This window comes from Myotis yumanensis, unplaced genomic scaffold (assembly GCF_028538775.1).
Source record: "Myotis yumanensis isolate MYYU_CA2020_CCGP unplaced genomic scaffold, mMyoYum1.0.hap1 SCAF_3, whole genome shotgun sequence".
In the NCBI taxonomy this organism is placed as follows: Eukaryota; Metazoa; Chordata; class Mammalia; order Chiroptera; family Vespertilionidae; genus Myotis; species Myotis yumanensis.
The window spans coordinates 75,292,522-75,580,879 of NW_027223754.1; the positions used below are offsets into that span (position 1 = coordinate 75,292,522).

General features: G+C 37.1%; 2 pseudogenes; both read left to right on the forward strand.

Annotated features, from left to right (window-relative positions):
- Positions 1 to 12,264: 12,264 nt before the first annotated feature.
- LOC139006201 (ATP-dependent RNA helicase DDX54 pseudogene) lies at positions 12,265 to 174,944 on the forward strand (annotated as a pseudogene).
- Positions 174,945 to 219,370: 44,426 nt separating this feature from the next.
- On the forward strand, positions 219,371 to 220,423 carry LOC139006202 (prothrombin pseudogene; annotated as a pseudogene).
- Positions 220,424 to 288,358: the final 67,935 nt, after the last annotated feature.

The window sequence follows — 288,358 nt, forward strand, 5'->3', positions numbered from 1 at the left end:
TCTTTGGAGAAGTATCAATTCAGGTCCTTTGTCTATTTGTTTTTAAATTACATATGGCCAATAGACAAATGAAAAGATGTTCAGCATAACTAATCCTTAGAGAAATACAAATTAAAACTGCAATGATATATCACCTCACACCTATCATAATGGCTATCATCAATATATAAAAAAAACAACAAGTGCTGGCAAGGATGTGGAGAAGAGTGAACCCTCCTGCACTGTTTATGGGAATAAAGATTGGTGCAGCCACTGTGGAAAACAGTATGGAGTTTCCTCAAAAAATTAAATATGAAACTGCTTTATGACCGAGCAATTTTGCTTCTGGTAATATAGCTAAAGAAACCAGAAACACCAATTCAAAAGACTATATGAACCCCTGTGGTCATTGCAGTGCTATTTACAATAATCAAGATTTAGAAGCAGCTCAAGTATCCATCAGTAGATGAGTGGATAAAAAAGCTGTGGTACAGTTACACAATTTAATCCTACTCGGCCATGAAAAGGAAGACAATTTTACCCTTTGCAGCAGCATGGATGGACCTGGAGATTATTCTGCTAAGTAAAATAAGCCAGTCAGAGAAAGACAAGTGCCATATGGTTTCCTCATCTGTGGAATCTAATAAAGAAAATGAACGGACAAAACAAAATAGAAACAGACTCATAGATAGAGAGCAGGCTGACAGCCTTGAGGTGGGGGGGGTGTGAGGTGGAAGGGGGCATTGAGGGATTTAGCAAAAAAGAGAGAAAGAACTCATTGACACAAGCATAGTATGGTAATTGGCAGGGGGAGTTGGGCTGTGGGGAGGTGGAAGAGGCTAGAGGAGGGATAAGTGATGATGGACAGAGACTTAACTTGGGGTGGTGAGCATACACCACAGTATCCAGATGATGTATTATAGAATTGTGCACCTTTAGCCTATATAATTTTGTTAACCTGTGTCACCCCAATAAATTTAATAAAAAGAACAAAGAGAACTATATTCTTAACAAAGGACACCTAAAACATCAACAGTCACACACACACATAAATCTAAACCTTTTATTGGTCTATTTTCAGAGATAAATCATAATATTTCCACTTACAGAGCCTCAGAGAATATAACAACTACCCAGCTAGGTATAAAAAATAAGGAAATAAAAGAATGAAAGGCTGAGCTCCAGCCCTTATACAATGGAAAGAGATGTAATTAAAATATAGCTCTTCTTCTGGAACAAGAAAACAGGAGAAAACATAAATGGTTACATTTTCAAGTATTAAAAAAAAAAGCCTGTGTCTCATGAGAAATAAAGGAACATGAGGTGAACCATATAATCATTGTGTGTGTATATTTGGAGGTGGGTAGGTTGTTGTTGTTAACCTGAAAGCATTTACTACATCTTCATCACAGAAAACATGAACCCAATCAGAGCCTTGAAAACTTGGTAAGCTGAAGAGACAGAAAAAGTTTAGAAGAGTGAGCTAGCTGGGATTTGAGGTGCAGTATAATTAAATCTGCATGGAATAACCTTCATTCCCAATTTCAATTCTAAGTAACACATACATAAAATGATGCCCGATTAGGTCAAGCAAAGAATAACTACCAAGAGAAGATTAACTACCAAAGTATGTAACCTGAAGAATTCTAAGATCTCATAAAATTGAGAGAATTCATGATATAAACAACCAGTGGGTAGAGACCTTGCTGAATATATGTGGCATTCAATAGATATTTCAGAAAGGTCATAAATTATGGGTAGGGCTAAAGCCAGTTCTAGAACAAAGGACACTTGTGCATACAAACCTGGAAAATAAGCCTCAAAAGGATAAATATAATCAAATATGTTAAGTGCTTGCCAAAACAAAACTCAACACCTTTTTTTATAAATAATCCACATATACAACAATATTCATAATGTCCAGTATAAATAAAGTATCTATTTCTAGAGAAGTAAACAGGCAGAGATTTCTATCCCATAAGCAGAAAAAATAGTTTAACAGAATCAAAACATATAAATAACAGCTATTATGAATAAGAAAACACTAGCTTTAAAATCTTTAAGATATATTATTAGAAGCCCGTTGCAGGAAGATTCCTGCAAGAATAGGGCTTTGCTCCCGTCTCTGCCACTGCTACCCCGCCCGTCTCTGCTACCTCGGCTCCATTACTTGGCTTCCTTCTACAGTGTCTTCAGTCTTCACTCCCAGCCAGTATATGCAAATTAGCCACCATCTTTGTTGGTGGTTAATTTGCATACCATGCTGATTAGCCAATGGGAGGTGTAGCGAAGGTACAGTCAATTACCATGTTTGTCTATTATTAGATAGGATATATTTAGTTAAATATAAAATTAGTTCATTTATATTATTTATATGTATGGGTCATCTTTGATTCACATACATAAGTCAAATCATCATAGGTGATTTATATTACAAATGAATTACTAGTATATATATGGACATGGAGGAAAAATAAACATAATGAAGACTATAAGAAAAAGCCAAATGGAAATTCTACAAAATACTAAATAAAATGATGCCCTAAATAAAATACTATACTCTGTGGTAAATAACAGATTAGAGACTTCAGAAAAAAAAGGTCAAACCAGTGAATGTGAATAAAAAGCAAGAGAAACTATCTAAATTAAAATATATGTAGTAAAAAGTGCTAAAAAAATGAAACAAACAAAAATCTAAGCAGTTTGTGGGAAAATATCAAATAATCCACCATTGATTTAGTGAGAATCCCAGAAAGAAAGGATGTCAAGTAAAGAGCAGAAAAAGTATTTGAAGTAATAATGGAAAAAACAATTCCCTAATTCAATGGAAATCATATATATATATATATATATATATATATATATATTCAATAAAATTAAAAAACACAAATAATAAAATATCAAGATGGATTTAAATAAAGTTTTTGAAAAATAATGATAAAGAGAAACACTATGAAAGATCAGATGACAGAGACTTAAAAAGCAATACAAAAGATCAATGAAACCAATAACTGGTTCTTTGAAAAGATGAATAAGTCATTAAAGAGATACAAATTAAAACAACAATGAGGTATCACCTCACACCTACCAGAATGGCTATCATCAATATATCAACAAATGATAAGTGCTGGCAATAATGTGGAGAAAGAAAACCCTAGTACACTGCTAGTGGGAATGCAGATTGGTGCAGCCATTATGGAAAACCATATGTGGTTTCCTAAAATAAATTAAATATGGAGCTGCCATTTACCCAGCTATCCCACTTCTAGGAATATATCTTAAGAAACCTAAAACACCAATTAGAAAAAAATATATATATGCACCCCTATGTTCATAGCAGTGTAATTTACATTAGCTAAGATCTGGAAACAGCCCAAGTGCCCATCAGTAGATGAGTGGATTAAAAAGCTGTGATACATTTACATCATGGAATACTATGCAGCAATAATAAAGAAGGATCTCTTATCCTTTGAGACAGCATTGAGGAACCTAAAGAATATTATGCTAATGAAATAAACCAGTCAGAAAAAAAGTATCATGTGATCTCACTCATATGTGGAATCTAATGAAAAAAAATAATCTGATAAACAAAATAGATCCAAAGACACAGAAGCATAGAACAGACTGTGGAATCTCGGAGGGGAAGCAGGGGTAGGGAAAGGGGACATATGTAATACTTTCAACAATAAAGAGTTAAAAAAAAGAAAAAGATAAACACTATGAAAAACAACCAAAAGGGGGAAAAGGGGATAAAATTCACATATTACATAAAAAGACTAACTATAAGAATGACATGTACTATTTATTCAAAATAATGCAAAGTATGAAAATTGAATATCATATTTAAGTGTTAAAAATCTATTAAACTAGGATTCTATACTTATTAATTACTAGAGGCCCGGTGCACAAAAATTTGTGCACTCAGGGGGGGTGGGGGAGTCCCTCAGCCCGGCCTGTGTCCTCTCGCAGTCTGGGACCCCTCAGGAGATAATGACCTGCTGGCTTAGGCCTGCTCCCAGGTGGCAGAGGGCAAGCCCAATCCCTAGGTGCAGCCCCTGGTCGGGCTCAGAGCAGGGCTGATTGGGGAGTTGGGGCACCGCCCCCTGTCATGCACAGAGCAGGGTGGATTGGGAGATTGCCATGCCACCCTCAGTCACACTCAGGGTGGGGCCGATTGGGGGGTTGGGGCACCGCCCCCTGTCACACTCAAGGCAGGGTTGATGGGGAGGTTGCGGCACCACCCCCTGTCACGCACAGAGCAGGGCCGATCAGGGGGTTGGGGCACCGCACCCTGTCACACACAGAGCCGTAGGGCGATCAGGGGGTTGGGGAGCTCCCCCCTATCAGGCACAGAGCAGGGCTGATCAGGGGGTTGGGGCGCCTTCCCCTGTCATGAACAGAGCAGAGCGGATAGGGAGGTTGTGGCCCTGCCCCCTGTCACACACAGAGCCACAGGGCGATCAGGGGGTTTGGGCCCTGCCCTCTGTCACGCTGATCTGGTGCCAGGAGGCCTCGCGGCTCCCCTGATCCCGGTGCTGGGAGGCATATTACCCTTTTACTATATAGGATAGAGGCCTGGTGCATGGGTAGAGGCTGGCTGGTTTGCCCTGAAGGGTGTACTGGATCAGGGTGGGGGTCTCCACTGGGGTGCCTGGCCAGCCTGGGCGAGGGGATGATGGCTGTTTGCAGCTGGTCACACACCCTTCAGGGTGGGGGTCCCCACTGGGGTGCCTGGCCAGTCTGGGTGAGGGGCTGATGGCTGCTTTCAGGCTGGCGGTTGTTGACTGAAGCTCCCAACCGCTCCTCTTTTTCTTTTTTTATTCTGGGCCAGTTTTTGCTCTGGCTCTAGCTCTGAGGCTTCTGCTGCTATAATCGAAACAATGTATAACTCCTTTCTGGGATTTTGTTTAGCTTCTATATTTGTTAGAATGTTTCAAACTGCCAGCTCAGAGGCCTGCAAGTCTGGCCAGGAACGTTGGAGTCTGCAGTCACTGAAGCAAGCAAGCCACATGTTCCCTTCCAGCTGCCTGGCTGCCTGCCGCCATCTTGGCTGACAGTTAATTTGCATAAGGATATGCTGATTAGCCAATGGGAAGGGTAGCGGTCGTACGCTAATTACCATGTTTCTCTTTTATTAGTGTAGATACTTCAAAAATGAAGAAAATAATCAACATTTTTCTATGTAATTTCTTTTTCTTTCGACTTTAAATATTATTTTTTTATTATTAAATTAGTTTACATATAGTATTATATTAGTTTCACGTCTCCAACTCAGAGATTAGATATTCTATAACTTAATAAGTCATCACCCTGATAAATCTAGTATCCAACACCTACATATTTATTACAATATTACTGACTATAATCCCCATGCTGTACTTTCCATCTCAAGGACTATTCTGTCACTTCCAATTTGTACTTCTAAATCCCATCTTTTTTACCCAGCCCCCCAACCCACCCCCCCATCTGGCAAACATCAGTCTGTTATCTGTATCAATGCGTCTAATTCTCTTCAGTTTGATCATTTATTTCGTTAGATTCCAAATATAGGTGAAATCATCTGCCATATGTCTTTTTCTGTGTTACTTATTTCACTCAGTACAAGACCCTATAGGTATATTCATGATGTTGCAGATGGCAAGATTTAATTCATTTTAAAGGCTGAGTCATATTCCATTGTATATATACATCTCTTCTTTATCCATTTACCTATTAATGGGCACTTAGGTTGTTTCTATACCTTATCTATTGAAAATAATGTTGCAATGAACATATAAATGCATATGGCTTTTTGATTTAGTATTTTGGGTTTCTTCCGTTAATACTCAGAAGTTGAATTTCTGTGTCCTTGTTATATAGCCTTTGTTTTAAAGTCTATTTTGTCTAGTGTAAGTATTGCTACACCAGCCCTGGTTGGGTAGCTCAGTTGATTAGAGCATCAACCAAATCAACTGATCAAGGTTGCTGGTTTGATCTCTAGTCAGGGCACATATAAGAAAAAAACCAATGAATGCATAAATAAGTGGAACAACAGCCCGGCCAGCATGGCTCAGTGATTGAGAATTAACCTATGAATCAGAAGGTCATGGTTCAATTCCTAGTCAGGGTACATGCCCTGGTTGAAGCTTGATCTCTGTGTGGGGCTTGTGGGAGGCAGCCAATCAATGATTCTCTCTCATCATTGATATTTCTATTACTCTCTCCCTCTCCCTTCTTCTCTGAAATCAATAAAAAACATATTTAAAAAAATAAGTTGAAAAACAAATCCATGTTTGTCCCTCTCTCTCTCTCTTTTTCCCCCCACCCTCTAAAATCAACACATAAAAATTTTTAAAACACACAAAAAATTGATTAAGAAAAATCTAGCTGCCCCAGGTTTTTTCTGTTAGTTTGTTTCCATTTTCATGAACTATATTTTCCCATCCCTTTACTTTTAGTCTATGTGTGCCTTTCTATCTGAAGTGAGTTGCTTATAGGCAATATATGTCAGTCTTATTTTGTTATCCATGCAGCCTCTATATGTCCTTTGATTCATTTGAATTTAATCCATTTAATCTATTTCCATTTAATCGTTAATAGGTATGTATTTATTGCCATTTTTTTAGTATTTATAATTTTGACCTTCCTGTCTTCATAAATAAGACCCTTTAACATTTCTTTAAATACTGGTTTAAGGGTTTTGAATTCCTTTCATTTTTTTCTTGTCTGGGCATCTCTTTATGTGTCCTTCCATTCAAATAGTTTTGCTGGTTAGAGTAATCTTGGTTTTAAGTTCTTGCTTTTCATCACTTTGAATATTTCTTGTTGATCACTTTTGGCCTGCAAAGTTTTTGCTGAAAAGTCAGCTGACAGTCTTATGGGAGCTCCCCTCATTCACTGCTAGTGGGTATGCAGACTGGAACAACCACAATGGAAAAATAGTCTGGCCAATCCTCAAAAAATTAAGAATAGAACTACCATACTACCTAGCAATCTCTCTCCTGGGTATATACCTGAAAAACTAGAAAACGTGTATTTGCAAAGATATATGCACCCCTATGTTCATTGCATCATCATTCATGGTGGCCAAGACGTGGAAATAACTAAAGTGTCCAATGATAGAGGACTGGATAGAGAGGATGTGGTACATATACACAATGGAATACTACTCAGTTGTAAGAAAGGATGAAATACAACTATTTGCAACACCATGGATGGACCTTGAGAATATTATGCTAAGTAAAATAAGTCAGTCAGAAAAGCTAAGAACCATATGATTTCACTAATATGTGGGATATAAAACTGAAACTTGTGAACACAATCAGCAGTGTGGTGGTTGCCAGAGGGAAGGGGTGGGAAGAGAAGGGTGTCCTAATACATGGTGATAGGAGATTTAACTTGGGGTGTTGGGCTCACAGTACAGATGTTGTAACATAGAAACCCTCACCTGAAATCTATATGATCATATTAACCAAGGTCATCCCAATAAATTTAATAAAAAGCCGTCTGCTAAAATAAACAATGAAAAAAGAAGGCATTGAATAAATTACTATGCAACATTGGAAAATTATATTCATGATATGTGATAAAAACAAAACTGGTGCTCCTTGAAATTTCCTTTGGATTGAATTTTTGATAAAAACCAAAAGGGAAGACAAAAAGTTTGACACTAGGGAGAAGAAACCTTTACAATGTGATGTTGAATTTTATGTTGGCTCCAGGTCACGTTCTTGATGTTCATTGAAAAGGAAACATGTTTTTATTCAGTGATTGTTCATTCATAATGAACTGCTAATATTTGTTAATTTTATACTTTACTCATTACATTTGTAACTCTGCAGAAGGTGTGACTTTTCCCAAGGAGCATTTTCTCCAGAATATGAATGTTTAAACACAGTTCCTTAATTTGGGGGATCACTTAGCCTTCAGAAAATGGATTTCTCTGTGCAATAAAAAAATCCAAAGTAAACCCTTATAAAACTTACTATTACTTAGATAAACTATGGTGGCAACTCATATGAGGGATGTTGTCTAATAACTTTAGAAATATCCATCTTATCCTCAGTAGAGTGGGTAAAGGAACTAAGAGGATTATCATAAAAGTGGATTTGACTATGACTAATTTTCTTGCTGTTCAGCAGGATAGAACTTTTGATAGTTATGACATGTAATTCATGGGGGTCATTTCTGGTTCTACCCCTAGCTATGAAAAATGGCTTTAGAAAAATTCTACAAATTGTTATAGAATGGGTTATGAAAGGTACTTTATTGGTTAAAGTGTAAAGTTACTTAGCAAAAGGCAGCAAGGAAAGAGAAAATATGGTCTACTCGAATGCCCCCTTATTTCATGAGAAGTGTCAGCACGGGCCTCTGTTGGAAACTTAATATAGGTCTGTGTTCCAATAAGGAAAATTTCCTTGTGGATCTCACTTTTTATAAGGAATCTGTGGGAAAGTGGCCTTCTTAACAGGGAATGAACAGGCTGCTGTGTACCTATTCCACATTGGAAATGTACAGGTTACTCTGAAAAGGAATTTTGGACAAGCCCCTCTTTGAAGGAGTGTGGAACCAGCCATCTCCAAGTGAAACCTGCTTTGGTCAGTCATGTCTAATTATCTTTCCCCGTTTTCTACTTATTTTATAACAAAAGTCACTTTTTAAAAAAAATATATTTTATTGATTTTTTACAGAGAGAGGAAGGGAGAACGATAGAGAGTTAGAAACATCTATGAGAGAGAAACATCGATCAGCTGTCTCCTGCACACCTCCTACCGGGTATGTGCCCGCAACCAAGGTACATGCCCTTGACCGGAATCGAACTTGGGACCCTTTACTCCGCAGACCGACGCTCTATCCACTGAGCCAAACCGGTTAGGGCAAAAGTCACTTCTTATAACATGTAATTATGCACACTCTTTTTGCATTAAAAATGATCTGAAATGAAACTTCTTGCCTGCCCTCCTAAGTGCCTTGAAGGTGTGGAGCTTTGCCCTGACTTGGTTAGGTGTAAGCCTTCCTGCTGGGGAAAGTGAGATTCTCCAGTCCCAGCTTCCTCTACTCAACAGTAAGTGATCTCCAGATATCAATTTTCTAGAATTCTCCTCATTTTCTAATCTTAGTTTAGGTATGTAATAAAAGACTAATTCATCTTGGACTTACCTAACTGCAACCATTATGAAAAAAGTGGGGATTCTCAAAATGAGCTATCCGAGGACACGAATAAACTGTCCTATGGCCCTGGCTGGTGTGGCTCAGTTGGTTGGTGTCCTCCTGTGCACTGAAAGGTTGCCAGTTTGGATCCTGGTCAGGCAAATGCCCAAGTTTTGGGGGGGCACGGAGTGGGGGTAGAGACTGCAGGAGGCAGCTGATCCATGTGTTCTCACATTGATGTTTCTCTCCCTCTCTCTCTAAAAATCAAACTATTCTTTAAAAAAATTTAACTGTTCTATGAATTAATAAAGAGAGCCATTGATGAAATAGAATACATCTTTAAAATTACATTAACATAATAAAAAACAAAAAAATCCTTCAGACATTTGCAGTATTATTCAATCAAATTAACATAACATGTTGCACAAATTATGGCTTGAATGTGAAGCCATGAGATAATTGTTCAGCCATCTAAAATATGCCTCAAGTGGAGAAATAAGACACACTATGTAAACACTAATGATTAGTAATATTTTTCTAGTAAAGGTCTGGATACTAAAATGTATTTTAGAGTTAATTTTAATCAATATCATTTTACTGAAAACAATGTTTTATTTTCTTAAGCTTTTCTGCCTTATACCACACTAGCAACAAAAACAACTCTCATTTCTCATTCTCTTTAATGAGTTCATATTATCCAGGTAAAGATTAGTGATTTTAGGTCTCTAGGCAAAGTCCACATAACCCAGTATCTTCAGTAGAAAAGTTTTTTTTTTTTTTTTTTTGTAATTTCAAATGCCTCCAAGTATGCAAAATAGTGAGAAATAAGCATGTCTTATGTTCTCCATGGCATCTGTTGTCCAGATGGTGACATAATCTTTCAAAGTTAAAACTCTTATTATTATCAACACCTTCTTAAGCTACAAAATATTTCTTTGGCAATAGACAATATGTCACTTAATAACCTTGAAAATTTAGTTTTTTATCTTGATCACAAAAAATAAATTACATGAATAATTTGAGCATGTTTGACTCAGTAGTTATTTGTATTTTATGAAGCTTGATGACAATATGATTTTACTTAGAACATTCTCAAGAATTTTAAATGTCAAGCTTGAAATATTTTTCTTTACTTGTCTAGCAAATTTAAAATATTACAATTGTCAGTACACTCTGATGCTAACATACGGTTTAGGTTTAAAAGAGCAAATAAAGTGCCTCACTTGAAATTGATGTCATTAACCCTGATTATCACTGGTTAAATCAAAAGAGTCATACTAATTGTCTGCACTGACTTGTGTAGCTTTTCACTGACACAGGCAGGCTGAAATCATTTGCTTGATTCTTGGTGAGTGAACACGACTTCATTCAAGTAGATCACAGACATTATAAGTGCATAGACATATGTGACCTCTTGTACCTATGGTAACAAGATGCCAACATTCTCCATTCAGCAAAGAAGTGACCTGATTCAACTATGCTAGCTAGGCAAAATGCCATGGCAACAACTGGCTTTTCATTCTAACAATGATTTTACAATCCTGCTAGAAGGCCATCAGCTATAGGCTTTTCCTCTTTCTTTGTTCAAGTTCTTTTCTGTCACTGCAGGTGCATGTTAGATGTTCTTCAGAATGTGATAAGGAGCGAGAAGACAGCATATAAACCCAAGTAGTATTATTCTCCCATCAGCAGTGGAGATAGAGAGGAAAAGGGAATGGCAGAATCAATGTGGAGCAAATCATAAAATGATTCTGATGAAAAGGATAAATATAAAGGGGCTCTGGCTGTATTAAGTGAAAAATAGTTTTATAAGAGGTGAAAATTAAATTTAACAAACACAGTAGCACTGAAAAAAATGGTGTCTGGAAAATCAGAAACTAAAGCAGATAATGATTGGAAGGGAGAATAAGTGGAAAAAATCAGAAGGAAAGAGAGACACAAAAATCCCCTATTCAATTCTCTTTTAGTAAGCTATTAAAAACTAAATTAAAGCAACCTTTAAAACCCAATATGTTTAACTCATATGTGGAATATAAAACTGAAACTTATGTACACAAACAGCAGTGTGGTGGTTGCCAGAGGGAGGAGAGCTGGGGAAGAAAGGGATCCTAATATGAGGTGATAGGAGATTTGACTTTGTGTGGTGGGCACATTATCCCATATACAGATTTTGTAAATTAGTAATCCACACATGTAACCTATATGTTCATGTAGACAAATGTCACCCCAATAAAATAAAAAACAATATAACTCAAAAAGAACATTTACAAAAACATTCATTTGGAAGATAGCTAGAAAATCATAAATTGTTTTAAACATAAAGTAGCAGAATGATCTACTAATCTTTTGTTATACCTGAGATCATAGAGTATACAGTAATTAAAATACATGCCTCATTCACACAAAAGATAAATCAATGATACAGTTTATTGTTCTAATCTAAACTGTATACATTAGCATTAATATGTGATTTGTTACAGTACCTATAAAAACATCTCAAAAGCTTTTAAATCTATTGTGCGAATGACCCATTTTTCAAAATTATGAGATCATTTGCCAATTTTATTCAAAATTTCATTATCAAATGGCTGATAAAGTATGAAAATATAGCATGCTTAGACTTTCAAAGTTTACTTAATATTAACTCTAGTATTTAGGGTTCTAGAGTCTTTTTAATCTTGCCCTTCCAATTAAAGATGAGTAGACAAAGATTCTCACTATGACAACTATACTATTATTGTTATTATTATTAGTGTGGGTGTATTTTCACCAACATTATTAGTGTGTATGTATGTGTGTGTGTGTGTGTGTGTGTGTGTGTGTGTTTATGCCAACATTATGAATCTATCATCCATGGTTTTCATCTCTTGAGCCTAGTAAATGATGAATAAATGCAGCTGAATTGCTGAAAATTAGGGCGAATTTATCTATAATGACAAAATTTTACTAGGGATATATTAATTATTTAGACCAATAACTTATGCTGTTTCACATATTCATATCAATATTGCTGATATAAGACTACAAACAATATTGTTTGCACTACTGATTTGAAAACTCAAAATTTTCTCTGAATCATGTCTTCAAAATCAAAAGACTTATTGCTAATGTTTCCATCACAGGTTTGTTTACTCCTGAAGGGTAAATTACACATTAATGGACATCTTGGGGAAACTTGTGGTCCAGTTTGTCTCCTATGACTTTGGCAGTGACATCAGTTCCTCAGCCTTGAATCAAGGAGCTTATATCTTTCCTACAATGGTAAGTGGTGCCACAAGAGCTAAGTTATGATCCACTGTGTTTCATGTGGCCTCTGCCTGGGAGACAGAGGTCCGTGTTCTCTACTCCAGTTATGGGAGGACTCGTGGTACCATGTAATGATCTATGTCTGATTTTGTCACTACTTACTGAAAATGTGATATCGCTTATATCAGACAACTATATTAAAATCAACACCACCACTGTGTAACAAAGGAAAAAAAGAGTAAACGTATGAAGAGAACAGGAAAAAAAAAGTGTGCATGGAAAATGAGCTAAAACAGAAAGGAAAAGAAGATCCACATTGCTATTCTTTTCATAAGTTGAAAGTCCTTTTATTTCGACATTATTTTTCAGGGAATATAGATCAGAAATTACTTTTAAAATATACTCCTTAAAGTTTGGCTAATCTGTATTTTATTGCCCAACCAAATTCAGACAGTTTTGTTGGGTCTTTTTCAGTAACCAATGGCACTGCATTTTCCTGTTTATTACCCTATAAGTATCTGATCGTTTGGAAAAGTCCCTACCTATTTCTTTCTCCATTGTTTTCTTGAGTCTGTGAAAAATGATGTACAGCTTCTTATCTTTCTAAATTTTTCATCCACTATTCCACAGCACCTTTTAAACAAAATTTCAATATATTTGCCAAGGCAGGATTCTAAGTCTTTTCTGGGCAATCTTACTAATCCCTGCTTAAGTAAACCTGCTAGATTCTTAATAAGCTCTTTAGACTAAAGTAGTCATTGCAAAATAAAAGACACCAAAACTGTTGCTTTAATGTTTGTTTATAGCATTCACTATGTGTATGTGTATGTTTGTGTTGTGTATGTGTATGTGTGTGTATTCCACAATGGCTAGCATGAGCTGGATAAAAATAATATGCAATATATGTATTATATATAATATACATACTTATATACATATACATTTTTACAAGAATCATACAATAGTGAAATCTGTACCAATAAAGCAGGCTTATACAGTTCTTTCACCAGCAACACTTAGTTTCTCCTCATTCTTAGTGCTTCAATTAATAAAATTGGCTCTTTTATCTATCATTCTTTGAAATCCATGATATTTTAAAATTAACATATTCAAATTTGATCCTAGAATACATACCAAAGTGAATAGTAAATAAGTATTTAGATACAGTAACACCTATTTGCAATCTATGTTTTGCCACATAAAATCAGTCTGGTTAATTAGCTGCTATTAAATACATTATTTTTCATTCCCTCATTCAACAATGTTCTTGAGCACTTTGTACATGAAAACACTTTTTTGATTTATTGTTTGAGAAGGTACTGTTAAGACTTCCACAATAAATGACATTTGTTATTATAGTCCTATGTTGGTTTATATATTGTTCTTTGCTTCTCTGCCTCCTATATTTAATGCTGTCTATATTTAGATCTGATTGAAAAGCTGTGATGGTCACTACACAATACAAGTTTAGTATATGTGATTCTTTGGCATCCAAAAATGTTCACAGACACAAAATATAGTGAGAATAAAAATTGTGATATGACAAAAACAGAAAAAAAAAACCTATTGACAAAAGTTCATCGGTTATATTTATGAAAATCAATATGCCAGCTTTATTCATAGTCAATCAGGAAAGAATGACAATATGTTTTAAACATAGATGAAATTGGAGATAATTATTGCTATCTTAATTTATGGGGTAGAAAATAAAAAATCATAAACTTAAAAAATTATTTTAGGTGATGCCCAAGTGACTTAGAACCCTATAATCTTCATTCATCATAAACATGACATAGCTTCCTGCCTAGCGTTTCCGACATTTTTCCCTAGATTCCTCCAGTCTTGTTATTAAAGTCTTATAGAATGAATAAATATTTTAATTTAGTGCACAGTAATATTACTTAAAGAGACAAAAATAGTGTTTCTGCTGGTTCTTATTTATTGGATTAAATGAAATGTAGTTTAAAACAAGCTTCTCTCTATTTCTGACTAATTTGCTGTTAAAATTAGCTTTGGGAGTACTATACTTATTTATTACTATTAATTTAAAAGGAATCAAAGAGCCTATCAATGGTCTCATTTGGGTACATATATTAAAATTGGATCCATGTTTACACAGGTATAAATGTTTGATTGGCTAACCAGAACGATGTTAGCATGCACCAAGTTAGTGCAAAGAAGACTGTGATCCCTGCCTCAAAAAACAAATATGTGAGGCAAGTAGAAAAATCCTGATGCAACAATATGAAGGACTGAATTTTGCAAGTGGTGGTTGGGAAAACAATAAGAGAATACTGTTTATGTCCAGCTGACAAGCATTTGCAATTTATGCCAATTAATAGAAGGTCCGGGCTAATCAATACACAGATCAACCAAGCTTAGAATATGCATAATTTAGAAAATGAATGATTTGTCTTAGTATGCTTCTCAAAATGGAAAAAAACAACAACAATATACAAAAAGCAAGGCTGTAATTTCTTTCCTTTCTCCATCCTGTGGTTAATCTGCTATTTGTTAACCTTTTTTCTTTTATCAGACTGAATTATGTTTGGATTATTGCCCATTTTGTGAGGTAATTTCTCAGTGAATATTCTTAGGTCTCCTTGATTTATTGTTTGAGAGTAATTTTATTACATAGTGTTGCTATCTGTGCTACTTAAATAGAAACATTATGTTTTTGTTATCCATTTGACATATCAACAATACATTGTAAATCTCCCCTTTCCTCCCTTCCTTCCTTCCTTCCTTCCTTCCTTCCTTCCTTCCTTCCTTCCTTCTTTCTTCCTTCTCACTCTCTCTTTCCCTCTCTCTTTGTTTCTCCTTTCTTTTGGATGCAGAGTTATTGATATACATTATTATTCTAGTGCTACTACTTTGATATAATCGTTCCAGGTATTAACATTATCCCAATAAGTACAGAACTTTTGAGTGAACATTATTTTCTTGGTGACAATTAGCACAATCAGAAACTTCTGTGCCCTGGTCTTTATAAAACACAAACTTTATAAACTATTCTTACTTTATTCACAGCATAGAATAGGCCCATTTTATTATCACAGTCATAGGTACCCATATATTATTAGCTATAAGAATTATTAAATAACATACATAATGAAGAAACTTAATAATGTACGTAATCTATAATAATAAAAGTATAATATGCTAATTAGACTGGACAGCCAATGACCTTCCAGACATCCTTCCAGACAACCTTCCAGACAAACCCAGGTCTGCAAGAGCCGAGCCTGTTGCACTAATTTTGTGCATCAGGCCTCTAGTATTTAATAATACATATAATAAAAAAATTTCAAAGATCAGATGATATGTTTTAATTTCATAAGTAAAAATCTGAGACTTAGAGATTGCAAAATTGCACAATTGGAGAGTTTGCAGATCACAAAGAGAACCCAGGTCATTATTCTTTTAATTTTGTGCTCTGTCACTACAAATAAATGTACTGATATATTTATATATATATTTTTAAATATATTTTATTGATTTTTTTACAGAGAGGAAGGGAGAGAGATAGAGAGTTAGAAACATCGATGAGAGAGAAACATCGATCAGCTGCCTCCTGCACATCTCCTACCGGGGATGTGCCCGCAACCCAGGTACATGCCCTTGACCGGAATCAAACCTGGGACCTTTCAGTCCACAGGCCGACGCTCTATCCACTGAGCCAAACCGGTTTCGGCGATATATTTATATTTTTGTTTGGCATACTTTATTCGCAGTAAAAGTCACCAATATTTAATTGCAAAGTGCCAGAGTCATCAATTAATTTATTTTGAATAAATTAATAAAAATATTTACATATATCATATGATATTATTGTTACATAATATTGTGGTACAGGTATTATTAATTGAATTTGATGTATTGGGGAACTAAGGCTTAGTTTGTCAACAAATTACCAAAGATTACTCAACTGCCAAATGAGGAATTCTGACTCTGAATATTTCTGATGCTCTGGTATTATGACATACATACATTGCACATTTGATAAAAATTTGATAACATCTTATTTGTGTTTTCATAATGTGAAATAACATGACATTCATGTGAAACTCCCCAAATGGGTTTCTTTCTTTAAACTTAAAATTTCACAGAAGCTTGTTCAATATGTGGAAGCTAATCTGAGATGAGATTATGTATAATTTCATACCAAGTAATTTATTATATGCTATTCTTCAGAATTAGATTTAGTCTTTTTCATTGTTCTTAGCATTATCATTGCAGAAAGGCATAAAAGTAGTTACTAAGACACCATCCAGAAAAAAACATAATTAAAATGAAGAAGGCGATGATATATATTATGATTTATCTATTGAAGTCACATTTTGTCAGGGAAGAGTAATTTTAAATAAAGATATAATCAATTGGAACTGAGTTTTAGACATCAGTGTTCATTACAAATATGAGAAATAACATATTAATCAACTACACATTTATTGCTCAGCCCCATATTAAGTAATTTATGGCATAGGTTAAAAGGGAGAAAGAACTCAAATCTGCAATTGTCATCTACAATAAACATATGAACATTGAACACTTTTATTTATAATAAAAACACATTGTCTTTTTCATCCTTTCTTAGTAAGCTGTACTCACTGAAGTAACAACTTTTAGTGGTAATTATGTTTTATGTATTATCCAAATATTTTTAAAATTTTCTTTGTGACAATTAGTATTTTACCTAAACACACACAGAGCCGATTAAATAAATGATGTTACATTATAAATTGAAAATTTGTTTTCATTAAAAAGAATGAGTACTGGCATTGCTGAGTCAAAAGGCACTTCCATTTTTAATTTTGTTGAGGAAACTCCATACCGTTTTCAATAGAGGTTGCATCAGTCTGCACTCCCACCAGCAGTGTTCTAGGGTCCCCTTTTCTCCACATTCTTTTTTTAAAATATATTTTATTGATTTTTTGCAGAGTAGAAGGGAAAGAGAGTTAGAAACATCGATGAGAGAGAAACATCGATCAGCTGCCTCCTGCACACTCCCTACTGGGTATGTGCTGGCAACCAAGGTACATGCCCTTGACTGGAATCGAACCTGGGACCCTTCAGTCTGCAGGCCGATGCTCTATACAGTGAGCCAAATCAGTCAGGGCCTTTTCTCCACATTCTTGCCAGCACTTGATTTATTGATAATTGCCATTCTGACTGGTGTGAAATAATATATCTCATTGGAGTTTTTATTTGCATCTCTCTAATGATAAGTGACCGTAAGCATTTTTTCATATGTGTTTGGCCATATGTATCCTCTTTGGAGAAGTATCCTTTTTTTTATAGGAATGTTTGTCTTTATGGTGTTGAGTTATATAAATTCTTTCTATATATTGGAGATTAACCTCTTATTGATGAATCATTGGCAAACATGTTCTCCATATGGTGGGCTCCCTTTTCATTTTGTTGATGGTTTCTTTTGCTGTGCAGAAGCTTTTTAGTCTGATGTAGTCCCATTTGTTTATTGTTTCCTTTTCCCTCAGAGACATTGCTCTGAGAGATGTCTGAGATTTTATTGCCTATGTTTTCTTATAGGGTTTTCATGATTTTGTGACAACACCAATCTGAAAAAATATATGCACCCCTATGTTTATAGCAGGAATACTTACAATTGCCAAGATCTAGAAACAGACCAAATGCCCATGAGCCAGTGAATAGATAGAAAAGCCATGGTACATTTACTGAGTGCAATACTATGTGGCTGCAAAAAGAAAGGATCTCTTACCCTTTGAGACAGCATGGTGGACCTGGAGATTATTATGCTAAGCAAAACAAGCCAGTCAAAGAAAGACAAATATCACATGATCTCACTTATATGTGGAATCAAAGGAACAAAATAAGCTGACGAACAAAATAAAGCCTAGAGGCATGGATACATGGAACAGACTGACAGATCTCAAATGGAAAGAGGGAGGGGAGGATGGGAAGAGATCAACCAATGAATATATGTATGCATAGCCCATGATCTCAGACAACAATGTTGTGAAGACCTAGGGTGGAGGGAGGCAAAGGGGAAGAAAATGAGGGCAGCTGTAATAGAGTCAACAATCCTATATAATAAAAGGCTAATATGCAAATTGACTGAAAAACAGAATGACTGGTCACTATGACGCACACTGACCACCAGGGGGCTCACGGCTGGCGAGTGCAGCGGTGGTGGCGGGAGCCTCTCCCGCCTCTGTGGCAGCACTAAGGACCCCTTGGGGGCCTAAATAGGCAGTCAGACATCCCTTGAGGGGTCCCAGACTGCCAGAGGGTGCAGGCTGGGCTGAGGGACCCCCAGCTCCAGTCCATAAATGCTGTGCACCGGGCCTCAAGTAAAAAAAAAAATTAAAAACGAGAGAATAAGCAAACAGATAAAATGGATAATAGAATGACTTGCAAAGCATATTACTGAAAACAACAAACAAGATAAATGTGAGAGTGTACCATGGGTGTTAAAATGGAAGGGTAGAGGATATGCTTATATTCTGTATATAAGCAGTGAATGTCTCTATAATGATAATTGTGAGACTGATTGTGGTTTCTGCCTTTTTGGGAGGAGGGTAGGGCAAAGATGTCAAGAAGAAGATAGATTTTTCTTTATATAACCTTTGTACTGTTTCAATTTTTTAACCATGCACATAAATTATATTTAAAATATGCAGATTGTCAGTGCTTGTGATTCTTATAAAAGTTCCTCTTGTAGGAGCTCTGTCTTTGTTCTGTGCACTTTCAGTGTTTGTCAACATTTCCAAGTGTTTCTGATATTATAAATCAATTGAAAATGCTATGCTAAGTGAAATAAGCCTGTCAGAGAAAGATAAGTACCATATGATTTTACTCATGTGGAATTTAATGAACAAACTGAAATACCAAGCAAAATAGAGACAGACTCATAGATAGAGAACAGACAGAGAGTTCTGTGGGTAAGGAAAAGTGTTGGTGGGGGGAGTGGAGGAGGAAGGGATTGAGCAAAAAAAGAAAAAAGAGAGAGAAAAACTCATGGACATGGACAACCATGTGATGATTGGGAAATGGAGGTTGACAAGAGAATAGAGGGAGTAACTGGTGTTGGAAAAAATAAAATAAAATAAATGCTAGGAGAGCAAATCATAATAATTTTTTTTCAAAAATCCTATAATCTTAATATTTTTATTCAAACAAGCCTTGTAACTGGATGGCTTCCCAGTTATCCTATATAATAGAAGCCTAATATGCTAAGTGTCCAGTCGGCTGGTTGGCCGTTCAACCAATCAAAGCATAATATGCTAATGATATGCTAAGGCTGCTCGACCACTTGCTATGACATGCACTGGCCACTAGGTAGCGGACAGTAGACCGGTTGACCAGTCACTATGATGTGCATTGACCACCAAGGGGGCAGATGCTATGACTGGTAAGTTAGCTTGCTGCTGGGGTCTGGCTGATCAGGACTGAGTGAGATGGGCCGGACATGCCCTGGAGCCCTCCCACGGTCTCTCCTCAGCTGGCCAACCTTCCGAGTCTCTCCCCAGCCCTGATTTTGCACTGGTGGGTCCCTCGGCCTGGCCTGCACCCTATCACAATCTGAGACCCCTCAGGGGATGTTGGAGAGCTGGTTTTGGCCCAATCCCACAGGGGGAGCTCCACTCAGCCAGAGGCTGGGCTCACTGCTGGTGAGCAGAGTGGCAGTGGCGGAAGCCTCTCCCACTTCCACGGCAGTGCTAAGAATGTCTGACTGATGGCTTAGGCCCACTCCCCATGGGAAGTGGGCCTAAACCATCAGTCGGACATCCCACATGGGTTCCTGGACTGCGAGAGGGCGCAGGCAGGGCTGAGGGCCACCCCCCTCCCCCCGAGTGCACAAATTCGTGCACCAGGCCTCTAGTATTACTATGACAATATTGTATGTGAAAATACATACAATATTGTCATAGTACTATAAATATAATTTTAAAAATATAGCCTGTAAGAAACTTTTAATTTTCCAAAATTCCTTTCAGTGCTTGATTTTTTTTTTTTTTCATTCAATTTCAGATCAGGTTTCTCTTAGGATTCAATATGGCAATTTGGATGCCAGTCTTATTTTGAACTTCAATCAGAAGGAAGTGGACTTATGAAAGAAGAAAATGTAACAAAGAATTTGAAAACTTAATTTGATTTTATTTATTAGTATTTTTATAGTCTATTTATTACAATTTTATTTTGTTTTTATAATGTTTTAATTATCCTAATTATTTATTACTACTTGATTCTTAAGGATATGTTCTTAGAGGTAAATAAAACATATTTTTCAATCATTTGTTTATTGAAGACAAAGCCAATTAATCCCTGTGTAACCTGATACAAGTACCTTCTCGTATGCTGTTTTTAAGGGAAGGAATTCCTGAGCACTGATATAACACTACTGAATTTGAGATTACTCCTGAGAGAAAGTGCTAATCTCAGTGACGGTGTCATGTTTGCTCTCATTAGCCCTGTTGAGGTAGCTGTATTGGTTTCCTAGCATGTTGTATTAAATTACAACAAACTTAGTGACTACACAAATTTATTTTCTTATAGTTCTGGAGGTCAGAAGTCTAAAATCAGCCTCCCTGTGCTAAAGCCAGGGTATCAACAGGACTGGTTTCTTTTGAAGGCTCTGGAGGGAGAATCACTTTTCTTGCCTTTTTTTTTTCCCTTCTAAAATCACCTGGATTCTTTAGCCTCTTTCTCACATCACTTCAACATCTTGCCCCTGTGCTCACAGCTACTCTTTCTATGACTCCTCTTGAACTCCTCTTATAAGAAATCTTGTGATTACATTGGGCTCACCAGAATAATCCAGAATAATCTCATCTCAAAATCATTAACTTAGTCACATCTGCAAAGACCTTTTTGCCATATAAGGTAATACTCACAGGTTGCAGGGGTTAGAAAGTGGGCATCTTGGGAGTGCTGTTGGTTCAGCTACCACAGTAGCGTAAGTACAAGGGTCTTGGAAAATGTTTCCACATTGGCCGGTACCTAATATTCTTCTTCTTGGGTAGGAGACATGAGTTAATACAGCCCCCAAATTATTTTGCAAATGTAAGTTAATTCTGCTATTACTAGTAGCTCATTATGCAGTTCTGGCCTCCATCTCATCATCTTATAGAATTTTCTCTTGAACAGTCATAACGGGTAATAAACTGCTTTATTACCTTCTTAAGTCACAACCAGCGTTTTTATGGTAATTTAAAATCGCATAATCTTTTCCTCTATAAATTACATTGAGTTTTTAACAAGGCCCAAGTTTAATGTTTCTTTTAGCCACCTATTATACTAAATAAAGGACCTTGAAACAATACAGGCATGTGGTTTTCTCAGACCATGATATGTCCTAGTGACTTCCCATCATGAGCAAGAACTAATCATCACCCATTCTACATCATCAGAAAGTTCAGAATTAAAAGGAAAAGTTCAGATTATTTATTATTTTCTAAACATAAAAATAAATATTTCTGTAGCATGGGTTCATATCTCTCTAGATGTCATAATATATTAAAAAGCAGTAAACATCTCCCAACTTGCAATAAAACTTATAGATTAAAGAGCTTTCATTTTAAGAACATAGTTGTAAGATAAAGGAGACTTCTTTAAATGTATTTCTTATAGATTGGTGTTTTGATATTGATTTGGAACTAATTTTAAAGTGTCTTTTAATGAATTAATTTTTTCAAGTGTATGCTTACTATTGAAACATATGTGTAAATGTGTCATCATTTCTTATAAATTCTAATTTAAAAATTAATTGATATTTACTGTGTTATCTATATTTTGTATAATATCTGTCCTATTTATTATTTTTCTTTGTCTTATCTTGTTTTGAATTGGATTGCTATCGTTTTTCTACTCCATAGTAATATATGTATGCATGATATATAGTTTATATATGGTTTATTATTTTTTCTATTAGTCTTACAAGCAATGTAACATGTTAAAACATATGCTTAAGACTAATTTTCTCCAACTTTAATGACAACTTTTAACATATCTACATATATAGGCAGACACAAATATACTTGTATATATACATGCATATTTATTAAATTAAATTATTGCTGCAACTAAAGGACATAAGTTTTAAAAATTTGAAAAACTATTAAATAAATTTCACACAGAAATTTTGTTGTATGTAAAGCATTGGTAACTCAACCTTTTTTCAAGATTTACTATTCAGATTTTTCTTTATCTTATGTTTTATTAAAAGAAAAATTTTCACAAAGAATATAATACTAATTTAGCTTTTCTAATTCTAAAAGATGAAACAGAACAGAGAAATTCCACCAGTGAAAACTGTTCTTCTATCATATTGGTTGACAACATTTGTTCTAATTGTATTTTTATCTGAGTTTGTTTAGCAACCCTCTTTCCATCCTATATGCTGGTTGTGGTGAGTTGTCTATTATTATAGTTTTAGAAAGATACTCTTCCAAGGGTATTGAAGTCCTTTTCCAGTTTCCTTGTACACAAACACAATGTTGGCGGAAAAGGCGGTGTTCCATTCCCTGTGCCATCCCTTTCCTTTGCTGTCTCTGAGTTGGTTCAGTGACCAGGGTCATGCTTCCCAAGCGTCCCACTCCTTCAGGGCCATCGGGACAGCAAAGGCCTGGTCCAGGGGCCGGAAGGTCTGGCCCCACACTTCTCTGCTGTGAGCCCTCAGCTCTGCGGGGAAGCCACTTTATATATATATAATAAAAAGACAAGGACAAAGGTTAACAGGTATTTACATAACTGTTGCCATAAAATGAAAGTTAAGTCTAACTTGCTCTATATTTTATCTTTGATACAAAAAAATTTTTCTCTAATATTGAAAGTTCAGTTTTAATATGTCGAAGGACTATTGGTTTGTAATCTTTGGAACATTTTGTAAGAAGGAACTACATATTAAAATGTTTGTGGAATAAATCTTTCTTTATTTAAATGTGTAAACTATTGCCCTAGCTAGTTTGGCTCAGTGGATAGAGCATTGGCCTGCGGAGTGGGGGGTCCTGGGTTTGATTCCAGTCAAGGTCACATGCTTGGGTTGCGGGCTTGATCCCCAGTAAGGGGCGTGCAGGAGGCAGCCAATCAATGATTCTCTCTCTATCTCTATCTCCCTCTCCCTTCCTTACTGAAATCAATACAAATGTATTTAAAAAAAAGGTAAGTGTGTAAACTATTTTTGGCATTAACTTGCTGACTGTAGACACACTGGTTTAGTTCTGAAAATAGTACAAACAACTGTAAAAAGAATATATCTGAATCATTACTCTTTGCAAAATCTATTTGGCATTTAAGTAAACTTTATAACATGATGCAAAAATATAAGGCTCCCACACTACTGCAATTCTGCAATGACAATGAAGGAATTCTCATGGGATTTTTTTGTTCAAACTCCATTCCCCAGGTCCTATTTCTCATTCCCTTCATCCACCTCTCAGTTTATGTAAATGTGATTTCAAGTATTAGTTTTCTGTTGTTGCCATAACAAATTACCACATGCTTGGTAAGCCATAAACTTGGTTTCTTAAAGCAACATGAATTTATTACCTAGCATTTTGATAGGCTAGAAATCAAACATGGGTTTCCCTAGAATAAAAACAAGTTGTCAGGGATGTATTTCCTTCTGGAGCCTAAAGAGCTTCAACCATGTAGGTTAGATCAATAGTCACTGCTTTAGAAAATATAACTGAGAAATGCTTCAATGTTTATTTTTCTTGAGATATAATTAACATACTATAAAATTTACCCTTCTCAGTTATACAGTTCACTGGTGTTAATATAGTCTGGAGGTTCTATAACAGTGAACACTATCTAACTCCAGAACATTTTCATCACTCCAGAAAAAAGCCATGAACCCATTAGCAGTCACTCACCATTACTTCTCCCGCCAGTCACTAGAAGCCACTGGTCTTTCTGTGTCTACAGATTTTAATATACTGGATATTTCACATAAATGGAATCATACTAAATGTTAATTTTTAAACTCATTTAAAAATTAGAACAAAACCCTATGGTATAATAGCTATAAGTTTTAAAAAATTATAATTTTCACTTGATCAAATTATGTTATTGAAACAAAAGATGTCTGTTAAAATGACAAACTCACATCATTTATTTTTTAGGAAATGTTTGCCAACATCCTAAGTACAAGTAACCATATAGTTTGTCAGTTGTTGTCTTAAATTGGTGTTTTATTGAAAAAAAAATCCTATATAATAAAAGGTTAATATGCAAATTGACCCTAACAGCAGAAAAACTGGGAATGACTGGTCACTATGACACACACTGACCACCAGGGGGCAGATGCTCAATGCAGGAGCTGCCCCCTGGTGGTCAGTGCACTCCCACAGGGGTAGCTCTGCTCAGCCACAAGCCAGGCTGATGGCTGCCAGCACAGTGGTGGTGGCGGAAGCCTCTCCTGCTTCCTCAGCAGCACTAAGGATGTCCGACTGCAGCTTAGGCCTGCTCCCCGCTGGCAAGTGGACATCCCAGGCTGCCAGAGGGATGTCTGACTCCCGGCTTAGGCCCAATGCCCCAGGGAGTAGGCCTAAGCCAGCAGGTGGCCATCCCCTGAGGAGTCCCAGACTGGGAGAGGGCACAGGCCGGGCTGAGGGACCCCCCTGAGTGCACAAATTTTTGTGCACAGGGCCTCTAGTATATAAATAATCTCCTAAGTGCTTTTTCCTTTAGACAACCATAGACCCTGCATAGTACAGCCATATGCAGCAAGAATACTTTGAGATATGCCTCATTTTATCAGTGAGATATTAAAGAATTATACATTTTATTCAGGATTCAATAACATTAATAACTTCTATTGCTTTATTAATTTTTCTGTGAGTGAAGGACGCTATGAGTACCAACTAGTACAGTTTGGTGTCACTGTTTTAATTGGTGCTAAACTACCAGCACTTTTATCCATCATTGGTTTTATACCATCTGTGCAAATGCCTACATGGTGAAAACAACAAATGTGTTGGTGTTATCGTGAAAATAATTTTAACACATGCCAATCCCCTCCCACCCCCAAAAGGGTCTTGAAGCTTCCCAGAAGACTATGGACTACATTTAGAGAGGACACTGCTTTTAAATTAAAGAGTATATGGTCCAAGCAAGAGAAATAACCCAAGTAATATATTACTTAAATGATACTTCTCCAGCCAAAATGTCTGTCCACAACTGCCTCTGCAAAATGTCTTAGTTCAGCTCTTAGACGGCCTTGCTCTGTAATTTGTAGTCTGTAATTTTTACTTTTTCATAAGTAGAGTGAACTCTAGGGGTTTAAATTTTGCATATGGAAATAAAACATAAAATTGTTTTAAACAAATGATTAGGCAGTGTTTTCCAAACTCAGAGCACAAGAAAACTCAGCTGCAGCTCTTTTGGTATCTGCCATTACCAAAGAAATATCACCATTACAACCTGTTTAGCATGCTTACAAGTATGTTGTGAGGCTGTTGTGACAGACAGCACTTCAAAGATTCAGAAGCTATATGATGTTTTCTCCTCTGAGCCTGCATTAAATTACCCTAGTCTACTATTTTAAATAAGAAAGTTTCATATCACTGCATGCTTTGTCAAGGGTGCCATTGGATGGTGAGGCTTAAACATCCATTTTAGCTGAAGAATTACACAGCAGCATAATCTTTTAGAATGAAAGATCCATGTACTAGTATATACCGAGAATATATTTTCTCTTGTATAGTGCTCAAATATCCAGTCCTTCAGAAAATATTTCAAAAAGACTTTATTGTACTGTGAGGGATAAAAACTAATGCTAATGCATCATCTCCAGCCTATATTATTTGTTTTTTCTTTTATAAGTTTCTTCACAAATTTCTGATATGGTTAATATAGATAACTATTAATGTTTTAGTTTCAATGTAAAATATAAGAAGAGTCAACTTTTTAAAATTAATTGGACAGACTGGTTAATAAAATTAAACACGTTTCAGGTGCACAATTCTACAACACATCCTCTGTACACTATATTGTGCGTTCACCACCCCAAGTCAAGTCTCCTCCCATCACTATTTATCCTGTCTATACCCTCAGCCTCCTACCACTACCACCTCTCCCCCCAGCAATCAATTCCCTAACTCTTCATTTCTCATAGTCCATTGTCAAGAGAGTTGATTCTATAATTGAAATGGATGTTTTACACTATGTCACATAAAACTAAAAATTACAACATCTGAAAAAAATTTTAATTCTGTGATTTAAAGTTATATGTTATATTTAACATTATAAAATATGCTCTTATTAATAGAATTCCTGATGCCTTCTTAGGAAAAATATAATTTAGAAAAAAATATGGCTTTTATTTATAAAAGTTTGAATGGAAAGAGAAAATGTAACCTCTCTTGGCAATTCAAGTGTATACCTCTATATGCTACAGGAATAGTGTATTTTTTAAAATTTATTTATTGATTAAGTTATTACATATGTGTCCTTATTCCCACATCACCCCCATCCCCCCCACTCATGCCCTCACCCCCCTGTTGTCTGTGTCCATTGGTTAGGCTTATATGTATGCATACAAGTCCCCCTTACCCCCTCACTTCCCTACCTTCCCTCTGAGGTTGGACAGTCTGATCGATGCTTCTCTCTCTCTGGATCTGTTATTATTCATCAGTTTATGTTGTTCATTATGTTCCATAAATGAGTGAGATCATGTGATATTTATCTTCCTCTAATTGGCTTATTTCGCTTAGCATAATGCTCTCCAATTCCATCCAAGCTGTTGCAAATGGTAAGAACTCCTTTTTTACCGCGGCATAATATTCCATTGTGTAGATGCACCACAGTTTTTTAATCCACTAATCTACTGCTGGGCACTTAGGCTGTTTCCAAATATTAGCTATGGTGAATTGTGCTGCTATGATGTGGAATGGTGTATTTTTTAAGGAATACATTTAGAATTAACTTACAAGCTTCGGATATTCAAAGTTTCTACACCCTAAATTGTGCTTGCTTTGGTAGAACTTATTAAATCTATTAACTTCAAATTTCTTTGCTTTCCTATAGACTGTCAGGCTACTCAATGTTTGTTCACAAATATGTGTTGAACACATATCAGATTTAACACTCTGTGCTAAGTAATGTCAGGTTGCAAATCTATGTGAAAGCTGGAGTCTCACCCTTGCAATAAGTAAAGAAAATAGTATTATATATTACAGCATAGACTACACTCTCATGCATTGTGCAAAGATTACAAGGTTTTAACTTGTTATGGTATCCATGGGTGAACCTGATTTGTCTAGGAGTCAGAATAAATTTAACTGTCTTGCCACAATAATTGATTCAAGGAACCTAGACCCAAGTCAATCAGTAAATGGCAAATAATCAGTAAATCAGTAAATGATGCCCAAGGCCCTCAGGGTGGTTTAACACAGGTGTAACTCAGGATACAATTTGGTGGTGAGGGGAGAGGGAATGTCCTCCTCCCTGGATATGACTGATGAAGTATATACTTGTGGTTGATGGATTTCTGTGGCTATTTGTGAAGCCAGTGTAGCACTGATGCTGACACACCTGGAAGGCAGAGCCTCCAAAAACTTAAAGAACTAGAGACAAAGGATAAAAAAAAAATGCACGAGCCTACCTCACTATTGAATTTTCAGAAACAAATCAATAAATTCTTATATTTGTTTGTTAGTTTTTTTCAAGTTGCACTAAAACATCAAAAGCCAAAGATATTTGAGAGAATGAATTCAGGCAGAAGAAATGTAGTGGAACAAGAGATCAAATGAGAGTTCTTATTTGCTAAGTCAGGGTTGCAAATTCAAATGCTTCAGGGCCAACTCAGGAAATTAATGAAGCAAATCAAGCATAAGCTGAAGCATTGTAGACAGTGATAATTTTTATTTTATTTCTACTTTTTATGTATTACTGATGTGTTAATTTAAGTCCAGTGCTATTAGATATTTTTATTTTCAACATTTTAGAAGTTTAAATAAGGTATTGTTTCTATGATGCTTGTCACAGTGTCTTACAGACACAAAATAAATAAATAAGTGCTAACTTACTATTTTTGGGAATGATAGCAAAATGTGTGGCATTCAACAAATTTTAGCTTGCCTCTTTTTTTCTCAGTTTGACAGGGGATATATGACTAGAGGACAGTTGGATATAGGACTTAGAAAACAGGTGAGCTACAGATGAGCTCTAGTTAACTAAAGGTGACCTTAGAAGACTGAAAGACAGTTGAGGGGTCAGAGTGATACACATATTTTAGGAAAAATATAGAACATTGTTTATTGGCCAAATAAAGTAGTAATTAAAAGGAATGTATTTGAATGTAGACAATTTAAATCCAACCTCTACCATGTCATACCTCTGCAACCTTAGCCAAGTTAATTAACCTGCGCATCAAATATTTTCATCTGCAACATGAAAACACTAATCTCAACCCTTTCGTAGGGTTGGTATGAGGTTAAAGAAAGTGCATATAAAACATAAAGTTCAGTCTCTAGCATAAAGTAGGTGCTTAATAAATATTACTACGTTTATTAATTGAGTGGAGAATAAAATAGAAGAACTAGTGAAAAAGAATGAGGAAAAAACAAAATCAAGAAAACAACATTGCAAAAGGAAAGAAGGTATGAATTTTTCAGAGTAAGAGAAAATTGATGGTTTCAGAAAATGGCATGGATAAGGAATGTAGAGAACAAATAATTGTGCTTAATAAGCCATCAGCAAGTTACAAACATCTTCACTGAAGGTGCAGTTTTCAGTTTGGAGGTTGAGGAAGAAGTACATAGTAAGAGACTAAGAAATGTAGTGGTAGTACATTTACTTCTATAGAATGTAAATGATTACTTGAACTAAATAGAAAAAGCAAGGGGAAAATATATTAGGCAATTCTGATAAGAAAGGTTTTTGGGTTTTTTTTGTTTTGTTTTTTTAATATGAGGGATATATGAACATATTCAAATGTAGATAGGAGAAGTCTCAGTAGGGTTTCTGGAAAGAGAAAAGGAATAATGATGTAAGTCCCAGAATGTGCAATAGTAGAAAATGAAATAGATATTAGCCTTCATTAGGAATGAAAAAACACCTCTTCCTCTAAAATAGAAATAATAGGAGAGGGGAAATGTTTAGAGAGATAAGAGGATATGGTGACAGTTATAAACTGAGACTAGAGCTCATATTTCTTACTAGTCTTCTCAGTAAATTAGAACATTTGGCCTAATTTTTAGCATAATGTATATAAAAGAACTGGAAGAAATGCTTTGGGAATAAACAATGGTGTTATCAAAAAAGATGAATAAAAGGATACAGCACTGAGAGCTAAACTGGAGTATTATAAATGGCATTTGATCTATTTAGTCTTGTTTAAGATTTTGTTGTAGAAACTCTTTGTTTCTTAATTGGGTAAAGGAGAAAAAATGTTGGACGTTGCCCAGTATTAACATTGATATGGAGAGAATTGTGGAGTTACAAACAAGATGATTAGTTTTCTTGAGGCATTATAGTTGGCCGTGCTGAAATGATTGAATGTAGGATTCAGACAAGCTAGAGCAGCACATGAATGCTACGTGCTAAAAATTTAGAGAAGGGAAGTGCAAAAAAATTGGAGAACTGAAAAAGACCAAATTAGCGTTTTAATGGTTGTGAGAAATACATGGAAATAACAAATGAAAATATTAGTATTTGTGGTAGAATGTTTTCAAAATGGCCCAGGTCCTCCACTATTCCCTGCATCCATGTCCATCACAATGCGATTTTATTGTAACTGCCATCAAGAACTTGAGCCACTTGCTGTACTCTCTCTGTATTTGAGCTAGCCTAGGAATTCTCTTTAGCCAATAGAATGTAGCAAAATGAAACTGTGCCAGTTCTAAGCTTACACCTTAAGTAATCTTACATGCTTTCCTTGTGTCTCTTGTTCCTGTGCTTTCAGCATGATAACATGCCTGGCCTGGCCTTTCTAAAGATTAGATACATGGACCAGGATAGTCAGCCCAGTTAACCTCACTGAGGTGCAAGATATAGGAAGAACACCAGTCAAAATGAGCAGTGCCGCCTTTTCAATCCACAGCTGAACCCAGACACATGAGAAGACTTAATCAAGACCAGTTCAGAACAGCAGAACCATCCAACGCACCCGTAGATTCAGGACCAAATTAATTCTCATTGCAGTATATCAATAGGTGTTATGGATGCTAATTATGCAATATAATATTATAATAAACTAGAGGCCTGGTGCACAAAAATTTGTGCACTCGGGGGGGGGAAGGGGGTTCCTCAGCCCATCCTGTGCCCTCTCCCAGTCTGGGACCCCTCGGGAGATAATGACCTGCTGGCTTAGGCCTGCTCCCGGTGGCAGAGGGCAGACCCAATCCCTGGATGCAGCCCCTGGTCTGGCTCAGAGCAGGGCCAATTGGGGAGTTGGGGCGCCGCCCCCTGATACACACAGAGCAGGGCCGATCAGGGGGGTTGGGGCTCCATACCCTGTCACACACAGGGCAGGGCCCAACAGGGGGTTGAGGAGCTCCCCCCTCTCATTCACAGAGTAGGACCAATAGGGGAGTTGGGGCACCACCATCTGTCACACACAGAGCAGGGCAGATCACAGGGTTGGGGCGCTGCCCCCTGTCATGCACAGAGCAGGGCCCATCAGGTGGGTTGGGGCTCCGTACCCTATCACCCACAGAGCAGGGACCATCAGGGGGTTGGGGAGCTCCCCCCTGTCACACACAGAGCAGGGACCATCAGGGGGTTGAGAAGCTCCCCTCTGTCACTCACAGAGTAGGGCCGATAGGGGAGTTGGGGCACTGCCCCCTGTCACACACAGAGCAGGGCGGATCAGGGGGTTGGGACGCCGCCCTCTATCACCCACAGAGCAGGGCCGATCAGGGGGTTGGGGTGCCGCCACTGTCACACTCAGGGCAGGGCTGATGGGGAGGTTATGGTTCTACCCTGTCACACACAGAGCAGGGCTCGTGGGGCGGGGGGGGGGGGGAGGTGGGAGTTGGGGCGCCGCACCCTGTCACACACAGAGCAGGGCTGATCAGGGGGTAGGGGCACAGCCACTGTCACACTCAGGGCAGGGCCGATGGGGAGGTTATGGCTCTACCCTGTCACACACAGAGCAGGGCCTGTGGGGGGGGGGGGGTTGTGGCACCGCCCCCTGTCACACACAGAGCCACTGGGTGATCAGGGGGTTTGGGCGCTGCCCCCTGTCACACTGATCCGGTGCCAGGAGGCCTCGAGGCTCTGCTGATCCCGGTGCTGGGAGGCATATTACCCTTTTACTATATAGGCTAGAGGCCTGGAGGCCAGCTGGTTTGCCCTGAAGGGTGTCCTGGATCAGGGTGGGGGTCCCCACGGGGGTGCCTGGCCAGCCTGGATGAGAGGATGATGGCTGTTTGCAGCTGGTCACACACCCTTCAGGGTGGGGGTCCCCACTGGGGTGCCTGGCCAGCCTGGATGAGAGGATGATGGCTGTTTGCAGCTGGTCACACACCCTTCAGGGTGGGGGTCCCCACTGGGGTGCCTGGCCAATCTGGGTGAGGGGCTGAGGGCTTCTTTCAGGCTGGCGGTTGTTGATTGAAGCTCCCAAGGCTCCTTTTTTAAATTTTATTCTGGGCCAGCTTTAGCTCTGGCTCTAGCTCTGAGAGCAGGTATCTGGTTTGTTTCGGTTCTATAATCGAAACAATGTATAACTTCAGCTCTGAGATCCTGGCCTATATTTGTTAGAATGTTTCAAACTGCCAGCTCAGAGGCCGGCAAGTCAGGCGGGGAACGTTGGAGTCTGCAGTCACTGGAGCAAGCAAGCCTCATGTTCGCTTCCAGCTGCCTGGCTGCCGGACGCCATCTTGGCTGACAGTTAATTTGCATAAGGATATGCTGATTAGCCAATGGGAAGGGTAGCGGTCTTACGCCAATTACCATGTTTCTCTTTTATTAGTGTAGATGATGCAGCATTTTTCTTTGATAAGTAAATATAGACTATTTTTTTGCAGTGTATGTCATATGAAATACTTGCTTACCATTTCCTCTACACACTCGGTGTGTCATATTTGTTCTTAAAGTATGTCTCTCAGAATGTATATAAGATGTGGTACCACCAGTTCGGGGTATCTTTCTATGGGTTTAGTAATTTTGATGCATTCAGAGTTTGATTAGCCATTTGGCAACAACTTCCTGTTATTGGGATTCCCATAGATAAAAGGAAAAGCTGATAAGCTCTAAGGTGTGAGCTGTTGTTTTCTAGCTCCTGCTTTAACTAAAGAAACACATAACTTAAACATTATGCTGAAAGTCTTCCCATGAGCTTTTTAAATAGATACTATATTTGGAGTGAGGAAGACCTAGGCAAAATTTCAGTTTTATCACATATTTTTATATAACCTAAGTAAAATAAGTTTATTTTTGACCATCAGTTTCTCAACTACAAATGATTGAGGTCTGACTAGCTCAATTTCAGCCACAAAGTAAGCACTCAATATATGCTAAGTAAAGGGTGTACCAAAATTCACACAAGAAGTAATTTTGATAGAAAACACAAGTTTATAAATAAAAATTTTAAATTTTTATTGATTCATAAAGTATATAGTATAGGGCTATGTATAGAATAGCATATCGGGTAAATGGCCTCCAAAGGCTTTGCTGGCACATACGCACTCTTTTGTTGAAATTTTTCATGACCGTTTTTGCATAAATGTGGCTGAATTTCGATGAGGCTCATTTTCATCTTGATGGCTTGGTTAATCGACAAAATTGTCACACTTGGGGTTCAGAAAATCCACGAGTGATTGTTGAGAAACAAATGCATCCACAACGTGTCACTGTTTGGTGCAGATTTGGGGCTGGAGGCATCATCGGACCATTCTTCTTCGAAAATGCGGCTGCTCAGGCAATAACAAAAGAGTGCGTATGTGCCAGCAAAGCTGTGGAGGCCATGTACACAATTTGCCATTCCATACATAACCCTATACTGTATACTTTATGAATCAATAAAAAATTTACAATTTTTAATTATAAACCTGTGTTTTCTATCAAAATTGCTTCTTGCGTGAATTTTGGGACACCCTTTATAATTTTGTTAATGATACATCTCATAACCTTCAGTGATTTTTGGTATTATATCCTCAATTTAATTTTTATTTTTATAATACATTTTTATTGATTTCAGGAGGAAGGGAGAGGGAGAGAGAGATAGAAACATCAATGATGAGAGAGAATCATTAATTGGCTGCCTCCTGCACCCCCACTTGCTCACTGGGAATGTGTTCTGACTGGGAATCGAACCATGACCTCTTGGTTCAGAAGTCGACTTTCAACCACTGAGCCATGCTGGCGGGGCCTCAATTTAATTTTTTATTAAAATATACTATTATACCTTCCAAAACACACACACACACACACACACACACACACAATCTCTAATCAGCATTTACTATATAAGTATTTTGTAAGTTCAGTTTTCCAAGGATTTTGTTAAAATTTAGAATATAACTATATTTGTTGTTAAAACTATTTATATTGTGTTATTTAATTATGTCCTTTATTATTCTAGAGAACACTAAGAAGGTTCATAAAATAGCAAAACTCCAGTAAAATAAAGTAGAAACATGATGCAAAAATTTCACCAACACAGAAGTACCAATAAATCTAGAAATGAGGCTAAAACACAAAATGTTTTGTCTCTAACACAAAACATTTTGTCTCTAACTTCAATAGCAGACAATTAGAAGAGAAAATAGGTTAAGTGCATGATTTATTATGCCTGTAAGATAAAAACAAATTAATTTTTCCCAAGTTCTTCTCAGAGAGGACACTGTAACCTAATAAAAATAATTCTCAGCCACATCTTCTTGGTTAACACAGCTTTGAATTGCATAGGCTTATTTGGTATAAAGTCATTCAATATAAACTAATGGAATTATACCAAATCACAATTTAATAATGGTATAGTTCTACAGGGCATTTATACAATAGACTTCAGGTGTACCACTACCTGATGGGCTGAATAAACACATAGGTGACATGATATGTAGAGAAATAGACTTTTTATATTGGGCAGTAGTGAGTTTAATATTATATACCATGACAAATATCTAGAGTACAGGTCATCTGTGTTGGTTGCTAAATATCATATGTTGAACTTATTATTGAGCTAAAATTGATATGGTGTTACTGAAAATGAAGAAGCCATCAAAGACATCTTCTAATACACAGAGCCACCCCAATACTCTCAGGGTCAAATGGAAGGAGAACCGGCTGGCAGTTCCCTTTCATTATTAATTTTAGATCCACACAGTTCTTAGGAAGATGAAAAACATTTTTTAACACATAGTCATTCCCTATGTCATTTGTTTGTATAAATTAAGAATATTTCAGGATCATTTGAATATTTACTCATAATTAAGAAAAAATAGTATATTTCTTGTTCCTTTGATCCTACTAATGTGATAATTTTTTCTTTCCCCTTTTTCTTATGTAGTCTTCTTTTTTAAAAAATATATTTTATTGATTTTATAGAGAGGAAGGGAGAGAGAGAGAGAGTTAGAAACATCGATGAGAGAGAAACATTGATCAGCTGCCTCTTGCACACTCCCTATTGGGGATGTGCCCGCAACCAAGGTACCTGCCCTTGACCGAAATCGAACCTGGGACCTCTGAGTCCGCAGGCCGACGCTCTATCCACTGAGCCAAACTGTTTACTGCATGTAGTCTTCTTTATCCCCATTATTATCCATTTCTTTTCTTCTGATCAAAGGAATTATTAAATGTCCATGTCTATGTGGCTTCCTGCCAAGCTCTATAGAGACAATCCTTGCCTTTTAGAGCTTGTGTTGTGAGACAGACAATGACAATGTCAATAGACACATCTAAGGCAGATGTTAAACACCACTATGCTCTCAAATACAGGTGAGCAGTCCTTTCTTTAGAAATGTTCTCTCTGAAGTCCACTTTTCTTCCTTTTATATTTCTGATGTTTTCCATTTCCAGTCAATATTGCTGAATCCCTCCATAAAATGTGCTTTGCATGAGAAGTCCTCTAGATTTTTAAATCAGTTCAATCAATGCATCTTATAAATTGAATCATCTTTACAGAATATTTATACATTTATAATCCATGGCATAAGCAAAGGTTGCCACTGCTCCTCTAGGCATAGCCCCAATAATCTGAACCAGATGGTTTATCCTACTTATGTCAAGGTAGGAAAATCTTATTTAATAGTCCTTGGGGGTCTGAGAAATGAAGGCAAGTTAGTGGCAGAAATTCTGGTTGTGCTGTAGTTCAGGCTGTAAAATAGATTCCTGTGTACAATCTACATGAACTGCAGCTGCTCCGCTGCTTTTTGCAAGCACACTGATCCATCTGCAATTTTATAGTGTCTGTTCATTTGGAAAAATGTGACTACAAAATCCTCAACTATTTACCAGGATGGCAGTTGTGGATGTAGGGGAAGTTCATGTACAATGTCTCTGAATTGTAAAATTAAAAACAAATCAACAAATAAATAGCAGCTTATTTTTCCATATTCGCAGCCTCATGCCCATGATTTATAAGGAAATATTGAATTGGTCATAACTGTTCTTTAGGTGTCTGGATGTCAATGTTTAGAAATATATTATAACAATACCATTCTTCCTATTTATTCAATGAGGAAACTAATGTATATGAGGACAAAATGCAAATAAGGCATGCTAAGTTTTATTTGAGTTAAAGTATCATAAATGTAAATTAAAATAAAGTTTATTATTTTTTACATTGTCATTCTGCTCTTCTCCCAAAGCAGTCACTTTACGTTAAAATAAGGTCTATGTGGTAAAATATTTATTATTCCATAACATATGGACATCTTATTATTAAAATTTTAACAGTTGCAAGTGAATAAAATCTACTGCAAAATGGCTTAAGAAAATCTATCTATCTATCTATCTATCTATCTATCTATCATCTATCTATCTATCATCTATTTATCTCATGTTTTATGTGAAAAACAAAACAAAACAAAACAAAACAAAACTGGACAATATACCTTCTGGGGCCTTATCTTTGTCCCAAATCAATTTATTGAAGATGAAATCAGAGCTGTTGGCAGAAGAATAGGGATATAGATGCTGAGAATATAAGCGAGTATCCACTGTACTGATGAAATTTGAAAAAGTGTATAAAGAATTCCCACTGGAATATTCTAGGCAGCAGCATAGAATAAAGCATAATGTGACAGCAAATAGCTCCTAGGAGCACAGATTTGTGTTCAAGGGTTAACATATACTTATTCTTATTGTCTCTAATCCCAGAAGGAATTACATTCTAGAAGGATCCTCAAGTATGTAGAGAATTGCTGTATCTGACTCTAATTAAAATTTAACCTTTTATATAAGTTTTATTAAAATATAAATTTATTCTATAATCTCTAGAGATGCAGAATATGCATTATACTACTGAGTCAAATAAATTTATGAAAAATGTCTGAATAATCAACCAAGAATTCTATGTAAAGGTATGCAAATTTTCCAAACTTTGATGTAAAACCTGAGAAGTATACTTAGAAAATTTTCCTATTATTTTCATGGTCAATATCAATTGAAATATAACATGTACAGAGATTTGTGGACAAGGGCAAAATACATAACACAAGCCATATAGATTTGGATTTAATATGTAGAAGCTGGGAAAAATTTGGCTACATTGAGTCTTTTTTATAGGAGGAGCTTATCAAGAAACATTATAAACTCTAAACTGACTTCTCAAAGATTTTAGGCTGTGGGTTTAATTAGGGTGACCCTATACCAGCTTGCCTAAAATGGACTCAGCCTATATCCGTTGTCCTGGTACCACACCCTGTCTGTTTTAAACTTATCCAGAGTTGCTGTTGTTGGTGGTTTTATTTGTTTGTTTGTTTTGGTAATGAAATTCTAATAATAGTTGCATTAAACTAAGCATAATATTGGTTTATTTGACCCCCAATTTTTACTTATTGTTTCTGCCATCTACTCTACTAATAATATGGGAGATGCTTGTGCAATTAACAGCATTCTCTAACATAAAATCTGAAACACAATCAGTGATAATTGTTATTTCCTTTTCTAACCCTTTTCAGATAAAACATGGTTAACACCTTTCAATCATAAAAAGTGTGCAATGTGCTCTCTATTAAAAGAGAGTGTCCCTTCCCAGTCTTCCACTTTGTGCCCCAGGTAGTCTGTTGTGCCTTGACCCATGTGGTGGCCTGCTGAGTGCACGAAGCCTTCAGGTTCCCATTTAACAGGATAGACATTAAGCCTTAGAAATATGTGGAATATATACATGGAAAATAGAGGCTGAGTAATCTTGCTATAGAGAATATAAAGAGAAATATGAATGTTCTTACTAAAATGAATTTTAAAATGAATAGCATGCATCTAAACACCTACTTATTTATTGTTATTATTTTTAAATTTTGAAATCTTTTTGGAAAAAAAATGGGCTTGCAGAAACCAAGTATATACTTAATTTAAAAAAATAATCCTTAACCTACTGTCTATCTCATTCTCAAAACAAAGTTGAATACAAATTTACAGCTTGCATAGCATATTTGTCAGCAGTTGCTATCCACCTTAGAGCTCCTGACTACAGGAAAACCAGGAAACACAAACCTTCTACAGCAGGGTCAATATCTACTTCAAAAATTTGTAATTATTTTAAAAAGACTGTGACCATTGATGATGTGTAATACATAAAGCTGTAAAATGTTTATTGGCATATTCTGAAGGATGACTTTTGATTTCAATCCAATGACTATTCTTTTAAATTAATTTTACTAATTTTTATATTAGAGCATTGTTTACATAAAATTAAATTCACCGGAAGCTGAACTTTTAAATTCACTCATTTTTTATCCCAACTTTTCTTAAGAACATAGAAAAAAATAAAGTGATAACATAGCCAACTCTTAATGTGTTGGCTATGTTAGTACATGAACAGTTACATGATGTTCAGTTTTAAGTGGCCATCAGAAACTTTAAAGAACAGAATAAATTAATTCTGTTAAAGGTTAATTATTTCTCCCCTTCCAATTGTTCAAATCAATGTAAAACCTTTGTTTGTTCCTTTTGTTTATGGTGAAACATCTGACATTACTATATGAGTTGATCACTAAAAATAAATGTGTGTTTACATGAGGAAAATACAAATAGCAAGTTTGGTAGAATATAGCCTAGAGATATAAAATTGTCTTACTAAATCAAGAAACCCACGAAACATAAATGTTCTTGGAATTGCCTTTAGTGCAAGCACCCAAAAAAAAAAATCTGTGATATTTCAACAATCAAATAAAAGCTGTTGTTTCCAAAATTTACAATATTTTACATTTTAATTGTATTTTTGTTTAAGATATAATTTATTTAAAATGTTTAACAAATGAAGCACACAATTCTTCAGTTTAGAAATTTTAGTGGATTGCAGTTATGAAAAAGTATTGCAAACTGGAAGACCCTAGAATTTATTCCTATAACAGCAAAAGAGGAAAACAATACATTAAGTTATGCTAGTGCAAATGGCTTGAAAACTTAGTTTTTAAGTTTATATTATTATTTGCAATATCTTAACTTGTAGAAGAAATCTTTTGATGTAACATATTTTTAATTGGATATATTTATACTTTTTGGTAAAGTGAAACAATATTGATGAAGTCTATAATTTACATTACTTAAATGTAGAAAACATAAACCTGTCTTAAGTAGACACAACTTGCTTTATGTGCATTTTCTTATGGAAAGGACTTATAAAAGATAAATATTTTGAATGGAGGCAGTCAATCTTTTGAAAAGTGTTTGGACTGAAATATTTATACATTTTAATATGAAAAATATATAAAAAATTGAGAATATCCTTTTTTGCAGAATTTTATTTGATCTTAGTAGGCACCTCGGCATTCATAGAGAAAATATTTTCTTCATTAAAATATTTTACAATATTATGATCTAGAGAGAAAAACCATTTGGAGATGGAGTTAATTTTAAATTTGTTGACATGAAATGAAGCTTTGAAGATAACTTATGAAAACAGTTTTAACAATTGTATTAAAAAATTCTTTTTTAATATATTTCATTGATTTTTTTTACTGAGAGGAAGGGAGAGGGATAGAGAGCTAGAAACATCAATGAGAGAGAAACATCAATCAGCTGCCTCCTGCACACACCCCACTGGGGATGTGCCCACAACCAAGGTACATGCCCTTGACTGGAATCGAACCTGGGACCCTTCAGTCCGCAGGCTGACGCTCTATCCACTGAGCCAAACCAGTCAGGGCTAAAAAAAAATCCTAACAAAAGGTGTTTAACATTGTAAGAGAGACATATAAGCCACTATAACCTAAACTTGTATAAAACCTAAAATATAAAAAAAAAAATCATTCCACTAATATATTTTTAAAATTTCAGAAAATCAATCCACAGATTAATTTTTACTTAAAATCATTGATATATTTCTTTAGAAATAATTTTTGCTTTGAAAATATAATAAAGCTATTTTACAGATCCACCAATATTCTTAAAAATGTGTAAAAGACTATTTTAAATATTCTGGCTTTGTCTAGGATTAGATTTCAGAATAACTAGACAAATATCCATTAGACAGTTATCCAAACAAGCTTTTACTCTTTCTCTCTTTTTCTCTTTCTCTTTCTCTCTCTCTCTCTCTCTCTCTCTCTCTCTCTCTCTCTCTCTCTCCCTATCTATCATCTATCTATCTATCATCTACCTACCTACCTATCTATCATACTCACTGGCAAATGTCTAGAACAAACTAAAAGCGGGAGTAGTTGATTTAGGGAGAAATGAACATATTTTTATATAATATATTTTTATTGATTTCAGAGAAGAAGGAAGAGGGAGAGAGAGATAGAAACATCAATTATGAGAGAGAATCATAGATTGGTTGCCTCCTGCACGCCCCCAACCTGGGTCAAGCTCCCAACCCAGGCATTTGCCCTTGACCAGAATCGAACCTGGGATCCTTCAGTCCACAAGCTGACACTTTATCTACTGAGCCAAACCAGCTAGGGTGAGAAGTGAATATCTTGAGAGAATTGGTAAGGAAAATAGGGATAGATTTCTAAAGAGAATATTCCACACTATTAGAGGGAGAACACATATGTGGAATCTTTTCTATTTTCTAATTATAAAGGTGGGTATGAACATACTTGAAGTATTAGGATCAGAGAATAAAAAACCCCTGAGTTTAACTTGAGCAAATCTCTCTCTTTGCATTGCACCTAGTTTATTAGAAATGGTCTTCCAACTGATTTATTGACCCATAGCTACATGTGAAAATGTGGAAATCGCCCAGCCTAATTTTTAAAGCTAGGAAGCAACTCGAGCACTCGTTTTGAAAATGTCATGCTTGAGCCAGATTATCCCCTGAGTTTCAGTTGAATTTCTTCTTGTGTATATTTCCCCTTCAGGTGTCAGAACTTTATAGGCATGAGAGAGATGTTTAAGGAGGAAAGTGCTGTGGTGATACCTGATCATTAATACCAGTGTCCATGTATATTACAATCTATTTCTGATTGTGAAAGTAGTCAAACAATTTTAAAGAAAATTATTTTCATACATATCCTGAAAGTGTGCATACATTCAATAAATATTTACTGATTTTTATGTTAAAACGTGTTTATATGTCTGTAGTATGAAAAGACCATGAGATAGCTACAGCTATCTGTACTCTTCTGTTCAGAATAATTATAAAATGAATCTCACTGAGGTGACAGCTACACTATTTAGGTTTAAGTTACTTATGTAGCATTAATATTTTGCAAAATTTCTTTAGGAGATTCTGGCAAAGTGATTGGTGTTCCCAAGATACAGTTTGTGAGCAGAACTGGCCTATTGAGTAGAAGGTGGACCAAAGATGAAGTTATTTGAGCATTGCAATAATTCCATCATTAGAAACTCCTGCCTTTAGATTCTAAAAACATGTCAGCATTGATGATATTCTTTTTATGATGCCACCATATTTGTAAAAGGACTTCAGATGGTAAAAATCCAGGAGCTATAAGTGAGATGGTGTTTTACACTTTTGATCGCTTTGTCTGCTTATCAATGAAGGCTTGATGGGAGAGACTTTTTCAAAGTAATTCTGGACCTGAAAATTGTTCTCTTCCTGTTGAAGTCATTGTGTATATATAATTGCTCGTCCTGGGACTATGAATGGCATAAAGAGAATCCATTTCCTGATATTTCTTAGGTGTAATGAAAATTTGAAGTGTACACATGAGCAGAGAAAACCATTTGTTGTGCATTTATGCACAAAGAGGAAAATAATGAATACCTTATGCTTTTAGAAACAATGTTGACTAAAACTCAAAATCTTTAATGTAAGCAATTATGAACAAAGACTTTTCAGATGCCAGATAATGAGGATTATGGAAAAACCAGTAAATGACCAGGAAATGAAAAGATTAACAAGAGTTAGCATTAAATTGATCAAAACCAGGATAAAGATATTTCTGTATAGTGACACTTCCTTTAATCTCATTAAGCGTATTAAAGGGGTGATACTAGATTCATATTTTATTTGATCTGTATCCAGGTATGTATATATGTATGTGTGTCTATTTATCACCTACCTGTACATCTATCTATCCATCTATCATGAATTTGAGGTATAATTTTTGTTCTCACTTAAAATGTACAATTTAAAGAGTTTTGACTAATGTATATCCTTGTGACATCATCACTTCAATGAAACTGCAAAACATAGTCATCACCCTTAAGATATCCTCTATGTGACCAGGAAAATGATGATTTCTATTTTGTCACTTGATTAATTTTCATTTTCTGGGATCTATCTATTATCTACCTATCTATCTATCTATCTATCTATCTATCTATCTATCTATCTATCTATCATCATCATCTATCTGTCATCTATCATCATCTATCTATATATCTCTCTATAATAAATTTATCTATATAGTAGATGGAATCATATAAGCTGTTCTCTTTGGGCATGGCTTCTTTTACTCTGCACAATTTGAGATTCACTTATTTCACTGCATGTACCAGTAATTTCTGGTTATTGTCTAGTAATCATTGCATGAACATATCTTATATATTATGTATCCACTCACCTATTGTTGAACATTTGGGTTGTTAACCAGTTTGGATATTGCAAATAAAACAGCTATGAACATTCATGCACAAGTCTTTATGTGGACAAATGACAAACAACCTAATAACAATGATCTAAAGGTTTGAGCAGATACTTCATAGAAGAATATATATCAATAGCAACAAAACAAGATACTCAAAGTAATTGCAAAGTAGAAGAATGCAATTAAAAGATTTAGTTGGGTACCACTATATACAAATTACAGTGGCCAAAATTTTAAATGACTGAATATATTCTGGCAAAAGGTAGTGGTGCTGGAGCATTCATAAGCTGCTGGTGAGAATGTAAAATTGTTTAATATCTTGGAAAATTGTATGAAAGTTTGTAAAATAATTGAAAATACATCTATTATATAACTCAGTTGAATCTCACCTAGGTATATATGCAAGAGAAATAGAATCTTATTTTAAAAGCAAAAGCAGAAATCTGAGCTTTGTTATTCTGACTATGTGACTTTGGGCAGGTTGGTTAAACATCCTGAGATTTTAATTTTCTCACTGTTAAAAAATTGGAAATAAATAAGATATTTCTAAAGAGTTTTACATAGCACCTAGAATATGCCAATACTCAAAAATGCTAGTGTGTATAAAGAGAATCCTCCATATGTCAATTGTTTATTTAGCTCTAAAACATTCAACCTGCAGTGTGCATTCATTCTCTCTAAATCACTTTATCCACTTGTCTGAAGTTTAAATCTCTAAAAGAATTACTGAGCAGGAAAATCTGAGCCTGGTGAATCTAACCATGGGAAATGGTAAAGATTTTATAGGATCAGGTAAGTTGTTTATTGTGTAGAATGTTGCCCAGCTACTGTCTTACAAAAACAAGACACAGAGTAGGAGAGCACTTGAGATTTTGCTCCCTGGCATAAGTCATCAGCTTGGCTCAAATAAGCTCTTACAGCAGGGAGACGGCAAGGCCACCAGCAAGCATGTGCAGAGGCACCTGCCTCATAATTCTTCCTGATGGACTCTCTGGTGACCTCTGTTAAGGACAAATTTAAAGACAATGAGAATTCATTCTCTACTTACACTATCCATATTTCAAAATTCACACAACTATTCAGATTAGCTAAATATATCACTAATTATTTAACCACTGAACATTTATTGAGTAACAAGGAAGTACTTGTAAGACCAAGCAGTAGGAGCAGATGTTAGCTGCAGGACTTCACTGCAACCTCAAGGAAATGAGTCAGGGGTATGGAAAACATTATTAACTCTTAGAAGAGTGTTATAGAAGTTGGGAGTTCAAAGTGATTCTCATTGGGGAAGATATCAATGATTAGGAGTGTACAAATACACAGCTAGGCATCTCAGATGTGTTTGATAGTAGTTTTATGAGCAAGAATAGGAGGTTGTAATGCTTTAAGTCAAACCAAAACAGAGCAGTCTGGCTGAAGTGGAAACTTTACATAATTGGGGAGGTTTCAAGAAGTGTAACGAGATAAGCAGTGGCCAGAGTGTTAAGGGGATAGAATTTATACTTCAGTTATAAGGAGCTGTTGAACATTTTACTTGTGGCTTCAGTACAATAAAAAATATGTTTAAGAAAGAATAACTCTATAGGCAGGTTAAGATAGTTTGAGCATCTGCGCATCTGCAGGTAGTACAGACACCAGGAGAATACTGAGACGGATTTGTGATAATCTAGGATCAATACTAATCTTTTAACTCAATACTCTTCACTCTATTCCTCTTCTGTGGCCTTTCGTAGTCCTAGCTTTGGAATAATCCTTACTCCCTTGACTCTGCAATGCACTTGGCTTATTGGTGCAAAAGCTGAATTATCAGGAATGTGAGTTAAGACTTGTTCACCTTAGAAAAACAAAATTAAGGACATGTAGTACTTTTTACAAGTGACAAACTGCATGAAGATAGAGAATTACCAAAAGCTGTCATTTTAGAAGGAAGATGTTTCTCTTTGTTCTGTGTCCCCTGAGGAGAAGTTGAAGGTCATGTTATTAAAAGTGCTGATAAAATATGCCCTGGCTGGTGTGGCTCAGTTGGTTGAGCCACATGCATCAAAACGTTGCTGATTCAATTCCCTGTCAGGACACATGCCCAGGTTGCATTGATGTCTCTCTCTCTCTCTTTTCCTCTCTCCTTCTCTCCCTCTCCCTCCCTCCTTTCCTCACTCTTAAAAATCAATAAAAATATCTAAAAAGTGCTGATATAATATTTGTGTTAACTAATTAAATCTGTCATATCAAGCATCGTCTATTTTGCCTGACACTTTATTTCCTCTGTTTCAGCTGAGTAAAATATAGCAAATAAATAAATAAATAAATAAATAAACCCTTAATTGTCAAGACTAAATTTGCCTACATGCTGCCATATAACCCTTTGTGTGTTTTACTGCATGTGTTCATTTAATGTGAAGCATTTATGGAACTATCTAATATTTGCAGTTATTTTATATTTATTAATAAGCCAAGAAGGAGAATGGTTAAAAGATAATGTCTTCGTTCTGGGTTTGTTTTACCAACTGGATTATTCCTGACAACCATCTGGTTTATCAAGTACCCTATACACTTGTAAACATAAAAGAAAACAGTGATGAAGAGGAAATTTTCTTTTAAATACTGTTACAGAGATGAAACTGGTCCAAATTTAAGGTTTTGTTCTCATAACTTACTTGTGAGCAATTTATAATTTCCAAACAATTACCTCAGAATAAACGCTTGGAAATACTGGCCTGAGGGGGTAATACATAACAACCATATAAATGATAGTCACATTCTGATATTTCTACAACATATTTACAGATTCTTCTTCAGCTCTATATTGGTGTTAACCCTCTGCTTTACCAAGTTGTCTCAAAGAAAGTTTACAATCACCACTATCAAAACAGTTTCCTAGAAATTAAACTCATAAACTATGTGACCCCACCCCTTTGAGATCCCTAAACTTTTACCAATAAATGTGTGGTGGTCTTCTCCAAGGGAACGGCTTTCCCACATAATGTTTGCTAGCTTTCTTCTTTTTCAAGGAATTCAACTGCAAATAAAATAAACTGAAACTGAAAACAGATCTCTCATACAGGATGAAAACATAGGCAATGTCTCTATTAGCATGAGCTCTTAATTTTCATTCCTCCTTTCTTTCCACTGGGAGGATTCAGCAGCACACTGAAGACAGCCATGTGCAGGACAAGAAAGGGCTTTCTTTCACCTGGGCTACTATTGACATAATCCTTCTTGTGTTTGATGACTGTTATCATATTAACTTTTTCCAAGAGTAGCTGTTGTCATTTAGCAAACAAATAAAGCCGGAATTTTTTTTTTTTTTTTTTTTTTTTTTATATATTTTATTGACTTTTTACAGAGAGGAAGGGAGAGGGATAGAGAGTTAGAAACATCGATGAGAGAGAAACATCGACCAGCTGCCTCCTGCACACCCCCTACTGGGGATGTGCCCGCAACCAAGGTACATGCCCTTGACCGGAATCGAACCTGGGACCTTTCAGTCCGCAGGCCGACGCTCTATCCACTGAGCCAAACCGGTTTCGGCAATAAAGCCGGAATTTAAGCAAGAGTTTAAAGAACTCCGGATATAAAATATAGATTCCTGGCTCCACACTTCCCCATCTCTAGTAACCCTAACACTGAGCTATAGGCACACAATTTTCTTGAGGTGGACAAGACCATACTTGAATCAACATATTGATAAATTATTTTTTTTCATTAGCATGTATTTTCTCATCTAAACCCACCTCTCATGCCCACGCTAATCACATTGCCTCCCACTTAAACTAGTGGAATTAGCTGATAAGTTTGGTTTCTAGGCAGTATGAACCAGATCTAAAATTGTATGTGCTTTTGTCCCCCAATTTAATGTAACTTTACAGCACTTAAGGGAAAGGGAAAAGTACATTGCCTCTAACAGGTCTCATGCATTACACGTGACTGAAAACATTAATGATGTTTATGTTGCAAGCATCTTAATTTACCATCCTAATGTGTAGTCTAAAATGCCAGAAGATGAAATATAAGCTAGTTAATGACAAATCAGTTACTTAAAATATAAGACTTAATTCACAATTATCTTTATTATGGGGAATTATTACACAATTCTTTATAACTTAGGAAACCATACTTTTAAAATCAGTTTTTAAATTAGATCAAACCTAACATATGAGTTTCAAATCATGAGGTTTCCTCTGTTAGATTATATCTCCAAAGTTCTTTTATGGTCTTTGTTTCAATTCATGCTTTTAATTTTATCAGTTGCAATTCCAATTGCCCATTAGAAAGAGGATAAAAGCTTTACAATAGAACTCACATAGTTCTTAAATGGGGTGTTTCAAAAATCCTATCTAATAAAGAGGGAATACATTAATTGACTGTAATGCCCTCAAAGATGGCAGTGTCCACAGCCAATAAGGAGGGAATATACTAATTGAATGCCCTGCCCTTAAAGATGGCCGCACCCACAGCCACAAGATGATGGCGCCCAGTCCCCTCAGCCCTGCCAGGGTGGTAGGCCCACAGCAAGGCCAGACTGCCCCCAGGCAGTGCAGTCGCTTCACATGCCTGCCTCCGGAGTCCCCCATCCCCTCAGCCCTCAAACTGCGGGCCGGCCGAGGCTCAGGTAACCAGGACTGGCCGAGGCTTGTGCTGCCGGCAGTGGCAGCAGCAGAGGTGTGATGGGCGTCGCCTTCCCCTGATCCTGGGTCACCTCCCACCCCTGAGGCTCCCGGACTGTGAGAGAGGGCAGGCCTGGCTGAGGGACCCCTCCTCCAGTGCATGAATTTTTATGCACCGGGCCTCTAGTATTTTAATAAAATGAGAAAATCTCCATGCTTCACAAGTAGAGAACTACATAAACAGCATAATCATGTGCACATGTTAAATATATCTATATACAATTATACATCAAAATGTTAAAAATGATTATATCTGAGCTTGGAGAAAATATTGATTACTTTTGTTTTTTATTTTGTAAATATTTTCATCCCCAAATTTTTACAATGAGCAATTACTAATATAGTATAAAGAAAATAATATCATAATTTTAGAAGAAACCATTAATGTGACATACATTTCACACAATCTCACACATAGTAGGTATTCAAAGAAACATTAAATCCCTTCTGTACTCAGAGAGTATCAAAGAAATGGGTAAAGATATATTTTGTTATCAATCAAAATATATTTAAATTGCCTAGAAAGCAATTGTACTTGAACATCTTACAGCCGTGGCTGAGAAGAACAGCATAAAACTTAGAGACAGGGGTTAGCCCTGGGCATGAGGAGCCTTCAAGGAGAAAGTTAAAATGACTCATCGATGCACTGGAGTCTAATTAAGCAAGTGAAACATGAGGGTGATATCATCAAAAATTGTTCTAACGGTAGGGAAGCGATTATGGAAACTATTGCAATGGTCAAGTTCACTCATAATGAACACATGAATAAGAAACTGTGCGTTAGCCACTGAAAGCAAAGTTTATATCTGAACCATATTTTTTTCAACGATAACAAGCAAAGTTAATGCTTACTCCAATTTGCTTTGTGGAGAAAAATTGAAAGGTTAAGGTCTTACATGACCATAAAACATAAAAAAAAAAAAATCTGTCAGGCAAATACTGTGGTCAAGGCCATATAAACAAATTGAAAGCAAAATTTTTACTTAGGTAACAATTTTGGCTTCACCTAGAACATATAGATAAACATAATTCAATTCAAGCAAAAGAATAATTGCATATTTATCTTTAACTCTCACACACTTCTTTTCACACATTTGACCTTCGGGGCTTTCCTATTTTATCATGGCCCATCTCACTAATAAATTAATGGAATGCAATAATCAGAGGTAATTTCTGTAGCAGAATATCACTCCATTTATTTATGAGTTCGTTATTCATTTATTTATTATATATTCATGGCATTTTTTTTCCAAAAAATGTTGGAGTGCCTACTAAATGCTAGGTAGTATTCTAATTGATGGAGATATAATAGAAACAAAGCTAGAAAAGTTTCCACACTCCTAAAACTCATATTCTAGCAGAGGTAGATAGACAATAAATAACACCATTGGGCTGGGGTGTGCTGGTGCACATTGAACTCACACTGTTAGAAAGATGTGTAAGGAAAACACGGTGCAGCCCCTATGGAGCCACTGCTAAGCTTTCCTCCTGACTCAGTGCTGCTGCTGAATGTTAGATTTGTTCCTGGGCTTTAGGAATGGCTTCCAGGTAATAACGTCATTTTCTCTCAGCTGCCTACTTTAGTCTCCCCTGAGTCCTCATTGACTGTGGACATCAAGCCTCCTTCTCTCTTCTCTGTTCCACTAGGGCATCTGGAGGGTTTACCACAGCCTCTGTATGGACCAATCACATTTTTCCATTAGAGCCCCTAACAGACACAGTCTCATCTAAGTGATTTTTTCAAACAGGTGCTGAGAGTAACACAATCAGGCTAACCCTAAGGGCCTCCCCTAATCAGGCTAAAACGTCAAGATTATTTCCCTATGTCTTAGGTTGGATGTAGATATTGAGAGAGACAACATCAAGAGACCTTAGCTATCCCATTGCTATTTGAAAGCCAGGAGGCTCAACATAATGAAGCTGAAAAATTTCCTAACATAATCAATAACTTTAAAGGGATCTCAAATAAAAATAAGAGATTTTCTATTTGCAATATCTGAGTGTAAAGTTCATATGGAGAAATAAGCAAGCAAGGGTATTCATAAAGTTTCTGAAAATGAATCATGCTGAAAGGTTAGCTCTACAATATTACAGCATATATTATGCAATTATAATGCTTTTTAAAATCTTGTAATGTCAATGCATAAATTAAGATTTTTTTGTAGAAATAAAATCTATAAATATATCTAAATACATTTAGAAATTTAATAAAAGTTAAACTTGGAGTTTCATTTTTGTAATGAATGCTATTTCAACAATTCTGTAGACCCATGGAAAACAAATACATGAATTTCACTTTTTCTCCAGAGAGGACTCCATATAGATCAAATCCATAAATATAAAGATAAAAATTACAGAAATCCTGAAATAAACTATGAAATAATATATTTTTAAAATGTCTCAAAATAGAGAAGTGATTTTCTCCACATGGCACAACCTTGGAATCCATAAAAGAAAAAAATTAAAACAAAGATTGTTTTTAATTTTCACAGCAAAATCAATATAATCAAAAGATAAATATTAATTTAAAAGACATTTGCAACTCATATCATATAGAACTAATATCCTAACACATGAACAGCTTCTCTAACAAATAAAGAATAAATACTTGGCAAATTAATAGCATATAATGAACAGATATCTTCACAGAAAGTTAATTGCAAGTGTTTAATCCTATAAAAGGTGTGCAAAATAAATTTTTAAAAAGCTGCCCTAGCTGATTTGGCTCAGTGGATGGAGCACCACCCTGCAGACTGAAGGGTCCCAGGTTAGATTCCAGTCAAGGGCATGTACCTAGGTTGCAGGCTCATCCCTGGCCCTGCTCAGGGCGCGTTCAGGAAGCAACCAATCAATGTGTCTTTTGCACATAGAAGTTTCTCTCTCTATCTCTTCATCTATCTGTCTCTCTCCCTCACACTCTCTTTAAAAATCAATGGAAAAATATCCTCAGGTGAGGATTAACAAAAAATAAAATAAAATAAAAAGCCATGTACATTGCAACTACTATTATATTTCACCTGTTTTATTGGTAAAATAAAATACTGATCAGGATATGGAGATTTAAAAACTATTGTATATTGCACAAAAATTAGCCTAGATACCTAAATTCTCCAGAATATTTCTGCTTAGTCCTGGCACACTAAAAAGACCATGCTAGTTTTCTTACCTATTTGAGTCTTCTCTTATCTTTCCTGACCACTCTCCTTCAAATCCAGTCTCTCCTTCCTTTAAACTATATGAAACTTGCATACCATAGTCTATTCTCAATTATACATTTTATCAAATTATACTGTAAGCATTATTGAACCACATCTTATTTTTTTAGTAAACCCAGTGCCTGAACTTTCTGTTTATAATAACAGAATATGTAATGGTATTTGATATGACATTTTCACATATTTAAAATGATTTATCATTTGGTGCCTTAATAACTTCCAGGTCTGCGTATCACTATTTACTTCATTCTACAGATAAATAATTGAACCAGGCAGAGCCCACAGCATAGGCCTTTTGTGCTGGAGAGTGAGAAGGATGGATAGATACCAATTCTGCCTCTTCTATGAGTGGTCATGTGAGATTTAGTAATCTAGTTAATATGTTTAAACTGGCTTTCTTATCTATGGAAATGACAATAATATTTACCTCAGCACCTTTAGAAATAATAAACAAACAGATAAAAACAAACCATTTGGTGCATGACCAGTCACATAAAAAGTGCTCAGGTACTATGACAATTATAATTTTTTAATGACAGGGCTTTTGTTAACCGTAGATTTATTTCTCCATACAATGTGTCATTCTGATTCAGCCCCCTTGTAGGTAACTCAAAATGCTGGTGGTGGACCATTTTTGATGATAGATTGATGGTGAATTCAATAATAAAAATATATTTAGTACTTTACCAATGCACTATTCTCATAGGTAATCCAATCAAAGAACCAATAACAATCAGGTAAAATGAGAGTTGGCATTGAATAACTTTATTATCCAGTATTACTCTAACATGAGCTATTCACATCTGTTCTTTGTTGCATTGTATGCAGTGCATGAGTGACACTTTGTTTGATTAGTGTCTATTCATTTTTTTTCTAAGGCTTCATCAAAACATTTGTCCCAAATCAATATGGCTTTCTTTCTCTTTTTGTTTTTGTATAAAATTTATTCTTGCTCATTCACACAGTTTAATTTTCTGAATTACCAGATCTTCCTGTCAAAGGTCTTAAACCCAGTGAAATAATAGATCATCAATTCCTATTGTGAAGAGACTGGATTATGAAGTCACTTTAATTTAGATTTCCGTTGGTGTGAAAGAGAAAGTTTCTTTATCATTTTTAGCTACAGAGTTATGGTTGGTATATACACAAATTTTGGCAAAAAATATTAAATATAACAATTTGGAGGCAAGGAATCTTTTTATTTCACTAATATTTTCCCTTAAAATTATGAATAATGAAAACTAGAATTATACTATAAACACAATAGTTTTAGCAATAATTTAGGTATGATTTACTATATAATCATAGTAAATATCCTTTCTAGGTTCAGAATAATTTTTTTTTAAATTTGTAATTGAAAAGTAATGATTTCAAGTTTACAATAGCTTATAAATTAGATAGTTATGAACTTGCATAAAAAAGTTAAAGCATAAAAGTTAAAGAATAACATTGATACTTTACTAAGAGATAAGTTTTGTATTTTTCTTCCATTATAGATGAATAATTAAAATTCAGTAAGACCAGAAGAAAGTAAAAATCTCTAATGAAGGCATGTAAATTAAAATATATCTTCATAGAAACAACTTTTCTAGGCCCAAAGGTGAAGTTCTGAAAATCAGAGGCATGATGACAGAATCTGGTTCTAAGTTGTCACAAGGTAGTGAGTTGTGTGCTTAAATTAAATTATCTCACTACATTTATCTTTCAAAAACTGTGTTTTGGATATTTACTCTGCTCTAGAGCACCGCCCTCACAGTAAAGAACATTTTGGTAAAGTGAGATCTAGTTTGGTTAAAAACATCTGTTTAGGAAAAAATAATCAACATACTTCATTTATACTTTATAGTTATATCTTCTTAGTTATGCTAGATAAACTGTATTAAGTGCTTGATATAATTCAAGCACTGAATTAAGAACATCATTTATATGAGAATTTGCAACCCTTAAGTGGGCAGGATTGCCTTACTGATTTAAATAAGAAAAGTGAAGTTTAGAAAGATTAGATAATATGGTCTATTTTACCCAATTAATAAGAGAAAAAACTTGCAATTTGAATCCCAAGTTATTTCCATATGAAATGATATAAATGCTTCTATTTGCAATTATTAGTGTATTAGTGTCCCAGTGCATGGATTTGTGCACATTGAAAGGAAATTAATTAGAAGAAATATTTTAATATCGTTATTCACCCTTTCTCTATAATGGAAGTGTCAACCAAATTCATGATGGACAATTACAGATCGAAACACACACATGCTATTGGCACCAGTGAGAGCTTTATGTGTATCACACATGCGCGAGTAAACTTAGCCTTTATATATATAGAATAAACTTGCTTAATTAGACCTGCTTTCTGATTTAGCTAATCTTTTTCCATACCAATGAAGCACCCCAACTTCTCTTTCAAGTAATTGTCAGCAACACAGCAGTAAAATGTCAACACAAAGCAGATTATTATTATAGAACATGCAGAGAGAACAAAGGGTGAAATATTTAACTGCAGCAGTATTTGACTACATTCTGCACAGTGAGAAAACCTGAAGTCATTTTCAAGTTCCACCATTTCTTATTTCTTTTCAGTTGGGTCAAGTTTCTAAACTTTCTAAATCTCTGTTTTCCAGCTAATGAAAAAAAAAAAAAGATTCCACCAACTCTCCTATCTACCTACTCCAGGACTTCTGTAAGGATCAAATGAGATGAGGCATGGGAAAATGCTTCACAGACATTTGGTGAAAGTGTAAAATGTTTGCACCTGGCTATAAAGTAAGTTGTGTTCCTAGGCTGAAGAAACTCCAAGGAGGCTACTCACTAGGGAGAGAAAGCTTGGCGTTGCTATGTGACATCATTATTCAGCGCCCACAGCAACCATTTCTAGGCTGGGCTGGGCTGTGGGCCACATTTTGTGCCATGGGGTCTTGGCAGCGTTGGCTGCGATTTGGTGGGGTGTTGCTCTGGGGTGGTGGCGGGGCCTGTGTTCCACTTGGGGGAAGCAGAGTGTTGGTTTCTCGGTGCCAGGTCCCTGGTGCAGTTTATTTTTAAACTAGTGGCCCGATGCATGAAATTCATGCACGGGGGAGAGGGTGTTCCTCAGCCTGGCCTGCACCCTCTCCAATCTGGGAACCCTAAAAGGATGTCCTACTGCCGGTTTACAGGAATCAGGCCTAAACCGGCAGTTGGACATCCCTCTCGCAATCCAGGACTGCTGGCTCCTAACCACTCACCTGTCTGCCTGCCTGCCTGATTCCCCCTAACCACTCTGCCTGCTGGCCTGCTCACCGCCAAATGCCCCTCCCCCCCCCGCCAGCCTGATCACCCCCAACTGCCTCCCCTGCTGACCTGATTGCCACCACTTTCCCTCCCCACTGGCTTACTCACCCCCAACTGCCCCCTGCTGGCCTGCTCACTCCAAACTGCTTCCCCTCCCCCGTTGTCCTGATCACCTCCAACTGACCCCCACTGATGGCCTGCTTGCTCCCAACTGGCCCCCCTGCTGGTCTGCTTACCCGCAATGGCCCAGCCCCCCACTAACCTGATCACTCACAACTTCCCTCCCCTCTTGGCCTCTAACCACTTCTACCTTAGCCCCGCCACCATGGCTTTGTCCAGAAGAACGTCCAGAAGGTCTCCTGGAAGGTCTCCCAGTCTAATTAGCATATTACCCTTTTATTAGTATAGATAGAGGCCTGGTGCATGGGTGGGGGCCGACTGGTTTGCCCTGAAGGGTGTCCCAGATCAGGGTTGGGGTCTCGCTGGGGTGTCTGGCCAGACTGGGTGAGGGGCTGAGGGCCATTTTCAGGCTGGCCACACCCCCATCAGGGTGGGGGGTCCTGCTGGGGTTCCTGGTCAGTCTGGGCGAGGGGCTGATGGCTGTTTTCAGACTGGCCACAACCCCCAGCTACCCAAGCTCCCAGTGGAGGCTGGCTGGAAGCAGGTATCTGGGATTTATTTATCTTCTATAATTGAAACTTTGTTGCCTTGAGCAGAGGCCACAGCCGGCCAGGGCAGGTGGGAAGCTTGGCTTCCTCCATCCCAGGGGCAACCAAGCCTTCTGCTTGCTCCAGCTCCGTGGCTGCCGGCTGCCATCTTGGTTGGGTTAATTTGCATATAGTCGCTCTGATTGGCTGGTGGGCATGGCTTGGGGGCATAGCAGAGGTGCAGTCAATTTGCATGTTTCTATTTTATTAGATTAGATGGCCAGTGGGCATCATGGCAGCTCTTGTGTTCAGTGTCGGCCCCCTGGTGGTCAGTTCGCATCATAGGTACTGGTAGGACAGATGGAATGACACTTATGCTTTTATATATATAGATTAATAAAGGGAATTGTTATTTGTTGTTGTTTTCTAGTAAGATGTGAACAGGTTAGCAGGGTCAATGCTTGAATATTTTAAACTTCTATAAAGAACTGAGTCTCCCCAAAAAGGAGGTAGCCAATTCTAACCCCTATAGTTCTCTTTCTACCCTTACAGTACCTCTCTTTTTTTTCAAGTAACTCTAGCTGTACTCATCCTACCATCTTCTCCCAAGAACATGCCCTGAAATATGTCATTTCCATCTTTTAAAGATTGCTAGGCAAATTGTAGAACCTGTTTTCAGGCTACTTCCTTCTCTAACTTGTGAATTAGGGCATGGCAGTTAAATTTGTATTTGAGATAAATAAGGAATACATTTTTAACATAAGTAGATGAAAATTTTGTATATGAAATTTAAATTTCAATGGGCATACTGTATTTTATCTGAGAATCCTAGTTCTGTATAATGTAAATACGGAAGTGGACAAGCCCATTGGTTAGGTTGTCAGATGCAGGTCAGTTTGTAGGAGGTTTCTGCTTACTGTCAAATCCTTACTGAAGTTGTAGCCAATGCCCCTTCTGATGACCCCTGGAGAATATCCTGTAGTTGTTCTGTGTGACTCCATACAGAATACCCCTTATTAAACGAAATGTCTTAGATAAATTAATTCTAAGCATGTGCGAAACTTTTACTAACAACAGAACCAGCAAGAAGATTAAATTGTGAGACAATTTAACAAAAGTCTGTGGAGAAAGAATGTAAGAACCCTTGAAGTAAATTGCTTGCACAAGATTACAAGGACAGGTCCGTGCTGCTGGTTTACATTGCAGGACAGAGAAATATCCTACTGTATTGGTATATGGGTTAACCTAGGTCGGGGCAACTTGCAGCCTTAGCCTGAGGATGCCAGGTGTGGATAATTAATCAGAAATAATAAGCAATGGACCTGTGGCTGTTGATCAGACATACTGAGCAAGAAAATTTCATTTCTAACAGTGTCAGGTAGAGGCTAATTAGTAGGGATGCCAGTTAAAAGTATTTTTTTCTCCCTGCCCCACAAGCAACTATCAAGAAATTCTCAAACATCATAAAAATTATCAGTTCACATACTCTTGCTTATTTCTCAGGTTTGGAAAAATAGTTTTAATTTTCACTAGTTAACAGAAATACAAGTTGAAATATTTATTTCTGTAGGTATCCTGGAATTTACCAAAGTTGTATGATACTGGGCAAAGATCAGTAGACAAATTAGACCCTGTTCTGCCTTGTTTGAATGTATCTCTAAAGAGACAAAGGACTTAGATCTTCAGGATAAAACCCACATGCACACTTCCTCACTTTTTATTTATCCTTATTCCTTCTCTAAAAACATTCCCTTCCCTCCAAGGACCTGCCTATTTAGAGTTCTTGCTGACAGTTCCAACCATCCTTCCTCTAGAGTTTCAACACCTTGGTCTATTCTTTTGGCTAGAAAAAAAACTTTTTAAATATATTTTATTGATTTTTTAAAGAGAGGAAGGGAGAGGGATAGAGAGTTAGAAACATCCATGAGAGAGAAACATCGATCAGCTGCCTCCCGCACACCCCCCACTGGGGATGTGCCCACAACCAAGGTACATGCCCCCGACCGGAATTGAACCCGGGACTCCTCAGTCTACAGGCTGATGCTCTAGCCACTGAGCCAAACTGGTCAGGGCTGGCTAGAAAATGTGATACACTATTTCTCACCTACATAGTTTTTATAGCTCAGTTATGATGTGGAAAGATGAGCGCCATTACGGAGGATAGTATCAGAGAGAAATGCTGGGGAGAAAAGTATCAATAATATCTCTAATAACATCAGCAAACATTTAATTCACCTCTTTTCCTTGAACATGAATTGCTTTTCATACTCTAGTTTTATCTCCAAATAATATAAGTTCCTGTCAACCAAATACACCATTTAATAATCAGATTCATATGAAACAGACATTCTGAGAGGTGCAAATCATGTTGATTTTGTCCTAAGCAAGCTGGTTGCTAGCAGAGAAGGAAAACAAAAGTTGGTTAATTTCCTTCAAGGTGCCCCCTCTTTATATTACTGAGAGCCAGGGGAAATAGAAACACATTTTAGCCCTAATCATTTCACTTTGTTGTAATTGAAAAATGTTTTATTCTTTTTCATAAGGCAAGTGTATAATAAATTATTAATTCAAATTATGTATTAACATGGGCAGGACACTCTGGGGTTGGAATAGAAATAGAGGTAAATTTGAATAATTTCTTGAATAGGGGCAAAAGCCTAAGGAGATTGAAAATAAAAATCCAAGCTTTATAATTTTCAGATTTTACTCACAAGAAATAGTGTTGTTACAATGTGACAAAATACTGTCTTATTTCATAATAGAGTTACTGATATACTGTTAATACTATACATTTAAATTATAGTTCATATTAATTATAGAACTAGTTTTGCATTAATAAATTCATGCTGAATGTTTACTATGTGAAATGCAAGTGGGTGTTTTGACCATGTGTTCAGAAAAAATAGGAATATCGGGTTTATTATAAATTTTTAAATGTCTCTCTTAACTCATCACAGACTTCATATTCATGGATGGCAGCTGCCTTTCACACTCACATTTACTAAAGGAAGAATATGTTCAATAAGGCTCTGCAAGCAGCCTAGCGATAGAAATGTACATGCTGGTGTTAGATGAGGGTTGAAATCCCTGCTTTGTCATCATCTAGCTGTGTAATCTTCCATTGGATATTAACTGTTCTAAGCCTTTGTTTCTGCATTTATAAAATGGAAATAATGGTAATGTTGCACATTGAATTAATACTATATCAAAGGATTGCAAATGAGGATTAAATAAAACAATATACTAAATGCTTCTATAATAGCCCAAATGTCATAAACACCAACTGAATATTAAATAATTTTGCTATTTATTACAGGTCTAAATTTACCTGTTGCTATTGCATATATGAAAATGCTTTTTATTTTTATCTTAACCTTGTTCTAAGTAGTTTTAGGGTGCATTTAAAAAACAAAATATATAAAAGTGTGCATTTTAAAGATTTTCTTTTCAAACATCATGTGAGACCTTTATTTAGGGGATTCCTTAATTTAAACAAATCCAAATTTTTCAATCAGTTTTGAAAGCCCATCAACCTGTTCAATTAAATAATTTCTGTATTCAAATTAGTTTCCTTTCCATCACAACCCTTCATTGCTTCCCATGTTTTTATTACTTCTACCAAACCAGCGAATCCAGTAGAACTCCTGTGATGATGGAATGTTGCTAGATCTCTAGTGTCCAATATATTAGCCACTAACCCCATGTGGCTATTCAAATTTAAGTTAATTAAAGTCAATAAAACAAAATAATCTGATCCTCATGTATGCTAGCCATATTCACACAGTCAATAGTTACATGCAATTATTGTCTACTACTTTGAATGGCACAGTGACAACTGATCCCGCTGTCTCTGATTTCTCTACAATCAAATCCATTCCACAACCTGGCCAGTGTGTCTCAGTTGGTTGAGCTTTGTCCCATGCACCAAAAGGTTGCCAGTTTGATTCCCAGTCAGAACACATACCCAGGTTTCAGGTTTAATCCCAGTCCAGGTGTGCAGGTGTGTGCTGGAGGCAACCTATCAGTGTTTCTCTCTCACATCGATGTTTCTCTCTCTCTCTCTCTCTCTCTCTCTCTCTCTCTCTCTCTCCTTCTCTCTCTAAAATTAATAATAATTAAGAAAACATATTAACAAAATGGGGATGTGCCCGCAACCAAGGTACATGCCCCCGACCGGAATCGAACCCAGGACTCCTCAGTCCACAGGCTGTAGTAATTAAACCAGAATAATTCTTGTTTAATATTAATAATGAATAATTTTGATCACATTATTCTCACCCTCAAATTCTCTTGGGTTGAGAGCATTCAATTAAAATTATATCATTACATGACTGGAAATCGAACCCTCAACCTTTTGGTGTAGGGGACCACACTCCATCCAAGTGAGCCATCCAGCTGCGGTCCTTCTTAGAGATTTTATTCTAGTTGAGATAATAGATTTTGTTTTAGTTTAATCCAGGGTGAGTTGGGCTTTCAATTACACATAACTGAAAATTTCCTAGTGGATTCTGATCCTTACAATTTGAAGTTACAGTTACCTAAAATGACTATGATTTTATTTTTGTATGGCTGTTGTTAAATCATATTTCTGCATCACTGCTGGTGACATAAATTATTTGAATATAACCACATAAATACAAAATTTAAAACAAGTTTCAGTTAAATCACAAGAGAAATATAGTTCTAGGTAATGGTAGGAGCACATATTTTGTAGTAAGAAGACCGTGTCCCAAACCTGGTTTTACTACTTTCATGGATGAGTGGTGTTAGTCAAGATTTCTAACTTGTGGGAATTTGGAACTCTTTATCCACAAATGGATGCACAAAAATAATAACTAATTTAGAAGTCCATTAAAAAGGTGAAAAGATAATTTATACTTTAACAAATTGTGTGGCATGAAGTTTTGCAACAACTATATTTTAGATCTCTTATCTTCTTTTGTTGGTTTGAGCCTAGTATGCTGAAATATTTTTTTGAATTTGGGCTCTTCTATTTAATCACTTTAATCGAGGTTTTTTTTTACTTTAAAATTTGTTAGTTTGCTTATATAATTTTAAACACTGATAAAATTTGAATAGAATCAGGTGGGAGGTTCTGGGTAAAAAAACAAACAAACAAACAAAAAACCCTTTGAAGACCTTTCATTGTTATGTATCTATCAACTGGCATTCCAATAATTTATCTCCAACTAATATTACCCTGTATTCTTTTAAAGATGTCAATGAAAGAACATTACTAAAGATAAATATAGCTTTGCTGAAATCAACAAAGTTCGGCTATAAAATTCATCTAATTTGCCAGTCTAGCAACTCTATAAAAAAAAAGAGTTATTTTTTTGTGAGCCCATGCTGGCTCCTAATGATCATTGCTTTTTCTCCCAAATGCTCTTAAAACATCTGTTTAATAACTTCAAGAATTTCACTAAGTCCTTTCATGTCATGCCAAGGGGTTTGGATTTTATCCTATGTATAAGGGGAGAGTGTCTGTATTTTTACTTTTCTGTATGTCTAATGCTCTCATTAAAATAAGTTTCTTGAACTTAGGGATTATGCTTATTTATGTGGCAATCTAAGTAGAAATGCATAAATCACAGTACCCAATACCTATTAAAAGAATTAAAAACTAATGAAAGTAATTGAAATATTTTGAGTAGATGAGATAAATAATTAAGCATTTATTTTCAAAAATATTATTTTAAATACATGGGAGATGCAAAATAAAAAGGGATGAGGCTATAGTAGGAGAGACCTGTTGAGTCCATTAAAAACATTTAGGAAAGGAAATGGATCCCTGGCCAGTGTTGCTCAGTTGGTTGGAGTGTCATCTTGTCCACTCATACACCAAAAGGTGGCTGGTTTGATCCCCAATCAGGGGTGTATGTAAGAGGCAACCGATCAATGTTTCTCTCTCTCTCTCTCCTCTCTCTCTCTCTCTCTCTCTCTCTCTCTCCTCTCTCTCTTTCTCTCACTCTCCCCAATCATTAATTTCTTTAAATAGAGACAAAGTAAATGATGATGAGGATCTAAAGAGAAAATAGGATGGATAAATAGAGAGACAGATGTGTTATGCACACGGACATGTGCACCTACATCTATATCACTAATTAGATCAGAGAGATGCAGAGGTCCATAATGACTTCCAAGTTTGGGCTTAGCTATCTCTATTTTTTAGGGTAATAAGATTTATAGAGTCCTTTAAATGACTAAAGGTATAAGTAAATAGAAGGTTATTCTTTTCTCATAAAATGGAATTATGTGCAGCAGCTCTCTTTCAAAATAGTCATTCAGGTCCCTAAACTGATAGATATTTTCCAAATTTTTAATTTATAGCAATCAAGTTTGTCTCAAGGTTTATTCCAGCAGAAAGAAAGAATTGGATGAAGGAGCATAGATGGGAGGTGAATTGAGCCATTTGTATAAATAGAAAATATTATTTCCTCTCCTAGTCCTTCTGTTGGAACTCAGCCCTATGACCACACCTAAGAGCAAGGGAGGCTGAAACATATATTTTTAATATGTTCTAATAATGAGGAGAGAGTATGAACTTAAGTGAGTACCTGTCATTAACATGACCATAAGAATGGAAGGAGGATTTACCCAAGAAGGTGCTATAGGGCTATGAGTGCATTTTTAAGCAAAAGTTTAGATACTAAATATTCTATAAAGAGATATCCATTAGGGGGACAGAAATGTAATGCTTGAAATAAAGTTAGAGGTTTGCTTGGAGTTGCAGATTTAGAAATCCCTGGTTTATCAGTAATTGAACTTTTGAATGACAGAAGCTCTCCTAATAAAAGTGCAAACTGAAATTAGACTGGATGAAAAGAGCAAAACAAAGAAAAGAGGGACAAGCCAATGATTAAAACTTAGAGTAAAAAAAAAAAATCATGTAAAATACCCAGTGAAAACCAGAAAAGGCAGAAAAATCAGTGGAAGACAAAATATGGAATAAAGAACAAGAGCAATAATCAGAAACAGTGATACATATGATAGATATTAATATAACTACTTTTATAATCACTTTGAATATCAATGGTAAACAAACAAACAAACAAAAACTAAACCTGTCTAAGTCAGAAAATAACTACAGAAAGGAAAGGAAAATCCAGCAATATGATGTGGCAGCTAGAAAACACAGATGATAGATAGTAGTGTGAAAAATGAGTGAGCTTCAAACTAATAGAAAGATTAGGTAAGAGTGGGATCAAAATGTATTTCTTGTCTTAGCAATTATGAGATATTCATGCACTGCAACAAATCAGGTCCAATGGTGTTATTAAGGAAAAGTCAGATTAAAAGCTTAATTAGAAAAAGGAGTTAGATTGCAGCCAGAAGGATGAGAAAAAGGGAAGCACTTTGGTTTTGATGTTGTAGTTAAAATTGAAGCATGTTGAGCAATTTTACATGCTGAAAAAAGAAATGAATTATTAGGAATGAAAATAATTTAGACACAGGGTATAGAATTTCAAGGATAACTTAGAAAAAATTTATACAGGAAAGTAGGTCTCTCTTTCTTTAAATAGTAGGGAATATTTGTACTCTGAGATGTAAATAGTTGGGTTTTTGTTTAACTTGGGTTGATTTAAATAGCTTGAACTATATTTTAAAATTAGAATTATATTTTACTGTCATACCAATTTTCTATTTCATCCATTCTTTTTGTCAACAACCTCAGTCAATAGTAATGCATTAAATGCTTCAATGTTAACAATGACCTAAGATTTTTGTAAAAACTACAGAAAATATTTCAATTACTATTATATATACAGTTATGAGATATACATATTAAGTAGTAATATAAAGATTAAGTATGGGCATATTTATATTAATGTGCATTTGATTATTATATTTCCTTCATATTTTTAGTGTTAACAAAGTATATATTTACAATGCCTACATTGGATTCATGTTATTGAATTTTTCAGCCACCTCTTATGGTCTGCTTTTATATTTATTCAGTTCAGTCAAATCCAATTATACTCACAGTAGTAAAGAGAAAATTAGCTAATTGTTGGGTGTGAAACCTAGAAATCCCCACTTTTTATAGTTACCTGGGATAAACAACATAATGAGCTTGATTCTCTCCACCCCAGGGTGCATGGACTTAAATCTGGGGAGAAAAAAAGAATTTTTAGAATCATAGTAAGTTAGATATCTTTATAATCATATTGTTTAGCCATATTTCAAAAAAAAGTTTGGCATTACTGAAAAAGTTTAAGGAGAAAAAAAAGAGCAGCTTCAGTCTGTTTCTTGACTTGATATCAAGAAACAGAGGCAGGACGGCTTTCTGGGCACAGAAGGACTTTGGAAATGGTTCTGGTTCTTTCTCTCTGCCCCCTTTAGATGGAATCTAACAGAGAAGAGACTTGTACTTTCTCAAAAACTGCTTTTTGAAACTAAAACAACGGTAAACTGGCATGAGACACATGACAAGGATCATCATTAAATTGTAGATTTCTGCTTCTAGCTTTCTATATTTTTCTCCCCCACATTTGCTGACCTTCACTTTCTCTTCACATATATCAAAGAGCATCTATAATACTTCTACAAAGAATGTCCATTCAGACTGAACAACAGCCAATCAAGTTTCTTCATTTACTTGCATACTCTCAAAATATTGTGGCAAAGGAACTTATACTGGTAGCTAAGAAATAGCTCAAAGACAAGAAAGATGATTTGACTTTCCAAAAAATGTTTTTAAGACAAACAAAAATGGAACACACATTCCTACGGACCAAATTTCCACCTGAGAGTCATGATTGCCAAAGCAGCTTAAAGTCCTAGTCTTTCAGTAAATTTACTGTCCAAGTAAATTTTGATTTCAGGATTGGTAGATGTCTAATATCTCTATCAATGAAATGATCTAAAACTGCAGTTTTAATTTTACCAAATCAGGCAATACTTTGGTTTGTAGCTGTCAACTAGAATTTAATGATGGCTAAGTCGATGCAAGAACAACAAAGTTCTTCCCTGTGGCAGAAACCAATGCTTCTTTAATTATGCTTAAGTGATTCTAAACCTCTAGCCAAACATTTGGATTATCCAATTTTAAGAATTCACGAAATATTAATTTCTGATTTTACTAAGAAAAATTTTGTAACCAAAATGTGGTTAAATTTTAGACAATATCAATATTAGAATGACTATTAAATATTAAACTTTCTTTTTAAAAAATAAAATAACCCATGAACGAACTGCAAAATCTTTCATTTTACATGTATTCATTAGTTATGACTGATAAAAGATAAGAAGAAAATCTAAAATATACAAGCAAAACTATGCATATGATATCATCATATGCTTAGATATTTTATTTATAATCTATTGATTTGTATTCATAGATATAATATAATACATAAAATATTTACTTATTTAGTTATATATTTATGGGATGAAATGAAAATAGGTTTCTAGTGTCTACCAAAATATCTTCTCTAATAATTTTAGAACACATTACAATGGAAAATCTAATGCAAAACTTATAACATGAAAGATAAAACTTTTTACCCCCATATTTACTTCCATAAAAAGGTAGCACTTTAATAGTAATAGGAAAGCAATAGAAATATTATTTTACTTATTGACAATTCATATTTCAAGGAAATAACACTTTCTTTGTTTAAAAATAAATGTGAAAACTTGGAACAATTTGAAAGGGGAGATAATTTTTCTTCTTGGTTAATAAAGAACAATATATCAAGATATTCACTAAATAGATTATATATATCTGTTTAGTTTTGGCCCAGTCCCCATAGGCCAGGCCAAGGGATGCCACTGGTGCATGAATCCATGCACCGGGCCTCTAGTATGCATATACGATCTTTGGTTACTCTCTTCCCTCCCTCTCCCCTCCCGGCTTCCCTCTGAGATTCATCAGTCTGTTCCATATTTCCATGCCTGTGCATTGAATATCTGCCCCCTGGTGGTCAGTGTGCATCATAGCTACTGGTCGAATGGTCAAATGGTCTAATGGTTGCTTAGGCTTCTGGGTTTTGCAAGATATATTGTTCTAAATCTACCTATGCAGATATATCTATAAAATGTTTTATTTATCTATTTATATACATTTATAATTAAAATATATAAATATATGTTTACCTATTCTACAGATACACATAAACACGCACACATATATGCCTCATAACCTGTTTTATAATTTCCATGATATATTTTTTTCTTCTACCAGACTCATTCAACAGCTATATTACTTGAAGCTTCTGTTCCATTTCCCTGTAACCCTCATTCTCTCCTCTACTTCTTGAAGTGTGCCCCTTGCCCCCACACTTCCTACTAAAAACTGAGTCTTAAAGGGTTGTGCTCCTCTGGGTTATCTTACAGAATCAGACAGCTCTCCCCAAATATAAGTCCTCATTCATAATTTAGCTTAAAATTATGACATTTTTTATGCTTGTGGAAATCAAATACTAGAAGATACAATTTAAACATTATCAAATGATAAAAAAGACTCTGTAAGGACGTTGTGAAGAAGAGCATATGGGCAACAACGAATATGAGACATGGCCAGAATGGAGAACATGTACTATGATGGTGAAGCTTCAAGGCTGTTGAGTTTTGCAAGGCACTCTGAGAGAAAACATAATAAATGTAAGGGGCTTTTAAATTGTATCAAAAAAGAGAAAGAAGGAATAGATACGCTTCTTGGAGCTAATGATTGAATGTTGATAAATGACAAAGAGAAGGCAAAAACACTCAACTCTGTTTTACTTGTCTTCTCTGCCATTGTGAGTGCTCCAGTAACTAAAAGGATAGGTTGGATGTTATTGAGAGGGATTGAAGTTCAAAGTGGGTGAAAGATTCTAGTTGTCTCTCTGAATAAGTTCAGCTCTTCTGTCTCAGATAAAATATATTCCAAAACAATGAAGGAGTTTGCCCGTGAGACTTTCAGACCACTATAACTGGTATTTGAAATGTTAAGTAGCCAGAAAAGAGCTGAAACATTAGTGAATATTTCCCCGACTCATAATAAACAATTTATAACATAACGAGGAGGAGGGCAAAAGAAAAGGACTGCTTTATAATCAGTATGCTTAATGTTGATCTGACCAAGTCCAGAATCAATTTTTAAAGAATGGATAATGGCAAGTAACGACTATGCAAAACCATCATAGAGTCACCGAGAATAAAATATTGCAAAATGACTTTTGTGATCTCCTTTCAGGGAAATGAAAGAATCTTGATTGGGTGTTCCTGGCAAAAATAAGGTGTTTTTCTTCTTTAATTTTTCCCTTTGGCAATCTTGCAAAGCTAAAAATCAGGACAAATTTATGAATATAGTATACCTAAATTTCAGATAAGTTTTTGTTGTTGGTTTTTTCATAAATGTTCATGATGTCCAGGAATAAAGAATGAAACATAAAGTGTGGTGTGAAGTGGGAAGTGAATCAATCTAGTTAGCATATAATAAAAAAAGGATTCAGACAGTTTACATCTAACCAAGTCAGATTATGGTTAGTTTTTAGCCATTCTTAATAGATAAAGCTGGGAGGAAGACAAGTCCCAACCATGAATGAAAAGTAGCAGCACCCATCTTGGTGGTCATAAAAGGAGGAAAAGTAATAATGAAGCTGGCTTCATGGTGCTTATAGCCTGTGGGCTAGTTTCAAAAAAGGTAAAAAAATATTTAGCAGAACCAAGTCTAGAGAAGCAGAGACCAAGGTACCAATAGCACAGCCAATGTTGCCATTGCACAGTGAGGACTTAGACACAGAGCTGGTGGAGAGAGGATAAGCTTAGCAAAGGGAGAGAATAAGGTCAGTCTAAGGCTTATCTTGAAAACTCCAGATCTCAGATCGCCTATATTTTTGTTTTTAGCTGCATTCTCATATGTTATTGATGAGATAGAGAAGTGTCTTAAAGGTCTAGGTTTCTAACGACCCATGACTTCAAAATTCAGGTAGTCAGGCAATATGTCATGATGCCTAGAGACTGGGGTAACCTGTCATAATATAAAAAAACTGTCAATTCTCTCCATCAATGGGGTGTCTAGAACCAGTATTGGGAATTACAAATAATGATAGACTTGGGGAATTCAGGTAGTAGCAAATTATATTTAATTTGCATAGGAATATAGTGCTTTGGTTGGAAATATGGGTATGTATTATGGAAATGGATAATGGCAAGAACCAATAGGACTTCACTATTATTAAATGTATAGAAGTAATAGAAAAAGTGGGAGTAGAAGTAGTTGTGGCATCAGGCTAATAGTATCACTACTAACAGGAACCTGGGATTCTAGTCAGGACTTTGTACTCAGAGAAGAATATTGAGTATACTAACCAAGTAACTACAGAGATGATTCAGGCCAGAAACCTAGTCATTTGAACTGGTCCAACATGAAGAAAGAGTGCCATAGGATTTATTAGTTCATCATGTTGGGGTCATCCAAGAATACCGCTCTTATACATATGTGCTAGCTCTACAGCCGGGAATGAGACGTATGGAAATTGGATTATGGACCAAACACTAAGAATTGGGTTGTGCTCTCTCAGCTTGTAGGTTCACTTAATTTTACACTCAGTTAAATGAGAAGGAACTGGAATGAGAGCATAATTATGTATACTGTTTTTATTCTTTTGTTTCAAATACTGGGGAAGACCTAAAACCAAGGTGAAGAGCATCAGTACTTCTAATTGCAATGAAACCTAAGAGGCTCAGGCAGGTGTAGAAAGAATAGATTCCACCTCTACCACTTATTAAACTGTGTGACTTTAAGCAAGTTGCAACTATTTTCAGTTGCACGTCCTTATATGCAAAAAAAGAGAATAATTATCCTTATTTTACTTTAATGGTAAAATAAGGTCATATGTGTTAAAGCACTACACAAAGCACAAAGAACACATTTTTTAGTGTTGCTCAGAGTCTAGCATATGATATAAAGCAATAGAAATATTTGTTAAATTAAGGAGCTCCCTTCTTTTCAGAATTGCTAAAGTGATATTAATATGAAATTAGAGACTGCATGTTTAAATGTGCAGATAAAACATACATCTTTTAAATATGTTTTTAATTGTTTTTACAGAGGGAAAGGGACAGGGTTAAAGAGTTAGAAACATCGATGAGAGAGAAACATTGATCGGCTGCCTCCTGCACCCCCCCTACTGGGGATGTGCCCGCAACCAAGGTACATGCCCTTGACCGGAATCGAACCTGGGACGCTTCAGTCCGCAGGCCAGTGCTCTATCCACTGAGCCAAACCGCTTAGGGCTGATAAAACATATTTAACCAACACACTAAGGCTTTGGAAAGGCAGCTTGGCATGCAGGAATCATATGGTCTTTGAAGTATAAGCAACAAACAGAAAACTAGGTGCTACTCTGGCTCCATCCTGAACTGGCCCTCTTACCTTGAGCAGTTTGCTAAAATATTTGGAGCTAGCTTCAAGGTTTTACTGTTTCGGTAGTGAATTTTTCAGTGGATAGGTGATTTAATTATGTGTTTTTTAAGAGTTGTTTTCAAACCTGAGATTGTATGTATTTTTTCCTGGTTTTGACAAAAATGAGAAACATTAATGATTTTAATGAATTGCAATAATTCTAAAAAGAAGGGAGTTTTCTTCTTGGTTATAGGGCATGCCTCATAGGTATATGAAGCTAGATACATGTTTATGCATATTTATCAGGCAAGTGTTGAAAATTTTGCCTGGGAGATATAACCTTACTACATTCCGTGATACTGTTTTCTTTACATGTACAAGTATGCATAAACCTTATATCACCTTTTGTATTTGTTAAAATAACTGAGACTTTGAGAGAAAAAAATACAGAATGAACTTTCTTATAAAAATAAACTGAAAATATGATGCTAATTAATAGGAGTCATGAGAAATTAAACCCTTCTATATCCTACTTTCTTTAAACCTGTTTAGTCATTTTGAGGTTTTTATCTATAGAGTGTCATCACAACTCAATATCTTACCTCGAAGAATGATGTCAGTTCCTCCATTGATTTGCAACAAGTCTTCAATTATATCTGGCAAAAGAAGAGTCTATGTTTATATGAAATTAAATGTTATTACATCAAAATCATTGAAAACACTGAGAAAATTCTTACATTGAGAAGCACACTTTTTCCTTAATCAGGTAAATCTAAAATATTGCTTGGAAAATGCTTCACTTGCAAGTAGGTTTTGATAATTATGTATATTGACTATATCTTATATAATAAAAGCCTAGGTGGCATTGCATGACGTTGTCACAAGATGACCACCCCCACATCGCCACAAGATGGCTGCCCCACATTGTCACAAGATGGCCTCCCCCACGTCATCACAACATTACCACCACAAGATGGCCAGCAGGGGAGGGCAGTTGGGGGCACCAATGCCTGCAGGGTAGGGCAGTTAGGGGTGATTGGGCCAGCAGGGGAGGGCAGTTGGGGGCAATCAGGCTGGCAGGGGAGCAATTAGGCATCAATCAGGCCCACAGGGAGAGGTTAGGGGTGATCCAGAAGGCAGGCAGGCAGGCGAGCGGTTAGGAGCCAGCAGTTCCGGATTGTGAGAAGGATGTCCAACTGCCGGCAGTCGGACATCCCCCAAGGGGTCCCAGATTGGAGAGGGTGCAGGCCAGGCTGAGGGACACTCTCCTCTGTGCACGAATTTCATGCACCAGGTCTCTAGTCTACACTAATAAAAGAAAAACATGCAAATTGGTGTCACTCTGCTACACCCACCAGCCAATCAGAGAGACTATGTAAATTAACCCAACAAAGAGGGCAGTTAATTTGCATACACAGGTGCAGAGGGAAGACTGAAGACTGAAGAGGCTTGGCTTCTCCACTGCGGCCGGCCAAAGGCCTGGGTCCTGGGTGCCAGAGGAAAACCGGTGCCAGCACCCAGGGGAAGGAAGGCCTATTGCACAAATCTTTGTGCAATGGGCTTCTAATTAAATAATAAAAAACCCAGAAACATTAAAACTACATTAACAACATGGCTTGGACTGACAAAGCTGCATCATTTTAAGCTGACATAGAATCAATTATTTATAGCAGTTCCTAACCACGAAGAACTAACTCCCTTTGAAATCATGGTGACATTTTCTGCTGTAAGCACTGTAGAATCAAAACATTCAACAAGTCCATGCAGTGCATGGAATCTAAAAGAGGACAGGTGTTTTTTGTGCGTGGTTAACAGTGGGCTAATTGAAAGATGATGATGCTATGAATTCAGAATTCCTCAAGCACTTGGACTTTTACAGGGCGTTGTTGGTATTTGTAAGAGCAAGAAATTCACATTTAAAAGTGAAGTCCTTTACAAACTGCTTGCCTTCTATCTTTGTCTTCCAGTCTGCCCCAAATGCCACTGTGAGCATATCACTTCCCTGCCTGAGCCACTTTAAGGATCCTAATACAGAGACAAGGTTGCAGTTATTTTTTTAATTGTCTTAATCAATTATGAATATTTAATCACAAAAATAAAAACAGTGTGAATAATTACTCTTGAAAAATAAATGTATCCCTTAATAATTATTAATTTTGAAGACACAGTTATTATAAATATTAATAAATAACATATTGAGAGATTACTTTGCACAAAGCATATTGTTGAGTGGTTTACAATCTTTTACTAATTACATGAGGGATCCTATGTCAAATTTATACCATTATAACTCACCTAGAACTTTCTTTAGCTGCATACTAAATTAATATACCTTTTAAAAAAACATGCTTGGCTAATTAATCATGTTATACATCAGGTGCCTCTTATAGTTTAAAATATTGACTATATCTAATATAAACGAGTTTGTTAATTGGTATGAAAAGACAAGCTAATGAAATAATTTTAAAAATAGTACCCAAGTTAAAATGTAGTTGATTATGTTTCTGTATTAAATAGAAAAACATAGTGGTTATTTTAATATCTAAGAACTTAGAAACATAAACCTGAGATGCCAGTGCTTGGCTGACAATATGCAGTGCTATCCATTTATGCTGTATCATGCCTGCAGCAAGCAGTTTGGGTGGGAGAATTTTGATGTGTCTCTATTGCCTTTGAAAACCTGGGTTAAAAATAAAACACACACAAACAAAAACACCTGGAATTCTTAGAAACACTTATAGAGTTATCATATCTTCAGCTCATCATTTTATTCATATTCAAGAATACCAAATTTTCAACACTGTGGTATATGGTAATAAAGCAGTGGTCTCCTGGCTGGAGATAGTTGTAATTCATGAAGACTAGGGAAACAGATCCATTGTCCAACTTGCGAATGTAATCAAACTTATTTAAATCGACATATATGTGGGAAGAAGAAGCATATTCGATGCTCTCCTAATATGTCACACATGCAAATATACATAGTTATTTAATTGCACACATAAAGACAAATATTGAAGGAGTAATCAGTAATTCTAAGGAGTAAGTAAAAGATAAGAGAGCCGGGCCAATGTGGTTCAGTGATTGAGCATCAACCCATGAACCAGGAGGTCACAGTTCAATTCCCAGTCAGAGCACATGCCCAGCTTTCCTACTTAACACCCAGTAGGGGGAATGCAGGTGACAGCTGATCAATGATTCTTTCATCATTGACGTTTCTATACTTCTCTTCCTCTTCCTCTCTCTCTGAAATCAATTTAAAATAAATTAAAAAGATGAGAAGTTTAAATTATATTTTGACTTAACATACCTATATAGCATTCTGAAGTCCATATACCATATTAAGTGAGCCTGAGATTTTAACACAGTATGCTTTCATAGACATTAGCAAGACTTGGCAGAGAAGAGCAATGTGAAAAGGCAATGGACATTTTTATGGACCAAATGTTTATGTTCTCCTAAAATTCATATGTTGAAGCCCTAATTCCCATTGGCCTTTGGAGAAAATTTGTTTAGATTATGTTGTGAGGGTGAGGGTCTAAAAATGGAGTTAGTTCCCTTGTAAGAAGAGCCACCAGAGAGCTTGCTTTCTCTCCATCATGTGAGGACACAATGAGAAGGTGTTTTCTGCCAGTCAGGAAGGAAGCTCTCACCAGAACCTGCTCATTCTGGCACCCTGATCTCATATTTTCAGCCTCCAGAACTACAAAAAAAGGTATTTCTGCTGTTCAGGCCAACAGTCAATGTTATTTTCTTGCGGCAGCTGCAGATAACTACTATCTTTTTCTTTCTTCCTTTCTTCCTTTCTTCCTTTCTTCCTTTCTTCCTTTCTTCCTTTCTTCCTTTCTTCCTTTCTTCCTTTCTCTCTTTCTCTCTTTCTCTCTTTCTCTCTTTCTCTCTCTTTCTCTCTCTCTCTCTCTCTCTCTCTCTCTCTCTCTCTCTCTCTCTCTCTTTCTTTCTTTCTTTCTTTCTTTCTTTCTTTCTTTCTTTCTTTCTTTCTTTCTTTCTTTCTTTCTTTCTTTCTTTCTTTCTTTCTTTCTTTCCTGGAAGGAAGGAGGGAGGGAAGGACCTAAACTAAACATGTTTAACTATGATGAAGCTTTGTGGTAGATTCCAGGGTTTTAAATTGCTCTATATATTTTTTCTTCCTTTTATTTTTTGTTAATCCTTACCCGAGGATATTTTTTCCATTGATTTTTATAGAGAGTGGCAGGGAGTGAGGGAGGGAGGGAAGAGAGAGAGAGAGAGAGAGAGAGAGAGAGAGAGAAGAGAGACACATTGATTGGTTGCCTCCCATACCCTGACCAGGGCTAGGGATCTAACCTGCAACCCAGGTATGTGCCCTTGACAGGGAATTGAACCTAAGATCCTCCCGTGCATGGGCCTATGCTCTAACCACTGAGGAACACCAGCCAGGGCAACTATTATCTTATTCAAAAGAAATAAATAACAGAAAATGAACATATAAGAAAATTTGTAATTTCATGCTTTGTTTCTATAAACACTGTGGATTAAAAAAAAGGGGTTCTATGAAACGTGTCCTCACATAAATTCCTAATGGGGCAGGACATGGTGCATAACTTTTTAGTAAAAGGATTTATCTTTTCAAGCCAGCCCTGTCCATTGTTCTGGTGCATCTAAATTAACACACCTTTGAAATACCAGAAGTAATACACCTCAAAGAGGGTATTAATTTCCAAAAGAGAAAATGAGCTTGTTAACTATCCTATAATCCAATCCCCACCTTGTTTTCTCCCACTTCCATGTAATCTTCCTTACATTCCTCCTTAATTTCAAAAGCATAAAGTAACTGCAAAATTATTATTCTCCAGAGCATTTGAAATCTTACTCCCTGGCATATGTTTAGCTCAAATAAACTCATAAAAATTCTCTACATGTTTGGACATTTCTTATGTCAACAACATGCTCTATGAAACAGTAGAAAATCTATGAGTAAAGGTAAAAATAAGGAAACAAACAGTATTAATATAATTGTGGGTTAATATTCTGCCAGAATCTGGCCTCTAGGAAGTACAACATAAATACAAAATAAATATGTTTTGAAAGAATGATTCTGATATATATGCAAATGGAATGAAGATTATGGATAAAAATTCATGAGAGATTTCCAAATTAACACAAAACCATCTGTATGAAAATAATAGAGGACTTAAACTCTATGAACATCTGTTAGAAATCTAATTCTGCTAAAAGGATGGCATCTAATAAATTTGTTATTTACCTTGTTGACAATTTCATCTTACATGAGAAAGCAAATGGGCAATTGCTGGATTTCATTTAAATGGTGGAAGAAAACTGGCTGGGGAATGAGAGTGCAATAGAAACCTTTCAATTAAAGTGGCTGTGCCTATTTAGAATTTAGAATGGTGAAGAAGAGAATTGCTCAGGAGATTCAAAGACATACCCTTGACTTTAGGAAAGTTTAAAAAAGTAAATGTGAATCCATGATCTCTTCTGTAACTCTGAAGTGTACAGGTGTTGAGTGTTAAAAGGCTCTGAAATAAATACTGATGGTAGTTTTCTGTTTAATAGTAATACAGACAAAAAGTAGGAGACAGTACACGGATCCTCTATGACAGTTGGGGAAAATCTGCAATAAGCTCAAATCTACAAGCATTTTCCAAGGATGAAAGAAAGGGTACAGAACCCACAAAAAAGGCAAAAGGAAACCAAGAAATTCTAAGAATAGAATTAAAATACTTACACCCAGAAATAAGTTGAATTAATGAGAAAAGTGGTAAGATTAGAATAGAAGTTAACAAGGTAACAGTTGACTCTTAGATAAAAGTATGATATTCTTGGATGGCAGGATGAAGTCTATCCACTTTATTACCAAATATTTCTGCCTGGTTCTCTAAAAGAATGGGTCTTTACCAATTTTCTCCTAGTAATCTTTTTCTCACACCAATAATTGAAAGTAAAAATGAGGAGTTGTATTAGATTAGATTAGATTAAGTTGTTCCAAACACCGCAAAGGGAACTCACATATAAAAAATGATTTCTTAAGAATGTTCCCAGTGGAGAGTACAGCATAACTACAAAATAAGTATGTTTTGAAAGAATAATTCTGATATATATCCAAATCAAAGGGAGTTTCTACTTTCCTAAGGCTGCTGTAACAAACTACCTCACACTACATGGCTTAAACAACAGAAATATATTATCTCACAGTTTTGGAGAGTAGGTATCTGAGAGCAAGGTGTTATCAGGAATGTTTTTTTCTGAGAACAGTGAGGGAGAATGCCTTCCATGGCTTTCTCCTAGCTTCTTATAGTTTGCTGGCATTCTTTGACTTTCCTTGTGATAGAGTAGGCAGTTAAACAGGCAGGAGCAGAGCAGGAGTGATAGGCCAGGGACAGAATATTACCATGGCAGAAAGTCCCAAGTGCTTAGCAATAGGCAAATCTGGGAAAACAAGTATTATGGGCTAGGACCCTACCACCAGGGTGACCTTTCCTCCCATAGCATGTCACTAGTCATGCAGTTTAGATCCCCTTAGAGAAGGAATAAGAGGCTGAAGAATAGCCTCGTAGGACTTCCACACAAACCCTTGCATGGCCACTCCCTTAAGTATTAAACCCTCAGGACAACGAGCTTCTGACCATCATCAAATAATTTTAACAAAGCCTAGGGTCTGTTGACACAGAGACAGAGTTTTAGTCAAACTAGAGAGGACATTTAGGCCTCAGTTGTGTTTCAGCTTCATGTGCAGAAGACCAAAAAAAACCAGATGAAGTGATTTCATGACTGACATCAAGACCAGATGCAATGGCCAATGATGACCTACCCTAACACCAATCAATCAGTAGAGACCATCACCCTGAAAGGGCGTGCCTAGAAAGCTAATGAATACTCTATTGAGAGTTTTCCCTGAGAATGAGACAGGATAGTAAGAAGCTAGAAAAATTCATTGGCAAGTGGAATAGGGACACTTAAGGGAAAATGCTTTGCACTTCTCCTCCCCAACCAGAGGGTAAATAGCTTAAATCACCCTACTTAGGGAGATAAATAGCAGGAATCCAGTTAGTGCCATTTGCCAACCACACCAAAGGACAAATGAGTTAAGGGATTGAATCTCATTTTGTCATAACAGCATAAAACTGATAAATATTCTATTGAGATCTTCTTCTAAGACCTCCCCTAAACTTCCAGCCTTTAAAACCTCTGTAAACAAAGGTACCAAAGCAAACTCTCTCTCCTGCGAGCAAGCAATTTCCTCCCCCCAACCCCACTGCCTTTTTCTTCTCTCACAGTCATACATCTGCTAAACTCTGAGGGACCCCATGAGGCTTGCAACCAGGGGAGCTATGGGCAGCTGTAGCTTGTCCTGAGCTAAACCCTTCTATCTGTCCCCAAGGCCCCCTTTCTCTGACTTCTTAGTGAGTCAAAGCAGCCCAGCCTAGGTTCATTTGCCCACCTAGTCCCTCTCCTGTTATCCTTGACCCTTCCTTGTTTTACTGTTCCCAGCTTTAATAAACATCCACTAAAATTCACCTGGACTTGTGCTGTGAAATTTTTCATACACAAAGTCAAGAACCCACACACTACTTACTAGCTGACTTTAGGCAGACTCATTAATGATCAGGTCCCCTTTCCAGTACCAAGACCTCCCCTAAAATACCTGCTTTTAGAAATCAGATAAAAACACTTAAGGCAAAAGACCCAGTGCACTCTCCCTCTGAAGCATGTCCAAACCTCCCCACCCTTCTTCCCTCAGGTGTTTACTTTTGCTTTCTTACTCCTAAGCTCCAAGGGGCCTTCTTTGCCTCTATAGCTTGTTTTCTGAGTCCATGTAGCCCAGCTGGCTCACTTCTTCTACCTCTATGACTTTCTAAATAAACTTCTTATGTTAGAGGTCATGGTTCTGAGTTATTTCTTAGCCAACTCAAACAGCAACGTCTGACTCTGCCATTTTCACTTGGCTTATTGATGAAAATCGTCATCTCTGCCTTCATTTTCAAATGGCATTATCCAAACGTGTGTATATCTGTGTCAAAATTCCTTCTTCTTATTAGAACAGTAGTCATACTGGATTAAAGCCCACACTAATGACCTTATGTTAACTTACCTCTGTAAAGAACCTATTTTAAAATAAGTTCACATTGTGAAGTACCCGGGATCAAAACTTCAAACTTTTTTTTAAGAGACAATTCAACTCATAAAAGGTATATAGTCAAGCAAGGATAGAATCAGAAGTAGTATTTGTAAAACACACACACACACACACACACACACACAAAACACGCACAAAAAATTCAACCAAGTAAATTTGAAGGTCTAATTGGTTTTAATTAAGTAAATAATAAATCAGCAGCATCCCATGTAGCAACTAGAAGAGTACTCTGAAGAGCTGTACAAAATGGAAGGTTTTTATAGGAAAAAAAAGAGGGTGGAGCTAATAAAGTAAAATTTTTGAGTGAATTATTTCAGGCAGGGTCACCTCCCTTAGGGGGAGGCAGGGAGTCTTATAGGCAAGTTTCTTGTTTTGTTTTGTTTTATTTTTTCTAATAGTAAGCAGGGTGGGACAAAAGAGCTATTAGGGAAAAAATAGAAAGTATTTTTGGAACAGGACACCTTTTCTTTTGGGTGAAATGTAGCGAGGGTATTTATCATGCATATGTCTTCTTTCTATGGGAAATGGAGAGGGCCAAAGTAATAGATTACTTTGCTGGTGCTAGGCCAGAAAATTCCAAACTGGTTGATTACATTTCTGTGAGAGGGTGAAACTGCAATTAGATCCGGTATTAAATCTAGGTTTGGTATTGTGGGCTTTCAGCATGAAGAAAGCCCTTTGGGGCCTGTGGTTTTCTGTTTCACATATTCTTGTACTTATCTACATTAATCTATGTAGAGTACAGCCAACCATTGTTAAGGGCCTTCAAAATAAATACAGTTGTTTAACTGTGAGGTTGAATCATAGAAGTAAATTAATTAAAATAGAATTATAGAAATGGTCCAATTCTGGAATATTAATACAAAATGACAAGAATCATCATGTGCATTTTAGTTTTTGATAAAACCTACTTGTAAAACATAAATTTAATTTATATTCTTAAAATAATATAAACAGCTGATGTTATTGTTAGGTAAGAAATCAGACATGAGCGGCTGGGGTAGGGTCTGCTCTGGGGTTCTGACAAGGCTCAGACTAGCATTGCCTTCAGACCACCTCTCTATAGGCAGCCCCATAGTCAGCAGTTCCTGAAGCAGACTTCCAATTGGGGAGGTTCAAAATGAGCCAGATCTCCATGCAAGAGCAAAGAAAAACAATATGACTTCAATTCCACCTTACTAGAGTCCTGGACTAATTATAACAAAATTTGCATTGCAGTTTTGACCTCTCCTCCCATGGGTTTTTCTCTATGCATTTTGGGTAAGGACATGTACAAAAGAAATATCTATGCTAATAAAACAGAAAGATGCAAATTTACTGTACCTTAATGATGTCCACCAGCCAATCAGGAGTGAGTATGCAAATTAACCCAACAAAGTTGATGGGTTAATTTGCATACACAGGCCCTGAGCGGCCAGGGACGGGCGGGATGCTTGTGTCCTGGCCACAGCGATGACTCAGGCTTTTGGCACCTCTGTACTGCCCCAGCCGCTCTGGGCCTCTGGGGAGCGTGGGAAGGCGGAAAGGCAGCTCCGGGCTGGAGCAAAGGCAGTGCTGGCAGCCAGGGGAAGGAAGGCCATTCTTGCACGAATCTTGTGTATCAGGCCTCTAGTAGTTATATAACCCTTTTCTGTTAATCATCCTTGGATGCAAATTAAAGTCTTTCCCGGGAAAATCTCTCATTTAAACAAAACAACACAAAACAAACAAAAACAACACATGGAGTTTGGGGCCATTGTCTCTGTTGACTGGCCCACTCCTTGCTTGGAGTGTATTTTCAATAAATCCCACTTTGCCTTACTTTTATTTTCATGGGCCCTAAATTCTTTTCTGTGACAATGAGAAGAACTGATGTCCCAGCTAGTAACCCCAGTTGGTAATATTAACTTGAAGACATATAGAGCACAACAGATCCTGAGTATGTCCTACATCACGATTACTAGAAAAAAATAAAAATAGAAGATCAACGATAGTCTTTCCACAAGATGTGTTGGAACAACTTGATATTCACATACTAAAACAAAACAAAAAAAATGTAGATACAGAATTTACAGCCTTACTAAAAATTAACTTAAAATGAATCATTGATTCAAATATAAAAAAACAAAACTATTCAACTCCTAGAATAAAACATAGGAGAAAAACAAGGTCTTGGGTATAATGGTGGCTCTTTAGATAAAACACCAAAGGCATGATATATGAAATAAATAATAAATAATTAATAAGAAGAGCTTTAATGAAATTTGAAAATTCTGCCCTCTGAAAGACTATGTCAAGAAGATGAGAAGGCAAGCCACAGACTGGGAGAAAACATTTGCAAAAATCACATCTGACAAAGGACTATTTATTATTCACAATATAGAAAAAAAAGCTTAAAATTTAGTAATAAGAAAACAAACAACACAATTATAGAATGTGCTAAAGACAGAAAATATGCTGTTGGCAAATAAGCATATGAAAAAATGCTCCACATCATATGTCATTAGGATAATGCAAAATAAGACACCACTACACACTGTTTAGAATGGTCAAAATACAGGAAACTGAAAGCACCAAATTCTGGTGAAGATATGGAGCAACAGGAATCTTATACATTACAAGAGAAAGCACAAAATGACACAGCAACTTTGGAAGACAGTTTGACATTTTCTTATGAAACAAAACACAATCTTACCATACAATCCAGCAATTGTGCTCTTTGGTATTGGCACAAAGGAGTTGAGAACTTTTAATTACACAAAACCCTGTACTAGGATATTTTCATTATTTTTATTTATTTATTTATTTTTCTTGCCCTGACCAGGAATCAAACCTGCCATTCTTTGGTGTATAGGACAACACTCCAAACAACTGAGCCACAACAGGACTGTACTTGGATATTTTTAGCAGTCTTATTCATAATTGCCAAAATTTGGCAACCAATGTTTCTTTGAATAGGTGAATGGATAATTAAACCATTGCACATCTAAAACAATGGACTATTACTCAATGCTAAAAAGAAAGAAGCTATCAAGCAATGAAAAGACAAAAAAGAAACTTAAATGCATATTATTGACTGAGAGCAACCAATCTGAAAGGGGTATATGCTGTATAACTCTAAATATATAACATTCTGGAAAAAGCAAAACTATAGAGATAGTAGAAACATCAGTTGTTGACAGGAGTTGGGGTTGAGGGGATAAATAAGTAGAACTCAGATAATGTATAGGGCAGTGAAAATTCTCTATGATAGATACTTGTCATTCCACATAGAATGCACAACATCAATGCATAAATCTTTGTGAAAAGTATAAAGTTTGGGAGATTATGATGTGTCAATGTGATACTGTTATAATGATCGGGTTATTATTTAACACGAGAAGAGTAAAGGAGACTAAATAATGTAGGTATGCCATTTATATATCTTTGCTAATTTAACACTTTCCTAGACTGTTCCCTGCTGATCGATGAGGGAAGGGACTGAACAAAGACTGTATCCATGGTTCTCAACCTTCCTAATGCCGCGACCCTTTAATACAGTTCCTCATGTTGTGGTGACCCCCAACCATAAAATTATTTTCGTTGCTACTTCATAACTGTAATTTTGCTACTGTTATGAATCATAATGTAAATATCTGATATGCAGGATGTATTTTCATTGTTCGCGACCCACAGGTTGAGAATTGCAGGGCCCATGCCCAGTAAGGTCTGAATGATCTGGGAAGGTGCTTGCTTGCCAGGCACTCCTGGGAGCAAGTCAGTGGCCAGGATGGGGTTGGCCACTGAAAGGCTCAAAATATTAATATTTAAACTTCTGAACAAAGGAGCATGCACTCTTCTTTCTTGGTTTTTGCTCCCTCTCTGGCATGTCAGCTTCCTGGCACCCCTGCACCCACAGGGCTCACAGTCATGGGGGATCCACACAAGGGACTAATGGACTTTAATTAGCTTGGATGCTGAACTGGATCCCGTGCAACATGGGACAGAAGCTCTGGACACTGGCCTTGATTTTGGCTCTGCTGGAACTGCAGCTACACTTCTTTCAGGACTGGAAGGGATGCAACCAGAGAAACGTAACTCCATGCAAATAAAGCCTTTGCCATATCTCATTCTCCCATGGGGGCTTCTGAAAATTCTTATTTCCACAGTACCCCAAGAACCTTACTCTTATTTGTGTTTGGGAAATCTGGCCCATTGACTCCTACAACAAATGTAGGCTTATCCAGTGTACAAATTTCCCACTGTGGTGGGAGTGTTGATAATGTGGTAATCTCTTCATGTGTGGGGCATATGGTGTATGGGAAATATCTGTACCTTCCTTTCAATTTAGTTGTAAGCCTAAAACTGCTCTGAAAAAAAATAGAGTCTTAATAAGCAAACAAACTATCCAAATTTCAGACTTTAGGAACTAGGTGGCATAAGGATGCAACAGCTATATTTAAAATTTACCATATAATAAATATTTCTGTTGTTTGTTATTAGCAAGAACAACTGTATATGAGAATATTCTTCCATATGTAAAAATAACAAGGCTGAGTATGGATCTTATTTTAACTTTAACTTTTTAAAAAACTTTAGTAATCTGTGAAATCTCAATGATCTATATTGAGATCTTCTATGTGTAGAAGCTAAATAGAGCATAAGTAATTCATTTTGAAAATTTTATTATTCACACTAAGGTCTATGGATGTTGGGGAGCATAAGAGACTTGGTTGGAAAGTTGTAAGGAGGACATTCTGATAAAAGGGAAGTGTGTAGAAGGCCGCCTGCCCTGTTTATTGGAATTCCGACTTAGGGGAGACTTAGGGGAGTGTCGAAGGCGGCACCCTTACTATCCCTTAACCTTTCCAAACAAGTCTATGCATATGCAGACCCCTGGGTGTTTACTGGAATCCTTATGCTTAATCCGGGGATGCCGTTGCCTAGAGGACAATGTAAACATGTCTTCCCAAGATTACTCACCCTACTGATTGTATCTAAAGATAAAAATTCCAATAAAGGCCTAACAATAGAGGCAGGCAATAGAGGCTGCTCTGGCTACTAAAGCCAGGGGCCCCTTAGCCCTTTCTTGCACAGTCAAACTGTGTCTGAGTAATCTGTTCATCTGTCATTCAGAGGCTGCTGGTCAGCCCCAACAAGGTGGTGTCCCATGTGAGGAAGACCAAGGAATGCAAAGAGATGCAGCGAAACCCTCGAAAACAAAGAGGAATGAAACAAAAGTAACTGTGCAGTAAGTCATTGGAGCCCACTTGGGATTTCCAAATTAAAGGGAATTGTTTTTCAGCTAAGGTTTCACAATAGGATAGCAACTGTCCACCAAATAACATCTCTCTGTTACTTAAAAAGTGATCCTACTTCTATCCCAAGAAACTAGAAACACCAATCAGAGAGGATATATGCACCCCGATGTTCATAGCAGCACAATTCACCATAGATAAGATTTGGAAACAGTACCCATAAGCAGATGAGTGGATTAAAAAACTATGGTACATCTACACATGAAATACTACACTGTGGTAAAAAAGAAGGAATTCTTACCATTTGAAACAGCATGGGTGGAACTGGAGAGCATTATGCTAAGTGAAATAAGCCAGTCAGAGAAAGATAAATATAACATGATCTCACTCATTTGTTAAATATAAAGAACAACATAAACTGATGAACAAAAACAGAGCCAGAGACAGAGAAGCATCGATCAGACCATCAAACTTCAGAGGGAAGGAGTAAGGGGGAGAGATCAACCAAAGGACTTGTATGCATGCATATAAGCCTAACCAATGGACACAGACACAAGGGGGGTGAGGGCATGAGTGGGGAGATAAGGGGGCAATGGGGGGGATAAGGACACATATGTAATACCTTAATCAATAAAGGGGAAAAATAGAAAAAAAAAGTTATTAAAAGTGAATGATGCCTATAATTTATAATCCTTGGTTCCCTGATGATGGAACATTAGATGTTGATCTCTGGGAACAAGTAAGCAGGAATTTAAAGAGAAATCAGGCTCAGGGAAAAGGAGTGCCTTTGTCATCTTTAACTACGTGGGCTCTTGTTTGAGCTGCAGCATGCCCACTTCATACTGAGGATCAAAAGCCTACAGAGCGCCAGGAGGTTTACCACCACCCCCTCCTCCTGATGCAGAACCTGTAGAGCCCCCAGTCCTCCACCTCCAGGGTGGAAAGGCTCATCAACTAGAAAAAAATGGGGCAAACAGTTCATTTACAAAAGGACTCCTTCATGCTTTGTCTGAAAATTACCATATAACCCTTGGGACTGGCAGATTTTGGCTAAAACAGCTTTAGATGCCAGTCAATATTTGCTATGGAGATCAGAATATGATTACACCTGTGGAAGTACCCTCTGGTAGGCTGCAGAAATAGCAGCGTGGGGGCCACTCCCATTTTTGTAAAAAAAAAAAATAGTACTTTAACATTAAAGCCACTGAAAGCCAGTGAGTTATGCCTGTTACAAAATTTGCCAAGAAAATGCCTTGGGTAATAATAATTGGCTTTAAAATCTCAAAGTTGTTAAGATGAAATAAATATAACTAAAACTAAGGGTATATGAGAAAGCTTTTTCAGTGGTAATTATATATGCCTAAACATAGTTTTCCAAAGTCTTTGGTAACTTAAAACTTTGGAGTTTGCTTAATTAAATAGTAACAATTATTAAATATCTAGGTATTTTGAAATAACAGGATATGAAATATTAATTAATCTCCATACAAGTTTGCCTTGTATGGAGAATCTAGAGTATGGATTTGAATCTGCTAATGAATGTCTTGTATTTCATTTGAAATATCTCTTTGAATGTGAATGTATTGCTAATCGGAAGAATGCTAATTAATTACATGCCACCTAAAAAGTAAGGTTTCTAAGGGTTAAGAATTCTAACTAATTAGAAAGAAATTATGGCTTTGGTGTAATGGAAAGCATGAGGCATGGAGATGCATTTTCAAGGAAAAAGAAAGTGGTTTCTAGAGCTGGTTATCTCTGAAAGTTTTAAGGTTTCTGAGGAAAGATTTGTGAAGTTGTGTAATTTTGTGAAGAGAAATGTTGAAAGGAAATTGTATAAATGACACAGGCAGTAAGCCAGGACAAACAGAATAGGAAAACTGAAATAGTTAAACAGCAATTTGGAGCCATCTAGTAAATCCTATCTTCCCTAAGCCAAGGACACTTAAGAGTAAATGTTTTGCATTTTGCCTCCCTAACCAGAGGGTATAACCAGATGGTAAGTAGCTTATATCAATGTACTCAGGGAGACTGATAGCAGAAATACAATTAGTGTCATTTGCTGACCACACCCAAGGACAAATGAAGTTAGAGAATAAACCTTATTTTAATTCATCCTTTCCTAGTCCTATAAATTATTAAATTGGTTATATGTCACATTAATCAGGTATTTTTTTACAAAAAAAGTCATCTTTTAATCATGAAAACTGAAGTTTGCTAGCCTATGTTTGTGTCTAATACACTTTGATATATGATCTTTTGGCAAAATAAATTTGACAATCCTTCCAGAGTTTGAATTTTAAGCAACTTTTTCTTGACCTAGAATTCGCTTTAGATCACTTCAATAGGCCTTCTGTAATGCTTCAAGTATTTGTTTTTTCTCTCATGAAGGGAAATTTCTGCCTAAGGTATTGGGAAGCTTTGTCAAATAATAATAACCACATTATGGTTTCATGTATAGCTCTAATTGTTATTCTGGAATATTGTGTTTTGCAGAAAGGACAAGATTCCATGTCATTTGCAAGTATTGCTGATTCTTAAACTTTTTGTTTTTTCAGATATAAGGAATCATTTTAATGCAAATTTGGTAAATTTTGGAAATTCTTAATAAGTGGCAATACATTTCTTTGCATGAATTCAATTAGACCTGTTTCCAAAAGTAGCTATAGTAACCAAGAAAAAAAACTGAAATTGGGCCTGCTTATAGCAGCCTTAGCTTCACCACCTTTGCAGAACTTGATCCATTCAGCATTCCATGGGAATCCCTTACAATCCACAAGGGCAGGCCATCATTGAACTTGCCCATGCTACCCTGACGGGTATGCTAGGAAAACAAAAAGGGGGGAATATGGGACTCAAGGACTCTGCTATACTACTATGTAAAACACTCTTTGTCTTTAATTTTTGTTTTATCTGAATTATCATTTTCAATCCTCAATACCCCATCTCAGAAACCACAAGTCTTGTGGCGAGATGTGGACACTAATTACTAGATGGGACTCAATGATTTAACATGGAAGAGAGGATATGTGTGTGTTTCTACCCCCACAGGGCAACAGTAGATTTCAGCTCACCAGATTAAACCCTGCCATGGCATGGCACAGGAATAATCCTCTTCCAGAAATGAAGAATTTGGGCCTGGGACTCCACAGCACCAAACATTGTGCCTTCTCTGGACTCACCTGGGGAATAATGAAGAAGCTGATGGCAGAGGCTGAGCCACAAGTGGAGTGTACTCACACTCTAGGCATTCCAGAGAACTAACCATTGCTCTTTTTGTTTTTCTTATAGTCTGTAAAATCAGAACTCCAGCAGTAAATGCGCTTCATAGATTCTGATATTCCAAAGCAGAAAGTCCACCACCTCCTTCTGTCTTCTACATTCAGCAAAACAAAAAAAGGGGGAGATGTTGGAGAACACAAGAAACTTAGTTGGAAAGTAGTAAGGAGGAAATTCTGATAAAGGGAAGTGTGTGGAAGGTCGCCTGCAATGTTTATTGGGATTCCGACTTAGGGGAGACTTAAGGGAGTGTCGAAGGCAGAGCCCCTAACTATTCCTTGACCTTTCCAAATAAGTCTGGATATGTGCAGACCCCTGGGTGTTTACTGGAATCCTTATGCTTGATCCATGGATACCCTTGCCTAGAGGACAATGTAAACCTGTGTCCTCCCAAGATTACTCACCCTACTGATTGTATCTAAAGATAAAAAATTCCAATAAAGGCCTAACGAGGCAGGCAATAGAGGCTTCCCTGGCTACTAAAGCTGGGGGCCCCTTACCCCTCTATTTCATTGTCAAACTGAGTCGGAGTAATCTGTTCATCTGTCATTCAGGGGCTGCTGGTCAGCCCCAGCACATGGAGACCAATCTTTAATGTCCCAACCCATGGCTCTCCACAATTCCACTGTGAGTATCTGACTTTTCTAGTCACATCAATCCCTAGCTTTTAAAGTCTACTGTGTTTACATTATTTGTTCTTTTAACACACTTTCAATTTAGTCTGTTTTATCTTCTACAATAACAACCATAGTGACTTGGTTGCACAGATCTTTTATCTTTGGATTTATCTGAATAAGTTTCCTCCTATCCTATCCCTTCCCCAACATCCTGGTTGGTTTTAATATCTTTCACCAATTACAATGGATATTGTAGCATTCCACTTAGAACTCTTTTTCAAAGCTAATACACTCATCCTCCAACTTCTGGAAACATTAACTGCTAATAGCTCAAGAGCTCTGCCCTTCATTGAGAATGGCTCTTGGCCATAGAGAACCCTATTGCCCAGAGAGTCCCTCAGCCAATAACAGGTTGATGCTGAGAAACAAAGATCCAGCCTCCATGCCTCAAATTGGTAAAATATAAAAATCATTTCAGATCCAGGTCTCTGAATAATAACAACTAAGTTTTTAGTGCAACTGCATGAAAATTAACTTCTCCCACTGCTTGTCCAGTGATCTTCACTTCCTTAGAGTTGTTGCTCACAAGACCATTTCTCAATGAATCTTCTGTTCTATTTTGCCATTGTTCATAACTAGGAATATTCATGCCGTCATGATATTTCATAAATGAGTCATCAATAAATAGTTACTGCTTACTGGCATATATAAAGTAGTACTTTTAAATGTCTAAATGTTGAAATATCTGAGCTTTTTTATTTTTAAAAAGTGACTGATTTTTTAAAAAATAAATAGATATGTATGCTATTATGTAATAGACATCTGAGTGGGACCATAAATAAGAAAGTGAATGAGTGGAACAGATGTTCTAATTTATCATTTTCTCCTTGATCTTATTAGTTAAAATATGCATGTTTAGAAACAGTACAACATCTATAAGAGAGTGTGAAAAGGTGATAGACATGTTCAGAAAAAGCTATAGCTATGAATGTCAGATGTTCAAAAGCACCATTATTGCTAATGAATTCCCGAGGTGTTTGGTGTACCACAAATGTATATTCAGATTATTGAGATTTAAGACTACCTAAGGATTAATCATGAAATTTACAAGTCTAGGAATGCTGAATTCCTCCTCAAATTATTTTAGTTATGAACAAAATATACAAAATACTAGTATACTTGTTACAAAAGCATTTTAGGTGTAATTAATGTCATTAAATTTGAAGTGTTACTAAATCTTGCATGACAGCTACTGGGGAGTTAGTAGACACTAATTCAGATAAAAAAATAGGAATAACCTTCAAGCACATACTTTCAGGCATGCGAAACCATTGTGCCATGGTTAATCTTGGGTATTTTAAAGATAGGAATTATAATATTAAGATTTTGTGTTTGTTTTTTTACCAATTAATTTAAGACTGATATATTTACATAAGAGAACTGCTAAATATTATTATGACATTTTAGAAAAGAAATGTTCTTTTGACAAAGAAAAGTTTGAATATTATAACTATAAAATTAAATTGTTAGAAGTCTGTGGGGCAATTGGACTTATAATGGCAACACTTATTTATTTTATTTTTTTCAATAATGAAGTGTGAGTGTAAGCTCATAGCAGGAAACCTGAGGAAAATAATATGAAGGATAATATTCATTTCAAAAAGTGTCTGAATGTCCTGCTGCTATCTACAAATCTGATTCTCATTGTCAATAATATAATTGATGGTAGTAAGTCCACACAGTGACTGAGGGTTTCAATCCACAGCTGACTTTAATTTGCCGGCTGATTAATTGGTTTGGGTGAAGTTAGAAAATTCAATCTTTTCTACCTTGATTAAATTGCAGGAGCAGAGGGACCACTTCTAGCGTAGTGAGCAACTGTAGCAATGGACTAAACTTGGGGAAACTGGGTCATACAGTTTCTCTGTCTTTGACTTGGACCAACTGCCTGAAAGGGAAAAAAAATGTCTTTCTTGATTGAAATTCACTTTAAAACCTGGAAGTGGGCTAGCTGAGCTTACCTTTCAGCAATGATGCTATGTTTTTCTTTTCTACTGTACAAGCACAAGGGTGATGATAAGGCATTATTCAGGAAAAAGTAGCTGCGGTGTTTGAAAGTTGAAATAGATTATAATTGCTGAATTATGAAAATATTTATTAGGAAAAAACTCAAGTATATTAATATTAAGTAAAGAAATATATTTTTAAGTATTGGAGTAGCCTGATTTAAATATATGGAGGAAGCTATATCTGTAATGGGATTCCAACCTGGGGAATGGAACTGGGACTCACAGAGGCCAGACAATCTGTGTTAGTAACTTCAATCACTGTATTGAAATTCAGGAAAGTAACCAGTGATTGAATTTTATATATATATATATATATATTTGAACAATGGGCATAGAAAACAGAGCAATCCTACCAAAAGAATGAGAGGGGGATAAGGTTAAGGTACAGGGAGGGTCAGGAGGAGCCTCCACTACTGACTGCTTTCTCATTGCTGTTTCCAGCCCTTCAAAGAACAGGAACAATTCCTGCCTTAGTGTTCATTGCTTTTTTTGCATAATTTCAATAAATCACGCCCCCCCCCCAGCCCCATCTAGAGAATCCTAAATGCACTCAAATGAGTTTCATTTACTTTCATTACAGTTGAAATTTTTATGGAACTGGGTCGGAGGGCAAATTGCATAATGGTCAAAGGATAAGTCTTGATGAACACCAGTTTCATGGCGCAAGTACTAAAGAGGAGTCTGGAAAGGGTGCTGTCATAAGCGATCAAAGAGGCAGAAGGAGAGTCAGGTGGGGGTGGGAGTCATGGAAGCTCTAGCAGTGCACTGCCTCACTCCAATTACTCTAGTGTTCCCACCTTATTTTTGATACAGAAATTTACTTTTGAATGCATGGGAAATTGTTATGCAAATCTAGCTACAGTGCATATCTCCTAGCAGTATTTTTACAACCAATTTCTGACACTAAGCTTCCCTATAGAGAACTGCTTGAGTTATCACTACAGAAAAGAGTGCTTTTACTTTGAACAAGAGCAAATGATGACACTATCAGATATTGTTGAAAGATCTAAAACAGAATATTCTTGAAATCATCTCTTCCAGTTAGCATCATGGAGTTAAGAGTTGTTTATATGGAGTGATTGGGGAAGAAGAGAGATAGCTCAGGTTTGAAAAATTAGGGATCAAAACAGTAAATGATCAGAAATTGGAAGGGAACAACACACCAACTTTATAAAGGAGAGAGGTAGAGAGGGCAGTAGATAAGAAAATTTGGGGAGAATAATTTTTTTATTGGGAGGAAAGCAGAGCAAATCTAACTAAACTCAAAAGAACCAGTAAAGGAGAAAAGCTAAGAGTGCAAAGGAGATTGGATATGTCATAAAGTAAAGTTCTGAAATGGTCAGGGAGAACGGGATTCAGACACTATCAGGGGATCATAAATACACCAGTTTTTTAATTCAGAGTTGGAGATCAAAATCCAAGTTGTGTGTTTTTAAGTCTATTCCTTTTCATCGTATATAATTCCTATTTGGTAAAGCTTTGCCTGACATTTCACATTCCAGTCATCACTCAGGCATCACTTTTGTTATGTCAATTTTAATATTTCCCTGTGTTATGCTTGCCATGAGCTATACAACAGCTAAGCTGATGAGAGTTTTTATTAAGAAAGTATTTTTAAATTATGGTTTTATATATTGATTACTTAAATGTTGCCACACTTTAGTGTCCTATCTGTGAGGTCCTTTAAGATGGAGAGATGTTTTGAAATATACCAAGGTCACTTGGAATACAGCTGTTTGTGTCTAACTGCAGGGTAAATCCTAGGCTTAGTTTCTGTAGAGATTCTTAATGTTGTCATTTATTTCTAAAGTTTACTTATAGGATTCTGAGATAGAACTTGAGAGGCAATCTTAAAATACTTAAACTACTACATGGAAATGAATTTATAACGATTATACATTTCCCTGGCTTTGTCACCAAATGCATTATTATTCTATTTGAAAAGAATAAAAATTATGTGTCTCTATCAACCAGGATAGGATAATTTATGCTGCATTAATAAGAAATTCTCAAATCTTAATGACATATTATAACGAAAATGTTTCTTTCTCAATTGACATGCTCATCACAGTTCAACTCAGGGTTCTGCTCCACATCTCTTCAATCAGTGACCTAGGCTTGACCTAGCATGCCGCATCCTGAAAATGCGGCTTCATCTTAGAAATTGCTAGTTTCCTAGGCAGCAGGAAGCACAGCTCTGGAGGGTTTCCCTCCAGCTAATGTATGCTCTAGCTTCCTCACAATTCATTTGCTGAAATAATCTCCTGCACCCCCTCTGACTCTCACTGGTCCCCCACAATCCAATCTCAAGAGACATAAGAGGCACAATCCTAGCTTGTGTCTGGAAAATTGAGAGCTGGACATATTTGGCAAACAACACTAATGGATTTAGCAGATTGTTTCAACGATGTGAACACTGTTATTAAACTACGAACTCAACAATTTGAAAGATCTCAAGTCTCAGAAGATATATACATACATATAAATACATATGTAGTTTTGTATTTATGTATATCATAAACATGCATCAGTAAGCTTTTTTTTACATATTGGGCATAAAGATGATTTGAGATAATTTGTTTTATAATATTTTAATAAGCTTATGTTAATTTTTCTTATTTATAACTTCTACAAAACTCTCATATTTCTTCTGATAAAATATTAAACTATTAAACCTGATTATCTTTAAAGAAATGTTAACTGAACTTGTTTATAAATATTAAGTATTTCTGTGTGGAATTATTTTCTGTACCAATTTATTGCTTGAACTAATGTAAGAGAATAGACTGATTAGATGTTGGTGTCTCATTAATATATATATTTGTTTCCTTTTCTTTTTTAAAAATTTAAATGTGTCTATATAGCTGGAGGTTAGCCTGTGTCATATTTAAACTTTTGCTCTTATCTACACTAATAAAAGAGAAACATGGTAATTAGCATACGACCGCTACCCTTTTCATTGGCTAATCAGTGAGTATATGCAAATTAACTGTCAGCCAAGATGGCAGCAGGCAGCCAGGCAGCTGAGAACAGGATGCTTGGTTGCTCCAGCATAGAGGAAACCAAGGTTCCCGCCTGCAGCTGCGGGGCTCTGAGCTCCTGAAGCAACAGCTCCAAAAGATACAATGTTTTAATTATAGAAGCTAAAACATGGCGGTTAATCTGCATACTCAGGCTCCAAGAGGTAGAGCGAAGCCAAACAGCCCTGAAGCCGCAGAACAGAGAGGCCTCACTGCCCGGGGATCAGCAGAGCCTGGAGGTCTCTGGCCCTGGGATCAGCGGAGCTGAGAGGCCTCCCAGCCCCGGGATCAGCAGAGCCGAGAGGCCTCAGGGCCCCAGGATCAGCGGAGCCGAGAGGCCTCCCGGCCCGGGTTTCAGCGGAACCAAGAGGCCTCCTGGCCCCCGGAATCAGCGGAGCCGAGAGGCCTCAGGGCCCCGGGATCAGTGGAGCCGAGAGGCCTCCCCGGCCCCGGGATCAGCGGAGCCAAGAGGCCTTCCCGCCCCAGGATCAGTGGAGCCGAGAGGCCTCCCGGCCCGGGTTTCAGTGGAACCAAGAGGCCTCCTGGCCCCCGGAATCAGCGGAGCCGAGAGGCCTCAGGGCCCCGGGATCAGTGGAGCCGAGAGGCCTCCCCGGCCCCGGGATCAGCGGAGCCAAGAGGCCTTCCCGCCCCAGGATCAGCGGAGCTGAGAGGCCTCCCCGCCCTGGGATCAGCGGAGTCTGATGGAAGCCCTGTGTGTTTATGTACCCTGGAGGTTCAGAGGTCCTGTCCTAGGCAGAGGCCTATGGCGAAATTTTCGACTCTGAGAAGCAGTCTATGGGCTGGAAGGCGGCTCCTCTGACCTCAGTGCTGGAGAAGACCAGTAAGCAGAAAACTAAAGAAACCAATTTTACATCATTTCCCAGATGTAGAACAGTTGGCATGTAAGCCCCTGACCAGTGCCCAGCCTCTCCTCTGTCAGTCTATCTCACTCTTAGGTACCATGTTCTTTGTTCTGTCTTAACTGCAACTCATTTTTAAACTAGATTGCTTTTAAAAGAAGACTAAATAAAGTTTCCCTTAAGTTATTTAGGTGGTGCTGGGGCTGCTGGGGCTGCTGGGGGCCTAATAGAAGACACAAACATGCAACGGGGGTCCTGTAACCAGCAGCCCCAAGGCCCGCCACCTTGGTGCTGGGGCTGCTGGGGGTATCAGAGACACAAACCCACAGGCCCGGCACCCAGCAGACCCAAGGCCTTCGTGGCAGCACTAAGGAGCAGCAAGCCAAGCGGTGGAAGCAGCAAGCAGGTAGGCAGTAACAAGGGAGGGGTCCCGGACTGCAAGAGGGCACATGCTGGGCTAAGGGACCCCCCACCCATCCCCAGTGCACGAATTTCGTGCACCGGGCCTCTAGTCTACACTAATAAAAGAGAAATATGGTAATTAGCATACGACTGCTACCTTTCCCATTGGCTAATCAGCATATCCTTATGCAAATTAACTGTCAGCCAAGATGGCGGCCGGCAGCCAGGCAGCTGGAAGTGAACATGAGGCTTGCTTGCTCCAGTGACTGCAGACTCCAACGTTCCCCGCCTGCCTTGCAGGCCTCTGAGCTGGCAGTTTGAAACATTCTAACAAATATAGGCCAGGATCTCAGAGCTGAAGTTATACATTGTTTCGATTACAGAACGGCAAACAAACCAGATACCTGCTCTCAGAGCTAGAGCCAGAGCTAAAGCTGGCCCAGAAGAAAAAAAAAAAAAGAAAAAAAGGAGTGGTTGGGAGCTTCAGTCAAAACTGCCAGCCTGAAAGCAGCCCTCAGCCCCTCACCCAGACTGGCCAGGCACCCCAGTGGGGATCCCCACCCTGAAGGGTGTGTGACCAGCTGCAAACAGCCATCATCCCCTCATCCAGGCTGGCCAGGCACCCCAGTGGGGACCCCCACCCTGATCCAGGACACCCTTCAGGGCAAACCAGCTGGCCCCCAAGGCCTCTATCCTATATAGTAAAAGGGTAATATGCCTCCCAGCACCGGGATCAGCGGAGCCGAGAGGTCTCTTGGCACCAGATCAGCATGACAGGGTGCAGCGCCCAAACCCCCTGATTGCCCTGTGGCTCTGTGTGTGACAGGGTGCAGCACCCCAACCCCCTGATCGGCCCTGCTCTGTGTGTGACAGGGGGTGGCGCCCCAACACTCCCCCTCCATGGGCCCTGCTCTGTCTGTGATGGGGTAGAGCCATAACCTCCACATCGGCCCTGCCCTGAGTGTGACAGTGGTGGCGCCCCAACCCCCTGATCTGCCCTACTCTGTGTGTGACAGGGGGCGGTGCCCTAACTCCCCTATCGGCCCTACTCTGTGCGTGACTGGGGAGCTCCCCAACCCCCTGATGGGCCCTGCTCTGTGCATGAGAGGGGGCAGCGCCCCAACGCCCTGATTGGCCCTGCTCTGTGCATCACAGGGGGTGATGCCGCAACCTCCCCATTGACCCTGCCTTGAGTGTGATAGGGGGCAGTGCCCCAACCCCCCAATCAGCTCTACCCTGAGCGTGACTAAGGGTGGCATCACAACCTCCCAATCCGCCCTGCTCTGTGCATGACAGGGGCCGGGGCCCCAACTCCCCAATCAGTCCTGCTCTGAGCCCGACCAGGGGCTGCACCTAGGGATTGGGCCTGCCCTCTGCCACCCAGGAGCAGGCCTAAGCCAGCAGGTTGTTATCTCCCGAGGGGTCCCAGACTGCGAGAGGGCACAGGCCGGGAGGAGGGACCCCCCCCCCCAAGTGCACAAATTTTTGTGTATCGGGCCTCTAGTTGTTATATAATTGTTGATAAAATTGTCTTCTTTTTTGTCTTATTCTGTCCTGTTAGCCACTGCCGGAAGCCGGTTCATCCTTGCTGCTTGACACAGTCGCTGCAGGAAAGAAACATCTGCACAGCATATGTTTCAAGGGACCTGGCATATATAGCATATTTTTCTTAATATGTTTGTTCTCCTTAGCGCCATGTGTTTTAACCAAGGTCACCTCTCTGAGAAAGGTTGTTTCCCCAGGTGGGGATTTTTCCCTGAGGTTAGGGAGGGGATACAACCCCTTAATTAAGTGCCAGGCGGGTAGTTAAGCTACATAATCTTTACTCCCTGGAATGGAGATAAGAAACTCCCTAACCTTTGTAATAGAAATTGACAGGATTAAAATCAGCTGGTATAAATACGGATGTAACAAGACAATAAACGTTAGATCTTAACCAGAACCTAGCCAGAGAACATGGCAAAAGATCCTGCACAGAACCTGGCTACAGAACTTCACTGGAGAACCTAGACAGAACATGGCAAAAGAACCTGGATAGAACCTGGCTAAAGAACCTGGTGACTGAACCTGGCTGGAGAACCTGGAGAACCTGGCTGGAGAACCTAGCGAGAGAACATGGCACCAGAACTTGGTTGGAGATCCTGACCAGAACTTGGTTGGAGTTCCTAACCAGAACTTCGCTGGAGATCCTGGAGGGAGAACCTCACTATGCTGATGAACTGAAACCAGTTTCCATGTCATTCATTCTTCGCCGACTCCGTCTACACCTTTGGGGACCCCTGGACCTGCTGGGGCTGGACCCCAGCAAGCCACAATGTCAGCTTTGGAATATATTTAAAAAACTTTTGAATAAAATGTCCAATGGGACTTCTAAGGAGAAGAATGAGTTAAAATATCTGAGTAAAGAAACCAAGGATACAAAGCCCTCTCAGTGTTTATCAAGACTAAACTGAATATTCTAATTATCTCAGGTAATGCCTTTCTTTTTTGTAAATACCTTTTTATTGATTTCAGAGAGAAATGGAGAAAGAGAGAGAGGAAGAGATAGAGAGAGGAACATCAATGATGAGAGAGAAGTATTGATCAGTTGCCTCCAGCATGTCCCACACTGGGTATTGAGCCCGCAACCCGGGTATGTGCCCTGACAGGGAATTGAATAGTGACCTCCTGGTTCATAGGTTGATGCTTAACCATTGAGCAATGTTTGTCGCATGGCAAGGCCTTTCTAACACTTGAATATATGTGTGGATATGTATAGACATGGGCATATGCACAAACTTCTATATACTTTTAATTTCATTTTTAATGAATTGAAATATTTAATGGTTTGAATGATATAGAATAATTATGCACATCTTTTCTGTGAGTATTTAAGAGCATTTTGCAGTATATGAAACAATAATGCTAGTAGATGCATTAACATATTTAGAATAATTAGATGCTTTAAAAAGAAAAGAGACCTGGTATATGTTAATTCATTAGCTTTGCATTGATATATGATTAATATCCTTTTTTTTCTTTTAGCGCTGATATATTATGTGTGGTTTAACATACATTTGAGGAAAGTAATTTGAAATATTCGGTTTGTAGAGAGATTTTGTTCAAACCTAGAGTAAGTTATTAAACAGTTTTTCTAAAGTTTTCATTTTAGTTAGTGTCTACAATAGAGCTATTTGATATACAACTTGTTATACTTTATTTATAATTTTGTTTGGTTTACTGTGAAAAGTGTGCTGAATTTCCTAAAATTACTATTTGTCTAATACTCACAATATCATAAATATAATATTATTGTTTTGTTTCATTTTGTATTGTTTAAAGGTTCCAGGGTCAAACATACTTAGAATCTAACCCCAACTACTAGCAACTTGACAGGAAATTACTTAACCATTTTGAGGGCCAGGTTCTACATTTGAAAAAAAGGAATATCAGAGTTTATGGGAGGATCCAATGTGAATACTTAGATAAAATAAGCACAACATCTTGTCTACAGTAGGCTACAGATGAACGTTATCTCCCATTTGTACTATCAGAGAGAAATGACGAACAGACTAATATAAAATACTGCAAATTCCAAAACTTTCTACACTTTCATATAACTTATATTCATAATGATTAGCCTAAAACTCTGGAATATAAGAAAGTACATTTTGAGTCATTTGTCATATAAATTTATAATCAGTATACTTAGTATTCACATATACTTCTCTATGTTGTAATTATCATTTAACTAGAGGCCTGATGCATGTAATTCATGCAAGAGTAGGCCTTCCTTCCCCCGGCAGCTGGCACTGGCTTCCCTCCAGCACCCAGAACCCAGACTTCCCTCTGGCTGCTGGCACCCAGGACCCGGGCTTCCCTCACACAGGAAGTGTCCATCCACCTGCTGCAGCCTGCCAGCTGATGGCCTGGGCCTCCCTCTGTGGGGTAATTGGGGGGGCGATGGTCAGGCCCCCAACCAATCACATTGTACCTGCCTTGGCTGGCCTGGCACCAGTAGGTGTCATAGCATGGTCCCAGATGGTCATCCAGATGGATGGTCGTCCAGATGGTTGTTCCGCTGTTCAGCCATTCGGTTCATTTGCATATTATGCTTTTATTATATAGGATATGTAACAACTGATTGCTATCAATAGTACACAGACCAGTGTGACTCTTATGATTCAGTCAAAATAACAACTAAATCAATGATGCTTAGCTAATGACTTAATATCTCTATGGTCTTTTCTAAAAAAAATGAGGAAAACAATATATGTTGCATTAGGCAGGATTTATTTTAGTTACAAATGACAGGATCCCAACTCAAAGCAGCTTAAACAAAGTTGTTTAGTAAATGTTTGGGGTAACTGACTGAATCAAAAGGAAAAGCTATTGGAACCAGGAGATATCTACCACTCCAAAGAAAAGACACTAAAGACAGGAGGCCATTACATTCTCTCCACTCATTCACCTCATTGTTGCTTCTCTTTGTTTTGCTGTACATGGGGTTCCCCAAAGCAAGAGAGAGAGAGAGAGAGAGAGAGAGGATCACAGGCAACCCAAACATGCATCATTGACCCTGAATAAGGTGATATCTGAGATTTTTCCCTATCAGATGAAAAAGCATACTCAAGGAATGATTTGGCCTGATTTGGGTCCCATGCCCACTTCTAGAACAATTGCTGTATTTATAAAGTTTATAATGGCACCTGGGCTAACCCAATATGAACCATAGAGGTTATGGCTCTTACCAGCACTACAAAATCCCAAAGAAGCTCCTTACCATGAGACATAGGACCTGGTTTCCCCCGCAGCTTCTCCAAGGGCCCAGGTAGCTGAGAATTATTGGAAGTGGGATTTAACCAGGACCACACTACCAACACCACTGATAAGGGAACATGGTGGGAAACTTTGCCTAAAGCTCAATGAGAAATAGAAAGCAGCAGAAGAGAAACTGAAAATAGGCAGATATTTCCCTCTCCCTTCCTGTCTCTGAATGACTGCTCCTAGTTTTGTTTTGTTTTTCTGAACCCTGTCCAGATCTTTGTCTCATAGCCAAATGGCTGTGACTGTGAAGCAGTGGTCAACTCCATACCACACCTTGTATTGCTCCCACCTCCACCGACAGACTAAACATTGCCTTCACTCTCAGCACCCTGGTTTAACACTTCTCAATCAGGAGTCAACTTTTATTCTTGACACACACTGTTTTCTAGGTATACCACACTAAAACAAATAGACACTATGTTATTTACTTATTTTTTTATTGCTTTTAATGCAAGCTCTTTGAGATTAGGTTGTTGTCGGTTTGCTTTTTTCTTCAATATTAATCTCCAAGGCTAAAACTTCTTGACACATGTTAGCTCCTCAATAAATAATTATTAAATTCAAAATTAGTAGACATCATTTAGGTTATGTGACCTCAAGAGGGCTATAGTACAAAAAAAATTCAAAAGGACTCTTCTTAAAGTGCTGAATAATGACAGGCAGGAAGGAGATGCTGGACAATTTTTTAGTAATACTAGTAGTGGACAAATAAGTTTAGTTTTATGTTGACTCTTAACCATTTATTGAACATCTACTTACATTATTTCAGTAATGCAAGTTGCTGGAAGTATAGTGATAGTGAAATTTTTTTATCTTCAAAATATATAGTACAGTGTGAAAATATACAGTTCATAGTTGCCCCAAGATTTCCCAGGAAAAAAGGAATACATTATAACTACTTCATTTTCTTTAAAAAACCAAACAATAACAAACAAAAAACAACAACCAAAATTTGTTGTTCATATAGGTGATGTCCATTGTACTTACTGATGCTTCCATTTTTAAGAGAGAGCTGGTCACGGAGAATGGAAAATCCACTCCAAAACAAATCACTTTATTTAGACCACTTTGCATGTTGAAATGTTGCTACAAGCTAAGGTGGAGTAGAAACACAAGTCAGCAGCTTTTTTCTCTGTCCTCGTACTTATTTCTCCCCTTCCATCTGGCAACAAGAAAAAATAAACAAAGGCATCAGCATCTGTTGCTCCTGCTGCTTTGAATTAAATTGACTCAGTTTAATCAGTTTGCTCCCTCCAATCAAATTCATTGTTATACCGTTCCAGGTATTAGGTCAACCTTTAATCTGACACTCCCATTGGTTTTTACTAGATTTTTTAAAAAGACAAAAAAACATAGAGATTACAATAAAAAAATCAACAGTTTTTTTTTAAAGATAATTTATTTTAATGAATATTAAGTCACACATTGTTGTAGAATATTAAGTCACAAGCCTTTGATTCAGTAGTATACACACATATAAGCATAAAGTTTCTAAAATACAAATTTTCCATGTCTGTGTCTATATGCAAAGCACGAGTCATAAGCCTGATATTACAGGCAAAGGATTGCCTGGAGATTTGTTTTAAAGATGGGCTGTTGAAGCTTTAGTGATGGTTGTGAGGTGTTTCTCCTTGCTAAGGAGATGGGATGTAAGAGAGATTACTAAATGATTTTGAGTTTAGGAAATGCACTGGTATTATGCAGGTCTTGATATGCTTGAGCACACAATTACATCTCATAAATCTGTCCAAATTCCTCAGAACTCAAGGGTAATGTGTTTCCTCCTGAATTCCTGTACTGATCAGCAAAACATACACACACGTCTTAAAATGCAGCCCCAATGCAGAAAAAGAGGTGTATTTCCTAATACAGCAACCCAAGGAAGTAAGAGAGAATTAGAGTGACTTTGTTTCCTCATAAAATTGTCTCTGGGTACTTGAAATCTATTCATGATTGTGACATTACAGCTGTAAAATGTTTAGAAAGTTTCCTCTCTCCTTTGAAATACTTAATTAGAAGTGAATTTAATAAGAGATGTGCTAAGCAATTAAACTTGCTGACCATATTAACATTTAAATGAGAATAAGAAACATCAAGCTATTTATAATAAGAAATTTAAGAGGATATTCTAGCAAGGCTCTGACAAAGAAAGAACATTTAGGATCTATACTTATAAAGTTCACATGCTAATTATCAGTTTCACTCATAAAAGATGCAGTTAGTAAACATTTCTCATAAAAATGTTCTAAATCTTAAATCTGCATTCCAAGAACTTCAATTTCAAACAGTATGTTTTGATTTTTAATGAACATAAAGATTAACAAGTTAAAGGTTAAAACACACTACTGTTATAACTACTCATTTTCAGTAAACAGGCAGGTTTTTTTTCAAACCAACATTCTGTTACTTGCTACTGTTTTTAATAGCAAGGAACAGTTGTGTTTTGCTTAAACAACAGTTGTGAAGTGTCTTGTGCTGATACTTGGTAAAAATGGAAATATCAACATTGTTTATGTAGGATTTTCAAGCCATATATCAGTAAAAGGTACATTCAGTTCTGCAGTCAACCTATTAAGTATAAATGGGATTTTTTGGGTTGGTGTGACATTTTACTTGACATTGTCAAATAACAAAGATAATAATATCTGTTTAAAAGTAAAACAGAATGACATCCTCTTCGTTTTTCGTCAAATACAGAACAAATGATCCTTGTAAGAATAAGGCACTTTGCTACCCTCCAAATTGCTCAACATTCAAGAGTGTATTTACCACAAGCCATTAAGTAATTTTGTTAAGAGTGATATTTTGTGAAATAGTGGTTTCTTAGACTTTTTAGTAAGAACATAACCTACTTTTTTCTTTGAACTGAAACTCACTAGGTTATACATCAAATAAACTGAATATTTTTTTAAATTAACTTACCTTCAGAATTCGTTTCTTGGTTCTGAATCTCTTCCTTTTTACAGACTCATGCAACAGAAAAGAACTAAAATTTGTTGAGTGCCTACTATGTGGCACACATTTCACTTACATTATCTCATGTAATGCTTCTAACAATGATGCTATCCTGTAATCTCTTATTTAATATGTGAGGAAACTGAGTTTAGAAAATTGAAGTGGAGGAACTTGCAAACTCTGCATGACCTGTGTGTTCTCTTACTCTGGGGACGTAGGGAGCAGAGCTTGTACATTATTTAGTTTTGTCTTTCCAGGAACAAACAGTAGTTTTGCCACCTGGAAATGAGGGACTTGGTGGCTGCAAACTCAGCTCCTCTAAGCTGGTGACTGAGGAGTGCTTCCTAACCATGTGTTTTTGTCTAGTCAGACAAGCTCATCCACCATAAAATGGGCATAGCGAGTCCATCATCGGGCATTGCTGTAAGGTGAGCATGTTGCGCTGAATCCTATTGGAAAAGATAAAACACTTTTGATGTCCACACATTGAAATAAATAAAAAAAGTTTCTTAAAGGATTCTTGAAAGTATAATTTTCTAACTTCTAGGTTAGTGAAGCTTTGTGCTGGGTGACTACTGCAGATTTTTGTAAACCTGGAAGAAATGCTTACAAAGTGGCCTATTTTCCTCAGTTTGAGAATATTTATTTCCATTTTTGAGTACAGTTCAACTGTTACTGTTGCAACTAGCTACTTACTAATAATAATAGAAAAGGAGCAAAAGGGATGCCAGACATCATAAGCATGGCCATTTGGACAGCTTCGCCAGGAAGCTGCAATTTCACACTCCCAGGGAACCAAAGGTCCATTCCCTGCAGGTTACTGGGGGAAGGGGAAGATGGGTGCATATGCAGTGAGTCAGGGTGATGTAGGGAAGATACAAAGATAATGGGCCAGAGGTGGTAGAGCCACAACAAGCGTGATATCTTAGAAGGTTAAAATCCACAGACAAAGGAATTCTCTTGTTCTCTTGTTTCTTTGGCTTTACTGCTGCTTTCTTGTATTTGTCCTTGTTTTCTTCATGGCTATGTGGCTCTAGAAGCCACATGGCCCATGGCCATGCAGACCTCACATGCAGTGGACTACAGCTGGGAATACAAACTAAGCTAGCCTGATGCTGGATTGGGCTGTGCAGACACGGAATAGGAACTCTGGCCAATAGCTTTAACCCTAGCTCTACTAAAGTCATAGCTGGACTTCTTCCATGGTGGGCCAGAGGGAACGAGGACCTTGGCAACTCAGGGGTTTAATTTCACACAAATAACTGCCACTCATTTTCCCAAGAGAGTCTCAGAAACTGCCTTTTCTTATGACACCAAAAGAAGCCCATTTCCACCAGCCACTGGTCAGGACATGGAGAACTCCCTACCGATAACATAACTAGGATAGAAAAATGAACAACACACCAGATGAACACATTTCCCCCCTTATTACTGTATATGAAGAACAAGAAATTTTCAGATTTCTTTTAGTAGAAATATTTTAATAAGCGTGTTTGAGTATGTGTGAATAATTTATCAGTAATAAAGGCAAATCTGGCAAAAATGGGATTTTCTTCATATACAGTAATAAGTAAAGTATATACAAGTATGATGTATTTATAAGAAATCATTTCTGGTGTGCATCTGGAATTGAGAGCTAATTAGTAGACTTATTTTTAGACTAAGATTCATTTTTTAGTCTAATTACCTACTGAATTTAATAATTAATTATATTTGTTCTGTGCTTCATTAATTCCTTAAAAATAAATCAAAGTTTTAATGTCTTTTGTGCACCTGAATCTTATGGTTTTGTCTTCATTGAAAAGGACATATATCATCTTTTGGAGAATGACATATATTTTAATCATTTATTTCAAATAATATAAATTCTACATGATAGAAAGATGTACAAAATGTATTTGCAAAGCAAAATTCTCTTGTGGAAACTTCCTGCTCTCCACTTTATTTGGAGAATGGAGTGGTAACTATACAGAGTGATTATCAGAAATTGTATTTGAATGGGTTTAACTTCTATGTAACAATTAATGTATATTTAGTCCTACTATCTTCTATATCCATAATAATGTGCAAAGAGAATTGATGTGACAGTATGGAAACTCTGAGGCAATGTAAGTGGCATGCTTAAGGGTATTTTTGTTGTTCAAACTTTTGAAAGTTGCTTATGACTAGCATGGAAAAATTCGAGAATATCTAATTCACATCTATGTTTTATTCCACAAACCACTATGAATGAATGAACAGAGATTTGATATAGTCTGAATAGGTTTTTGTATTTCATTTTTGGTGATAAGAATGGAATAATCTCCATAAAATGGGCTAATCAAATTCCTGTGGAGTCACATCAATACTCACTTTGCCTCCTTAAAATACAGATGGCTCAAGTGGCTTTCAGATAAATGCCAGATTTTTTTCTATTTCTGTGATCTGAGAAGCAGGGAAAGTGACAGAGACCAAATAACAATTAAGTGTAGGATAGTATTAAAGCCAGATTAATTGAGAGGAGACCGGAATAATAACTGCTTTTTAAAATATTTTTATTTTCTAATTTTAAAATGTTGGCTGTGCAAAATACCAAACACTCTAGAACAGTGGTTCTCAACCTTGGCTGCATATTAGAATCACCTGGGAATCTTTGGAATGAGGCCCAGAAATCAGGATTTTAAAAAGATTCCCAGGTGACTCTAATGTGCAGCCAAGGTTGAGAACCACTGCTCTAGAACATAATGTCCTCCTTAGATCCACCCCTTATATAAAACAGCTCTCCAGATTTTGCCACTCCATCCTTGCCTCACCCATAACTGAATAATTTGCTTCAGCTATTAGTAGGAAGTCCTAGTTTCTGGCATTAACTCTGATTTTTTATGGTGTCATTTAGCTTTTGTTCCTGCATTTCCTGTAGAGAGGGTAGCTATAAAGACCTTTAAGTAGATTCAGTTCAATTTTTTTTTTACATACCATTATTTGTTGGTAAAGCTGGACATTTTATGTCATGATACACCAGGCAGCACACACTAATTTTCGTCTGTTTTTTAGTGATGCTAAGATTGAACAGTAGTTCAGACTCTTACATCCTGAACTGTTATTGTAAAGTTCCCCATCAATCTTTTATCGAATGGTTTTATTCACTAATGAACTTTGCCTGAAAGTTATGTCACATTTACTAGCTGAAATTTTTCTTTTTATAAAGATAACTTTTCATAATCAGGTTCATCTATTTGGTTATTCTGAAATACAGTTCGCACAGAAAAAGTAAGATACATGCTGACTTTGTTGTTCTCCCACTACCTCTTGTATGAGTATTACTTTGAAGTTAGAGTTTTTATATTTCAATATATGTCAATCCATTATAGTTATTATTCTATCTAGTGCTCATTTTTTTCTTATCCAGCTACTGGAAAATTGTTTCTGTGGCCTCTTGTGTCACTTTCAGTTTTATTTTACTTATTATTTTCCTAGCTTTAGTGAGGGATAGTTGGCATTTAGCCAACAGAACATATGTGCAGTGTACAGTTGGGTAAGTTTCAGCATATGTATACAACCTTGACAGCATCAACACAATCAAGAGGATAAATACAGTCATCACTTCCAAAAGTTTTCTTCATATAATCTCTCTCCACCAGTCCACCCCATATACACCCTATCCCCTCTGCCACTCAATTATAATCTATTTTCTGTCTCTATAGTTTAGTTTCTAGAGAATTTCATGTAAGTGGAGACATATAGTACATAGTTTTTTCTGTGTTTGACTTCTACTTAGTACAATAGTTATAAAAGTGATCCATGTTATTTCTGTTGTTATTTCATATTGCTGAGTAGTATCCTATAGGCAGAACATACCACATTTCTTTATTCATTCACCAGGGGATCTTTGGAATAGATTCTCACAAGTGAGACTGATGACTCAACTGGTAATGGAAATGTAATTTTATACCAGCTATTTAGGTTGTTTCAGCTTATGGCTATTACAAGTAATGCTGCTAAAACCATTGGTGTACATTTTGTTTGGACACATGTTTTCATTTCCTTTGAGTAAATACCTAGGTGTGGAATTGCTAGATTATATGGTAGGTATATGTTTAACTTTTTCTGAAACTGCCAAAATGTTTTCCGAAGTTATTGCACAGTTTTAATTTTCTGCCATGAGAGTAGAATAGTTATAATTCCTCATCATCCTTGCAACTGTTTGGTATAGTCAATTGTTTTAACTTTAGACATTCTATAGGTACACACTGCCATTGTGTTGTTGTTGTTTTGTTTGTTTGTTTTGTATTTTGTATAAATCTTTTTAAAAATAATTCTTTATTGTTAAAGAATTGTTTACATATGTCCCCCGTTTTCCCCCATTGATCCCCTCCAGTCTGCCCCAGACCCCCACCACAGGCCTTCCCCACTCTATTGTCTTTGTCCATAGGTTATGCATATATGTATACAAAGTCTTTGGTTGATTACCTCCCAACCACCCACCCTTCCCCACCTTCCCTCCAAGGTTCTGCCCTCTATTCCATGCTTCCATATCTCTGCATCCACTCCATTCATCAGTTTATTTTGTTAATTAGATTCCACATATGAGTGAGATCATGTGACACTTGTCTTTTTTCTGACTGACTTATTTCACTTAGCATAATACTCTCCAGGTCCTTCCAGGCTGTCTCAAACAATAAGATATTATTTTTTCCTGCTGCATAGTATTCATTAGTATAAATGTACCACAGATTTTTATCAACTCATCTACTGTTGGGCACTTGGGCTGTTTCCAGATCTTAGCAATTGTAAATTGTGCTGCTATGAATATAGGGGAGTATACATTCTTTCTGATTGGTGTTTCAGGTTTCTTAGGATACATTCCTGGAAGTGGGATCACTGGGTAAATGGTAGTTCCAAATGTATTTCTTTGAGGAAACTCCATACTATTTTCTATAATTGCTGCACCAATCTGCATTTCCACCAGCTGTGTACTAGGGTTCCCTTTCCTCCACGTTCTTGCCAGCACTTGTCATTTGTTGATGGTAGCCATTCTGACAGGTGTGAGGGGATACCTCATTGTCATTTTAATTTGCATCTGTCTGATGATCAGTGACTTTGAGCATTTTTTCATATATCTCTTGGCCATCTGTATGTCCACTTTGGGAGACATGTCTATTTGGGTCCTTTGCCTATTTTTAAATTAGATTACTTGTCTTCCTTTTGTTAAATTGTATGGGTTCATTATATATTTTGTATATTAACCCTTTATCAGATATATTATTGCCAAATATGTTCTTCCATAGAGTGGGCTCCCTTTTCGTTTTGTTAATGTTTTCTTTTGCTGTGCAGAAGCTTTTTATTTTGATGTAGTCCCATTTATTTCCTTTGCCCTAGGACAGTGGTCGGCAAACTGTGGCTTGGCAAACCGTGGCTCATGAGCCACATGCAGGTTCTTGGCCCCTTCAGTGTGGCTCTTCAACAAAATACCGACTTCTGCGCATGGGCCACAAAGTTTTAATCGCACTGTACGTGCATGCTCGCACATGGTATTTTGTGGAAGAGCCACACTCAAGGGGCCAAAGAGCCGCATGTGGCTCACAAGCCACAGTTTGCCGACCATGGCCCTAAGAGATAGATCCATAAACATAGCTATGAGTGATGTCTGAGATTCTGCTGCCTATGATTTCTTCTAGGATTTTTATGGGTTCACAACTTACATTTAAGTCTTCTGAGTTTATTCTTGTGTGTGGTGTAAGTTGGTGGTCTAGTTCCATTTTTTTTGCATGTATCTGTCCAATTTTCCCAACACCATTTATTGAAGAGATTGTCTTGACTCCATTGTATGCTCTTGCCCCCTTTGTCAAATATTAATTGAGTGTAATGGCTTGGGTCAATTTCTGGGGTCTCTGTTCTGTTCCATTGATTTATATGTCTGTTCTTGTGCTAGGACAGGGTTGTTTTGATTACAGTGACTTTGTAGTATAGATAGATATTTGATATTGTGATCCCTCCAGCTTTGTTTTTCTTTCTCAAGATTGATGCAGCTATTTGGGGTCTTTTTTGATTCCATATAAATTTTTGGAGGATTTGTTCTAGGTCTTTGAAATATGCTTTTGGTATTTTAATAGAGATTGCATCAAATCTGTAGATTTCCTTGGGTAGTATGGACATTTTAATGATGCTGATTCTACCCCCTTGTTTATATTTTCTTATATCTCTTTTTTCAACATCCTGTAGTTTTCAGAGTATAGGACTTTTACCTCCTTGGTTAAGTTCATTCTTAGTATCTTAAATTTTTTGTTGCAATAAAAAAATGGTATTGTTTGTTTAATTTCTCTTTCTGAGAATTCATTATTAGTGTATAAAAATGTCATCAATTTTGGGTTGTTGATATTGTATCCTGCTACATTGCCAAATTCATTTATTAAATCTGGTATTTTTTTTTGTGGAGTCTTCAGGGTGTTCTAAGTCCAATATCATGTCATCTGTGAATAATGAGACTTACTTCCTCCTGTCCAATTTGGATGCCTTTTATTTATTTCTTTTGTCTGATCACAGTGGCTAGGACTTACAGTACTATGTTGATTAAGAGTGGTGAAAATGGACATCCCTGTCTTGTTCCTGTTCTTATGGGAAATGGTTTTAGTTTTTCCCTATTGAGTATGATGTCCCTGTACATTTGTCATATGTGGCCTTTATCATGTTAAGGTATGCTCCCTCTATTCTCACTTTGCTCAGAGTTTTTATCAAAAATTGGGTGTTGAATTTTTTCAAAAGTTTTTCTGCATCTATTGATATGACCATGTGATTTTAATCTTTCAATTTATTTATGTGATGTATCACATTTACTGATTTACAAATATTTTAGTAGCCTGGCATCCCCAGAATAAATCCCACTTGGTCATGGTTATGATCTTTTTTATATATTTCTGGATCCAAATTGCTAAAATTTATTGAAGAATTTAGCATCTATATTCATCAGGCATATTGGCCTGTAATTCTCTTTCTTTGTAGTGTCTTTATCTGGTTTTGAATTAGGATAATGCTGGCCTCATCAAAAGAGCTTGGAACTTTTCCTTCCTTTTGGAATTTTTGGAATGGTTTGAAGAGTATAAGTGTTAGTTCTCCTTTGACTGTGTGGTTAAACTCCTCTGTGAAAACATCCAGACCCGGGCTTTTGTTTTCTGGGAATGTTTTGATTACTGCCTCTATTTCATCAGTTGTTATTGGCCTATTCAGGTTTTCTGATTCTTCTTGATTCAATTTTGGAAGATTGAATTTTTCTAGGAATTTTCCATTTCATCCACATTGCCCAGCTTGTTGGCACAGAATTGTTCATAGTATTTTCTTACCATCCTTTGTATTTCTTTTATTTTATTTTTTTATTTCTTTATTGATTAAGGTATTACATATGTGTCCTTATCCCCCCATTACCCCTTTGACCCCCCCCCTCAGGCCCTCACTCCCCTGTTATCTGTGTCCATTGGTATTTCTGTGGTGTCAGTGGTTACTTCTCCACTTTCATTTCTGATTTTATTCATTTGGGTCCTCTCTTTGTTTCTTGATGAGTCTAGCTAATGATTCATCAATCTTGTTTAGCCTTTCAAGAAAAAGCTCTTGGTTTCATTGATTTTTTTGTATTGTTTTTTAAGTCTCTGTGTCTTTTATTTCTGCTCAAATCTTTATTATTTTCTTTCATTTACTCTGGGATTTTCTTGTTGTTCTCTTTCTAGTGCTTTAAGTTGTAGAGGTAAATAGTTTATTGTTAATTTTTATTGTTTTTTGAGGTAGGCCTGTATTGCTATGGACTCTCCTCTCAGGACTGCTTTTGCTGTATCCCAGATATTTTGGGTTGTTGTGTGTTCATTTTCATTGATTTCCAGGAATTTTTTTTTAAATTTATTTCTTGACCTCATTGGTAAACCCTTCATTGTTTAATAACATGCTATTTAACCTCCATGCGTCGGAATGTTTTTTGGGTGTTTTTACAGGTATTGATTTCTTTCCTTTTTAAACATATTTTTGTTCATTTCAGAGAGGAAGTGAGAGGGAGAGATAGAAACATAAATGATGAGAGATTATAATTGATGGGCTGCCTCCTGCACATCCCCTACTGGGGATCAAGCCCACAACCCTGGCATATGCCCTTGACCAGAATTTAACCTGGGACCCTTCAGTCCCCTGGCCAACACTCTATCCACTTGAGCTAAACTGTCTAGGGATACTGTAGTTGACTGCTAATTTCATTCCACAGTGATCTGAGAAAATGCTTGATATGATTTCAATCATCGTGAACTTGTAGAGACTTGTTTTGTGTCCTAACATGTGGTCTATCTTTGTGAATGATCCACGTGCACTTGAGAAGAATGTAGAGTCTGCAGCTTTGGGGTGAATTGTTCTATAAATGTCAATTAAATCCATCTGATTCAGGGTTTCCTTTAGAGTCACTATTTCCTTGCTAAGTTTTTGTCTCTAGAAAATCTATCAGTGAAGTCAGCGGGGTGTTAAAGTCCCCTACTATTGTTATGGGTTGGCTCAACGAGATAGACCACCGACTCAGAATTTAAATTTAATAGCCTTTATTAAGCTGGCCAGCTGACCACAACCCATACCTTCCCCCTCTGTGAAGCCTCCCATCATGTGGCAAAGAGCAAGTGTGCGTTATGATTTTTATAGCAAAACAGTGTTACCTTAGAAATTCACAGAAAGTTCATAAGCACAAAAATGGGGTAAACAGAGTCACACCTGACTAGTCTAAGACAATCTAGCAATTTTTCTTCCATGGTTCCTAACCCTGCAACTCCCCTCCATACGTCAGTCCCTCCTCCCAGCACATACACAATCCTTCTTCATATCCTAGCAACATAATTCTTCTTCATACATCCTCCTCCCTCCGAGCACATTCAATTTCTCATGTCTCATTTCCTCCCCTTAGCACATTCTGTAACCTTCTGTAACCCTTCCATGCCGCAGTCCCTCACCCTAGCACACTATGACTATATTGTTGTCAATCTCTCCCTTGAAGTCCTCTAGAAGTTTTTGTTTGTTTGTTTTTTTGTTATTGTTTTTTTATTTAGGTACCACTATAGTGGGTGTATATATGGTTACCAGGGTTATGTCCTCTTGTTGGATCAATCCCTTTAGTATTATGTAGTGACCTTTGTTGTCTCTTATGATGACCTTAATTTTGAAATCTATTTTGGTCAGATATGAGTATTGCAATTACAGCTTTTTTTTCTTTTATATTGGCATGAAAAATTTTTTCTCCATTTCCTCACTCTCCTCCTGTGTGTGTCTTTTATTCTGATGTGGGTCTCTTGTAGACAACATATAGTTGGGTCATGTGTCTTTTGATTGGAGCCTTTAATCCATTTACATTTAAGGTTATTATTGATAGGTACTTATTTATTGCCATTTTAACTCTGTATACCTAGGTCTCTCTCTCTATTTCTTCTTCTTATAACAGGGGTCCTTTTAGTTGTTTTTTTTGTTTGTTTGTTTGTTTGTTTTTTTTTATTACTGGCTTGGTGGTAATGTACTCCTTTAGTCTTTTCTTTTTTGTCCAGGAGGATCTTTATTTCACAATCTATTTTGAATGATAGCCTTTATCATTGTGGTTTTAATTTGCATTTTTAAAATGCTTCTGAGCATTTTTCATATGCTTATTTGCCATCTGTATGTCTTCTTTGACGAAATGTCTGTTCAATTCTTTAACTCATTTCATACTGTCTTTCTGATTTTCTCATTATTGTGTTTTGAGTATTCTTTAAATTTTGAATACAAGAACTTTGTCAAATATATACATTGCAAATATTTTCTCCCAATATGTTTCCATTCTTTAAAAAATGTCTTTCTATGCCTTGGTGGGTAAGGCCCAGTTGGTTGATCATCATCTCATGCACTCAGAGGATCCTGGTTTAATTCCTGGTCAGTGTTACAGAGTAGAAAAATTTTTTAGGCCTGCTTAATTACCTAGCCACCTCAGCAGCTTGACAGCCTGTGCAAAGTTTCTAGGAGCTGAGCTCACACACCTGAGCAACGGCCTACAAAGAACAAACAGACCAACAGACCTGAGCAACGGCCTACAGAGAACAGACAGATCAAAATTAAGAACAGTCCTGACCTTTAAGAACCCAGAAATGAATAACAGGAAGATGATAAATAGCTTGGCTAAAACTACGCAATGAGCTTTTGTAACTTGGCTTTGCTTGCTATGGGAACCTGAACACGGATGTAGTTGTCCCCTTTAAATATTGGACTGTGCAGATGGTTGGGGCCGCTTCTCTCTTGGGCTTCCCGAGTGGAGGAGCGGACACTGGCCAGTCAATAAAGGCTCTCTAAATTTTAATCTGTCCGGAGTTCTGGTCATTCTGTCACTCGCGCTCCACAACAGTCAGGGAGCATGCCCAAGCTGCAGGATTGATCCTCAGTAGGGGGGTGCAATAAGCAGCCCATCAATGTTTCTCTTGCTCCCTTTCCATCCCTCACTCTGTAAAATCAATAAAAGCATTTTTTTAATGTCCTTCACCCACCCCAAGTGAGATCAAATATGCAACCTGGGTATGTGTCCTCACCAGGAATTGAACCTGACACCTATTGATGTATGGGATGATCCTCCAACCAGCTAAGCCACACCATCTAGGGCCATTTTGATGAATTACAATTATTATTTTTTTCTCTTATGGATCGTGCTAATGGTATTATAATAAAAGAATATTGATCAACCCAAAATGACAATTTTTCTCATATTTCATTCGAGAATTATTTACCTTTAAATATTTCTTATTTTTATGCAGTTGTAAATAGTATATTTATTTCAATTTCTGGTCATTTGTCCTAATATGTAAAAATGCAATTTATTTCAGTATATTGAGTTTGTCTCCTATACAATTGTTAAACTTATTAGTTTTGGTAGTTTTTATAAATTCTGCCAGTTTTTTATATAGTTTTATTCTTTCATTCTAGATGCCTTTCTCCCTCACCCCTTAATCTTGCCTTATTGAATTGATTAGGTCCTTTAATACAATATTGAATAGAGTGGTAAGATTGGACTTCTTTCTTCCTGATCTTTCACCATTAAGTATAATGTTAACACTAAGTTTTTTTGTGGATACATTTTATCAGGTTTAGGAAGATCTGTTATATTCGTAGTTTGCTAAGAGGTTTTATTACAAATGGATATTAAATATTGTCAACTATTTTCTCTGCAAATATTGATGTGTTTCTAGTTGCAAATAAAACAAATGTGTATATATGTAAAGGTGATTCTTTGCATACTATACTGTACCTTGCTTTTTTCACTTAACCATATATCCCCATTGCTGAAACAAGTCTCATTCTTTTTTCTGGCTGCATATTACCTATTACGTGGTTGTACTCATAAGTCAATTCCCTATTGGTAGATTTATTGAATGTTTTTAATTTTTGCTATTACTGACAATGCCATCATGAATAATATTTTGCATGATCATTTTATATTTTGTCAGGGTATGTTTGGAATAGATTCTCATATGTGAGACTGAAGATGGAACTGGTGTAAATGTAATTTTAAAGATATTTCATTTCCATTTGTAATGTAGAAGAAAGCATGTCTATCCCTTTGCCTGCACTATATATTACAGCTGTGTTCCTAGCTTATTATTCCTATTTCTTTTTTACTTTATGGTGTATTTCGCCATGAATTTATTTTATTTTATTTTTTCTTTCATTGCCTTTATAATATATAACAGGAATATGTCCCTAGATCTAGGTTAAAAAGAAATCCATCCTTGTTTTCTTCATAGGTCTTTGTATTGTTACTATTACTATGACTGTTATTATTTTTACAATTATGCTTCCTATTTCTTTCAAATTTGCCTTTGTGTAAATATGATATACTTTTAGTTGCTGCTTTTATTGATCCCTGGGGACTTAAAAGAAGATTCCTGTGAGTCTGTGTTAGTAGCAGCTTATATATAACTCCCAAGAAGTAACCAGCCTATAATATGGGTTTACATTTCTGGCTTTTTACCATTCTCATAAAGAGATAATACAGTTACTGGGAAAGAATCTTTGAAACATTAAAAACCAAACCAAATGAAAAAAACCTCTTCAGTATAATTTGATAATTTTATAGGTAAAATACATTTGGGTACATTGGAAGAAGGTATAAGAAGAAGTATTTTTTTCCATCTGAGGCCAAATTGAATTCCCTTATTATTTAAAATAAATCTTGTCAATATAACAAAAGATGGAGTTATGATTAACCAATATTATTTTGAATTCTTCATTAGACTGGTTATTCTGAACTAATTGTGGACAGATTAAAATAAAATTATGTACTTGTGGTTCTGCTAGTAACCTAGCAAATCTGGTTACCTGGTAAATTGGTTAATTATAAATTTATTTAGGTTATCGCCATAGTACAAGATTTTAAAACAAAAATATTAAGCCCTCTACTTTGCTTTATTACATCTTAAAAGCGTTTCTGGCCTCCTCTATAATGTCAATTGTCAATAGAATAATTAAAACATAGTCACACATCCTCTTTCCAATGTTTATATTATAAAGGTCAACAAAATGGCACAAAGACTTTGCTGACTTTATTTTTTAATTACTGAGAAATAATGACACCATACTCTCCATTCCAGCCAAGCAATTTAGCAATTCTCTAAGTAGCACTCAAGCAGGGAAGGAGAAGGATGATATCTTTTCTGGGAAGTCTTTCTTTTTGTCTCAAATTCTGTTGAATTAACCCCTCTGGAACTTACTTGAAGACAGAAATTAAGGAAAACATATTAGCAATAGAATGGATGTGCCCATCAGACTCTTTGCCTCCTCCAAAATGAAGTGGTTCTGTGAAAATATTACTGACATGTTGTTTGATAGAGTAAATTAAAGTTGAAGTAAAATAAAATATGAAAAGGGGTCAAGTTATCTACAAAAGAAGTAAATTTGATGTTAGTTTATTCTATTTGAGCTCTATGAAGTGAAATTGTCTTATGATTTTTGTTAACACTGATAAAAAACAAGCAAAAGCTTCACCGTGCTTGCATATTTAAAAATATATGTATAGGCTTTGCAACATTCTAAACTTATCTTTAAGTAATACTTTAAGCGTAGGTTTGTATTCAATTTTCTAGATGCCCAAAAGTAAATGCGTTGCTACAATGTGTTACTTTATGTGACTGGATCTATTTTAACAATATACTATTCACATAATCTTATTTGTAAAAAAAAAAAAAAATATGTGAGAGGCCTGGCTGTGTGACTTAGTCAGTTGTAGTGTCATCCTGTACACCAAAAGGTTGTGGGTTCAACTCCTATTCAGAGAACATAGCTAGATTATGGGTTTGATCCCCGGTTGGGGCCTGTATGGGAGTCAACCAATTGATGTTGCTCTCTCACATCGATAAACATATCTTTGGGTGAGGATAAAATAAAAATATGTAAAAGAAAAACTTCACATTCTACTCTCTGATACCCACCATTTGATCAATACAGAGGCCCTTTTAAATATCATTTGGTTCAATTTCTGGACTACTTTAGGTATTTGTAGTTTATTACACAGATTCTTGAGATAATGATCTACTTATATTTACATCCAGACAACACTTATATAACCATCATCCATTAAAAAGATCACTGCCATTGTCCTATTTTTTCTAACTTTATTGTAGAATAATTAACAAGTGTATTTATATATAACTAAAGTATACAGCATAATGGTTTGAGATACATATACATTGTAGAATGATCACTAAGATTAGGTAAAGTAATGGTTAGAAAATCAAGTGACTTACAGAGTGGTCCCGGTAAAGGGATTAAGAAGTCCAAATTGCTAGTTGCAGAATAGTCGCAGCAATGTAGATTACGGCATAGGAAATATAGTCAATGTATAATAATAAAAGTATAATATGCTAATTAGATAGAATGTCCTTCTGGAAGACCTTCCAGACAAAGCCAGAGGCGCAGGGGAAGCCTGAGCCTCGGGTGCCGGAGGGAAGCTGGTGGCGCAGCTGGGGGAAGGAAGGCCTACACTTGCACGAATTTTGTGCATCAGCCTTTAGTAATATCATAAAACTATGTATGGGGTCTGTGGGTACTTGAGACATGTTTTGGTTTGTTTTGTTACAGCTTTTGCTCAAAGTCTATTTTGTCTGATAGAGGTATACTAGTAGCTACCCCTGGTATATAGGCAGCATATAGTTGGGTCTTGTTTTTGTTTCTTTGTTTTATGTTTTTCTGTTGTTGTTTTTTGTTTTGTTTTGTTTTTATCAATACAGCCACTCTATGTCTTTTAATTTGAGAATTTACATCATTTATATTTAAAGTAATTATTATAGGGAAGGACTTACTATCACCATTTTTTCCATTGCTTTCTGATTATTTGTAGTTTTAGCTCTTTTTTCCCCTTTCCTCTCTTGCTGTCTTTCTTTTTAAATTGATTTATTTTTGTAATAGTATGTTTTGATTCTTTTCTCTTTATCATTTGTGTACCTATGATTTTCTTTGTTATTACCATGAGACTTCCATAATATATCTTATAGTTATGGTTGACATTCTACTCTCTGATACCCACCATTTAATAAATACAGAGGCCCTTTAAAATATCATTTGGTTCAACTTCTGGACTACTTTAAGTATTTGTAGTTTCTTACACAGATTCTTGAGATAATGATCTACTTATGTTTACATCTAGACAACACTTATATAACCATAATCCATTTTATGCTGATGATAGCTTAACTTCAACTGCATAAATATATCCTCACTGTTTACTTGTACACCCCTACATTTTGTATTATTAATGTCAGAATTTACAGTTTTTATATTGTATATACATGAACAAAATTATAGGTATAGTTATTTTTAAAACTTTTGTCTTTTAACATATATGCTAGAGTTTAAAGTTCAAATGTGTTGTATATACCTATGTATCCATTTTCTCATTTTACTGCAACCACATTTAATGAATGTGATTGTCAGTCAGCAAATTCTGCATACTAAAATAAAACTATTTCCCTAAAACTGTACTGAGAAACCTAGAAAAACTTATTTTTGTCTCTGGAATCCCCTAGACCCGTGGTCTGTAAACTGCAGCTCGCGAGCCACATGTGGATCTTTGGCCCCTTGAGTGTGGCTCTTCCTAAGCCTTAGGAGTACCCTAATCTAATCTAATAATAGACAGACATGGTAATTGACCATACCTTCGCTATGCTTCCCATTGGCTAATCAGTGGAACATGCAAATTAACTGTCAACAAAGATGGCGGCTCATTTGCATACTGCAGGCAAGGCAGGCCAGCATGAGCTGCCATTCAGGCCCCCGTGTGCCACCTAAGCCCCGCCCCCAGCTGGGACCCCTGTCTGCGGCCCTGGGCAGAGGGGCTTGGCGGCACGATCAGCCTGAGGAAACCCTATTCTTGCAGGAATCCTCCTGCAACTGGCTTCTAGTTAAGTTAATAACAATGTACCTACCTATATAATTTAAGTTTAAAAAATTTGGCTCTCAAAAGAAATTTCAATTGTACTGTTGATATTTGGCTCCGTTGACTAATGAGTTTGCCGACCAATGCCCTAGACTCATTCAAAGTTTTAACTCAAATTCTTAATGATTCGTTAATTTTTATTTATTTATTTATTTATTTATTTATTTTTAAAATATATTTTATTGATTTTTTACAGAGAGGAAGGGAGAGGGGTAGAGAGTTAGAATCATCGATGAGAGAGAAACACCAATCAGCTGCCTCCTGCACACCTTTTACTGGGGATGTGCCCGCAACCAAGGTACATGCCCTTGACTGGAATCTAACCTGGGACCCTTTAGTCTACAGGCCGACGCTCTATCCACTGAGTCAAACCCATCAGGGCTCGTAAATTTTTAAATATTGGTTCTGTGCAATCAGATTCTCTCTTTCCAAAGCACCCCCTGTTCCCACCCCTGTTTGTGTTTTTTCTCCTTTCATTCTGATTGGGCTAAGACAGACTAGTACTTTTTTAAAAATATATTTTATTGATTTTTTACAGAGAGGAAGGGAGAGAGATAGAGAGTTAGAAACATTGATGAGGGAGAAACATAGATCAGCCACCTCCTGCACACCCCCTACTGGGGATGTGCCCACAACCAAGGTACATGCCCTTGACCGGAATCGAACCTGGGACCTTTCAGTCTGCAGGCCGACACTCTATCCACTGAGCCAAACCAGTTTTGGCCAAACTAGTGCTTTTATTGCACATTCTCTCAGAGTCCTTTACACTTCAAACTGTACTATTTATTAAAAATATATTTTATTAATTTTTTACAGAGAGGAAGGGAGAGGGATAGAGAGCCAGAAACATTGATGAGAGAGAAACATCGATCAGCTGCCTCCTGCACACCCTCTACCGGGGATGTGCCTGCAACCAAGGTACATGCCCTTGGCCGGAATCGAACCTGGGACCATTCAGTCCGCAGGCCGACACTCTATCCACTGAGCCAAACCGGTTAGGGCGAAACTGTACTATTTATAGCTAAGCTTTTAGCATTCACAATTTTATATCTTTCTCAAGTTCCTGATTCTTAAAATTAAGAATGTGTCAAATTGCTCTTTGCTACAGAATTATAGATGTCTTCTGCAATACTGACACTCCATGGAATTTCTCCCATCGAAATGAGCAATAACCTGGTGATTTCCAAATCCTATCCACATGTTTAGTCCTTATTTCACTTGCCCTCCCTGGCCTTTGGCACTATTAATGATTATATTTGCAAAGTATTCCTCCCAGGATGTCTGTGTGAATGTTTATTCTTAATTATCCTCTTTTATCCACAGACCACTTATTACAGCTTTCCTTCTAATCTGCAAACTCCATATTGGTGTCCAGAAGGGTTCTGTCTTCTGGACTTTCCACCTCAAGTTTATATATCTTTCCCATCATTTCATCTGCCCTGTGATATACTGAAAATACTGGTATTTGATTTCCGGCGCACACTTCCTTGAATTCCTATGTGGAAAGACAATCAATGGCTATAGCTTTTTGTTGTTGTTTGCTTGTCTCACTCAGGCATTAACAATTCTGTGTCTGAAATGATCTAATTCTGCTACCTGTCCGGCCTCATATCTTGCCAATTTTCCTTTCTACGTTGTAGTTCAACCATACTAAACTACTTTAGTTCTCTGAAGATGCCATGCTTTCTTGCTCTTTTATGTCTTTACACAAACTGCTTCTTTTGTTTGGAATGACTTTCCTACCACCACTTACCACTGGGCATAATAGTGTTAAATTTGTAATGATTGGTTCAGATGCTCCCTCCCATATGTACCTCTCTAGACTTCCTCAGTCGAGTTTACTATTTCTTTCGATAAGCTCCTTCTCTGTACCTTGTTATAGCAATTATTATGTTGCAAAATAATTATTTTCATATTTGTCTTTGTAACAGATTCTAAGCCACAATCCCTATTTTATTTTGATACTTCTAAAATCAATCGCAGTGAACCAAGTAGGATAGATAGTTAATAGATATTGGCAATATGAATTAATGTACATCAGCTTCATCATATGTGTTGCAATTTCACTGTCTGTGTCATTCCTTATGAAGAAAGACTTTATTTTTTCTATTTGTTTGAAGGCCCATAGAGGGTATTATATTGTTTCTAGTCAGTCATTGGTTATGGTTAAGTGCTGAGTTATTTATTGAAAATCTCTTGGTAACACATCTTCTTGGCATTATTTCTGATCAGGATTATAATTTCCTTACTTTCAAGAAGTGAATAATTAAAAGTTTGCACACACAGTCTTAGTTAACTTGCTTCTAATGTGATCTATGCACATGTTAGCTTAATTGAAGATAAAAATTACAAAGGAGATATATTGACAATTTCAATTCCTAAAGTTATGAGTTTTAATTTTACAAAATATTTTTTAAAATATATTTTTATTGATTTCAGAGAGGAAGGAAGAGGGAGAGAGAGATATATAGAAACATCAATGATGAGAACCATATATTGGCTGCCTCCTGCACGACCCCACTTGGGATCGAGCCCACAACTAGGCATATGCCCTTAACCGGAATCGAACCTGGGACCCTTCAGTCCACAGGCCGAAGCTCTAGTCACTGAGCCAAACCAGCTAGGGCCAAAATATTTATCTTGATTAATAAAACTTTAATACTTAGGAACTTGTCTTCTGTTATAGAAAAAAGCATGAGTCTCCTCTAAAATAACTTATTCAGAAAAATTAAGTATAGCTTAACATTTTAAAAATAAAAATGATTGTTAAATGATACAATTTTAAAAATATTTTAGTGTATTTAGATATATTTTGGAAAATATACCTAACTCAAGCTCATATTTCTATAAATAAATATGCACAATACAATAAATATTTTGTGAGAACATATCTAGAAATAGACTTATGCTGGTGGAAATAGAAAAGTATTCTTAAGGACTCAGCTGAAACTTCTAAATATCCTAATAGCACTCTGGTTGGCAAGGGTTTTAGTTGATTGTTTCTGTTTGTTGTTTATATAAAGAAAAAAAATGCAATGTTGGGGTAATAGCATGAAAATTATACATGCTAATGCACAGAGAGAAACTGCTTGTTAAAATATAGGTAGTTTGATAATCATAAAATAATGCTTTAAGCATTTAACATCATTGCATGATCATTTGTTACTTACATATAAGAATTTTACTGCATTTTAGTTACACTTTAGAAAATTTGTTCAGTGTTTTGATATTTAATTATATATTATAATTTTTGCCATTAAAAAAAAATGGGAAAATAGTCTCCAGGTAAGCATTTTAATGTGATTGTTTAACTTTTCAGGATAAGATTAGGAATGAATTATTAATAGTAAGCAGGATATGCTAAATATCCATATTTTCTTAAAATAAATATATATATTTTTTTATCTTGTTAGAAACAGTAAGCTTGAAAATTTAGGGATGCCAGTTGCAAGTTAGGGAGACCTTTGCATAGATTTGCACATTTCAGAGTGGGAATTAAACTGAGAAGAATGTGGCACATGTGTATCCTAAATTGAGTTCTGCATCTCTGAAGCAAGGTTGAGAAAAACTTGAATAACAGTTTAGTAATTTTTATCCTAATGACATGGGCCAGAAGGGCCCACTGGAGGCAATATTTTCTAATTCCCTGATACCCGTATGGATGAACCTAAATGATTTCAAACTGATATTTCCGCTTCTAAAATATAGCCAGGAAATGAGAATCTACCCTTCGGTAACTAGTTCCACTATCTCACAGTCGTTATGCCAATATGTACTATTAAGCCTCCTAAATGTACACATTACTGACACAATGGGCTATAATGGCACTTTTGAAGCTGCTGTACAATATCCAATCTACGATTATTTAGGGAGTTTACATCACCCATTGTTGATGCAACAGCGCTTAATAGCACCTTTGTTATCAAAGGGGCTTGTGTTGCTTAATATTCCCAGCAGTGCTGTTTGAAACAAATTGGTAGAACACCACAAACAGTGACAAGATTTCAGATATTTATGTGCAAGCATTATAATCTACATTTCAAATTGAATTTATATATTATGTAGCTAGATGAAGACATCAATATGTTGGAATATTTTTGAAGACTATCCCTATTAACTAGCATTCTATACTAATAAAAGGGTAATATGATAATTAGACTGGGATACCTTCCAGATGTCCTTCCAGACAAAGCCTTGGTGGCGAGGCCAAGGCAGAGGTGGTTAGGGGCAATTAGGCCAGCAGGGGAGGGCAGTTGGGGGTGAGCTGGCCAGCAGGGAAGGGCAGTTGGGGGTGAGCTGGCCAGCAGCGGGGGGCAGTTTGGGGCTATCATGGTGGCAGGGGGGTAGTTGGGGGTGAGCAGGCTATCAGGGGGAACAGTTGGGAGTGAGAAGGCCAGTGGGGCAGTTGGGAGCAAGCAGATTGGCAGGCAGAGTGGTTAGGGGTGATCAGGCAAGCAGGCAGGTGAGAGGTTAGAGTCAGCGGTCCCGGATTATGAGACGGATGTCTGACTGTCTGTTTAGGCCTGAATCGGGCCTAAACCGGCAGTTGTACATCCCCCCAGAGTCCCAGATTGGAGAGGGTGCATGCTGGGCTGAGGGAGATCCCCCCATGCACAAATTTCGTACACCAGGCCACTAATATGAAATAAACACTCATTGATGCCACAATTTGAGGAACCATGTTTAGTTAGGATATTTTTAAATATTACCTGTCAAGAATTTAAGAAATAATAAAATATAGAAAACTACATGATTATCTTTAAGTTATTTCTTCTTTTTAGAGATATAATTGATGCTTAACTTTGTGTAAGTTGGTGTACGATGTGCTATCCAAAAATATATCAAGAACTAAGTAAACTTAATAACAGCAATGAATAATCTGATTTAGAAAATAGGCACAATTAAATAGACTTTTTTTTCCACAAGAGGATATCAAAATGGCCAACAGAAACATGAAAATGTGCTCAACACCACTAATCATCAGGAAAATGCTAATAAAAACTATAATCAGATATCACCTCACACCTGTTAGAATGGCTAGCTGTCATCAAGAAGATTAGATAGCAGGTGCTATTGTTGGGGATGTGATAAAAAGGGATGTCTTATACATTGTGGGTGGAAATACAAATTAATCCAACTACTAAGGAAAACAGTTTAGATGTTCCTGAAAAAAAAAAGACTAAAAATAGATCTATTATATGATCCAGTAATTCCATTTCTGGGACTGCACCCAAGGAAATAACAGGATTTTGATAAGATATTTGTACCCCCATTTATCTGAGCATCATTCACAATAGTCATGATATGGAAACATTCTAAATGCTCATCAACAAATGAATGGATTAAAAAAAGAGATGGTTCATATACACAATGGAATATTATTTAGCTAAAAGAAAGGGGGATACCCTTCCATTTGCAACAACATGAATGGACCTTAATAAGGTAAGTCTGACAGAGAAAGAAAAGCACTCTAAGATATCACTTTTATGTGGAGTCTTAAAAAGTCAAACCTGTAAAAAACAGATTAAAATGGTGATCAAAAGGGATAGGGAATTGAATAAGAATGATGGTATTTAAGGGTACAAACTTGTAACAAGTAGTAAATAAACCATAGAGATCTAAGGCACAGCATACATAATATAGACAATAATTCATACTATCCTACCTAATAAAGATAGAATATGCAAATTGACCATCACTTTGTGAAAAAGATGGTGGCTCCCACAGCCAATAAGGAGGGAATATGCAAATTGATACAACAAAGATGGCGGTAGCCTGGCCTAGAAGCTTGCGTCATTGCCATGGCGACAACGCAGATGTTCCTCCCCACCCCGGCCACTCCGGGCCTCTGGGCGGCAGCGTGCAGAGTGGCTGGGGAGGGGCGGGATTCTTGCTATGTGAGGTGAACAGGGAGTAGAGGGAGCTACAGGAGGGCGGCAAGGCCTGAGTGAAGGTGGAAGGTGGTGCTGGCCTGGAGCAAAGGCGGAAGGCGGAGTCCAGAGAAAAGGCTTAGGTCCCAGGTGCCGGAGGGAAGCCGGTGCTGGCAGGCAGGGGAAGGAAGGTTTATTCTTGCACCAATCTTCATGCATTGGGCCTCTAGTAATTATATAATGTGATAAATGCTACTGCATAATCAATCACATTGGAATGTAGGATTGTGTGAAAGTAACATGCTGCGAATCTTAAGTTTACACAATGGTACATGTCGAACTTATTTAATGAAAAATAAAGTGTACAAGGTGTTGATTTGATACATACTCCTTATAGTCTTTAGGTAGCAAATATAGCTAGAGAAAGCATGCTTGAATCAGTTTTTTACTCTACTTCACCAAGGCCAGAAAAGGGTAGAGGATTAGGTGAGAAAATTAAGTAAAAATTAGCTGCAATATATTGTTTTCCATGTAGAAAGTTAACAGGTTCATAAAGCAATTGAGTTGATAGCAGATATTTCAGAACCCATGATCTTAAAGAAGATCTCTTTTTTTCCTTGAATGCTATATTTAATTCATACATTTTCTTTTGAATTTTCTCCTCTGAAAATTTATTTTCTGGACACAAACTAGTAGTCACTGATGGCTTTTGATATGGCATACAAATATCCAGAGACTAGTCTTAACTGACATGTAGTGATAAAGGATGGAGAGCTTACCAAAAACAGGAAAACAATAAAAGAAGAAAAGAAATGAGAGAGAGAGAGAGAGAGAGAGAGAGAGAGAGAGATTAATTTGATTTGGTAATTTGTAAAATAGTATTTAGAAAAAAACTAATATTAAAGTTCTATTTGTAGTCACTTAATTTCTTAGGGATCTTATTGCCAACATATGCAACTTTTATTTTTCCTGAGTGAATCACAAAGGTAAATATTATGTATATCTTATATTGATTTTGTTAGATGCACTTTTTATAGCTTAGTCAGAATTTCACCTCACATTTTTTACTAGACTTTCAAGATTTATTTTATTAAGGTTGTAGAAGCTCAAGTTTAATTAGCTTATTTCTTCTTTCTAAAATCTTCTACAGTTCAGACACACATAAACCACAAAGCAACCTAATAAGCAATAAGTGCAATAATTAATGCAACACATTGAAACAAATTTAATTTATATCTCTCCCCACTTCTCCCTAGGGAATGGAGAACTTAAAGTTCCAGAGATTGAAATGCGCAAGTTCCAGTTATTTTTAACATGTCATGGAACTCAAAGATTTTGTAAACTGGAGCCTTTGCAATTTAAGTTAGAACCTCCCTTTTAAAACTATTTTAAAATTATTTAAAAAGTGAATTGTAAGCTTTCATATCTGAGAAGATGGCACAGATTAAAGTCTCCATGCTCTTCTTGCTAAATAAAACCCCAAACCCTGACATTTAAAACAAACAAAAGAGGACTATGAAAGGTGTAGATGCAGTCATTAGGGTTTTCTATGTACAGTATCATGTCATCTGCGAAAAATGACAGGTTTACATTTCCTTTTCCAATTTGGATGCCTTTCACTTCTTTTTCTTGTCCAATTGTCATGGGAAACACTTCCAGGACTATGTCGAACAGGAGTGGTGAAAGTGGCCATCCCGATCTCATTCCTGTTGTTAGGTGAAATGGTTTTATTTTTTGCCCATTGAGTATGTTGTTGGCTGTAGGTTTCTCATATAAGGCTTTTATTATGTTGAGGTATGTTCCCTCTATTCCCAGTTTGCTGAAGGTTGCTTTTTTGTTTTGTTTTTTATCAAGAAAGCGTGTTGGATTTTGTCAATTCCTTTTTCTGCATCAATTGATGTGACTATGTGGTTTTTATCTCTCAATTTATTTATGTGATGTATCACTTTTAATGATTTGTGGATATTGTACCATCCTTGCATCCCTGGGATAAATCCTACTTGGTCATGGTGTATGATCTTTCTGATGTAATGCTGGATCTGACTTGCTAGAATTTTGTTGAGGATTTTGGCATCTATGTTCATGAGGGATATTAGTCTATAATTCTCTTTCATTGTGTTGTTTTTATCTGGTTTTGGTAATTAGGTTAATGCTAGCTTCATAGAATGAGCTTGGAAGTGTTCCTCTTGAAGTTTTTTGAATAGTCTGAGGAGGATAGGTTTTAGTTCTTCCTTGAATGTTTGTAAAACTACCCTGTGAACTCTTCTGGCCCCGGGCTATTGTTTGCTGGAAGCTTTTTGATGATTGCTTCAATTTCCTCCATAGTTATCAGCCTATTGAGATTTTTAGATTCTTCCTGATAGAGTTTTGGAAGGTTGTATTTTTCTAGGAATATGTCCAATTCAGCAATGTAGCAGGATATAAAATTAACATCAAGAAATCTATGGCATTTTTATACACCAATAGTGAACTAACTGAAAGAGAGATTTAAAGAACAATCCCATATACCATCACACCAAATAATTAAGATACTAGAATAAATTTAACTAAGGACGTAAAAGACTTGTACTCAGAAAACTACAGGACATTGAAATAAAGAGATACAGGAAGACATAACAGATTGAAGAATATACCGTGTTCATGGATTTATAGACTCAACATCATTAAAATGTCCATACTACCCAAAGCAATCTATAGATTCAATGCACTCCCCATTAAAATACGAACAGCATATTTCTCAGACCTAGAACGAACTCTCCAAAAATTCATCTGGAATGAAAAAAGACCCCAAATAGCTGCAGCAATCCTGAGAAAGAAGAACAAAGTAGTAGGGATCTCAATACCAGATATCAAGCTATATTACAAAGCCACTGTTCTCAAAACTGCCTGGTACTGGCACAAGAACAGACATATACACCAATGGAATAGAATAGAGAACCCAGAACTCGACCCAACCGCTATGCTCAATTAATATTTGACAAAGGAGTCATGAACATAAAATGGAGTCAAGAAAGTCTCTTCAATAAATGGTGTCAAGATAATTGGACAGATAAATACAAAAAATAAAAATGAAACTAGACCACGAACTTATACCATACACAAAAATAAACTCAAAATGGATAAAGGACTTAAACATAAGACAGGAAACCATAAAAATCTTAGAGGAATCCACAGGCAGCAAAATCTCAGACATATGCCGAAGCAATATCTTCACCGATACAGCTCCTAAGGCAATGGAAACTAAAGAGAAAATAAACAAATGGGACCACATAAAAATAAAAAGCTATGTACATCAAAAGAAACCATCAACAAAACAAGAAACCCCACTGCATGGGAGAACATCTTTGCCAATGTTATCACCAATAAGGGTTTAATCTCCAACATTTACAGGAAACTCATACAACTTAATAAAAGGAAGATAACCAACCCAATCAAAAAATGGGCAATGGATCTAAATAGATACTTTTTGAAAGAGGACATAAGGAAGGCCAAGAGACATATGAAAACATGCTCAGTCACTAATCATCTGAGAGATGCAAATTAAAACGACAATGTGGTATCATCTCAAACCTGTCAGAAAGGCTGTCAACAAAGCACAAGTGCTGGTGAGGATATAGAGAAAAAGGAACCCTCTTGCAATGCTGGTGGGAATACAGACTGGTGCAGCCACTGTGGAAAACAGTATGGAGTTTCCTAAAAAACTAAAAATGAAATTCCCATTTGACCCAGTAATCCCACTTCTAGGAATATATCCCAAAAAACTAGAAACACCAGTCAGAAAGGATATATGCACCCCTATGTTCATAGCAGCACAATTTACCATAGCGAAGATCTGGAAACAGCCTAAGTGCCCATCAGCAGATGAGTGGATTAGAAAACTGTGGTACATCTACACAATGGAATACTATGCTGAGGTAAAAAAAAAAAAAGGAACTCTTGCCTTTTGCAACAGCATGGATGGAACTGTAGAGCATTATGCTAAATGAAATAAGCCAGTCAGAGAAAGATAAATCTCACATGATCTCACTCCTTTGAATATAATGAACTACATAAACTGATGAACAAAAATAGATCCAGAGACAGAGAAGCATTGATCAGACTGTCCAACCCCAGAGGGAAGCTACGGGAGGGTGGGGGTAAGGGGGAGAGATCAACCAAAGGACTTGTATGGATGCATATAAGCCTAACCAATGGACACAGACACCAGGGGGTTGAGGGCATGAGTGTGGGGGGGGGGTCTATGGGGGGGATAAGGACACATATGTAATACCTTAATCAACAAAGAAAAAAGAAAAGTAAATTTAAAAAAGTTAACAAAAAAGAAAGGTGTAGAGAAGAAAGACTGGCTGGAGAACTTAGGTCCCAAGTAACAATACAGATGTGACTTCCCTGGGTTTTATTTTTGGCTCATCTATATTGGACTTGGAGATAAAGAAGCCAGCAATCCAGAAATGCCAAAGGATGCAGAGAACAAAATCTGCTACCTCTAGCCTAAGAACTATAGCCTATAAAGATAAAAATTTTTTGACAATAACTTCTTTATCTAAACACCACAGAAAAAACCCTGGTCCCTCCTCTCCCCATGCCAACAAAGATCGACTAAGGAACACAGACTTCTACCCTTTCAGGTTACACATGGCACTCCAACTGAGGTCATGTCGGAGACAGAAAAGTAGAGAACTGGGACTTTCACTGTCATCAAAGGGATAAATCTCACATCTTCACTTCCCCACCTTCCTAGGGGAGAAGTGGAGACTATCTCTGGAGGCTGGAATTTTACCCCTGTGGCAGAAAAGAGTTGCCATCCTCATCCCCAATATAGTGGTATGAGAGAGGACCTAGTAGAGAATTAGGACTTTCAGCACCTGCCTGTGGTGGCCCCCACATAGTGTTAGTTGAGGCAAGGTGCGAAGAGTAATAAGAAACTTATACTCTTCCCAGAGAGCCATGGAGGTGTCATTGATGACCTACTCCTCCTCATGCCCCATAGTTATGAGAAGCTACACACCTTAGGTGACAATGGAGGCCAACTGGGATATTTGAACTTCCAAACTCCATCTGGGAGTAATAAGACACCATCCCTCCTCTTTCTCCTGCCTGAGTGGTGTCAAAGGAAACCAGCTAGAATGAAAGGCTGAAATAAGATCCAGAGTTTAATGATATGATACCCAAAATGTCCAGGTTTAACTGAAGATTTCTTGTCCTAGCAAGAACCAGAAAGATCTCAAACTGAATAAAAAAGAACAATCAATAGATATAAACACTGAGGTACTACATAAATTAGGATTATTTGACAAAAATGTTAAACAGACCTAAAAAAAAAAAGCTTGAGTGAGCAATTTCAAACACACTTAAATGGACAAAAAAAAAAAAAAAAAAAAAAAATACAAAGGCTCAGTAAAGAAATGAAAGTCTCAGAAAAGAAATAGTCTCAGAGAAACCAATTGGAAATTTTAGAACTGACAAAATAACTAAAATAAAAAGCTCAGAGGATGGGCTCAAGAGCATAATGAAGTAGGAAGAGGAAATTATTCTCTGAAGTGGTAGATAGAAAAATAAATATTACATAATTTGAACAATATAGAGAAAATGGCCTGAATAAAATCAGACAGAGATCAGGGGAGCTGTGGGACTATACCCAAAAATTTAAGATGAATGTCATCAGAGTTTATGAAAGAGAGGAAAAATAATTTGCTCTTGATGACTTTTTCTTTGTGTGATCTATAATTGTAGATTATAAATCCATCTTTAGAGGAGTTTGTTTATATGAATTCAGTTTACACATTTTGAAAATATGTCCCTACAGAAGTTTTTCATTTGATTTTACCAGGTACCCAAGACAAATCACATAAATTTATTTTTTCATATTTAGAAGTAATATACTCTAAACTCTCATGAAGCAAAGTCAATGACATTTCATCCCCTCTCCCCAACCAGAGGGAATAACTTTTTTAGTCAGTACCTTGTGCAAGTGTATGGAATCCCTCACTCAATTAATATTTTTGAAGAAAGCATGAATGAATGAATAACATGAGATAATATAATGCAATTCTATTTACAATCCTATTAAGTCTTTTGGAGAATCTAATTTTAAAAATTATTTATTCTAGTACAAGGAAAAATATAGAAATAATTAATCAATTTTGAAAGTAATTTTTAAACTAACAAAGAGATATTTGACTTACCATATATTATAACTTGTAAATCTATAATAAAGGCAATAATAATTTAACAATATGAACTTATTATAAATCCATAATAAAACAATTATGGAACTGGCACAAGAACAGTGAGATCAATAAAATAAAAGTGAAACTGAATTCACAACCTCAATAACATTTAATAATTATTACCTTAGATAAGGATGGCAGTTCAAATGAGCAGATAAAGTGTTTATTAAACAATAAATAGTGTTAAGACAGCTAGTTAAGCCGAAACCAGTTTGGCTCAGTGGATAGAGCGTCGGCCTGCGGACTGAAAGGTCCCAGGTTCGATTCCGGTCAAGGGCATGTACCTGGGTTGCGGGCACATCCCCAGTGGGAGATGTGCAGGAGGCAGCTGGTCGATGTTTCTCTCTCATTGATGTTTCTAACTCTCTATCTCTCTCCCTTCCTCGCTGTAAAAAATCAATAAAATATATTTTAAAAAAAAGACAGCTAGTTAATATATATTAGAAATATCTTAGACGTTTTAAGACAAATGAATAAGTGATAAAAGCTATTTATTAGAAAATTTAAAAGTAGAACTTTAATGTACATGCTTTTACAAATAAAATGATAATAGAAATTAATAAAATATGCAGAGCATTAAAAACAAACAAGCATCCAAAAATTGCCAGGTGATATATTTAAACTGTCATTTATTTCTAATAAAGTAAATGCACATTTATACAATAATGTAATATAATTTCTAAATATTTGATTTTGAAATAATTTTCAGCAAGACAATAATCTGTGCTTTCTGGGATTGTGAAAGCAAATACTAGCTGACAATCATGATGGAATTATAAATTGGTACTGGTTTTGGAGATAAACAAGGTAATACATAGAAAAAGCTTTAAATTGTGCTATTATATTTCTAGGAATATCTCCTCTCCTCAAAAAATAATCATGAGATTTTGTAAAAGTTTAGCTAAAAATGATTTTTACCCTAGTGTTTTTTATTAGCAAAGTTGGACAAAAGTAAAATATTCAAACAGGTGACATTGAGTAAATATGTCATGATGTAGCAACACAAAAAAGATACAAATGGAGAATACACAACATTCCAAATAGTGGTTATGTGCATACTGAAATCCTGGGTGGTTAATATTCTTCTAGCTGCTTATCACTGTTTCTTAAATTTTATGTATGTTTCAGTTATATTTCATAGGTCAACATATTTCTTTAATTTTTATTGCTTTTTCTGTGGAACCAAATAATGCTAAAGATAAGGCTTATATATGCCACTAAATTGACATCTCCATAAAAATTTTCCTTCATATGATTGATAAAAAGTTTTTTTCCAAGTAAATGTAAGCATATACATTATTTTTTAATTGGGGGACTATCTCTTTTGGTGAGACACTGGCATATCTGTATGCAACCAGAACTGTTTTTTTTATTGTGTTGTACATAAATCTATGCACCAATTTAAAGACCTTTGGCTGTTGAGATGAAAAAAAAACCTATGTACAAAATCTTCTAGCTTCTAATTCTGTTGGAGTCTAACCCACTCTGTGAATTGACTCACTTGCCTAAGAAACCCGCATTGCCATAGTAATCAATGTCTGAAGAAGGCACTTGACTGGGAGGTGGCAAAATCATAAAAATAGGCTTCGCTTGTCTTTCCTATTCTCTTGTGATTCTCTGTGTTCAGGCTCTCATTTTCCTTCCTCATGCTCATGCTACAAATGTTATCCGTAATCAGGAGTGAAGGGATGGATGCACACCGCAGGCTGCAACCTGAGTGATTGCACCATTTAGACAGGATAATAATGCCTGAAAGTATTCAGGATGAAAGAAACGTCCTTTAATGTTTTTCTTTCAAAATACATATATAACATTAAAAATCAGTAATGCATGAATTTCTGTTCACCTTTAGTCAAAATGTCCATTTTTAAGGTTATCTGAGATGAGCTATTTAATTCAGCCAATCTTTTAACCTTCCATCTCTAGTAGACCATTTGGCGATGTAATTCTCAAGGCTGTCATGTTCAGCAATTGGACTGGATGGAGCCTTATTAGACAAGGGCTTTTCCCTGATTAATCACAATCAGTCCCCATGTTCTGAAGAGCACTGAAAATCTGTGGGACTAGTTTTCAGAGACACTCAAGTCAGATGTTCTTATCAGAAGTGGTACTTTTTATAGTCACAAATATAGAACCTGAAATTCATGGTATTATTGTTTCATGAAACCAAGTTCTTGTGCTATCAACCTAAAAGGCTATAAAATACATATAGCCTTTATTTCTATTTGCATTCTAAGTAAAATACCTTGCACCCTTAATTGTATAGAGTTTATACCTGTATAGTTTATATACTAGTGTGCCAGACTTTTTAAAAACAAGTAAATTACTTCCTTTGCTAATAAAACTATAAATTTAAAGATAAACTATTTTAGTAAAACAGAATATAATTTAGAATTATTTAAAAAACCAAAACATCATTGAATTTTCAACACTAGACTTTTAAATTTTATCTTGGGATGAATCTATGATATAAGTTTGATATAATGTCAGTCCAATCATTATAATGAACACTCAGTTTCATTCCAAAATTCCACTCAATGTCAGTTGCAATATAAGTCTTTAGAAGTGATTATGAATTGGACAACTTACAATCACAGTGATTTCCATAACAATTGTAGATGCATCTTAAAGTAGAGTTTATGACACCACCAAGAAGGACAGAAAGTATTTAAAATATTGATTTCACTGTTTCCCATTGGCCAAATTAAACAAAAATAATAAGAGTTGTGTTTTTTTTTAATGTAATGTTTTGTCATTCTATGTATTTTATATTCGTGGTTTTTTTTAGATTGTACAAATATATGATACGAATATCTGAAATTACAAATAGGTACATAAATAAAAGTTCCCTCTTCTAGTCCTGTCCCCATTTATTACCTTCTACCTGCCTTTCTCAAAATTAGTCATGGTTGCTGGCTTACTGGAGAATTCTTGAGAATTCATTTATGAGCAAATATATATCAAATATTTTACCTCTCTTACTCAATAATAAAGCACTTCAAACATCCTTTATACATTCTTCGCTTGTCTTAGTTCACTGAATAATATACCTTGGGCACTTTCCACATATAAAGAGTTTCTCAATTTTTATGACTACTATATGATATTTTGTTATATTGATAGATAGATGTGTGTGTATAAAATTAGTGTTCTATTTTTGGATTTCTCGATTTTTTAAAATTGTTTGGCTTCAACAAATGCTGCTCCCATGAGTAAATTGGTACATATATGATTTCACTTGTGTATATCTGTAGGATAAGTATCTAGAAATGAAATTGCTGGCCCCAAATGTATATATATTTAAAATTTTGGTGTATGAGAATTCTTGTTTTCCTAGAGTGTCTCTAAATAGTGGAGGGAATCAATGAGGGGGGGAGGGACATCTGTAATACTTTCAACAATAAAAATCATTTTTTTAAAAGTGTATAGCCTGGCTGGTGTGGCTCAGTGGTTGTGTGTTGTACCATGACCTAGGAAGTCACAATTCAATTCCCAGTTGGGGCACTTGCCTGGGTTGTGGGCTCGATCCCCAGTAGGGGACATGTAGGAGGCAGCCTATTGATGTTTCTCTCTCATGAATGTTTATATCTCTTTATTCCTCCGCTTCCCTCCCTCTAAAATAAATAAAAATTAATTAATTAATTAATTAATTACATTCATATCAATTTAAAATTTTGGTGTATGAGAATTCTTGTTTTTCTATAGTTTCTTTCACTAAATATATTGCCAAAATTTTAAATCTTTCTAATCCCAGAGAGCTTTTGATGAAAAAATAAGATCAGATCATAGCTATATAAAGTAAGTATCTGAGTTTCTTAGTTTAATATTATATGAATTTAATTTTCAAAACTTGGTATCTTGTTAGAAATGTGGTACTTCCCTGGGGGTTTATAATTTGAAGCATGCAGAGGAAGCGAATCTAACTAGACTTGTAGAGAACCAAGATTCAATGCTCTGAAGTAACCTACTTCATGAGGCAATGTTCGTACCTTTCTTTTCCCTAATATATCTCAGAGATATGACATTCTCCCAGTAGTAACAGTTGTTTACTGCAGCAATTATTCTTAAGGATACGAAGACAAAACATCAGGATCTTGGTGGAAGGAGGTGGAAAAGCATGCAATTAGAAAATTCCCCACCAAGAATCCATACATTCTTCCTTATTTGTGAGGAAATATGAATAGTTGAGTATGACTATCACTGTCTATGAAACTATTTTTAATTGCTATTTACCTATAAAAGCCTGGAAGACAACCTGGTCACTGTGAGCCATATTATATTGAAGTACCTGACAGAAATGTGTTCATGAAGTTACACAGTGGACATCAATCAGTATTTTTTTTTTTAAGTGAGTTTCATGAAAATAGGACTTTCTTCACTGAGTCATCTTCATTGATTAGAATTTTGCCTGCCACATTGTTAATTCATAACAGTATTATTAAAGGAATGGCCTAAAAATAATGTGATAGTACAGTAATGAAATCTTTTTTTAATGTTACTCATCTGGGTTCTAATTCTGGATCTGTGATTTTCTAGGTGCCTCTAAACAAAATATTTAAACTCTCTTGTTCTCAGATGCTACTCTTTAAGATGAAGAAACTAATAACTGTATTATAAAATATTAATAATTATATCAAAAGTACAAAAATTCATCCTGTAGTTTTCTGAGCTTCCAAGGTTAAGAATCACAATAAGAATCTTAAACTAGCAACGTCCAGACCAAGCACGTTTGCCAGGTCCTTCAAATGGAGGATGAGCAGCTTTGCCTGTTCCAGTGCCAAACAGCTCCATCCATCATCATATTAACACAGCAGGTAAAAATTAACATATTAGCACTCTCTTTTGTTTGTAAAATAACTAATTAGATTTATTATTCCCCAGGAGGCTGTAGTGGTAGAGACATCCCTTCTTCGGTAATGCAGCCTTAACTGGCCTACTGCAAGCTTCCCAAAGGTTTTCTCTATGTTTAACCTTCTGAAGTCTCCTTAATTGTTTTCACACATTGTAAATAAGACTCTGGTATGCTCAGACCCAGGAGTATACTGACTGAGATTTATTTTAAGATAAAATTTTGACTTTCCTAGAAGTACTGAGATGGCTTTACAAAACCTTATCTTATCTTTTAAATAAATACCATGCATGTTCAGCCTTATTCCCAATCCTAAAGAAATTAAATATCAAAATTATATTTAACTGACATTAAGGATTCAATACATATTAGCACATGGTAGCACATTTATTTAACTAACTTAACTCTCATTTTTAAAAGTCACATTCAAAGGGATGAACAACAACAAAAAAGCATCAGCTTTTTCTTCCCCTAAACTTTATACACTTGGTATGATTAAGAAATTTCTAGTTGTATCCTATATTTTCTATATTTAATTGTATATCAGGTGTTCAATAAAGTTGTATAGAAATTGGTAGGAAATCACATAGAAGATAATATTATTTAAAATGACTCAAAAATATAACATACCTAAAGTGCAACCAAGTACCTATTGATTGGAAGTCCTCTACGTCCAGGTTTTCTTTCCCCTAAGGGACAAACCAAATTTATTTTGGGACATCCAGATGTCTATAGATTCTTTAACACATATAGTCCTTACTCACAGAGAAGCCCTCAATTATTTGCTGGCCAAACAGGGCGGAGTCTGTGCCATGATAAATACTTCCTGCTGCATCTACATAAACACCTCCAAAGAGGTAGAGGAACGAACCACTCAAATCTTCCAATAAGCAGCTTGGCTGAAAGGGCTTCACCAACTCTTATCCCCGAGGTCTAGGCACACGTTAGGGAATAATATCATCCCAAGAAGCTGGTGAGCCCCCCTTCTTAGACTTGTGTTTATACTGTTTTTCTTCTTGTCTAGAAACCTTAAAGCTGCAAATAGTCCTCCAAATGGAACCACAAATAGAAGCCACCTCCTTCTTCTGTGGACCCCTAGATTGCCCACCTCCATGGGACCTAGACAGCTGCCCCAATCAATGTCCCTGTGCAGCAGGAAGTAGCTAGAATTAATGGCACCCATGTCCCCAACAGCAGTTGGGGTTTCCTAATCAGAGGGGGGACTGAAAAGATTTTAGAGACAGTTTTAGGGAAGGGTCCATAGGAGAGGAATGCATACATGATGAGCAGAGACAGCTGCAAGCTGCCAGATTGTTTATCTTACATACACAGAGGACGACAGGATTTACCAGGTAAGGGGAAGCAGAAGAGGGGGGCACTGGGTGAGCTTTGAAATTTTGAAACTGATACCATATAGGGAAAAGGGAGAAAGTAGCCAATTAGAAAAGCATGAGAGACATAAAATAAGGAAGGGTCCAATTAGAAAGTGGGATGAACAAAGTGCTTCCAGCATTGATAATCCATAGACAAAGAGACTCACTGAACTAGGTTTGTTCTCCTTTCAGAGAGAGGGCAGGTTTTTCCCATTTGAGGACCCTTCCCCAGGGGGAGTTTATTATGCTTAAAATATTTGTTTTTGAATCACAAAGTCATCTGTCTCATAAACTTTTTCTTTTAAATTCACGAATTTTATTCTTCAAACTTCATAGGACAAGAACCCTCAATAGGAGAGTCCAAGCTCACCATTTCACGCACCACTATGGTACGTGTGTGTGTGTGTGTGTGTGTGTGTGTGAGTGTGAGTGTGTACCTGAGCAGAAAAAAGAAGCAATATTAGAAGTGCTTTCAACTTTATGATTATCTTTATTTCAAGATGCCTCTGCTTTAAGTTAGCAAGAAAATGATAATGTTGGACTATCCTAACATTGAAATAATCTCAAATATTTATATATATATTCCCATGATTCAATGCTTTGTTGTGCCCTTCTTGGTACACAGAAAAGCAGAATTTTCATTACAACTTTTAAAAATGAGGGTGTTCTGGATATATAAGTGGTAAAAATGCACAAGTCTATCCCTGGTCCATGAATTTTCTATTTGGAATTCTCATTGCCTTCAGAGCACATCTCTAATTTTATGTCAATTATGTGTATCACGAATGGCTCAATTAATCAAAGAAAATGAGAGTTTCTGATTCTGAGTTCCTAAAGAAAGACCCCTCTTTTGATTCCTTCTTGTTGTGAACTTAATCAAATTAACTCCAAATAGAAAAAGTGATATAAAAATCAAAGGAAAATATTTAGCTAATTTTAGGTAAAATATTTAGGTAATTTTACCTACACATCTCTTGGGAAAAGATTACCTTATTTTAGATTACATGTGGTAGAGCTATCTTTCCTTGTACCCATTTTAAATTTCCTCACTGTAATTTTCATAGCATATAAAAACACAATGAAAAAATAGTCAGAAGGCTATCTTCTGGTTGTTGATCTTCAGGTAGTAGTCATCAAGATGCATGAGATAATTCAGGAAATGGAATAAAATATATTATGTCTATGTTATAGATTAGACAATAGATTTATAGGATATCATGTGATTATTTGTTACTTGCATTTGGATGAAATTAACTGATGTAGTCCAAAGTTTTTTGGAGACTAGAAAATATTTCGGTATTATGTCTCAGGATAATTGTATTAATGACAACTTTTGTGTTGCTCTTATTTTAATACAAAATGTATGAATGATGTTGGTAATTTTCCTCCTAGTTAGATGCCCACATTCCCAATCTACCTTGACAGTAATTGGCAAGTCTTTTGGCAGTAACAACTAGGAGACAAATGACCATTAAATTCAAAAGCTTAATTGTATGCCATGAAAAATCAAACTTCATACATGTTTATGATAACAATGAAGTTATGCTAAGTTCATTTTAGTTCTGATAGTTACATTGAGAAGTCACTTTGTTGTTGTTTCTCAGGATTGCTGCAGCTATTCGGGGTCTTTTTTTTATTCCAGATGAATTTTTGGAGAGTGCATTCTAGATCTGTGAAATATATCGTTGGTATTTTAATGGGGAGTGCATTGAATTTATAGATTGCTTTGGGTAGTATGGACATTTTAATGATGTTGATTCTACTAATCCATGAACATGGTATGTTCTTCCACCTGTTTATGTCTTCCTCTATCTCTTCTTTCAGTGTCCTGTAGTTTTCCAAGTACAGGTCTTTTACCCTCTTAGTTAAGTTTATTCCTAGGTATCTTATTTTTTTTTTTTTGGTGTGATGGTAAATGGGATTGTTTTTTAAATCTCTCTTTCTATAAGTTCACTATTGGTGTATAGAAATGCCATAAATTTCTTGGAGTTAATTTTGTATCCTGCTACATTGCCAATATTATTTATTAAGTCTAATAATTTTTGGATGGATTCTTCAGGGTTATCTATGTACAGTATCATGTCATCTGCTAATAAGAACAGTTTTACGTCTTCTTTTTCAATTTTGATACCTTTATTTGTTCTTCTTGTCTAATTTCTATAGCTAGCACTTCCAGTACTATGTCGAACAGGAGTGATGAAAGTGGGCATCCCTGTTTTGTTCCTGTTCTTAGGTGAAATGGCTTTAGGTTTTGACCATTGACTATGATGTTCGCTGTAGGTCTGTCATATAAGGCTTTTATTATGTTGAGATATGATCTCTCTGTTCCAAGTTTGCTGAGGGTTTTTATCAAGAAAGAGTGTTAGATTTTGTCAAATCCTTTTTCTGCATCAATTCATATGACTATGTGATTTTTATCTCTCAATTTGTTTATGGGATATATCACATTTATTGATTTGTGGATACTGTACCATCCTTGCATCCCGGGGATAAATCCCACTTGGTCATGGTGTATGATCTTTCTGATGTAATGCTGTATATGATTTGCTATAATTTTGCTCAGGATTTTGGCATCTATGTTCATGAGGGATCTTAGCCTGTAATTCTCTTTCATTGTGTTGTCTTTATCTGGTTTTGGTATTAGGTTAATGCTGGCTTCATAGAATGAGCTTGGAAGTGTTCCTTCCTCTTGAATTTTTTTGGAATAGTCTGAGGAAGATAGATTTTAGTTCTTCTTTTAATGTTTGGTAAAACTCCCTGTGAAGACTTCTGGCCCCAGGATTTTGTTTGCTGGAATCTTTTTGATGATTGCTTCAATTTCCTCCATAGTAATCAGCCTATTGAGATTTTTAGATTCTTCCTGATTGTGTTTTAGAAGGTTGTATTTTTGTAGGAATATGTCCATTTCCTCCAGGTTGTCTAGTTTGTTGGAATAGAGTTGTTCATAGTATTTTTTTTAACAATCCTTTGTGTTTCTGTAGGGTCTGTTGCTATTTTGCCTCTTTCCTTTCTGACTTTTTTTTTATTTGGGTCCTCTCTCTTTCCTTCTTGGTGAGCCTGACTAGAGAGTCATCAATCTTGTTTATCCTTTCAAAGAACCAGCTTTTGGTTTCATTGATCTTTTGTATTGTTTCTTTGGTCTCTTATGTCATTTATTTCTGCTCTGATCTTCATTATCTCCTTCCTTCTGCTCACTCTGGGCTTTTCTTATTGCTCTTTTTCTAATTCTCTAAGTTGTAGAGTTAGATGATTTATTACCATTTTTTCTTGTTTTTTTGAGGTATGCCTGTAATGCTATGAACTCCCCTCTCAGGATTGCTTTCACTGTGTCCCATAGATTTTGGATTGTTGTATTTTCATTGTCATTCATTTCCAGGATACTTGTAATTTCTCCTTTGATTTCTTTGGTAACCCAATAATTGTTTAATAGCATGCTATTCAGCTTCCAAGTGTTTGAATTTTTTGATTGTTTTTATTGTAGTTTATTTCTAATATGCCATTGTGGTCTGAGAATATGCTTGATATGATTTCAGTCTTCTTGAATTTGGAGAGACTTTGCCTGTTACCCAACATGTGGTCTATCTTTGAAAATGTTCCATGTGCACTTGAGAAGAATTTATATCCCAAGGCTTTAGGGTAAAATATTCTGAAGATGTCAATTAAGTCTCTCTGATCTAGTGAGTCTTTTAGGATTGCTGTTTCTTTGCTGATTTTTTTTTTTTTTTTTTTTGGTCTAGAGGATTTATCTAGTGATGTCAGTGTGGTATTAATGTCCCCTGAGAATTATTATCTTTAAAATAATTTTATTCAGATATCCTGTTCTCTGATGAAAATGAGACATGGTCCATTAATATATGGCACATAAATTATGTTGTTAATGGGACAGAAAAATAGATATTCCATTACTAAGTAAGACCCTTTCTTCCAATAATAGCGCACAAGCATTTCTTATCCCATCTGAAATCTGTACCAGAACATTTCCAAATGTGGGAGAGAAATTACATTTGGGGACTATATTGAAGTGTCAATGTCTCTACAAAATGCTTGGTCCAAGTCTTTGTCATTGCTTCTGCCTTTAATTATTAATAAACTTGATTATATGTAAGATCTATCATTTGTGTTGAGGGTGATTTGGCAATTTGTTTTTTTTTTTATCTTTTATCAGACATTATTTTCTCTCCATTTCTAATAATCAACAAATTTTTATCTTGTATACATGTATTCTACTTTTTATTTTATTGATTCTATTCAAATTTATTGGCTATCTTATATTGTCTTCCTGATGGTAAATATGTAGATTTTGACATTACATTGGTGCCACTTTAGTCTGAGGATTAGGTAGTAGATGCTCAAATATCACATAGGCTATTAAATAATTACATTTTAATAAAGTGATTAAGGCCACCCATGATAATTTTCTTCAAAAATAACTTTCATGGCATGAATCTGCAAGAGCACATGGTGGTGAGAAAAGTAATAAATTAGCTGTAGCAAATTTCATTTTATTAAGTCTGAGAGGAAAAAAATGCTGATAATGCTGATCAAAATAGATCCTCTTTTTTACAATAAGGATAAAGGTCAGCTCAGTAGCAAAACTTGGCTAATTGATTTCCTCATCCAATAATTAATTTGGTTCTGGGCAACTAATTGGAAGACTGGTCAGGGTTTACACAAAGACAATATAGTAAAGCAAAAAGGCAGATCAAGTTGACAGAAGAGAACAAGTGAATAAACAGTAACTAGGAGAACCTACCTGTTACCATTATATACAGGTATAAGCAGATTTAAATATTTTTAAAAATCCTTTAAGGATATGATATCTTTATACTGAGTTAAAGTTACAATTGCAAAAATGTGCAATAAAACTAAGTTCAAATTCATTCTAAGTATAAAATATAAAGGTTTTACCATACTACACTGTGTATATATAAATACATATATAATATATGTGCACTAGAGACCTGGTGCATGGATGTGTGCTTGGGTGGGGTCCCTCATCCTGGCCTGCTCCCTCTCACAATTCAGGACCCTCTGGAGGATGTCAGACTACCAGTTTTGGCCTGATCCCCTCAGGCCCTACCGGGATCGGCTGAAAACTAACATTCTACATCCCCCCGAGGAATGTAGCAGTGCCAAAGCAGCAGGCAGCCAGAGAGGAACCCCAGCTGGGGCTGGGTGCAGGTCCACTGGCACTCATCCCAGCCCTGCTGCACCTGCCGCTGTTCACAGCTGCACTAGCCAGCCATGAGCCCAGCTTCTGGCTGAGCAGTGCTCCTTCTGTGGGAATGCATTGACCACCAGAGGGCAGCTCCTGCATTGAGTGCCTGCCATCTGGTGGTCAGTTTCTCGTCATAGCAACCAGTCTACCGGTCAATCTGGTCGTTCGGTCATAATAGTTACTATATAATAAAGAGGTGATATGCAAATGGACTGTCACACCCTTGCACGAGATGGCCACCCCCATGTGGTCACAAGATGGTTGCCACAAGATGGCCGGCAGGGAAGGGCAGTAATGGGCAATCAGGTCAGAAGGGGAGGGCAGTTAGGGGTGAGTGGGCCAGCAGGGGACGGCAGTTAGGGGTGACTGGGCCGGCAGAGGAGGTCAGTTGGGGGCAATTGGGCCAGCAGGGGAACAGTTAGGCATCAATCAGACTGGCAGGGGAGTGGTTATGGGGTAATCAGGCTGTCAGGCAGAAGTGGTTAGGGGCAATCAGGCAGGCAGGCAGGCGAGCAGTTGGGAGCCATCAGTCCAGGATTGTGAGAGGTATGTCTGACTGCCAGTTTAGGCCAGGGATCGGGCCTAAACTGGCAGTATGACATCCCCTGAGGGGTCCCAGATTGGAGAGGGTAAAGGCTAAGCTGAAGGACACCCCCCCACCAGTACACAAATTTCAAAATTTCATGCATCGGGCCTCTAGTATATCTATCTATTATCTAGCTAGCTAGCTAGCTAGCTAGCTAGCTATATATATATATATATATATATATATATATATATATCCTATATAATAAAGAGGGATTATGCTAATTGACCATCACTTCGCCACAAAAATGGTGGCGCCCACAGCGGAGGCAGGGGTTTCCATAATACAAGATGGCTGCACCCACAGCAGAGACCAACTTCCCGAAATGAGCCTTAATGAGCAATCAGCAGGGACCTGAGGTTGCACCTCCCTGCCCCCCTGGGGGACCTCAGGCCACACCCCCCACCTGGCAGGGCTTGATGGGGGACCTCAGGTCACGCCACCCACCTGGCAGGGCTTGATGCCTTCCACCCCTGTGCTGGGCTGGAGGACCTCAGGCTGCTCACCCTCCGCCCTTGTGCCAGACCAGGGGACCTGAGGCTTCACCCCTTGCCTGGCGGGGCTTGACAAGGGTGGGACTGGCCGGGTCTGGATCTAGCCCAATGAGAGGGGCCGGCTGGGTCTTGGTCTTGCATGATTTTGAGGCGCATGTGGGTGGGCAGGGACTTGACTCTGGATCCCATGGTGCACACCAGACTCTGACAGGAGGAAGATTTTCATATACATTTTACTAATTTTCTTTCATCCCTGACACTTTTATTATAGAGAAAGGGCAAATAGCAATATTAAAATATTTCCTCTAATTAATCCCCTTTTAATGTGCACGAATTTTGTGCACCAGGCCACTAGTGTGTGTGTGTGTGTGTGTGTGTGTATTAGAGGCCTGGTGCACCTATAGGTGTAAGATTTTTGAGAAGTACCTTTTCTGGATAGCAAAAACACTTAGTATGTACTGTTCATTCAATAAACACTTTAAGAATAAGTAAAATAATTGTAAAATAATTGTAAAACACAATATATTTAATATATATAGGCAAGCCAATTTTATAGTTACATGTGATAAATTCATCATTATAAAACTATGCAGAATTTTAAGTTAACAACTGAAAAATATAAAACAATTGAAATATTTAGAACACTATTTCTGAAAAGCTTGGTCTATGGCAGTGATGGCGAAACTATGACACGTATGTCAGAGGTGACACGCAAACTCATTTTTTTGGTTGATTTTTCTTTGTCAAATGGCATTTAAATATAAAATAAATATCAAAAATATAAATCTTTGTTTTACTATGGTTGCAAATATCAAAAAATTTCTATATGTGACACGGCACCAGAGTTAAGTTAAGGTTTTTCAAAATGCTGACACGCCGAGCTCAAAAGGTTCGCCATCACTGGCCTATGGGCTACTTGGTGTTAATTGTGAAAAATATTTTGTGCACAGGCATGAGAAATTTAAATATTTGTTTTTTACTGCAATATTTGCAAAACACATAACATGATAATATATTGAGAACAATGGAGGATGTAATATAAATGTTATAACCTGATTTGTCATAGGAAATCCTCGAAACTCTTCTTTAGGACACAATTTTGGAAACTGGTTCAGCAACAGTGGTCTAAGCACACAAAAATGCTTTTCTAAATGGCTACTTTCCTGAGCTTCATGCAGAATGAGTATATCACGCCATTTGTAGCAGGACTTTTAATTGGTTATGATATTAAAAGTGGGAGGGAGGAGGTGCTAGAATCCATTACTCTGGCAATGAAAAAACATTTATAGTAGGAAACCATTAAACTGATCACCATAAGATAATTTATTATGTGAAAATATCATTTTTTTGATCCCTGAGAATCTATTGCCTACCCAGTAATTATCAGTTATTCAAAAATTCATTAAATTTACATTTTAAGGCTAAAACATTTGCTACCCAGTCTAGAAGATTACTGTCGAATTACAAATAATTATTTTACAAAATTTTTCAAACTCTCCATAAAAATGAGGCTTTCATTTTTGTTTAAACCCATGCTATTTATTCTAATCACCTATAACATGGAGTTTTTAGAATTTAGGTCAGTGATTTGATATTTTTTTTAATTCATTACAAAATTTAATATTCTTCTACCATGTGATCCAATAAATGTCATTCCTTGGTAGTCACTCAAAGTAATTGCTAACTTATGTCCACATAAAAACCTGCACATGCATGTTTAGAACAGCTTTATTCATAATTACCAAAACTTGGAAGCAAGATGTCCTTCACTAATGTTAATGGACAAATAAAGTGTGGTAGAAGGAAATATTATTCAGTGCTAAAAATAGATGCGCTATCAAGCAATGATAAGACATGGAGAAAACATAAGTGCATATTAAGTGAAGGAAGTCAAACTAAAAAGGCTACATACTATATGATTCCAACTATTTGATGTTCTGAAAAAGACAAAACTATGAGGCCAATAAAAAGATCAGTGGTTTCTAGGTGTTTTGTTTGAATAAGCAGAGCAAGGAGGATTGTTAGAACAGTGAAACTATTCTGTATGATGCTATGATGGTGGACACATGCCATTATACATTTGTCCGAACCCATAGAATGTACAACACCAAGACTGAACCGTAGTATAAACTATGGATTCTAAGTGACTATGATGTGTCAATGTAAGTTCATAAGTAAACAAATGTACCACTCTGGTGGAGAATGTTGGCAACAAAGGGGTGATGCATATGTGGGAACATGGAATATGTGGGGTATCTTTGCACTTTCCACTAAATTTTGCTGTGAACCTAAAACTTCTCTGAAGAGTACAGTCTATTTTTTAAAGGGTCAGTAAAGAGGGAATTATACTCTAAGTATTTTTTTTGGGGGGGGGTATCCAGATTAATAGGTAATTTAAGAGAAAAAGAAATTTGTAGAACAGAATAGGAGGCTAGAAAAGAAATGATTTTTTAAAGACATTTTCTTGTGTTATCCTCCTTCCTGCTTCAAGCCAGATTTAAATGGACACTAGATTTTTAATGTGATCTATCATAACACAGTCTACCCTTAGAATGTAAGAAAAATTGTTAAACTTTTACAATGAAAAATAGTACTGTGTCAGAGACACTGCTTAATTTTAGAAATGAAGAAAAGCCTCAGAGATTGGTAATTTTTGTAATTTTTTATACTATATTATTACAATAATATTCATTGAGAATCAAATTTTCAGGCACCATATAGAAGATGTAACAAGATCGCCACAATATGAGTAGACAGTTTAAATGATTTATACTAAAAGGTTGAATCTAAAATTAATTAAAAATATGTGCTAGACAAAAGATGGTTATTAATTTAAAAATAAAATAAATCAATTTTGTATAGAACCACCTCTGCAATCTCTCCTTTCAATTATGTTAGATTTTTTTGAATGAATTTTAGAAGTCAGGGAATATAGTATATCTCTGTGTTTAAAGGTTCCCATCAATTATACAGAATTGATACATTATTATTCAAAAACATATATCCAATACTGAACCTTGCACTTGAAAAATACTTAATATATCAATGAAAAGCCTTTGCTGAGTGTTGGTTTTGTCCTGGAGCTATCCTCTAGAATCTAGAGTCTAGATGCTTAAAATCTGGTTGGCAAATTGAGACACTATTGAGCAATAATAAATAAAAATATTATATAGCACAAGACATTCAAAAGGATTGTATGACTTTTAAAAAAAATGAATAGTCATTTGAAAAGAACCATAGAAACTTACAATTAATACTAGAAAAACATCAGCTAAATCATTGTGTCAAACCAGAAAAAGTTGAGACTGTTTTTAGGCTTTTTGTATATCGGATGTAACTACAAAAGTTTATCACAACAATTTCAGCTTCCTAATTCCTGGAAAACCTGGTCCATGCCATCATGTTCATAAGCATTGACTGGTTAATTCAGCTTCCATTATTTGTCATATAGTAAGCTAAATATTTTGTAATATAAATTATATCTCAAAATGGATCAAGGTCTATGTTGATCAGGATGTTTTTCTTCCAAAAGAATTTAATATAATTAGAAACCAATTTGGAAATTCATGGAGAGGATGAAGGCTTTTAGAAATAAGCTTTTCTTTGCTAAATGGAAATTCTCATGAGGTTGTCTGAGGTTTCTGGGTCCTGTATTCCTGACTATAGTCTGAAATGTGCTTTCTTTCAAATCTCCAGGTTATTTTTTTTTTCCCTCTGATTGTCCCATTGGGTCTACTTTTTGCTTCAGGCAGAGATCCTCTACTAGGCACTAATCTTTCTCTTAACATCCATTCAGCTCAAGAAACTGTCTCTGTGGGAAAAAATATACTCAAGGGAGATGGTTCTTGGATTAGTAACTTGCAGATGGAGCATGAGAAAGGAAGTGGGAAAAAGTAATCAGGTTAGAGAAGAGTTTTTTAAGTGCATGATTGGAATCACTAGGACATTCACTGGCTGCTTCTCTTTATTGATGTATTTATCAAAACTGTTCAGAAATACAGAGGCTGAAGTTTTAGTTAAATGTATATTAAAATTTCAAACTGATGATTAGATAGCTTTTTGCAATTCCTGCCGTATAAAGTGATTCTGTTAGCTGATGACATGCTAACAATGTCAATAACACTTAACCCTTGTAGATAATATTAATGTTTTCTTATCTATAGGGCTTTACAGTTTAGAAAGGCCATTAAAATAATAGTTTTATTGGATGTTCACAGAAATCTCTTAGAACTAATTAGTTTTAGATAAAAATTATGCATCAAAGAGATATCGTCACAGAACTTGAGAGTTTTAAAAATAGGAGCAGAAATCAGGAGTTTTGACTTTGAATATTGTGACTTTCAATATATTGTACAGTAGAATAAAGTCAAATGCTTCATAGAACTAAAGTTGACATTAAGACATAACTTCAGTCCTTCTCATGAGCTTACCTGGTACCCCTAAACTATTTATGTACAGTCTCTGACTTGCAAGGTTCTCTTTAAAATACAAACAATTCTTTATCATTGTATGGGGGAAGTTTTTTTTATGGTGAAGCTTAAGTTATAATTTAAATTTTACTCTTTGATTTGGAGACAGTTTTAAGAAATGGACAATGAGAAACTCTGGTCAGTCCTAAAAATCCAAATTAACTATGAGTGGCAATTGAGGTGGATACTGGGTTGGTTGACTCAACTGAAACCTGAATTCCTGGATTCAGTGGGAGAGTTAACTTACAGTGCCATAACCCAATCAGTGTGTTCTATAATATGTGATTCTATGGCCTAGATCAGATATGTTAGGACTAATGCAATTCAATTGCTAATTTTTGAGTGAGCTATTGTTGTGTTAGAAGTTTTGTCTTTTGCAGGATTTGTTTATTTAGACACATGTTTTCATGGAAGAATTTTTCAGTTATATGATACAATAATTTTCTTTATTCTTTTAAAGTATATTGCTGTGTTGTGTGTGTGTGTGTGTGTTTGTGTTATATTGTAATCAAAAGCACCTTATTTGATACATCAGAAGATAGTAAAAGGATTTGGTTATCTTATCTAAAAGCCAAAAGAAGCCCCCAAAACTTGGCAGAGCAGTAACATCTACCATCTATTCCTAAGTCCTTGGATTACATCATAATGACTAAAGTAACTTCCATTATTATTCATTTCTATTACTTTCATCGTGCTGACTTAAAAAAGAGTGGAAAGCTAATACAGTAAAGTTTTTTTTCTTTTCTTTTAATAAAGTTACTACTGATAAAATGATATTCCCCAAAGAAGAAACATTCATAGATTCTTTTGGATTGTATTATATCTCTTTTTCAATATTACTATTTTATTGGTATGCTCTTTCCATTATGCAATACATTCTCATTAAATTGCTTATTTTTCCTTTAATTGGTTTAGCCTACTAGTCAGAAAAGGTCGAGATTTTTGTTTGAAGTGGAGGTAAAATCATTGTATTTGCCTGATATGTGTAAGTTCTATACTCTAAACTCTAACAATTAGTTCTGAAAAATGTATAGTGAATCTATCATATCTAAATCAAAACATCTCTAAGTTATTCTACAGTAATCATTTTCTAATGCTTCAGATTTTTTCCTCACTAGAGTAAGCATTAGGGTAAAAAACAGTTTTTTAAGGATATAATTGAATATTCAAATATAGGCAGCATACTGCAAGTAAAAGTATACTTGGGTGTCTGAAAACCTATTTTGGGGAACAGAAACTCAAATGGGAACTTCACTGGATCAATTTAAAAATTCGACTGATTCTCTTCCTTTAACTATATTCTTAGATGTTATAATATTTTCCTAAAGGGAGATTCTGCTGTATTTGCAATTACCTTGACTGGAGGTGTATTCTAAGACAGACTCTATTTCATAATCTGTGCTAGAAAGGCATTAGGTTGAAATATCAAAGACGATGATTGTTGGATCAAGTACTGGAAATATAGGAATATGTATAGAAATTGAGAGATGATATGAAGCTTTTTCAGAAAATTTCAGAGCAGGCTATGTTGAGTTGCAACACAGTTGACCTGCATAAAATTGCAGAATTTCCTGGAACCTCAGCCAGTAACAAGCAGTGGTATTATCCTATCTAATAAAAGGGAAACATGGTAATTAGCCGGACCTCCGCTACCCTTCCCATTGGCTAATCAGGGCAATATGCAAATTAACTGCCAGCCAAGATGGCGGCTGGCAGCCAGGCAGCTTCAAGCGAACATGAGGCTTGCTTGCTTCAGTGAGGGAGGACTCCAACGTTCCCCGCCTGCTGCTGCCGGTCTCTGAGCTTGCAGTTTGAAACATTGTAAAAAATATGGAAGCTAAACAAAACCCCAGAAAACTGCTTTCAGCCAGCCAGGATCTCAGAGCTGGAGTTGAAACAGTGTATCGATTATAGAACCCAAACAAACCAGATACCTGCTTTCAGCAGCTGAGGCCTAAGAGCTGGAGCCAAGCCTCAGAGCTAAAGCTGGCCCAGAATAAAAAAAAAGAAAAGAAAAAAGGAGCGGTTGGGAGCTTCAGTCACCCGCCAGACTGAAAACAGCCCTCAGCCCCTCACCCAGACTGGCCAGGCACCCCAGTGGGGACCCCGACCCTGAAGGGGGTGTGACCAGCTGCAAACAACCATCATCCCCTCATCCAGGCTGGCCAGCCACCCCAGTGGGGACCCCCACCCTGATCCAGGACACCGTTCAGGGCAAACCAGCCGGCCCCCACCCGTGCACCAGGCCTCTATCCTATATAGTAAAAGGGTAATATGCCTCCCAGTACCGGGATCAGCAGAGCCGAGAGGCCTCCCGGCACCGGGATCAGCGTGACAGGGGACAGCGCCCAAACCCCCTGATCACCCTGCGTCTCTGTGTGTGACAGGGGGCAGGGCCACAACCTCTCTATCCGCCCTGCTCTGTTCATGACAGGGGAAGGCGCCCCAACCCCCTGATCAGCCCTGCTCTGTGCCTGATAGGGGGGAGCTCCCCAACCCCCTGACCACCCTGTGGCTCTGTGTGTGACAGGGTGCAGCGCCCTAACCCCCTGATCGGCCCTGCTCTGTGTGACGGGGTAGAGCCATAACCTCCCCATCGGCCCTGCCCTGAGTGTGACAGTGGCGGCGCCCAAACCTCCGGATCGGCGCTGCTTTGTGGGTGATAGAGGGTGGTGCCCCAATCCCCTGATCTGCCCTGCTCTGTGTGTGACAGGGGGCGGTGTCCCAACCCCCCTATCGGCCCTACTCTGTGCGTGACATGGGGGAGCTCCTCAACCCCCTGATCGGCCCTGCTCTGTGCATGACAGGGGGCAGCGCCCCAACCCCCTGATTGGCCCTGCTCTGTGAGTGACAGGGGGCAGAGCCCCAACCCCCTGATCGTCCCTGCTCTGTGCGTGACAGGAGGTGGCGCCGCAACCTCCCCATCGACGCTGCCTTGAGTGTGACAGGGGACGGTGCCCCAACCCCCCAATTGGCCCTACCCTGAGCGTGACTAGGGGTGGCATCACAACCTCCTGGTCCACCCTGCTCTGTGCATGACACGGGGCGACGCCCCAACTCCCCAATCGGCCGTGCTCTGAGCCCGACCAAGGGCTGCACCTAAGGATTGGGCCTGCCCTCTGCCACCCAGGAGCAGGCCTAAGCCAGCAGGTCTTTATCTCCCGAGGGGTCCCAGACTGTGAGAGGGCACAGGCCAGGCTGAGGGACTCCCCCACCCCCCCTGAGTGCACATATTTTTGTGCACTGGGCCTCTAGTCCTATATAATAAAAGCCCAGAGACCAAAACGGTGGAATGACCAGAATGACCAGAGACCAGAACACCATGGCCCCTTGCCCAGGTTGGCCCTGCCCACCAGGGAGCAGTTAAGGGTGCCCCTAGGCAATGTGATAGGGTACGAGTTTGATGGGGGAAATTTTAAGAAACAGGGGGTAAGGTCTTAAGGGTCTGCGGAGTTGGGGTGGTTGGCCTGGAGTAGGTTTGGAGTGTGCTGGGGAAGGAAGTGGAAGATCTGATTGGAAAACGGCTCAGCACAGTACCTTTCTCATTGCAACCTGGATGGCACCAGCCATGGACTGAATGGGTGGTTGTTTTATGAGAGTGCTTTGGACTGACATATTCATGGCAGCGGCAGTACTCCACTGATTCCAAATAGTAAAGAGCTATCAACGTCAAAGAACAGAAAAATCCTCTCCAACTAGAGGCCCTGGCCATTGCAACACGACTGAAGGAAACACCACTTAAGGAGGAGCTAGAAAAACCGGAAGTATGTGATCAGAGGATTGTGGGATTGTGGAGGGTGCCTGGGTACCTACCACTAGAACATGAGCCTGTTATTGTGCATATACATAGTCGGCCAAATAGTCCTCAGTCTCACAGTATTTGGATGTGACTTCTGGTGGGGAAATTGTTCCCATTGAGGTTTACTGTTCCCTTGTGGCGAGGAAGATCAGAATTAAAGGTTTTGTTTGTTGCCTTGGTTTGAAGTGGAGAAAAATGGGATAGTGATGAATAAGAAACTTTGGAGATAGAGAAGGGAAGTTTGTCCAGACTATTGAGAGCTCAGATATTAGAAATCCTGCTAATAGCACCTGATGCCTAAAATCTGAGCACTCTACTTTTAGGTTTTCCAGTTCAAGTTTTTGGAAACTGCCTATTAAAAAAATCCTGGTTGGGAAGTGCAGAACACTACAGTCCCTTGGCCAGGCTGGCCCCACCCCTTAGGGTGAGGTTAGGGGGATCAGGCAGGCAGGCAAGTGGTTAGGGTCATCACACAGGCAGGCAGAGACAGTTAGGCGTGATCAGTCAGGCAGGCTAGTGGTTAGGGGTGATCAGACAGGCAGGCGAGTGGTTAGGAGCCAGCTGTCCCAGATTGCAAGAGGGATGGGTCCCAGATTGTGAAAGGGTGCAGGCCAGGCTGAGGGACCATCCCCCTGTACGAATTTCATGCACCAGGCCTCTAGTTATGCTCATAATATCCTAAAATAGTCCCACCTTGGTAAAGAAAAATTCCAGTTTATTACACAACTAGAGGCCCGGTGCACAAAAATTTGTGCACTCAGGGGTGGGGGTCCCCTAGACTGGCCTGTGCCCTCTCACAGTCTGGGACCCCTTGGGAGGTAACGACCTGCTGGCTTAGGCCTGCTCCTGTGTGGCAGAGGGCAGGCCCAATCCCTAGGTGCAGCCCCTGGTCAGGCTCAGAGCAGGGCCGATTGGGGAGTTGGGGCGCCACCCCATCATGCACAGAGCAGGGCAGATCGGGAGGTTGCAATGCCACCCTCAGTCACTTTCAGGGTAGGGCCGATTGGGGGGTTGGGGCACCGCCCCCTGTCACACTCAAGGCAGGGTTGATGGGGAGGTTGCGGCGCCACCCCCTGTGACGCACAGAGCAGGGCCGATCAGGGGGTTGGGGCGCTGCCACCTGTCACTCACAGAGCAGGGCCAATCAGGGGGTTGGAGCGCTGCCCCCTGTCACTCACAGAGCAGGGCCCATCAGGGGGTTGAGGAGCTCCCCCCTGTCACTCACAGAGAAGGGCCGATAGGGGAGCTGGGACACCGCCCCCTGTCACACACAGAGCAGGGCAGATCAGGGGGTTGGGGCGCCACCACTGTCACACTCAGGGCAGGGCCGATGGGGAGGCTATGGCTCTACCCTGTCACACACAGAGCAAGGCCCGTGGAGGGGGGTTGGGGTGCCACCCTCTATTATCCACAGAGCAGGGCCCATCAGGGGGTTGGGGCACCGCCACTGTCACACTCAGGGCAGGGCCGATGGGGAGGTTATGCCTCTACCCTGTCACACACAGAGCAGGGCTGATCAGGGGGTTGGTGCGCTGCACCCTGTCAAACACAGAGCCGCAGGGCAATCAGGGGATTGGGGAGCTCCCCCCTGTCACACACAGAGCCGCAGGGCTGATCAGGGGGTTTGGGCGCTGCCCGCTGTCACGCTGACCCCGGTGCTGGGAGGCATATTATCCGTTTACTATATAGAATAGAGGCCTGGTGCACAGGTGGGGGCCGGCTGGTTTACCCTGAAGGGTGTCCTGGATCAGGGTGGGGGTCCCCACTGGGGTGCCTGGCCAGGCTGGCTGAGGGGCTGAGGGCTGTTTTCCCGCTGGCAGTTGACTAAAAGCTCCCAACCGCTCCTTGTTTTCTTTTTCTTTTTTTTTATTCTGGGCCAGCTTTAGCTCTGAGGCCTCACTGCTGAAAACATGGATACAGTGTTGCAGTCCGGGGCTGACTGACAGCCGGTTTGTTTAGCTTTTTATTTGCAACATAGTAATAGTTGCTTAGAGTTGCAGTTGAGAGGCTGGGAAGTCAGGGAACGTTGGAGTCTGCCATCACTGGAGGAAGCAAGCCTCCCTGCCCGCTTCAGTGCATGGCTGCCCGCCGCCATCTTGACTGACAGTTAATTTGCATAAGGATACGCTGATTAGCCAATGGGAAGGGTAGCGGTCGTACCCCAATTACCATGTTTCTCTTTTATTAGTGTAGATTCTGTGTACCTAGGACAATCTGTGTATGTATGTGTGTATGTCTCTGTCTGTGTGTTTCTGTGTTCATGTATTTGTGTGTGTTTTATTGCATATAAGGTTATGATCCTACTTTATTTTACTTAGAGTTGTATAAATTTCATTTTCTTATATTTACTTATCTGAAACAGAATTTACTTAAATGCCCTATGAATATAATAAAATTTTCCTGAATATTTTTCCTCTCCTATGCATACAAAACTAATTACTAAAAGAATATCCTATTTTTGATACTTAGGCAGTTTTGAATTTTATAATATCACAAATAATGACTTATTTATATCTTGATAATATTTTAATGCACATACACTTTTTTACACATTTCTACTAGATATCCAGAATAAGCTTCCAGAAATGATGTCTTGATTAAAGGTATAATCATTTTTAGGAGTCTTGATACAAATTGCCAAATAGCCTCCAAAGAGTCTGAACTAATTCACACTCATAGCAGTTGCATGGTAGAGTGTCTTTTATTTTGCATTTGGAAACAATGACTTTCAGCTGAAAAACATTTGCCAATTTGTATAAAATATATATACTTGTTTATCTGCTTTTACTTGATTTGTCATTGGGTTGAACATTTCTAATTTTTTAAGTGAAGTTATTATTCTCCAATCCCTCCCAAAACTAGATTAAATATTCCCTTCACACACACCATTTCCTATTCTGATGTTAAGACACTTGGCATCTATTTTAGTAGGGGAAAACTTAGAGATGTTATGGGAATTTTTCACAAGAAGTGAATCTAACTGAGCAAAAGAAAAAGTTTCTAAATATGGGATGGACCTACATATGGGTCCTTTATGGGTGAATTGCAAGCTAAAATTAAAGGGTGATATGAGATAAACAATGATCTTGACTTTAGGACCCCACAGCATCTTCATTTCTTCCTTTACTGGTAATCATGACCTATGAACTTGGGCCTGGCTTTCATCTCATTAGGGCACTGGCTACCAAGGGTGCACAGTAATCTTCTGATAGATCCTATTTCTCTCCACACAGCCCTCCAGGCAGCCCTCCAGCCCTCACCTTCTTCTGTCTCCTATCATCAGATCTTTTCTAAGTTTATGCTCACTTTCCTCTCCTCCCACCATAGATGACTCTTCTCTATTAGGACTGAATAACTCCATACCTTGGTACCCTAAATCCATTTTTCATGTAAAACAAAAGACAATAATGAACAGCATTGATTTTTTTTTTCTTTCTAGTTAACTGTAATAATCCTAGAAATAGTCTGTCTCAGACTAATGAGGAAAAAAGGTCTCAAAGAAGAAAAGAATAAAAGAGATTCACATAAGTATTTTTTTCTGTTTTCTCATTACAATTTATTTATTACATATGCATCTTCTTTTGAGGTATCTATCTCTCTTGAACTTTTTTTTTGTTTAATATTGGAGAGAACTGAGCCAGTTTTAAAGAGTCATTAATAAATTTTGATTTAGATTTCTCATTTTTTTTTTCATTTCTTGGCCTAATCACCTACTCTCCAAAGAAGAGACATTTTTTTCAATAAGTTTAGAAGCTCCCTTTGTTTCAGACTTTCCCACAGTCCCTTATTCAATACCACTGTCATCACTCAAGACCAGATCATACACATAACCCCTCCAGAGACTGTGACAGTACCATTCATTTATTCAACACATTTAAAACACAGATGTTAAAACAAAACAAAAAACAGCTTGGTAAATGTAATTTTTTAGTCAGTACAGTATAGCTTCTGACATGATCCCAAGCTTTACTCTATAAACCTGAAAGTCTTCATTTCTATAGAAATAGTAAATTTATTAGATTTTCTTTTGCATTCAAAAAATACAAATGTTTCAATGTTCCTTTAGAAGCATTTTCTGAACATATCTCAGACCCAGGATTTGTTTTCACTTAAGAGGATTTAGGGTTTCTCATCTGAAATTGGGATAGAAAATAGCTGAGGTAGAAATCATAACTTCTTTGTTATTTAGGTAATTCATAAATGGATTACCACACTGGTGTGCTAAATTCCTCACTGTTGGGGAACAGAGATACAAAAACCTTGTAAATGAAACTCTGAATACAAAAATGCAGTCCTAATACACAAGAAACAAATTGTGAGGGGAAAAGAAAACACAAAAATATATTTCTATCAAATTTTTGAATTTGTGACTCCAGGTCATCTCCAAATAAATAAAAACCATAAGGCAATAAAATAGCACAAAAATAGTCTCCTTAGGTAAAACTGATTGGGTTGGGTTGATGGTTTTAATTATCCAAAAATTTTTGAACAAAGTTGGTAGAGGTCCAATATCAAGTGATAGTTTGGTATGATTATGAGAACAACTTATCCAAATAGATTACGTATTTTTACTTTGCAGTCACATGTTTGCAAAGGTACTGACAAAATTTTGATTTTCCTAGGAATTAGAATAAGTATTCAAGGAAAATTATAAGAAAATAAATGAAATGTGTATTATGATTATCATTTTAATGAATGGTTTCACTCTGTTCCCATTGTGCATTATTCCATAATTTCATAAGAAAAGAGATATGAAAGGAAGCTCATCCTGGTTTTATCTATTTGATAGAATAAAATCTGATAAAGGTCAGGAATAGTATCTTATTTCATATGCATAATTTGTTAGTAGCATCATTTTAAATATATAAAAATGCTAACTAAATTTGTGTTGTTGAATAAATCACCAATACATTTTTTTGTCAACCAATTTAGGAAAAAAGAGTCAATTTAGTTTATCTAGATTAATATTTTAATTTGATCAAATATTTGTCCAAGTAATTCATTCACACAAAATATTCAAAACCATGGTCATATTTTAAAATACTTTATAGTATTGAATTTATAGTTTAATTAATTTTAGACATAAAATAACTTTATCTCAAAAAATAAATTTCATATTTGATTATTCTTATAACAAGTTTTCTTAATACCCAAAGAGAGTTATTCTAATCCACTTTTTCTTTCAAATTTCCAACTGATTTCATTTTCACTAGTTTCCCATCACACATTCTGTCTTTTCACAGGCATCCAAACTGAGCACCTTGCTGCTTTGCTGCACTGAACTGATCATGTTATGAGAATGGATGGTATGAATATGGCTCAGCAGTTACTTTTGGAAATCCGAAGAAGGCAAATCATGCACTAGACATACATAGAAGAAATGTATCCAGGACACACCATGAGACCATTTTTAAGAATGCTAATGCTAATGTTAGTACTGAAGAAGCTACTGAAGCCATGTAATACTTTCATTTATTTGGAGCAGCTATGTCATCATACTGACTGTGGGACCCAAAGCATAAACTGACTGTGAATAATTACATGCTTAGCAGGAAGTAACTGCTATCATAATTCAAAATTATGTTTGATTTAAGGAATAACTTAATTTTATTAATAATGGACTTTTAAATCATATAAGTAATAATTAAGGTAATAAAGTATAAATTTGGACTATTGTAACACATATGAAAGATGTGCTAAATAGCTAATAATTTAGGCATTTTATTTCAATCTTAGGATCAACATTTTTCAAACATTCATTGAGCATCTAATGATATATAACTTAAAACATGCACAAATAAATATATAATAGATATATAAATTTCATTGTATAAATTTGTAACAATGCTTTTTTATGTGCGTGTGTTAGAAAACTTAACATGATATCTACATTTTTAATAATTTTTTTAAAATTTATCTTTATTGTTGAAAATATTACAGATGCCCCCCCCTTTTTTTCCAATTGACTCCCTCCACCCTGCACCTACCTCTCCCAGGTCGTAACCACACTACTGTCTGTGTCCATGGGCTATGCATATGTGCATATAGGTTCCTCAGTTAATCTCTCTCCACCCACCCCACAACATCGCTTTTCCTCTGAGATTTGTCAGTCTATTCCATGCTTCTATGTCTCTGGGTATATTTTGTTCATCAGTTTATTTTATTCATTAGATTCCACATATAAGTGAGATCATGTGATATTTGTCTTTCTCTGACTGGCTTATTTCACTTAGCATAATGCTCTCCAGGTCCTTCCATGCTGTCTCAAAGAGTAAGAGATCCTTCTTTTTTACAGCTGCATATTATTCCATTGTGTAAATGTACCACAGCTTTTTTATCCACTCATCTACTGATGGGTATTTAGGCCATTTCTAGATCTTAATTATTGTAAATTGTGCTTCTATGAATATAGGGGTGCATATATTTTTTCTGATTGTTGTTTCAGGTTTCTTAAGGTTATATTCCAAGTAGTGGGATCACTGGGTTTAATTTTTTTTCTTTGTTTTTTTGCACAGCATCGTGTTATTGACAATAGGCACTATGATATAAGTAGATCTCCCAAAATTATTTATTTAGCATCTGGTGTAATTGAAAGTTTATACCCATTGAATAACAATTCTCCCTTTCCCCCTGGTGATGGTATCAGAGTTGTTTGCATATAGAAGAATCATCAAATTATACACACTTAATATGCACAATTCTTTGTATTTCAATTATATCCTACATAAATCTGTTAAATGTAGATAGTATAATTTACATAAATAATTGTTAATAGCTTATATGCATTATATATGTATATATGTATATATATAATTTGTAATCATGCATTTTCAATATTGAGCAAAGAGAATGTGAGAGTGGGAAGTCCAAATGGTCTAGAAAAAAATGTTATGTCTATTTTACAATTAGAGCTATTTGTTTTGTTTTGCTGTAATGATGTGACAAAATATCGTTTGAATAATGCCAATGCTGAAAGCAGAAGAATAGGGAAAATTTCAAAGAACTGAGAAATAATGTTAACAATGGGGAACAAGGTAATGAAAAGGGCAGGTTAAATTTTCCAAAAAGAATGAAAAAAATTGGAAGAGGAACTGAATAACTCCAAGTATGGGGAACAAGGCCCTTAAGGTTCCCTTCCAACAGAATCCATTAGTGCATCTCATCACACTCATTCCTGATGATTTATTTCAGTTTTGTGTTATTGGACATTTGTCCATGCCACAACCTCAGCCAGCAGTGCCCTGTACTCTTTCATTAGCTATGTAACTTTTTCTCAACCATAAGGCAATTTCTTAGTTAAAATTTTCTCTGGCAGCCTCAGAAAAAATAAATACATCTTACTTTTGCATTCTTGCATTGTTTCTTGTACTTTTATTTAGGGCTTCTATAATTCCACTAGAGGCCTGGTGCATGAATTCATGCACTAGTGGGGCCCCTTGGCCTGGCCTGTGGGACAGGGTTGAAACTGGCTCTCTGAAATCCCCTGAGGGATCCTGGATTGGGAGAGGGAGCAGGCCAAGCCAAGGGACCCCACCAGAGCATGATTGGAGCCTGGGAGAGACACAGATGGTTGGCCAGCCAGGGAGGGAGTACAGGAGGGCTCCTGTCCTGCCCATCTTGCTCAGTCCTGATCGGCCGGACCCCAGCAGCAAGCTAACCTACCAGTCTGAGCATCTGCCCCTGGTGGTCAGTGCACATCATAGCAAGCGGTGGAATGGCCTTAGCATATCATTAGCATATTACACTTTGATTGGATGGACAGTCAACTGGTTTACCAGACATTTAGAATATTAGGCTTTTATTACATAGCACAGTTAATATTGTTTGGTTTCTTCAATTAAATGTTCAACTCCTTAAGACAAAGTCAGATTTTAACAGACTTTTTCATTCTTATAATACCAAGAGCAGTGAATTACACAAAGTAGATATCAAAGAGCTAATTTAAATAGAAGACAATAAATTGAACTAAAATTGGATAATATAGTAAAGGGATTTTTTAAAAATATATTTTTATGGATTTCAGAGAAGAACGGAGAGGGAGAGAAAGATAGAAACACCAGTGATGAGAGAGAATCATTGATTGGCTGCCTCCTGCATACCCCCCCACTGGGGATCCAGCCTGCAACCCAGGCATGTGCCCTTGCCTGGAATCAAACCTGGGACCCTTTAGTCCGCAGGCCAACTTTATCCACTTAGCCAAACCACCTAGGGCTGTAAAAGAATTTTTAAAAGAGAATAAAGATCCTGATTCATAACATAATGGTTAACTGTCTAGAAAAAAAAAAGATCATTAAACAATGTGAATGAATCTCACAAGCATACAATTAAGCAAAAAAAAAAAAGTCCAGACACACAATAGCAGTACAAACTATATGATCCCATTTATATGAATTACAATAATATGCAAAAGTTACCTCTGTGATTAAAATTTATAATATGACACCTCTTGGGAGCTTGTGACTAGAAGAAAGCACCAGGGGTTTCTGACAAGCTAGAATATTCTGCTTCTTTATTCGATGCTGATTAAACAAAGGTGTTCTAATTTTCAAATACATTGAGCAGTAGACTTTGATTTGTGTGCTTTTCTGTATGCATGTTATGCTTTGATAAAAAGTTGTGCATCAAGGTGTAGCTTAGTTCAAAGCTTGGGTGGGAAATCATGAAAGCAGTGAAGAAAGTGCTATGACATGGTTGTGAGAAGAATCTTGATTAAAACCTCAATTCAAGATCTAATTGCCATTGAGATGGTGAAGGACATAGAACTGGAAAATCCTCTTTGTCTTTTTTTGTTTTTGTTTTTTGGTGTAAGAAGAGTTTTATAATATCTTAGACTGTGGATTCCTCAGGCCTTATAATAGACACTTTCACCCTATTTTGCAATTAGTACAGTGGATTCTCTTTGAACATTACAAAATATCAGAATCCAGGTGCTAAAGACACACTGGCCAACTTTCATATTATGAATTGAAATGACCTTAAAATTTGTTGAAATTGCATAGGTAGAAATGAAAAATACAACAACAACAAAAAAGAAAGAATGTATCACAAAACTTTAGACTTTGTGGCTACATGTAGATGAAGGATATGAGTCACCAGTAATATTTGTCACATTCAGTCCTTCAGACCAAACAACACACCGCATGGGAGCTGAACACAGTATTTAAACTTGTTTGTAATATACTAGAAATTCAATTTTATTTTCTCCATCTGTTGTTATTTTTTATATCTGATTCACAGTTTAAGACTAAACTAAATGCCATTGCATATGTGTTCTAAATACCAATATAAGAATCTGTGCTAAAATCCCACATTTTGGCAAAGAAAAGAATAAGTCCTATTACCATGATTTCAACTTTTCCTCCATTCAAACAACAACACCAAAAAACATTAGGTGAGTTTTATATGTTTCACTCTAAACTCACAACTCATCCCTGACTGCTTATGCTTGAAGTGAAATGGTATTTTTGAAGAATTGAATACTTCCCTAGCTAACTCCCCAGTGCATAGTTATTCTACTTCTATTTTCCGGAAATGAGGAGCTACTATTGTGTAATGCATCTGGAGGTCATTAAAATGAAAGTTGGTAATTTCTGAGCATGGTGCTGGTAATAAGATTGACTTTGTTTTATGGATATGTTTTTATATAATTGCCTAGTTATTTCAGAAGAAATTTCCCAAAACTGAGTACAAATATTGGCCATTGAGAGCCAGCCTAATGTAGCATTTACAAAAGAGGTATACAATCATGCTTAGAAACATTGCATCTAACAAATAAATAAGTAAGGGAAATAGTGACTGTTAATTCATAAATTGTTCAGATTGAAGATTATCTTTGTTAGATTTTATTCATGTTGAAAACTACTAGAAGTGATAAATGAATTCAGTAAAGTAGCAAGATGCAAAATTAATATTCAGAAATTGGTGGCATTTTTATATACCAATAACGAACTATCAGAAGGGGAAACTAAGAAACCATCCCATTTACTATTGCAACAACAACAAAATTGGTATCCGGGAATAAATTTAACAAAGGAGGTAAAAAACCTATACTCATACAATTACAGCATACTGAATAAAGAAGCTGAGGAAGATACCAATAAGTGGAAGTGTATACCGTACTCATGAATAGGAAGAATTAACATAATTAAAGTGTCCATACTACCCAAGGAATTTATATATTCAATGCAATTCCTATTAAAATGTCATATCTCACCTATATAGAAAAATATTTCAAAAATTCATATGGAAACAAACAAACAAAAAAACCCAAAAAACAACAACAACAACAAAAAACAAAACCCAAATACCCTCAGTAATCTTCAGAAGAACAAAATTGAAGGTATCACACTACCCGATATCAAACTATTACTATAAGGTATGGTAAACAGCATGGTACTGGCATAAGAACAGGCACACAGATCAATGGAAAGGAGTGGAGAGCCCAGAAATAAACTCATGCCTTTGTGCTCAATTAATATTTGAAAAAAAGAAGCAAGAACATATGATGGAATAAAGACAGTTTTCAAAAAATGGTATCTGGAAAACTGGTCAGACACATGCAAAAAAACCACAGAAAATACAAAACTAGACCACTAAATTACACCAAACATAAGAATTAACTCAATATGGAGTAAAGACTTAAATGTAAGTTGCAAAAAACATAAAAATTACAAAAGAAAACATAGGCAGAAAAATCTCAGACAACTCTTGTAGCAATATTTTTGCTTATATATCTCCTCCAGAAAGGGAAACAAAGAAAAAAATAAAATAAACAAATGGGACATCAAACTAAAAACTTTTGCACAACAAAGGAAACTAGCAACAAAATTAAAAGGCAACACACTAAATGGGAAAATATATTCACCAATGACACATTTGAAAAGGATTTAATATCCACAATTTATAAAGAACTTATATAACTCAACACCAAGAAAACAAACAATCCAATTAAAAAGTGGGGAAAGGACCTGCATAGACACTTCTCCAAAGAGGACATACACGAAGCCAAGAGACATATGAAAAAATATTCAATGTCACAAATCATTGGAAAAATGCAAATTAAATCCACCTTGAGATATTGCCCCAAGCCTGTCTAAATAGCTATATATATATATATATATATATATATCCCATCTAACAATAGACAAACATGGTAATTAAATGTACCTCTGACATGCTTCCCATTGGCTAATCAGGGCGATATGCAAATTAACTTCCAACCAAGATGGCGGCCGGCAGCCAGACAGCTGAAGTGAACAGGAGGCTTGCTTGCTCCAGTGATGGAGGAAGCCAAGGTTCCCTGCCTGCTGCCACCCAGCTCTGAGCTGCACTCTAAGCAACTATGTTGCAATTATAGAAGCTAAACAAACCCCAGAAACCTGCTTTCAGCCGTCAGAGCTGGAGCTGCAAAAGTGTTTCAATTATAGAAGCCAAACAAAGCCCAGATACCTGCTTTCAGCAGCTGAGGTCTCAGAGCTGGAGCAGAGCCTCAGAGCTAAAGCTGGCTCTCAGCTCCAGTGACAGCCATAGAAGGTAAATAAATCCCAGAATAAAAAAAAATAAAAAAAGGAGAGGTTGGGAGCTTTAGTCACCTGCAAGCCTGAAAACTGCCCTCAGCCCCTCACCCAGACTGGCCAGGCACCCCAGTGGGGACCCTCACCCTGAAGGGGGTGTGACCAGCTGCAAACAGCCATCATCCCCTTATCCAGGCTGGCAGGGCACCCAAGCAGGACCCCCACCCTGATCCGGGACACACTTCAGGGCAAACCAGCTGGCCCCCACCCGTGCACCAGGCCTCTATCCTATATAGTAAAAGGGTAATATGCAAACTAACCCTAACAGCAGAATGACTGGGAATGACTGGTCACTATGACACACACTGACCTCCAGGGGGCAGACGCTCAATGAAGGAGCTGCCCTCTGGTGGTCAGGGTGCTCTCACATGGGAGGAGCTCCTCTCATCCACAAGCCAGGCTGATGGCTGCCAGCACAGCAGTGGTGGTGGGAGCCTCTCCTGCCTTCTCAGCAGCGCTAAGGATGTCCGACTGCAGCTTAGGCCTGCTCCCCGCTGGCAAGTGGACATCCCCCGAGGGCTGCTGGGCTGCCAGAGGGATGTCTGATTACCATCTTAGGCCCAATCCCCCAGGGAGCAGGCCTAAGCCAGAAGGTGGTCATCCCCTGAGGGGTCCCAGACTGCGAGAGGGCACAGGCCGGGCTGAGGAACCCCCCTCCCCCCCAAGTGCACAAATTTTTGTGCACCGGGCCTCTAGTCCTATCTAATAAAAGAGAAACATGGTAATTAGCCGTACCTCCACTACCCTTCCCATTGGCTAATCAAGGAGATATGCAAATTAACTGCCAGCGAAGATGGCGGCTGGCAGCCAGGCAGCTTGAAGTGAACAGGGAGGCTTGCTTGCTTCAGTGACTGAGGACTCCAACGTTCCCTGCGTGCGCTGCCGGCCTCTCAGCTGCTCTCTAAGAAAATGTTACAAATATAGAAGCTAAACCAAACCCCAGAAACCTGTTTTCACTCAGCTGGGATCTCAGAGCTGGAGTCGCAACAAAGTTTCAAATACAGAAGGTAAACAAAGGCCAGATCCCTGCTTTCAGCAGCAGAGGTCTCATAGCTGGAGCTGAGCCTCAGAGCTACAGCTGGCTCAGAATTAAAAAAAAAAAAAGTAAAAAAGGAGCAGTTGGGAGCTTCAGTCACCCGCCAGCCTTAAAACCGCCCTCAGCCCCTCACCCAGACTGGCCAGGCACCCCAGTGGGGACCCCCACCCTGAAGGAGGTGTGACCAGATGCAAACAGCCATCATCCCCTCACCCAGGCTGGCCAGGCACCCAGTGGGGACCCCCACCCTGATCCAGGACACCCTTCAGGGCAAACCAGCCAGCCCCCACCCGTGCACCAGGCCTCTATCCTATATAGTAAAAGGGTAACATGCCTCCCAGCACCAGGATCAGCGTGAAGGGGGCAGCGCCCAAACCCCCTGATCGCCCTGCGGCTCTGTGCATGACAGGGAGTGGCACCGCAACCTCCCCATTGACCCTGCCTTGAGTGTGACAGGGGGCAGTGCCCCAATCCCCCAATCAGCCCTACCCTGAGCTTGACTAGGGGTGGTATCACAACCTCCCGATCCATCCTGCTCTGTGCATGACAGGGGGCGGCGCCCTAACTCCCCAATCGGCCCTGCTCTGAGCCTGACCAGGGGTTGCACCTAGGGATTGGGCCTGCCCTCTGCCACCCAGGAGCAGGCCTAAGCCAGCAGGTCGTTATCTCCCGAGGGGTCCCAGACTGGGAGAGGGCACAGGCCTGGCCGAGGGACCCCCCTCCCCCTCCGAGTGCACAAATTTTTGTTCACCGGGCCTCTATAATATATATAAAAGCCTAAGCGACTGATCAACCGAACGACTGGTTGACTGGTCATTATGACATGCAATGACCACCAGGGGACAGATGCTCAACACACAGGATTTGGCTCCCTTCTGTCTGGATCAGGCCTGTGGGGATCAGGCTGAAACTGGCTATCCGACATCCTCTGCGGGGTCCTTGATTGTGAAAGGGCGCAGGCCAGACTGAGCGATCCCACCAATGCATGAATCTATGCACAGGGCCTTTAGTCAATATATAAACAAGCAAGTGCTGGCAAATATTTGGAGAAAATGAGATCCTCGTGCACTGTTGGTGGAAATTACAGCCACTGTGGAAAACAGTATGGAGTTTCCTCAAAAATTAAAACTGGAACTACCTTTTGATCCAGCATTTCCAATTCTGGGACTATGTCTGAAAAACATATTAAAAAAAAAAAAATAAGGAAATATTACCTTACCAAGTTAAGGACCTGGAGATTATGTTCAAGTGAAATAAACCAGTCAGACAAAGACAAATTCTATATAATCTCATTTATATATGAAATCTAATGAACAAAATAATTTGGCAAATAAAATAGAGACATAGATACATAGAGCAGATAGACAGTTGTCAGAGGTGAGAGAGTTTGGGGGGCTGAGTAAAAAAAAAAATGTGAAGGGATTAAGCAAAAATATATACATATATAGAAAATACATAAACACAGACAACAGTGTGGTGTTATCCAAAGGGAAGGGACGGTTGGGGGATAGGTGGAAGTGGGAAAATGGGGACAGAAAGAAATTTCATTTTGAGCAATAGGCATATATATATCTACACTAATAAAAGAGAAACATGGTAATTGGCGTACGACCGCTACCCTTCCCATTGGCTAATCAGCGTATCCTTATGCAAATTAACTGTCAGCCAAGATGGCGGCCGGCAGCCAGGCAGCTGGAAGCTAACAGGAGGCTTGCTTGCTGTGGACTCCAACGTTCCCTGCCTCACTAGCTGGCCTCTGAGCTTCAGTTGGAAACATAGTGACATTTATAGAAGATAAACAAAACTCCAGAAACCACCTGTCAGTCAGCTGGGATCTCAGAGCTGGAGTCACAAAATTGTTTCAAATACAGAAAACAAAGGCCAGAAACCTGCTTTCAGCCGAGTCTCAGAGAGAAAGCCAGCTCTCAGCTCCAGTGACAGCCATAGAAGGTAAATAAATGCCAGAATAAAAAAAAAGAAAAAAAGGAGAGGTTTGGAGCTTCAGTCGCCCGCCAGCCTGAAAACAGCCCTCAGCCCCTCACCCAGACTGGCCAGGCACCCCAGTGGGGACCCCCACCCTGAAGCAACAAAATGGCGGCTAATTTGCATACTGAAGGCAGGCGGCAGCAGGCAAGGCTGTCTGCGGTCTGGGACCCGGATCTGTGACCCTGCCAGGCGGGATCAGCGGAGCCGCGAGGCCTCCCGGCACCAGGATCAGTGTGACAGGGGGCAGCGCCCAAACCCCCTGATTGCCCTGCGGCTCTGTGTGTGACAGGGGGCAGCGCCCCAACCCCCTGATCGGCCCTGCTCTGTTGGTGATAGAGGGCGGCGCCCCAACCCCCTGATTGCCCTGCGGCTCTGTGTGTGATAGTGGTGGAGCCCCAACCCCCCCACGGGCCCTGCTCTATGTGAGACGGGGTAGAGCCATACCTCCCCATCGGCCCTGCCCTGAGTGTGACAGGGTGTGGCACCTCAACTACCCCCCCCCACGGGCCCTGCTCTGTATGTGACAGGGGGCGGTGCCCCAGCTCCCCTATTGGCCCTACTCTGTGCATGACAGGGGGGAGCTCCCAAAACCCCTGATTGACCCTGCTCTGTGCATGACAAGGGGGAGCTCCCCAACCCCCTGATTGGCCCTGCTCTGTGCGTGACGGGGTGGCGCCGCAACTTCCCTATCGACCCTACCTTGAGTGTGACAGAGGGCGGTGCCCCAACCCCCCAATCGGCCCTACCCTGAGCGTGACTAGGGGTGGCATCGCAACCTCCCCAATCGGCCCTGCTCTGAGCCTGACCAGGGGCTGCACCTAGGGATTGGGCCTGCCCTCTGCCACCCAGTAGCAGGCCTAAGCCGGCAGGTCGTTATCTCCCGAGGGGTCCCAGACTGTGAGAGGGCACAGGCAGGGCTGAGGGACCCCCTCTCCCCCCGAGTGCACAAATTTTTGTGCACCGGGCCTCTAGTATATATATATATCAAAGCCTAAGCGACCTAACAACCGAACATCTGAACGACCGGTCAACTGGTCGCTATGTTGCGCACTGACCACCAGAGAGCAAAAGCTTAATGCAGGAACTGCTCCCTGGTGGTCAGTACATTCCCACAGCTGAAGCGCTGCTAAACTGACCAACAGGCGCCAGACGCAGGGTTCACGGCTGGCTGCCACGTCCTGGAGACCACAGTGGAGTCGCAGCCAGCCTACCTAGTGGTGGCGGGGGCAGGCGCCGAAGGGCCAGGATGAGCAGGAACAGCAGGCAGGAGCGGCAGGTGGCGTTAGACTGCAGTTTCAGCCCAATCCCTGTAGGCCATGCCAAGGGACCCCACTGGTGCATGAATCCATGCACCAGGCCTCTTGTATATTATACAGATATTGCTTGTTGAGTTGTAAACTTGAAACTTGTATTTTATTAACCAATGTCACCCCAATAAATTCAATTTTAAAAAATATTTACTTCTGAGGACACAATGAGTGACTGCTTTTTAGAACTTTCCATAAATTGATAGATAGGCCCAACTAATGATTATAATTTTCAAATCTGAAATTTGGAGGCCTACTTGGAATACATCGTTATATATTTTGATATAAAAATTTATGGAAAAGATAATCATTCCAATTATGTGGTAATATAAAGGGTATAAGAGTTGAAAAATACATTTAGAAAATTTTCGACTTGTCTTCACATCTAGTCCACTATAATACTCCAGGGAATAATAAACTATTTAAAGGACAAGAAAGTGCATATTTTAGGTTTTGCCGGCCTTTCAGTCTCTGTCACAACTATTCACCTCTACTGTAGTGGTACAAAAGCATCCATTAATAATTTGTGAACAAATGGCCTTGACTGTGTTCCAAAAAAAAGTTTATTTATTAAAACAGGTGGTGGGAGGGATTTGGCCCATTTCCCCATTACTAGAAAAATAAAACAAATAGTATCATAGTTATTGAAGATTTTTCCATCCCGTGGTTAAGCTATCCATCTCTGGTAACTTTCCTTCCTTCTTTTTTATCCAAGCTCTTTATTATTATTATTTTTTTAATGTTTCATATGCAGATTTGGTTCTTAAAGGGCACGTTACCTGTCACACAAGACACTACACTGACAAGCATCCCACACTCAGTTTAATGTCTGCTATGATCATCTTGAAATTTTTAATATTTTGAACAAGGAATCCAACAATTTCATTTTGTGCTGGGCCCCACAAATTATGGAGGTAATCATCTCATGTATCACTCGTGTTTACTTTGCACCCTTTGTTACATGATTTCAACCACTATAGTTCTTATGAAATTCTCCCCTGGAAAGTCAAATATGATGTTATATGTAACTTCTTCCTCATCAGCCATGGAGCAACCCGTGCCTTTGACCTACTCTAAGCTTTTGACCTTTGTACAGCATCAGTGCATTTCCCCCCAAACAAATGTTCTTTGTTGCTTCTTTAATCAATACATCCCTTATAAATCCCTTTGAGTAAGTTACACGATTCAGGTTGGGTGGGGAAAATTGAAGCCATTTAGGTATTTTTATATCAGAGAGGATTCAATACATAAAATTTGTCACACAGGTTTTAGAAGGCTGGAACAGCAAAAAAAAATTAGAAAGTTCAAGAACCAGCTGCCGCCTAAGGAGCTTGGGGAACAAAAGGCAAGATAGTAGGAGACATTAGGCCTTGGGATTCATGCTGTACTGTTGGTGCAGATATCTGACCTGGAAGAGCCACAAGGTGGGTGCTTCCTCCAGCCTGGAATGATGCTGGTCCCTGTGACAGGAACAAGACAGGTGATGATGGAAGAGTGAAAGAAGTGGCAGTTAGGACTGTGCCCACTCTCTGCTACTGGAAGGAATAGACAGGAATTAGAGGTGGGAAAGAAATCCCTTCCCTCCTTGTTGCCTTCCAAACTTCCTCCAGGCTTCCAAAGAGACTGGGAAGTGCCGTTTGTAGACTATCAGTGCCAGTGTTGCAAGGCAGAATACAAGAAATTAAACTTAGGGTGAAAGGTGAGAAGGAAAGTAAATAAAATAGAATAAAAAAAAAAAACGTGTTTGGGGTTTTGGAGAGAAGATGAAGGCTGGACGGGAGGACGGCAGTGAGGAAGAGTGTGAGTGAGTGAGGGAGCAAAAGGGGAGTGTGTGGACGTGTGGTTTGTGTATGTGTCTGAGGGAGGGACAGCTAGACCTCGCAGGACCTTAAGGGGCTGGCAGACTGGACTCGCATAGCCGAGCAGCCTCTGACACTGTTTTAATCTCTCCTGGAGGCCCACTCTGCCTTAGAAGCCTCACCATCTTGAAGCGGAGAGCCAGCAGCTGCTGTCCACAATCTCATGGGGAACCAGCAGCCACTGCCTGAGACCACCCGCACACGCGGGGAGACAGCAGATGCCACCCACAACCTTGAGGGGAGCCAGCAGCTGCCGCCCATGACCATGCGGGTGAGAGGAGACAGTAGCCACTGTTTGCTACTTCTCAGGGAGCCAGCAGCCACTGCCCTCACCATTCGCATAAGCAAGGAGCCATCAGATGCTGTCTGCAACCGCAGGGATCCAGCAGCCACCCCATGATACCTGGGGAGCAGCTGGCAACCATGTGGAGAGCAGCCACTGCCAGAGACTGCCCGAGGAGCAGCCACTGCCCAGTGACCATAAGAGGAGCAGTTGCCCCCCCTATGACCATATGACCTGGCCATGCTCAATTCGATACTTAGATCCTTTAGTGAGAACAAAAATGGGGAGGCAGAAGAACAACCCCTAAAGGAAAGAAAAGGAGGAATCGCCAGAAAAGGAACTAAATGAAACAGGCATGTAGTGTCAGAAAGAGAATTCAGAATAGCCCTAGCTGGTTTTGCTCAGTGGATAGAGTATCAGCCTGTGGACTGAAGGGTCCCAGGTTCAATTCTGGTCAAGGGCATGTACCTTGGTTGCGGGCACATCCCCAGTAGGGGGTGTGCAAGAGGCAGCTGGTCGATGTTTCTCTCTCATCGATGTTTCTAACTCTCTATCTCTCTCCCTTCCTCTCTGTAAAAAATCAATAAAATATATTAAAAAAATTCAGAATAAGGGTCATACAGTTCATAAACTGGATGGAAGAGAAAATCATTAAACCATGTAACAACCAAGAAGAAATAAAGAGTGATATAGCTACTGTTGGAAGCTTTCAACAGTAGACTAGGAGGAGCAGGGGACCAAATTAGCAAATTAGAAGATAAGGGAGAAAATCACACCCAATCTGAACTGCAATTGGAGAAAAAAATCAAAAGACAGGAGGAGAGCCTGAGGGAGCTTTGGGACAACATGAAACAAAGCAACATACGTATAAGAGGGATTCCAGAATGATAAGAAGAAGAGCCACCACTAGAAAACCTATTTGAAGAAATAATGTCAGAAAACTTCCCTGATTTAGGGAAGAAAAAAGTCACACAAGTACAGAGAGCCCCAAACAAGATAAACCCAAAAAGACCCACATCAAGACACTTCGTAATTACAATGGCAAATATTAATGACAAAGAGAGAATCTTAAAGGCTGCCAGAGAAAGACAGAAAGTTACCTTTAAGGGATCTCCCATTAGACTATCAACTGATTTCTCAACAGAAACACATTAGGCCAGAAAGGAATGGAAGGAAGTATACAAAGTGATGCAAAGGGACTGAATCCAAGAATACTCTATCCAGCAAGGCTATCATTCAAAATTGAAGGGGAAATCAGGAGCTTCACAGACAAAGAAAAGCTAAGGGAGTTTTCACTACCAAGCCAGAAATGCAAGAAATGCTAAAGGGACTGTTGTAAAAAGAAGAAATAAATAAATAAAAAAGAGAAGAAGGAACACAGGCAATAATAATAATAATAATAATAATAAAAATGGCTACAAACAAGTACTTATCAATAATAACTATAAACATAAATGGACTAAATGCTCTAATCAAAATATATTGAGTAGATGAATGGATAAGAAAACATGACCCATATATTTGTTGACTACAAGAGACCCACCTCAGAACAAGTGACTCACACAGACTGAAAGTGAAGGGATGAAAAAATAACTTTCAGGCAAATGGAAATGAAAAAACATTTCCATTTGGGGTAGCAACACTTATATATGACAAAATAAACTTCAAAGTGAAGGCCATAACAAGAGATAAGGAAGGTCACTTCATAATACTAAAGGGATCGATACAACAAGAGGCTATAACTCTGTAAACATATATGTACCCAATGCAACAGCATCCAAATACATCAAAAAAAAAAAAACAAAACACACTTCTGGAAGATATCAAGGGAGAGATTTTCAGCAATGTGATCATAGTAGGGGACTTTAACACCCCACTGACATCACTGGATAAATCATTTGGACAAAAATATCAGCAAAGAAACAGCTATCCTAAATGATTCACGAGGTAACATGGATTTAATTGACATCTACAGAATATTTCATCCCAAGCTACAGAATATACATTCTTTTCAAGTGCACATGGGGCATTTTAAAAATTAGACAACATATTGCAGCACAGGAAAGTCTATCCAAATTCAAGAAGATTGAAATCATATTAAGCATCTTCTCAGACAAAAATGGCATAATATTAGAAATAAACTACACTAAAAACAATAAAAAAAATTCAAAAACTTGGAGACTGAATAGTGTGCTATTAAACAATGACTGGTTTGCCAAAGAGATCAAAGAAGAAATTAAAAACATCCTGGAAATGAATAACAATGATAACAACAATCCAAAACTATGGGACCCATTGAAAGCAGTCCTGAGAGGGAAGTTCATAGCATTACAGGCCTACCTCAGAAAAAAAGAAAAAAAAATGGTAATAAATTATCTAACACTACACTTTAAAGAATTAGAAAGAAAACAACAAGAAAATCCCAGAGTGAGCAGAAGAAAGGAGATAATCAAGATCAGAGCAGAAATAAATGACATAGAGACCAACAAAACAATACAAAAGATCAATGAAACCAAGAGCTGGTTCTTTGAAAGGATAAACAAGATTAATGAACCTCTAGCCAGGCTAACCAAGAAGCAAAGAGAGAGGACCCAAATAAAAAAAAATCAGAAATGAAAGAGGCAAAATAACAACAGACCCTACTGAAATACAAAGGATTGTAAAAAAAATACGATGAACAGCTCTATTCCAACAAACTTAGAACCTAGAGGAAATGGACATATTCCTAAAAAATATGACCTTCCAAAACTCAATCAAGAAGAATCAAAAAATCTCAACATGCTGATAACTAAGAAGGAAATTGAGGCAGTCATCAAAAAACTTCCAGCAAACAAAGCCTAGGGCAACTCTAGCTGGTTTGGCTCAGTGGGTAGAGCATTGGCCTGAGGACCAAATGGTCTGGGTTCAATTCCAGTCAAGGACACATGCCCTAGTTGTGGGCTCCATCCCCAGTAAGGGGTGTGCAGGAGACAGCCAATCAATGATTCTGTCATCATTGGTGTTTCTATCTCTTTCTCCCTCTTCCTTCCACTCTGAAATAAAAAATAAAATAAAATAATAAAATAAAATACAATAAAATAAAAATAAAAAGGCCAGGCCAGACTGCTTTACAGGGGAGTTATACAAACATTCAAAGAAGAACTAAAACCTATCCTTCCCAGACTATTCCAAAAAATTAGAGAGGAAGGAATACTTCCAAGCTCATTCTATGAAGCCTGCATTACCCTCATACCAAAACCATATAAAGACACTACAAAGAAAGAGAATTACAGGCCAATATCTCTCATGAACATAGATGTTAAAATCCTCAACAAAATCCCAGCAAATCGGATCCAGCATTACATTAGAAAGATCATACACCTTGACCAAGTGGAATTTATTATGGGGATGCAAGGATGGTACAATATCCACAAATCAAAAAATGTGATACATCACATAAACAAATTGAAAGACAAAAATCACATAATCATATCAATTGATGCATAAAAGGCATTTGACAAAATCCAACATCCTTTCCTGATAAAAACTCTCAGCAAAGTGGGAATTGAGGGATCATACCTTAACATAATAAAAGCCTTACATGACAAACCTATAGCAAACATCATACTGAATGGGCAAAAACTAAAACCATTTCCTCTCAAAACAGGAATGAGATAGGGATGCCCATTTTCACTACTCTCATTTGACATAGTACTGGAAGTGCTAGCCATAGCAATCAGACAAGAAGAAGAAATAAAAGGCATCCAAATTGGAAAAGAAGAAATAAAATTGTCATTACTCTTAGATGACATGATATTGTACTTAGAAAACCCTAAAGACTCCATCATAAAACTACTAGACTTACTAACTGAATTCAGCAATGTAGCAGGATACAAAATTAACACCCAGAAATCTATGTTTCTTTTTTTAACAACATTAATGAACTCACAGAAAAAGAAACTAAAAAAAAAAAAAAAATCCCATTTACCACTGCATCACAAAAATTAAGGTACCTAGGAATACATTTAACCAAGGAGGTAAAGGACCTGTACTCAGAAAATTACAGGACACTGAAAGAGATAGAGGAATACATAAACAAATGGAAGGATATTCTGTGTACATGGATTAGTAGAATCAACATCATTGAAATGTCCATACTACCCAAAGCAATCTATAGATTCACTGCAATCCCCATACCAATGGCATACTTCAGAGATCTAGAATAATCTCTCCAAAAATTCATCTGGATCAATAAAAGACCCAGAATAGCTGCAGCAATCTTGAGAAAGAACAAAGTTGGAGGGATCATAATACCAGATATCAAGCTATACTACAAAACCACTGCTCTCAAAACTGTCTGGTACTGGCATAAGAACAGACATATAGACCAATGGAACAGAACAGAGAACCCAGGAATAGACCCAAGTCACTATGCTCAATTAATATTTAACAAAGGAGGCAAGAGCATACAATGGAGTCAAGACAGTCTCTCCAATAAATGGTCTTGGGAAAATTGGATGGATACATGTAAAAAAATAAAACTAGACCACCAACTTACACCATACACAAAAATAAATTCAGAATGGATAAAGGAATTAAATGTAAAATGGGAAACCATAAAAATCTTAGAAAAAGCCATTGGCAGCAAAATAGCAGACATTTGTTGTAGCAATATATTTACCGATACAGCTCCTAGGGCAATGGAAACTAAGGGGAAAATAAACAAATGGGACTACATCAAAATAAAAAAGTTTCTGCATAGTAAAAGAAACTATCAACAAAACAACAAGAAGGCCCACTGCATGGGAGAACATGCTTATCAATGTTATCACTGATAAGGGTTTAATCTCCAAAATTTATAGGGAACTCATACAACTTAATAAGAAGAAGATAAACAATATAATCAAAAAATGGGCAAAGGATCTAAATAGACACTTTTCAAAAGAGGACATACAGAAGGCTGAGAGACATATGAAAACATGCTCCAAGTCACTAATCATCCAAGAGATGCAAATCAAAACAACAATGAGGTACCATCTCACACCTGTCAGAATGGCTATTATCAACAAATCAACAAAGGACAAGTGCTGGAGAGGATGTGGAGAAAAAGGAACCCTCTTGCACTGCTGGTGAGAGTGCAGACTGGTACAGCCACTGTGGAAAACAGTATGGAGTTTCCTCAAAAAATTAAAAATGGAACTTCCATTTGACCAGGTAATCCCACTTCTAGGAATATATCCCAAGAAACCAGAAACACCCATCAGAAAGGATATATGCACCCATATGTTCATAGCAGCACAACTTACAATAGCTAAGATTTGGAAACAGCCTAAGTGCCCATCAGCAGATGAGTAGATTAAAAAACAGTGGTACATTTACACAATGGAATACTATGCTGCTGTAAAAAAAGAAGGAATTCTTACCATTTGCAACAGCATGGATGGAACTAGAGAGCATTATGCTAAGCAAAATAAGCCAATCAGCGAAAGATAAATATTACATGATCTCACTCACTTGTGAAATATTATGAACAATATAAACTGATGAACAAAAACAGAACCAGATTCATAGAAGCATCAAATAGGTTCTAGCAACCTATGAGGGAAGGCAGGGGGTGAGGATGTAAGAGATCAACAAAAGGACTTGTATGCATGCATATGAGCATAACCAATGGACACCGTGGGGGTGGAGGGTGGGGGGTTTGGGGGCAGCCAGGGAGAGGTCAGTGGGGGGAAAAGGAGACTTATGTAATACATCCTATATAATAAAAGACTAATATGCAAATCTACCCAACAGAGGAACAACCAGTGGCTATGACCCACACTGCTATAGCCAACTGCAGGTCTGACCCTGCCACCGATTGCATCCCCACTAGCCTGGGCTCAGGCATTGAGCATTCGCCTCTCCTGCCCATTCACTTGGTCTCCAGGGCTCTGAGGCCTCCAGCGGGTGAGCGGGGCCCACATCTACAGCACCCTGGACCAGAAGGCCTGTGAGATCAACCTGGCCAATTTCACCCAGGGCAAGTGCTCCACTCTCATCATGACTGACCTGCTGGCCTGGAGCCTGGGCATCCTGCTGCTGGACAATATCATTACCACCAACCTCTTCCTGCACCACATGGGTCATATGGCCCGGGCTGGCCAAGTGGCACAGCCTACTCCTTGGTGGCCCCAGATGAGGTCCCCTACCTGCTGGACCTGCACCTGTTCCTGGGCCCCACAAGAAGCCCACAGGTGTGGACAGCTGCTGGGCCAGGTGCCACAGAGTGTGGTGGACGATGAGGACTGCGGCCTACAAAATGGCCTGCAGAACACCCTGGAGACATTGCTGGTGCTGCGAGGCCTGGGCCGCATGGCCCACAATGCCCAGCAGCAGTGTGTGTGCTCGCAGCCGACGTCCTCTCCAGAATCCATCAAAGGGAACAAGGAGCTGGACCTCGTGGGGCTGGGCCTGCACCCCCTCTTCAGCTCGAGCTTTGAGGAGGAGGAGCTGCAACAGCTGAGGCTGGTGGATAGTATCAAGCAGTACCGCTGGCGGGCGACCATCTTTGAGATCAACGCCTCCAGCCAGGACCTGAGCAGACAGGTGATGCAGGCCAAGTGGCAGAAGGACTGCAAGGCCATCGCCAGCTTCCAGCAGGGCCAGCAGGAGGCAGGAGGGCCTGGCTCGCCCAGCCCCGAGCTGCCCAGGGCAGCAGGCAGACCAGCCAGGGAAAGAGGAAGAGGAGGAGGAGGAGGAGGAGGAGGAGGAGGAGGAGGAAGAGGAAGAGGAGGAGGAGGAGACAGGAGAGCACCTGGAGGACGTCTTCACAGAGGTTGTGGGCCAGAAATGGCAGCAGCCAGGACCTGAGCTGGAGCCAAGAGGCAGAAGGCGGAGGTCTGGCCACTGGACCAGGATTTCTATGTCCCTATGGGACTAAGGACTTCGACAGCGAATGGGACCTGAGCGTTGGTGGGGACGGGGCGCCTTTGAGCAGCAGGTGGCCTGCAGCTGTCCTGGACCTGATGGGGGATGGGGCCCAGAACCTGACGAGGGGCAGGCAGCAGCTCAAGTGGGACCAGAAGAAGAAGCAGTTTGTGGGACAATCAGGGCAGGAGAACAAGAAGATCAAGACAGAAAGTGGTCGCTACATCAACAGCTTCTACAAGTGGGACCTCTACCAGAAGTAGAAGCAGAAACAGAAAATCCCCATATGCTCAACACCTGAGCCCCAGCGGATTGCCAGCAGTCGGCCCTGTCAGGGCCTGTTTCGGCCTGATCCAGTCAGGGCATGTGCAGGAGGCAACAAATTGATGTGTCTTTCTCACATCCATGTTTCTCTCTCTGTCTCTCGCCTTCCCTTCTACTCTAAAAATCAATGAAAAATGTCCTCAGGTGAGGATTAATAAAAAAACAAAATATGCATACATACATACATATACAAAAATACATGAATATTGGGGGACTAGGAGGTGGGGCCCCACGGGTGCACAAATTTTGTGGACTGGGCCTCTAGTTAAACAATAAAGAACTTAAATTAAAAAAAAATAATAATAAAATAAAGGAAGAATGAGATGAAAAGAAAAAATATGAATCATGACATATTTAATAACATCTGTAGAGAAAATATACTTTTGCATTTTTGTGTTTTCTTATGGCTATGTTCCATGATTAAGGATGGTGAAATTTAACTGAAAGCACCAATCAGGCGAACGCTTTGTATAGGGAGCAAAGACAATATAGCAACATAAATCTAAGGAGATTTGAGAATATTCATACCAAGGGTTATTAACCAGTTTATGCCACTATCTTTTTTAAAATAATTTGATTGATAACTATAGACACTCTTCCCAGAAAAACACACATGCATATACTCATACACATATTTTCATTTTTTATTGATTAAGGTATTACATATGTGTCCTTTCCCCCCATTGCCCCCCACCCCCCTACTCATGCCCTCACCCCCTTCATGTCTGTGTGCATTGGTTATGCTTATATGCATGCATACAAGTCCTTTGGTTGATCTCTCCCCCTTTCCCACACCATCCCCTACCTTCCCTCTGAGGTTTGATGGTCTGATCAATGCTTCTCTGTCTCTGGATCTGTTTTTGTTCATCAGTTTATGTTGTTCATTATATTCATTTGTTTTATTGGGTCAATTAATCCTCTGAAGTCCATTAATAGTCCTGTCTTCAGAACCCCTAGATAGAGAGAAATAAATGCCTTCATTTTAAAGATTCTTCAGCAGAGTTTCAGTTAGTTTTGGATAGGCATCAAGTAGCTTCTCATTCAAGCTTGTATTCTCTGATGAGCGATTAGACTCTGTTGCAAGTTATATGACATTAACTCCTTTTCAGGTTCTGCTTTAGCTAGAAAAAAAAGAATCCAGACAGAAATCTTCAGTAGCTTTTTTTAGAACACTTTACAGAATCAAAGTGATGTTGAAAGTAGATAATTACAAAATCAGTATAATATATCTACCTAGAAAGAAAGCCTGCATGTGGCACTCAATATCAGTGTTTTACAGATATAAGAAAATACGGTGACATTTATAAGATGCTATTATATTGTGTTAAATAAATGATGAATATGGGCTATGAATGCAGGGCAGAGTATTCCTGCTACCACTCAAGTCCTAATCAAAACAAATAATTCTTTTTATGGCAGAAAAAAATCAATAATTAGAGAAGAAAGCTTCCTTTGAAGACTTTATGGCAGTGGCTTTAAAAGTAATATTTAGACGTGTAGGCAGCCCTAGGAGTAGAAGTACCAGAGTTCACACATAAGCATTTCAAAGGATATTATAGATTCGGGTGAGTGAAAAGCTGAATCTTTGGTTGAATCTTATTCTACTAAAGGTCAATAAACATTGGTGTAGCCGATAATCTTTACAAGTTTTAGAAGTAGCTATTTATCATATTCAGCTGTTTTAAGGGAAAGAAGAGATGCTTTGCAATTTTTTCTTACAGTAGCCAGGAAGAAATTTCCACTGTTAGTAGCTCTACGCTGCATTAGATCAGTGGCTTTCCATCTTGGAGGCACAAGAGAATCACCTGTATGACTTTTTCAACAAGATCTGAGGCCCATCCCCAGAAATTCTTATTTAGTTGATCTAGGATGTGGCATGTACATGAGTATTTTTTAACTGCTTTCCAGTTGGTTCTCATTGTGAGGAAAAGTTTGAAAAAATCACTGCAACTAGTTCATTCTCGAAGGGCTCCACGCGGGAAGCAAGATGTCATAAGTCTTCCATGTTGCTTGATTCCAACGTCAATTATACTGTTAGGTGATTTGCTCTTAGAACGGTTACATTATTTTTATTCTGTAGTCTATTACACCTATTGGAAATCCTTTATCTTTTTGGCTTCCTATTACTATTCTTTCATACTAGCAGCATGTGACAAATGATTTGAAATTTCAGAGGAGAAAATGAGGCTCAGACTGTAAGGGGCACATGAGCCGTGGCTGAACCAGTGATCTAAGTCTCTGCTTTAGCAATCTGCTTCCAGGAGACTACGTTTTATGCAAGGAGCTCAAGGACCTGGGTGCATTGTTACATCATCACATGATTACTTGCACCGCTGCTAGCTCCTCTGTGAAGACAAGTGGTGATTTGTTCACGCAGGGAGAATTGCCAATCATGGTTTCACATGCCTGTTTGTCAATTCCTGTACACGTGATCCTGACGGTCTTTTAAAAGTGCCTTGCCTTTAATTTCTCATTTTCCCTACATGAGAATTAACATTTCTGACCACCATTCTGATTTTGCAGACCTTGAGTTTTAAACCTGAGTTGTTTAACCATTTTTCTTGTTCCCTTATAACACAAAAGGAGATTGTTTTTCCTTCTGTTTTCAAGGTGAATAAAATGAGGCACAGATGATCCAAAAATTGTTTTGTGTTATTTAATAGTCAGCACCTGAGCCAAGGACTTATGATTCTAGGTTTTCTGGCTTCTGGTATAATGCACTATACACCAGATCACTGCTGCCTCTCTAGTAATAGAACACTGAAATTAGACATCTGTTAAATATTGTATGTGACAAATTTTCATGTAAGTACTCTGGCTTATGAGGAACATTTTTAATACTAGCATATTTCATGATGCAATGTGAAAGAAATACAATGAAATATATATTTTATGATATAAATTTTCAATTAATTTTTTATCATTTTCACTGGAGATAATAAATAGACAGACTCTATTGCCTGTAAGGCATAGAGAACACAGTCTATCCTGACACAGAGAAAATAACACTAGAGGTTTATTAACTTCTTTTAAATGGACTCTTCTATAAAGTTGAGATTTATATATATACACACATACATACCTTGGTATATACATACATATATCTAATTTGATATTTTGAAAGGAAATGTTTTTTTAATCCTCACCCAAGGATATGTTTCTATTAATGTTTTTTAGAGAAAGAGAAAAACATTGATGTGAGAGAGAAACATTGATCGGTTGCCTTCTGTACACACCCAGACCAGGGATGGAACCTTAAAACCTAGGTATGTGCCCTGACTAGGAATTGAACTTGGAACCTTTGGGTGTACAGGAGGATGCTCCAATTAACTGAGCCACCTGGCCAGGGCCAGAAAGGCAATTTCAACTGCTTTGGGAGTCAGAAGACTCCTAAATCTGAAGAAGAAAATCATCTGCTTGTTAAGAAGAATCCCATGGAAATTCCTATTCATTGGATTTGTCTTGGAAAACATATTTTAGAGGCCTACAGAATATATTCCATTCACTTAAACTTTCAATATGCATCTCATTCTGTGAGAGTAACTGTTGGCCAATATCAACTTACACATACTCTGTGTGAAGAAATGATTTAATATTCTGACTTCTGCTTTTCTTCAACAATGACCATCTCACCAAAGGCTGCAATTGATTGAATGGAGATTATTGTGTAAAACTGTCACTTAAAAATTAATGTATCTTTATTGTTGAAAGTATTACAAATGTCCCTTTTGTTTCCCCCATTAACCCCCTCCACCCTACACCTGTCCCTCCCAAGCCTTCACCACACTATTGTCTGTGTCCCAGTTATAAGTTCCCCGATTATGTTTATTGTTGTTGTTTTTAATCCTCACATGAGGATGTGTTTCTATTGATTTCCATAGAAAGTAAGGGAGAGAGAGAGAGAGAGAGAGAGAGAGAGAGAGAGAGAGAGAGAGAGGTGAAAGAGAAACATCTATTAGTTGCCTCCCAAATGTACCGGTCCGGGATCAAATCTGCAACCTAGGTACGTGCCCTGACCAGGAATTGAACCTACAGCCTTTTGGTGTACAGGACAATGCTCCAGCCAACTGAGCCACCCAGCCAGGACAACTGCCACTTGTTTTTAAGGCAAGCATATTGCATCAGGGAAATAGCCTCTTATCTTTGAAAATAGGTGAACCCCAGGGTTGTCTGGCATTTTTATATAGTTGGCTCTTAACTCTTTCCCAGAATATCTTTAAACCAGTTATAATATCACTATTTTTAAATACTGTAAAAAATAAAATCATATAAGAAAAAGATTCCAACCTTGCATAAGCTTATTTTTTATGCCTAATTTATCCAGTGAAAGTGTACAAAAAGGGCAGTTTATTAATCCTATAATTTCTTAAGACAAATTAAGCTCTTGGTAGAAGATATCTTTCTTTTTTTACTCTCTTGGGCAATTTTATTTTATCTTTTGGGAACAGCTGTTCTTCAGGCCTTCCTTTCCTCCCATAGACCAGGAAATATGACCTCATTTGACCACAATAAAGCAGTTCAGAGATGCAGCTACAAGGAGTCATCAGCAGTCATTAGTTAGAGCAATCTGAGGCAAGTATACTTTATTTCTGGATCCCCCCATCAAGGCTGATGTAAACCTGGAGCTGCCACTGTGATTCCACAGCAAAAAGGAACTAGAGATAAGAGATGGAGAGAAAATACAGCTGGACTAATGTATAGTTTACAAACACAATGCCATAAATAGAATTTTCTTTGCCAGCATGCTAATTTTATTACTGTTCATTCCCCATATAGAAAAGTAAATCCGTGTAACTAAGTGGCTAGATCTTACTAGAGCTATAGTCAATGTTATTAATATCTTTCAGGCAATAACTACATACACTGGAATGTACATTGAGCATTCTTTCTAATTTTATTTCTTAAACTACAAAAATGCCTGGGCATACCAGAATACTTCCTAATTTGGGGGGCATGAATTTGATTTAATCAGAAGAGTGTTTGGAGAAAACATCCCAAAATAATGGTCAGAAACAAGAGTGAATCATTCAGTTCAATAAATATGATTTTTAAAAATAAATTAGTATAAAAAAAGAGAAAGATAGTGAAGTTTATACCTATATATTATTTCCCCTCTTGCAGATTATTTAGATAGAATAGGCTCTATTAATAAGATATAACATATTAGGTTTCTCTTCATATTTGTTTAACTTAAAAATAATTTTAAAATATTCAGTGCTACAGTGCCTTCCCTGATCTTGTAGATACTGGAGATAGAACAAAAGACAAAACAGATCCTTGCCTCTAGTCTAATAAGAAAAAGACATTAATCAAAACATTTCCTATTTAACTTTTCTTATGCCATGATGCCATATTATGGCCAACTATGAATCACAGGGAACAGTTATGTAAAGCTATAAGTTAAAAAAAAAACACAAAAAAACCACAACACCTGTTTTTTTCTATATACTGTGGCGGTAAGAGCTGGGTATTATTAACACACTTCTGCTCATAATAACATTCTATTTTTGTAGAAACAAAAACACCAGAAATGTATGTTTTGTTTGAAAAGTAGCAAAAAAATATATTTGCTGATCAACTATGTGAAAATATTGGATAAAGAAGACAGAAGTATTCAGGATGGGAAATGGAATATGCTCTTCCAATTAAGTGATTAAAAAAACATTCAAAAAAGTAAAAAGTTTATAAACTTGATAATAATTTGACATCTTTGCATAAACATAGCAAATTGCATATTTTTAAGCTGGAAAATATTAGTGCATTTCGCTGTGTTTGGAGAGCAGATCCCAAGAGCCAAGCAGCATAACTTTAACCAAGGCCTTACATATATGGCAAAGCTTTACTAGCACCCCGGTCCTAAAATGTTTAGTATTTTTTTCTAATCATGCATGCTACCAATTAGAGTTATACAAAATTAAGAATGAATTTGATTTCTTTGAATATAGTTAGCTGAAAATGAAAAATGAAAGTTTGTTTATATTTGGGGGTAGTGATCAGGAAAACTGGTGTGTTTAAAAAGTTTCACCCTTATCATTAGTTTAGTAACTATTAATACCCCCAAATTTGCTTCAAATGACTTAGGTTTATATCTCTATATAAAATATGATTTTATATCTAAGTCTAGAATGCAGAAATTTAGTCCATCTCAGAGATGGTAAAGCTTGATATAAAAGAGATAATTCTGTTTCAGTTACATTTTCACCTATTAATGTCTACTCCAAATATACTACAGAACCCCAGGGTGACAGTCACATTCTGAATCACATAATTAATGCCAAATCTGTGGTACACTTCTATAAAACAATTTTACCTGTGAGAACTCCAAATAGCATATTTTCCTTCTAGTCTTCATTTTGTCTTCTTTTTTTTATCTTTGCCAGAATTAATGTATTCTCTCTTTTGAAAAATGGCTTCAGTTATCAAAAATAATACGAAGAACTTTTCTTTTACCTGAGAAAATCAGTTGCCACTGTCTCAGGTTTGGGAACAACTTCTCTTCCTTTTGAGACAGAAATAAGTATTTTGTTTATTTAGGCATTTCTGGGAGAAGTCTTATGGCATTTTGATAAGAACATGGCGGTTGGGGCCCTATAGGCATGTGTTCCCATCAGCTATGAGTGTCATAGATATTTTCTCCTGGTTGGTTCTTCCCTTGGAACCATGCCCACCTTACTTGATTGCTACAGAGCCATTTGCCTTTATGTGAAAGTTCCTAGCATGGTAACAAAGATGTGAGCAACAAAGCAGGCTTCATTAAACATTCATAATAATCACTTATGAACATCTCAAAACATCTCTATGCACTTTTATATTGTGCAGTAGTTTAATGTATCAAAGAATGAAAATTTATTTCAAAAGATCATAACAAAGGACTATGTCATTTTTATTCTTGGAATTTGACATATTAAATGATGCACATTAAATGATGCATCAAAAATACCTTTATAATCATTATTCATTAAAGATCTTGTTTAGTTTAAAAGAATAATTGAGTATTTTTGATTAAAAAGTACAAAAATTGTTCAGGTATAACTTGGCCCTTTTAATGATACTCCTAATGGTCTACATATTTGTATATTAACTTTTATACCAGTGAATCTTTTAAAATACACTTTCCTATACATAGGCTTAGTCAAAGTAATATGAGGCCAATTCTGATATTTTTTTTATAGCAGCTGTTTATAAAGATGTCTAGAAAAAAATCTGTTTTATTTTAATTTACTTAAAAAGCAATTTTGCCTGTTGCTCTAAGGATTTCATAATGTGTTACAAATAGTCCTATTTACATACCACACACAATTATAGAATTTTCTAGATGAATGGAAGGAAATTAAGCAGGTGTATTCACTCTTCCTGGTCCAAATATGCACTACGTTCTGCAAGGGTGAATGAAATGAAGGGTTCCTTCCAAAGAGTAAATTAAGCACATAGAGATTCTTCATTTAATGATCTCATGAATCCTCATAATATTCCTTATGAGGTAGATGACAAGTTGTGTTAGCCCCATTTATATTACAAGACAAGTGAGACCTAAAGTTGTTATAAAATTTCAGTATAGATTGAGAAATATGTTTTCACCATAGCATGGTCTACAGTATTACATTATTGCACATGCATTTTAATTGCTTTCTGCATGTATAATTACATTTGAGGACTCTTTAAATTGAATTTATATCCTTTTGCTTTGTATTTTATATCTTTCTATATATTAGTAAGCACCATGTCCCCAATACCTCTTCTAAGACTTTTATTTTACATTTGACTGAATACTGAGGCTTTCCCATTTGTAGAGATGGCTATGTTAAAACCTCCCAGGAGACAGACCAATCCTTATAGAAGATCAAATATCTTAGTCCTGTGCAATACCCAGCCCTCCTTCAAAACATCGATATTGCAAGCAGTAATGGCATCATCAAACTAGTTCTGAAAGTAGTAGTACTATCATTTACAGAGCGTGTGAGAAAACATTTCTTCAGCTATCCAGAAACAAGGACAACCAAGAGTCATGACTATGGGAAGATTGTTTATGTATTTCTACTTAGCAAAGCACTGAAAAATGGTGAAAGAATGCTGTGATTTAGTGGGGAAAATATTGAATAGAAATAATTTCATTTGAACTGCCATGCCATTTGCTTTCAGATAATGATACTTTGATTCCTTTGGTCTTTTTATTCTCCTTTCTGAGGTTAAGTGTTCTAGTGAAGCCTCCTTTAGATCATGGAGAGGTAAGATAAAATATTAGGCCTTACCAGATTTTAATTATGTAGTCTCATCTTGCTATTTTTGAGAAAGTAGTTGGTACAAGCAAAAATATGTGAACTTGATTTGTATTACTTAATATGATGAATTTTATCATGGAATTTTATATGACTTTGATGTTCTATGCATGCATAAATTTCTAAGAAGAGATGAGCAATGTATTGAAAATTGGGGATGAAGAGTATCACTGAAGAAAATGTTATTTACTTTGTTCAAATGGATAATTAATCTCTTCCAATTGTCTCCACTGAGATCACCATTAGTCTGAATGATACTGCAAGTAACATATTCTTGCTTCTGATCACATTTCTAGAGAGAGCTCTTTAGTTTCTAAAAGAGATATTCCCTTCAGATGCTAAGAAAATAAAGAGTAACCATAAAATAATTAATAATCACACAGAGTAAGAACTTCAGAAGAAAAAATAAAATGGATGTATTTATAACATATATATAAAATAAATTAATGTGACTTATTACATAATAGTTATTGATTACTTCTGGGAAGAGCTGAAGGGGGTGTGATGTGATGATTAAGGAGACCATTAACTTATTTGCTAATATATTATTGCACTAGAATAAAATTAAAATAAATACAAATAGCTCATAGTGGTTAATTTTTTAATCCATTAATTTATTTTTATTTAGATACTAGGGGCCCGGTGCATGAAGATTCATGCATGGGGGGGGTGGGGTAGGTCCCTCAGCCCAACCTGCACCCTCTCCAATCTGAGAGCCCTCAGAGGAACCGTCTCCAATCTGGGAGTTTCTGTCTGTCTTTGCAATCAGATGAGCTAATTGTCTAAGACCCCAACCCAGTTTGGTTTGTTGCTCACAGAATAATAGAGGCATTTTTTTTTCTTTACTTCATTGGTGGAAATTTCCTGGAAGTTTTAGGATATCTTCCCTTTAATTTTTCTAGACACTCTGATTTTACTTATGTCTCTCACCTTTGCTTTCCCTCCATCCCCCACTACAACTGTAACTAGCTCCAGGCTCACTTTGCTCTAGTGTCTAGGACTGTAGTTGGCAAACTGCAGCTCGCGAGCCACATGTGGCTCTTTGGCCCCTTGAGTGAGGCTCTTCCTAAGCCTTAGGAGTACCCTAATTGAATTAATAACAATGTACCTATCTACATAGTTTAAGTTTAACAAATTTGGCTCTCAAAAGAAATTTCAATTGTTGTACTGTTGATATTTGGCTCTGTTGACTAATGAGTTTGCCGACCACTGATCTAGGAGATCTGTCTGCCACCAGAACTATGATTCCCAGCATTCCTGGTGCTCCCCATGCTCTGGGCGTCTGCTTCTGGTCCTCGGCTGCCACCAGAACTACTATTCCCAGAATTACTGGTGCTCCCCATGCTCTTAGTTTTCCTTTCCTGCTCTGTCTCCATCCCATGGCCTCCCACTCTGCCAAGTCCTCCAAGCTGCCAGCTCTCCTTCTCTGCTCTCTGTCTGGTGGCTTGGGGAGCCAAGTTCCCCAAGCTGCTCCACTCTGCCGGCTCTCCCGCTCTACTCTCTGCCCTGTGGTTCTCCAGCTCTGCTCTACACTTGGCGCCTGTATATGCAAATTAACCTGCCACTCCTGATTGGCTGGTGGGCTTCACAGAGGTACAGTCAGTTTACATGTTTCTCTTTTATTATATAGGATAGTTAGTATACAATATTATGTTATGTTAGTTTCAGCCAGATTTCATTTTTTTAATTGCTGTATATTATTCCTTCGTGTGTGTGTGCATGTGTGTGTGTGTCACATCTTTATACATTCCTCTATCAGTGAACACCTCAGCTGCTTCCATATCTTGGCTACTGCAAATAATGGTGCAATGAACATAGGGGTGCATAGGTGTTTTTATTAGAGTCTTCATTTTCTTTAGATAAAAACCCAGAAGTGGATTTGCTGGGTGGCATGGTAGATCTACTTTTAGTTTTTTGAGGACTCTCCATACTGTTTTCCACAGTGGTAATATAAATATGAGTTTTTGTTACAATAATGTTTTGTACTATTTTTGTAATTAAAAAAATTCCTTAAAAAGTAAACATAAAAAATAATTTCTTGAAAAAAGTAAGAATAAATATTGAGAACATGGTTTGAATTGTGATTTTGAATCCTGGTTAATACTTTTTTCCCTGGGACAATTAGAAACTTCCTAATTCATTGTGCCTCTGTTTACTCACCTGTTTAGTGGTAAAACTAGATATCACTCAGCATTGTGGCAAGAACTCAGTGAAAAAAATGTCTTTAAAGCATTTTTTATTATACCTGTCACTTAGTAAGCTCTCATTAAATTATTTGTGGCATTGTCATAAAGCAGAGGTAATACTTTTTAAATATTTATAAATTGTCCATGTATAGATTTAAAAATCTTGTTATAATACATATTTTACATGTAAACCTAATAATTCTCTGGTGCAATTTAGCATAAATTCAATAGACTTTTTATCTAATTACGTAAATGTTTGTGTTTGCATGAGTCTGTAACATAATTTATAGATAATTTAAGGCTGAATATGCAAAGATTATGTAAAAAACAAAAGATTCTTAGTAGGAACTATTATTAGTTTGGATCTTGAAGCATTTAATAAGAATATACAAATGGGTGTTTGCACAGAGCTAGAAAGTAATTTAGGAAAAAATGGAGAAGGGTGGACAAAAAGACTCAACTTATTTGCTTTTTGTGGTCACAGACTCTGAAAAATAACTGCTCAAATTGGATTTAGAATTTTAGAATTTATGTGTGTTTTTCCTCTGAATTCTTCCTATTCACTTTGCTATGTTATTTTCCTTATTCCTTGGTTTTTAATCATTTATTTTTTAGAGGTATAAGTCTACTTTTTTTCTATTATAAATGTCTAGAGAAAAGAGATAAGTAGTATAGCAGCAGACAATACAATTCCTTTCTTCTGTTTATTTTTATTTATATTTAAAAATATCTGAAATAGAAAAAAAATTCTTCTCTGTTATAAGAAGTGTTGAGTTGGTGCCCAGTGAATAATAAATCATCATAATAAATGAGATGACTAGACTTCTTGCAGAGTTGCTGCATTCTGGTTTCAATATTGTTAGAGGATGTGTATGTCTTTTCCTATGTGTTACTGCAGCTAACTTAAGGAGGCCACAATGATCTAGAGAAAATAAATAGTGCTTTAAGTAAATGTATGAATCCTGAGGAATAGATCATAAGTTGTGTTCTACCTTCACTATTTTTTTCCATTTTTATAAATATAACCTCAATATACTCCATCCTTTTCTACTGCTTTGGGAACTTTCTTTGTCTTTTTTGGTTTGTTTCATTATTTCCTTAAATCCACCAATTTTGTATCTGGACCTTGTATTTGTTTTCCTGCCAAAATCATTTTATAAGAAGGAACAGTCACTGTCCCAATTCTGTTTATGGTCCCATCTTACAACCCTTTCATTCTTTCTATCTCATGTCACTCCTCAGTGTTTTTAAAGTACCAATTCTGTAATAAGATCACTGCAGTCTATTACAGCTGAATATAAAATGAAGGCAGAAATAATAAAAGTCTCTGTCATATTGTTCTTCTTTGTATGGCAACAAAAACAATATCAAACATATCTTAAATTATCCTACTTTGTTAGTTTTCCATTTAAAAAATTGTGAACAGGAAATATATGGATATATTATTTCAAAATATTTCTCTGTGTCTTTGATTGTCAACCTCATCAGATCAAATGATATTTTAAATAACAAATGTAAAATGAACTAAAAAAATCTCAGCAATAAAAATAATGAAAAATAATATTTACTTACATGTGCGATTTTATAAAATCAATACAATGACCTAAATGTTAAAAGGAGAAATGAAAAAAATAAATATATAATAAAATAGTACACATTTCAATATGTTAATACACAAATATGACCTCACTATAATATATAATAAAGGAGTCAGTTCTGTGCACCATATTTCTGACAGCTACAAATACAGTCTAGTACAAGCAAATTATTAATGACTCAGATATCAAAAGTGACAGTGCCATTGGGGATAAGGTTTTCTGAAATCATGAAGAACTCTTTGAAAAGTTTCAATCCAAACATGTACAGTCTTTTATGAATTTACACAATTATTGTATTTCTGTAAAAGGCAGTGCACGAAACTGTAAAACATATATTTTGTGTGTATGGCTAAAATGGTTAGATGATTAAGAACAGGGTTTTAACCTAAATAAATATTGTTTGACATTAGAGTATTGAGCTGGATGTAGGAAAATTCTTTATTATGTAGGACTGTCTCACTCAAACAATTATTTTCTAAGTGCTAATATTGTCCCCCAATCATTTTGACAATAAAAGACATCTATTCAAATTACAATAATAACTATTTGAAAAGCAGTTTTTAAGGGAATACTTATGCTAAAGAACCATCAATGTTTAAATATCATAATAGACTATAAGAAAACATTTATAGTTTCCTGTGGGTGTCTGTAGAATGCTATCATAATTCCATTAATCTCTTTTTCTTCCCACATTTTCATAAATTAAATTACCATTTTTTAATTAGGCAGTAGGATATAATTTGCACAAATGAGTAGACACAAAACTAAAAAAAATAATAATATCTTCTCTCATATAGTTTAACTGTTTTTGAAAAATCAGTATAATTTTACTAACAAAAGAAGCAAGTTGAAATTTCCATTCTCTACCTTTTGTTTTTAATTATAGCTTCTGCAGTCCTAGAAACACTATTTTTCTATGTATCTTTCCAATTTCTATAGGTGGTATCTTTTATTATATGCTCCTTTCCTGGGAATGTATAGTGAAAGATATCCTAATACTCACCACCATGAGCCACATAATATAATCTGCTTTGCATTCCATTATCATGCCAAGTATGAGTTTTTAAAGAATTTGTGTTTCAGTAAAGAGAGGATTTATGAATACTCACATAAAGTTTATAATACAGTGGCATAGACCCCAAGAGGAGTGAAAGCTTGACAGTATTTCTCAGAGCCATGCTTCAGTAGAATGACAAAAGGAGCAATCATGATGCAGACAGTTAAAAAGAGAATGGATTGTGAAGAAGTGGGGATGGTTTCAGATCTTACTAGTTGTTGAGGAAAAGGTAAAAGTTAAAGGATGATTTTCAAAAGCAGATAATAACTTGCCAAGAAGCATTTTTGATTTATGTAATCTATTTTTTGCTGAAAACTACTCATTTTTATAGGTTAGCATTCTCTGGAGATATTAAAAATTGCAGATTACAGATTTAGAGTGACTAAGGGCAAAAATAGGAAATTATTAAAAATCAATATATACATATATGTACATATATACATATATACTTATTTGTAATCTCTGGAAAAATCAAGATTGAAAATTTAAGGTTGATTATTTTTTCAAAAGAGAATAGAAAACGTCAAAAGTCTTCATACCAACAGTTTCTTTACAATAAAATATATCTAATTTGTGCAAATATAATTTCTCAGACCGCATAATTCATCTCATCTTCACATACCTATGCACAGAGGCAAAAAATTAATATATTTAGACCTTTTGATTGGAGGCTTAACATTTACACTGGCAAAAACATTAATACTGTCATCCAAGCATGACAATTTTAAATTAACAAAAACCAACACTGCTATTCAGTCAAAATGGGAGTTGTTTTTTCTTCATATATGAAAAGATGAGGTGTTAACACATGTACCATCTCTGCTTTGAATTATATGTCTTCTTTCTATGAATTTAATATTAATACCTGATGATGCTTCCAGGCTCTGTATCCAGACTGTTTGGCTTCCAGTCTGCCTCTACAGAGTAACTCTGGGCAAGTGCCTCCAAAATTCTGTGCTTCAGTTTTCTCGCCTTTAAATAAAATAATAATTGTGCTGTCCTTCTAAAGATAATATCCCCAGCATGACATGTTCAATCAATGTGAGCAATTTTTATTGTCTTTTTCAACAATTTAATTGAAAAGCAAAAATGATTAATATTAATCTATAAAAATACATAACAAGTACTTATATAGGCAGAAAAGTACCTATGATATTAATGAATTAAATATTAGCATTTAATTAATAATAAATAAATTAGATGACTATCATTTTCGCCAAAATTGATAGACAATGTCATTTTGCTATATTTTTTATTTCATATACAAACTTCAGCCAATTTAGTCAGCAACAACCCAAACAAATTTTTTTGTTCATGAAAGTCATGCATGCATCTCTCTCTCTCTCTCTCTCTCTCTCTCTCTCTCCATATATATATATATATATATATATACACATATATATACATATATATATACATATATATACATATATATACATATATATATATGTATATATATGTGTGTGTGTGTGTGTGTGTGTGTGTATTTTACATTTACTCCACATGACTGAAATCCACCCTATGGGTTTTATATTTGCACTTTTTTCTACCTCTGTGCACTCTTAGAAAAGTAATGAGTAGTCCAAATGCCTTTGCTCTCAAACTTAGTTTGCAATGATGAAATCAGTCCTGAGCCAGACTTCTAGTTCTTGGGGAGGGAAAGCACTAATGAAAATTAGCATTCCAAAAGAATCTTCTGCAGCTGTCAGCATAAAAAGGAACTGATTAGTGGTTTGGACAGTGCTAACTCTGTAAATTATCAAACAAAATACTGCAAAAGCATCCATTTGCGTATATGAAAATTACAATTTGAACATCACACTTAGAGCACATTAATCAACTTCATTCTTTGTTTTTATGGGTAATGAGGCTTTTACAGAAAGGTAAACAGCCAGCTAAATAAAGTTGCTTTGACAGAATGGATTGAATATATTCATACATTTAAAAACCTGTGCTAAGAGGTGTTTAAATAAAGGAAGCATCCCTGTGGCCATTTATTTCTACTTTTAGCTCTACTTGAACTTCCTTCCGGCTTCTTAATGTTTGTCTTTCCTACATTTCAGTGACTTTCATAGTCAGCTTATCTGTGTTGTTAAATATGGAATTTTTAGATTAATATATTATACTACTTTTTATTTGATATCTAACAATATAACCTTAATTAAAACATGTTGTTTACAAAAAAACTACTCAGATGTTATATAATTTATTTTAGGGCTGTAGCAATAACTAATTCCCAGGATGGAAATGAGAAGACTTTTTTCTAATAACTTTTCCCGTTATAAGTAATAATTTATATAAAGGTAAACTTCCTTTATGGGGGTTTAAATATCATAACAGTACTAAATATAGGATTTCATTATGTATTTCTAGAAAATGGAACCAACATTGAATATGTCTGTTTATAGTTCTGAATAGAGGCCCAGTGCACAAAATTCATACACTGGGGGGGGGGGGGGTAGTGCGGTCCCTTAGCCCAGTGTGCACCCTCTCCAACAGGGGGATGTCCGACTGCCAGTTTAGGCTCGATACCACAACCAGCAGTCGGACATCCCTTCACAATCAGGGACTGCTGGCTCCCAACTGCTTGCCTGCCTGCCTGATTGCCCCTAACTGCTTCTGCCTGCCAGCCTGATCACCCCCTAACCCAGCCGTGGGCAAACTATGGCCTGCGGGCCTTATCCGGCCCATTTGAAATGAATAAAACTAAAAAAAAAGACCGTACCCTTTTATGTAATGATGTTTACTTTGAATTTATATTAGTTCACACAAACACTCCATCCATGCTTTTGTTCCGGCCCTCCAGTCCAGTTTAAGAACCCATTGTGGCCCTCGAGTCAAAAAGTTTGCCCACCCCTGCCCTAACCACTCCCCTACCAGCCTGATCGCTCCCAACTGCCCTCCCCTGTTGGCCTGATCGCTCCCAACTGCCCTCCCTTGCCAGCCTGGTAACTGTCCACCCTTGCAGGTCCAGTCACCCCCAACTTCCCACCCCTGCTGGCCCAGTTGCCCCCAACTGCCCTCCCCTGCTGGCCATCTTGTGACCATATGGGGCGGCCATCTTGTGGGATGGCATGATGGTCAATTTGCATATTACCTCTTTCTTATATAGGATTATCTTAGGGAAAATAGATTTGAAAGACAAACAATCCAAACATTCACATAATGAAAGAGTCGTTATTTCTCTAAACATTTATTGAGTATCTAATATGCATAATGTACTGGAGATGGAGCAGTGAACACACTTAATGATCAACAAATGTTTTAACAGTGACACATACTTGACGTAACAAATAATGGAAAACCATTGGAGAATTAAGAATCTAGCAAATACTTGGTGTCAATGATCATGTCAGAAAGTAGAGGATTATATATCAAATATGAAAGTGTTTGCAATGTACATGGGAGTTCATCATTTTTGTCTTCGTAAACTTCCTTATTATAGTGGATTGCAGGGTGCAGTGCAGCAATTCTTTCTCATGTGTCAATTGCGTATATTATACTGTGAAGATAACTTGAGAGTCCCAGTACACTTTTTGGGGGGCCTGTTTTTTTCAAATTTGCCTCAGGCTTTATAATTATAGTTCCTTAATTATTGTTGTTACTAATATAAATTCTTCCAGATCAAATTCTGTCAACTCTTCACTCTGTGATTTTCAAACATATTTTCTCCAGCACCAGCTTAGGAAAATTCCAGAAAATCAAGATTTGACACATATATATGACATATAAAACAATATTTTTCTAGTGTTTGCTTTTATATGACATAATTTTTTTTCTATATAAAGTGTTCCAGAATACATGAGGGATATAGTAAAATCAAGTTAGCAGTTCTGAAAGTTCAAATTTGGAGAAATTGAATTGCACTGAGTTGGATAAAGGGGAATTACATTTAGTAGGGTACAAGTAAACTTAATATGTGGAGAAATACATTGCCAACTTTATGAGTGACCAGATACATTATTTTTTGTTTGTTTTCTTTATTGATTAAGGTATTACATATGTGTCTTTATCTCCCCGTTGCCCCCCCCAACCCCCCATTCATGCCCTCACCCCCTGTTGTCTGTGTCCATTGGTTATGCTTATATGAATGCATACAAGTCCTTTGGTTGATCTCTCACCCTTCCCCACACCCTCTCCTGCCTTCCCTCTGAGGTTTGACTGTATGATTGATGTTTCTCTGTCTCTGGATCTGTTTTTGTTCATCAGTTTATGTTGTTCATTATATTTCACAAATGAGTGAGATCATGTGATATTTATCTTTCTCTGACTAGCTTATTTCACTTAGCATAATGCTCTCCAGGTCCATCCATACTGTCGCAAATCGTAGGAGTTCCTTCCTTTTTACAGCAGCATAGTATTCCATTGTGTAGATGTACCACAGTTTTCTAATCCACTCATCTGCCAGGTACATTATTTTAAATTGTGGGCATACATTGCATATTCTTTATGCTTCATAATTTTTAGTTTAATGTATAGACCAAGTTTGATACCAATTATATAAATTTTTGCATTAATCCTAGTCACTATGGTCACAGACTCAAAGGGGAAAAAGTCAGGTTGGCAATGCTTATTTTCTTTTTATTATTTTTTTCCTTTTTTTAAATATATTTTATTGATTTTTTTTTTTTTTTTTTTTTTTTTTTTTTTTTTTTTTACCGAGAGGAAGGAAAAAGGATAGAGAGTTAGAAATATTGATGAGAGAGAAACATCAATCAGCTGCCTCCTGCACACCCCCTACTGGGCATGTCCCCACAACTAAGGTACATGCCCTTGACCGGAATTGAACCTGGGACCCTTCAGTCCTCAGGCCTACACTCTATCCACTGAGCCAAACCAGTTAGGGTTATTTTATTTTTTTAACCCATTGTGTTTCTTATGTGAAAAATTGTAACCAGATTCAACTAGTCTCATGCACAGGTACAGAGTAGAATAATAAATGTGAACTTGGACCTTTTATATCTTTTTCACTAATGTATTTCCTTTAAAATAGTATGTACATATAGAAAACTTCTAAAACAAAACTCACTCACTGGTATTAAACCAGCCAACTTTTAAATATTTTTTTCAAAGGGATTATGGTTTTAAAATGATTTTAAAATAATTTTGTCAATCACACCATTCATCAATAATAATTTAGCTATTAAACTTTGTGTTAAAGACTGTATACTAATTTGATTTTCTAAAATTATACTGTTATTGTCAAAGTAAAGATATGACTTGGATCCCGTCCATGACCAACACTGCATGTAAATTTTCATGTAGCAAAAAATCTTTTCATTATGTCATTTTCATTATGCAGTTCTCCAAAATAGCTTTCATGTCTCCCTGTATAACTTTATTTAATTACTATATCTGATGTAATAGAATTATTGTCCAAAGCAAGAAACTGTAAAGTTCTGATGTTAATAGGTAATATAGTATTTTCAAAGGGAAAGTGAATGATTTGAATAATAATATGACTTACCACATAAGAATTGAAAATAAATGACAAAAAATATCAGAAACATGACTGACCAAGAACTATCTAGGAGTAAGAATTTGAGAGTTTTTATTATCAGATTTGTTGAGGTATTTGACATATACCATTGTATAAGTTTAAGGTGTGTGCTTAATGATTTTATATATAGTATATAAATAATCATAATAAGTTTAGTTAACACATATTACCTCACATAGTTCTAATTCTTTCCTTGTGATGAAATATTTTAAGATCTACTCTCTTAGTAACATTCAACTGTACATAAGAGTATTGTTAGCTATAGTCATCATGATATACATTGGATCCCCAGAAATCATTTCTCATATAGCAAGAAGTTTGTATGTTTTATTCACTTTCACAGAATTCCTCCACCCTGAACCCCCACCTTTGGCGACCACAAATCTGACCTCTGTTTCTATGAGTTTTATTTTATCAGAATCCATATATCAGTGAAAACATACAATACTTATCTTTATCTGACGTACTATACTTAACAAAATTCCCTCAAGATACATCCATATTGTCAAAAATGGCAGGATTTTCTTATTTTTCATAATTAAAAAATATCTTACTGTATACACCTACCAAATTTTCTTTATCCATTCATCATTTGTTGAACACTCAGGTTGTTTCCATGTCTTGCCTTGGTGATGCATATATGTTTTTGAGATAGTGATTTTGTTTACTTTAGATATATATTTATTGTTTCTAGGCCTTTGGCTAAGATCAAGTATAGATTTACATCTAGGAGAGGAAATGCTGGTTCATATGGTGATTCTATTTTCAGTTATTTGTGAAAGTTCTATACTATTTCCCATAATGACTGTACCAATTACCATTCCCACCAACAGTACACAAGGTTTCTTTTTTCTCCATGTTCTCGCCAGCATTTATCTTTTTCTTTTTTTTTTAATGATAAGCTCCTAACAGATGTGAAATGGTATCTCATTGTGGTTTTGATTTGCCTTTTTCTGATGATTAGTGATGTTGAGCACCCTTTCATGTACCTGTTGGACATTTGAACATCCTCTTTGGAAAACTATTCTTTTGTTTTTATTTTCATGTCAGTTTCCCTTTTTTAAATAATGGTATTTCTTTGCTTTCCTTTTTTTATTTGTTATTGGGTGGTATAAGTTTCTCATATATTTCTAGATTTTGGATATTAACCTTTTATTAGAATATAATTTGCAAATATTTTATCTCATTCTGTAGGTTGCCTTTTCATTTTATTGTTTCTTTTCTCTGTAGAAGCTTTTTTAGTTTCATGTAGTCCCACTCACTTATTTTGTATTTTGTGCTTTAGGTGTCATAAATTTTAAAATCATTGCCGAAAACCCTGTCTAGAAACTTTTGCCCTACTTTTTCTTCTAAGAGTTTGTTTGTTTGATTCCCTACTTCAAGAGGGAATCAATAATTTTATGGATTTGGGTCCTCCTTTTTTGCTGTTGTTTCAGGTTTTAAATTTGTTTTTAATTCATTTAGAGTTAATTTTTATGATGGAGTAGAATAGAGACCTAGTTTCAATCTTTTACACACGAATATTTAATTTTTCCAGCAAAATATTTTGAAGAGGTCATCTTTTCTCCATTGAGTATCCTTTGCTCCCTTTTGAAATATTCATTGACCATTTATGCATTAATTTAATTTTGGACTCTCAATTTTGTTCCACTGGCCTATGTGTCTGTTTTTATAATGGTACTATATTGTTTTAATCACTGTACATTTGTAATATAATTTGAAATAAAAAAAAGCATTATACTTCCAGCTTTTTTTACCCCCTTCAGGATTATTTTGGCTACTCACAATCTTTTGTATTTTTATACATATTTTGTTTTTTGTACTTCTGTAAAATATATGCCATTGGAATATTGATAAGGATTACATTAAATCTATAGATGGCTTTGAGTTGTATGGAATTTTTAACAATATTAATTATCCCAACCCATAAACATAGGATAGCTTTTCATTTATGTCTTTTTCACTTTCTTTCATTAACTTCTTATAATTTTCAACGTAGAAGTGTTTCACCTCCTTGGTTAAATGTATTTCTATGTATTTTGTTTTTATTTTTGATACTACTGTAAGTGGGATTTTAAAAATGTCTTTCTCAGAAGTTTATTATTAATGTATACAAATGCTACTGATTTTGTATGTTTATTTTGTATCCTAAAGTTTTTAGAATGTTCTCTATATAAAATCACTGATGCCTTCTATTCTGATGACTCATTTCTTTCTCTTGCTGGGTTGCTATGGTAAGGACTACCAGTACTATGTTGAATAGGAGTGGTGAGACCGGACACCCTTGTCTTGTTCCTAATCATACAAGAAAAACTTTAAACCTTTAATTATTGATAGATGTTAACTATGGGTTATAATATAAGACCTTTATCATGTTGAGTTACATTCCTTCTATACCAGTTTGTTTTGAGTTTTTATAATGAATCTGTATTGAATTTAGTCAAATGCTTTTCCTGCAACTATTGAAATGTCCATATAATTTTTGCTTTTTATTAAATGAATGTGCTATATCTCATTGTTTTATTTGTATGTGTTGAATCATCCTTTCATCCCAAGGATACATTCCACTTGATCATGGTGTATGATCTGTTCAATGTGCTTCTAAATTTGGTTTGCTAGCATTTGGGGGTGGGGATGGGGAAATGGGATTAGTGCATCTATATTTATCAAGGATATAGGCCTGTACATTTTTTCTTATATTGTCCTTTATATGAGGGTAATGCTGGCTTTATAAAATTATTTTTGGAGTGTTCTCTCCTCTTTAATTCTTTAGAAGAGTTTGACAATGATTGGCATTAACTCTGTAAACATTTGATAAAATTCACCAATGGAGATATTTGGTCTTGGGCTTTCTGTTGTGATGTTCTTGATTACTTATTCAATCTCATTACTCATTAATGATTTGCTTAGATTTTTAATTTCCTCTTGATTTAGTCTTTGTAAATTGTATGTCTTCTAGGTTGTCCAGTTTTTTGGTGTATAGTTTTTCATAGTAGTCTTATGATCCTTTGTATTTGTGTGGTTTCAGTTGTAATATCTCCTCTTTCATTTATAATTTTATTGATCTGGGTCCTCTTTTTTATCTTGATACAGTTTTCTACCTAAAGGTTTGTCTTTTTTTTTATCTTTTCAAATGACCAACTCTTAGTTTTGTTTACCTTTTCTTTTGTTTTTCTGGTCTCTAATTCATTTTTTTTCTAACCTATTTTTTTTTTATTATTTTCTTTATTCTACTAACTTTGAACTTTGTTTTTTTATTTTTAGTTACTTTAGGTATGGAGTTGGGTTGCTTATTTGATATTCCATTTCATTCTTTTTTTTTTAAATATATTTTATTGATTTTCCACAGAGAGGAAGGGAGAGAGACAGAGAGTTAGAAACATCGATGAGAGAGAAACATCGATCAGCTGCCTCCTGCACATCCCCCACTGGGGACGTGCCTGCAACCCAGGTACATGCCCCTGACCGGAATCGAACCTGGGACCTTTCAGTCCACGGGCCGACACTCTATCCACCGAGCCAAACCAGTTTCGGCATCCATTTCATTCTTGATATATGCATTCATAGCTTTTTCTCTTAGAACATTTTTTACTGCATCCTGTAAGTTTTGATATATTATGTTTCCATTTTCATTTGTCTCAAGATACTTTTTTTAAATTTTTTCTTTTAATTCATTGGTTGTTCAGAAGTGTGTTGTTAAATTTACATGTATTTGTAAATTTTCCACTGTTTCTCCTATTATTGATTTCAAGTTTCATATCATTGTATTTGAAAAAGATACTTGGTTTGATTTTTAATCTTTTTCAATTTGTTAAGATTTGATTTGTGGCCTAACCTGAAAAATTTTCTATGTGCACTATATATTCTGTTCTTGGATGAAATACCTTATTTATGTCTCTAAGGTCCATTAGGTTTTTAATGTTGTTTGAAGCCATTGTTACCTTACTGCTTTCTCCATTGTTGGGATTGGAGTATTAAAGTACCCAATAATTATTACATTGCTGCTTATTTCTTCTTTTAATTCTGTTAGTATTTTTTATACTACATTTAGGTAATCCAATGTTGGTGCATAAATATTCCTAATTATTGTATCTTCTTCATTAATTGACCTCTTTATTATTATATAACTAGTGGCCCAGTGCATGAAATTCATGCACATTAAAGGGGGATTAATTGGAGGAAATATTTTAATATTGCTATTTGCCCTTTTTCTATAATAGAATTGTAAGAGATGAAAGAAAATTAATAAAACGTATATGAAAATCATCCCACTGTCAGAGTCTGGGGTGCACCATGGGACCCAGAGTCAAGTCCCCCTCGACCCATGTGTGCCTCGAAATCACGCGAGATCCAGACCCAGCAGGTCCCACCCTTGTCAAGCCCTTTGGGTGGAGTCACAGCCTCGGGTCCTCTGTCAAGCCCCGCTGGGCAGGGGGCATGGCCTGAGTTCCCATGGCCTGGTGCTGGGGTGGGAGGCTTGGCCTGAGATCCCCCATCAAGCCCTGCTGGGCAGGGGGCATAGCCTCAAGTCCCCTGGCCCACCACCGGGGTGGGGGATGCACCTTGAGGTCCCCCATCAATCCCTGCGAGGTGGGGGGTGTGGCCTCAGGTCCCCCGGCCCGGTGCCAGGGTGGAGGGCATGGACTGAGGTCCCCTGTCAAGCCCCTGCCAGGTAGGTGGCACAGCCTGAGGTTCCCTGGACTTGCACCAAGGTGGGGGGAGCGTTCTGAGGTCCCCTGTCAAGCCCCACGGGGGGGGGGGGGGGGTTTGAGGGGGCACAGCCTCAGGTTTCTGCTAATTAATTGTTCATTAAGGCTTGTTATGGGAACTCAGCCTCTGCTGTGAATACAGCCATCTTGTGTTACAGAAACCACCACCCCTGCTCCGCTGTGGGTGCCGCCATCTTTGTGACAGTGTGATAGTCAATTTGCATATACTTCTTTATTATATAGGATGATCTTCTCTGTGTATTTTGATCATTTTTAGCTTATCTTTTTTGTCTAATATATCTACTCCTGTTTTCTTTTATTTAGCATTGGCTTGAAACATTTTTTCAATCCTTTTACTTTTAGTCTGTGTGTATGGTATGGCTCAGTGGTTGAGCATCGGTCCATTAACCAAGAGGTCATGGGCTGTAGTCCTGGTCAGGGTACATGCTTGGGTTATGGTTTGCAGGCTTGATCCCAGTAGATGTTATGCAGGAGGCAACCAGTTGTTTCTCTCTTATTGATGTTTCTATCTCTCTCCCTCTCCCTTCCCTTCTCTCTAAAAATCAATAAAAACATATTTAAAAAACAAAACAAAACTGAAGTGAAGTATATGTTGGATCTTATCTTATTATCTATTGCAGTGATGGCGAACCTATGAACTCATTTTTTTGGTTGATTTTTCTTTGTTAAATGGCATTTAAATATATAAAATAAATATCAAAAATATAAATCTTTGTTTTACTATGGTTGCAAATATCAAAAAATTTCTATATGTGACACGGCACCAGAGTTAAGTTAGGGTTTTTCAAAATGCTGACACGCCGAGCTCAAAAGGTTTGCCACCACTGATCTATTGTGTCTATGACTTTTGAAAATTTAATTTATTTAAAGAAATTATTAATGAGTAGGGACTTACTAATACCTTTTTTTTTCATTGTTCTCTATTTTATAGATTCATTGTTCCTTACTTGTTATCTTTCTGTCTTCCCTTGTGATTAGATGACTTTTTATAGCAGTATGTTTTGACTTCTTTATCATAATCTTTTATGTATTGACTACAGATTACAATGAAGCTTACATAAAATAAACAACTATATTAAGTTGATAACAAATTAACTTAAATAGCATCTAAAAATATGTTTTTATAGACTTTTTTTAGAGAGAAAAGGAGACAGAGAGACAGAAACATTGATCAGCTGCCTCCTGCATGGCCCCTACTGGGAATTAAGCCTGCAACCTGGGAGGGTACCCTGACCAGTAATCAAACTGTAGACCTCTTGGTTCATGGGTGGACTCAACCACTTAGCCACATTGTACAGGCTTAAATAGCATTTTTAAGCTTACATTTTTACTTCTCCTTCCTCACATTTTAGGTTATTGATGTTACATGTTTTTATAATGTATATCCAATAATAAGTTATTAAAATGATTATTTTTCATTGGATTGTTCTTTTAACTTTAAAACTACAATATTAGAGAACCTGACTTTGAATATATATTTACCATTACCAGTGAATTTTATACTTACATACATCTATTTTCATAATGTAACTAGCATTCTTTTACTTCCACTTGTATAACCTGTTTAACATTTCTTGTAAAGCAAATCTATTAATGATGCAGTCCCTCAACTTGTTTGTCCAGAAAAAAAAAGTTATCTCTTCTTTATCTCTAAAGAACTGCTATGCATGGTATAGTTTTATTGTTTTAATTTTTCTTCAGAATTTTGAATATAGCATCCTATTCTCTTCCGTTCAGTCATTGTATTCATTAGCTCTATGGTTGATTTTGTGTGTTTTTTTTGTTTTGTTTTGTTTTGTTTTTATTTTATTTTATTTTATTTTATTTTATTTTATTGCTGCACTTGTTTTGTCCATGCATTGTTCTTCTAATTTTGTTTAGTTGTGTGTCTGTGTATACCTGAAGTTGGCTAAACTACTTCAAGAGGGCTATTCTGATTGCTTTGTCATGTAAATATATTTTTCTTTAAGACTCCTTATTAGAGCTTTCTCAGTTTTCTTTGGTGGTATCATGTCTTCCTGATTTTTTTGTAATGCTTGATTTCTTATATTGATAACTGCACTTTTGCATAAATGGTCTCCTCATCCAGATTTTGCATGTTTGCTTAGGCAGAGATAGTCCTTCACCAGTCAGATCAGCTTGAAGTTCTCAATGGGTCAGCTGATAGTGTCATTCTGCAGGTTGGGCTTGCTTTTGAGGTGTATTTCTGGGTAAAGCAACCTCCTAAACTCTGTGGTCATGGGGAATGCTGCTGGCTGGGAATAGTTGGATAGAACTGCTTTCATGGTTTCCTGCCCACATGCAGCTGTAGGATGTGCTCTGTAGTTGTCTTGATTCCCTGGTTAGGCTTTTTAGTCAGGCAAGACCCGGTACTGTACTCAGCAGGAGGCAGGGCTATGATTTAGCTTACCTGCCCCTGAGAGACTGAAGAATAAATCCAAGTCCATCATGGCTTGTCATTTAGAGACCCAAGTCAAGCAGAACTGTTCACCAAATTCGCTGACCAGATAGGGTCACCAGCTTTTCTCTGCAGATGGGCAGAGTCTCTGTCTGGGCTTCTTAGTCTCTGCTCAGACAGGATGGCCTACCCAGCCTCCTAGGTGTTCTGGTCAGGTTTCCTGGTCAGGCATGACTGAAGGCTTCATTCAACAGTAGGTAGGGCTTCAGAATAGCTTGTCTGTCCTGGCCTGGCCACAGAAGGGACCTCAAGTCCAGAAGTGCTCATTGTTTAGGGCACAAATCAGAGGGAACAAATCAGATGTGTCTGTCAGTTTAGCTCTGTAGATGAACAGAGCTGCCATTCCAGCTCTGCTTGAGTATTTCTGGAGTATTTCCCTTCCCAGGAGCTCTGCCCAGTTTTCCTGGTTAGGTGGGGTGTAGGCTGCACTCAGTAGTAGGCAGGGCTATGAATTATTACTTGGGTGGGGTGGCAGATAAACCTCCCCCCGCTGGCTAGTTAGGTTCATCACTTGGGGTCCCAAATTAGGCAGAACTGTACACCAAACCCCCTGCTAGTTAGGCTGTGCAGAGGCACAGCCAATACACAGGTTTTCTGTGCAGGTGCTGTGGGGTTACAGAACTTTCTGGATACTCTGGTCAGAATTCCTGGTTGGGTAGGGCTGGGGCTACACTCAATATGCAGGCCTATGTATTAGTTTTCCTGGCCAGGCTGGCTGGCAGAACAGGCTCCAAGGCCATCAAGGCTCTCCTTGGGTGGTTCTGAATCAGTCAGAACAGTGACCTAAGTTCCCTACCTAGATGGAGCCAGTGTCTTGGTTTGGCATACGGACAAAGCCACTGGTTGGGATTTCCACTTGAGTGCTCCTGCAGCTAGAAACTCTGTCTGCCAACATCTAAGCACTGGTTGCTGTAAGGCCCACTCACATTGTCTATCACTATTTGATCCCCAGGGATGAGAACCCCACAGATTTTCCCACAATCTCTGAGAGACAAGAACCATGTGGGGCTGCCTAAGAAGTGACCAACAATTGAAGTGGCCCACAATTCTAGGGGATCCACACTGGGCTCTCTTTTACTCACTGGAGAAGCCATAGCCCAATTATTCCTCTCTGTACTGTGCTGTGCCGGTCTGGAGAAAGGGCATTGTGGTCCATGAGTCCTCTTAACCTTCTAATGTGATCCTTCTTGGTCTCTTAACTAGGGGGTACTTACCCTCAGGTTCATGTGTTAGGAGTTACACAGTGGTGTCTTGGCTATGTATGGTTAGTTGATCTATATAGTTAGTCAAGAACAACCTATGTTGCCATCTTGATGATTGACTTCCAACTTTGCAGAATCTCAGTAGAATTGCACAAGGGTTAAATGCTCATTTTGAGGTCTTTCCTTGACAGAGGGTGGCTCCATGACTTTTAGGGTTTTCAAAATTAGTAAAATTGCTGGGGTTAAGCAATTTATATTTGTGTTTCATTGATCACAATCTGTTGCTTACATATGTCCTTAGCTGGAAAGAAATACAGAGCATCATATTCTTTGGAATGGTTTCAGTGGGTGTCTTGGTCATTTTTTTACAAGGTGTAAAAAAAATCTGAATTTCCTTCATGGATAGTCATTTACTCAGTGGACTATGACTGATTCAAAACAGTTCTGCCAATTATTCAGAACTTATATTATTGGATGTAAGGCTTGCTCCAGTGACACTTGTTAATGTTCTTATTTCACCTTTAAGCTAACTTTAACTCACAATGCTTGTCAAGAATAAATATTTACCTTGGGGCTAGGGATTCTTTTCACTGTTCACAAGTGGAAGTCAACTAAAACAGGTTTCCTTACACCTTCTCTGCTGAAATGTGTCTCTGCAGGTGGTCTCCCTTTGAGCTACAAGGAACCTGCTTCAAAGAACTCCTCCACTTCTGCTGGTATTGGCTTCAGGTTTAAGCCTGAACATGTGTTTGTTGTCATTGCCACTTATCTGATTTTAACTAATTAACTCAGCAGGAAAGATAACTTTTCAAAGTTTAATGTTATTGCAAAGCACCTTGAGATACCACAGCATGACAAGATGACATAAAAGTTAGTGTGTGTTTGCTTCCACCTTCTCTTAAAGTTAGGCACCCTGGTGGTTTAGACAAATGCTTTGGTTGTTCAAATGGAAACTTGATACTAAAAGTCATGGGCAGAAAAAAAACACCCTGAATTCTAATTTGATGTTTCCTGTCTGTTAGAAACATAGAGAAATGGTGGAACCATTTGTAATTCCTATGGATCCTTGTAATTAGATAGAAACATAGAATAAAATCTTAGGACCAGTGCTTAATGATATTAGTATTTCTAGTCTATGTCATCTATTTTTATATAAACTATGGTGTACTATTTTTCGCTAATATTTATACACTATACATATTTTAAGAACTTCGTTTATATAAATAATTTTAAAATCTTCTCTAGCTGTTATCTCTTTGTAACAAAAACTAATAGGATTATAAAAATTGAATAAAATTATGCCAATATACAGAAATTTTAAAAAGTCAGTTTTTGTAATGAGTTCAGGTATCCTTTTAAATCATGTTGCTTATATGGGTTCCTTTAATATTTTAAAGGATGTAATTTTTGTAACAAGTAATTGGTCTTTGAAACAAATACCATTTCTATAAAACCTTTACTCTTCTTTGCTCTGTTTGAAATATTTTGGGGGGCAGCTTAAAACATAAAGAAAATTAAAGCAAATATGTATTATGGGTTTCTCTGGTTTACAAAAAATAATTAGAATTTACATCAAAGCACTCATAACATTAATGGACTATTGGTAGCAAGTGGAACTTATTTTTGTTTCATAGTACAGTTAGTAGACACAAAAGATTTCAAGTGTGGATGCATATTTATAAGAACTTTGTTAAATAAGATGTCCTGATGGATTGTGGTAGTGTTTGGGGAAAATATATTACAAATACATATGTAATAAATCCTTTACTTACTGTGTGTATATAAAATCAAATGAGAAAAGGCCAGTTTATTTACCTTCTTTATGTCTAGAGATGTGATGTTTAAAAAAAAATAGAGTGTACATTGCAAGTTTTATATGAAGTACTTGATGATGGTACATTGTAAGCATTCCCCAATTGATTCATTTGTCTGTTTATTCATTCACTTAACATACTTAATATGTCTTAACTATGTTAAGTGCATTGTCATATGATTTTCAATACAGTTAAAATTCAGAATAAAATGTGGTAAATATTAAACTTTTAATCACATGAAGTTATCATTAAATACATATTACAAAGATCTAAGGAAGAAGAAACAAAAAATAAAGCAAAAAGATCTGAAGGAGAATAAATGAAAGTGTTTTGATAGAGAATAATGTGTGGTGGTGGTTCAAGGTGGCCACAGATATTCATACCTAGAAGATGGTATTTAATTTGAGCTCTGGTGACTGAGAAGAGTCAGCCATTTGAAGAAAAGGAGGGAAGGGCATAAAAGAGGTTAGCATGAAACAGAAACAAAACAAAAAAAAGGGAGGGGTTTTGATGTATGGTGAGCAAGGAAGAGATTAGCACAAGAAAATCAAATTTAGTACAGATTTAGAGACCATGGAAAACAATTGGGGTTTGATCACATGGGTAATGAAAAGACACTGAATAAAAATTAAGAAGAGCTTCATATATGAATGAATGACTAAACAAATAAACCAACCAACCAACCACCAAGAAATCAACCAACTTCTGCTGTAGATACAGGATGGGTAATGTATTAAAAGGACAGAAGTGAGTTAATCAAGATATAAAGTATGGAGACCAGTTAAGCGATTATTATACTAGTCCCCTAAATGGTAGCTTGTATTAAGATGTTTAAATATACAAAAGTGAACAGATTATACTTTGAGTTATTATCTTCAGGAAATGCAAAATCTTAAAAAAAGAGAGAGATCTTTTTCTCTAATCTGTGTAATTTAAATTTGAAAAAGGATTCATGATGTAAGAAGCAACCAGACAGTTGCTGTCTGCCTCATAAAGCAAAGTAGAGGGTTTGTCATCTGGGAAGACAAAGCAGCCTTCTCCTTGGATAAAACCTCCAACATAGTAGAAAAAAAAAAAAAAAAGAAAAAGAAGCAACCAGACACAAGGAGAAATTTAGAAACTTTAAGAAAAACTGTGATTCCATTTAGGGTAGAGCATAATCCTATATAATAAAATGCTAATATGCAAATTGTCCCCTTGACTGGTAGTTCAACCGGGAGTTTGACCAGGGGTCGGGGCCGGCCAGCCAACTGCCCATGGTCCTTCCCCCTGGCCAGCCAGGCCTGATCGGCCTGATTGGGGTGGGTTGGCCAGACCCCACCCATGCACGAATTCATGTATCGGGTATCTAGTGTAAAAATAAAGTAATAGGACATAAAAAGTAAATAATTATAAGACAATATGCAGATCAATGCAAGATATGAAGGCATTTGGGGGAAATGGAATGGATCAGGAACTCTATCAAATGGGAATATTTTCTTTATATGTGGCTTGAATTGTAAATACAGAAATAGAAAATTGTAATTTTAATATTGGACAAGAATGCAACCCAGAGCACTCAAAACTCTGGGGCAGGAAGAAATATGTAGGTACAATATAGGCAAAAGCTAAGGCAGAACAGATGTGAAATCCAAGAGAGTATAGAATTAATTAAAAGAAAGTCTCCAGTTGATATTTAAGCTAACTGGAGTGTAGTTTAAGAAAAAGAGGGATGTGTGTAGTTATTAAAATTAAAATTTTAAACATGATATATAGGTTGGAAGTGAGTATAACTAGAAGAATATAAAATATAATATTTTTTTTAATCTTCACCTGAGGATATTTTCCATTGTTTTGGAAAGAGTGGAAGAGAAAGAGGGAGGAACATTGATATGAGAGAGACATATTGATTGTTTGCCTCCCTCACACAACCAGACGGGGCCGAGGAATGAACCTACAACCCAGGTACGGCCCCTTGACTGGGTTTTCTATATATAGTAACATTTCATCTGTAAATAATGATAGTTTTACCTTCTCCTTTCCAATTTGCATACCTGTTTTTCTTCTTCTTATCTGATTGATGTGGTTAGGATTTCCAGTACTATAGTGAATAAGAGTGGTGAAAGTGGATCAGGTCTTGTTCCTGATCTCAAGGGAAATGGTTTTAGCTTTTGCCCATTGAGTATGATATTCACTGTAGGTTTGTCATGCATGGCCTTTATCATGTTGAGATATGCTGCCTTTATTCCCACTTTGATGAGAGTTTTTATCAAAAATGGGTGTTTAATGTTGTCAAATGCTTTTTCTGTGTCTATTGATAAGGTTGTGTGGTTTTTCTCTTTCAATTTGTTTATGTGATCTATCTCATTTATTGATTGTGAATATTGTACCAGCCTTTCATCCCTGGAATAAATCCCTCTTGGTCATGGTGTATGATCTTTTTAATGTATTGTTGGATGTGATTTGCTAATATTTTGTTGAGGATTTTAGGATCTATGTTATTAGGGATATTGGCCTTTAATTCTCTTTCTTTATAGCTTCCTTAGTTTTGGAATTAGGGTAATGCTGGCCTCATAAAAAGATCTTGGAAATTTTCCTTTCTCTTGGAATTTTTGGAATAGTTTGAGGAGCATAGGTGTTAGTTCTCCTTTGACTGTGTGTTAAAACTACCCTGTGAAAATGTCCAGACCTGGGCTTTTGTTTTTTGGGAGTGTTTTGATTACTGCTTCTATTTCATCAGTTGTTATTGGCCTATTCAGGTTTTCTGATTCTTCCTGATAAAGTTTTGGGAGATTATATTTTTCTAGGAATATTTCCATTTCATCCACATTGTCCAGCTTGTTGGCATATAGTTGTCCATAGTATTTTCTTACAATCCAATCCTTGTATTTCTGTGGTGTCAGTGGTTACTTATCCACTTTCCTTTCTGATTTCATTTATTTAGGCCTTCTCTCTGTTTCTTGATGAGTCTGGCTGACTTGTTTATCCTTTCAAAGAACCAGCTTTTGGTTTCATTGATTTTTCCTATTGTTTTCCTAGTCTCTATATCATTTATGTCTGTTCTAATCTTTATTATTTCCTTCCTTCTACTTACTATGGGCTTTTCTTGTTGTTCTCTTTCTAGTTCTTTAAGTTGCAGGGATAAATGTTTTATTGTTGATTGTTCTTGTTTTTTGTGGTAGGCCTATAGGGCTATGAACTTCCCTCTCTGGGCTGCTTTTGCTGTGTCCCAGAGATTTGGGGTTGCTGTGTGTTCATTTTCATTGGTTTCCAGGAATTTTTTTCTTTCTTTCTTGATCTCACTGATAACCCATTCATTGTTTAATAACATGCTATTTAGCCTCGATGTGTTTGAATGTTTTGGGGTGTTTTCACTATTGTTGATTTCTAATTTCATTCCACTGAGAAGATGCTTGATATGATTTCAGTTTTCTTGAACTTGTAGAGACTTGTTTTGTGTCCTATCATGTGATCTACCTTTGTGAATGATTCATGTGCACTTGAGAAGAATGTATATTCTGCAGCTTGGGGGTAAAATATTCTATAAATGTCAGTTAATTCATTTGATCTAGTGTGTCCTTTAAAGTCTCTGTTTCCTTGTCAAGTTTTTGCCTGGAAGGTCTATCCAGTGAAGACAGCAGGGCGTCAAAGTCTACTATTATGACTGTATTGTTGTAAATATCTCCCTTAAAGTCCTCTAGAATTTTTTTATATATTTAGTTGCTCTTATATTGGGTACATATATGTTTTTTATGGTTATATCCTCTTGTTGTATCAATCCCTTTAGAATTATGTACTAGTAGTGATCTTTGTTGTCTCTTGTGATGGCCTTCATTTTCAAATCTATTTTGTCAGATAATCAGTATTGCTATTCCAGCTTTTTTTCTTTTTCATTGCATGGGAAAGTTTTTCCATCCTTCATTCTCATCTTGTGTCTGTCTTTTGTTCTGAGGTAGAACTTTTGTAAACGGTATATATTTGGGTCATGTTTTTATATCCATTCAGCATCAGTATGTATTTTGATTGTAGCATTTAATCCATTTACATTTAAGGTTATTATTGATAGGTACTTATTTATTGCCTTTTGAGTTCATGCCTAGGTTTCTCTCTCTATTTCTTCTTCTCATTACAGCAGTCCCTTTAGCATTTCTTGTAATGCTGCTGACTTGGCTTTAGCCTATTATTATTATTATTTTTTTTGTCTGGAAGCTCTTTATTTCATCATCTATTTTGAATATCAGCCTTGCTGGATATAGTAATCACGGTTTTAGATCCCTGCTTTCCATTAGCTTGAGTATTTCATGTTATGCCCAGATTTCAAGATTCCCAAGAGCCCACCAGGGAGCCAGCCAGTCCGATGCAAAAGCAAAGAGTCCTTTATTTCAAACTCGGGCTTGGCTCCCCTACCCTCCTTACTGACACAGCAGCAAGTGGCAGAGAGAGAATCCTGATGGGACCAGGAGTTTTATAGGGGGGTGGAGTAAGGGCGGGAGAGGGGACTGTGGGCCCTGCTGATTGGCCAGGCGCGAGTCGGTGTCTCATTACACAGGATGTGGTCATAGTGATGGCGTGCACTTCCCTTGATTATCATTGGTTAGTCCAGAGAAATCCTGGGTGTGGCTAGCAGAGGCTTCTTCCGGGAAGAAGCCTTTGCCGAGCACATGGCCCTGCCCAAAAATGGAGGACCCAGGGTAAGATGGAGGGCGCAGTCCCCGCCCTTCACTGAGAATGCAGGGAAGGGCGGGGGCCACGTGTCCGCAGGTTTGAGATCTCACCCTTTCACTGAACACGGAGGAAGTCTTCGCCGTCCTCAGCGGGGGAGTCGTTCTGTGTTGGCTCTGGAGGCCTCCCTCTGCTTTCCTGGGGTGCTCTGGGTCTGGATGTCGTGGGGCATCCCCACGCTCCCCAGCTGCGGGGGCTCGCTGCGCCTCCGCCGCCCGCGAGGGCTGGGAGGAGGCCCCTCAGCCGCTTGGGGGCTCTGTCGCCACCGCTATGAGCAGCCCTGCCCCGCGGTCCTGGACACCGGCCTGGTCCAAGCTCTGCCTGCTGCTCGGGCTCGCGCTCTATCGCGGCATAGCGGCTCCGCCATGAGGTTCAGGGCGGCCGCGTGTCACACTCGGTCCTGCACCCCCGCCACCGTGCGGTTGGCGTGGCGGATGGACGCTGATGCTGGTCTCCCCGTTGCCGTAGAAACCCACGGTGATGCCGGAGCTGCATACCAGTGTGGCAATGACCAAGCACCAGGTGGTGCAGCAGCAGTCGGAGTCCAGGTGCTCCTCGCTCTCATGCCGTTGGCAGCACAGCCAGAAGGAGTAGAGGAGCAGGAAGAGGAGGTCCAGGGCGAGGCAGGCAAGCAGGGCGGCCCCGAGCAGCAGCAGCACCCACTGGTAATCGGGGTCCTCGGCCGGAACTGGCTGCTGGTGGGCTCCCAGTGCAGGCTGAAGTGAGGCAGCTGGTGCAGGAGGTTCACCCACCAGGGTGCCGTGTAGCTGACCCTGGCCATGGCGGGCCCGGCCCCTCGGACACGCGGCCACCACGCGGCTCCTTGCTGGCAGGGGAGTCGGGTTCAGGGGCCCGCCGACCCTGGCCTGGTCGCCCGCATCGCCTGCACGCTCCTGGCCCGGCCCGGCCTGGCTCGGCCTGGCTTGGCCTGGCTGGGCGGTACTCGTTGGTGCTCGGCTCCGCTCAGCCGCCAGTGCCTGCCACCTCCTTGTTCGCCACTGCTCGGTGCACGCCCTTGCGCATGCGCACTTGCCCTTTCACTTCATGTCATTCCCTTCTGACCTATAGAGTTTCGAATAAGAAATCAGGTGTCAGCCTTATTTCAGGAGCTCCTTTGTAGGTAACAGTTTGCTTTTCTCTTGCTGCCTTTAAAATTCTCTCTTTGTCTTTAATTTTTGTCATTTTATTTAGGATGTGTCTGGGCATGGGCCTGCTTGGTTCTTGCTTGGGGTTCCCTTTGCCTCCTGGACTTGTGTGACTTTCTCCTCTACCAGGTTAGGGAAGTTTTTGCCATTTTTTCTTCAAAAAATTGTCTATTCCTTTCCTCTTTTCTGCCTCTCTGGTGCACCTGCTATTAGAATATTGTTATGTTTCATATTGTCCCACAGCTCCCTTAAGCTGTCCTCCTGTTTTTAAATGTTTTTTGTTTTGTTTTGTTTTCCTTTTTGGTTCTCAGATTGAGTGATTTTTTCAATCCTGTCTTTTAATTCATTGATTTGATCCTCAGCTTCCCCTAATCTGCTGTGTATTCCTTCTAATGTGTTCATTATTTGTGCTATGTCCTTTTTTATTTTGTTTTCATAGTTAGTATATCTTTCTCATGCTGTTGAGCATTTTTACCATCATTATTCTGAATTCTATGTCAGATAAATTTCTTACCTCCATTTCATTTATCTCTTCTTCTGGAACATTTTCTTATTCTTTCATTTGGGGGTTGTTTCTTTGTCTCCTCATTTTGGCTGCCTGTTTGGGTTTGTGACTCTGTATTAGGTAGATCTACTATGCCTCTCAATCTCTAGTGCAGGACAGTGTCAAAAACTGCTTCTGATTAATTACATCAGACAAAGACTCAAAGCCTCCAGAGACAGCCTCTGCCTACAGACTGATAAGATTCTGTCTTGAATTGCCCTCAGGCAATTGTCCAAGGTGTGGCAAGAGGTTTTTTGTTGTTGTTTTTTTTTCAACTGGGTGAGGTGATTGCTTCTGCCTGGAGGCTAATGTTATTTTCAGTCTCTTAAATATCTAAATATCCATTTTTCAATAGGTAATTATCAGCCAGATATATGAGAATAGGACATGCCTTTTTCAATATCTACTGCACATGTGTATCTAATTAAGTATGTGTACATTTTTCTATATTTCTAAGTATATGTGGGAACTTATCATGGCTATCTCATTCCCCAGATATTCCTTTTAAAATTCTGACTAATTTTCCAGCCTTTTATTTGTCCTCCCCAGGATCACACCTTCAGGCTAGTTACATTGGCTTTTCTAATTCCTTTGCCATTGAGATCACTCTTGTTTATGTTATCACTCATGGAAGAAAGTTTTTTCTTTCCTCCATTTCAAATTAAGTCAACTTACCCCTGCATTAGAAATGCTACTTTTTTCTTCCCCTGGGGTGGAAGGCATGGTAGTGGACAGAAGAAAAGCATCCTCAGGCTAGAATACCATGGATTTCTAGTGTTCTTACCAAGATTTAATGATTTTCTTGAAAAAAATAATTCTATATTTGTTACATGCCCTTAGTAAATTTTTAGTATCCTGAAATGGTTGTTTTTTCCAATTTGTCCAGTTTTACTGTTGCTTTTTGTGAAGAGAATTTGTTGAGCTCCACACTTTATTTTTTCTGAAACTGAAGAATAAAGTTTTTAAAATGATGTAGAGTTGCTGTAACACTTAAAATATAAGTCCAGTGGAATAGATATAGAAGTCTTCAGGGCCGGGCCAAATGTAAAGTTTAGTTCTCTCTAAAGTAAGATGAGTAGGCTTACCTAAATAAGAACCATGAGGCACATTAACAGTTATGAGGTGGATTAAGAAAGAGATGCCTATAAGAGCAAGTGAAAGATGGAAGGAGCCAGATTGTTAGAAGGAAATTTAGGAGTGGGCATTTCCCAAGTAACCAAGAAAAAAATTGATTTCTATGATATTTGAAAAATCAACAGTATCAATATAGCACAGTTGTCCATCAGTCAGTGAAAGACTGAAATAATACAGTGGAATTATTATAGAATATTATGGAAGAGGTGTGGGATAGTGAAGAAGTGGCAAAAAATATTATGAGCACATCATGAAATTTGACTATGAAAAGAAGAGAGAGAAGGAGAGAGGACTATGCAAGATCAATGGAGAGTTTGTTAGTTTACTTTTTAGAGGAGAGAGAAGGAAACATGGATCTTGATGGAAAGAAAAAAACTAGATAATTGGAATAATTAACACACAAAATATGTAAACTTCCTTTGTTTATAGCTCAAAACAGTGTTAATCTATTCTTCTTGTTCCTACTACTTATTCAGAGAAATAGATGGCTTTCCACCCTACAGAGCTCGCCAAACTTCAGTGTTAATAATCCAATTGATTTCTGCGTTTTAGTAGCATTAGCTTCATAACTTATCTCCTCTGTTTTTGATACTTTTTGTCTTATTTCTCCCACCTCCCACTGTGTGTTTGGCTGATGATGCTATCATTTAAGAAAAAACAAACGAACAACACTTTATATTTCCTCTTTAAGATTTATTGAATGAAGTCCAAATTCCAGAGACAACCATTCAGTACAGATGATGGGTTTATTGATGATTATTATACTGGTTTTTACAACCTTTCTGTAAATATAATTTTTCTTGTGTAAACATTTAAAAATAATCTTTATTCTATTTATGTATTAACCTTATTCTTCCTGCGGTGGGAAAAGGAGAATAATTAATTATTGAGTAACTAATACTGATGTTTCTATTTTTGATAGGTAATCTTGATAATGGCCCTTTATTCAAATTACAAACTACTAACAATGATTTAAATGATTGCTGAGAAAATTTGCAATTTATTTAGTTAATGTGTAGAAAAGAGCAAACCCTATTTTCTAGGAGATTCTTTGGTAGAAGTTACATATATATAATGACCACATGGCCTTTCAAATACTACTACAAAGTTATTTTCCTCCATTCTCAGAAGACAAGATATATGCCTCAACTGTCACCTTTTCTTCTTTCTTTTTTAAAAAAAATACTATATAAAATATATTTTCAGTATCATATCGAGTTGCTTGGATCAGAACTCATTCCCCACCACCCACCGTTTGCTTTTAGTAAGTTGTGTGCAAAATTTTGGTATCAGTAATTCTGAGCCAAACCCTGAGTTTACAAGTTAGTCTTCGCAATAGGATATCATCTCTGAAATAAGAACTCTTTCATTGCTAAAATAGTTTATTGGTTTCTCACTTGATTTCTTCTAAAATTACAGGCGTTATCATATGAAACATTAACCAAGCTTAACTCTTAAATGTTTGTGAAAAACATGTATTGACAACAAGAAAATTGTTTGCAAAGGGACTCTCATTTAAAATCAATTTGAGAAAATAATAATGCAATAGTGATAATCAGAACATATAGCCATTGAATTGTCTATACCTCTACATAAATTTTATGGAATTGGTAGTCAGAGCACAGTCAACTGGAGAAGATTAAGAAAGTGTCCTATAATAATTAAGATTACAATGAAAAGAAAAATATATTCGCCCAGGCCAGTGTGGCTCAGTTGGTTAGGCATCTTTTCATGCACTGAAGGGTTGCTGGCTCAATCCCCTGTGCAGGAGCAGCTGATCAATGTTCCACTCACACATTGATGTTTCTCTCTCTCTCTCTCTCTCTCTTCATCTCTGTCTCTCTCTAAAAACCAATAAATTTTTTTTAAAAAAACCCAAACAACAACAAAAACTACACAATTATATTTTGCACAAAGGAAGTGAAAGACATTTCAAGTATCAGAAGTAGCAAATAACAATTCAGAAGTTTAAGACTTCAAATTAAGGGTATGTTTCAGAAAGCTGGGAAATTCATTTGTTTTTCTTAAATATTTATGTTCTTTTTCCTCCTTTTCTACAAGTAGATACATATATTTCTCTCTATTATAAGGATAAGAAAAGAGAGATGTTGCCATATTTGGCTCAGAATATTCTTTTATTCTTCAAACAATTTGAGAAAATACCTTTATTTTCACATTATTGGAATAGAATTACAGTCAGAGTTTGATGTGCAACATGTTTCACATGGTTCACCATTGCTTTTTAACAACATTCATTTTGTGATTGGATAAGAACCTGAAATTGAGGCTGAGTTTTGGGATCTCATTGAACACCTTGCTTGACCCAATTACCTTGGTTTTCCCCAGGTTGGCCCAGTTGATGACTTTCATTTTCATAATATAATACATACTACCATAAAATTAAAAACATTGTATGCATATTATAACATATTTCCCTGTGCCATTGCCCCTGCATGAACTCTGCCAAGTAGGGCTTATTTTTATATCTGTGTGCCTAACGTTGACCTAAAGTGTCAAATCATGTCTGGCAGTGAATTATCCTTTCTCATGAAGTAGGAACATTTATTCACTCATCTATTGAACAACCTTTGTTACTATTAATGCCAGACACTAGTTAGAAGAATAGCACAATTTGTCTTTGGCATTTAATATCTAATATATTCTCTTTCAGAAATTAGGACACCCAAGATAAAAACTTTAGAATTTCCCTTATAAGGGTATTTGCAGGAGGGACCGTTGGAGTAATTATGTTTAGATGAGGGCATGAAGACAACTCTACCTGGCAGAGTTCATGATAAGCTTAGTGCCCTTATATGAAGAGACCAGAGAGCTAGTTCTTTGTCTTCACATTGTGTAGACACAGCAAGCCAAGTTTCTCACAGGAAACTGAAGCAGCCAGCCAGGTGATCTTGGACTTCCAAGCCCCAGAACTGTGGGCAATACATGTTCATTGTTTAAGCTGTCCACTTTATGGTATTCCCTTCTAGCAGTCAGACAGGTGCTGTTATCTGGCATGCTATTTGTGTACCATTGCGGTACCTTTCAACATTACAATGTGTTCATGTCAAAGTAGCTATTTAATTGCTTTACTTTTATTCCTTTGTTTAGTCTCGCAACATTAGTTTTATTGTTTTTTAATCTCTACCACCAAGAAAAGACAGTTTTACATATATCTGTAAGAATATCTAATTCTTAACATCTACAGAGTTTTAGCATCTTAATCTTATTAAGTTGATTTAAGAGAGGGTGTCTTAGAGAATAAAGTGAGTAGCAGCACATGGCATTTACCTTGAGGTATTTTTTATTTTAATTTAAGGCTCAGATTTAGAAATACACCATTATAGAATATGAAATGGGGAATATCTGATTGAAAGGCAAAAATATGTATTTTATTCAGAAAAGAAATTTTCCAAAGCCTCATTTTTTTTTTTTTACATTCTGTTATTGTGGTTGCCTAGAAACCAATACTAGGATCGTGATTTAAGGCAGTGAAATTTCATGTCTCTTTTTCCCCTTAATGCAGAAAGAAGACTGCACTGAATGAATATCACTCAAAATTAACAGCATCTCATTAGAACTTTGTGACACTTCCCTCTGGGTGGCCACACAGAACGACTCTTGGTTGTCTTTAAAACTAAAGATGCACTCTTTTTAATTGGCCTGCAGAGAGTAGTCAATTTTCTGCTCCCTTCGAAGTCAAGATTGACCCTTTTCTATCCCTCAGGACCACAGTCTCAGAAGTTTTGAACACTATAAAGCTGGGAGTTATGCACTGATAGTGTCTTTCTTTACAACCACAGCTTATGTGTTGAACTGTTGTACTTGATTTTAAAAGTTTCTTTAGTAACAAAAATGACATAAGCATTATAAGACCAATGCAGTGAAAGGGTATATCATTTCATGTATTCTTTCCTACATACCTGAGTTTTTTTCTTCTATTTTTATTGAATTTATTGGAGTGGCATTGGTTACTCAATTATGTAGGTTCAGGTATACAATTCTTTGATGCATCATCTGTATATTGTATTGTGTGTTCATCACCTAAAGTCAAGTCTCCTTCAGTCACCATTTAGCCCCTCTTCTTCCTCCCCCACCCATTTCCCCTCTGATAATGGGTTAATATCCAAAATTTGTAAAGAACTTGTACAACTCAACACACAAACAAAACAAAAACAAAACAATCTAATTTTAAAAAATGGACAAGGGACCTGAACAGATACTTCTCCAAAGAGGACATACAGATGGCCAGAAGACATATGAAAAAAGGTTCAATGTCACTAATTATCAGAAAGATGCAAATTAAATCCACAATGCGTTAGCACCTCACACCTGTCAGAATGGCTACCATCAATAAATCAACAAGCAATGAAAGTTGGCAAGGATGGGGAGAAAAGGAAACCCTCCTGAACTACTGTTGGCATGCAGATTGTTCCAGCCACTGTGGCAAACATTATGGAGTTCCATCAAAAAAAAAAAAAAAAATGGAACTGCCTTATGACCCAGCAATTCCACTTCTGGGAATATATTTGAAGAAACATGAAACACTGTTTCAAAAGAACATATGCACCCCTATTTTCACGGCAGCATTATTTACAATAACTAAGAATTGGAAGCAACCCAAGTGTCCATCAGTAGATGAGTGGCTAAAAAACCGTGGTACATTTACACAATGGAATACTACTTGCCGTATAAAAGAAAAAAAAATTCTTTGCTTTTGCAATAGCATGGATGGACCTGGAGAGTATTATGTTAAGTGAAAAAAGCCAGTTGGGGAAAGACAAATACTGTATGATTTCACTTATATGTGGAATCTAATGAACAAAGAGGACAAACAAACAAAATATAGCTGACTTCTTATCAAAGTAGAACTAAGGATACCTTGTTCAGAAAACTCTAAAGTCCAAATGTGCTATTTGTGAAGAACTAAACACAATGACATTGATGACAATTTTATAGAGGATGCACTATTCAGATTCATGTGAAGCACACATGATCTGGCATTCAGTTCTATTGTGTTCAAGTATTTTTCTTCCCATTTTAGATCATAGCAGAGGCGAAATTTAAACAGGCTTGAGTGATTCCCCAAAGGGAAAAACATTTTGTATTTGAAATGATCTGCTGGTGGTGAGGAACTAAAATGGTTCAGCCCCAATTTGCTAGTTAAGAAGGTGTGTTTTAAATCAAAAGAGACTGATAAAGCCATTTGACAGGGAGAGATTAACATTAAGTCCAAACGTAAACAGCTTGGTCTCGGAGTAAGAGTGAGTGCAGGGGCAGAAAAAGCTGATTAGTAATTCAGATTTTATCTTGGCTGAAAAGGAGACTGATAGCTAGAGTCCTGGCCATCTTCACCTTTTGTTGACCATCTGTACTGTGAGTTCCCCAGCAGAGAGCCAGCACATTTGGGGACAGGAGAGCAGAAGGGCACAGCTTCTCATGTGAGAGAGGAACCAGAAGCCACGCTAAACACCATCAATTAAAATGCATTAGTCCTGTAGGAGCTGCCCATTAGAGTGTTGAGTGTGCACAGATGCTGCTGTTGCAAGCGTGACATCATTAATTGGGTATCACAAGTAGGAGGACTTCACACACTATTTAGCAAAAACATGGCACTGTTTTTGCATAAACTTTTGCCATAGCTTTAATTGCAATAGGTTTCACCAATACTGCTCAAAAGAAATATTGCCATTACCATTTGCTTTCTAATTAGGTTTAAGACATACAACAAAATAGATGAGATTACCAAGTAGAAGGGGAATAAAAGAGTACTATACTATTATAAATGCATTAGTTATGATGAATGTCTATACTTAGTCAAGAAAAATTAAAGCCCAATTTATTCTTATACATTTTCATGTTCTCTGTCATTGCTGACTGATGGCTTGTCTGAAAGGCTTTAAAATAAATAAAACAGGACTTTAATCTGCATCTCAATTGCAGCAGTATATTTTCAGTAGTACGTAACTTGTGTTAAAGGAATTTTGTTTTCATTTAAGGAACTGCTGCTCCCTTTTTTCATTCTTAGTAGCTCCCTCTCACTTTCTCACTCTAATGTAGTATTCTTTTCACAAAATACAGAGGCAAAACAATACAATGATTCTAATTAATACAGAATCCATGGAATGTAGACTGGGCTATCCAGAATAAATAAGTCTCCTGTGTACTAGTGTCACTTTGCTAACTGAGAAGCATCATAACGTACATATATATGTAAACATATGGGAAAATGCATTTAAGTTTAGAATGATCAAATTATTGAGACATTTGTAACATTTCTACAATATTTTCTTTTTTCTTCCTTCTGTCTTGATGTCTCAGGAAAAAGGTGGGAGTCCTTCCCCCACCCTTAAACTAGGACTCTATAAAATACCAATCTGACAACCCCAAACACCAACATGTCACTGCACACCTCTCAAGGGAATGGGGCCTGCAGCAAGTAGACTAATAGGAAAGGCAGATTAAACAAATCATTCAGGCACCCCTGATGCTTCCTCCCTGCTCCGCACACATCTTTGAAAGAGCTCTGTACATTACCCTCATTAGAACCGTCTGTGCAAGCCCCTCTCCCACCCAGGAAGAGCATCACAGTAAGGAAACAGGAATCAATGGTGAAAGCTTCCAGAGGACAATCAGGCAGCCCCCAGGAGAGAAGGCAAGGAAAACAACAGCTTGGGAAGCTTGACAAGCTCGAGTCAGACGCAGCTTCAGGACTCCTGTTGCTTGGCGTCAGCATCCTGAAATAAGAACATTGTTCTTAGGGGATGGCCAGGCCCTGCTGTCATCATTTGGGATGCATAAAACTGCACAAGGTAGAGGTCCAGAGTGATTTAGAGAGTACATTTTCATGTAGAAATAAGAACCAGACCTTTGGGAAAGCTGAAATAAAATAAAATAAAATAATAAAATAAAATAAAATAAAATAAAATAAAATAAAATAAAACCTCAGAACCTGCAAGTGTATGGTATGTAGATGTGAGTGTGTGTCTATGCCTCTGTATTGGGAACCATTGGTGAGATGTGTGTAATCCATAATCTAGCAGCCTTGCACAGAGCTACTTACCTACAAGCCCAGGTAAAGAAAGTAGAATATGTAGTCAAGAGATAAATATGGTTGCTCATTTCATTTTTGTAATTTATCATGTTCCTAAAGAAAATAACATTAGTCTTTAAAATATTATTTTAAATTCTATGTATTTGGAGTCTATTTGCAGAAATTAAGATATTAAACTTTATTACTTTTCTAATATATGTGTAATATATGACTATATGTAATATATATATATATATATATATATATATATATATATATATATATACATAATCTTCAAAAATACTCCAAGTATAGTCTAGTAATTAGAGGTCCAATAAATACTATCAGAGGTGATATTTCAGGGTTTCTTATTGCAATTTATGAGTACAAAATAGAAACTGAACTTGCAACCTAATTTCTTTGAATACAAACTTTATATCATTTCATTGGCTTGGTATTTGCATAAGATGATTAGTCCTCTCACCAGCTGAAAGGACTATCAGCACTAAAGAAACAATTAAAAGTATTTCTGATCCTATGAGGCACAGGCTAGTAAAACTACTCCCTCTCGGGAGGAAAGTGCATGTCCATATGAGGTAAATTATCTCTCCAAGGGAGCCAAATGATGATAATGATTTTCAGAGGCCAAGTAATAATTCAGAGACGAGTACAATTTTTCCATGGCAAGTATGAGTTTAGAGTATTTATAGATTCCCTCAAGCCTTTCACATTAGATATATAGCAAATGGCCTAATAATCTGATATTTCTAAACCTAAATGTATTTACCCAGCGAGTAGCTGGTTATTAGAGATCATAGCAATATTTATGACATGAGTTTGCTGGCTTTGTAAGTGTGTACCACACAGAGGCTTGCTAACCTCATTTAAAACATTAAAACATAGTATATTATGATATAAACTACTCAATATATACTACAATATATACTCAATATAAACTACTCAATATATAAACTACACACACACACAGATAATTGAATAATTATGTGCATGTTGCAAACATCTATTCTCTCTTGAGGGCACAGCTAAAATGTTCACTATCATTCAGTCAGAAATGTTTCCATCTGTCATAAAACATTTTTCTTTGTTTTCTATCACTATAGTGGATGCTGAGGTGATAATAGAGGAAAAATTATTTCTAGTGTTTTCTTTGGCTTATTATATAAGGGTATTCATTATTAGTTCAATCTCATTTGCAAGCTTAGATTTACAGATCTCTATAGGATTGATGAGCAATTATGCTTATGGGCAGTGGGTACTTCAAAAGTTGGCAAGCACCAAGTTTTCTCTGCTAGGATATTTAGTTCTGGTGCAGTCAGTGAAAAAGATAACATAGCTGAATCTTCAATAAAACTTAAGACACAGTCTTCTTTCAAAATTACACTTTGATTGAAGTGCAAAAGTTCAAAGCCAAAACAGCTAAACATGTGAGAGAAAATAGTCCACCTTCTCAAGTAATGAAAAATATATAAATTAATCACACACGGTACTAGTATGTTCTTCTAGTTTGATTTTCACTTTTTATTAAAGCAAAAAGAAATTGTAAATATATTTCAAGGTGACTTGAGAAACTATTGCAAACTCAATTCAGGCACGAGTTTTAGGTGTAAAATGGAAGAGAACAAAGGGAATTAGATTTAAATAAGTAGTAACCAGCAAAAGTGTAATTTTGATGCTTTAACTATTGAAATGGCATAACATCAGTATGAATTATATAGAGTCTTTCTTACTAATTTATTTATAATTAATTAATTTCTCCCTTTCTAATTAACTCACTCCTTATTATCCACTTTTGATGGTCCTTTGTATAGTGGGATAAAAATCTAGAAAAGTTATTTTCTATACCAGCCAAACATTTAAAATCATATAGCAGAAATTAATAAATTCTAGAATATTGAAAATATTCTAAATTTTTTCCTTAAAGTTTCTCAGAAGAACTTTTCTTTTGCTAGTTTTTTTCCTGGTTTTACTCTGATATGTTTCCACTATTTGGGGGAATATAAACTCACCTTCATTTTATATTCATTGTATTTTCTCATTCTCTCCAAATAACATTCTCTTGTGATTAAAAAAAAAAATCTTTAAATAGACTATTCAGTCTAATCATTCAAAATGTTCTTGAAATTACTTGTTTCTTGATAAAATGACACAAAATGATTATCCAGAAGAATAAGCTTGTAGTAATCACCAGAAAAAGCCTGTAAAAGTCATGAAGTTAATCTCTGCTGATTTTCATAGCCAGATGTTATGAGGACTTTTCTTCCTGGCACTGGGTTGGGGGGTTTGTGTGAGGCTGGGACCCCTCACTCCTCAAGGGGAACTTTGCAGCTAAAGATATCCCTCCCAACTTTTATCTACCACACGTGAGCCCATTCTATATTTACTCTGTCATCTTGATCAGGAAGCACCTGGTTACTATTCTAACTTCTCTTGTCAGACCTTACTGCTGTCAAAAGGATTTTTTTTATGCTTTTTTTTAAACATGAAAATGTATTCTTCTGGATATTCAAATATCTCATTTGACTATGTCCTTTAATTATTTGTTGAATATCACCGTTTTTCAGTGAGGTCTTCCCTGGCAATCTAAAATTGTAAGACATCACTTTTGTTGTTGTTGTTAATCCTTACCTGAGGATATAAGAGAGAGTGGAAGGGAGGGGGCGAGGCAGAGAGAGAGAAACATCCATGTGAGAGAGACACATCCATTTGTTGCCTCCGCAGACTCTCCCCCTCCCCCCTCCCCAACTGGGCTGGGGATCCATGCTGCCTGCAACTTAGGTACATGCTCTTGCCTGGAATCAAACCCCAAACCTTGACCCTTCAGTCTGAGGGCCAACACTCTAACCGCTGAGCAAAAACTGCTAGGGTTAAGACATCACCCATTTTTTAACAGTTGGGAATTGTAACCCACCACACCATTATTTTGACAATGTTTCTGTAAATGCTGACTCTGACTATATGTAGCTTGTAGATAAGTAGCATGTTTGTATCAGAATACTAGGAATGAACTTCAGAAGATGCAGACTCTGACCTCCAGTCATTCCAGTTCTGGGAGATTTGCTAACCTTCAACCAAAGAAACAAGATGATGTAAAACCAGTAGACCAAGACATGGGTGACACACACCAGACCTTAACTTGACCAGTTTTGAGATCCTTATTGAAATGGACTCTACTGGTTTCCACTTAGAGAACTTTTCAACTCCATCTCCTTGATCTTTTTGTTCTGCTCTTCCTCTCCCTCCTTATAAAAACCTCTGCCGGCACTGAGATGTTGAGATGGGTTTTGGACAAGAGTTCCCCATCTTCTCGGGGGGCCAACACTTGAATAAACCTCTTTTGTTTCTCACAAGCTTCTTTCTCATGAGTTTGAGTTTCATGGTGGTAAACAGCTGAACCTTGGTTTCAGTTATAAATTGGAAACTCTTATTTAAGTCAGCTGTTGTTTTTCCTCTTCAAATCCCCACGTCTAACAAACGTACATATGTATGGGGGTGAGGAGTGGCCAGGTCCTGTCCCAGCCGGTGCCTGGGTCTCTGCAGAGGAGCCCGTGGAGGAGGTGACGGTCGATGGGCAGAGCCAGGACCCGGACGCGGCCATCGAGGGGCACACCACCGTGGAGGCGTTCTAGCCTTTCTTCAATGAGAAGACCTTCGGGGCTGGGGAGGCAGATTGTGGGCTGCGGCCTCTGTTTGAGAAGAAGTGGCTGGAGGACAAGACGGAGCAGGAGCTGTTGGAGTCCTACATCGATGGGAGCATCGTGGAGGGTTGGGACGCGGAGATAGGCCTGGCGCCCTGGCAGGCGATGCTTTTCCGGAAGAGTTCCCAGGAGCTGCTGTGCGGAGCCAGCCTCATCAGTGACCGCTGGGTCCTCACTGCTGCCCACTGTCTCCTGTACCCCCCTTGGGACAAGAACTTCACTGCGAATGACCTTTTGGTGCGCACTGGCAAGCATTCCCGAGCCAGGTATGAGCGAGGCATGGAAAAGATCTCCATGCTGGAGAAGATCTACATCCACCCCAGGTACAACTGGAGGGACATCCTGGACCGCGACATCGCCCTGCTGAAGCTCAAGAGGCCCATCACCTTCAGCAGCTACATCCACCCCACGTGCCTGCCCGACAAGCAGACGGCAGCCAGGTTGCTCCAGGCTGAATACAAAGGGCAGGTGACAGGCTGGGGCAACCTGAAGGAGGCGTGGATAGCCAGTCCTGCCGAGGTGCAGCCCAGCGTCCTGCAGGTGGTGAACCTGCTCATCGTGGAGCGGCCGGTCTGCAAGGCCTCCACCCGCACCCGCATCACCGACCACATGTTCTGTGTTGGTTACAAGCCCGATGAAGGGAAACGAGGGGATTCTTGTGAAGGTGACAGTGGGGGACCCTTTGTCCTGAAGAGCCCCTATAACAACCGCTGGTATCCAATGGGCATCGTCTCGTGGGGTGAAGGCTGTGACAGGAATGGGAAGTATGGCTTCTACGCACACGTGTTCCGCCTGAAGAAGTGGTTACAGAAGGTCATTGATCGGTCTGAAAGTTAGAGGACCATCAACATTCTAGGCTCTTCACTGTAAGATCACAGAAACCAATCCCGGGAAAGAATTATTTTTGTGGTTTGTTCCTAAAACTTTAGTTCTCAATAAAAGTGACTCTATGAACTAAAAAAACCCCAAAATCAAAACAAAACAAACAAACAAAAAAAAAGAACACAAAAACAAAAACAAGAAAAAACGTATATATGTATGTATGTATTACTGTCTCTTATTTCTTTTAAATATCTGTTCCAACTTCCATAATATAAAATAAGATATATTAAAGTGAAATAATTCTTATCTCTGGACCTTTTATTGTTGAAGTGACTGTCAATTCCTCTATAAATACGTTATTTTGTTGTTTATTAAATATAAAGAAGCAAATCTCTAATAGTGGACTTTTAAGTAGTGTGGAGACAGATTTGAGGGAAGTTGTACCAGGTTAGTGCTACACAAAACTCTACATTAATTTGTAGATTTAACTATAGCTACAGGCATGGAAGTTAGATGAAATATCTTATGTCTTTGTTCTCTAGGAAATGTGAGCTGCCACATTAGAAAAAATATATATAATTTTATAAATTTGATATTAGGCTCCCAAAGGTAAAAGAGAGATTGTAATAAATTTAAATATCTAACATGTCTTTTCAGTCAATTAATAGCTCTTATGTATCATTTTTAACTATGCAGATGTCCAAAGATGATGGAAGTATACCTCTGAAAGTCCAGCAAGTCTATTTAAAAAAAAAGGTCCAATATATAAAAATTATGCCACCTAAATTTGCAATAACTAAAGATTGTTTCAACTATTTTAAGTTATCTTCAACACTTGATTAAAAAATTATTTGTGTTTTTTAAAATATGTTTTTATTGATTTTTAGAGAGAGAAGAAAGTACAGAGATAGAGCGATAGAAGCATTGATGAGAGAGAAACATCAGCAATTGGCTGCCTCCTGTAGGCCCCCTACTAGGGATTGAACCCATAACCCAGGCATATGCCCTGACCAGCCTGGACTGGTGACCACTTAGTTCTTGGGTCAATGCTTAACTGCTGAGCCATACCGGCCAGGCTATTTGTATTTTTTAACTAAATTCTTAAGTTATTTATTATAATGTTTCAAATGACAACTCATTCATTGAAAAGAGTCAACTGTTTTGAATTTGTAACTCATGTTATTTAATCATCTTTTTAATTAATTTTGATTTTATTAACCCCCCATTCTTTCAAATAAATGTCTGAAATCCCATTTAAAATAAGCTTCCAAATGATAATGTATTTGTCAAGTAATTTCAGAAAATTAGTGAAATTTATATACAGATGCCCCTTTTACATACCCATAGGAGTTTAATAATTCCATAAACATAATAGCTGGGTTTAGACAATGTGAGAAAACTGGCTTATTTTTAGCCAACACAATGAGTTAATTAAACAACCCCATAGCTGATGCAATTGATTGGCAGTAGAACATAAATGATTGAAAATAATGAATAGAGAGGTTGGGGCCAAAATAAATATAGTGATATATGTGTGTAGGGTGTGCATGCATGTGTATAGTCTGCATAGATACAATTATGCAAAGACTTACATGAAAAGTGATATGTATCTGTGTTGATTTATCTCAAGATCCCTCCCTATGATTAGTCATATATTCTCTCAGTGATTCATATTACACATGATTGATATTTGTTTCCTCAGCTATTTTTCAGAAGTGTTTTACACTAACATAAAGTGGATTGTCACCTATCAGATGAGATTTGAATATCACCTCACCTGTTTCTGGCTGGAAACACTACTTAAAATCCCACTATCAGTGATTCATTATTTGAATTAATGTTTTTGCCTTCTTGAAATAAGCACATCCCTTGAGGAAGAGAAACATTATGCAGTCTTTGGCTATTAATAAAACGAGTAAAAACATCTTGTATTTCTGTATAATATTTCAATTTAGCAAAGGTTGTTTTATCAATATTCTGAACTTGTAGCAAGTAGCAATGGAAAACAGTATTTGTAGTTTTTGTAAGAGAGAGGCTAGAAAGTCACACAACTGGGTCACTCTCTGTGAAAAATCGACTTCATCATGAATGGCACATGGAACTAAAATGCTTAGAGTACTCAGAGGCATGTTTAAGGGGGCAGAGGGTCAGGGATGGTGGGTGGCAGTCAGTTGTACAATATAGACAGCTAGGAAGGCAGGTTACAGAGGTGGAAGAGAGAATGCCAAAACCCACTGTGGTATATTTAATTATTGAATCTGGTGCTATCTCTACATGACTGCATACTGTGACACTTATGGAAGTAATAAACATAATTATTAATATTATTTATGTACTGCTACTCTCTCAGAAACTGGTAGATTAGCAAATGTCTCCTAGCTGGAAAACATCACCATAAGAAAAGCTAATTAAAATTTGGGATTTTTATTTGGCTTGAAACCTTCACAGATGTCAATCTTTCTTAATTAAGAATACAGTGGGGGGGAAAAACACACACACATCCATGTTACTCTAAGCCATTTTGTGCACTGTGAAATTGCTTTTTCTTCTCAAGAAAATGTGAAGTCATTTCTTTTTCTTAACACACATTCCAGACCTTTTAAATAGAGTTTTCCTTGAAGAGCTGAAAAATTGACAAAGGATTTTCTGGAAGTATTTTTACTTTTGTAAACAAGCAAATAAGCAAAAAGGCAAATTTGTATATGTAAGTATAAGTGTAAGAAAAAATTAAATATGTATAAATATAAATTTAGTATGCATATACATATAAATAGTTTCTATATAAACATATTTAATATATGCAAGTTATGTGTGTATTATTTTTCTCATTGAAATAGTCTTTATTATTGCTATTTTTCAAAGGAGCTCAGATTACTTTATGCACATCTAATTAATCCTTGGTATTTCTTCAAGGTAGTAAGTACTAAAACATCATTAGTTCTATTTTTTATATTAAGGAACAAGAGAATCAAATAAATAACAACAGAATAAACTCCTTTTTGTCACTCAAAATGTGAATTTTTATATAACAGCAAACAAGGTTCACAAAAAATATAATGTGATAGACATTTTCTTTGCATGTGTGTGTGTGTACGTATATAGTTTGACTGACTTTTCATACTCAAACCTTACCACATCGTCAAGTATAAATTGTCATAGCTCTTCCAAATTATTGACTATTAGAGATAAAATCTTTATTTTAGCGATTCCTTTTTTATTTTCTATTATTTATGTAACCATCTCTTGGAATTCTACTTAGAGCCAGAGTCATGTTCTTTGCTTTTCATCAATTGTTCTGTACCAAGGGGAAAATGTCAAACTGACTAGTAAGGAATTGTCAGTGGGCAATGAGAACTTACAGCATTTATCTGGAGGCTTGCAAAGTGGTTTGCAATTCAGTAAGATCAAGGTTGTGGATAGAAGCAAAACAGCAGCTTAGAATTAAAGCTAGCGCTCTTAGAAAATATAGTCTTCAGCCAGAATTCTTCTAGAAGCTAAGAGAACTCCTCCTGAGCTTGGCCTTCCCCCACAGCCTGCATTAGAAGTTGTTGACTTCTCACTAGCAGGTGTTTCCTGAAAATGTGGCATTCTAACACCCTACAATCCCATTGGAGAGAAGAAAAGAACAGTCTGGAACATTAGTGAAAAGGACATAAATTTGGTAATGACACAGACATTGGAATTGTTTCCATACTACAAGTGAATACATTTATTACATAATCTAGTCCTTAGTATTCTTAGCTGAAAAACTGGGATGAAAATATCTACTTCATATGATCAGTATGCAAATTTAATGCCATAATTCACATGAAACACATAATACATAACAGCTTCTAAATAAATGTTATTTTTCTCCCTTATTCCACCAAAGATCAAAAGGAAAACCAGTTTTTCATGGGGTGAATTGGATACTACAGTGTGGACAGGGGCATATGGTCAAGCTACAGGAGGATACAATATGAGAATCGTGATAAGTAAAAGTATGAGAATGGGAAGTCACTTCAACTCCCTCAGCCACAATTCTGGGGTTACACTGAAGATTTCTTTTACCACCTGTCAATGAGTCTGAAATTTGTGAAGATGGACAGGTAAAAGAGAAGAAGAAAATTACATTTGTTAAACTCCTACCAGGTGTGAAGAAAGATGTAAGCTGCTTTCTTCACAATAATGATGGATATATTTATATTTCAAATATATCCAATGACTTGTGAAGTCGTATGTCTGGAAAGTGTGGGAGCTGAGATTATAACCTGTGACCTAAGATCATGCAGCAGAATCATCAGACATTTTTTTAATCCTCACCCAAGGAGAGAGACAGAGAGAGACAGACAGAGAGAGAGAGAGAGGCAAAGAGAAACATCGATGTGAGAGAGAAACAGATCAGTTGCCTCTCATAAGTGTCCTGATGGGGAATCAAACCTGCAACCTTTATGGTGTATGGGATGACGCTCCAACCAAGTTAGCCACCCAGACAGGACTCATCAGTGATGTTTTTTAAAAATGTATATTCTAATGCTCTATTCACAATGGTTGCTTTTTCAACTACAGAGGTGGGGAGAATAATTTTTTTTAATTTAAAAGATGTTTCCTTCTGATTCTAATGTTTCACTATTTCTTTGAGACAAATAAACAAATATAACTAATGAAGCAAATTAGGAACACTGGGTGGTGATTTGGAAGGTGGGAATGACTAATTTGGCTTGGTCCTGAATTGATGGCTCAGAGGTGGCAGAAAATAGAGGAACATAAAAATATATTAACTTGAGTATTCCATGTATTTTATATGCATAATCATGATCACCACTCAATTCCTACATAGGTTATAAGATCAACAACCAACAATTTAGAAGAAACTGCAAAACTCAATTTTGATTTTTATCAATGATGACTTTAGTTATGTCATATAAAATTAAAACTAAAAAAAAAACCTTTAAAAATTTCAGATGTCAATTTAGAAAGCTATATATTACTGTCATGATAATTTGTTTTTTATTTTAACTATAAGATCAAAAAAACCCTGATCAATCAACATTTGTTTATTCAGTTAACATAATTTAGAAGTCAGGAAGGTAAATGTAAATTTTCCTATGGGTATATAGATATTTGACTAAAATTAGAGATTAGGAAGGTGACAAGTTAGCTTCACCCTTTGTGAAAACTTGAACTATTTTTTTAATTAAATCTTTATTATTGAAAGTATTACATATGCCCCCCCCATTGACCCATTCTAGCCCAACCTCAGCCCCGCCCCAGGCCTTCACCCTATTGTCTGTGTCCATGGGTTATGCATATATGCATACAAGTTCTTTGGTTGATATCTTCCCACCCTCCTTCACTTTCCCCCTGAGATTTTGCCATCTTTTCAATGCCTCTATATCTCTGGATCTATTTTGTTCCTCAATTTCATTTTCTTCATTAGATTCCACGTATGAGTGAGATCACATGATACTTGTCTTTCTCTAACTGACTTATTTTGCTTAGCATAATACTCTCCAGGTCCCTCCATGATGTCTCAAAGGGTAAGAGATCCTTCTTTTTTAATGGCTGCATAGTATTCCATGTTGTAACTATACCACAGCTTTTTTATCCACTCATCTACCGATAAGCACTTGGGCTTGAATTAATTGTTAATGACTATGGAACACTGTTAAAGAAGGATTCTGGGATAACTTTGCCAAGCTGAGTACAGTGATTGCTTGGTAAAGTCTATTACAGCTAATGTAGAGATGGTGGTTTTTTTTTGTTTTGTTTTGCTTAAAACCTGTTCCCTGTGTTTTTATAGCCTGACTTAAAATATTTGTATTAATTTCAGAGAGAGGAAGAGAGACATGGAAACATCAATGAGGAGAGAGAATCATGGATCTGTTGTCTCCTGCAAACCTTCCCTCCCCCTCCCAACTGGGGATAGAGCCTGCAACTTGGGCATATGCCCCGACTGAGAATCAAAGGTGGCACTCAGTCACTGAGCCATGCTGGTCAGGCAAATTTACTTTTATACATGCAAAAAAAGTTTTCCCTGTTAAATAATACAGTGATAAAACAGATATACTATCTCCTGTCTTTCATTTTCTGAATGAGAAAAAGTTAGTTTATATGACTTTGCCAATACCACACATAATAATGATAAAATCAAAAAAAGATCTTGTTCAGGTCTGATAATTTATAATTATGAGAAAAACAGCAAACAACATAAAGAGTTTGATACTTATACCAAGGCCAACAAATGATGAAGATAATGATGATGATTACTATCTGCCAGTAACTATGCTAACATGCAAACCCTTTTATTTAATAATCACAGGAACTCATTAAGTTATTTACAATTATGATCATTTTTCAGATGATGAAACAGACTTTGAAAATTTAAGTTAGTTGCCTAAGGTTCACATCATATTCAGATATTTTCACATTTGAAAGCAGAGCCTCGCTCCCAAATCTCTTATTTATGTAGAATTCTACTTAGATCAAAGAATCCAGTGTTCAAAAGTTTGAAATAACATTTAGAAAAAATATTGCAGATATTATATGGGTGTATAGCTTTATTCTGGCATATTGTAGTTCTGTGATTACAAGAAAGTTAGTCAACTTCTCAAGCCCTCTGACTCTCTATCTATTAAAAGAGGTGCTATAATGTCCATTTCATGAGGCTATTATAAAATTACAGAAAATAAAGGTATGTAAATTACATAAAATAAAGGTATCAAAATACTTCATCTCTCTCTCTCTCTCTCTTCTCTCTCTCTCTCTCTCTCTCTCTCTCTCTATATATATATATATACATATATATGTGTGTGTGTATATATATATATATATATATATATATAAAAGCCAAGTGACCAGAATGCTGGAATGACCAGAATGACCCATCGCTATGACGTGCACTGCGGTGGCCAACCAGCCCAATTGGGGCCCTGATATATCCCCCCCCCAGCTGCCCATGGCCCCTCCCCTTGGCCAGCCCTGCCCCCGATCGTCAATTGGGGGCAGGGCCAGCTGGCCAACCTCCTGCATCCCCTCCCCCCCTGCCAGTCCAGCCTGATCGGCCCCCGTTGGGGCAGGCTGACCGGACCCCACCTGTGCACGAATTCATGTACTGGGCCTCTAGTGTTTAATAAGCATTGACAGAAGTATACCTACTATTAGCATTATTGTACAACAAAATAGTATAACTTAATTGGCACACCCCAAGGAGCCTGTTATATTGCACAGGGGCAGCTAGCAGTGACCACAATTTTCCCTTTTTTTAACCCTTAGTGGCTTTAATTTACAAGTATAAAGACCTACAAAACAGGTCTTTAGTTTCCTGATCCTCTATTTCAAGACTTTTTTTTAAGTGTACATGGTTAAAAATTTCTGAGAATTTTGATGGAAAGCTTCAAATTATTTAAATGTCAGTTATCTAATTTTTCTAAAATAAAAATAACATTTGTTACTGTGTTAATGGTTGACATATTTATCCTGACTATTGTTTTATATTTGGTTGATCAAATCACAACTTTTCAAAATGCAGTCCTGAGTAATCTACTAACAGATCTATTCAAAATAATAATATATTAAAAATTAATAGATGATATTATTAATAATGACCCTTCCCTTAAAGATGTGGCATAGCCATGTATTCCTGGCATACAGAGTCAAATATTTCTTTGTCATTTCCCTGGTAATTTCAAATTCTTGGGTCTACTTGTGACTATTTGTGACTGACCTCTCTTTTGAAGTCTTTGCTATGAAATGACACTCCATTTCTGCCTGGTAACCATTTTAGTTCCACGAAACAATGGCTATTTATCAATAGCTGAATTACAAATTGATTCTTCACCTAAGCCTAGGTAATACTAGTACATGGGTGTCCTTCTGCAGCTTCTTTAATGAAAGATTTCCAATGAGCTATTAGCAATGTGATTTTCAAGAAGATAAGTGACTGTACTCAAGCAGATGAAATTTATAATGTTTTCTATCCCACTGTGGCTGACGTGGCTGGACATCTGTGTTAGCATAACTCCTCAGTGTTTTTAACATGTTGTTATTAATGTTTTAAATATAGAATATTTTTAATAGTGCCAGTAAATAAGAAGAATGAGTGTTAATACTGTGGTATTAACAACAGTATCAACAACAAATGATACCTATATAAGCAACATACTCAACTTTTCTGTTCAGTGATGTGTTTGGATCTGTGATGTAAGTTATAAAATCTATGAATGCTTGCGTGTATGTGTGTGTGTGTGTACTCGCACATGTGCATGTGCTTGAACATTCTAAGAATAATTAGCTGATATAATTTGGATATATAAAAGAATATCTGTAATGACACAAGTGGTAACCTCTTCTTAGTCCCCAAAAATCCTTGTACATGTGCAAAGATTTAGCAAAAAATTGATGTAAATATAAATTACACCAAATAAGCATAAAAATAAAGACAGGGAAGTAAATGCTTTTACATATTTATATTGGCCAGAGCTATGTTATTAAATAACAGGAAAGGAAAAAGAATGAAAGTGTACAGATATCAGCTACTACCCATGAGAGCAGAAATACCAGCAAATCACATCAATTCAGATGCTATGTTATGTGACAGTGTTTTTGGAACAAAAACACAAATCTCATCAGCAGACTCAAATTCTTCCCCTACACATTCTAGACCCCAGGGACCAGAGAGCCCATAACCATCCTTCCTCACTGAGCTTTGAGACTGAATTCTAAGATGTTCCTCTTTCTCCAATCAGAACTTCTGATTCCCTACTCTATGCCAAAGCATTTTTTTCATACACATATCATTGCGCTCTTCATGTAAATGTCTTAATAAATTATAAATGAAGAAGTTGGTTGTTACAACTTTCAGTGATTTATTCCCTCTTTATATCTGAGTAAACTATAGGTCTAGGTCCTAGACCTAGAATTTATTTTAAAATATTGAGTGAAATAGGTTATAAAATTACTAGAAGCCCGGTACATGAAATTCATGCACGGGGGAGGGGGGGGGGCTGGGGGAGAGTGTCCCTCAGCCCAGCCTGCACCCTCTTCAATCTGGGACCCCTTGGGGGATGTCCGACTGCCGGTTTAGGCCCGATCCCAGGGATCGGTCCTAAACCGGCAGTCGGACATCCCTCTCACAATCCGGGACTGCTGGTTCCTAACCTAATGCCTGCCTGCCTGATTGCCCCCAACCGCTTCTGCCTGGCAGCCTGATCACTCCCTAAACACTCCCCTGCGGCCTGATTGATACCTAACTGCTCCCCTGCTGGCCTGATCGCCCCCAACTGCCCTCTCCTGTCAGCCCAATGGCCCCCAACTGCTCTCCCCTGCCAGCCCAGTTGTCCCCAACTGCCCTCCCCTGTCAGCTTGATTCCCTCCAACTGCCCTCCCCTGCTAGCCCGATTGCCCACAACTGCTCTCCCCTGCCAGCCTGATCACCCACAACTGCCTTCCTCTGCCTCAACCCACCTCCACCGCCGGGACTGGCCTCCTCCATGCTGCGCTGAGCCGTGTGACCCCCAGACCTCACCACGCAGAGGTGCACATGGACATCTTCTGGTGGTCATCTTGTGGTGGCCATCTTGTAATGACATCGCATGCAAGGGCGTGCGGACCACCTAGGCTTTTATTAGTATAGATAATATTCTAAATACGCTATATTTCCAGATGGTTGATTTCTTGCTTTTAGCAAAACTGCATCTCTGATTTTTTTTTTTTCAGGCAGAAGTTGCTACCCCAGTCAGATATAATACAGGTCTCTCTTTCCTCATGATTGTACAAGACATTTGTAAAGTGAAAATTTCTCTCTAAGTTGTTAATAGGACATTCCTAAAAATGGCAAGGCCATTTAGTAACATTGTTACAATAAAAAATCTGCCTCTGATGCAATACTTTAAGCATTCCATCGAATCTCCATATATTATCTTCTCACTGCTATTTTTATTTTATTTACTTATAGCTCAGCTTATTCTGGAAAAGGACTTAAATACCATTCAGTCTCTGGAATCCGGAATTTTATAGACAGAAAATTAAAGAAACATCCCCCTTCCCCCACCTGTATACTTCCTTAGAATATGTGAAAAGAAAAGGAAATTGAGAGGCATACTGCTATAATGCAAAATTTTTCTCTATTTTTCTTTCTCTCTCTTGTGACTACAGCTCTTATGCAGAGTCCTCAAGTCACAGATTTATTCCCCTCCCAAAAAAAGGTGGATTATTCTGAGGAGAAACAAAAATAATCTCTTCTGAATATGTTTTAAAAAACAAAACAAAACTGAGAAAGCCTCCAAGACTCCTAGGTATCATGACTTCTAAAGATAATGTAAGCATGGGTAATGTAGGACTTATAAATTATCAACTTGAAGGATGGGCTTGAGATGATGAGAAATATTGTAAATAAGATGAAAACCTTATTTTTCAAAGATAAGAAATAAACTATTGTTCAAAGCTGTGAGTCAAATAACAAATATACATTAATCTATAACATGGTATATTGTTAATGCTGGTTAGTTAACACATGCTGCCTAAAGAAATAGGTTATTATCTGAACTTTCTTGTCTGCACTAGTCTTCAATAACTCATAGTTTTAAGGCAGGAACTGTTTCTAGCTTGTTCGAAATTATATCCTCAATTGCTAGCCTTGTTCAGAATTATACCCTCAATAGCTTGCATGCTTCTAGTTATCAATAAATATGTATAGTATAGATTAATCAACACATTTCTTCACCCATTTTCCCTCTTTGCTCTTTTTGTTCTTTAATTTCTATACTACCAAACTTCCAGGAGACTGTTTTGCAACTTCAGTACCTCCTCTCTAACTAAGACTGCAAGATTTATTCTCCAGAGTATGAACTGGAGTCACCACCAACTCTTGAGTCTTTAACCTCATCTGGAAAGTCATTACAGACATCATACATGCTTGTTTGCTTCTATCCCTTCTAAATCCATTATCTTCTGTTATGATTTCAAAGCAAAACAAAACAAGATAAGCAAAGAAACATTAGTCAAACAGTTTTCCTCTATACCATTTTTCCACATCCAACTAACAAACTTTAACAGATCTTCTTGATATAATTGCTAAATTTGTTTGCTTCATTTACTTTTTATTTACTCCCTGACCCTTAAAAGTACCCTTCTTAGCCTTCCAATAAAATTCTAGTTGAGGAGACTTTAAACTTTATTTTGACCTCTTGCTGTTTTTTGGCACCATTGATGGGGGCTTTTTATCTTAGGGCACTTATTATCTTTGATTTTGTTGACTAAATATTGCTCATTTTCATAATGTGTCATGATAGTTCTTGACACGTATTCTTCTTTCCCTTACATTTGTACTTGTCCTTCTCTTATGACTTGATATATTTAGTGTTAGTATTCTTATACAGAGTCCTGTCTTCATCTACTACTTGTACATTGACCACCCTCAAATCCATCTTGAGCTACAGACAAATACCTTTTGCCCCCAACTGATTCTCTAAAATGTCCCACACATACTTTAGCCAAGAATGTTAAAAAATAAACCCATCTCACTCTAAATCTGAGTTTTTGTGTGTTTTTGGCTATTTTCAGTTGATAACAGTACACACATTAGAAGCCAGGGGTGATCTTGAGCTTTTCTTGCTCCTTATTCCCTTTATCCAGCCAACAAATGTATGTACAAACTCACATGAGTTATGAATCTGTCTAGTTTTAATATCCTCACTGTTGCCTCCTTAATTTAGACCTTCATCCTGTCTTGTTTGGATTCCTATAACAGCCTCTTGGCTGGGTTTCTTCCTTCTAGCTTAACTTTCTTCTAATCCATTATTTACACTGCTGCCAGAGTGAGCTTTCTAAAATGCAAATCTAATCATGTCTTTTCCTTCCTTCGAAATCTTATAATGACTCCCAAAGCTTTCATGATAAAGCCCAAACTCTTTAGCATGGCATATAAAGCATTTTATGACCTGGCATCTGCTTACTTTTCCAGTTGCAATTCTTTTTATTCTCTAACTTTCTGATATTGAACAAAAATTCATTCACAAAAAGGTCTCTCTGCCCACTCTAGTTAGCATGTACATGACTTGATATTTCTGCACTCCTCCATTTCTGAGGTAACTTTGCTTCATCTTTTAGAAATCAGGTTAGGAAGGCTAGGTATTTTGATTTTAGTCTAGTTTAGAATACTCCCCTTCTCTTATTTCATTGTAATATGCTTAGCATGGCATTGAATCACATAATATTTCTGATATGTATTTTTCTAACCTGAATACAAGATATAGAGGGTATATATTTGGCTTATTTTTTCCTCTTCTATTCAATGAATGTTTAATGAAGAAATGAAAGAATGAAAAACTAAAGGTAGTCATGGCTGATATATTTACATATTTGTTAGGGAGTTAGAGGAGGCATTTTGATTCCTAACAGTTGCTTGTTGTGAGACAGACTCTCCTGCTACTTCATAGGGAAAACTCATAATTCCTAATACTTAATGGGAGACAAAATGAGGTAATTCAATAAAGCATTTAAAAATGCTAGCTTTTAGAGTGAGCACCAAAGCCCCATCGAAGCAAGTCTAGCCCCAGAGGGGTGTCTCCAGCACAGAAGTTCTCCCACCGCAGACACAGCTGATTCTCACAGCCAATTGACCTGGAGGTCAATTCCTCACAGTGATAACTACAACAATCAAGGCTTAACCACAACAAGACTGTGCACAAAGCCCACAAGGGGGTGCACCAAGAGTGTCTACCTTAGGTAATTGGGACACTTAGCACAGAAAGGCACTCTATCGACACAGCGAAGCATAAAAAAATGCCGAGACAAAGAAACAGGACACAAACGACAGAATTGGAGGAAAGCAAACTGTTGGATATAGAGTTCAAAACCACAATTTTAAGGTCTTTAAAGAACTGTTTAGAAGCCCTCGAAAAGACTGGTAAGACTGCCGATAAATGTAGTGAGATCCTCAAGAAATCTAATGAGACCCTCGATGTTGTGATAAAGGACCAACTAGAAATTAAGCATACACTGACTGAAATAAAGAATATTATACAGACTCCCAACAGCAGACCAGAGGGTCGCAAGGATCAAGTCAAAGATTTGAAATACGAAGAAGCAAAAAACACCCAACTGGAAAAGCAAAATGAAAAAAGAATCCGAAAATATGAAGATAATGTAAGGAGCCTCTGGGACAGCTTCAAGCGTACCAACATCCGAATTATAGGGGTGCCAGAAGATGAGAGAGAGCAAGATATTGAAAACCTATTTGAAGAAATAATGACAGAAAACTTCCCCCACCTGGTGAAAGGAATAGACTTCCAAGTCCAGGAAGCGCAGAGAACCCCAAACAAAAGGAATCCAAAGAGGACCACACCAAGACACATCATAATTAAAATGCCAAGAGCAAAAGACAAAGAGAGAATCCTAAAAGCAGCAAGAGAAAGAAAATCAGTTACCTACAAGGGAGTACCCATACGACTGTCAGCTGATTTCTCAACAGAAACTTTACAGGCCAGAAGGGAATGGCAAGAAATATTCAAAGTGATGAACACCAAGAACCTACAACCAAGACTACTTTATCCAGCAAAGCTATCATTCAGAAGTGAAGGCCAGATAAAGAGCTTCACAGATAAGAAAAAGCTAAAGGAGTTCATCACCACCAAACCAATATTATATGAAATGCTGAAAGGTATCCTGTAAGAAGAGGAAGAAGAAGAAAAAGGTAAAGATACAAATTATGAACAACAAATACACATCTATCAACAAGTGAATCTAAAAATCAAGTGAATAAATAATCTGATGAACTGGTGATTGTAATAGAATCAGGGACATAGAAAGGGAATGGACTGACTATTCTTGGGGGGGGAGGGGAGAAAGGGGTGTGGGGGTGAGTGAAGAGATTAGACAACAATCGTGCACCTATGGATGAGGACAGTGGGTGGGGAGTGAGGGCAGAGGGTGGGGTTGGAACTGGGTGGAGGGGAGTTATGGTGGGAAAAAAGAGTAACTAATGTAATAATCTGAACAATAAAGATTTAATTAAAAAAAAAAAAAAAAAATGCTAGCTTTTATTCTCACTGTCAAGTGTCACATGAATAGATATGTTGGACCATAGGTCAGTAGATTAGTAATTGGTATGTAAAATGAGACATATTTTTTTTGATATAAGAAAAAATTGTAAAAGTTTTAAATGCCCTACAATCTAACAACTGCTGTCTTGTGAAGTGTACAAATGAATAGTAAGGGAGAGAGACAGCTTAATATCACGGTGTAGTAAAATAAGACAAAGATTTCAGTAGACAGGGAATTTCATGTGATCCAAAAGGCTGTATAGTTACTAGAAAAAGGATCTGAATTAGGACTTAAAAAGAATATAATATCTAGAAAGAGCAATAGTAGTTCAATTTATACCATGCTTGTCAAAGCATGCCTAGAGATTTCAATCAACTCTGAATAAGTATCATTTAAATAAGAGGAGAGAAGAAACTTGAGGATAATGACAGCTATAAAAACCAGTGGAATGTAGAATGGTAAAGGGAAACTGAGAGAGTTCAGTGTGGATAGAGGAACACTATGGGTGGCTATTATAGCTGTTTCAAGCAATGTAATGTGGTACATGGCTTCGAGGATGGGGCTTTGCTTCTGGCTTGGTGATTTATAATCAATAGAAACTTGAAGAAACACTTAATATCTCTGAGTTTTGGTTTCCTCATTTGTAAAAGGGGAAAATAATAACCATCTCTAAATTTGTTGAGAGGATAAAATTAGATAACTTTATTTAAAATTATTACCTTGGTGACTGGCATTTAAGGGGTGGATAAAGGGTAGAAAAATTTTTAACAAGAAGTTTTAAGCTTTCTCTCCATTGGACTGTAAATTCACCATGGAAAGAGAGATACCAGTTTAACATAAGGTATCATTTTCTAATTGCTATAGGTGATGGGAAGGTCTGAGTTTCTGTTGTTGGATCTCAAAAATAACTTCTTCAAGAAAGCCTTCTTTAAAATATCAGTTACTTGTGCTTCTCTTTCATAGCATATGAATTCAGTTGTAGTTTTATATTTATGAACCAGGTCTCTGCTGTTTAAGAATAATCTTCCATGAGGGAAAGGATCATCCCAACTTTATTTTATTGTTGCATTCCCAGATTCTAACACTTAAATATTTGAAGTGGGTTAACCCTTAAGTACTATTTCTTGAAGTAGTGAATGGGGAAAAATAGTGTAGTTATACTCAAATAATATTCTTGTATTAAGGAGGGACTGAAAGTCAGTATTAAAGCTATTCTAGAAAAGATTTAAAAACTTGAGTGGTTAGAGAAATTACTTGCTCAATTCTTTCTAATACCAATATTCATTTAATCTTGAGTGAGCTCCTTTTATTAGAGCTTTCCAATAAGACTTACTCTACATCTATCAGAAATCAGAGAGAGAGAGAGAGAGAGAGAGAGAAGAAATGCACTACTTAAAAGGTTAGATTAACTGGTCTTTAAGCCCCCTTCCAAAGATCTAGTGAATTGTTTCATGATTATATTTAGCCATGAATTAAAAAAATACTATACTAGTATACAAAATGCAAGGATAGCTGCTATCAAAGAGTACATGTTCACAGGTTTAACTTAGGATCTAAAATAAGTATGTTCTCTCTTTCTCAGGTGACCTTATTATTTTTAGTTTTTAGTACAATAATAATTAGACTAGCCTTTACTTTAAACAGTTGCTTTTAAGTAAGTAAACCACTTAAGCTACCATTTCCTAAATTACAAATTAAATCTACTAAAATTTTTGCATTAAGACAGAAATGGGAGGTAGCTGAACCTGCTTGTAGTTACTTTATTTTCTCTTATTTCTATATTGCACGACAAGCTCAACAAAGCTGATTCAAACTCCTTGAGCCATTCTACAATTCTGTAATGATCTCAGGAAGGGGGGCATAGTAGATGACATTTCTTTTTTTTTTTAATATATTTTATTGATTTTTTACAGAGAGGAAGGGAGAGAGATAGAGAGCTAGAAACATCGATGAGAGAGAAACATCGATCAGCTGCCTCCTGCACATCTCCCACCGGGGATGTGCCCGCAACCCAGGTACATGCCCTTGACCAGAATCGAACCTGGGACCCCTCAGTCCGCAGGCCGACGCTCTATCCACTGGGCCAAACCGGTTTCGGCGACATTTCTTTCCAATACGTTCCGTCTCCATCCTCCAATCCACTCCCACCCTTACCATGCCTCAGCACACTGGCGTAGCTAAATAAATGGCTTCATACTATGAAGAATCACATATGCTGACTCATTAGCTCTGGTGTAGCTCTAGGCCAAATATGTGTCGTCAGTAGATAGAAAGAGGCGGTACATGCAAATTGCTTGGATGAAAACAATTTGGCTGCCACAGAAACAATTATATCTATGGCTGCAGAGATATCTTGGAAAATGCAAACTCAGGAAAACATCTCACATTCATGAGTTAGACTACTCAACCTTGGCACTCTGACATTTGGGGTTGGATAATTCACTTCTGTGGGTGACTGTCCTGTACACTGTAGGATATTTAGCAACACCCCTGGCTTCTACCACTAGACGGTCATAGTGCCCTTCCCTCCAATTATAACAACCCAAACTTCCTTTATGAAATGTTCCCCAGGGGGCAAAATCACTCCCAGTTGAAAACCACTGATTTAGCTTGATGGAAGAAATTCCTTCACTCTACAATATTAGTTTACAGTAATACAGTATTAAAAAGGGTATCATCTCGGAGACAGGCACCAAGTCTAGTTTCCCACCTGGGGCTGAGTAGTGGAAACTAAATCCATGTAGTACCTAAGGGTATCAGACCTATGGAATCAGAACCAAAAATTCAACTCAAGTAAATACAATGAGATTTTTCTGACACTCTCCACACCAACCAAAGGCAAAATAAGCATGTTTGCATTAAATGTTGTATACTTTCTGGTGTTGAGTCAGAAAATTTGCAACAATTTTAATAAAATGATGTTTTTCTCTATGACTACAGGAAAACATGAAAGTTAATAGAGTACAATAATCCAATTGTTTTCACTAGGGTTCTCTGGAGTATATGTGGTGTGTGTGTGTGTGTGTGTGTGTGTGTGTGTGTGTGTATTTATGTCTGTGTGTATTTTATATATTTTTTAAAATGACAATGGTGCCTGGTAACGTCAAGATTTCAATTTGTATTTAATTTAACCTATTGCCACTAGGTCTTTTCTTCTGGGTTTCTCTCAGGAGGTGGTAACTGGATTAGGGAAGCTTTGATTAATAGATTTCACGTATAGCACCTGTGTTTGCTTATGTCACATAACAAAAGAAACTTTCCTAAAGGTATTTGGTAAATGTCCTGTATCAGAAAAGCTCCATTATACGCATACTGCAATTTGATTCCCCATGCTACTCTATTCCATATGTGTTTTATTTCTCTCTTAAGGAGTTCAATACCAGACATGAATTCTCTGCAAAAGGCTAACCTGTAAGGAAAATAAAACTGACAAAGTGACTAAAGCATTAAACCATCAGAAGAGTTTAGAGTGCCTTTCCTTCTAGCTCAGTTTGTAAATGACTTCAGATTTTTCCATATTCAGCTCTCTGGGGTTTGTGTCTTTCTTACACAATCACTGTTACAAAATTATGTTTATAGTATTCTTTTATATTTCCAAGATGACCTTGACTGATAAAAAAGAAGAAGAAAATATGTCCTTTAATAGATTTTCCTTACTAGAAGATAAAATTACTTGGAATGGAATTAGATTATAATCAGTGTAGATTATATATTTTGCAGGTGATTTGGTAGGTAAAATATATGCTTTGTATTTTGTAATTTACTGCACAACAATAAAATGTCTTTTATTGTTACAAAAAGGGGGCATATTTAAATAGTATTTTCTCCACTCCATTTACCCATTTGGCCACTCAGAAGGAGAACCAGAGGTAAATGGCCACAGCACTTCTCTGTTATGACCTGGAGTGGCATCAGCAATTGACCCTCTTGAATGTTAGAGGCACAGCAGCACATTCTGTAAATTCTTTCTTCCTTGTATTATTGGTTCAGCATTGCTCTGCAAAGTTCAATGAGGCTCATTAGCTTATCTGAAGAGAACGGGACCAGTACTTCAGAGAAAGCTTCTCTCAGTGACTTTTCTAATTAAATCCCTTCCATCAGATGAAGAGTTGCCCTTTTTACTTGACAAACATTTGTTCTAATTTGGCCTTGCTTGATTTTTCGGCGCTCTTACGTCTCTCCCCCCTTGCTCTACCCACTAGCATCTGTTAGTCAGAAGATCACTCTGGCTGACATTTACCCTGAATGTGCTTGCTTATTAAAATATTTCAACGTTCAACAAGCTTATCAGTTGAAAAATACAAGATAGTCCTGGAAGACTGGTGGAGCTGATCTTAAAGAAAGGTTTTGTTGTACTGATGCATCTTCCTAACTTTTTAACTGAGATAAGATTGAAGGTACTCAGACATAGAGAGTCGATGGGCAATAGAGATGTAAGTTTGGCAGTATAAACTGAAACCTCTCCCTTAATTTCTTCTTAAGTGTAAGAATTACATGCTGCCTAGGTAAATGTGGAGTTGACTGATAATTAAAAGGAAAGTAACATAAAGCATTAAGACTGGTCTTATTTGAATGTAAAATTAAATGGTCAGTGATGGCGTCTGACTTCAGAATGCAACTATGAAAAAAAAGAGGCAATTTTATTATTTATTTATTTTTTAAAAAATATATATATTTTTATTGATTTCAGAGAGGAAAGGAGAGGGAGAAAGAGATAGAAACATCAATGATGAGAGAGAATCATTGACCGTCTGCCTCCTGCACGCCCCACACTGGGGATTGGATCAAGCCCACAACCTGGGCATGTGCCCTTGACTGGAATTGAACCCGGAACCCTTCAGTCCCCAGGCCAACACTCTGTCCAATGAGCCAAACCAGCCAGGGCAAAAAAGGAGAAAACTTTAAAAACATTTAAATTCCAATCATATTTTAAAGACCTTGAAAACACCAGTAAAAGCTCTCAGCTACCTCGCTGATTGGTGACTAATCCTTCAGAAAGACTCTTCTTAGACAAAATGATGATATGTCAGCTTAAATGCTCACCTAGGAGCAAGTGAACAGTGGAGACTTTGCATGTTCACCCTGGACTTCAGAAAGGCATGCTCTATCAGTGACAAGCCCTGCTGCATTCAGTTTATTCTCCTATTTTCTTTAACACTATCCAGTGCTATTAGCTTGCCAGCCATGTAGTCTGTAAGTAATAGGTTGCAATAGCAGCTGAAATTGACAAGTGCTTAGCCCAGAGCATGGATTGAATGTAATTCATAGGGTTCCCAAGTTAATTTCCAATACCTATTTCATCAAGGCAGACTGATAGATGGCTGCCAGCATCTTTTGGCTTTATCTGTAAATCCCTCTGTCTTTTACTGCCATCATTTTGTGTTTTATACATTCCATCCCTTGCATTTGCTCCTCCCCATTTCCATAACTTCAAATGGAGCTTCTCTCTAGACACATCAGTCATTTAGGTTAGAGGCCCTTGCAGCTAAATGCAAGACCTTCAAGTGTTATTGAAGTGTATTTTTCCATGTGGCCCTGCTTAAAGTGATGTTTCTTTAGGGACTGCAGGGTGAAATATGAAGTTATCTGGGAGAGTAAATCTGAGATGTTGGACAGATGGTGAAGCGTCAGTGCATCCACAGAAACGCATTTCATTTTTATACAGGGGACACTCTCAATCAATTTTGGCTTGAGAAAGCAGTTGCTTATATTGCATCAGTGGCTTTCTATTTTTCTTTGACAGATCAATAGTGAAGCTTACAATCCTCTAGTAGATTTTAAATAAATTCATTAATTAAGTAAATGTGGAATGAATGTAAAATTCCAAATGAAAAATTTTCTTAAAGGTGAAGAGTTTATTGAAAATGGAACATGGGTTACCACAAAAAGATCAAATGGAATGACTTTCGGTAAAAAATAAAATCTTTTACTTTTTAGGATGGGAAGTTTCATTTCTCACCTAAAATGTGCTTTGGGAACATATCTTTACTAAAGTTCATATTTAAACTTTGCAAAATGGCTTTTTCTATTGAAGGTCCAAAGCTTCCATTTATACTACATATATTTAACAGCCTTCGAAATCATCCATCTCAATCCTCCTTTGTTTCCTTGAGTTCATTCCAGCTGCCACTGCCCTCAAATCACATTCGTTTCATCTAACATTTGGAAAAGAACATTTGGAATATTGGATATTTTATCTATTGTGAAACTGCTATTTGAAATTTTTCAAATGAAAATCCAACAATATTTGGGTGTGTATTATTCATTCATGGGCAATGTCCCAGACAATGTCTTCTATGCTATAGTTATGATTTACCAGTTAATTAGTGTTATATTGTGCTTAAAATTATTTCCTCAGGCAATAAAAAGTGTGAACAAACTTTGTAAAACCTATTAAAGAAACACAAACTAAATTGTTGGAATTTTTCAAAGGTGCACTTGTCAAAATAATGAACTTTTACAGAATTATATGGAAATAGTCCCAAAGTGCTATTTCTGTATTTAAAGAGTGACTGACTCTTCACAACTGGTTGCTCATCACTGCCAAAATCCTAATGAAATTAGTTTTCAAGGTGAGAAATAGTTTGCATGTATTATGGAGTACCAGAGAGAAGATGGCTTAATGAGACAGGCGCTAGAATAAGGGTTGGTAAAATTTTTTCTGTATAAGGCCAGGTAGTAAATATTTTCAACTTTGTGGGCCATATGGTTTCAGTTGCAGCTACTCAACTTTGTTGTTCATGACACAAAAGCAACCATAAATAATATGTAAGAAGGTGGGCATGACTTAGTTCTAATAAAACTTCATAAGATCATGCAGAGAGATACATGCTATTGTCTGAATATTTTTAGTCTCTCAAAATTCATATGTTAAACTCCTAACTAATGCCCAATGCGATGGTAGATGAGAAGGTAGAGTCTTTGGAGGTACTTAGGTCATGAGGATGGAACCTTTATGTACAGATTAGTATTCTTATAAAAGAGACACAACAGGGCTCTCTAGCCACAGTGAGAGGTAGGCAAGACTGGGAAGGGGCCTGCACCAGAGTGTGACCATGCTGTGTCATGATCTTGAGTTTCCCTGCCCCCACAACTGTGAGGAGTAAAATTCTGTTGTTTGCAAGCCTATGGTATTTTGTGGTAGCAGCCCAAACAGGCTAAGATCATGGATTTTCTACTCCTTGCCCTAGAGTACAGGTTTAAAGTCATACAGACCTGGATTTGAATTCTAACTTTCCCGTGTACTATTGTTTGACCAAGAGAAAGTTACTTAACCTTTCTTCATATCAGCTTCTTCCTCTGTAATATGAAGGTAAGAATAACACCAGAGCATAAGGTTTTTAAATGAGACAATATCCTGATGCCTGCAATATATTGTTAGTGCTTAAAATACAAGGTATTGATGCTAGAAGTTGGCAGTGGTCATCTACTCCAGAAACATCAAAGGGTCCAGTAAAGAAGGAATTGATCAGGACAACACATGTAGAGGAACCGTTTGAATCTGCCAACTATAGTCTGGGAGGCAAGCCAAAGGGTATTACCAGAGATTCAGCAGCCCCTACTTACTGTTTTTAGAATTCTTTCCTGAGACGGCAGTGGGACTCAAAATTGATGTGGAAAGACTATAGTACAATTTTACTCATTCAGAGTAATTGAGAAAGAACCCCTTCTAGATCATTGAAAAGTTTGAATTATATGATGCTTTTTATAGAAAGCAGTTTTGTTGTTTTCAAGTACATAGAGTAATTGGGAAAACATCCATGGAAGTATTGCCAAGTAGACTTCCTGCTGGCATGGTTAAGTGAAAAGCTGAGACTCATTTAAAATTAGCATAGTATTATGTGTATATGAAAATTGCCCAAATAAAGTTCTTGAAAACAGTTTGTTTTGTTTTTTTTTTAGGTTGGTTAGATATTCTCCTTAATTTATTATATAGGAATAAATAAACAAAAACAGGAGTTTTCAGTCATTGTGCTTCCTCAATAGGATTATTTTCTCTATTTATGCACAACTAACTTTCTTTGATTTAAACTAATGGTTAGACCATGTACTTGGACTCTCGGTATTTCTCTGACCCTTCTTGCCTCAATGGTGCCTGGAGTTCCCTCACATAATTCAGAATAGATTGGTATACCTAGACATTTTGAATAAAGAACGAATTCATTCTATAATGTGAGTGCTCATAATAGAAATCACATGCATATATGGTATTTGGTTAAGTACTTAACTGAGTGTACATTTAAAACATCACATTCTTTCCACTTTTCTATCTACTTTGTAATCCCTATCTATGAGTATTCAATATTAGGCTAATTATCCCTTCTTATGGACCGGATTAGGATTATATGCTTGATTCTTTTCTTTAAGCCACTTAATAAGTTTTAATTAAATGGAAGCTTCCATTCATTCCATATTTATGTATTTACTCAATAAAATATTGCCAAGTCATTGTGCTACTATTGGCCTAGGTACTGAGAATACAAGGGTGAGTATGCCATTTTATTCTCAGTGGGCTTTTTCTTTAGACATAAGCTGTATCACTGTAAACCTTGATAACCCCTCAATAGCAAAGTTAGCTTGAAGCTCACAATACTCTTCTCAATAACATTCACTCAATATATCTTCTTTTAGTTATTCCTAATTTGCTCCCTGTATCCCACCAAAATGAGACTCTAAACCCACTATTAATGGGAGAGAATGAAATTACTATTTTAGTAACCACTTGCCACAGAAAATAAGCCAGTTTCTTTTGAACTTAGACTCTTTAATCTTTGACTTTTTATTTTGTCTTTTATTGAGCTTTTTTTCTGTTTACTCATATTGGGTTTCTAATATTTTTCCTCTTTTGTATTTGTACTTAAAAATACTCTTATTTAATTTTTTATCTCACTCTAGAACATATTATTTTGCATTTAGTTCTATATTTCTCATTTATGGGGCCAAATTTCACTTAATGCCTGCCACCTGAGGTAACTGTTTTTGTTTGTCTGTTTGTTTGTTTTGTAACTCAGCTTTGAGATAACAGCACTATATTTGTGTTTTTGGGTTGCTATATCATCTTTATAAGGAAGCTTATAACTCAAATATACATTCATAGATTAGTATAGCCATTGATAGAAATTACTTACCAGACAATTGTTTTAGAGGAAATTTGTTTAATTAGGATTCTAGGTTGTGACAAATACAATACTAACTCTAACTCAAACTGGCTTAACCAAGAAAGAGAAATTTTGTTGATTCATGTGAGTAAAAATAGTCCAAGTAATATTGTGGCAAACTATGTAATAGTTTTAAATATGAGATACAAATGTCTTCATTGGCCAAATGATATCTTCCAGATTCGTTTTGTCTGTCCCTCTACTTAGCTTGGCTTTCCTCCCTGTGTTGGTTTCTTTCTCATGCTGCACACAATGAGATGGATGTAGCCATTCCCATTTCACTCCCTCTTGTTTCAAGTTTAGTGGGAGAGAACATACACCTCTTCAGGACACTTTAACAAAAGCCTTGGGATTAGCAATAAATCGGCCTCATGGGTCATTTTAAACTGATCAATGTGGCCAAAGTAAAGGAATATAATGACTGACCTAGGCCTAGGCTGCCTTCCATCCAAACATAGAAACTGAGAATTGGAGATATGTGTTGCCAAACAAAGATTGTAGGCTCTTAACAGAAATAGGTGAGTAAATGGATGCCAGCCATTAGGCCTCAAAGAGTAGAAGGAAATAGGCTTTAAATTCAGAAGTTTTCTTATGTCCTATTCACCAAACAGTTATTGAGTAACTCTAGAAAATCACTTAGCCTCTTTAAATCTTTATTTTTTCCTATTTGAAATCTGATTAAAGACATTTGCATGATTTTCTTAGAGTAATACATACAATAATACATATAAAAATACTTAGACATATACATTTAGTAGTAGTAGCAATAGTAGTACTGATACCATTGTAATTAACCCAATTATTTATTAATTAACTGGAAAGGAATAGAAGGAAGGCTGAATGTTATCAGCATGCCCAGTAAAGTCTAAATGAGGAAGAGAGGGTGCTTGCTTATCAATCATACCTGGGTACAGGTCATTGGTCAGTGGAAAGATTTCATATTTAAGCTCCTAAACAAAGAGGTTCTCTCTCTTGCCTCTCTTGCTTGTCTGCACTCCTGGATCTCTCAACTCCACATGGATCAGAAATGTTGGACTCTGGCTTTGCTTCTAGCTTTGCTGAATCCCCAGCTACATCTTTTCCATAACTGGCTTAAGGGAAATGGGTCCTTTGAAACTGAGGGATATAACTCCATGCAAATAAAAATCATTCTCCTGTGTGAGTCTTAGAAAATTCTTTTTATAAAGATATCATAAGATGATAACCCCCACATCCAGTGGGGAAAGAGATCCCCCACTGTCAACAGTGGATGCTCCACATCCACAATAATAGAAGTACTATCTTTGCCAAGATGTTTGAAAGGATTGATTTTAGAAATGGAGAGAAGACCCAAATAGCAAGGTTTCTCTGGAAGTGCATGTGAGAGGCAGAGCAGTGTTTGGAAATTCAACCCATAAAAATGGGAAGCTTAGGTTCAAAGGAAAGAGTTTCCATTTGAAGGACATTGACACTATAATATGGAGAAAGGCTTGAGGTAAAATCAGAATAAAACTGATAAGAAAGAACAATTGTGGAGAGTGGCTACAGTGTTTGGAGAGGTTCAAGCCTCAGACTAATGAGAGGGCACAGTCCTCTTGTGGAAAAGCCATGTGCAAGTCCTAGCTTGGAGGGACCTTATTGTCTGAACCTGTGGTCCCACATGGCTGAGTAATGTGGGCTTGATAGAGTTCAGGTGCACGTAACTGAGTAGATTAGAACGTTGTTAAAATCTTGACCACGCCATACTTTACCTCCTGCAATCTGGCTATAAAATAAAGACTTGGCTTGCAGGTCGTGTCACTGTCTCTCCATCAGAGAAGCAATGTCCCACTGAGAACCAGCTTTTATTTTCTTGTCTGTCTCTTCTAAATCCTTCACCGCGCCCCCTCAGGTTCACCTTTGGCTGTGCTGGCACAGCACAAACAATGTAGGATGATTTGTTAAAAATGTTAATATTGACAAACCAAGATGGCAGCATAGGTAAACGCCTGTAGTTGCTGTCTCCCACAACCACATCACAATTACAATTAAAACATAGAACAACTATCATCCAGAACCACAGGAAAGGTGGCTGAGTGGAAGTACTACAACTAGAGACGTAAAGAAGAAAGCGCATTGAGACTAGTAGGAGGTGTGGAGGCACGGAAAGGGCTGATCCAGCACCCAGCTGTGCCACTTTTTTAATTGGGAAGGAGATTGCCTCTTTGGATGCCACCTGGAGGAGCAAGGAGTCCCAGCCCCACACCAGACCCCCAGCCCAGGGTCCCAGAGCTGGGAAAAGAAGTCCCTACAGGACTACAGACTGTAAAAACCAGTGCGGATTGGGGCTGAGTGACACCCAGCTGCTCCTCTTAAAAGGCCAGCACTGTGAACTGAATTTACAAGCTCCTGCTTGCCCTGAGCTTCAGTGCCACGCAAGGCTCTGGGGGACCCAGCCAGATACCTGGAGAAACTGGACTGTCTGGCATTGGGGCAGAAATGCAGGGGCGGCTTTCTTCCAGATGGAGGTGCTTGCAGCGGTTATTGTTCCAGTGCTGGGACCTCTTTGGTGCAGGGCTGACTGGCAGACATTTCTGTTCCCTCTGCCCTGGAGATTCCCTGAGACTCCGCCCCACCCAATTTACAACCTCACCCAAGCTGTGCATAGAGGCTTTTGCATATGAATGGCCTGGACTTTCTCAGCCTAAAACCTGTCAAACAAGCTGCAGCTGGGTCAGGGAGCCCCAAAGCTATCAAAAGAAGGCCCAAGGCTGGCAATAGCACCAGCCTGCCTTGCTTCACAGCTGGACCTCATCTGGGCACTTCCAAACACAATACAAAGAGGAGGAATCTGCAGATCTCTCTGTAGCTCCTGCTGGGTGGCCCCAGGCAGTGGCTGACTTTGCACCTCCTTGGAGATCCAAGAGCCAGTGTACCCAGTGGTCAGTGTGAGACCATACTAGATTACAACTTTTCACATCCATGAATAACACACTCAAGGGGCAGACTCAGTGAGCAGCAAAGCCCCACTGAAGCAAGTCCTACCCCTAAGCGTGTCTCCTGCACAGCAGCTCTCCCACTGTAGTCGCAGCTAGTCCCTATAGCCAATTGACCTAGAGGTCAATTCCTCCCAGTGATACCAACAGCAACCAAGGCTCAACTACAACAGGACTGTGCACACAGCCCACAAAAGGGGGCACCAAGAGTGTCCACCTCAGGTGACTGGGGAGGCTGAGCCACTGGGCCCTATAGGACACCTACTACACAAGGCCACTCTACCAACTCAAGGAGACTTAGCAGCTATCCAATACATGGAAACAAACATAGGGAAGCAGTCAAAAGGCAGAGACAAATAAACATGTCACAAATGAAAAAAAATGGAAGAAAGCAAACTACTAGATATAGAGTTCAAAACCACAGTTATAAGGTTACTCAAGAATCTTCTAGAAAACTTCAAGGAACTTAGTGAGACCTTCAAGGATCTTAGTGAGAATGCCAAAAAATGGAAAAGGACCAGTCAGAAATTAAGCATACACTGACTGAAATAAAGAATAATATACAGGGATTCAACAGTAGACTAAAAGATCCCAAGAATCAAATCAATGATTTGAAATACAAGGAAGCAAAAAAGACTCAACCAGAAGAGCAAAAAGAAAAAAGAATCCAAATATATGAAGATAGTGTAAGGAACCTCTGGGACAACTTCAAGCTCACCAACATCCAAATTATGGGGTTGCCAGAAGAAGAGAGAGAACAAGAGGTTGAAAACCTATTTGAAGAAATAATGACAGAAAATTTCCCCTACCTGGCGAAAGAAATAGACTTACAAGTCCAGGAAGCACAGAGAACTCCAAATAAGAGGGATCCAAAGAGGACCACTCCAAGACACATCATAATTAAAATGGCAAGGGCAAAAAACAAAGGGAGAATCTTAAAAGCAGCAAGAAAAAAAAAGAGTTAGTTACCTACAAGGAAGTACCCATATGAATGTCGTGGATTTCTCAACAGAAACTATGCAGGTCAAAAGGGAGTGGCAAGAAATATTCAAAGTGATGAATAGCAAGAAACAAGAATACTCTACCCAGCAAAGGTATCATTTAGAATTGAAGGTCAGATAAAGAGCTTCACAGACAAGAAAAAGCTAAAGGAGTTCATCACTACCAAACCAGTATTATATGAAATGCTGAAGGGTATTCTCTAAGAAGAGGAAGAAGAAGAAAAAGGTAAAGATAAAAAATTATGAACAACAAGTGATAACAAATACATATCAACAAGTGAACCTAAAAGTCAAATGAATAAAAAATCTGATGAACAGAATAAACTGGTGAATGGAATAGAATCAGGGGCATGAAAATGGAACAGACTGATGATTCTAATAGGGAAGGGGGTGAGGGGGGGATGCAGGAAGAGATTAGACAAAGATCTTATATGCATGTATGCTGTACCTACGGACATAGACAATAGGGTGGCAAGGGCCTGGGGTGAGGTAGGAACCAGTTGGAGGGGAGTTATGAGAGGGGGAAAGAGGGACATCTGTAATAATCTCAACAATAAAGATTAAAAAATGTTAGTATTTATTTTCAGAATATCAGATACACAAAATTGTGTGAAGAAGTATTATATTGGGCAGATCTTTTCGTATATTGAAGGAACCTTAATTTTCTTTTAAGACCCCATTCAAGTGTTTGCTCTTTTCTATAGCTTTGTGCTGTATCTGTAGATAGAATTCATTTGAACTCTTGTTTTCTGTCATCTATCTATCTATCTATCTATCTATCTATCCATCTATCATCTATTATCTATCTATCTATCTATCTATCTATCTATCATCTATATATCATCTATCTATCATCACCATCAACTATTTATCTTAGCTTGGAGTACCATAACAGAACAATGCACACAAATTGGCTTAAACAACTCAGTTCCAGAGGCTAGAAGTCCAAAATCAAGGTGCCATCATGATTGGTTTCTGGTAAGACCTCTCTTTCTAACTTGAAAATGGCCACTTCTTGTTTTGTTCTCATATGGCATTCCGTGTGTGTGTGTGTGTGTGTGCAGAGAGAGAGAGAGAGAGAGATCTCTGATATAGTTTCTTCTTTTTATAAAAACACCAGTCCTATGAGATTTTGGCCCTCATTATGTAAGAACTTCATTTACTTTAAATACCTCCTTAAAGAATGAATCTCCAAATAAAGTCACACTGAACTTTAGGGCTTACTATACGAATTTGAGGGAACCCAACTCAGTTCAAGACATCATCTATTATCTGTCTCTTTTCTCATTATAGTAGTTTAAACTACACTGTAATAGATTATATTTTTTACTTTTTGCCTTTAGGACACTGATCTTGTTTAATTCCCTTTATATTTCTAACTCCTAATATGTTTACTTTGTTGTGGTGCTCAATAAAAAAAAATGTTGGTTTCTTGACTTAAATTGATAAGAGGTAAAGGCTAGCAACAGCAGTTATTTTACCTTTGTTTTCTTTGGGAAAAAAAAAGTGTTGGCCTCACTGCCACACCTGGCCACTCATCCCTGTTACAGGGTTCCTTCAATATCTCATTCATTAAAGTTGATAGATTATATTTCCCCTGGGAAATCACACACTGTCTTCCATTTTTAAACTATTTAAAAAATAATAGAGGCCTGTAATTTAGCCTCTTTCTGGTATAATTTTTCATATTTTGGGGAGGTATAAGGGGATGGTCAAAATATTTTGAATTTCTTATAAGGAAAATGGGATCATACTTAAAAACCTATACTAATATTTTGTTTGTAATTTTGACTCAATTCATTAGGTATGCTCACTGTCAGACTTCTCATTTTGAAAAGTATTATGATAGTACTTGCAACCAGCTTTTAAACATATGCAACATAAATACTCTGGAGGTTAATTACATTAAAAAATCTGCAAATTGCTTGGAATTCCTTGGGGTTGGAGGCCATATAAATATAGCTGTCATTCTTTTCCTGGGACTTGCCCAAATGTTTTTTTAAAGCAAAAGGTTTTCATCTTGTTTTCCTGATGATACTTTATAGCATTGATGCAGCTGCCTACTGAACCATTTAGAGCACCATTCGATTTGGAAACTTTGATTACATTTTATGATCACTCTCCTAAGGTCAAGGAATTTGATTTGCATCCATCAGGCAAATAGAAAAGGAAAATACTCTTTAAAGCATTATCGTCAGCTTATCTTAGGTGAATCCTTTCCAACATTTACTTCATACACATTCAGCTTTTCAAAGTTACCTTGGATGTGGATATTTTATGCTTATATGCTAATATTTTAGGACTTAAAAACATAAAATCGCATATCTTGGGGTCATCTGCACACAATGTGATGTACAGATGGAGTATCATAGAATTGTACACTTGAAACCTATATAATTTTATGAACCAATGTCACCCCAATAAATTTAATTAAAGTCATGAGCTTTGTAAAACCTGAAGCAAATATAGAATTTTAGTTTATTAAGTGGTTTTAGATCCTGGAGGCCCATTGCCATTTCTGTTCCAGAAAACAGAAGTACTTGTTTGATAAAACCAAGTAGCCACATATCAGCCAATCATTCTGTAAAGGGCATGGAGCTCGGTGGAGCCAACATAATTTAGACTGCAGATGCTGCACTAACTTCCTCCCGGGGTTTGGAGAGTCAGCCCTGGAGCTGCCATTTCTGAAGCCGTATACGAAGCCACATGTGGGAAAATGTAAAACAAATTGTCTTGAAAACATTTAATCCCAATGCCTTTACTAACTTTATTAGGCCTGAATATAGAAATCTTTGTTATCTAAGGACGACCACAGATATAATAAATTTTGAAATGCTGTGAGAGTCAGGGCATTAATACCCATTTGCTACCTGACAAAGAAACCTACAAACAGCAGGGATAGGCAGCTATTTCATGCTCTGGAAGGCAGGGGGGAAAAAGGAATTTAATGTTTGAAGGATAGCTGTTCACACAGTTTCATCTGACTTAATGCAACTCGATATCAAATTGTGGCAACAGTAAAGAATGTCAGAAAATCTGAATTTTATCGAATGGTTTATGCAGGTTCTTTACAAGGTCACCTTAAGTTTCACTACAGAATCACTAAGGTTTCCTATTTTGTCAGAATACCATTACCACCTCATGTGGCATCTAAAACATTTTTTGAAAACAATTTTCATGGAAGTATTTAGGCTACAGACCTTGGTATTTAATAAAGATGTTTCAGTAAACTTCAAGGCATTTCCCAACCCTTCATTTTTTATTGGCTTATTCTATAGTTAATTGGTAATCAATCTCTGTCAAGATAAGCAATTTGATCTACCTTAATGGAGTAAGGAGTTCAGTTGGGAAGTGATAAAAACTCATTTCATTTTAATATGACCTACACTGCAGGATCACATGGCTTAGCTTAGACATTCTTTTTGTTTCTATGTTATAGGATGAGAAATGTCCAAATTTATTATAAATGTACCAATATCACATTTATATGCAAAGATATACATTAGTATAATACCTGATTACATATTAATATGAAACATTGCTCAAGTATTTATTAGTGCCTAGTGCTATGCTATGATGTAGCAATTGTTTGGAATTTTAACAAATGAAAAAGGCTGTGTTTACTTGGCAATCCATTCAGAAGTTCCATAGAAATACAAATGAGAACCGTGGGATTTGGGACATAGCTAAAACAACTAGAGAATTCAATTGTATATTTTAACTAGCTGCTGTAACATTTTGTATAAACCCTAATATGTATTTAAACATGTCTATTTTTTCCATATTAAAAATGAGTTGATTTTATTATAGGATCCAGGATTTTTTCATTACCAGGAGAGAAACTGTTTAGGTGATAGTTAAAAGGATATAAACCTAGCCCAACTGATGACCCAAAAGGATAAGAAAAGAATGATGATTAAGACAAGTTTGTTTCTGGCATATAGTTTATCTCAAATCAGAGGAGTGATAGGCAAAGACCATGAAGAAAGTGATTAGTTTGAAATATGCCTCTAGTTCTAGAGCAAACCCTCACGTAACACATTGTGAGTTGAATACACAGAGATTAAAGAAAGCATAGACCTAATAATACAAACTAATCTAAGGATGCCATGCATAATCTTTTCTTTGGAGTCTGCACATGTGTATTTCAGAGCCAGGAATGACTACATATCCAGTGATTTATATAATGCCAGAGTTTATAGTTGTATATTTGTTTTTATGTAAAGTCTGTGATGCATTTAATATTGAGTCCATTATCAGGGATACAATCCAATCAACAATTACACTTATTTATTTATTTATAAAATTAGAAGCCCAGTGCACGAATTTGTGCATGGGTGGGGTCCGGCAGACCTGCCCCTGATTAATCCAGATGGGGGAGCCAATCAGGGGCTGGGGTTAGGGTGACCAGGGGAAGGGGCCAATTAGGGATGGGGCTGGCCAGGGGGAGGGGCCACTGGAGGTTGGCTAGCCAGTCCCACCCCCTCGTCTAACTTCAGGTTGTAATCCCAGTCCAACTCCTGGTCAAACAATTTGTATATTAGCCTTTTATTATATAGGATGAATAACTAGTTAAATTATTACATTTGAACGGCTTTTTGAAAGAGACAGAGGTTAAGAATAGATAGTTTATACTGTGTGTATGTGTGTGTGTGTGAGAGAAAGAAAGAAGAGAGAGAGAGAGAGAGAGAGAGAGAGAGAGAGAGAGAGAGAAAGAGCTGTGTACTGTTTGTATGTTTTGTATTGATATCATATGAGGTTAATAGCAGGTAACAATTCCTTGTTTGGACATGTGTGATGTCAAAATATTTAGGAACAGATCAAGCAATCAAATTAAATTATCTTCTGTCAGAATAGCCAATATACAAGACTGAAGATTTTGAGTTTTGGTTTACCTATATTAAAACAATAGTTAGTGTCCTGTACTTTGTACACCCTCAGCTTCAAAAAATGGCTTAGTAAATCAATAACATAAATTGTTCATTTTATGATTTTTTGTCAGTTCATGAGTCTGAATCTGTACTTTGGTTATATATAAATAATCAATACATTATTGAATTGTTGAATTCTGATATAAAGGGATGCTGTTACATGCATACAATCAAGGTGACTAGCTCATACCTACATGTATACTGAGTGAGTTAAAAACTATGTTTTCCTGAGATATCCTATATAAAACTAAAACATTTTCTTTCCTTAAACCTACTCCAGAAAAACAAATCATTTATTATCTGAACCTGTACCTTAAAATTATTTATATTAACTAACATATTAAATTGCATGGCATATAATATTTAAATTTTGCAATTTTTGATTTTTCTATCTCAATTACTATTTTCAGTATCATAAATACTTATCATCCTGACTTTGAACATTCACACACATAAAATTAGTCCTGATTTATTCCTTTCTATATTGTTTTATGTCAGCAAATTTTATTAGTATTGTTTGGAAATTTTTTTTCCTTTTTCCTTAGGTTCTCATTGTCAAAATAACTAGTTGAAGCCTAACAAACTATAACAGGTGTATGCATTTTTCCCCTCTCAGAATAATTAACACATAGGACTTTAATAACTTTTACCCTTATATTAGTCAGGGGTTCTACAGAGAAACAGTACAAATAGATTTATTCTAAGGAATTTGCTCATTCATTTATGAAGTTTGAGAACCTGCTGTCTATATTGAAAGCCCAGGAAAGCTAGCGGTGTAATTCAGCCTATGAGTGAATGCCTGAGAACCAGGGAAGCCCATGTCTTAATCCTAGTTCAAGGTCAAGAGGAGATAAGATGGGATTTTCAGCTCAATCAGTGAGACAGATAAAGAGAGGTTATTCTTCTTTTCTTAGCATTTTGTTCTATTCAGGCCGTTAATGGATCATATGATGCCCAACCACATTGGGAAGGACAATTTACTCCACTAAGCCCGCCAATTCAAATGCTAATCTCATCTGGAAATACTGTCAAAGACAACATCCAGAAACAATGTTTAATTTGAGCATCCTTGACCCACTCAAGTTGATGCAGAAAATTAACCATCATGACCCTATAACTTTTGAAATATTTTCCTAGGCTTCCCCTTATTCATGGATCCTTCTTGTTTTAATCTATTGTGCTTCTTGTCAAATAGCCTTATTCATAATGCAAAACTTATATATGACTTTTTTCCATTAAGTATTCCATGCCTTGAAGGAAAGTTGATGATTCCTCCTCTCTCTTAAAATATATATATATATATATATATTAGAGGCCTTTTGCATGAAGAATCACACAATAGGCCTTCCTTCCCCTGGCTGCCAGCACCAGTTTTCCTCTGGCACCTGGGACCCAGGCCTTTGGTCCAAGCCTCGAGGCTTGGCTTCTTCACTCGGGCCACAGCAGCAAGGCTAGGTTTCTCCACTCCAGCTACAGTGGAGAAGCCAAGCCTCTTCAGTCTTCAGTCATCTTCAGTCTTCAGTCGTCTTCAATCTTCAGTCATCTTCAGTCTTCAGGCATCTTCAGTCTTCGCTCCACACCTGCATATGCAAATTAACCGCCATTGCCATCTTTGTTGGGTTAATTTGCATACTCGTTCTGATTGGCTGGTGGGTGTAGTGGAGTGACAGCAATTTACATGTTTCTCTTTTGTTAGTGTAGATATATATATATATATATATATATATATATAATCTTATATATGTGTATATATGTGTGCGCATATATATTATATTTATATATACACTAGTAGCCCATCATGCGATATCATGCAGTAGGCTGCCTGCCGCTTCCACGGGAGCCAGCAGGAGCTGCAGCGCACTGCCTGGAGTCGCACTGCTTCCATGGGGGGTGGGAGGGAGCCAAGTTGTTTCTGCGGGAGCCGGGAGTATCCTCTCCGGGCCTTTGCTTGGTTGCGGAGGCTGCGGGCCGGACCCTTGTCCCTGTCTGTGTCCACTGCAGCTCCGGGGGGCCGGCCCGAGCAAGGTGTGGCAATGAAGCAAGCATTCCACCAGGCCACTCACTCTGCCAGCTCTCAGTAGCTGCCCCCCTAGGACTGAGGGACTCCGGCTGGGCTGAGAGGAATGGGTGCTGCCATATTGTGGTTATGATTGCCGCCATCTTTGTGACAAAGTGATAGTTAATTTGCATATTACCCTTTTATTAGATAGGATATTAGTGTATACATATAAATAAATGAATGCATTTGAATTTCATTTGTAACTTTAAACATTGGAGCTATTTTTTATTTTAAAAATATTAGTGTCATTTCCTTCAGCTAGACCTTTGGGAGAGTGATTAGGTTAGTTTAATACATAGTGAAAATTTGTTTGAGATGACAATCAATGCAAATATAATTTATAATAATTATCCATGCTTTGCCATTGGATTATTTTACATCTATACTAATAAAAGCCTATGTGGTCATCATGCCCTCACACTATGATGCCTTTACTCCCTCATGGAATAACAATCCATCACCAGGAGGCTGTGTGCTCAGCAGGCGCACACCGGTGGGCAAGGATTTGATGCTGCATGTGGGGTGTAGAGGCAGGTTCCAGAAGCTCCGTGCGGTGAAGCGGGGGGTGGGACCCCCAGCTCCAGCCTACCTCTTTGGGGCAATCCACCCAGGAGCCCCAGATGGGTGGATGGAGCCTACCTCTTTGGGGAGATTGATCGCAGGGCTCCTGCACTATGAGAGAGCATAAGCCGGGCTGGAGAACACCCCTCCCCCTCCCCAAGTGCACGGATTTTGTGCACTGGGCCTCTAGTGTTAAATATTGAGTATGCTTTACCATGCTTTGAGAATTATACCCTGGGAGGAGTATTTTTTATTTTTTTCTATTACCTGTTCCATAGAATTCAGTCTTCCTATATTCAGTTAATTGACTGATCAATATGAAACTATAAAGCAACATGACTAAGAAAACTAAATTCATCTCACAACAGACCCCTTACATTACCTGGATTTAAAAAGCAAAACCTAAATCCTGCATCACAGGTTTTGAGTGGATATCAGGTGGAGACCAGAGCCAGTTCTGTGAACTGATGAGTTGTGCCTGAAGCATTGCATTCTCTAATTATGAACCCGGCACTCCTCTGTAAATGCTTTCTGGCTCATCTATGTTTATATCATATGAAGTCCATCCCATTTGTCTTTTCCTCTAACCTCACACATGTCAGCATTATTTTTCTTTGTGTATTTACTTTCATTGACATTCAGGTGGAAAATAGAAAGTTAAAGTAAAATGCACCTTTTTAGTCATATCACCTCCTCTGAAGACAACACCTTTCTTGAAATTCTCATCCACTGGGTAATGTTGATCAAGCACAATATAAAGTAATAAAGGGGACTTTCTGTAGGCATTTCTTTGGGTAATATTTCTTTAAAAAATCATTCACATCCTGCACTTCTAAGAGGTAAGGCAAAGTTTCTCCCAAGACAGGTGATCAAGTTAATGAGGATTAAGGCAGTAGCTGAAGAGGAAGATGGACAATCTGACACCTGATGATTTCTTCTTGCTGTAATCTTAAATGTGTACTCGCCCATGGGAAATTAGAAGGAAAGAGCAATAAACCACTACTTGCTGACAAAGCAGACTTCTTTTTGAAGGCATTCCAACATATTGACAAATACATGGCAAAGTGTTTAATTTATCAGAGTAAATGGTAGTTCATTTCCCGTTGTGGGATCAGTCTAACTGTCTAGATCTGAAAATGTGCATCCAGATCAAAGTTAGGAAACTGGATAAAGTCAATCACATGGAGTTAAAAGTTGATGACATAGTTCATATCACCATATATATGATTTACATACTTTATCGAAAATACTTATTTTCATTTTATTATATTCATTTTATTTCATTTATTGATTTCATTTTTTATAATTAAAACTCAGCCTGAATCTTACACAGCTTCACATATAGGAAGAAAATATAGCAATGAGAATTTAGGAGTAACACAGATATTTGAACATATATGAGGATTTTTTTTTGCCTATTCTTAATTTTCCTTAGGTTAAAGCACAACTTCCAAGCATATACCTATCTCAAAAAAAAGTATTTAAAATTAATTTATTCTACCCACTCTTTCCCTTGTGTTCCTTCATTGCCATAATTCTAATATTGTTAGCTAATGTTAAATGAAAAGAAAGATAGGGAAGTGCTTTGCTATCAAGTACAATTAAAATATAATACTTTTATATCTTACTTTTAAATATTCTGCTTTATGGATATAATATCTGGATCCAAGAGACTTCAGCTACAGCATTTTTTAGAAGTAGTACATCTTCTGATTTTTAAGAGTCTCTTCCTCTTTCTGTCCAGCTTTACTTTGGATTCCATGAGGCCAACCCAGGTATGTAATAATTTTCTAAATAATAGCCCTAGTTGCCTTTCAATTTTCATATAGTTGTTTGAATAGATGTATCATTTTAAACTTACATTAGAGGAAATTATTTGAATTCTCGGTGCTTAATTTTACCAAGTAATAAAAACTTCAGTTCCAATAACTATTTTTTTTTATCTTCACCCTGAGGAGTGAGGATATTTTTTCAATTGATTCTTAGAGTGGAAGGGAGAAGGACAGAAAAGAGAGAGAGAGGGACAGAGAGACATCCATGTGAAAGAGACACATCAACTGGTTGTCTCCCACATGCACTATGACCAGGGGTGGGAATGGGACCTGCAACCCAGGTACATGCCCTTGAGTGGGAATCGAACCTGCTACCCTCTGATGTGCAGGCTGATGCTCTAACCACTGAGTATGCCATCCAGGGTCAGATAACTATTCTACAGGCCTACTTAATCTCCAGGAACTATGCTATGTTCCAGGAATGCTGAGGTAAATATGAAATCTATTGCTAAAGAATGTAGGTCCAGTAAAGCAATTGAACATAGAAACATTAATAGAAAACATGGGGTTTGTGGGGCCCAAAAATAAATTTATAGACTAGGAGATGTCAGACATGTTTGTAGACAAAAGGTGACGTTTGATTCAAGTTTTAGACAATGAGTAACTGTCCACTAGGCACTTGGGAGCTATTTTGAGTGTGCAGATGTGTTTGCATGTGTGTTGGAATTGAGTGTGAGGTATTCAAAGACTAACCTATGAGAAACAAACTCAGGCAAAACTTTCAGTCTTGTCGTAGCAGGGAAACTGTAAGGGATTTGTTATTGGCAAAGAAAAAATGGGAAGAAAGAGAAACCAGGAGCTTCAGGGTTGTGGCCTGGTCAAGGAGAGCCTCTTCTATCATACCATAGAGTTTTTATTTATCCTGTGGTAAATAGGGAAGCATTAAAGGGTTTTAATCAGGAACAAACATGATTAGATTTGCATTTTAGAAAAATCAATCTGGCAGTAAAAGCCAGATGGATTGTGCAGGACTGGAGGCAAAACTATTTAGGAGTTTATCACTATAAATCAGGCTGTGGATATAGTCTGCTCTAGGGTAATAGCAACAATAATTAGAAAGGAGATACCAGATACTAGACATTGTTAAAGAGATACAGTTGAGAGAAACTCACAACTGATTTGCTTGTGAAATGGCAGGAATAGTAGACACGACTGAGGAGTTAATCGTGTTCTATCTGTTTCGTTTATGAGCTTGAAGACAGGGTTGGGCATATGATGGAAATCTGGAATCCAAACATCAAGTATAAAGGCAAGAGTAGGAGACATGAAAATGATTGAGACTGCTCAGAGATCTTTGTGACTAGAGGAGAAAAGCCCAAAGTTAAAAATCCTGTAGAGAAAACCAGATACATAAAGGGGAAGCAGAGAAATTGGAGCCAACAAAGATAACTAAGAAAAAATGGTTAGTAAAAATTGAAGGTATCTTGAGTGAAGTCATCAAATCTAATAGAAGAAAAAGTTTCTGAAAGAAACCAACAGTAACAAATGCCTCATACTGTTCAAGTACGAGGAGGACCAAAAATGTTTTTGGATTTGTAATCGTAGGTCAATGCCACTCTTTATATGAGTAGATGAAATCAGGATATAGTCATTGATAACAATGAATGGACATAACAGACACAAAAACTAGCACATTTTAGTAGAGTGTTTTAGTGGGAACTAAATAATATAACAGGGAAGCATGTAAAAAAAAAGGCAGTATATAGTGATGGTATAAAATAACAGCAACATTAAAATGTTATAAAATAAGACAAGGAATGAATTGAGAGGGAGAGGTTAAGCAAATGCTAATCATTAGAGATTATAGAATACTTAACATCAGACCAATAGATTCTGTTGATATTTTGCTTGTCTTTGTTAACTCCTTTTTATATTTTATAAAAAAATATCCAGATGAGAAGTAACTTTGAGATTGTGAATCTTTTATTTATTTATTTTTCTTAAATGAAATAATATAAAGAAAATCTTCTGGTTAAAATGCACAATTTGCTGTAAAAGATCTGTACTATATTTGCACAACTGATAATAGAAAAATCATGAAGGAAACTGTTTTTTGTAGATTTCTTAAACCTATTCCTTTGCATGTAGAATGTCACTTTATCACTCCACAATGTGCACATTTATCTACCAATTTTATGTATATGTTTCCTTCACATTGGATGCATAATGTCATTTCATGTTCTGGCCATTTACTGCTTAAAGGGATAGTCTAATACTAATCACAGGTCTAAAAATGGGATAAATATTAAAAGCCCTGTTGTATAAGATTATGGAACTGCTGATCTCCTTACTAGACTATATGTACAGTGAGTTCTTGTTCCCTATGCTGTTTAATTGCATCACCTCAGTGGGCAATAATACCCATTTGCAAAATTCCAGGTTAGAGTTTGTGAAAGGATGGCAAACTGTTGCAGTAGAACTTTGAAGATAATTGACCCCTATGGGGATTAAACCTGTGGCCTTGGTTTCATTAACATTTGCCCCAAACAACCACTTTCAGGAGCCTGAGGCACCAAAGTTAATGTGGTATCAGGGCATAATAAACAATTTCAAATAAGAACATGCAGATTTATTATAAATCTCAAACAAGACTCTAAAATGAAAAAATTAAAATTCAGAATTTAGCTTTTCTTTCCTAAACAATGATTATATGAATTTTAAGAAGTTTGTGATGTATATATATGCTCAGCCATAAGAAAAGATGAAATATTGCCATTTGTGACATGAATGGACCTTAAGAAATAAATCATTCAGAAAAAGCTAAGATCCATATGATTACATTCATGTAGCATAAAAACTTGAAACTCATAGACACAGACAACACTATGATAGTTACTAGAGAAAAGGGGGTGAGGAGAGAGTTAAGGATAAAGGGTACCAAATATGATGATGATGGAAGATGATTTGACTTTGGGTGGTAGACACACAATGCAATATACAGTTCATGTATCATAGAAATGGACATTTGAAACCCATATGATCTTATTAACCAATGTACCCCAATAAATTAAAAAAAAATTAAATTTGTTTATAAATATTACCTGAGGTTATTAGTGGTTGCTAATAAGTACGCATATAAGACATTGAATACTCATGGTGAAGATACTCCTGATAGCTGTTCACTAACTTCACTAATGCATAAAAATGGTGTGAGTCAGAAATGGTATTAACAACTAGACAGGATGAGAGTTTTGGATTCCACTCCAACATGCAAAGAGCTTTGGAATTGTCATGCTACCACTATAAGGAGAAGAATACAAAACTGAATGGAGTGAAAATCAACTGCTTTTCTTGTGCCCAATAGAAAAATGAAGTTTGCAGGGCACATCTAGAATTTTCAAAGAAAAGTGAACATGGAGAAAGGTGAACATGAGAACTACTTACTTAGAAGCAGAAGCCATAAAATGGTAGGAACACCAAAGTAGTAATTTGACAAACTGTTGGAGGCTGAGTGTGAACTAGTATGAGAACCAAAATCCCAAAGGTAGCAGTTTTAGAGAAGCCCCAAGTGATATGGGGCTTACCTTCAGGAACCCCAACAGGTTCTCACAGTGAAAATCAAAGATCCCCTCCTCGCTCTCCTAGGGGGGTTAAAAATCAGCATTGTTAAATATGCCCAGAGTGTTTTTCATAACAAAGGCCTATTCTGCAGAGTAAAACATAGCAGAGGAGTCTTATCCCATGTGGAGGAATTCCTACCAATCCAGCCCTTCCCAGTTACCTAAGAGTGGGGAGGAAGCTGTACCAATGGAGAAACACTTGTCCAGAGACACAGGACAACAAAAGACTCAGGTTTAATCATAAGATTAAAGAACACTCTCCCCCACACTATACTACCACACCAACTGGACTCCAGTAAACAGCAGAGGATTACAAATGATAAAACTGAAAGAACTAGACACTCTGAAGAAAAATACTTAGGAAAGCCCAAGTTCAGAAGAGGAGACGGATATAAAAGGTTCATTAGAGTAATGTGAAGCTTTTGAAATAGACAGCTATACCGAACATTAGCCATAGTCCAAATCCTAGCTTAACAATTCCTAGATTAACATAAATTCTTACACCGTATTTACCTCAGTCTCTATTATCCTCTATACCATGTGCAGCTTTCAACAAAGAATTAGAAACTATGGCATAAAGACAAGAAAGAATACACTTTCCTTAAGAGACAAAGCAGGCAAGAGAATCAGATCCATAAATGATACTGATATTAGAATTATCTGATTGAATTTAAAAAAAAACTATGTTTAATATGTTCAGTGTTTTAATAGGAAATATGAACAACATGTGAGAACATATTAGGAATGTGAGCAGAGGGATAGAAACTAAGGAAGTATCAAAACGGTATGGTAGAAATAAGAAACACCAACAAGTACTGAATAATGCTTCTGATGAGCTATCTGTAGACTGTAACTAGCTAAGGAAATAATCAATGAGCTTGAAGGTAGGTCAATAGAAATTTCCTAAACTGAAAGGCAAAGAGGTGAGGATAATGAATATCCAAGAAGTTTGAGACAATACTAAGGTGTAACATATTTGTATTTGGAATACCAGAAGAAGAAGAAAGAACAGAAAAAAAATGAAGTGATAATGGTTGAGAAATTTTCAAAATTAATGACATACACAGATATAAGAAGATGAGAGGACACAAACCAGGATACATTCAGAAAAGCTACAAATAGATAAACAACAAACCAACATTGCCTAGGTATTTCATATTCAAACTGCAGAAAGCTGAAGCCAAAAAAGGGGAGGAAAGCACAGGGAGGAAAAGCCACATTACCTATAGAGCAATAAGAATAGGAATCACAGTGGATTTCTCATCAAAAACCATGCAAACAAGAAAAGACTAGAGTGAAATATTGGAAGTTTAAAGGAAAAACTCTAACATGGGATTCTGTATCCAGTGAAATTATACTTCAAAAGTTAAAGAGAAATACATTCTCTGACAAACAAAAACAGAGAATTTATCATCATCAAACCTGTGTCTTGGTCAGCTCTGAGTGCTCTAATAAATACTATACACCAACTGCTTAAACAACAGGAATTTGTCTGGTACAGTTCTGGAGACTGGGTCTCACAGACCAAAATCAAGGTACCAGCAAGGTTGGTGTCCGGTGAGAGCTCTCTCAGGTTGTGGATATCCACCTTCTGGCAGTGTCCTCACATGGCAGAGGGCTCTCCCTGCTGTCTCTCCCTCTTCTTATAAGGTCACTAATCCCTATTATAAGGGCCTCACTTTTATGACTTCAACAAAACTTAAATATCTCCCAAAGGGCCCATTTATGAATATAATCATAGTGAGAAGGCTAACACTTGAATTTTGGGAAGACACAAACATTCAATTCATAACACCTTCCTTGCAAGAAATGCTTAAAGAAGTACTTCAAGGAGAAGAAAAGTGATTTAGGTCAGAAACTTGGAAAGGAAGAGTTTTCAGTAGGAATAAGTAACAATAAGAAATTTTATGTTTATTATTTCTAATTGATTAAAAATAACTTTAAAATGGCAATGCATTAGGTGAGTATATCATATTTTATTAAGTAAAATGAATAACAGCAGTGTCATAGGAATGGAAAGAAGAATTAGAAATACTATTATAGGTAACTCTACTACACATTAAGTGGTATAGTATTATGTGAAGATAGACTAGTTAAAATATTTATTAGAAACTCTAGGGTAACCACTAAATCTTTAAAATAAGAAGTAAAATTGATATGTCAGAGAGAAGAGATAAAATAGAATCATATAAAATGCTCAACTGAAACCAAAGAAAGAAGAAAAATAAGAAAAAATTAAAAGAACAAGTGCAATGGATTCAAAAGTTACAAATATGATTGATATTAATCTAACTATATGAATAATCACTTTAATTATGAATGGTGTGAAATGTACTAATTAAAAGACAGAGACTATCACAGTGGGTTAAAAAAAGACTCAACTATATGTTGTCTAAAATTCTACATTAAATATAAAAACATGGATAAGCTGAAAATTAAGAGATAGTAAAAGATACACCATGCTACAAATAACAAAAGGAAGCTGGACAAATCAGTGTTCAGAACAAGGAAAACGAGGCATCATATAATGAAAAGGGTCAATTGTCAAGGAAGACATAACAATCTTAAAAGTGCATAAACTAATGGAGCCTCAAAATGTGTGAAGCAAACATAGATATAAAAGAAGAAAAAGAGCCCTAACCAGTTTGGTTCAGTGGATAGAGCATTGGCCTGCAGACTGAAGGGTCCCAGGTTCGATTCTGGTCAAGGGCATGTACCTTGGTTGCTGGCACATCCCCAGTAGGGGGTACCCAGGAGGCAGCTGATTGATGTTTCTAACTCTCTATAACTCTCTCTTCCAATCTGTAAAAAAATCAATAAAATATATATAAAAAAAGAAGAAAAAGATATTGCACTATTGATATAGTATACTAAAACATTTCTCTTTTAATTGATAGATCAAGCCAGTAGAAAAAGCAGTAATGATAAATGACCTCAATAGCACTGTCAGTCCCCTTAATCTAATTGATACAGTACTTGATATCTGTAGAGTATTCCAGTAACCTCAGAATACATATTCTTCTCAAGTTCATATGAACTTCTCAAAAGATAGACCATATTCCAAGCCATAAAACACACCCTATCAAATATAAAATAATAAAAAATCATAGACATATATTCTCATATCTCAAAGGAATTAAACAAGAAGTCAATAGTAAAAAGGTAGTTGGAAATAATCAAGAATTTGTACATCAAACCTGCAAGTATGGGTGTCAAAGAAGAAATTTCAAGAGGAATTAAAACATATTTTGAACTCAATAAAAATTAAAATACAACTGTCAAAATTTATGGAATGAGAAAATGTGGTGCTCAGTGGGAAATTTATAGCAGTGAGTGCAAATATTAGAAATTGATAAAGATCTAAAACCAATGACCTAAACATACATCTTAAAAACCTAAAGAGCAATTTAAAATGAGCAGAGGAAAATAAACAATAAAAACTAGAGAAAAAAAATCAAGGATACTGTAAAACAATAGAGAAAATCAACGAAATCTTTGAAAAGATAAGTAAAATTGATAGACCTCTAGCAAAGCTACCTAAAAAAATATAAGGGAATATATATATATATATATCAGGGCCCCCAGCCCAGAATTCTAGTGCTAGGAAGAGAAGTTCCTCTAACTTCTGGCTGGAATAACCAACAGGGATTGTGTCTGAGTGGGATGGAGAACTTCTGAAGTCCCAGGCTTAACTCTTAAAAGTCTACTGCAGAGACTTACTCCAACTCACTCCTTCTGAGCTGTAGCACTGAGGAAGAAGCTTGAAAGACACAGTGACATTATGGGATAAACAGAATTGTCTGGAATCAGGACAAAAGCTGGAGAAGCCACTTTCTCCCAGACAGAAGTGCTGGCAAAGGCTATTGTTCCTTTGGTGAGCCCTCCCCTGCCCCCCCATAGAGTGGACAGGTGGGCACCATACCTGGGTCTCCATTAACCTATATAACACTATTATCACTGCTCAGGTGATTCCTTGAGACCCAGTCCCACCCAACTTTTGGGCCCATCTAAGCAGTTTCCAGTGGTTTTTCTATATAAACAGCCTATCTTGGCTCATGTTTCAGACTTTTCTAGAAATCTTTCAAGCAACCAGCATCTGCTCCCAGCATGTCCTATACCCTTTGCTAAGTAGCTTCAGGCCCTGCACTATTGCAGCTGACTTTATTCATAACTTGGACTTACCTGGGCACTTCCAAACCCAGCACAAGTAGCAGCCATATGCAGATTGCTCTGTAGCTTATACCTGGCCGCTCCAGTCAGGGCACAGATAGAGGATGACCTTGGCCTGCACCTCCCAGGAAGCCCTTGAGCCAGTACACCCAGCTGATAGCTACAGATCACATCAAAACACCATTTACCCACCTCTATAAGAGACAAACTAAAGGGGTGAACTCTGTAGGCACCACAGTACCAGGGAAGTAAGTCCTGCTCTGTGGGGTGGCCCCTGCACAAATCATCCTCCACAGTGGTCACAGCCAGTTGTCATAGCAATTGGCCTAAAGGTAAATCTTTCCCACTGAGGTCCCAACAGCAATCAAGGCTCAATTACAACAGAAGGGTATACACAGCCACACAGGAGAACATCGGGAATACCCAGCTTAGAAGACTGGGAAGGCTGTACCACTAGAAACCACAGAACACTCTACCAAGCCCAGGAGACATAGCAGCACTACCTAATATGTAGAAACAAACACAGGAAGGAAGTGAAAATGAGAAGACAAAAAAAAAAAAACCTGTTCCCAATGAAAGAATAGAATAAAACTGCAGAAAAATAAATAAATAAATAAATAAATGGAGATAAGCAATTTATCAGATGCAGAGTTTAAAACACTGGTTTTAAGGATGCTAGGTAAACTTAGAGGAAGACTATATAAACTTACTGAGAACTTCAACAAAGAGCCAGAAGTCATATAGACAGAGATTAAAAAACAAAACAAAAAACAAACAACAACAAAAAACCTTAAAAAGGGACCAGTCAGAAATGAACAATACATTTACTGAAATGAAGAATACACTAAAGAGAATCAATAGTGGAGTAGATGAAGCAGAGGATCAAATCAGAAATTTGGAAGTTAGGAAGCATAAACACTCAATAATAACAGCAAGAAAAGAATAATTTTAAAAAATTGATGTAGTATAAGGAGACTCTGGCACAACTTCAAAGTGACCAATATTTGCATTATGGGGGTTTCAAAGGACAAGAGAGAGAACAAGGAATTGAAAATCAATGTGAAAAAATAACGATGGCAAACTTCCATAACCTGGTGAAGAAAATAGACATTCAAATCCAGAAAGTACAGAGATTTTCAAACAAGATGAACTCAAAGAGGACCACACCAAAACACATTATAATTAAAATGCCAAAGGTTAAAGAAACAAAGAGAATATTAAAAGCATGAAGAGAAAAGCAGTTAGTTAACTTATAAGTGAGCCTCCATGACTGTCAGCTGATTTGTCAACAGAAACTTTGCAGGCCAGAAGAGATTGGCAAGAAATTTTCAATGTGATGGGAAGCAAGGACTTACAGCCAAGATTACTGTACCTAGGAAAGATATCATTTAGAATCAAAGGATAGATAAAGATCTTCCCAGACAAGAAAGAAGCTAAAAGAAGTTCATTAACACCAAACTAGTATTGCAAGAAATGACAAAGGGTCTTTTTTAAGAAGAGAAAAAAAGGTAAAACTATCAATAATAAAATGGCAATAGCCAAAACCGGTTTGGCTCAGTGGATAGAGCGTCAGCCTGTGGACTGAAAGGTCCCGGGTTCGATTCCGGTCAAGGGCATGTACCTGGGTTGCGGGCACATCCCCAGTAGGAGATGTGCAGGAGGCAGCTGATTGATGTTTCTCTCTCATCGATGTTTCTAACTCTCTATCTCTCTCCCTTCCTCTCTGTAAAAAATCAATAAAGTATATTTTAAAATAAAATAAAATAAAATGGCAATAAATACATATCCATCAAAAATTACTTTAAATGTAAATGTATTGAATGCTCCAATGGAAATGCATACATGGTTGAATGGATAACAAAACAAGACCCTTACATATACTGTCTACAAGAGACTCATTTCAGATCGAAAGAGACACACACAGAAAACAAAGGGATGGAAAATTATATTTCATGAAAATGAACATAAAAATCTTGAGTAGCAATACTTATGTCAGACAAAACAGACTTTAAAACAAGGGCTATATAACAAGAGACAAAGAAGGACCCAAACATTTCACTTACAGATATTTATCTGAAAATACCCAAAATACTAAATCAAAAAGTCATATACATCCATATGTTCATGACTACATTGTTTAAAATAATCAAGATATAGAAACAAACTGAGTGTCCATCAATAGATGAATGGAAAAAGAAGTGGTGTATATATATATAATGGGGAATATTACTCAGCCATAAAAAATTAATAAAATCTTGACATCTATAACAATAAGGATGGACCTAATGGGTCTTATGCTGAGTGAAATAAGTCAGGTAGAGGAAGCCAAATGCAATATGATTTCATTTATATGTGGAATCTAAAAAACAAACAAACAAAAAAATAAACCAAAAGCAGATCAGAAACAGACTCATAGATACAGAGAATGTTTTGATGTTTACCAGAGAAGAGAGGCATTGAGATATCAGTAAAAAAAGGTGAAGGGATTAAGAAAATTTATAGTTACAAAATAGTCATGGGGATGTAAGAACAACTAGAAAATAATAGTCACTGATATTATAACCACTATATTTGGTGTCAGACAGGTACTAGATTTAGTGGGGTGATAACTTGGTGAGTTATATAATGCATAATCACTGGGTTGTACACCTTAAACTAATGTAATATTCTATGCCAACTGTAATTGAAAAACATATTTAAAGTAAAAAAATAACATCATGAACAATTATGTGTTCCTACTTTTATAACATAGGTAATATAAACTAATTTTTAAAAAAGCATAAGCTACCAATACTAACAAAAGAAAAATAATCTAAATAGAACTACATCTAAAGAAATTGAATCAATATTTAATTACATTTCAAAAAGATCATAAGGCCAAGAATTCACTGCTGAAGTTTACAAATACTTATGGAAGAAATGATACTAATTTTCTACAATCTCTCCTAGAAAAATAGAAGCAAAATAAAACAAAACAAGAAAACACTTCCTAACTTATTCCATGGGGCCAGCATTGTGCTAATTCCAACACCAGATCAAGACTTTGCAAGAAAAGAAAACTACAGATCAATATTGCTCAGGAACATAAGTGCAACAATCTTTAAAAAATATATATTAGCAGATCAAATTCAATAATACATGAAAGTTTGATACACTATGATGAAGTGAGATTATTTATGTCTGATCCTCCATATGAAAATCAATCAATGAAGTCACCATATCAACAGGTGAAAGATGAAAACTTATGTAACATCAGTGAGGGAAAAAGGCATTTGACAAAATCCAGCACCAATTTTAATAAAGTCTCAGCAAATGATGAATAATGGGAATCTTCCTCAATTTATTAAAGAACCTCAACAAAAAAGCCTACAGTAGTCCTAGCTGCTTTGGCTCAGCGGATAGAGCATGGGCCAGTGGACTGAAGGGTACCGGGTTTTATTCCAGTCAAGGGCATGTTCCTTGGTTGCAGGCTTGATCCCCTGCCCTGGTCAGGGCACATGCAAGAGGCAACCAATTGATGTGTCTGTTTGACATCAATGTTTCTCTCTCTGTGTCTTTCCTTCTCCCTTCCACTCTCTCTAAAAATCCATCCTCGGGTGAGGATTAACAACAACAAAAAGCCTACAGTAACCTCATACTTCATGATGAGAAACTGGATGTTTTCTCTCTAAAATTAGGAACAAGTCCTAGATGTACTTTTTCATCAAATCTATTTGATTTACATATATTGAAAGTCCTACCTAATACAATGATACTAGAAAAAAAATAAATAAAATGTATATTATTGGGAAGAAATAAACAAAACTGATTTTGTTTCCAGATGACACAGTTGTCTATTAACAAAAATCCCAAGGAATTGCCAAAGCCTCTTGGGGACTAGGAAGTGAGTATACTAACCTTACAGGACAAAAGTTAAACACCTAAGGCAATTGTTTTCCCATATAAAAACAATAAAAAAAGTTGGAATTTGAAAATTTAAAAATACCATTTACAATAAACCATAAAACTGAAATACTTAGATATAAATATAACATAATATATACAGAATTTATATGTGAAAAACTACAAAACTGATGCAAGATATCAAAGTTCTTAATTTGCATCTGTATATCTTCTTTGATGACATGTCCCTCTGGATGTCTTGCCAATTTTTATTTGGATTTGCTGGTTTTCTTATTGCTGAGTTTTAAGAATTTTGTTTCTGCTTACAGTTCCTTTATCACATATATGTTTTGCAAATATTTTTCCCAATCTGTATCCTGACTTTTCATTCTCTTCACAGCAACTTTGTTAGAGAAGTTTTTAATTTTAATAAAGTTTAACATCAATTTTATCCTCTGTTAATTGTCCTTTGTGTTGTACTTCAAAACTTATCACCAAATTCAAAGTCATCTACATTTTCTGTTATGTTTTCCTCTAGAAGATTTATATTTGAGCATTTTACATTTAGGGATATTGTTCATTTTGAATTGATTTTTGTAAAAGGTGTAAGCTCTGTGTTTAAGGTGTTTTGTTTTGTTTTGTTCTATAATATGGACATCCAATTATCTCAGCATTTTATTTATTTAAAAAGTCATCTCTTCTCCATTGAATTGCTTTTGTTCCTCTGACAAAGATCAATTGACTATATTTGTGTGGATCTGTTTATGGGCTATTTGTTCTATTGAACAATACATCTATTTTTTTATGTGTACAAAAATGTACTGACTAATATAAGTTTTTGGAAAGTTGTGAATTCAGTTTAAGGGTGTTCAGGTGTTATGGAATGAGGAGAGCATATGGGTGGCTATTGTAAAAGGCAGCAGAGTGGTGCTTTGTGGTTTATGACCATTCAATATGTTGATTTCAGTAGATGAATTTGAATATATGATAAAATTGTAAAGAACTATAAACTGAATTGTATCAGTGTTCATTTCCTGGTTTTGATACTGTACTATGATTACTCAAGTTGTTAGAGATAATTTGGATAAAAGGTACATAGGAACTCTTTATTTTTTGCAAATTCTTGTGACTCTATGATTATTTAAATAATTAAAAATTAAAAGAAACCTGGTAGAATTTATTAATCTAAATAGCATGTGTAAAACTTAAACATTACTTTGACCTGTTGCAGTTTTACACTAGGCACTGAAAAATAACATTTAAAACAATTATCTGTCACAGTGGAAAATTCTTCCTGTGAATGTCAAAAAAAGAGACTAGGTAAATGTCATCTATATGTTTAGGTCATATCTCCTGTGTCCCCAAGGATCCTTGTGAGAGTGTCAAGGTTCTTCTATGGAGGATGGAGAAGAATTCAGTATATCGCATATAGCACTTAATGACTTTCAAAGCCTCCTTTATCTTATATTGTGTGAACATCACCATAGCCATAGGTCTTGTTTAGAAAAGGGATATTAGGTTAATTTTTCAAATTGGATAATTTACTCTCACAAGTTAAATACTGCAACCGATACCATACAATGAACTATTGATAAAATGAGGGCTATATGTTGTTTTTCTGGTCTCATTTACTGCACAGTGTATCTTTGGCTATTATATGTTTGATTCTCCCCTTGCATATATGCACTATTATAACCAAAAGCACAGGTTATTTTTTAAAATGCTATTTTCAACAAAACATTGAGCAATGCCATGGGAAATAAATGTAGCCCTTCTTTGATAAAATTGACCAATGTGAATCACTAATATGATTGCAAATGTTAAATATATGCATGAGAAAAACATAGAAAGAATTTTTTTAAGTACAAGTTTTATGACTGGCTAGAAAATAAAGCTGTGAGCACATGGAAATGTTATGACCATTCTAAGAACAATTAGTGCCAAATTGAAATTTATTAACTTTTTAGATATGTATGATGATCAGAATACATTTAAATATCATTGCTCAGTTATGGTGTTGTATTTTAAAAAGGGACATTACAATTAGAGTAAATCTAAATAATGTTAGCGTGGATAGTACAGAGCATAATGAGAGTCTTATGAGAAGCAATTGAAGGAATTGGATTCCTTAAGTTGTATTTAAAGATAAGACTTAAGGTAGGCATTAGAAATTTCTTGACATAATTATTATTATTTTGTTAATGGAAGGGAGAAAATAGTATGTTCTATAAAGCATAATTAGCCCAACTAGGGAAACATAATTTTGGTTATAATAAGGAATATTTTATTTTTAATTTTAAAAATTGTACACAAATTTAAGTAAGAATATCTTGTCAAATGGAGTTTACAATATTGGAACTATTACAACAAAAATTGTCAAGACAATTCTCAAGGTTGTGGCATATATATAGTTTCTGATTTTTAAAAGATGTTAACAAAAATAACTTCTATGTTTCCTTTCACATCTAATATATACCTCTCTGGGACTACAGAAAGCAAAATACATACAAAACACATACACAAACATGTCAATTTTGGGCAAATGAAAACTAGGTATACTAACTAATCAGTTGAACAAAGTGGGAATGGCTGGCTGTCAGGAAAAGGGAGCAGAGATTGGTGTTCTAAAGGCTACTTTGGCAACATGCTGCACAGACTCTGAGGACTGGAATAAAGAAAGCATTGTTCACATACTTAGAACAAATACCCTAAAAATTTATATGGAACCAAAAAAAGACCACAAATAGCCTCAGCAACCTCGAGAAAGAAGAACAAAGTAAGAGGGATCACAATACCGATACAAATTATACTGCAAAGCGATTGCAATCAAAATAGCCTGGTACTGGCCCAGCCACCTTGGCTCAATGGTTGAGTGTCGACCTATGCACATGCCAGGTTGCAGGCTTGGGTCGCAGTGTGGGTGTACAGGAGGCAGCCAATCAATGATTCTCTCTCAGCATCAGTGTTTCTATCTCTCTCTTTCTCCCTTCCTCTCTGAAATCAATAAAAATATATTTTAAAAAAATAGCCTAGTCCTCGGACAAGAACAGACATATAGACCAATGGAACAGAACAAAGAACCCAGAAATCAACCCAAGCCATTATGCTCAATTCATATTTTTTTAAATATATTTTATTGATTTTTTACAGAGAGGAAGGGAGAGGGATAGAGAGTTAGAAACATCGATGAGAGAGAGACATCAATCAACTGCCTCCGCCCCACTGGTTATGTGCCCGCAACCAAGGTATATGCGCTTGACCGTAATCAAACCTGGGACACTTGCATGTGCAGGCCGATGCTCTATCCACTGAGCCAAACCGGTAAGGGCGCTCAATCCATATTTGACAGAAGAACAAGAGCATATAATGGAGTAAAGACAGTCTTTTCAATAAATGACATTGGGAAAATTGAACAGGTACATGCAAAAACAAAAACAAACAAACAAACAAAAAAACTAAAAACTAAAAGCAAACAAATGAAAACAAACAAAAAAATAAAAACACAAAAAATGAGACTACCAATTTACACCATACACAAAAATAAACTCAAAATAGATAAAATGTAAGTAATGAAACCATAAAAATCCTAGAAGAAACCTTAGGCAGCAAAATCTCTTAACATCTCTCACAGTGATATGCTAATACATCTCCTAAGGCAAAGAAAACAAGGGAAAAAAATAAGCAAATGGGACTTCATCAAACTAATAACCTTCTGCACAGCAAAAGAAACCATCAACAAAATGAAAAGGGAGCCCATGATATGGGAGAACATATTTGCCAATGACACATCTGATAAAAGGGTTAATTTCCAAAATATATAAAGAACTCATATAGCTTGCCCCAGCCAGTCGGTTTGTTTCAGTGGATAGAGTGTCAGCCTGTAAAGTACCAGGTCCAATTCTGGTCAAGGGCACATACTTCTGTTGCAGGCTACTCCCTGGCCTGGGCCCTGGTTGGGGCTCCTGCAGGAGGCAACCAAGCAATGTGTTTCTCTCACATCAATGTTTCTCTCTGTCTTTCCCTCTCTCTTCTACTCTCCCTAAAAAAAATCAATGGAAAAATATCTTCAGGTGAGGAGAATTAACAATAACAACAAAAAAGTCCTACAACTTATCAAAAGGAAGATAAACAATCCAATTTAAAAATTGGCAAAGGATCTAAATAGACACTTCTGCAAAAAGGACATACAGATGGCCAAGAGACATGAAAAAATGCTCAGTCACTACTACTTATCTGAGAGATTAAAATTAAAATGACAATGAGGTATCACCTCACACCTGTCAGAATGACTATCATTTTAAAAAAATCAACAAACAAAAAGTGCTGCGGAGGATGTAGAGAAAAGGGAACCCTAGTACACAGCTGGTAGGAATGCAGACTGTTGCAGCCATTATGGAAAACAGTATGGAGTTTCCTCAAACAATTAAATATGAAACTTCATTTGACCCAGTGATCCCACTTCTAGGAATATATCCTAAGAATCCTGAAACACTAATCAGAAATAATATATGCACACCTATATTCAAAGCAGCACTCTTTTTTTTTTTTAAATATATTTTATTGACCTTTTACAGAGAGGAAGAGAGAGGGATAGAGAGTTAGAAACATCGATGAGAGAGAAACATCAACCAGCTGCCTCCTGCACATCCCCTACTGGGGGCGTGCCCACAACCAATGTACATGCCCTTGACCGGAATCGAACCTGGGACCTTTCAGTCCGCAGGCTGACGCTCTATCCACTGAGCCAAACCGGTTCCGGCAAAAGCAGCACTCTTTACAATAGTTAAGATCTGGAAACAGCCCAAGTGCCCATCAGTAGATTGAGTGGGTAAAAAATGGTGGTACATTTACACAATAGACTACTATACAGTTGTAAAAAAAGAAGGATCTCTTACCCTTTGAGACAGTATGGAAGGACCTGCTATCTAAGTGAAATAAACTAGTTAAGAAAGATAAGTATCATGTTATCGCATTTATATGTGGAAGCTAATGAACAAAATAAACTGATGAAGAAAATAGATCCAAAGACATAAACATGAAACAGACTGACAAATCTCATATGGAAAGGGTGGGGACTCAAGTATACAAACAATAGTTTGGTGAAAACCTGGGGAGGGAGCTGGAGTGGGTTAGAGGGGAGTCATTGGGGTGAAGTGAATATCTGTAATACTTTTAACAATAAAGATAAATTCAAAAACTAAAAATAAAATAAAATTGTCAAAAAAGAAAGAAAAAATTACTCCTAGCTTTTACCCTGGAAAAAATATGACAGACAGTTGTGGGATTAGTTAATAAAGACATAATTAAATGAAAATAGCAATGAAGAATAAGAGAAGGGCCAAACATAAAATATATTAGATATATTAATTCTTTTTTCCATTATACAGAAAATAGGAGTAAAAGTCAGTAAAATTTTTTGGGGGACAAATTAGTAGTAAGTAACAAGAAATTTAAAATGGGAACAGAGATTATCTTGAAAGATGAGAGAAATTTGTGTCTTTTTGCTCTTCATACTTATAAAATATATTTCAAATTCCCTACACTGTGGTTATATTACTTTTATATTCTAAATAAAAATACTAAAATATTTCCCCTAAGAACAGGAATGAGACAGGGATGTCCACTTTCACCACTCCTGTTTGACATAGTACTGGAAGTGCTAGCCATAGCAATTAGACAAGAAGAAGAAATAAAAGGTAATCAAATTGGAAAAGAAGATGTAAAACTGTCATTATTCACAGATGACATGATACTGTACACCAAAAACCCTAAAGACTCCATCACAAAATTATTAGACTAATAAATGAATTTGGCAATGTAGCAAGATACAAAATTAATGCCAAGAAATCTATGGCATTTTTATACACAATAGTGAATTTACAGAAAGAGAGATTTAAAAAACAACCCCATTTACCATCACACCAAAAAATAAAGATATCTAGGAATAAACTTAACTAATGAGGTAAAGACCTGTACTCCTGTACTCAGAAAACTACAGGACACTGAAAAAAGAGATAGAGGAAGACATAAACAGATGAAATAACATACCATGTTCATGGATTGGTATAATCAACATCATTAAAATGTCCACACTACCCAAAGCAATCTGTAGATTCATGCACTCCCCATTAAAATACCAATAGCATATTTCACAGACCTAGAACACACTCTCCAAAAATTCATCTGAAGTAAAAAAAAAGACCCCTATTAGCTGCAGCAATCCTGAGAAAGAAGAACAAAGTAGGAGGGATCTCAATACCAGATATCAAGGTGTATTACAAAGCCATTGTTCTCAAAACAGCCTGGTACTGGCACAAGAACAAACATATAGACCAATGGAATAGAATAGAGAACCCAGAAATCGACCCAAACCACTATGCTCAATTCATATTTGACAAAGGAGGCAAAAACATACAATGGAGTCAAGACAGCCTCTTCAATAAACGGTGTTGAGAAAATTGGACAGATACATGCAAAAAATGAAACTAGATCACCAACTTACACCATACACAAAAATAAACTCAAAATGGATAAAGGATTTAAACATAAGACGGGAAACCATAAAAATATTAGAGGAATCCAAAGGCAGCAAAATCTCAGACATATGACGAAGCAATATCTTCACCAATACAGCTCCTAAGGCAATGGAAATTAAAGAGAAAATAAACAAATGGGACTACATAAAAATAAAAAGCTTCTGCACAACAAAAGAAACCATCAACAAAACAACAAGAAAACCCACTGCATGGCAGAACATATTTGCCAATGTTATCACCAATAAGGGTTTAATCTCCAACATTTATAGGGAACTCATACAACTTAACAAAAGGAAGATAAACAACCCAATCAAAACATGGGCAATGGACCTGAATAGATACTTTTTGAAAGAGGACATACAGAAGGCCAAGAAACATATGTTAACATGCTCAAAGTCACTAATCATCTGAGAGATGCAAATCAAAATGACAATCCAGTACCATCTCACACCTGTCAGAATGGCTATCATCAACAAATCAACAAAGCACAAGTGCTGGAGAGGATGTGGAGAAAAAGGAACCCTTGTGCACTGCTGGTGAGAATACATACTGGTGCATCCACTGTGTAAAACACAGTATGAAGTTTCCTCAAAACACTAAAAATGGAACTCGCATTTGACCCAGTGATCCCACTTCTAGGAATATATCCCAAAAACTAGGAACACCAATCAGAAAGGATATATGCATCCCTATGTTCTTAGTAGCCCAATTTAGCATAGCTAAGATTTGGAAACAGCCTAAGTGCCCATCAGCAGATGAGTGGATTAGAAAACCGTGGTATACCTACACAATGGAATACTATGCTGTGGTAAAAAAGAAGGAATTCTTACCATTTGCAACAGCATGGATGGAACTGGAGAGCATTATGCTAAATGAAATAAGCCAGTCAGAGAAAGATAAATATCACATGATCTCACCCATTTGTGGAATATAATGAACAATATAAAATGATGAGCAAAAACAGATCCAGAGACAGAGAAGCATCTATCAGCCCATCAAACCTCAGAGGGAAAGTAGGGGAGGTGGGAGTAAGGGGGAGAGATCAACCAAAGGACTTGCATATTTGCATATAAGCCTAACCAGCTCACACAGATAACAGGGGGGTGAGGGCATGAGTGTGAGGGTAAAGAATGGAGGAATAAGGACTCATATGTAATACTTAATCAATAAAGAAAAAAAAGAGAAAAGCATGAATAAAAATATTTTGGAAAAATATAAGAATGAGATTGATTTTAGAGTGTAGATTCTTCTATTGGTGTAAAGCCAAGCATTCTGTTAATCTCTTAGTTGTTCCTTAGCCTGGGCTAGAAGAAAATGTTAAAGTAGCAGTTGGCCGGTTGACATTATTGAGTGCAGGCTGGTGACATGAGTGGCAGGAGCAGGTGGACCGTTATGGTTGTGTGTGGTCTCTATGCAGCAAGATGGAAAACCAAGACCTAGCTGTCTGTCTTTCCATGGAAATGTAATGCTTCAGGACATGTCTATTCCATCTCTTTCTTACATGTTTCTTTGCTTTTTTGTGGGGGTGGCTTCTCTTATTCCAATATTCTCCCTATTGTAGCCTTTCCTATCTTACTCCTGCTCTTCTTTATGTGTCCCTGTTTCTCCCTTTCCATATCCACATTCTCCCCTCTTCTTTCCTAAATGACATTCTAAATAGAAAAATAACTTTGAATATTCAGTCTCAGATCCCTAACCAATAAAATGCATGTTTGTTCATTTGAATGAAGGCTATAACAAGTTGTTACTCTCTCTGGAGCCTCTGATCTCCAGGGTTTCCATAGCTCACCAGAGTACCTAAATGATGACCCTTTTACTCTCATTGCTCCTGGAAAGATTGTCCTAATCTGCACATTTGTTCCAAGGACATTTTCTTCTGAGATAAAAGAGTATCGTCCTTTACTAAGATGTACAACGTTGACTTTAAAGAGAAAAGAATTTAACGTTTCTAGTTCTTACTCCTCCAATTATCACAACACCTATCACCACCACATTCTGCCACCACCAAAGAAAAGCACTAATTGGATCGATCAAAGGACACTAATTAAACCACTTTTTGTTGAAGTATGTCCTTAGCTGGAGGGGTAGTCTATATTGGGAATAGGTGGCTTTTACTCTGTGGGACTTTTTAGTAAATGCAGAGTGATAAAGTGGACTGGAATCCTCCCTCTCAGTTCTCAAAAACTCTTTCATCTTACTCTCGGCATATGTCTCTATGCCGTTTTCTCTGTCTCCCTCTTTTTATCTGCCATGAGTCTGGAGAAATGTGACATAGCTAATCCTTTGATCTATGTGAGCAGCCAGGGTAGATTTCCCTGAAGGTCACTTCATGTGCATTGTCCCAGTACTAAAATTCTTTAAGTTTCAGAGTTAAGCACATTTGCCCTAAATAGCAGAGACAGCCCTGTGCTGACCTCTCCACTTTGTGAGGGCTGATGTGATCTGGGGTTGCTGGTCCTCGCTGCTAGAAAAAGTGGAGTGTCTGAGCGTGGGTGGGAAGGAAAAAGGGCAGGCTGTGCTGTAGCTGCCATTCTGAACTTTTAAGGCCACCTTGTGTTCAAGCAAAGAGAGTTTTTCATTTCTCCCAGTGCAGCTTATTAAACTCCTTGCACAGGGGTTCAAAGCCCCAGCCTAATAGTAATATGCCTCCTTTGTGAACTGCAAGAGAGGAGTGACTGACTGTTATGAAGTAAGATTCAGGCTTTTTCTCTTTATCTGAGCAAAATCCACCTTAATATCTTTGTGCTAATGCCGAAAACAAATTCTATATCCCCCCTTTTCCTCCTCCATACCCTCACTAAAGTCTCCGCACTGTAACTTCTGTTATATTTGAACCAATTGGAAAAACTGTAGAAGAAAAATGCCATAAGAAAAAAAGAGGAAACAAAGGTCTGTATCTTCTGCTGCATTATAAATATTATAATACACCTGAACCTTTAGTTACCCAAAATTGTTACACTTTCAGCTGTTTAAGGACACAAATCAAATGACCTAAAAAGAAATAATAAACTAGGTTGATATAGGGGCTTTAGTAAAAATTCAATTTACAGAGTTTTACTTAAATTCACTAGAGTTTCAGTCTGATCTATGCCCATAAAGTGAGGACTGATATTTAGAATGATGTCCCTGAGGCACTGCAGGATTCTGAATCTTGAAAGATTCAATTACCTTCAATAAACTGAACTTAACTATCTCAGGAAAGGTGATGAATACAAATTTGAAATATCATCTATAAGCAAAGCTGAAACATAAATTTTTTTATAAATATTATTCACTAGTTTTTTATAATTATTATTATGTATCAGGTAAATAGCATTTTTGATTTATTAGAAACTATTCCTTAAACACCCTAGAAAACTGAAATTTACTGCATACTGTTCCTGTGGTTCAGGTCACTGTGGTAGAGCACCAATAATAGTTGGGTTGTCTAGATTACCCTAAATAATAAATGACTACCCCAAGGCCCCAAATATTTGGAGTTAATCATCCTCTATTTCCTCTACCACATTAACTTTTGCTTGGATTCCTCAAGTGGCCTTTTAAAATGGGTTTCCTTTCTTCTGTCTTTCCTCCATATCAACCACCTTGCACCACAGACATTATTTTTTAAGTAAATTAACATCCTTACTTCTAATTTATTTTAGAAGAGCCTACAAGAATCTGTGTGATATGGCTTTATCTTCTTATGCAAATTCATTTTAATGCCATTTCTTTCTCACTACGGTGCTGACAATTAGGCTCACTCAGTTTCCTCCAACTATGCTTGAAAAAAAATCTAAAAATAGATCTTTATATATATGAGAAATTAATATATATTGATATTTCCAGTCATTGGCAATAAGATTCATTATGTAATAAATGAAGCTGACCCAAATGAAGTGACTAGAAGAAAACAAGATTTAGACCTTATCCTATGTTATATACAATGTGAACAAATGATTAAATATTTAAATGTAAAATTATAATTACAACACTACAAAGGAAAAAAATCATAGTACAATCAGTGTAAAAATAATAATTACGACAGTGTAAGAAAACCTAGTTGATTAAATGTAAAATTAGGTAGGGAATTCCTTAAACCCATATCCCATAAGGTTCCATAAATTACTTCAATAGAGAAACAACAGACTGAGGGAAAATATTGGCAATCAGGAGCATAGAAAATATAAGTACGTAAAGATTAAGAAGAAAGAAATAAACAACATGAAAGAAAATGAAGTAAAGAATATAATAGGCATCACACAAAAGAGCAGATCCAAACTGCTAACAAATATAAATAGATGCTCAAACTTAGTAGTAAGAGAAAGTAAAATCAAAGTAGCCTTAGGATAGTACATTTATTTATCAAATAGGCAAAAATAAAGTCTTCAAGGCCTATTTCTATCACTGCAAATGACGCCAATAGAGAGTGCTTTCATTCATTGCTGCTGGAATTGTGAACTGTTGCTGCCATTTCAGAAAACAACTATTACTAAAATAATAAAAATCATTACATTACACAATCAGGTAACAGTAATACTTCCTGAGGAACTTTAAAAACAGCTTTAAAATGTATGTCTGTGTGTGTACACTTGTGTGATTTCAGAATTTTTATAGTGGCAAAAAACTGGAAAATTAATATATGTGCATCTATAATAATAAAAGCATAATATGCTAATTAGACCAGAGAGCCAGACATCCTTCTGGATATCCTTCCAGATGTCCTTCTGCAAGGGCCGAGGCAAGCTGCCGTGTCTGCAAGGGCCAAGTCCCTTGCATGAATTTTGTGCACCAGGCCTCTAGTATTTATATAAGATGGTAGGAACAGGAAGAAAATATATTATCAAGACAAATTATGGTGAGGAGGGGAAAAAGGCAAAGATAAAAAATAAGCAAAAAGAGGAAAAGACTGATTTAAAAATAGTACTCCGAGTAATTCACATTGATAAGGCAAGAGGTGTTTCTTTTTTCCCCCTTTATTTTTATCGTTGACACTATTACAGAAGTCCCATTTCCCTCCCATTTTCCTACCACCCCTTGTCGCTCCCTCCCCCTTCCCTCTGGCCATCAGTACACTGTTTTCTGGGTCATGGGTTATGCATATATGTTCTTTGGCTAATTTCTTCACCTTTGTTCATCCAGTCCTCCCCAATCCTTGTCCCCTCTGACAGCTGTCAGTCTGTTCCATGTATCCATGTTGCTGTTTCTAATTTGTTCATCAGTTTATTTAGTTCAGTGATTTCTCTTATAAGTGAGATCATATGGTATTTGCCTTTCTCCAACAGGCTTATTTCACTTAGCATAATAATCTCCAGGTCCCTCCATTCTGTCACAAAAGGTAAGAGTTCCTTCTTATTTATGGCCAAGTAGTATTCCATTGTGTAAATTTACCACTTTTTAATGCACTCATGTATTGATGGACACTTGGGCTGTATCTATGTCTTAGCTATTGTAAATAACACTGCTATAAACATAGAGGTGAATATATTCTTCAAATCGGTGTTTTGGGATTCATAGGATATCTATATATATAAAAGGCTAAGTGACTGACCATCTATCCATCCGACCGTCCAACTGACTGACCAGCCGATACATATGATGCACACTGGCAATTTAAAAATAAATGTTGACTCAAGCATGTATGATATTTGTCCCCTTCTGACACTGGCCTCCCATTTAAATTAATTTGAAGACAGTTTTCTGTGATGCCAGCCTTTGCGATGACTTAATAAATCACAAGAACAAACCCTAGACAGAGTAGGAATATTCCTACCTGAACCCGTTTTTGCACATGGTTAGTTAGATGTTGCTTTCTCTCAAGTTCGAAGAGCATGTGACATTAAAGTTAAAGTTATAAATACTTCATCACAAGGGAAATTAGTCAAGCACTCTGAAAGTGTTTTTACTCTTAATGTGGTGTACAGGGAGATATTAGAACAAGTTTAATCAATTTATGAGTCATTATTTTTATCAGTTGTTTTATATCATGTTTTTGTTGTTTTTATATCATGTTTTTGTTGTTGTCATATCATGTTGTTCTTTGTTTATCTACACTAATAAAAGAGAAACATGGTAATTGGCGTACGACCACTACCCTTCCCATTGGCTAATCAGCGTATCCTTATGCAAATTAACTGTCAGCCAAGATGGCGGCCAGCAGCCAGGCAGCTGGAAGCAAACAGGAGGCTTGCTTGCTGTGGACTCCAACGTTCCCGCCGGCCTCTGAGCTTCAGTTGGAAACATAGTAACATTTATAGAAGATAAACAAAACTCCAGAAAACTCCTGTCAGTCAGCCGGGAACTCAGAGCTGGAGTCGCAACACTGTTTCGAATACAGAAAACAAAGGCCAGAAACCTGCTTTCAGCGGAGCCTCAGGGAGAAAGCTGGCTCTCAGCTCCAGTGACAGCCATAGAAGGTAAATAAATGCCAGAATAAAAAAAAAAAAAAGAAAAAAAGGAGAGGTTTGGAGCTTCAGTCGCCCGCCAGCCTGAAAACAGCCCTCAGCCCCTCACCCAGACTGGCCAAGCACCCCAGTGGGGACCCCCACCCTGAAGCAACAAGATGGCGGCTAATTTGCATACTGAAGGCAGGCGGCAGCAGGCAAGGCTGTCTGCGGTCTGGGACCTGGATCTGTGACCCTGCCGGGCGGGATCAGCGGAGCCGCGAGGCCTCCCGGCACCGGGATCAGCATGACAAGGGGCAACGCCCAAACGCCCTGATTGCTCTGCGGCTCTGTGTGTGACAGGGGGCAGCGCCCCAACCCCCTGATCAGCCCTGCTCTGTGGGTGATAGAGGGCGGCGCCCCAAACCCCTGATTGTCCTGCGGCTCTGTGTGTGACAGTGGCGGCGCCCCTACCCCCCCACGGGCCCTGCTCTATGTGAGACGGGATAGAGCCGTACCTCCCCATCGGCCCTGCCCTGAGTGTGACAGGGTGTGGTGCCTCAACTACCCCCCCCCCCCCCCATGGGCCCTGCTCTGTATGTGACAGGGGGGAGCTCCTCAACCCCCTGATTGGCCCTGCTCTGTGTGTGACAGGGGGCAGCTCCCCAACCCCCTGATCGGCCCTGCTCTGTGCATGACAGGGGGGAGCTCCCCAAACCCCTGATGGACCCTGCTCTGTGTGTGACAGGGGGCAGCTCCCCAACCCCCTGATCAGCCCTGCTCTGTGTGTGACAGAGTACGGAGCCCCAACCCCCTGATCGGCCCTGCTCTGTGCGTGGCAGGGGGTGGCGCCCAACCTCCCCATCCACCCTGCTCTGTGCATGACAGGGGGCGGCATCCCAACTCCCCAATTGGCCCTGCTCTGAGCCCGACCAGGGGCTGCACCTAGGGATTGGGCCTACCCTCTGCCACCCAGGAGCAGGCCTAAGCCAGCAGGTCATTATCTACTGAGGGGTCCCAGACTGCGAGAGGGCACAGGCAGGGCTGGGGGACCCCCTCTCCCCGCCCCCCCGAGTGCACAAATTTTTGTGCACCGGGCCTCTAGTTTATAAATAAATTCATATATTATTTTCATATACATTTTACTAATTTTCATATACATTTTACTAATGTATTATTTTCATATACATTTTACTAATTTACTAATCTCTGACACTTCTACTATAGAGAAAGGGAGAGTAGAGATCTTAAAATATTTCTTCTAATTAATGTCCTTTCAAAGTGCATGAATCCATGCACCGGGCCACTAGTATTCCCATAAGTGGGATCAATAGGTCAAAAGCCAATTACATTTTTCATTTTTTGAGGAAACTCCATATTTTTTTCTATAGTGACTGCACCAGTCTGTATTCCCACTAACAGTGCACTAGGATTCCCTTTTCTTGACATCCTTGCCAGCACTTGTTTATTAATTTATCGATGTTTGCCATTCTGGGAGGTGTGAGTGGTTCTAATTTGCATCTTTGTGATAATCAGTGACATTGAGCACATTTACATATGTCTCTTGGCCATCTGTATGTCCTCTTTGGTGAAGTGTCTATTCAGGTCCTTGGCCCATTTTATTTATTTATTTATTTATTTATTTATTTATTTATTTATTCATATTGTTTAAAGTATTAATACAGTATAACATATGTCTCCTTTTTCCCCATTGACTTCTCCCCATCTACTCCCACCTCCCAGCACATCCCCTCACCCCCCGAGTGTCTGTGTCTATTGGTTATGTTTATATGTCTGCATACAAGTCCTTTGTTTGATTTCTTACCCCCCCCCCCCCAACCTTTGCCCATTTTTTTAATAGGATTGTTTGCCTTATTGTTATGAAGTTCTATAAGTTCTTTATATATTTTGGGAATTAACCCCTTATCAGATGTATCATTAGCAAATATGTCCTCCCATATAGTAGGTTCCCTTTTCATTTTATTGATGGTTTCTTTTGTTGTGTTGAAACTCTTTAATGTGATGTACTCCCATTTGTTTATTTTTTCCTCAATTTTTCTTGCCCTAGGAAATGTATCAGCAAACATATTGCTACAAGAAATGTCTGAGATTTTGCTGCCTATGGTTTCTTCTAGGATTTTTATGTTTTCACAACTTACATTTAAGTCCTTCATCCTTTTTGAGTTTATTCTTGTGTATGGTGTAAGTTGGTGGTTTGGTTTCCTTTTTTTTCCGCATGTATCTAATTTTCCCAGCACCATTTATTGAAGAGAATGTCTTGACTCCATTGTATGCTCTTACCTCCTTCATCAAATATTAATTGACCATAAAGGTGTGGGTTGAATTCTAGGTTCCCTGTTCTGTTCCATTTATCTATATGTTTGTTCTTATACCAGGACCGGGCTGTTTTGAATATAATGGCCTTATAGTATGGTTTGATATCAGGTATTGTGATCCTTCCACCTTTGGTCTTCTTTCTGGAGGCTACTGTGGCTATTTATGGTCTATTTTTGTTCCATATAAAATTTTGGAATATTTATCCTAGATCTGTGAAATATGTCATTGGTATTTTAATAAGAATTGCACTGAATCTATAGATTGCTTTGTGTAATATAACATTTTAGTGGTATTAATTCTTCCAATCTATCAACACAGTATGTACTTTCACTCATTTGTATCTTCCTCAATTTCTTCAATGTCCTATAGTTTTCTGAGTACAGGTCTTTTACTTCCTTGGTTAAATTTATTCCTAGGTACCTTTTTTGTTGTTGTTGTTTCAATAGTAAATGGGATTGTTTTGTGTGTGTTTTTTAATTTTCTATTTGAGATAGTTCATTATTGCTATATAAAAAATGTCACTAATTTCTGAATATTAATTTTGTATACTGCTACTTTGCTGAGTTCATTTATTAAATCTAGCAGTTTTTTGGTTGAGTCTTCAGGGTTTTTTATGTACAATATCATGCCATCTAAGAACAATGAGAGTTTTATTTTCTTCTTTTCAATCTAGATACCTTTCATTTATTTCTTCTTGTCTGATTGCTGTGGGTAGGACTTTTGCATGTTAAGTAAAAGTGGTGAAAGTGGACATCCCTGTCTTGTTACTAATCTTAAGGGAAACACTTTTAGTTTTTGCCCATAGAGCATGATGCTCACTGTAGGTTTTGTTTATTTGCTTGTTTTTAAAATATTTTCATTGATTTTTAGAGAGAGAGATAGAAACATTGATGAGAGAGAAACACCATGGATTGGCTGCCTCCTGCACACCCCCTACTGGGGATAAGCCTGGAACCTAAGAGAACCTGCGACCTCTTGGTTCTTGGGTTGATGTTCAATCATTGAGCCACATCAGCAGGTCTGTAGGTTTTTTTGTACATGGCCTTTATTACGTTAAGGTGTAATCCTCTTATCCCACTTTTGTTTTCCAGAATGTATTTTTATTGATTGCAGAGAGGAGGAGAGAGGAAGAGAGAGAGAGATAGAAGCATCAATGATGAGAGATAATCATTGACTGACTGTCTCCTACACACCCCACACCAGGGATCAAGCCTACAACCCTGGGCTTGTGCCCTGACTTGGAACTGAACCGTAACCTCCCTGTTTATAGGTCGATGCTTAACAACTAAGCAATGCCGGCTAGGCCCTTTATTCTCACTTTGCTAAGAGATTTTGTGTTTGTTTTTTGTTTTTATCATAAACTAGAGGCCCGGTGCAAAAAAAATTGTGCACTCAGGAGGGGGAGGGGAATCCCTCAGCCCAGCCTGTGCCCTCTTGCAGTCTGGGACCCCTCGGGGGATGACCACCTGCTGGCTTAAGCCTGCTCCCCAGGGGATTGGGCCTAAGCTGGCAATCAGACATCCCTCTGGCAGCCCAGCAGCCCTCGAGGGATGTCCACTTGCCAGTGGGGAGCAGACCTAAGCTGAAGTCGGACATCCTTAGCTCTGCTGAGGAGGCAGGAGAGGCTCCCACCACCATTGCTGTACTGGCATCCATCAGCCTGGCTTGTGGCTGAGCAGAGCTCCCCCATGTGGGAGTGCACAGACCACCAGAAGGCAGTTCCTGCATTGAGCGTCTGCCCTCTGGTGGTCAGTGTGTGTCATAGTGACCAGTCATTCCCAGTCTTTCTGCTGTTAGGGTCAATTTGCATATTACCCTTTTACTATATAGGATAGAGGCCTGGTGAATGGGTGGGGGCTGGCTGGTTTGCCCTGAAGTGTGTCCCGGATCAGGGTGGGGGTCCCGCTTGGGTGCCTGGCCAGCCTGGGTGAGGGGCTGATGGCTGTTTGCAGCTGGTCACACCCCCTTCAGGGTGGGGGTCCCCACTGGGATGCTTGGCCAGCCTGGATGAGGGGTTGATGGCTGTTTTCAGGCTGGCCACACCCTCTTTAGGGTGGGGGTCCCCACTGGGGTGCCTGGCCAGTCTGGGTGAGGGGCTGAGGGCCATTTTCAGGCTGGTTGGCTACTGAAGCTCCCAGCCTCTCCTTTTTTTCTTTTTTCTTTTTTTTTAATTCTGGGATTTATTTACCTTCTATAATTGAAACTTTGTTGCCGTCATTGGAGCTGAGGCTCCAGCTTTGAGGTCATGGCCTGCTGAAAGCAGGTATCTGGGGTTTGTTTAGCTTCTATATTGAAACTTAGTTGCTTTCAGAGCTCAGAGCTGAGCCGCGGCACGCGGGGAACCTTGGCTTCCTCCATCACTGGAGCAAGCAAGCCCCCTGCTCGCTTCAGCTGCGTGGCTGCCAGCCGCCATCTTTGTTGGAGGTTAATTTGCATATTACCCTGATTAGCCAATGGGAAGTGTAGCGAAGGTAGTCAATTACTCTTTTTGTCTTTTATTAGTTAGGATGGGTGCTGGATGTTAACAAATATTTTTTTTTCTGCATATATTGATATGATTAAATGACTTTAATTTTGCTTCTGTGATGTATCACAAATATTGATTTATAAATATTGTACCTACCTTTCATTCCTGGAATAAATCTCACTTGATCATGTTGTATAATCTTTTTAATTTATTGCTGAATCTGATTTGCTACTATTGTGTTGAGGATTTTAGCACCTACATTCATTAGACATATTGGCCTATACTTTTCTTTCTTTGTAGTGTCTTTGTTTGATTTTGGAATTAAAATAATGCTGGCCTCATAAAAAGAGTTTAAAAGTCTTCCTTCCTCTTGAAGTTTTTGGAATAGTTTGAGGAGGATAGTGTCAATTCTTTGAATATTTGGTAAAATATCCTTTTAAAGCCATCCAGTCCTGGACTTTTCTTTATAATGATTAAAATTAGAATTATTCAGAATCATAAGTAAATTTACTGGAAGCAATTATAAAAAGTATATCTCAAAAACATATTTTCAATATTATAAAATTATAAATGTAAAATGGATGCATTTTTCCGTAAACATTCTTGAAAAAATCCATTTCAAAAGAAACCAGATGCACTTTCTAGGTAATGTTTGCCATGTGGAAGTTGCTTTACTAGTGCCCTCCCACCTGGAACACTCGTGCTTTGCATGGCCAGCCCCCTTCCCTTCACACACACTGTTTTAAGTGTCACACATCTCAATTTTCTCTTTGTTTTTCTTCTTCTTCCTATATAACATACTAATCATCTACATATTTGTTGTTTTTCCTCTCTACCATGGAGGAAAGTTCAGTGAACTTAATCTCTCTTTTCCACCATGAAATGTAATTTCAGAGCACCATGAATGCACAGAGTAGGTGCTCAGTACATATTTGTCAAATTAAGAAGTAAGCATTTTAAATCCCTTTTTGCATCTTCAAATCCCTTGCTATCCACTCACAACTAAACAGTTCTTTGCATGGCAGGATATATACATTACTTTCAAAGAGAAAGGACAGACTTTATTAAATTTATAATCCATCCCAATAACTGGGTTAGTGCCTAATAAATTTGCCTACTTTAATGCCTTCCACATTCCATATCATGATCCCCATCACAGTGATGGCAAAACAAGATTAAGTAATTTCCCCACTGAGTTATTAAGAGCTAAAGATAAACATTTTAAATAATGTCTATTTGTTTTCCCAGCCTTTGACATTTACATTCTTCCATGTTCCCCAGAATAAAAAAAAAGGAGGGGGGTGATGATAATTTAGATAATTTGTTTCTGCTCTGTGTTATGCATCTTTCTCAGTGTTCATAAACATTGATTCATTTAACTCATACAGAAAATCTTAAATATGTATATTCAATTTGTAAATGAATATACTGATGACAACTGAGATTAAATAATTTCTCTTCATACCATAGTCATAGTGATAGGCAAAGCAAGGACTGAAAAACAGGTCACTCACATCCACAGCAAGTGTGCTGTGCAATGTGGTATGCTTCCTCAGATACTAAAATCATTTTTTTTTACTTTAAAAATTTATCAAAGTGATTATCTTAAATCTCAGTTGAACTGACATTTTTTGAAGTGAGTGTCATTATCTTTCTGTTAAAAATACATGGGCAATTTACTTAACCTGTTGGAACCTCAGTTTTTAATAATAGTATCTATCTCATAAGATTGCTCTGAGGATTATTGCTAATGCTTTTATAACTATATCTATATTGAGGAAGTGTTTTCTCAAAAATACTAACAATTAAATAATATTCTTAAAACTATTATATGGTACCTGAAATTTTAAAAGTTAAGTGACCTGTATAGAATACAAGATCAACATTACATGGAAAAAAGCCCAACTGTATTTTGTATCTTATTAATCTCATACACTTTTCCTTTGCCTCTCACAGAGGTGCCCATCAAAGACAGTGTATTACACAGTATTTGGGTGGGTAGAGTGACTCAGAGCATGGCTCTCTGAAGTCCCTTTTCAATCTACCAGTGAAGAAAAAAATCAGAGAGAAGTGCTGTTTCTGTGTTTAACAGCATTTGGAGGAGTTAAAAAGTGAATG